The following is a 288,358-nucleotide window of genomic DNA, read 5'->3' as shown; positions in this document are numbered from 1 at the left end:
AATGTATCATAGGAGCTGACTTAAAGGGGTTGTCCGACAGCATAAAAAACACATTTGTGGCCCGGAGCTGATTAGTTAACAAAAAATAAACATTTACTTACCTTTGTGGTCCTTCCTGGCGTCCTGCACTGCCATTACTCTAGTCTGTGCCCCAAGTAAACAAACAGGGGCAGGGATGCCGCACTGCGAACAGCTTTTGGGAATAGGGATGGGTTGGCGTGGCCAGTCCCCTTTAGCCCCTTAATGACCGCCCTATCGGCGTTTTACGGCGGTCATTAAGGGTACTTCTACTGACGCGACGCCTTTCTACGGCGGCGCGTCAGAAGAAGATTTCGGGACACCGGGTCTCGCTGTTGCCAGGCTGTGCCCTTACAGCCCAGACCCGGGACTGACACCCGGGATCGGAAAAACTCCAATCCTGGGTGTTTAACCCCTTACACGCCGCGGTCAAGCATGACCGCGCGCGTGTAAGCGTGTCCCGCGTGGATCGGCTCCCCCCGGTGTGCACACCTGGGGATCCGATCCCTCCTGCCGGAGCACCGGGTTCCTACGAGTGACCCGGGGTGCAGCATGCTCAGTTACTTTCACTATACACTTCAATACAAGTGTATTGCAGTGTAAAGGCTTGAATAAGCGATCGGACGATCGCTTGTTCAAGCCCAGAAGTAGAAAATTAAAAAAAAGAAAAAAAAAAGATGAAATCATTTTATTATATAATTAAATAAATAAAATAAAAGTCCCATAATCTCCCCAGTTACACATAAAATGCAAATAAAGTATATAAAACACAAAAACACGTACATATTTGGTATCACCGCGTCCGTATCAATCTGTACAATAAATCTAAACCAATCTTGAACCCGCTCGGTGAACAACGTAAAAAAAAAAACCTCGAAAAACTTCCCGTAATATACAATTTTTCATCAAACACCATCACAAAAAATGTTCTAAAAAGTGATAAAAAAAAAAACGTTCCCTAATATGATACGACTGAAAAGAACAACTCTTTTTGCAAAAAATAATCCCTCAACGAGATCTGACAACAGAAAAATACAGAAGTTATGGCCCTAAAAAGTTGTCAATAGTAAAAACAATGCAATATTCTCCAATATTGGTTTTGCTCAGGAAAATTGAGCAAAGATAAGAAAAACTATATAAATGAGGTATCACCGCAATCATAGTGAACCAGAGAATAAAGATAAAATATTATTTTTATGCTACGGTGAGCGGAAAAAAAATGCTAAAAATCCAAAATAAAAATTGATGATTTTGTTTGTGTCCCCCTTGAAATAGTTAATAAAATCTCATGAATAAGCTATAGACCCCCAAAATGAATTATCTATACATTGTATCTCATCCCGTAAAAAATAAGCCCTCATATGTTTGCATTACCAAAAAAAATAAAAATGTATAGGTCGTACAATGTGACAATACAAATCTTCAGTGAATGGCGCCTCCATTCATTCTATACTTGGCCGTGCGCCCATACAGAAGTTTACCACCACATATGGGGTATCAGTACACTCGGGAGGAATTGGGCATCAAGCGTTGCAGTGTGTTTCATCATTTAATTTATTCTGAAACTGTCAGTTTGGCCTAAATGAATGTATTTTCCAAAAAAATTCCATAGTTTCTAAATCGCAGGTCCATATTGTTTTAACCTATGTGAAACACTTAAAGGGTTAACAGACTTAATAGAAGTTGTTTTACATACGTTGAGGGGTGAAGTTTCTATAGTGGGGTAATTTATGGGGTTTTACTATTTAGGCCTTTCAAAGTCACTTGGAAGCTGAGTTGTCCCTCAAAATGTGAGTTTTGGCAATTTTCATGAAAATGAGAAAAATCGCACCTAAAGTTCTGCACCTCATAACATCCTAGAAAAATGAGAGGACGCATAAAATATCATCTGAACATAAAGCAGACATTCCGTAAATGTTAATTATCAAGCTTTTTGGGTAGTTTTACTTCCTGTCTGGAAAGCAGAACATTTCAAACTTAGAAAATGAAGAATTTTTACAAACTTTTGCCAAATTTTCACTTTTTTTAAGAACGAATCGCAAAACTTATCACTTAAATTTTATAACTAACATGAAGTACAATGTATCACGAGAAAACATTCTCAAAATCACCGGGATATGTTAAAGCGTTCCGAAGTTATAACCAATTATCGTGAGACTTGTCAGATTTGAAAAATCGAGTCTGGTCATTGAGCTGAAAACTATTGTCGGTGATAAGGGGTTAAATTGCAATTCCACAAAATATCAGAATTGCTGCCTGTCAGTTTGAATGAAACAGCTTCACCATTTGTTTTCTGCATTGATACCTTGCTGTGGATCATCAAAAGAGAAGCTGCACTTGTGGTACTGCTATGTTTACTTCACAAAGGATTGTCTAGATCTGATAAACTCTAACAAATCTACTGCGATTGTGTAAATTCATTATGTAACAAAATTGCAAAACGAATTATACACGAAGATAAACTACTATCTTTGTATCAACAGTCATAGCCAAAAAGCTGTTAATCACTCAAAACTAGTAGTGGATTATAATATTGGCAGTTTGGGGTGTAGTCCAGGGTCCAAGTCTTCTAGGGGACCCAAACCACCCACCAAATTTAATACTAAGAAGGGCCTTCACCCATTAAATCCTTGCACATCTGTTCCTGCTTTCAATACACATGTACACAAGTCATTTCAGGACCTTTGAAGGTCCACCAAAGGTCCTGAAACCACAGAATGAAAGCAGGCAAAAGGGATGCATCCTCCATTCCCCAAGAAGCTAGTACCATATGTAGGAAGTGAATATAGGACTTGTTGGGGCTATAATATTGGTACAGCCCAGGGCCCATGACAGTCTTAAACCGCCCCATCCTCAGAACTGCCCACTGGTCTCCATAGCCCAGAATAAGCAGAGTTTTACATGACTTCTTAAGTAGGTGACTGCCTTTATAATGAACACCCGACTTACAGATGGGTGGTAATTGGTAATTTACTGTACTTTAGCTTTAGGCTACAATGATCAGCTGTAACAGTTATCACAGGTGTCTGTAATGAAGCTTTATTGTTAATCCTGGTTCTTATGACAACCCAACATTTTTAAAATCCAATTGTCACAGAGACCAAAAAAAATCTGATGGGGGTTACAATTATAAAATATACAGTTCCGACTTACATACAAACTCAAATTAAGAGCAAACCTACAGAACCAATCCTGTACGTAACCCGAGGACTTCCTGTACTAGAATTTGCTAAAGAAAACTATGTAAGTTTTTTTGATTTTGAATGACTTGAGGAAAAATGACTTGGTATTTGAGGAAAAAACACAAATCAAACCATATAAAACTGTGGCAATGAATATGTAATTCAGCAGTTTGCACATGGTTCTACCTGTATACAGATAGTTGCAGTAATATATTTTGCATGTATGGTTGCTCCCGGTTTGTCTTTTGAAGCTTGTGTCAGCTTGAAGGTTCATTTTAAGCTTTAGTTACATATCGTTGTCCCAGCCCTCTAAGGTGTGCGCTAAAGGTGGTTTCTGTAGTAAATTGTGCATGTAAGGCCACTCCCTGCCGGTTTTCTTTTCTTTTGAAGGTTGTGCCAGCTCAGAGGTGAAATATATCTCCACCGTCCCCGAGCTCTTTATTGGGGCAATCTTCTTGCTTTCATTTGTACTTTGACCGATGTACTCAATATCAGTCACATAAAAAGCACTACATTTCACACTACTTCAATCAATCGTGTAATATGATAATTGTAGGATAGTTCCTCTAGAACAGGGGTAGGGAACCTATGGCTCAGGAGCCAGATGTGGCTCTTTTGATGGCTGCATCTGGCTCTCAGACAAATGTAATAAATAGTGATTGGCGCACTGTGCATATAAGACACACACATCTATGATCACTGTACGTGTTATCCAGGTGCCGTTACTGCCAGCAGCATTGCTTAGGCAACAGTGCCTGGGTCATAGAGAGGAGTGGACACCCGATGCCAGCATTCATTCCTCTCTATGACCCTTTGCCTAAGCAATGATGGCGGCGCCTGAGTCATAGAGAACAGCAAGGAAGTGACAAGGAGCCAGCTGCAGGGAGCATAGGTAGGTTAGTATTAATTTTTTATTTTTTTTTGCTGTGACTACCTATCTACTGGGGGGCATGTGCTGTGGCTACCTATCTACTGGGGGGCATTGCTGTGACTACCTATCTACTGTGGGCATGTGCTGTGGCTACCTATCTACTTGGGGGAATATTCAAATTGTATGGTTCCTACTTTAAAATATGTGGCATTCATGGCTCCCAGCCAAAAAAGTTATATGCTTGGTAATTTGATTATTATAGCACACTTAGCATCTATCATACAATTATTTTATTATATAGGATCATTATAGCTACTATTATGTGATAATTGCTTGATAAATCCTTTAAAACACGATTGTGGAATGACAGATCCTATGTGTAATCATTTTCCTACTGCTACACAATACCTCTACAGCTATCATCCACAAAGTCCTCCCATCTCTGTCTTCCACCTGCTTTTGTCATGTTTTTAAATGCACCCAAAATGCAAGTGGGAGGTGGCTTGTAGGAATGTGGCCTCACCCACAAACTCTGTTTTGTAATGATCTAAAACTACAGGCAATTTACATGGAGTGATGATTGATCCTTAGCAAATCCACTGATCAAAGTCCATAGCTTCAAGTATGTGGTGCAAAGAAGCATCCATTGGCTTGTTAAATTTCTGCATGTTAACCCCTCAGGCCGCGGTAACACGTACTGCTAGACGTCCGTTCATAACGCGATGCTAGCGCACAGGGGGAGGTCCTCGGCCCGAACGCACATGCGTTTCCAGAGAAACGCATGCGATCGGCTTAACAATCGCATGCGTTTCCCTGGAAACGCATGTGTGTTCAGGCCGAGGACCTCCCCCTGTGCGCTAGCGTCGCGTTATGACGGACGCCTAGCGGTACGTGTGACCACGGCCTCACACTACATGTGAGTTGAAAAATGTAAGTAATAAGTTTTGCATTTCGTACTGAAAAAAAAAAATGAAAGGCCATCTACCACCAGGATGAAGGATTGTAAAACACGCATACTGACATACTGGTGTGTGCCCCCACTGGCAGGATCTGCTCTACTTTTAGGGTGCGGTCACATGTGGCGTTTTGAACCCGTTTCTGGCCCATTTTTTTAAGCAGTCCGTTAAACGCATGCGTTTTTGAAAACGCAACAGTTTTTGTTCAGTTATCTCAATTATCTTAATTAAAACTAATAAACGCATGCCTTTAACGGACTGCTTAAAAACAGGTCAAAAACGGGTTCAAAACGCAAAGTGTCACCACACCCTTAGCTTCTCTTGTCCTTGTTTTTAAGAAAAAAAGGCTTTTAAAATTATGCAAATGAGCCTCCATGCGTTTTTTAACGGACTGCTTAAAAATGGACCAAAAACTGTTTCAAAACGCCATGTGAAGACACACATGGCGTTTTTGGGCCGTTTTTACTAAGTGCGTTTTCAGATAGTTAAAAACGCATGTGCAAAAAAAGGCATGCGTTTTTTGAAAACGCATGCGTTTTTGTCCGTTTTTAATTGCGCAAATTCGGAAAACCGGACAAAAACGCATGCATTTTCAAAAAACGCATGCGTTTTTTACGATCTGAAAACGCACTTAGTAAAAATGGCCCAAAAACGCCATGTGTGTCTTCACCCTTAGGCTGGTGCCACACGTAGCGCTTTGTCTGCGCTTGCAAACGCAAACAAAGTCTCGCCCACCGGGGCGGGCCTCGACCCGATCGCCTGCGATCGGGAACGAGCCGCCGGTGTTTTGAGTTAAATTAATGCAAAACACCGGCGGCTCGTTCCCGATCGCAGGCATTTCCATAGAAACGCCGATGCGATCGGGTCGAGGCCCGCCCCGGTGGGCGCGACTTTGTTTGCGTTTGCAAGCGCAGACAAAGCGCTACGTGTGGCGCCAACCTTAGGCCGTTTTTGGGCCGTTTTTAGTTAGTGCGTTTTCACATCGTTAAAAACGCATGCGTTTTTGACCAGTTTGAATTAAGATAATTGGTCAAACCTGCCAAAAACGCATGCGTTTTCAAACTAAAAACGGCCCAAAAACGCCACGTGTGTCTTCACCCTCAGGGCGCGTTCACACGTTGCGTTTTGGTCGCGTTTTCATTGCGTTTGAAACGCATATACAACAGCTGATGAGAGGTGATTTGCCTAATTACACTACCGTTAACGTTTATAAATGCAATGTTAACGCATGCATTAACAAAAGGTATGCGTTAACGCATGCGTTAACATCGCGTTTACGATGCGTTTTGTAAACTGAAATGTTAGCAGCGATGTTATTAGGCAAATCACCTCTCCTCAGCTGTTGTATATGCGTTTCAAATGTGTGAACGCGCCCTCCGGTTAGGCTGGTGCCACACGTAATGCTTTGTCTGCGTTTGCAAACGCAGACAAAGCTGCACCCACCGGAGCGGCCCGCGGCCCGATCGCATCGCTGTTTCTGTGGAAACATCGCATTGGCGTTAATTTAATGCAAGACACCGGCGGCTCGTTCCCGATTGTAGGCGTTTCCATAGAAACGCTGATGCGATCGGGCCGCGGCAAACGCAGACAAAGCGGTGCGTGTGGCACCAGCCTAAGAATAAGGGTGATGCCACACATGGCATTTTGAACCCGTTATTGGTCCGTTTTTAAGCAGTCCATTAAAAACCGCATGCGTTAAAAAACGTATGCGTTTTTTGAAGACTCATCCGTCTTTTACCATTTTTAATTAAGATAATTGGTAAAACCTGTCAAAAGCGGATGCGTTTTCAAAAAACGCATGCTTTTTTAAAGGACTGCTTAAAAACGGACCAAAAACGGGTTCAAAACGCCATGTGTGGCATCACCCTAAAGGTGATCTTTATTCACCCATGGCAAAATAAGGTGCAACTTTCAGCTCATCCATAGAGCCATTATCAAGCATGCGATTGATAAGCCGGTCACATGCATTTCTTTGGAAAAGCATGTCCGTTCGGGCCGGGGACCGACCCCTGTGCGCTAGCGTCGCGTTATGAACGGACGCCTAGCGGTACGTATGCACCAAAAACGCCATGTGAGTCACCAGCCTGAAACTCATTACACATGCAAAACCCATATGCTTTCCTAGGTTCACACATGGCGTTTACATTGCGTTTTGAAGCACAATACAACAGCTGAGGAGAGGAGATTTGCCTAATTACATTGCTGTAAATCCAGTAATACACAAAGTTTTTGGTGCGTTTAGTCAATTGCATTTTTGCATGACGTGGAGGTGGCGTAGGCACTGTGCAAGAATTTGCAATTATTTCATTGCTTCTACCCCATAAAAATGGTGTAAAAGCAGTGATATCCCCCCCACAATGCTTGTGCTTTAATTGAATGCATCTGTTTCTCTGGGAATTTGTAAGGCCGGGTTCACACGTTGCGTTTTGAATCTGGTTGCGTTTTGAATTGGGTTAACACATGCAATTTGTAAACACAATGTTGACAGCAATGTAATCAGGCTGATCTCATCTTCCCAGCTGTTGTGACGTATGCGTTAACAGTACGTGTATATGAATAAACACCACGTATGTCACCAGCCTGTCATACCTATTGGTGGTGCAGGGGTAGCAGTCGCTTCTGGGCCATTTGGGCACAGGTTGGGGGCATATTATCCTGGACAACCTGACTCCAGTATAAAGCACTAGAGGACTGACAGAACACAATCGGATGGATCACAGTGCTGAGTAATGTGACATAATCATTACATTGCTGTAGTGCAGTGCTGACTGCAGTGTGCTGGACAGCTGTAGCAACAGGCCTATAGATCATCCTGAGCTGTCTGGTTCATAAATAGTATAGGAGCATAGTACGGGAGGAGTAGGGGAATAGTCTATGTTGTACATGAGCTTTTGTGTGATGTTTATTACTAAGGTCACAGTACAGTTGGGAGGTTCATGGTTCAAGCACATTCCAGTAAAACTTGCTTTCTACACATGAAAAGAGCAACCTGGGAGTGACCGGTGATTGGTTTCTATATCAATAACTGTTGTAATTCAGGTTATAACATGAACAAGAGTTGCAATGGGTGAATGTCTACACATTCATTACGGATTCGCGCATTGCGTCTTTGTTCCATTTTTAAAAACATGGGAATCCCCCAACAGGTTTTGAGAGTACGGTCACACACTGCGCTAGTGCCGCTTTTACATGCGTATTGCTAGCGCCTCGGGCCGAATGCATTTGACACGAACTGGAAACGCTAATAAGGTCAGGCTGACGTTTGGATACGTTCCACTAGTTCATCGTGTGACTTAACTTAAATTAACGCAAAACACCGGCGGCTCATTCCCGATCGCAGGCGTTTCCATAGAAACGCCGATGCGATCGGGCCAAGGGCCGCCCTGGTGGGCGCGACTTTGTCTGCGTTTCCGTTTGCAAGCGGAGACAAAGCGCCACGTGTGGCGCCGGCCTAAGTGTTTCCATTGAAATGCATGTGATTGGAAACCAGCAACCAGTGTCTTGAATTTAAACAATACAAGATACGGTGCTGGTTATCCAATCACATGCATAAGTAAACTTAACACTAGCGCCAAGTGTGACTGCACCCTGAGGGCATGCTCACACATTCCACTAGCGCACAGGGGGCGGGTCTCGGGCCGATCGCATATGAGTTTCTCGGGAAACGCATGTGACTGATAACCCAATCGCATGCGTTTCTGTGCGCTAGCATCGCGTTATGAACGTGACGCTAGCGGAACGTGTGAACGTGCCCTAGGGCAATATGCAGCAAAGACCGGCTATGGAGAGGGCTCAGTCCGTGAGCCCTCTCCATGCACCCAGCATGTGACATAGTATTACGTCACATGTCCGTAAGGGGTTAAAGGAAACCTACCATTTGATTTGATGCATTATGAAGCAAACATACCTTGAGGATACTGTAGCTACACTGAAGCAGGATCATATCTTGGTGAATTCCTGAGTTGAGTGATTTTTCTGAAAAAACAATTATAACATTCAGGACCTTGGGAAAGCTACCAAGATAAACACATTACACACGGGAGCTTGGAATTACAAATGGCAGTTATCAAGCACTAATCAACCTGAGCTGGATCACTCATACACAGCAGCTGGGGGGGATGGTGCAGCAATTGATTATTCTGTCTGGCAGGGAGAAAGGTGATGCTAGATGCTCGGAAGCAAGTGCTGGAGCAGGCATAGAAGGGGCAGAGCTTCATTATCATAATGTTATATCTGTTTTATCAGCAAAACCACTCAGCTCAGGGATTAAGCAAGATATGATCCTGCATCAATGTAGCTACAGCATTCTCAAGGTATGTTTGCTTCATAATGCATCAAATCAAATGGTAGGCTTCCTTTAAGATAATTGGGCTGAACGGTAACATGGGTGTGTTTTTAAATGGATTATAAATGCATGCTTAAAAACGGACCAAAACACCATGTGTGGCATAACCCTGAGGGTTTTGAAGCGCAATACAACAGCTGAGGAGAGGTGATTTGCCTAAATACATTACGGTTAACATTTACAAAATGCATTGTAAACGCAATGTTAACGCATGTGCATATGTACACCGCGGCAGTGTAATGGGGATTCTCCTCCTCATTCATTACCCGAGGCTTTCATGGTGACCGATCGCCGTTCCCCGTTAACGTCTCGCAGAGCAACGATCAACATAACATCGCGTTACTGGTAAGTCTTTGCTGCAATATGAAGATCAATCGATCTTCTATCTCTCTTCTACCGTATCTATCTCTCACCTAATTATATCTACTTGATATTTATGCATTCTCTATAAATCTTCTTTCATATTTATCTTCTATCATCTGTCTCCTATAAAATTCTCCTACAGTCCCATATTACAGATTGCCTTACCATACTACTGGGTGTAACTACAAAGTGTTATTATTGTGCAGAGGTAAAGAAGCCTCTTACTGACCGACTGTTCATAACATAGTTTTATTTTGGGGCCCCATAGTTTTACCAGGGCCCCCCTTTGTCCAAAACCTTCCCTGAGTGTGGCATGTTGGTGTGGTATAGTCTTAATGTGGTATAGTCTTGGGTCTGAGAAGCTCAGTGGATCCAGTGTGGTATATGCATGGGTGTGGGGGTCTCAGTGTACGTAGTGTGGTATATACACTCACCGGCCACTTTATTAGGTACACCATGCTAGTAATGGGTTGAACCCCCCTTTGCCTTCAGAACTGCCTCAATTCTTCATGGCATAGATTCAACAAGGTGCTGGAAGCATTCCTCAGATGGCATCACACAGTTGCCGCAGATTTGTCGGCTGCACATCCATGATGTGAATCTCCCGTTCCACCACATCCCAAAGATGCTCTATTGGATTGAGATCTGGTGACTGTGGAGGCCATTTTAGTACAGTGACCTCATTGTCATGTTCAAGAAACCAGTCTGAGATGATTCCAGCTTTATGACATGGCGCATTATCCTGCTGAAAGTAGCCATCAGATGTTGGGTACATTGTGGTCATAAAGGGATGGACATGGTCAGCAACAATACTCAGGTAGGCTGTGGCGTTGCAACGATGCTCAATTGGTGCCAAGGGGCCCAAAGAGTGCCAAGAAAATATTCCCCACACCATGTTACCACCACCACCAGCCTGAACCGTTGATACAAGGCAGGATGGATCCATGCTTTCATGTTGTTGACGCCAAATTCTGACCCTACCATCCGAATGTCGCAGCAGAAATCGAGACTCATCAGACCAGGCAACGTTTTTCCAATCTTCTACTGTCCAATTTCGATGAGCTTGTGCAAATTGTAGCCTCAGTTTCCTGTTCTTAGCTGAAAGGAGTGGCACCCGGTGTGGTCTTCTGCTGCTGTAGCCCATCTGCCTCAAAGTTCAACGTACTGTGCGTTCAGAGATGCTCTTCTGCCTACCTTGGTTGTAACGGGTGGCGATTTGAGTCACTGTTGCCTTTCTATCAGCTCGAACCAGTCTGCCCATTCTCCTCTGACATCAAGGCATTTCCGCCCACAGAACTGCCGCTCACTGGATGTTTTTTCTTTTTCGGACCATTCTCTGTAAACCCTAGAGATGGTTGTGTGTGAAAATCCCAGTAGATCAGCAGTTTCTGAAATACTCAGACCAGCCCTTCTGGCACCAACAACCATGCCACGTTCAAAGGCACTCAAATCGCCTTTCTTCCCCATACTGATGCTCGGTTTGAACTGCAGGAGATTGTCTTGACCATGTCTACATGCCTAAATGCACTGAGTTGCCGCCATGTGATTGGCTGATTAGAAATTAAGTGTTAACGAGCAGTTGGACAGGTGTACCTAATAAAGTGGCCGGTGAGTGTACACGCGTGTGGGGGTCTCGGTGGATGCAGTGCAGTATTACATTGAGTCCGGGGGTCTCAGTGTAAGGCCCCTTTCACACTTGCGTTTTTCACGCGCACTTTTGATGCGCAGAACTTGCATTGCACTCTAACCCATTGTAATCAATAGGGTTAATCTTTTCAGACATTTTTTTTCACGCACACACGCACGTTTTTTTTTTTGCTCTACTTTTGCAAGTCATGCGCATGAAAAACGCACCATACAAGTCTATGGAGATGCATCAAAAACGCATAGCACTCTGAGACACTTGCAAGTGCAATGCGTTTTTCACGCATCAATTGCCATAGAAAAGATAGAGCTCAGCCCTGAGTCCATTTCACGCGCATTAACTGCACGTGAACAACGCATTGAAATTGCATCAAAAACGCGCGTGAAAAACTGAGACACTGAACAAATTGTGACTGAAAACTGATTGCACTCTGATGCAAAATGTGAGTTTTTCACTGACCAAACCCTGATCGCTCCCTGATCAAACTCTGACGTGATCTGCAACGCAAGTGTGGAAGGGGCCTTCATAGTGTTGTATATTCATGGGTGTGGTGGGGTCTCAGAGGATGCAGTGAGGTATAGAATTGGGTCTTGGGGTTTTAGTGGGTGCAGTGTGCTGAAGTGTGGGGGTCTCAGTGGATACAGTGGTAGTATAGTCTTGGTCTGGGGGTCTTGGAGTATATAGTTTGGTTTAGTCATGGGTCCTGGGTTGTCTCGGTAAGTGCAGAGTGTTGTAGTCTAGAGGTCCCCTCTGGGTCCACCCTGTCATTCTTCGGCAGTGAGCGCTGAGGGGGCGTGGTTTAGGGCGTGTTGCGTGCCGCAGTCCCGGCTCCCGGGCGGTGTGTGGCCGTTGGCGGAGGGATACACTCTTATAAAGCGCTGCGGCTAAGCCACACACCCCCAGCACTCTGTGGAGCTCAGTGCGCTGTGCGGACCCAATTCATCCTCTCCTGTCGCACGGATTCTTAATCCTCCTATTTCACCGCAATGGTATGTAGCTGCCGCCCTTCTACCGCCGCCGGTGCTGTATTCTTGCTGTACGGTAGCTGGCTCTTGCGCATTGTGCTGCCTTCTCCCGGCATATTCCGTCCTGATAGCGGCGGGCCGGCTGTGAGGCGCTTATTCTGGGGGCGGGGCTCTCGGTTGCGGGCGTTGTGGCTGCTGCTGCGCGCCTCGGGGGGAGCCGTCGTGTACGCGCAGCTTCTGCAGAACCTCTTTTTTTATATAATTATAATAATAACTTATTGGGTTATCTTGTTACAGAGTTTAATGGATATAGTCCCCCTTCTAAGCTCATAGGTATTGGGGTTACTGGTGCAGTTATTCATTCTGTACATTCTCCTGTAGCAGTCCTCCCTGTATTGTGCATGTGCTCTGCCTAACCCCTTACCTGCTGCTGGGCATTGCCGGCTATGGTATGTCTTACTCTATGGGTGAAGTCTGTATTCCTCTGTGGTGTCATGGAGGATGCAGCCGCTGGGGTCATTCATTGCTTTGTACAGAGGTCTTACATCACCTCCAGCAAGGCAGGAATCAGATGTTAATCTTCTTTTGCTGGATTGCCTTGGGCTCCGGCTCTTCTGTTTAAGCCTGGTTCTGCCTTACAGGTGGGTGGTGGGGCTTGGGGGTTTCTCGGTGTTTGTTTTTTTTATTTTGTTTGCTCTTTGATCTTTTTTGATTTATTCCAAGTGGGAATTAACGAGATTTTAGCATTGTGCATGTTGTCCTATAGAGGCCCACAGTGATTTATGTAATTATACATTATGGCTATTCATTTTTACCTGGGGCTGGAGATTCTGTAGAGGATGGAATGACACCTGGGCTTATTGCCTCCCCCCCCCCCCCCCCCCCCCAACCACATTTCTTCTTGGTGCAGGGTTTCCAGGCAGTGTGTATTGATATCGCTGGCTCTTGGGTTCTGTTTTGCAGAATGCATCTGCCAGCCTTGCACAGTCTAGATATGGAAATGACCAGGGATACTTGGCATTACCTAATTAAACATTACTTGTGCCCAGAAATCACATCATAGGGATGTGGGGGCAGGGCAGCTGAGCTGTTACAGCGAGCCATTTATAACCCTTACTGTATCCTGTAACCACTACTTGGCTGTTCATTATTGGTAATGTTCAGGTGAATTGGTGCACCTCACCCCCATACCCTCTTGTTGCATGTGTTTCTCTGCAGAAGGGGGGGGGGGGTACAACTACTCCCTGGTAGACGCAGTTGTTTCTATGACACTTTTAAAATGTGGGGGTCTTTCTCCATTATGGTTCAGTTATATCTGCACCACAGAGGGGGGAGGAGATTAATAACGTTCATCTTTGTTTTACTGTATTGTAGGCAGGTCTTTGGTGCAGTTGTATGAAGGGAGATGTCTGCACCCTCCTTATGTAACATGTCTTTTTCATGCTGATCATCCTGTATCAGTAACACTATATCCTCACAATGCAATGCTTCTGTCTCTAATGTATTTTTCTCCCTCCTTAGGCCGATCAGCTGACTGAAGAGCAGATTGCTGGTGAGTAATTGCTTTTTCCAGCGAGCGGGGTAATTTGGTTTGCAGGCTGTTCAGTTGCTTGTTATCCGGCTATGACTAAGCTTGTTTAAAGAGCGGAGCCTGTCTGTCATCAATCACGGCTTGTAGCCCTTGTTCTGCTGGCTACTATAGGCACATAAATCGGTGTGTGCTACTGCATGATAGAAGATATTGGTGACATGGTCAGGGCTTTCCATCCAGACTTGCAGCAGAATTTTGTTGCGTTGGAATCTAGTAGAATTTTAATCTAGCTTGGTTGTGTCTTAAGATGGGACCAATTTTGTAGAAGAAAAATGTATTAATATCGACCCATGCTATTCCTGATCTTGGCCCTGCCTGGGCCAGCAGTGCAGTAAGTTGATGGTCCAGAATCACTCTGCATTTGTATGTCTTGCAGAATATATAGTCTGATTTGCCTAAAGCCCCCACAGTTATGTTCTCTGGATTCCTTGGATTTTCGCTATAGGATCCAGTTGTATCACCACACAATGTAAAGAACAAGTGCTTGGAATGCAGGAAGCTTCCTAATTGCATTCTGTATCTTGTCCTGTGATGACTTGTAGGGACTGCAGATCCCACATGTTCTCTGGCATCTTGCAGTGTCATAGCCCATAATAAATTTCAGGTACAGGCAGTTCCCTACTTAAGAACACCCGACTTACAGACGACCCCTAGTTACAAACAGACCTCTTGTAGTTGGTAATTTGCTGTACTTTAGCCCTAGGCTACAATAAACATCTATAACAGTTACTTAAGGTTTCTGTAATTAAGCTTTATTGTTAATCCTGGTTCTTATGAGAACCCAACATTTTTAAAATCCATTTGTCACCGAGGCCCAAAAAAATTTGTCTGGGGTTACAATAATAAAATATACAGTTCCGGCTTGCATACTAATTAAACTTAAGAACACTCCTACAGAACCTGTCTTGTATGTAACCCGGGACTGCCTTTATTGTACTATCTTGCTTACATGCAAGGGCTTGTGTTGTCTGGAGGAACCTTGTGGGAGTTTTTAGGGAGGTGTATATTGCTAGTGTTGAGTGAATTGTATAGGTGATAACTGTTTGTTTTTTCTTTTCTCCCTCTTTAGAATTCAAGGAGGCGTTCTCCTTGTTTGATAAGGATGGGGATGGCACAATTACCACCAAGGAATTGGGCACAGTTATGCGCTCTCTTGGCCAGAACCCCACAGAAGCAGAGCTGCAGGATATGATCAATGAAGTAGATGCTGATGGTAAGTTTTCAGCGGAATAAAATTTGGCTCTCATCTTTGCCCCCAATAATGCTGGGTTTGTCTTGTAACTCTATTAAAGAACATGCTTTGCATGCTGGGATCCCTTAGTATGAGGTGGTGGAAGGAAGATGCTTTTTTTGTGTAACAGTTTAAAGGATGCATCTAGTTTTCATTCAAAGCTGGATGTCAGAGGGTTTTACATTTGTATTTCTGCTCTGAACATGTCTGACTTCCAATGCACTAAAAATGGCCATTCTGATAAGTATGGGTTGTTCCTGAGAGTTGGGATGTTATGTGCTCCATATGATGCCCTGATAGCTGGAGAGGTACACATTTCAGGACAGCTCTATTCTTTTTTTAATTTTGCAATATCTGTTCTCAAGTGCTGGCCTTCAGCCAGGCTTCTGCACTGTTGATAGCTACAAGTAGGGTGTATTGATGAATACACTGAATTGCCAGTACAAGGTCACTTCATATGGTGGTGTGCCAAAAGCAATTGGTTCTAAAGTGATCTGTAGACATTGGCAGTAGGTGGATTTGTATGTCCAGTTGTTATACTTATTGCTATGTAACTTGTGCATCTACAAAAAAATTAGTACAGTTGGGAAACTGACCACTTAACTGTCTTTACAGCTCTTTATTAATAATCTTTAATTTAATATGTAAAAGTTGGGATGGGGTTTTTTAAGGTTGTTGCCTTCATGCAGAATTCTTTACGAATTTATCTCTAATGTACCTCAACTAATGCTCCTTGTTTTGCAATGCTGTTCTGTTTTATGCACGTGTCAAAGCAATTTTTTTATTTTCCTATCTGTAATTTAGGCAATGGAACAATTGACTTCCCGGAATTTTTAACCATGATGGCAAGAAAAATGAAGGACACAGACAGTGAAGAAGAGATCCGTGAAGCATTCAGAGTTTTTGACAAGGTAAGAGATTGCTCAGACTGCAGCTAATGCCAAAGGTGAATGGTCCTGGTCTGATGGAGGCTTATTTTTTCATACAGGATGGGAATGGTTACATCAGTGCAGCAGAGCTCCGTCATGTAATGACTAACCTAGGTGAAAAACTAACAGATGAAGAGGTAGACGAAATGATCAGAGAAGCTGATATAGATGGAGATGGGCAGGTCAACTACGAAGGTAAGAAACATGCATTAGTGGCTCGATGCCATAAATGGGTTCAGCTTGGGAGGGTTGGGGGAACTTCACATGTTGTTGCACAGCATAGTCTAGTCAGGTTTTTTTTTTTTTAAGTAAATAGTGTCACAGAAGCCTTTCTCAAACTATGTATTGTACTTAGCAGGTTCTAGACAAAAGCATGCTCCTTTAACTTGATTAAGCAATACTTAATCGATCATTTCCTAATGAATGCTTCTGCAACTAGCTGATTTTTGATATCTTGGGCAGACTGTTGCCAGGTGACAATGCATTGTCCTGCCAGGGATAAACACTGAGCAAACAGCAGTGGATTGTCATGCTGCTCAGCAACCTTGTAGAGGCAAATGCCTATCATAGGTCATTGCCACCAGGACAGTACATTAGGATGGGAATGTGAGGGTGGATCAGGGCTTCTCTAATTCTCAGCCCAACTAATGTGGTGTGTTTTTTTTGTTTTTGTTTTTTTTCTCTAGAATTCGTACAAATGATGACTGCAAAGTGAAGAATTCTCCCCACTTCCCCCTCTAGAAGAATCAAACTGAATCTTTTACTTACCTCTTGCAAAAATGTTCATTTTACTCATTCTGTTTCTGTATTGCAAAACTGAATGTCAAGAAATACCTTCTGTCCACAAAACAATCTGCATGTAATGGTTGGTGGTCCTGTCCCCAAAAACAATGAGTTTAAACTTCAGTTTTACAGTATCTAAATACTTGTACTACCTGTTAACAACAAGGAAACACTTAGAGGACTCCTTAAGCTCCATTTGCTAATGATTACTCCACTGTTTGGGCTGGCCAGTTTTACATGCATGCAGCTTGACAATTGAGCACAGTCAGACCTTTGTATTTAAAACCAAGAAAAAAAAACAAAAAAAAAAATTGTAAAAGCGATTCTACCATCACTGGTGGAGATTGTTTCAATTTCTAGTATAAATTGTCATAGCTGGTTTACTCCAAAATTGGTTTATACCTCAGGATGGTATGCAGCAGTATGGGTGAAGGATACAGATGTTGGAAGCCCCCAATATTTGAATGGTTCTTTTGTACAAGATGACGACACTACCCGAGGATGGCATGTCTATTTTCAGTTTATCATTTCTTTGTGCTGCTCTTGAGTGAAACGGGTGTTGGGCCGTTACTGTTTTTAAAAACAATCTTGTTCACCGTTGGCGGAGCATCTATGGACTCTCGTCATTTTTAAAGAGGAGTCTGTGCCAGACTTGGAGACGATGGTTTCCTATAATCTCTATAGGACTTCAGCACAAAGATCAACGAGGCTGTTCAAGGAAAACAAAAACTTAAAAAATGTCCATTCCAAGTTGTAAATGCTATTTTTTTTTCCAATAAAAGACCATTAGCTTAATATATATATATACTTTTTTTTTTTTTTTTTTCTGTTGCCACTTTAATTTATTCATCCATCCATCCATCCATGTACAGAGTGCTTCATTGCTTAGTGATCCTCCTAGTTGCATCCTTAATGTCTCCTTGTGTAGGTCTGGTCTGTGAAGCTTTGTATAGGCTTTTCTGATGGGTGACTGGTCTAATCTTCCAGCAGTCGGTATATGTTTTATAATTGCCTGTTGCGGCTGCTAAAAATCACTACTTTGTTTGCATTGACCCCTAGTCTTAAATCGTGGCACATGGCAAAGCCATTTATTTGCATGCAGAAAACTGAAGTGAAATAAAGACATTTTGGCTAAGTTGGATTTTTTTTATTTTATATTGTGAGGAATAAAGTTCTGAATCCTAGGTATGCAACAGCTGGTTCCTAGTCAAGTTTAGATTGGAAACTCTACGTACAGAAGGGGTAAATGTGTGTGAAGGTGCCAGCACGGCACTTTTGATTCATTGACTATGTTCACAGGTGGGCTCTAAGTGGTTGCGAAGGAAGTGGCCATTTTAAAGGCTGAAATGCACCTTTTACTTTTAATAGCGGACTGTAAACCTTGTGACCATTCTGCTTTGGTTTCCGTTATGCTGTTTGCTGAATGGGGTTTTGTTTTTTTTTTCTTCTTCTCCCCCCACCCCCATCCCTCCAGCCAATGCAAAGGCTTCCTCATCTGTATAAATATGTGCTGGCAGTGTAGCTTTTAAATGCATTGCACTGATTCCTCTGGACCTAAAAGTGTTTGCAATGGATCACTTGTAAAATATTTTCATGCTTGTTGATGGTCATTTATAAAATGATTTTAACAGGTTCTGCAAAGTTTGTATATGGAACTTTACAGGCCGAGGCTGCATCCAGACACAAGCTATAATTTCCCTTTCCTTTCCATCAATGTCATGCAATTTAGATTCTGATGGGAATTACTTGCTGAATATCGTCCTGAGTGCCTGTAGGAGGGGTATGATTGTGAGGATCTGTAGCTTTGCTTATTTGGGTTTCCCAGCAGTCTTCATTTCATGTGTTTTAACCTCTCCCCCTTGGCACCATTAATGTGTTTGAAAGCAGAATGCCCAGGTTAGAACATATGCCAGGCATGGTGATGGAAGACACTTGGCGCACATAGGGTAGGCCTTGGTGAGACTCTAAACAAGTCCTCGTTTTCCATCATTGTCATATTTGGTGATCACGTGTGGAGAAACTGTGGATGCGGCACTCCTCCTGCGCTCATTCCACTATGGCTTGACTGGAAGCTTGTGCTAATTCTGAATCTGTGCTTGCACTTTAGGGAAAAAAAAAACAAACACGCTAAGCCTTGAAACAAAAGACCTGGATAGAGTAAATGGCTGTCCTGTATTGCAACTGAAAATTAATAAAGCCAAATAAAAACAAGGATCCTTTTGTGTTTACTTATTGTTGGAAATTAGGCCTGCCATGACCTTGCGCTATTTGTCAGTAGTGCCAATTATTGATTAGTACAACCTATAGAATTACCTCCCTAAGGTCAGGGTTATAGTGCGTCCTTTTTGTAGCTTTACTAAAGGGAACCTGTCATCTGGAGCCCTTTTTCTGGCTTTCCAATGGAGAATAGTGTGCATGTTGGCAATCTGTCTTTATAAAAATTTAAAAAACTGTCTTTTTCCGATTTTAAGTTAGGTGGAAGTTTAACTTTTCTCTGTGTCCCATGGGAATGGCCATTGCGAAGCATTCCCCCCCCCTTCCCCCTTGGGAAACCGCTCCATCATGCATCTATTTCACATAGGAGGCATGTGTTTAGTTTCATTTATTTGAAATGGATGCATCACTAAATGCTTTCCTGTGGGTGGGGGAAACAACATGGGACACAGGACTTCTCTGCAGCGAGGAACTTACTTCTAACTTTTTTCTTCTTGAAAAAAAGCAAGCTTTATTATAAGAACACTGGCGATGTGCACACTAGTCTCTGGGGACCTCAGGGAAACCCGTCCTCGGGAACCTTTTTCTTTCCCGAAGTGTATTGTGACGTTCATAGATGTAGCCAACAAGTTACTTTAACATCAATTATTGCTAAAGGTCCAATCTTTGTCATCGGAATCTTCTAGCTGTTTTTCACATAGATTCTCCATGCCCCATGCAAGATGATGGTGGTGTACCACCCTTGTACATTGTCTAGCATGCAGGCCACACTAATTTACGTGGTTTCACTTGTGACACTTTGGTTGTCAAAGTTAGATGTGGCCAAAGGATATCCAAAGTGCCTTTCAGTGTCTGTCATAATCTGATGATCTGGCACTCTTATCTCTTTGGCCACTTCCATTTAGAACACCTTACAGTGATGCAGAACTGTTGATTAACTGTAAGGTGTTGTCCTAGGTAGCGTTTAAACACTCCTCAAACACAACCTGGAGGGGTTTGTTCAGAAAATGATGCATTTTGGAATAAGCACCACAAGTTTTGTACGCAAATAATGCAAAACGTGTGCTGCTCATTCCAGAATTCATCATTTCAGTGGAAACGCATGCGTTCTGGCCTAGCCTTCCCTGTTGCATTTAAAAGCGCAAATGAAATGTGTCTCAATGTCAAAATATTGGATGCTTAGCATGATGAGAAGTGTTTAAATACCAATTCAAGTTTAAAATTTATTGAGCATTTCATGGATTAAATACAATTTGAATTTTTCTTAAGCTCCTTGTTTGGGAACAGCAAGTTGTTCAAAAAGTAATGAGTCATTGAACTGGTGGACAAATGCATTCAAAAGTTTAGCAAATGTCACATTAAAGGAAACCTACCACTTGAAGTGGTAGCTGTAAGATGGGAATACTGAGCACCAGCGCAGGGTGAGCTGGTGCCGGAGCTTATTTTTGTTAGTGTCCTAAACTGCTGTATTGCGGTTTAAAACACTTTTTAAACTTTATAGCCGAAGCTGCTTTGGCGCACGGTGGTACGCGCTCAGCGCACCATGCGTGTGCCTACATATGAAGTGAAGGAGACGCACGCGCATAAAGTTTTAAACCGCGATACAGCAGTTTAGGACACTAACAAAAATAAGCTCCGGCACCAGCTCACCCTGAGCTGGTGCTCGGTATTTCCATCTTACTCCTACCACTTCAAGTGGTAGGTTTCCTTTAAGTTCATCCTTAACTTTTTGAGAGCAACAGTTCACATACACCATATAAAAACACACACATGAATGCTTGTTTTTCTCACTGATGTGAAATCAGAATAGACCTTTCCTGTCTTAGGTCAGTTAGCATTACCAAAGTTATTTACAAAATGCCATAATAATAAGATTCTATAAAGCGTTTTTATTTTCAAAAGTTTACTTACATTCCATTAGTATTTGGTACCATTGCCCTTAAACTGTATGACTTGGGTCAAACATCTTGGATATCCTTCCACAAGCTTCTCTTAATAGTTGGTGGGAATTTGGGCCTCTTCCTCCTGATAGAACTGGTGTAACTGAGCCATGTTTATAGCCCCCTTGCTTTCATCTGCCTTTTTAGCTTTACCCAGAAATTTTCATTGACTTTGTTTTTCTTAAGCCACTTTGTAACCAGTTTGGCTGTATGCTTCGGTTCATTGTCCATTTGGAAGGCCCATTCAATCCCAAGCTTTAGCTTAAAGGGCATCTACCACAAGGATAATAACTCTATTAAAATAGTGTGCACAGATTCTGCAGCGCTGCACAGAGCTTGCCAAATCAGTCCCTGTCCCCAATGGGGCTCACAATCTAATCAACCTACCAGTATGTTTTGTGAGTGTAGGGGAGAACATGAAAACTCTTTGCAGATGTTGACCCTGGGACTTGAATCCAGGTCCCAAGCGCTGTAAGGCTGTAATGCTAACCACTAAGCCACCATGCTGCCTATAAGGATGAAGCCTGAGGCTCATTTGCATACAGTCTTTCATCCTGGTGACAGATGTGCTTAGAAGAAGACTTGTCACCGGAATTTTACCCCTCACACCAGTAATACCTTCTAGTAAAAGATTAAAAACCTTCCTCATATTACCGAAAATGATCTGGCCCTGTACCACAAAGATGGATTGTAAATCAAGCACTCTTACATTATAGTGAGTGCCCCCTCTGGCAGGATCCACTCTTCTTTTCGCTCCTTATACCCTAATTTTGAAGGGAAAAAAAGGCTTTAAAAATTATGCTAATGAGTCTGAGGGGCAGGATCCATTATAGCCTGACTGAAGCCACTCGGGCTCAGCCTTTTTGGTGTGAAAAAAACAGCATGAGAAGATAAAATAACAGATCCTGCCAGAGGGGGCACACACCAGTATGTTAGTGTGCTTGCTTTGCAATCCTTCATCCTGGTGGTGATGTCTTTTTAAATACACCTGTTTTCTCCAGGCTGCCAGTGAATTATGAATCCCTGTTTTGGTAGCTCAGTGTCTCCCTGTATAGCCAGAAACGTAGAAACCTATTGGTATGTGCATTCCATAAATACTATCACAAATCCCCATTGCTGAGAACCCCTTATTACCTGCCTGATGGAAGCTGCTCCTGCACTGGTAAGACTTCTCAGTTGCTGACTCTTCTCAGATTTAAGCTTCATTTCTTTGTCATTGAAGTTTAACTAAAAAACTAGCAATTTTTTTTTCTCCTAGAACACTTCTTTAGAAAATACTGGGATGTCATTAATTCTTTTGTGGAGACTTACATTATTGCTTTCTCCGCTTCGCTGCAGATTTGTCATCAGGTTATTCAGTTCTGGCTGCAGAGATCATGTTTATCGTTCTCTTTAGTCACTTATGTGATCCCAGGGATAGAATCCGGGGCACCACCTGATGCTGCCCTACCCGACACCAGTTGTCCTTTTAAACCTGAGGGCTACCCGGGCTACCCCTGTGAGAGATAGCTACCTCTGTGGGAGATGGCTACCTGGGCTACCCCTGTGGGAGATGGCTACCCCTGTGAAAGATGGTGATCTAGGCTACCCCTGTGGGAGATGGCTACTCCTGTGAAAGATGGCTACTGGGATACCCCTGTGGGAGATGGCTACCCCTGTGAAAGATGGCTACTGGGCTACCTCTGTGAGAGATGGCTACGCCTGTGAAAGATGGCGACCTGGGCTACCCCTGTGAGAGTTGGCTACTGGGATACCCCTGTGAGAGATGGCGACCTGGGCTACCCCTGTGGGAGATGGCTACCCCTGTGAAAGATGGCAACCTTGGCTACTCCTGTGGGAGATGGCTACCCCAGTGAGATGGCTACTCCTGTGAAAGATGGCTACTGGGCTACCTCTGTGAGAGATGGCTACTGGGATACCCCTGTGAGAGATGGCTATTGGGATACCTCTGTGAGAGATGGCGACCTGGGCTACCGCTGTGGGAGATGGCTACCCCAGTGAGATGGCTACCCTTGTGAAAGATGGCTACCTGGGCTACCCCTGTGGGAGATGGCTACCCCAGTGAGAGATGGCTACCTGGGCTACCCCTGTGAGCGATGGCTAGCCCAGTGAGAGATGGCTACCTGGGCTACCCCTGTGAGCGATGGCTACCCCAGTGAGATGGCTACCCCTCTCAAAGATGGCTACTGGGCTACCTCTGTGAGAGATGGCTACCCCTGCGGGAGATGGCGACCTGGGCTACCTCTGCACGAGATGGCGACCTGGGCTACCCCTGCGGGAGATGGCGACCTGGGCTACCCCTGCGGGAGATGGCGACCTGGGCTAACCCTGCGGGAGATGGCGACCTGGGCTAACCCTGCGGGAGATGGCGACCTGGGCTAACCCTGCAGGAGATGGCGACCTGGGCTAACCCTGCGGGAGATGGCTACCTGGGCTAACCCTGCGGGAGATGGCTACCTGGGCTACCCCTGTGACAGTTGGCTACCTGGGCTACCCCTGTGACAGTTGGCTACCTGGGCTACCCCTGTGAGAGATGGCTACCCGGGATACCCCTGTGGAAGATGTCTACCGGGAAAACCCTGTAAGAGATGGACAGAAAACAAAATAGGCAAGTCTAAAACCTTAATTTTAATATAGCTGAATTGCTGTGCTTGTATTTTGATGGTTTCTCAGATTTTTTTAACAATATGTTCAGTTTTCTGGTTGTTCTCAAAGGGCTCATTGTGATGGTATCGCTGTACTAATGTAACTACTAAACAGCTTGCCTAACTGTTAAGAAGTATCTACATTTTTACTGTACTAAAATGACATTAGGCCCGTTTAAGGCAATCATAAGGCTAAAGTGGCCCCTGGTGAAAATGAGTTTGACACCCCTGATATAGATGTTCTGTATCCTAGTGTGTCTCCAATACTAAGCACTAGACTGCATGTAATGCACATTCTCTCCACTTCCACCACTCTTGTCACTCATACATAAGATTATATCAAAACATGGATTTCAAAACAGGACAAAAAGAAGCTGAAGGTTCAGAATAGAACAATGTGAGCACAGAAAACTACCTACCTACAATCTACCAAGGATATGATCCATGATAGATATGGTAGACTTTGTTACAGGGTGACCCACCTCAAATAGAGGTAGGTTGATGGTAAAATAATTGCTGAAGGAACATTTAGCTAATGCAGACATACATTTTAGTTAATTTAGCCATTCCGACTAGTCATACATGCTTAATGACAGGGGTATAGGGCAATGATTTTTAGAGAAATGTCTGTCAAGGGGGAAGCTAGCTATTATGAAGGAGGGGGGGCTGGCCATGTATTTTCCAACACTGCCTTATCAGTCAGCTGAAACAAGCCTGCATTGTAACTTTTTACACATCAACCTGAACTTGTCAATTTTTATCAACTGTAATGGAGAGTTTAATTAAGACTTTAGCTACTGTTTCAAAATATGTTTAAAATTTGTGATAATAATAATTCATTATTTATATAGCGCACACAGATTACGCAGCGCTGCACAAAGCATGTCAAATTGGTCCCTGTCCCCATGGGGTTCACAATCTAAACCTACCAGTATGTTTTGGAGTGTGGGAGAAAACCGGAGGACCCGGAGGAAACCCACTCAAACACAGAGAGAACATACAAACTCTTTGCAGATGTTGACAAGTGATAACGTCATTACCGGTATCTATCTATATTTTTTAAAAATGCTATTTTAATATTGGCCATTATGACCAGTATAATTCGGATACTTCCTGTTCTTTACAATTTACTATTCAGTTTTTTGTAGCCACCACATAATTAGAAACATGATTTTTAAATTGGACCATATGAGATAGAATGTCACCCCCTAGGGGCATAAATACAGGCATAGCAGCCATACCACTTTTAAGGGGTATATACCAGCCACCTGACCTCCCATACTAAAAAATAGAGGAGATGAACTGTTATCAGGGCCAGATTAAGGGTCCCAGCGGTATGGAGCACCTTGTTTAGGATGTGCCCACCTCAGCAGCTAATGCGGGGCCCCCTGCAACAACAATATATCTAAAAGATACTATATACTTATACTATTTCATATATGCCGGTGATGGCAAACCTGTGAGACACTGAGTGCCCAAAGTACAATAAAAACCCACTTATTTATTGTAAAGTGCTTACACAGCAATTTAAGCAGTAGTTTAATTTTAACTGTTCTGCCTCAGCTCTAAATTGTTCAAGCGCACTGATTATGCCAATATGTTGAAAGAGGGGGAATTTGGGATATCATTGTAGCATCCATCCAGGATGACAGGAAGAATTGAGGGACTCACAGTAGGTAACCAGCCCTGTCCACACCTCCTCTATAATCCTGAAGTCTCAGGCAACCAAGAATGTGATGTGGCTGTGAGTGCAGGAGGATAACATGAGTCCTGTGTGGTCATCTCTGTGCTGAGTGCTGCCATGGGTTTGCCACCACTGATATATACTATTTCAAATTTCATCCCAAGCACTATAGATATTAGAAACATTGGCCTCTTTAGCATTAGATAGGTTTATACATTCATGCCATGAAACATCTCTGCAGGTTTATAAACAGACATGGTTAGCATCATCCTATATACCCCTCACACCACAACTGACCACACTGTGCCCCCATATATACCATATATACACCTCACACATAACTTACAACACTGTGCCCCCAAATATATCATATATACCCCTCACACCACAGCTGACCACACTGTGCTCCCACATATATCATATATACCCCTCACACCACAACTGACCACACTGTACCCCCACATATGTCATATATACCCCTCACACCACAACTGACCACACTGTGCCCCCACATATATCATATATACCCCTCACACCACAACTGACCACACTGTACCCCACATATATCATATGTACCCCTCACACCACAACTGACCACACTGTGCCCCCATATATATCATATATACATCTCACACCACAACTGACCACACTGTGCCCCCACATATATCATATATACCCCTCACACCACAACTGACCACACTGTACCCCACATATATCATATATACACCTCACACATAACTTACAACACTGTGCCCCCAAATATATCATATATACCCCTCACACCACAGCTGACCACACTGTGCTCCCACATATATCATATATACCCCTCACACCACAACTGACCACACTGTGCCCCCATATATATCATATATAAACCTCACACCACAACTGACCACACTGTGCCCCCACATATATCATATATACCCCTCACACCACAACTGACCACACTGTGCCCCCACATATATCATATATACCCCTCACACCACAACTGACCACACTGTGCCCCCACATATATCATATATACCCCTCACACCACAACTGACCACACTGTGCCCCCACATATATCATATATACCCCTCACACCACAACTGACCACACTGTGCCCCCACATATATCATATATACCCCTCACATCACAACTGACCACACTGTGCCCCCACATATATCATATATACACCTCACACCACAACTGACCACACTGTTCCCCCATATATATCATATATACACCTCACACCACAACTGACCACACTGTGCCCCCATATATATCATATATACCCCTCACACAACAACTGACCACACTGTGCCCCCACATATATCATATATACCCATCACACCACAACTGACCACACTGTGCCATTCACATATATCATATATAAACCTCACACCACAACTGACCACACTGTGCCCCCACATATATCATATATACCCATCACACCACAACTGACCACACTGTGCCATTCACATATATCATATATACCCCTCACACCACAACTGACCACACTGTGCCCCCATATATATCATATATACCCCTCACACCACAACTGACCACACTGTGCCCTCCATAACATATAAACCCCTCAAACCACAACTGACTGCACTTTGCCTCTCATATTTCATATATACCCCTCACACCACAACTGACCACACTGTGACCCTTATATAACATATATACCCTCAAACCATCACATTGTTACAAGGCACAGATCTGGCCAAGGTTACAAAAGAATTTCTGCAGCACTCAATGTCCCTAAGAGCACAGTGGCCTTCATAATCCTTAAATGGAAGATGTTTGGGAGGGCCACAACTCTTCCTCAACCAGGCCGTCCAGCCAAACCAAGCCATCAGGGGAGAAGAGCCTTAGTGAGAGAGGTAAAGAAGAACCCCAAGATCACTGTGGCTGAGCTCCAGAGATGCGGTAGGGAGATAGTTCCACAAAGTCATCAATGACTGCAGCCTCCACCAGTCAGGGCTTTATGCCAGAGTGTGCTGATGGAAGCTTCTCCTCAAGACATATGAAAGCCACATGCAGGTTGCAAAAAAACAACAACACAGGAATGACTACCAGACTGTGTGAAATAAGATTCTCTTGCCTGATGAGACAATGATTCAACTTTTTGGGGTAATTCTAAGCAATATGTGTGGAAAAAACCTGGCACTGCTCATTTTCTGCCAAATACAATCCCAACAGTGACACATGGTAGTGGTGGCAGCATCATCCTATGGGGGTGTTTTTCAGCTGCAGGGACAGGACCACTGGTTGCAATTGAAGAAAAGATGAATATGGCCAAGTACAAGTACATAAGGTTAACATAAGGGGGCTGGTATGGGGCTGTAGAGAAGTAAGAATACAACTGTATGCCGACGACATGCTTTTGTTTCTGGATAATTCAGAGAAGGGGATAAGGGTGGTGATGGATTTGATAGATAAATTTGCCCGATTATCTGGCATCAAAATAAATTGGAACAAATCTGCCTGCCTTTGGATCCTCTCTCATCGACACTGACTTCTATTGAAAATCTTCCAGTAGTAGAAAGGATGCGTTATTTGGGGATTATAATTAGCAACAGGCCAAGGGATTAATTTATATCAAGTTGAATGTAATGCCCCTATTATCTAAGATCAGACAGAAAGTTGCTGTGTGGAGAAAAATGAATCTCCCCATGGCAGCGAGAGTTGTTATTTTCAAAATGGTATTGCTGCCCCAGATTTTGTTTATATTCCAAAACAGCCCAATGATGATTCCCAGGAAGGTTTTCTCAACTCTTGACTCTCTCCTAAGGCAATTTGTATGGAATGGGAAAAATGCACCTATTAGTTTGAAGAAATTTAGCAGCACAATGGCAAAATATTATTGATAGTGATAGGTAAATTACATTTTAAAAAAGAAGTATGGGTGTTTAATTGGTTATGATATATGGAGTTTATTGGAAACTGGTGTCTTTAGGAAATTTGCACAGCAGGATGAGTATTTGATTTTAGCACTAATGCAATGGGTTTGGGATCAGATCTAAAGGAAAAAGGAAGTTAAAGGATATTTGAGTGTAACGCCACTGTCGGGATTTGTGAAGTGGTCTCCGGTATCTATGGAGTCTTTGAGATTTTGGAATGAAAAAGGGGTTATGTTTGTGCACAAGGTGGTAGATCAGAGGGGTTTAAAATCTTTTGAGGGAATGGCTGTGGAATTTGACTTAGGGGCAGGAGATTGTTTTTTTTATTCCCAACTCAAGTACGCCTTCAGTGCCTGTCTCTCAGATAAAGAGTTCCTATGGGAAGAACACCCATTAAAGGATCTGTTGGATCCGAAAAACAGGAAGGGTCTAATGTCCAGGGTCTACAAGATAATGATTCAAAATAAGTACACACTCCCAGCAATTGAATGTTTAGAAAAATGGCAGAATGATGTAACGGACCTGACAGGGGAGGAATGGGTAGACTCTCTGCAGATGATGAGAAATACGATTAAGAATATGTCCCATGTTATCTCTCAGATTTTCATAATACATAGGGTACACATGACGCCGAAAAGATTGAATTATGTGTGGAAAAAGAGTGAAGAAAAATGCCCAAGGTGCAACCTGTTAGATGCCAATCTTGGAGATGTCCAAAACTGCATCGCTATTGGACAGAGGTCCTTGATAAATTACAAGTAATATTCAACTATAGTATCTCCTCAAATCTGCAGGTTTGCATCTTGGGCACGAAGAAAGGTATCACTGGCTCTCCAAGGTGCATCTCGAGTGTATTAAAAGGTTTATTTATGGCAAGATTGGTAATTCTGAGCCATTGGAAGGATACAGAGGCGCCAATGATTAAGAGGTGGAAAGAAAGAATGGACATGTTATTCTTGGTGGAAAGACGGGAGGATTTTGAAACAGGGGTATACAGAGATAATTCTAGGGATAGTTGGCTTAACCGCCCATGAACAACAGCTTTGAGTATGTAACAGCATCCGGTTAAGCCTTTCTCTATTCTGTCTAGTGATTATTGGATGGTTTTTGTGGGTCTCGGGTGCTGGGGCCGGCCGAGGAGGCAGGGATGATTTTGTTTGTAATAGAATGTTGCTTCATAGGAGTATAATGGTTCTGAAGGGGAAAAACAAAATGAAAATTGTTCATTATGTGATTTTATTTTTTGTACTGTACAACTGTAAATAAAGTTTAGAGAAAAAAAAAAAAGAATATGGCCAAGTACAGCGATATCCTGGATGAAAACCTCTTTAACCCCTTAACGCTCTGCGCCGTAGCTCTACGGCGCAGAGGTATAAGGGATGTATGAAGAGGGCTCACGGGCTGAGTCCTCTTCATACAAAGGTGGGGGTTTTTGCATTTTGCATAAAACCCCCACCGGCTATTAACCATGTGATTGCCGCCGGCAAAGCCGCCATCTTTAATGCGATCGATGCGCCCCCGAACGTCATTGGGGGGCGGCGATTGGTTGCCATGGTAGCCTCGGGTCTTCTTTTGACACGAGGCTACATGGCATCTGCAGATTCGTTACAATGAGCCAGTGGCTCATTGTAATGAATGTGCTGCAAAAATGCCATATATTGCAATACAGAAGTATTGCAGTATATGGTAGGAGCGATCTGAATATCTAGGGTTAATGTACCCTAGATGGTCTAAAAAATAGTGAAAAAAAAAGAAAAAAAGTTTAAAAAATAAAAAAAATTAATAAAATATTAAAAATTCAAATCACCCCCCTTTCCCTAGAACGGATATAAAACATAATAAACAGTAAAAATCACAAACATATTAGGTATCGCCGCGTCCCAAAATGCCCGATCTATCAAAATATAAAAACGGTTACGGCCGGCGGTGACCTCCGAGGCGGGAAATGGCGCCCAAATGTCCGAAATGCGACTTTTACACCTTTTTACATAACATAAAAAACGAAATGAAAAATGATCAAAATATCGCACAGACTTCAAAATGGTAGCAATGAAAACGACGCCTCATTTCGCAAAAAATGACCCCTCACACATCTCCGTGCGCCAAAGTATGAAAAAGTTATTAGCGTCAGAAGATAGCAAAAATTTTTTTTCTTTTTTGTACACATTCGTTTAATTTTTGAAAATGTATTAAAACACAATAAAACCTATATAAATTTGGTATCACCGCGATCGCACCGAACTAAAGAATAAAGTAGGCGTGTTATTTGGAGCGAAGAGTGAAAGTCGTTTAAACTGAGCCCACAAGAACGTGACGTGCGTTTTTTTTTCAATTTTTCCACATTTGGAATTTTTTTTCAGCTTTGCAGTACACGGCAGGGAATAATAAATAACATCACGGGAAAGTAAAATTTGTTACGCACAAAATAAGCCCTCACACAGGTCTGTACACGTAAAAATTAAAAAGTTATGGATTTTTGAAGTTGGAGAGCGAGAAATGAGCCGAAAAACCCTGCGTCCTTAAGGGGTTAAGAGTGCTCTGGACCTTAGTCTGGGCCGCAGGTTCCCTTTCCAAACAGACAATGACCCTAAGTACACAGCTAAAATAACAACAGAACATCTCTGTGACAATTCCTGACTGACCCAGCCAGAGCCCTGGCATAGATCCAATTGAGCATCTCTGGAGAGACCTGAAAATGGCTTCCACCAACGTTCACCATCCAACCTAATGGAGCTGGAGAGAATCTGTAAGGAAGAGGCAGAGGTCCCCCAAATCCAGGTGCGAAAAACTTGTAGCATCTTCCCAAGAAGACTCATGTCTGTACTAGCTCAAAATGTGCTTCTACTCATTACTGAGCAAAGGGTCTGAATACTTATGACCATGTGATATTTCAGTTTTTCCTATTCATTAATTGTCATGAATAAGGACAGTTTTCTGCCAGAAACATGTTGATTTTTTATTGTATCTTTGATATGTGTTGTGGACAGCATTAATTAAGTTTGAATTTGCCTGGAATAATCATCACCTGGAATCTATACTTTTGGATATTGTCTTGCATTTAAACAATGCAAAATAGTGGGTGTTGGTTACAGATTACACATGTTTCAACAGAAGTACATATGTTAATCGGGCCGTGCCCAGCCCACAGGTGTCTGTAGTTGTAAACGTAATGTAAATTCCATGAGTGGCCGCACCCTAACTGACCTTCTACAAGACACCAATATAGCTGAAGTGAATGTTAAAGGACACCTGTCATCAGGTCTCTGTTACTAGCCCTGTCACCTCTACCTGTTGGAGCAGCTCACAAGGATCCCATCCCAATCTTTATCTAGTCAATTCATACATTAATCATTGTAATATCCTCTTTTCTTTATTATGTAAATGAGGTTGGTCACATGGTCAATGGCAGTGATGTCACCGCTGTTACCCCTCCCACCCCTCCCTGCTCATGTCTGTGTATAATGTATAGTAAAGCCTTGCTAGTTCTTGTGCTTAACTGCTGACATGCTCGCTCCTCCTATACACAAGTGTAAGACACAGACATCACCTACACAAGTGCCTGACATGCTCTGCTATATACATGTGTGAGACACAGACATCAGCTACACAAGTGCCTGACATGTTCTGCTATACACATGTGTGGGACACAGACATCACCTACACAAGTGCCTGACATGCTCTGCTATACACATGTGTGAGACACAGACATCAGCTACACAAGTACCTGACATGTTCTGCTATACACATGTGTGATATACTGATATCAGCTACACAAGTGCCTGACATGTTCTGCTATACACATGTGTGATATACTGATATCAGATACACAAGTACTTGACATGTTCTGCTATACAGATGTGTGAGACACAGACATCAGCAACACAAGTGCCTGACATGTTCTGCTATACACAAGTGTGAGACACAGACATCACCTACACAAGTGAATGACATGCTCTGCTATATACATGTGTGAGACACAGACATCAGCTACACAAGTACCTGTCATGTTCTGCTATACACATGTGTGATATACTGATATCAGCTACACAAGTGCCTGACATGTTCTGCTATACACATGTGTGATATTCTGATATCACCTACACAAGTGCCTGACATGCTCTGCTATATAAATGTGTGAGACACAGACATCACCTACACAAGTGCCTGACATGCTCTGCTATATGCATGTGTGAGACACAGACATCACCTACACAAGTGCCTGACATGTTCTGCTATACACGTGTGTGATATACTGATATCACCTACACAAGTACCTGACATGTTCTGCTATATACATGTGTGAGACACAGACATCACCTACACAAGTGCCTACATGCTCTGCTATATACATGTGTGAGACACAGACATCAGCTACACAAGTACCCTACATGTTCTGCTATACACATGTGTGAGACACAGACATCAGCTACACAAGTACCCGACATGTTCTGCTGTACACATGTGTGATAGACATCAGCTACACAAGTACCTGACATGTTCTGCAATACACATGTGTGATAGACATCAGCTACACAAGTACCTGACATGTTCTGCTATACACATGTGTGAGACACAGACATCAGCTACACAAGTACCTGACATGTTCTGCTATACACATGTGTGAGACACAGACATCAGCTACACAAGTACCTGACATGTTCTGCTATACACATGTGTGAGACACAGACATCAGCTACACAAGTACCTGACATGTTCTGCTATACACATGTGCGAGACACAGACATCAGCAACACAAGTACCTGACATGTTCTGCTATACACATGTGTGAGACACAGACATCAGCTACACAAGTACCTGACATGTTCTGCTATACACATGTGTGATATACTGATATCAGCTGCACAAGTACCTGACATGTTCTGCTATACACATGTGCAAGACACAGACATCAGCAACACAAGTAGTGACATGTTCTGCTATACACATGTGTGAGACACAGACATCAGCTACACAAGTACTTGACATGTTCTGCTATACACATGTGTGAGAAACAGACATCAGCTACACAAGAACTTGATATGTTCTGCTATACACATGTGTGATACCAAGATATCAGCTACACATGTACCTACAGGAGTATTTCATACACACAGGCTGCAGGGGGCACCAGCACCAGGAGTGTCACATCATTATACAGGCTGTCATGTGGTTAGGAGTATCTCATACAAACACAGGCTGCAGGGGGCACCAGCACCAGGAAGCAAATGGAGGATCCATTACACCGTTATACCTCATATCATTATACAGGCTGTCAGTCATGTGTTTAGGAGTATCTCATGCACACAAGCTGCAGGGGGTGCCAGCACCAGGAAGCACATAGAGGAGTCAGCACCAGGAGTGTCACACTATTATACAGGCTGTCAGTCATGTGTATAGGAGTACCTCATGTACACAGGCTGCAGGGGGCGCCAGCACCAGGAAGCACATGGAGGAGCCATTACACCATTATACCTCACATCATTATACAGACTGTCAGTCATGTGTAAAGGAGTATCTCATGCACACAAGCTGCAAGGGCAGCCAGCACCAGGGAGCATATGGAGGAGCCATTACACCATTATACCTCACACAATTATACAGACTGTCAGTCATGTGTATAGGAGTATCTCATGCACACAGGCTGCAGGGGGCACCAGCACCAGGAGTGTCACATCATTATACAAGCTGTCAGTCATGTGTATAGGAGTATCTGATATACACGCAGGCTGCAGGGGGCGCTAGCACCAGGAAGCACATGGAGGAGCCATTACACCATTATACCTCACATCATTATACAGACTGTCAGTCATGTGTATAGCAGTATCTCATGCACACAGGCTGCAGGGGGCGCAAGCACCAGAAAGCACATAGAGGAGCCAGCACCAGGAGTGTCACATCATTATACAGGCTGGCAGTCATGTGTATAGGAGTATCTCATACACACACAGGCTGCTGGGGGCACCATTACACCATTATACCTCACATCATTATACAGGCTGTCAGTCATGTGTATAGGAGTATCTGATATACACGCAGGCTGCAGGGGGCGCTAGCACCAGGAAGCACATGGAGGAGCCATTACACCATTATACCTCACATCATTATACAGACTGTCAGTCATGTGTATAGCAGTATCTCATGCACACAGGCTGCAGGGGGCGCAAGCACCAGAAAGCACATAGAGGAGCCAGCACCAGGAGTGTCACATCATTATACAGGCTGGCAGTCATGTGTATAGGAGTATCTCATACACACACAGGCTGCTGGGGGCACCATTACACCATTATACCTCACATCATTATACAGGCTGTCAGTCAAACAGTGGGGGAATAAGCTGGACAGCTGAATATGATAATGATTAATTGGACCTCTCTCAGGTAATTTGCATACAGCTTTAGGATCTAATTGCTTGAGTTTACAGACATGTAGAGGGACAATGTAGGGATAGGGGCAATGCTTTCTAGTGGCAGTTTCTAAAGGCAGTTTATGAAAATATATTTAGTTTTGGGAGTTAATTTGCCTGACGGGTTCTCTTTAAAGCAGAGAGATATGGGCCTCAGCTCTGGCATCTTCTAAAATTGGCATAATTGGGGCCTATTTAAATGTGTTTGTCCTCCTTGATCTGAACCCTTAGCTATGCCAATATTCAATGATGAAATACAGCCCTGCCAGTGTCTATGGAAAATGAACTGCAGCAGGACTGAATCCTTTGCAAGGAGCAGGATTCCCAGTATCAAAGTTTCGATAGCTAACCCTGATGCTTGGAGGAACCCTACAGGCCATATTGGAGGCAATGACTTGCAGCATCTTAGATGACTACGATCCTGAGGGTCCTATTCCTTACGTAGTGGCAAACATTTATTAAAGCCTGTGCACAGGGTCGGACTGGGGTGCCTTGGGCCCACTAGTGAAATTGATTTTGGGGGCCTTCCTCTATGCTAGTGCTCGGCTCTTGGTTTGTGTACATGGGCTGCAGTGGTGACGTTATCTCAGGGCATAAATGTTAGGGATAGTATAAGAGTTACCCCTGGTTTCCTGGGCTTTCTGCTGCTGGCTGGGCTGTGGTTAGGGATGTAAGTGTTCGCACTGTACACCAATCTTCCATAAGGAAATACTGAAAACCTTTAGAAGAACTGATGACAATAACCCTACTACGGCATCCCGCACCACATAGACAAGTCACACTTGTCTCTTTGACCCTATAGATATAACACAGTACATAAGCTGAGAGCTGTCTCACACTAGAAGTATAGTCAGTGACTACAATACTGATCTGACACAGGAAGAAGTAGCATATAGTTACCTCACAGGTGACTTGTCTTCTCCTTCACAGCCAGAATCGAAGTTAAATCTGGTTGCAGAATGTTCTGGCAGATGTGTTCAGCTCTGGGAAGCAGATCCCCCTCACTGCGTCCCTAAAATACCACAGTTACTTACAGTATAATGTATAGTATACAGCCAGCCCCCTGAAGTATACAGCCAGCCAGCCCCTTGTAGTATACAGCCAGCCTGCCCCCTGTAGTATACAGCCAGCCTGCCCGCTATAGTATACAGCCTGCCAGCCCCCTGTAGTATATAGCCTGCCAGCCCCCTGTAGTAGACAGCCAGCCTGCCCCCTGTAGTATACAGCCAGCCTGCCCCTGTAGTATAGAGCCAGACAGCCCCCTGTAGTGTATAGCTTGCCAGCCCCCTGTAGTGTATAGCCTGCCAGCCCCCCTGTAGTGTATAGCCTGCCAGCCCCCTGTAGTGTATAGCCTGCCAGCCCCCTGTAGTGTATAGCCTGCCGGCCCCTGTAGTATATAGCCAGACCCCTGTAGTATATAGCCAGCCAGCCCCCCTGTAGTATATAGCCTTTCAGCTCCCTGTAGTATATAGCCTGCCAGCCCCCTGTAGTATATAGCCAGCCAGCCCCTGTAGTATATAGCATGCCAGCCACTGCAGTATATCACCTGCCAGCCCCTGTAGTGTATAGCCTGCCAGCCCCTGTAGTATATAGCCTGCCAGGCCATGTAGTATATAGCCTGCCAGCCCCCTGTAGTATATAGCCAGCCCCTAGTAGTATTTAGCCTGCCAGCCTTCAGTATTATTTAGAATGCCAGCCCCCAGTAGTATTTAGCCTGCCAGCCCCTAGTAGTATTTAGCCTGCCAGCCCCAGTAATATATAGCCTGCCAGCCCCTGTAGTATATAGCCTGCCAGCCTCTGTAGTATATAGCCGGCCAGCCCCTGTAGTATATAGCCTGCCAGCCTCCTGTAGTATACAGCCTGCCAGCCCCCTGTAGTATACAGCCTGCCAGCCCCCTGTAGTATATAGTCTGCTAGCCCCCTGTAGTATATAGTCTGCAAGCCCCTGTAGTATATAGCCTGCCAGTCCCTGTAGTATATAGTCTGCCAGACCCCTGTAGTATACAGACAGCCCCCTGTAGTATACAGCCAGCCAGCCCATGTAGTATATAGCCTGCCAGCCCCCCTGTAGTATATAGCCTGCCAGCCCCTCTGTAGTATGTAGCCTGCCAGCCCCCCTGTAGTATACGCCTGCCAGCACCCGTGTAGTATATAGCCTGCCAGCCTCCTGTAGTATACAGCCTGCCAGCCCCCCATAGTATACAGTCTGCTAGCCCCCATACACATTACCACCCACCCATACATATTACCACACCCCCCTATACACTTTACCACACCCCTATACACATTACCACACCCCCATACACATTACCCCCCCATACATATTACAACCCCCCATACACATTAGCACCCCCAACCACCACCCCCACATACACATTAACACCCCCCCACCCCCACCCTCACACACACATTAGCACCACCCCCCCAATAGAAAAAAAAATCTCATCTTGTCGCTCTTGGGACAGGGAGAAAGCAACCGGCCACGTCGCACAGACTGGCTGCAGTAAGAGTACTATTACAGCCACTGTCAGGGGCCTCCGATGGATCTGAACGGAGGCCCCTGCCATAGTGCCGTGGTTGTGGCCCACTGGGGAATTCCCCAGACCCCGGCAGGCCCGACCGACCCTGCACCATTTTTTTTTGTCTGACTTTGCAAGTTTTTTTCTGTCCACGCGTATTTATAAAGTGTCTGCGACACATGTGTGTTGCTGCTGCACTATATCCAACACAACACAAAATTCTGCACTGAAAGGGGCATTCCGGTGCTCAGTTGGAGCGTGCACCACATTTATCATGCAAAGTCTGACAGAATTGTGCCGCACGCTCTATGTTAAACATGCACCAAAAAAAGTTGGGGAACTCTGTCGGAGCAGTGCAGGGAGCACCAGTTTCATGCAGAACATGCGCCAAATTCATCAGTCTGGCGCACACTGCATACTCCGCTTATGCAGTTTGTACTGTTTTTGATATATGTGAGCCAGTGCTGTGGGAAATACAGCAGAGATACACTTGATGTTTTATATACCAAACATGGATGTGTAAAACCAACCCTAAGGCCTCTTCCACACTAGCGTTGCGCTTCACGTCAGGGTGCAATGCGTGAAAAACTGACGTTTTTGGCTGCATTTTTGTTCCATTTTTACTTGGAGTAATTAGCGTTTTTGCGTTTTTCACGCGCGTGTTGTTAGCGTTTTTTCGCGTTTTCGGCGCATTTTTCACGCGCGATTCAATGGGAGACTCGAGCATTTTTCAAAGGGACCATGGTTTGGGATTAAAATGTGTTATTTAATTGAAAAATAATGTCTTCTGATAAATTGCAAACATCTGCGATCTATTCTTCACTGTTCCGCGCGTATATTATCTCCCGACAATTTAGCAGATGTGAAGAACAGTGAAGAATAGAATAAAATCATTGTACACAGTGAACACAGTGAACACAGGATCATTTAAGATAAAAACACAGTGCAGAACACAGTGCAGAATAGATTACAGATGTTCGGCACATCTGCTTACTTGTCGGGAGATACGCGCGGAACGGCGCGAACAAAATAGCATGTGAAGAACAATATATATGTGTGTGAAGAACACATTGCAGATGTATTTAAACATCTGCAATGTGTTCTTCACACACATATATATTGTTCTTCACATGCTATTTTGTTCGCGCCGTTCCGCGTGTATCTCCCGACAAGTAAGCAGATGTGCCGAACATCTGTAATCTATTCTGCACTGTGTTCTGCACTGTGTTTTTATCTTAAATGATCCTGTGTTCACTGTGTTCACTGTGTACAATGTTTTTATTCTATTCTTCACTGTTCTTCATTGTGTTTTTTTAATTAAATGCTCGATCGCGAGCAGGGGAAATAATGTTATTCTGGTCACCTAGCAACCCTTACGTTTAAAACGCATTGCACTCGCATTGCACTTGCAATGATTGCGAGTGCAATGCGTTCTTGATGCATCTCCATAGACTTGAATGGGGCGTGAAAAACGCGCGTGACCCGCAAAAATAGAGCATGCTGCGATTTTGACGCGCGTGTAAACGAACGCAAGCACGCGCGTTAAAAACAACGCTAATGGAGAAAGACCCATTGAATACAATGGGACAGAGTGCAATGCGAGTTCTGCGCGTCAAATGCACGCGCAGAACTCGCGCGTGAAAAACGCCAGTGTAGAAGGGGCTTAAGTTGTACACTGGTAACCTGGCCTCTCCTACTCCATTCTAAACCCAACTATAAAAACACAATAAATATTTCAGTTATGTTCATATCTCTTATTTTTCCTGTCCACTCCTTTTGGCATTAAAAACTGCATAATTAAATCCTGAAGATGGAAACACACCCTCATAATGTTTTCCTAGATCGTCATCCACATATTTGGGTGAAATGAGGGATATTTGACAATTGTTCATTTTGGGTTGAATAAGGACACTTCAGAATGCTATATACTTTATAGAGGATGTTCTAGGCCTCTTCTTCCTAGTCTTTTCTTTCTATGACATTCAGGTTTTGCATTGACTGGAGATGGGCAGGAAGACAGCAGAGCAGCAGCTAAGCACCATTTGCATTGAGCAGACAATAATACCTTATATGGTGTGAATGGGGCGATACTGCTGTTCCCAGGCTGCAAGCTTCCGAATAGCTGAATGCTGTCAGAAATGAAACTCTGCTGACCTCTCCATGGGTACAGGCACAAAGCAGTCTTCAAATACATTTCCAACATAGCAAACTGCTCAAGCACCTTCAGGGCAACAAAGGGTTTACACAAGACTTGACAGTCAATCGTATGTATGCCATATGTATATTAACACCATGAAAAGGTATATGCCTGTTACCATGGCCCATGCATATGGCTTAATAGGACAAAGTCCCTTTAAATGTTAACCTCCCGATTGCCAGAACAGACCGCTGCCAACAATAGACTCAGCTGCTCTGTATACAGTCTGTGTTTCCTGCAGCCAGAGCAGCAGAATGAAAGATGTAGAGAATGTGCTGGGATGGAGCCTGAATCCTTCACCTCCAGCTGCAGAACAGAAGCGAATGCTGTGCTGCTTATTGACAGATCCACAACATGCCAAAAGCACCGCAGCTCCTCTGCATTGCAGAATTCCTGGGCACAGCATCATTACAGACAGGGCACAGGTGGAGCCGGGGTCACAAGGAGTGGACGGCTACCAATACATGGCTACATTGCTGCAAGCACTAAACCTGAATGGTCTGCAGTGGCACTGCACAGATAAGACCAACAATATGAAATCTCATTGAAAAAGATTCAATGTAAATGGTCAATGCTCTGCCTTGTGTGATGACCAGCATGTTACACACACACAAACACTATGTATAGATAAGGGATGTCACTTAGAGAATGCACTTTCATACCTGCTGTTATCTCATTCAGCCCCAGTCATTGGGTCCCTGAAGAATCAAGGCTACAATTGTTTTTCCCTTTCAGAGTCCTTCTCAAATACACAATTTAAGATACAGGTGGTCCCCTACTTAAGGACACCCGACTTACAGACAACCCATAGTTACAGACAGACCCCTTTAACCTCTGGTGAAGCTCTCTGGATGTTACTATAGTCCCAGACTGCAATGATCAGCTGTAAGGAGTCTGTAATGAAGCTTTATTCATAATCCTTGGTCCCATTACAGCATAAAATGTTTAAACCCCTGGGGCCAAAATTTTTTTTGTCTGGATCTACAATTATAAAATTTACAGTTTCGACTTACATACAAATTCAACTTAAGAACAAATCTCCGAACCCTATCTTGTACGTAACCCTGTAACCACTGCCTGTATTGAGAAATTGAAACACTAAATTATAAAGATCAACTAAAGTGTTACAGCAGCTTTGGATTTGCTTCTATATCAATAGAACCAAGTATCAGTAGATTTACTGTACACTGAAAGAAAGCTATAAATGATGAGTGATCCCTCGTTGTGCTATTCCTGATTTTCCCTGCAGAGGCACTGGATAGGTGGCATATTAGCCCTGGCAGTGCCCCTCCTGTATGCCCTGTATGTGTACATGGAGAAGATTTCTATCTATTCTGCGCTATTGACCTGCAGAGTGGGTTGTGGCGGATTCTAGACAGGGTCTCCTAGCAACTGCCTGCTGAGATGTGGCTGTAGGCCCGGTGTGTGCCGGAGCTGGGAGCGGCCCCCGGCGTGCAATGTGTGTGTACTGTGTCCACAGGAAATGATTCACTCTATCCACCGTATACAAATGTGCACCAGAGGGGGGACATCTACATAGAGATACTGCATGTCTGTATATGCATGTACAGGGGGACATATAGAACTGTTCCTACAGAATTTGTTATTTAACTATTTCTTCCACATCAAGACTAACTCTTGCATCCCTAAATCTGGCTCTTGCATCCCTTCTTCCTCATAGAATGGAAGCTTTTGTAAGCAGGCGCTCCCTCATATTGTTTCATATGACTATGTTATTGCTCTGTAATGTATACCTCCGTGGATCCAATCAGACATTCCCGGATTCTGGGCACTTTCCCGCTATCCCAGATGGGGGAGGTATGTTCTGGGCTATTACTACATATGCATTCCCCAGAAGTTGTATACAATAATGATGCAGAGATCCACCAGCTCCCTGCATCATCACTGAGTCTCTGTAGCATATGTGTGCAGCAGAAGCTGCGAGGTGCAATGTGATGATGTCACGGTAACACCAGAGGAGTAAGTGGCTTTTCTGTGGGAGAATGGAGGAAAGGTGAGTAAATGTGTGTTTTTTATTACATGGAGAAGGAAGCGCGCCTCAATATAAGGATGAGGAACAGGAGCACAATATGTTATATATTTACAGTGTGAGTATGCCATAATGTCTGTTATACTATTTTGGAACCAATAAGGGGGGCATTAGGTTGGGTATTCTACTTTATAGGAATGCTAGCTGGTGCGTAACGGTTGGGGCAAAGGGAGTGGCTCGGAGCAAAAATGTAATGTCTTATTTTGTTTGTATATGTACCCCATGATTTGCTGCAGAATATGATGGCACTATCTACATCAGGATTTGTTATTAATATTACAGTACAGGTTTTGTAGTTCAATAAAAGGATCTCTGCACTGTCCAAGGTTCCCAAAGAACCTCCTATGACACTGGGCCTTCTACAACTCCTTGTTTATATCAAAATACTCGTTTAGCCCTTGAATGAAGACCCTTCAGTCTCAGGGTTTCATAGTGGAAGCTATTACATACCATAATACTGAAAGTTGCTCATATACACCAATAATACACCATATATATTCATTACTATACACTAAATACTGTATAATCCGGTCTTCATTTTTCATTTTAGGGGCATGTTCTGGCGTCTCTGAATATTAACGTGTTACTCCTATGCGAATCATTGCTGTGTGCCACACGGTGGACTGTGCTGCTGCTTCCATGACATGCTCGTAGCTACCACCTTAGGGAAACTGATTGATCTATGGCAGGTCACAGCAGGTAAAGCTAAAAAAAAAGCTAGATGGAAAAACCAAGATTCATCCATCAATTGACCCATGAGGTTTATTGATTATGATGTCTGCAGGAAACAGCTCCTCAGCTTCCTACATCTTCATGTCGTCATTATCTGAGCGAAGGTGACATCAAGGGGATTAACAATACCTTTGCGCCCTCCAGTGGTACATGTCCTATGTCCATAAAGATGTCACCGGCTGGAGAGTGAGTCAGCAATATGTCCAGGTCAGGCAGCTGAACCCAAACCCAACAATCAGGTTCGTCCGCTTATCTCTAGTGATCATGTCTTTCTAAAATTCCCCTCAGACAACAGAGGCTAGGTTTACCCCTGCATCAAGCCCATCTCTACTCCAACACTGACTGACCTTATGGGTTAGGAAGATGGAGGCAATAACTTTTTTTAGGCTTACTGTATTTGATGGTGAGCTTTTGGGAGTAGTGGTTCTCTTTGACAGACATGATGTTATGCATGAAACAGAACATTCACAACATTTTATACACAAGGATCATATCAAAGGATATTTCAAAAAAATTCAGAATGATATATACACGAGGCATCTTATTTACAACAGGATGGTAATAAACGGACTAAAAACTTGCAAGGCATGACAAGGGAGCTCTGGCTCTTATCTGCTTATGGCCTCCAGGTCAGAGGTAGGAGGTCATGAAGCTGGCATGGATACTAAGACCACTTTGCAAGTTGTTAAATCTCTGCATTAATTTATACTCAGATTATTTCTAGAGATGAGCGAACATGCTCGTCCGAGCTTGATGCTCGGTCGAGCATTAGGGTACTCGAAACTGCTCGTTGCTCGGACGAATACTTCGCCCGCTCGAGAAAATGGCAGCTCCCGCCGTTTTGCTTTTTGGCGGCCAGAAACAGAGCCAATCACAAGCCAGGAGACTCTGCACTCCACCCAGCATGACGTGGTACCCTTACACGTCGATAGCAGTGGTTGGCTGGCCAGATCAGGTGACCCTGGGATAGACTAGCCGCTGCCCGCGCTGCTCGGATCATTCTGTGTCTGGATGCCGCTAGGGAGAGAGCTGCTGCTGGTCAGGGAAAGCGTTAGGGTGTTCTATTAGCTTACTGTTAGGCAGGAGTGATTCTCAAAGAACCCAACAGCCCTTCTTAGGGCTACAATAACGTTCTACTTTTTTTATTTTAATTTGCATCTAGTACCATTTTGTGAGGAATTAGCAGGGGGACTTGCTACCGTTGTGTTTAGCTCTTAGTGGCACACATATCCATAGCAAAGACCGAAGTGGGAAAATTTTGTAGGGGTTGGATTTCAATTAGGCACTAACTCAGTGTCATCTCATCTGGCATAGTAGTGTGCTTTGATACTTGGCTAGAAAATAGCCATAGGAGAATACAAACAGCTTACTTACGCCTACAGTAGCGTTCTATATATTTGATTTCTGGTTGATCTGCTGGTGGCTGTACTTTCTGCAGTGCATGTACTAGCCAATTCTGAGCAATTTGTAGTGAGACTTGCGACCGCTGTGTTCTGCGCTTAGTGACGCACATATCCATAGCAAAGACCGAAGTGGGAAAATTTAGTAGGGGTTGGATTTCAATTAGGCACTAACTCAGTGTCATCTCATCTGGCATAGTAGTGTGCTTTGATACTTGGCTAGAAAATAGCCATAGGAGAATACAAACAGCTTACTTACGCCTACAGTAGCGTTCTATATATTTGATTTCTGGTTGATCTGCTGGTGGCTGTACTTTCTGCAGTGCATGTACTAGCCAATTCTGAGCAATTTGTAGTGAGACTTGCGACCGCTGTGTTCTGCGCTTAGTGACGCACATATCCATAGCAAAGACCGAAGTGGGAAAATTTAGTAGGGGTTGGATTTCAATTAGGCACTAACTCAGTGTCATCTCATCTGGCATAGTAGTGTGCTTTGATACTTGGCTAGAAAATAGCCATAGGAGAATACAAACAGCTTACTTACGCCTACAGTAGCGTTCTATATATTTGATTTCTGGTTGATCTGCTGGTGGCTGTACTTTCTGCAGTGCATGTACTAGCCAATTCTGAGCAATTTGTAGTGAGACTTGCGACCGCTGTGTTCTGCGCTTAGTGACGCACATATCCATAGCAAAGACCGAAGTGGGAAAATTTAGTAGGGGTTGGATTTCAATTAGGCACTAACTCAGTGTCATCTCATCTGGCATAGTAGTGTGCTTTGATACTTGGCTAGAAAATAGCCATAGGAGAATACAAACAGCTTACTTACGCCTACAGTAGCGTTCTATATATTTGATTTCTGGTTGATCTGCTGGTGGCTGTACTTTCTGCAGTGCATGTACTAGCCAATTCTGAGCAATTTGTAGTGAGACTTGCGACCGCTGTGTTCTGCGCTTAGTGACGCACATATCCATAGCAAAGACCGAAGTGGGAAAATTTAGTAGGGGTTGGATTTCAATTAGGCACTAACTCAGTGTCATCTCATCTGGCATAGTAGTGTGCTTTGATACTTGGCTAGAAAATAGCCATAGGAGAATACAAACAGCTTACTTACGCCTACAGTAGCGTTCTATATATTTGATTTCTGGTTGATCTGCTGGTGGCTGTACTTTCTGCAGTGCATGTACTAGCCAATTCTGAGCAATTTGTAGTGAGACTTGCGACCGCTGTGTTCTGCGCTTAGTGACGCACATATCCATAGCAAAGACCGAAGTGGGAAAATTTAGTAGGGGTTGGATTTCAATTAGGCACTAACTCAGTGTCATCTCATCTGGCATAGTAGTGTGCTTTGATACTTGGCTAGAAAATAGCCATAGGAGAATACAAACAGCTTACTTACGCCTACAGTAGCGTTCTATATATTTGATTTCTGGTTGATCTGCTGGTGGCTGTACTTTCTGCAGTGCATGTACTAGCCAATTCTGAGCAATTTGTAGTGAGACTTGCGACCGCTGTGTTCTGCGCTTAGTGACGCACATATCCATAGCAAAGACCGAAGTGGGAAAATTTAGTAGGGGTTGGATTTCAATTAGGCACTAACTCAGTGTCATCTCATCTGGCATAGTAGTGTGCTTTGATACTTGGCTAGAAAATAGCCATAGGAGAATACAAACAGCTTACTTACGCCTACAGTAGCGTTCTATATATTTGATTTCTGGTTGATCTGCTGGTGGCTGTACTTTCGGCAGTGCATGTACTAGCCAATTCTGAGCAATTTGTAGTGAGACTTGCGACCGCTGTGTTCTGCGCTTAGTGACGCACATATCCATAGCAAAGACCGAAGTGGGAAAATTTAGTAGGGGTTGGATTTCAATTAGGCACTAACTCAGTGTCATCTCATCTGGCATAGTAGTGTGCTTTGATACTTGGCTAGAAAATAGCCATAGGAGAATACAAACAGCTTACTTACGCCTACAGTAGCGTTCTATATATTTGATTTCTGGTTGATCTGCTGGTGGCTGTACTTTCGGCAGTGCATGTACTAGCCAATTCTGAGCAATTTGTAGTGAGACTTGCGACCGCTGTGTTCTGCGCTTAGTGACGCACATATCCATAGCAAAGACCGAAGTGGGAAAATTTAGTAGGGGTTGGATTTCAATTAGGCACTAACTCAGTGTCATCTCATCTGGCATAGTAGTGTGCTTTGATACTTGGCTAGAAAATAGCCATAGGAGAATACAAACAGCTTACTTACGCCTACAGTAGCGTTCTATATATTTGATTTCTGGTTGATCTGCTGGTGGCTGTACTTTCGGCAGTGCATGTACTAGCCAATTCTGAGCAATTTGTAGTGAGACTTGCGACCGCTGTGTTCTGCGCTTAGTGACGCACATATCCATAGCAAAGACCGAAGTGGGAAAATTTAGTAGGGGTTGGATTTCAATTAGGCACTAACTCAGTGTCATCTCATCTGGCATAGTAGTGTGCTTTGATACTTGGCTAGAAAATAGCCATAGCAATAGGATAGCATTGTTTGGTTTTAAAAATTAAAAAAAAAACAAAAAACACAAAAAAAAACAAAAAACACAAAAAAAAACAAAAAAAAGTTAAAAAAAAAATAAAGTTATAACTCTCATTTTAAAAATGTTTAACCCGAGGGCTAGGGGTAGAGGACGAGGGCGGGGACGTGGGCGTCCAACTACTGCAGGGGTCAGAGGCCGTGGTCCTGGGCGGGGTGAGACACCACCTGCTGATGAGGGAGCAGGGGAACGCCGCAGAGCTACACTCCCTAGGTTCATGTCTGAAGTTACTGGGACTCGTGGTAGAGCACTGTTGAGGCCAGAACAGTGCGAACAGGTGATGTCGTGGATTGCTGACAATGCTTCGAGCAATTTGTCCACCACCAGTCAGTCTTCCACGCAGTCCACCCATGTCACCGAAATCGCCACTCCTCCAGCTCCTGCACCTCAGCCTCCTCCCCCCCAGTCTGCCCCCTCCCAGGAAAATTTGGCATTTGAACCGGCATACTCTGAGGAACTGTTTTCTGGACCCTTCCCACAGTCACAAACCACTTGTCCGGTTGCTGCTGAGCAATTTTCCGATGCCCAGGTTTTCCACCAGTCACAGTCTGTGGGTGATGATGACCTTCTTGACGTAGTGGAAGTGTGTAAAGAGGTGTCCGACGATGAGGAGACACGGTTGTCAGACAGTGGGGAAGTTGTTGTCAGGGCAGGAAGTCCGAGGGGGGAGCAGACTGAGGGATCGGAGGATGATGAGGTGACAGACCCAAGCTGGGTTGAGAGGCCGGGTGAACACAGTGCTTCTGAGACGGAGGAGAGTCCTCGACCAGAACAGGTTGGAAGAGGCAGTGGTGGGGCCAGACGGAGAGGCAGGGCCAGAGCTGGTGCATCAGCGCCAAATGTGTCAACTAGTGAAGCTCCCGTGGCGAGGGCTCTTGCGGCGAGGGCTAGATCTTCAGAAGTCTGGAGGTTCTTTAAGGAAACACCGGATGACCGACGGACTGTGGTGTGCAACATTTGCCAAACCAGGCTCAGCAGGGGTTCCACCACTACTAGCTTAACTACCACCAGTATGCGCAGGCATATGAATGCTAAACACCCCACTCAGTGGCAACAAGCCCGTTCACCTCCGGCCGTGCACACCACTGCTCCTTCCCCTGTGTCAGCTGATAGTCAGCCCCCTGCCCAGGACCCTGCCACAAAAACCCCATCGTCGCCTCCACGATCCTCCACAGCATCCACCAGTGTTCAGCTCTCCATACCCCAGACGCTGGAGCGGAAACGCAAATATAGTGCAACCCACCCGCACGCCCAAGCCCTTAATGTGCACATCTCCAGATTGCTTAGCCTGGAGATGCTGCCCTATAGGCTAGTAGAGACCGAGGCCTTTCGCAACCTCATGGCGGCGGCCGCCCCTCGGTATTCGGTCCCCAGCCGCCACTACTTTTCCCGATGTGCCGTCCCAGCCCTGCACCAGCACGTGTCAGACAACATCATCCGTGCCCTGACCAACGCCGTTTCTGACAAGGTCCACCTGACCACGGACACGTGGACGAGTGCTGCCGGGCAGGGCCACTATATATCGCTGACGGCACATTGGGTTAACTTGGTGGAGGCTGGGACCGAGTCTGACCCTGGGGCTGCTCATATACTGCCGACGCCGAGGATTGCGGGGCCTACCTCGGTCCAGGTGTTTCAGGCCTACTATGCCTCCTCCTCCTCCCACCCCTCCTCCACCTCCTCCTCCGAACTACCATCCGTGGGCACGGCGCCATCAGTCGGTAGCTCTAGGCACAGCAGCAGTGCCGTCGCTAAGCGACAGCAGGCGGTGCTCAAACTGCTGAGCCTAGGCGACAAAAGGCACACCGCCCAAGAGCTATTACAGGGCATCACGGCGCAGACTGATCTGTGGCTGGCACCGCTGAACCTCAAGCCGGGAATGGTTGTGTGTGACAACGGCCGTAACCTGGTGGCGGCTCTGCAACTCGGCAGACTGACACATGTGCCATGCCTGGCCCATGTGTTAAATCTGATAGTTCAGCATTTCCTCAAGACATACCCCAATCTGTCTGATTTGCTCACGAAGGTGCGCCGCATCTGTGCGCATTTCAGGAAGTCCAGCCCAGATGCTGCCACTCTCAGGGCAGCGCAGCGCCGCCTCCAACTGCCCGCTCACCGACTGTTGTGCGACGTGCCCACGAGGTGGAATTCAACACTGACCATGTTATCCAGAGTTTACCAGCAGCGCAGAGCGATTGTAGACTGCCAGATGTCAACTTCCACCAGAACTGGTAGTCAGGTCAGTCAGCTTCCTCAAGTCTACAATGAGGAGTGGACGTGGATGTCTGATATCTGTCAGGTGCTGAGTAACTTTGAGGAGTCAACACAGATGGTCAGTGGCGATGCCGCCATCATCAGCCTCACCATCCCGCTGCTTGGCCTGTTGAAAAACTCTCTGGTCAGCATGAAGTCGGAAGCTTTGCGCTCGTCACAAGAGACAGGGGAAGAATATTCCCTTGTTGATAGCCAAAGCACCCTCAGGTCTGTTTCTCAGCGCATATCGGAGGAGGTGGAGGTGGAGGAGGATGAGGAGGAAGAGGAGGAGAATGTTGGCGAGACACAAGAGGGGACCATTGTTGAGTCCTTCACTGTTCAGCGTGTATGGGCAGAAGAAGAGGAGTTGGAGGAGTTGGAGGAGGAGGAAATGGACAGTCAGGCCAGTGAGGGGAGTGAATTCTTACGCGTTGGTACTCTGGCGCATATGGCAGATTTCATGCTAGGCTGCCTATCCCGTGACCCTCGCGTTCAAAGAATTTATTCCAGCACCGATTACTGGGTGTTCACTCTCCTGGACCCACGGTACAAGCAAAATCTTTCCACTCTCATCCCTGCAGAGGAAAGGAGTGTGAGAATGCATGAATACCAGCAGGCACAAGCTGAAACAGTATTTCCCTTCTGACAGCGCTAGCGGCAGAGTGCGTAGTTCTGCGGGACAAGTAGCGAGGGAGAGTAGGCGAGCAGGCAGCTTGTCCAGCACTGGCAAGGGTACGCTTTACAAGGCTTTTGCCAGCTTTATGTCACCCCAGCAAGACACTGTCACCTGTCCCCAGTCTCGGCAGAGTAGGGCTGATCTTTACAGAAAGATGGTGAGGGAGTACGTAGCTGACCATACCATCGTCCTAAATGATCACACAGCTCCCTACAACTACTGGGTTTCAAAGCTGGACATGTGGCACGAACTGGCGCTGTACGCCTTGGAGGTTCTTGCCTGCCCTGCCGCTAGCGTCTTGTCCGAGCGGGTTTTCAGTGCAGCTGGTGGCATCATCACCGATAAGCGTACACGCCTGTCGACTGACAGCGCTGACAGGCTGACGCTTATTAAAATGAATAAAGGCTGGATTTCTCAGAATTTCCAATCTCCACCAGGTGAAGGAAGCTCAACCTGAATAATTGATCCACTCCTCCTCCTCCTCATTTTCCTCCTTCTCCTCCTCTTTGTACAGTAAAGCAGAGGAAAATGGCTATTTTTTGACAGGGCCCACTGGCTCTTGCTATAGTACTTCATGCATTTAATTTTTCTGGAGGGCCACCTACCCGGTCCTCTGTTTGAAACAATTTTTGTGAGTGCCACATACAGGCACTCAATCTATTCCATTTTTCTGGAGGGCCACCTACCCGGTCCTCTGTTTTAAAAAATTTTTGGGACTGCCACATACAGGCACTCAATCTATTCCATTTTACTGGAGGGCCACCTACCTGCTCCTCTGGTTTGAAAAATGTTTGGGACTGCCACATACAGGCACTCAATCTATTCCATTTTACTGGAGGGCCACCTACCTGCTCCTCTGGTTTGAAAAATGTTTGGGACTGCCACATACAGGCACTCAATCTATTCCATTTTACTGCAGGGCCACCTACCTGCTCCTCTGGTTTGAAACATTTTTGGGACTGCCACATACAGGCACTCAATCTATTCCATTTTACTGGAGGGCCACCTACCTGCTCCTCTGGTTTGAAAAATGTTTGGCACTGCCACATACAGGCACTCAATCTATTCCATTTTACTGGAGGGCCACCTACCTGCTCCTCTGGTTTGAAAAATTTTTGGGACTGCCACATACAGGCACTCAATCTATTCCATTTTACTGCAGGGCCACCTACCTGCTCCTCTGGTTTGAAACATTTTTGGAACTGCCACATACAGGCACTCAATCTATTCCATTTTACTGGAGGGCCACCTACCTGCTCCTCTGGTTTGAAAAATGTTTGGGACTGCCACATACAGGCACTATCCAAATTAAATTGTCTCCATAGCAGCCTCCACACGTTGTCTCCATTGCTACCTCCAAAAGTCGTCCATATAGCTGCCTCCATACATCGTCCCTTTATCAAACGAGGTGTGTCAGGCAGAAATTTGGGTTGTTTTCATGGATTCCACATCAAAGTTGTTAACTTTGTCGCCACCCTGCTGTGTTATCCACAAAATATACTGGCAAACTTTTACCATTTAGGGATATTATTTCAGCGCTTCTTGCGCATCTGTTTACATTCCCCTCACCCGGCATATCCTAAACTTATAAGAACGCTGCTACACTTGATCTTATACAAAAGGTTCTTAGAAGTGCTGTTTGGGGAGTAGCCTAGAGACAGGGGCTTGGATTGGCGAAAGCTCGCCTGGCAGCGGAGCGCCAGCTCCATGCGCATCATGCGCTTCTTGCGCATCTGTTTACATTCCCCTCACCCGCCATATCCCAAACTTATAAGAACGCTACTACACTTAACTTGGTGCAGGCTGGGACCGAGTCTGACCCTGGGGCTGGTCATATACTGCCGACGCAGAGAATTGCGGGGCCTACCTCGGTCCAGGTCTCAAAGGCCTACTATACCTCCTCCCACCCCTCCTCCACCTCCTCCGAATTACCATCCGTGGGCATGGCGCCATCAGTCGGTAGCTCTAGGCACAGCAGCAGTGCCGTCGCTAAGCGACAGCAGGCGGTGCTGAAACTGCTGAGCCTAGGCGATAAAAGGCACACCGCCCAAGAGCTATTACAGGGCATTCCACATCAAAGTTGTTAACTTTGTCGCCACCCTGCTGTGTAATCCACAAAATATACTTGCAAACTTTTACCATTTAGGGATATTATTTCAGCGCTTCTTGCGCATCTGTTTACATTCCCCTCACCCGCCATATCCTAAACTTATAAGAACGCTACTACACTTGATCTTATACAAAAGGTTCTTAGAAGTGCTGTTTGGGGAGTAGCCTAGAGACAGGGGCTTGGATTGGCGAAAGCTCGCCTGGCTGCAGAGCGCCAGCTCCATCCCAAGATCCAACTAACATAGTTGCAGCACCTTTAATCTACTACTAGTTCACTGCCTCCATAATAATAATAATAATAATCTTTATTTATATAGCGTCATCATATTCTGTAGCGCTTTACAAATCATAGGAAACAAATACAAATGTAATGTAACAGAGCACAACATTTGTATGGAACAACAGGAGTGAGGTCCCTGCTCGCCAGAGCTTTCGGTTTATGAAGATGATGGGGTAACACGAGGTAAAAGAATATTTAATGGTCAAGCCATTCTTCTTAGGGAATAGAAAAAAATATAATAAATGGAATTGCTGTCGCTTGAACCACTCAGCCGTCATCTTATATACCAGGTCCAGGGTGAATGGGACTGCAGAGAAGTCTGGTGCCTGTTGGTTGCTGGATAACAGATGGGAGGACGACACAGGACGGGTTAGTAGAAGAGTTAAAACTTCATGCAGTTAATGAGTGTTATAGGCTTGCCTAAAGAAATGGGTTTTAAGAGCACGTTTGAAACTTTGGAGGTTAGGTATTAGTCTGATAGTCCGGGGCAGAGCATTCCATAGAATTGGTGCAGCTCTAGAGAAGTCTTGGAGACGCGAGTGGGAGGTCCGCACTAGGGTAGAGGTTAATCTAAGATCACTGGCGGATCTAAGAGCACGGGTTGGGCGATAGACTGAGATAAGAGAGGAGAGGTAGGGGGGTGCAGCATTATACAGAGCTTTATGGATGAGGGTTATTATTATTTTAAACTGTATTCGAAAGGAGACTGGCAGCCAGTGCAGCGACTGGCATGAACTGTAAGCATACATGGTCCCCTTATCAAACGAGCTGTGTCAGGCAGAATTTTGGGTTGTTTTCATGGCTTCCATGTTAACTTTGTCGCCACCCTGCTGTGTAATCCACAAAATATACTGGCAAACTTTTATCATGTACCGATATTATTTGAGCGCTTCTTGCTCACCTCCTTTGGTTCCTCTCTGACACCCATTGGTTTGAAGCCTGAGTCCAATTAGGGTATGTCGCCATGCCACTCTCTAGCCTGCTGCCGCTGCCTCTGCATGCCGTCCCCTATAGTGTCAGGGTCAATTATTGGATGTTTTAGATGCTATCTAGCTTCATTCTGTCACTCTGTCATGGCCATGCTGTTGCCCATAATTTTGGCATAATGGTGCGATTAGGCAGCCTCAGAGGCATCCATGCATGCTGCCCCTGCTGTTTCCTGTCCATTTCCGTGGTGTTTCCATCCTTTTCTGAGGTTCCCAGGTGTTTGGCCAAGCTTCCCTGTGCAGAGCCTTGGTCCCCTTGAAAAATGCTCGAGTCTCCCATTGACTTCAATGGGGTTCGTTATTCGAGACGAGCACTCGAGCATCGGGAAAAGTTCGTCTCGAATAACGAGTACCCGAGCATTTTAGTGTTCGCTCATCTCTAATTATTTCCTTTCCCTCTGTGTTTTGAAATGTCCCATTAAAACTATAATCCGCAAAGCTTCAATAGTGTGGTCCTGTGTGGCTACTAGATCTTTCCTTTTGTTAATATCAGATCGGTGTGAATTCATTCGTTCATGTCTCCCCCACATAGAGGCCTGTGGTGTACATTTAAAGAATGGAAGAACACAATATAAGGGGCATACATTTATATATTTACGACAGAAAGCCACAATATAAGGAAGGATGGAGGACAGGGGTCCACAATATGAGGGGGGATGGAGGACAGGGGGCCACATTGTGAGGTAGGATGAAGGACAAGGGGCCACGATATAAGGATGGATGGAGGACAGGAGGCCACAATATGAGGTTGGTGGAGGACAAGAGGCCACAATATGAGGATGATGGAGGACAGGAGGTCACAATATTTGGGGGATGGAGATAAGTGTGGACAATATGAAGGGAATGAAGGGCAGGGGGCCACAATAGGAAGAGTAGGAAGAGAAGAGTCATGATATGATGAGGGGAGTTGGAGTACATAAATAAAAGTGGGGGAACAAAAGTAAAGGAGGATAAAATTATGCAAATTGTATGTTGCATAAGGGGATAGTATTTAGGAGGGTTGGCCATAGGAAGGGGGCATTATACTCTTTCTCTAGTTCAAAAGTTGGTAGGTATAGTAAAACAGTTACATGAAGTGTATAGTCTGTGCTGTGTGAGCACTAAGGGTTAATAGCTTCTCTACATGGTGCAGAAAGTGCCCAGTACAAGGTGTGTAGGTGTGTGTGTGTGTGTTTTGGGGAGGGGGTGCAGCATGAGGTGAAGAGAGTGATAGAGAAAGTTCTGTAGGATCACAGACTGGGATGGAGGTGCTGTGTAGGAGACATCTGTATCCACAGCACCAAACACATTCAACTCTGCTATACACACAGAGAGCATTGTCATATAACATCCCTCTTCTTCCTTCTCTGTGAGTAGGGAACGCCAGCCCCTCACTTTTTTCACTTTGTATATTGTCAATAAATGTACAGTTCATTAAAGTAACCAGACACGAGACCCACTAGTATAGTGCCAGGCAAAACTGAGGAAGATAGCAAAGAAACTGCTGGATATAGGTAACAAAGTTAATAAGCATCCAAAGATTGATTTGTGAAAAAGAAATGTTACAGTTTATTATTTTTCCCTTTCTCCTCTCTTTCCCCCCTAAAACTAGCCTTCTCCATGATTCAGGTTTCTTGTCTACTATTCCTCACCTTTCAGAAGTTAGGCAACCATGGTCTTTCTTTTCTAAGTTATCTCATGGTAACAGACTTAGATTGTGTGCAGTCTCTGGAAATGGTCTTGTATGGCAATCTTGGCAGATGGGAAGTTCTTGCATCATATATTCAAAACAATGTGGTTGCTGTGAATTTTTACTCTTAAAGGGGCATTCATATTTAATTCAATTAATCTGCCATGCGTTTCTTCAATTCCATGTCATTAAAAAAAATATCTTCAACATCTCCCACCAGGGTCTAGCCTTTTATTGTGGCCTGGAGGCAGCTGGAGCGCAGTAGCTGGCTAGTGAGGTCTTGGGCACGCTGTGGTCATGTTGCTTGGTATGGGGACCGGACCAGCTAGTGAGGTCTTGGGCACGCTGTGGTCATGGTGCTTGGTATGGGGACCGAACCGGCTAGTGAGGCCTTGGGCACGCTGTGGTCATGGTGCTTGGTATGGGGACTGGACAACAACATTTCACAGTGTTAACTCTTGCCTTACCAGGCAATGGCTACAGCTGCAATTACAAAGCTTTCCAGTATTTAGAGACCTCCTAGAGAGGTGATCAGTCTCCCTAGCATCTCCTGACATGGCGAGGGAGCTATTCGGGTTAGGGTTAACCCTAACTACCACCTTGCCTATGCGTTGGCATATCCTTTGTGAAGATAATTTCCCACCAATGTTGTCCTCTACAAATGAGATAGGAGTGAATACACGTGCTTTTAAGGCGCCTGGCGACCGGGATTCAGCATTGATTACCACATGACGACTGTAGCACCTGCAGTAAATCCTGGACATTTCATATGCAAAAACAATTTTTTCTTTGTGCAATCACCCCAGCAGCGGTGGTCTTATCCAAAGACAGCTGTCATTTTTAAGGGGCTACATGACTACAAGCACACCCCTACAGAAACCACACCCTACAAGATGAAAAAACATAGTTTTCTCTAAAGTGGAAGATTTCTGGAAATAAGGAAAGGTATGTCTTCTGCCCATAACTTATTTTATTTTACTGGGAGACTTTTTATATATTAGAAACCTCAACCATCCTCTGTGCTGATGGTGGACATTGCTCAAAAGATCTGCTGACCCAAACTAGTAGCATCATAAGGGCCTGTGATGCTTTTAGTTTTGGTGATGCGACCCATGGTCGGGCCAGGTAAGTTTGGCCTCAGTGGTAGACTGTGACCTCCTAAAACATTCAGCACCTTTCACTCATAAATACTCTCAGTATACTTTCAGAGAAAGTCTCTCCATGAAATATTCACAGCGCCACTGCCGCCATCCGGGGAAATCGACTGAGGAACTTTGAAGAGATCACAGCTGGTTGTGAAGGCCACATGGATAATTCTGTCTATAAATTATATCAAACATTTTTTTTTCCTCTACAACGCTGGCTTTCTTTTTTTTTTTTGGTGAGAATATAAAGGCACCGGCAGAAGAGCAACTCCAAGAAAGATCTGAGGAGAGGCACCATGAATATTCCATCACATCTGACCACAAGCTGCTTTGGTAAAACCTGACCCTTGCAGGATACAGCTCTTGGGGGTGAGGAGACAGTCCATATTATCATTACTCCATATAGGCCCTAAAAACCTATATCCGCTTAAAGGAAATCTACCATCAAAATTAGCATGATAAACCAGGGACACTTACTCACAGATCCAGGCAATGTGATGGTGGTAATCTTATATGTGTTATCTATGGCCTCCTGCCTTCTAAAATCAACTAACAAAATTATGCGAATGAGCCAGAAGGGCTCCACAGGGAATCATCGGAACCCCTTCATGTTGCAGATTCACAGGCTATTACAGAACCCATGAAGCATTCCCCTCCTCCCACTGTATGCTGAAACTTCCTTTATAGCAGTGAGATTACATCAGGAAGATGGAGGGGTGAGGGCTGAGGGAGCAAAGGGGAGGATGAGACAGTGTAACAGCCTGTGAAGCTGCAGCAAGGAAGGGTTCTTGTAATGTCCCCAGAGCCCTACAGGCTTATTAGAATAAAACTTGATTTTAGAAGGAAGGAAGCAATGGATTATGGCAGATTTCATTTAAAAAACCTAGAACCCTCAGCTGTCAGAAGACATTTTGAGATGATAAAGGTAAAGCTGCCTGGTTTAGTGATGGGGACCCAATCTCTAAATTTTTGTACATAAATTCAATAGCGCATATCCGCTTTATTTAACATGATATCAGTGTCCAGTGAGTACGGGAAACTTGCTGCTGATCAGTCATGTAAGCAGAGACTGTGTCGGATGCTGGTTAATGCCTCGTATTAATCGCGCCCCATTTATTCCTTGTTTGTTCCATGTCTCGGCCGGGGAATCCTCTGAAGCCCAGACCTATATATGTGTGATTTGCTGTGTGCCGCACACCCAGGAGACCACACCGTATGTTCATTAAAAAAACCACACCGTGTGCAGGATATGTAGGTCAGCGCGTGGGCAGACACCATACTTATATCCCCAGGGGAATGTGATGGCGCTCAGAATTAAGTACAATTCCTCCCTGCGCCAAAACAAGATCCTTAATTGTGTGACCCAGCAACCCCCTCAAGGTTACTTCCATCATGAATGACAAGGAGTCATCTAAATATTGTTTGGAATCCATCGGTGCAGGTTAACTATGGGAGCATCAGCATTCATGATGGCAGCAGCGGTCAGGATTAAAGGGATATTATATAGCTTTTTATTTCATCACCTGTCCTCAGTAGTGGATCATAATACAGGCGGATTTTATACTGAGAAGGGCCTTCACCCATGAAATCCACATCTATCTGTTCCTGCTCTCAATAAGAGATTCCCCAAGAAGCGGATTTTAGTACTATATGCAGGAAAAGAATTCCGGACTTGTAGGGCCTAGAATATTCATACATCTTAAAACACCCTGCTTGTCCTACATGTGCGCCCTACATATCAGAATGATGGAGGTCCGACATTTGCACGAATCAGCTATTTGAAGCAGTTGTAGCACACCGGTTTCTGAAGACATGTTATTGGTCAAGTTTACAGCTCAGTCTAATGAGGTTTAATCTAAAGTACCAAAGTACAGTGCTGCCAGTCTGAACACTGTGGTCATCATGGGGGGGGCCCTCCATTCATCACACTGTAGGCTGCATCAAGAACCAGACAATTGCTCTGTAATATCAAAAATCTATCGGATTCCAAGTGGTCAGATATTCAATGGTCTTGGCAAAGTGTCACATACAATTAGAGACAACACAAAAGTCAAAGTTTCCTTTAAAAATTATTTTATTGACATTGTTGTCTGTAAAGCTTCACAGAACATGAGGAATGTCACCCAAGTGTTTTATATGTCTCCATAAATAATCTCTGAACCCACATTAAAAAAAAAAACAAAAAAAAAAACACAACTTAAATAGATCAGTATTTTCGCATCATTTTGTAACAGGCAAAATATAAATCTCTGATAATATAGTGATTTCTTTCATGGCTACAGACAGAAACATTCCCCCACATAACCGTGCATTCTGAAGGACAGTACAATACAGGTGGGGGACGGGGAACAGTTTTAATTCTTGTTCTAAATGAGACCAGGCAGTAGGCCTAGTCTCCCCCTTTCTTTACAAATATATAAACCAAAATTTGTGGAAATTCCTAGTCCATAACGAAATATGGAGCCAGACTGAAGGGCTGCACAGTGCTGATGCATTCTCCCCGTTTGTAATATATACTCTTACATGCTGGCCGCCATTATCATTTCCTTTATTAGTGACTGAGTGCTAATATATGAGGTTTCATAGAACAGCTATAACTGGCCGATTGTTCACAGAATGCAGACAACAATAAAACTGTGGTTGTACCCACTACAACATGAGCGTCTGGCTGAGTCACTGGAGATTGGTATGGTTATGATTGTAATGCTGAAGCAGGACTGATGTAAGAGGTGGGAAGCTAAATCCACCACACTTGTCATCACAGAACCCTGGGGATGATGGTGAATGGGACAATAGGACTGCTCGCCTCCAGCTCCAGTGCTGTCAGGAAGCACTCTGTGGCTGCGTCATCATTCCCCTGAGCCTGCAGCACTTCCCCCAGACTGTTCCATACTTCATGAGCGGTGGAGTTCACCTGCACAGCGTCTCTGAGGATCTTCTCCGCTAGGCTGTAGCGGCCGTGTTGATGGAGGATCAAACTCTGAAACAAAAAGGAGAACCATATTAGATCATGGGTTATTTTTCTGTGAAGGCGACCAGACTGGTTAGGGCTTGAAAGGTATAAAAGGAAACCTACCATCAGAAATCTACCTATTAAGGTAGGTTCCCACTGGCATTGTAAACCCCTAATGCATCTTTAGCTAATCATAGAATACCATCTACACTATATATACTTATATAACTATAAAACTAATTTCTGCTGGAGGCTACTGGGGCGTGGAGTAGCCCCTCCGGGGAGCGGAAGCAAATGGTACTCCACACCCTGGTAGCCTCTGCGGTAACTGCCTTCCTGTTCGTCCCTGGGTGCTGCCTCCTTGATTCCTCATCCTTGTCATCTTCAGGTGCCACTATACACATGCGCAGAATCATATCTATGCAGAGCACATGCGCATAGTGGCATCCCATTGGCCCAGAAGCCACAGTTACTGCGTTATGCACTCATAGATACGCATAAATATGAATGTATTCCTGAAGATGCCAAGAACGAGGAATGAGGGAGGCAGAACCCAGGGACGATCATGTAGGCAGGGACAGCAGAGGCTACTAGGGTGTGGAGTAGCCTTTGCTCCTGCTCCCTGGAGGGGCTATTCCACACCCAAGTATTCTCTGCCAGAAGTTAGCATATTAGTAATAAAAAGAGTAGTTTAGTGTAGCTAGTATTCTAGGACCAGCTTAAGATAGCTTAGGTTTTAGTGTGTCAGTGAGAACCTACCATCTGATCTACCTTAACAGGTAGATTTCTGATGGCAGGTTTCCTTTAACTTTCACCCCACTAAACTCACCACCCTTAGGTTCCTTACCATGTCTGGGTTACAAACCAGGTGAGAACTGACTATGTGCAAACGGCTGGGTGGAGGAAGGAGAGGAGGGCAAGAGCTCCTCACCCCACAGAAAGCTGAACGTCTGCTGGGATAAAATCTGGTAAAATACATGTCCCATATGGTGCGCGATGGATGCGTGGCCAGATATTGCTGCGTTTCCCAACTTCGGAAAAACTGTAGCAGAGACTATAGCAGAACTCTCCACCAGGTAAGACTTGGTCTAAACAGGTCCGACCTGGCAGAGAATGCGCCTGCAACCACAAAGAGGCCAAAGCCTCTTAGTAGGTATAGGCGCCGGACCAAAAGCATTGGAAACGCCAGTATTAATAAATTCCCTCAGTGTGCTCACCACAGCCCTCTATGGGGGCCGTGATCTAGCCACAAATTGTGCTGTCAGGTCATGGCACCCATTACGTTGTATGCCTCAGGTAGGGTCTAAAATTTCCTTTCCAGAATGTCTTTTTTGTTCAATTCAAATCATATGCAAATACAACTTTTAAGAAATGTTCAACTAAGTGGAAGCTCTGGATTAAAAGTAAATATTTCCATCCATGATAAGACCAGTAAACACAGCTATCCTCTTATCAAATAAATAATCACAGCTCACAACCAAACACCCTAACACATCCCCCTCTCCCCCAGGGTAAGCACAACACCCAAAGCTTACCCCAGTTTAAAGTAGTGCTCTGCATTATAACGTTATTTGCCAAATCATTATTCACTTTTGCCAATTATTTAAACCATCAACAGACATTGGCAAGAAATAAAGAGATGCTATACAACGGAGGAATATCATACAAACGCTCACAGACTAATTCAGGTCTGGAGCAGTACGTAACCTGTCTGAACTTAAGAACTGTCATTCGGATACAAAGTAGCTTTCTCAAGATAAATAAGATGGACCCTACTATGTCATGAGGTTTATTCATTTCATTTTACTGTTAACAATTGTTCTCATTTAAAGGGAACCTACCACCACAAATCTACCTATAAAGGTAGATTGGGTGGTAGGTGGATCAATGGGACGTGAGGATAGCCCTTTTAAGGGCTAATCCTCACGTCCCCACACTTTTTTTAGACATATATTCAAATTTACTTATGCGGCTACTGGGGCGTGGAGTAGCCGCATCTGAGGTTACACGAGGCGGCTACTCCACGCCCCGGTAGCCTCTTTCCCCTCCTACTCACCCATCTTCGGCGCGCAGCTACGCGCGCCCTCGTCCGGCGATCCTGCCGTCTGCGTATGCGCAGAAGAGCAGGCCCGCACCTGTTTCGAGGCAGTGACCGCGCAGGCGCGGGCCTACTCTTCTGCGCATGCGCAGACGGCAGGATCGCCGGACGAGGGCGCGCAGCTGCGCGCCGAAGATGGGTGAGTAGGAGGGGAAAAGAGGCTACCGGGGGGTGGAGTAGCCGCCTCGTGTAACCTAAGATGCGGCTACTCCACGCTCCAGTAGCCGCATAAGTAAATTTGAATATATGTCTAATAAAAGTTAACAAAAAAGTGTGGGGACGTGAGGATTAGCCCTTAAAAGGGCTATCCTCACGTCCCATTGATCCACCTACCACCCAATCTACCTTTATAGGTAGAAAAAGAAAGTCCAAAGCAGCACAGTGTCCAATGTGGGAACCCCTATAGAGTGGGGGGGGTGCAGAGACTCACCAGTCCTGGTAAAAGACTTGTATATACACAATATCCAAAAAATTGAGGCAGCACTCCCAGGTCAAAGTGAAAAAATGGAAGGGTTTATTCACAAACCGGCGACGTTTCGGTGTTTATCACCTTTTTCAAGCCTTTATAGGTAGATTTGTGGTGGTAGGTTCCCTTTAATGTCATTTTTTGAAAACATCATTAAAAAAAGAAATAAGGGGGCTTAAATGGGGCATGCAGAGAGAAGATGCAGTGGTGCTGCACCACAAGGAACCACAAACCTGATGCGATTCGGAAGAGGATCTTTTTATAATCCAAAGGCATGGTTTCAGCTGCTGCAGAGCCCATGATGAAGGTTATCTTTAACCACGTTTTTGGGATAAATTCTTGGTTTTTTATATTCCTTGCCTGTGCCAATATATAAACCATATTTTTTTTTCAAGTGTTCATCTGAAGTGACGCCTTCCCTTCAGCCTCCAAAAGTGGCAAAAAAAAAAAAAAAAAGGATATGCTAAAAAGGAGTAAAAGTAAAAAAGATCACCAACATTCCACAATCCTCCTCTTTTGTGACTTTGTTAAAAAAAACGCTCCTATTGCAGAGCATGTGTGCTCTTTTTTCCTATTCTGTGGTTATGAGCTTTAATATCTTACATAAGAAACCTCCTATGGCAGACATTACAGCCTTCTGCTCTTCCACTGCTATGGCAGGTTGTCACTCTTTACTGTATTTCTGACATTCTGTCAAAAGATACACTTAGTGCCTGGATGTAGGGGCTTTATATGGTTGAGGCGGGGAGATTTTGTGGGGTTACTGGCATCTTGCTTTGTTCTGTAGGGAGTAATTCACACTCCAGATTTGACAGCTGCCCCACCATGGTCATTTGTCACTGTGGGGTTGTCCAGATTCTCAGTCCTGTCTCTTTGATGTCAGGAGATGCAGCACAGATCACACCAGTTGACAAAGTCGAATCACTGTATGGGGACAGTAGAAGACCAACCCAACAGTAGGTGACATCTGAGCGTGTGATGCTAGTAGTTTGTCATCTGGACTATCACTCCATGACATCGTGACAGAGAATCACTAAAGGGTTCATCATCAGAAAAATACATTTAATACTTGCAGGGAAATATAAAAACATATGTATGTTTCTCAACTGTGACGAATAAAATAAGAAGTATAATTCCTGGGGTGGTTAACCTCCTGTGCAGGTTTGGAATCCAGGAAAGCGTGAAAAAAATATTTCAGAAGTAATATTGGCTTTCCCGGAAACAGGTGAACTGAGCTTTTTAGAACCTGACAGAAGACTCATTGCATGAACAGGAAAAAACAAACAAAATTAGATATCAATGGCTGCTAAAACCGCAGCTTTGCTTTGGATGTGAGTGGAGGCTTGGTCAGAAAAGCCATGAGTGTAGACAGTAAGTTATAGCTGGAATGTGCTGTAGAAGAATGCCCCCTTGAGGTTTAAGGAATGATACACCAGCAATTGTTCCCCGTCAGGCCCCAGAAGGACTGTGATTCATCTTGTAGACGTTAGGGGCAGAGAGGTTGCACTAAAGTTCTCTAATACATGCCAGAATTGGCAACCCAAAATGCGTCATACCACGATGGACACAATTCAGGAATGCTGCTGGAAAGTAAGGAAAAAGTGATCATTGCTGCTGCCCCCATGCTGTGGAGCCTGACAAGACGTCCTGGAAGGAATGAAGAAATCTCTGCTGAGCCGCAGCACAACACGGGGTATGTGCCCTCATTAGTAACAAGGCCGTCTCTGTTATGTCATTACCATTATCTCAGTCAGCATGATGGGAGCACAGTGGGGAACAGGGGGTAGGGTGAGCTCCCCAGGAGGGATCCAGACAAAGCCAATACTGAATCCTTTAGATCACTAAACATGTTATGTATAAGCCTATCTGGTCGTTTGTAATACTGCGTTCCTTGGCAGTCTGGATGACAAACAGTGACACCACCAATCAGCTGCCACGACAAAGTCACCCAATTATACATGCCTACTAGTTATATAATGAGATGGGACTCAATGCATGGGTATTATGAAAAAGAAGCTACACATTCAGATAATTCCTAAGCAATCCACAATCAGAAGAATTGTGTATGCCGCTCTGGATGTCATCTGGATTAGTATTCATCAAGTTGTTGAGGAAGTATATTTCTGTAAATTTCACCAATGCCATATTAACGTAGACAGGATACTGCACCGGAGAATAACCAAATAATGGTGGATGTACAGTGGGTAAGGAAAGAATTCAGACCACTCCATCTTGAAAGAAAAAACTGAAATGTAGATATTTTTGATAATTTAGCAAGAAAAAAATGAAATATCACATACCGTATTTTTCGGACTATAAGACGCACCCCAGATTTAGGCTTCCAAAAAAGGAAAAATACATTTTATACCAATTAAAATATCCCTGTTGGTCGCACTAAAGCACAGCGCACACAGACATACATTTACACACTCAGCTCAGCTCACCCATACATACACACACACACACACACACACACTCAGCTCACCCATACATACACACACACACACACACTCAGCTCACCCATACACACACACACACACACTCAGCTCACCCATACATACACACACACACACACACTCAGCTCACCCATACATACACACACACACACACTCAGCTCACCCATACATACACACACACACACACTCAGCTCACCCATACATACACACACACACACACACACACACTCAGCTCACCCATACATACACACACACACACACACTCAGCTCACCCATACATACACACACACACACACTCAGCTCACCCATACATACACACACACACACACACTCAGCTCACCCATACATACACACACACACACACACTCAGCTCACCCATACATACACACACACACACACACACACACACTCAGCTCACCCATACATACACACACACACACACACTCAGCTCACCCATACATACACACACACACACACACACACACTCAGCTCACCCATACATACACACACACACACACTCAGCTCACCCATACATACACACACACACACACACACACACACACACTCAGCTCACCCATACATACACACACACTCAGCTCACCCATACATACACACACACACACACACACACTCAGCTCACCCATACATACACACACACACACACACTCAGCTCACCCATACATACACACACACACACACACACACACACACACACTCAGCTCACCCATACATACACACACACACACACACACACACACACTCAGCTCACCCATACATACACACACACACACACACACACACTCAGCTCACCCATACATACACACACACACACACACACACACACACACACACTCAGCTCACCCATACATACACACACACACACACACACACACACACTCAGCTCACCCATACATACATACACACACACACACACACACACACTCAGCTCACCCATACATACACACACACACTCAGCTCACCCATACATACACACACACACTCAGCTCACCCATACATACACACACACACTCAGCTCACCCATACATACACACACACACTCAGCTCACCCATACATACACACACTCAGCTCACCCATACATACACACACACACACTCAGCTCACCCATACATACACACACACACACTCAGCTCACCCATACATACACACACACACTCAGCTCACCCATACATACACACACACACTCAGCTCACCCATACATACACACACACACTCAGCTCACCCATACATACACACACACACTCAGCTCACCCATACATACACACACACACACACACACTCAGCTCACCCATACATACACACACACACACACACTCAGCTCACCCATACATACACACACACACTCAGCTCACCCATACATACACACACACACTCAGCTCACCCATACATACACACACTCAGCTCACCCATACATACACACACACACACTCAGCTCACCCATACATACACACACACACTCAGCTCACCCATACATACACACACACACTCAGCTCACCCATACATACACACACACACTCAGCTCACCCATACATACACACACACACTCAGCTCACCCATACATACACACACACACTCAGCTCACCCATACATACACACACACACTCAGCTCACCCATACATACACACACTCAGCTCACCCATACATACACACACACACACTCAGCTCACCCATACATACACACACACACACTCAGCTCACCCATACATACACACACACACTCAGCTCACCCATACATACACACACACACTCAGCTCACCCATACATACACACACACACTCAGCTCACCCATACATACACACACACACTCAGCTCACCCATACATACACACACACACACACACACACACTCAGCTCACCCATACATACACACACACACACACACACACACACACTCAGCTCACCCATACATACACACACACACACACACACACACACACACACTCAGCTCACCCATACATACACACACACACACTCAGCTCACCCATACATACACACACACACATACACACACACACACACACTCAGCTCACCCATACATACACACACACACACACACACACACACACTCAGCTCACCCATACATACACACACACACACACACACTCAGCTCACCCATACATACACACACACACACACACACTCAGCTCACCCATACATACACACACACACACACACACACACACACACTCAGCTCACCCATACATACACACACACACACACACACACACACTCAGCTCACCCATACATACACACACACACACACACACACACACACTCAGCTCACCCATACATACACACACACACACACACACACACACTCAGCTCACCCATACATACATACACACACACACACACACACACTCAGCTCACCCATACATACACACACACACACTCAGCTCACCCATACATACACACACACACTCAGCTCACCCATACATACACACACACACTCAGCTCACCCATACATACACACACACACTCAGCTCACCCATACATACACACACACACTCAGCTCACCCATACATACACACACACACTCAGCTCACCCATACATACACACACTCAGCTCACCCATACACACACACACTCAGCTCACCCATACATACACACACACACTCAGCTCACCCATACATACACACTCAGCTCACCCATACATACACACACACACTCAGCTCACCCATACATACACACACACACTCAGCTCACCCATACATACACACACACACTCAGCTCACCCATACATACACACACACACACTCAGCTCACCCATACATACACACACACACACTCAGCTCACCCATACATACACACACACACACTCAGCTCACCCATACATACACACACACACACTCAGCTCACCCATACATACACACACACACACTCAGCTCACCCATACATACACACACACACACTCAGCTCACCCATACATACACACACACACACTCAGCTCACCCATACATACACACACACACACTCAGCTCACCCATACATACACACACACACACTCAGCTCACCCATACATACACACACACACACACACACTCAGCTCACCCATACATACACACACACACACACACTCAGCTCACCCATACATACACACACACACACACACTCAGCTCACCCATACATACACACACACACACACTCAGCTCACCCATACATACACACACACACTCAGCTCACCCATACATACACACACACACTCAGCTCACCCATACATACACACACACACTCAGCTCACCCATACATACACACACACACTCAGCTCACCCATACATACACACACACACTCAGCTCACCCATACATACACACACACACTCAGCTCACCCATACATACACACACACACACACACTCAGCTCACCCATACATACACACACACACTCAGCTCACCCATACATACACACACACACTCAGCTCACCCATACATACACACACACACTCAGCTCACCCATACATACACACACACACACACACACTCAGCTCACCCATACATACACACACACACTCAGCTCACCCATACATACACACACACACTCAGCTCACCCATACATACACACACACACTCAGCTCACCCATACATACACACACTCAGCTCACCCATACATACACACACACACACACACTCAGCTCACCCATACATACACACACACACACTCAGCTCACCCATACATACACACACACACACTCAGCTCACCCATACATACACACACACACACACACACTCAGCTCACCCATACATACACACACACACACACACACTCCGCTCACCCATACACACACACACACACACACACTTCCCCCATTCCCCTTCTTCTTACCCTGTCCCAGTGCAGCATGACACCTGCGGTGAGGTAAGAATCATGTGATCAGTCACATGATTCTGACATCACCACAGGTCCTGTACCAGTAGGACACCGGGGAGAGACTTTTTAGCAAGATTTTTTCTTGCTAAAAAGTGCGTCTTATAGTCCAGAAAATACGGTAGTCAAAGTATTTACAACCTTTTCAAACATGGCGGTGGCAGCATCGTGCTATGGGGGTGTTTTTTAGCTGCAGGGACAAGACAACTGGTTGCAATTGAAGGAAAAAGATGAATGCGACCAAGTACAGAGATCCTCGATGAAAACTACTTGCAGAATGCTCTGGATCTCAGAAGGGGCCGAAGGTTCACCTTCCAACAAGACAATGACCTTAAGCACACAGCTAAAATAACAAAGCAGCGGCTTCAGAATAACTCTGTGACCATTCCTGACTGGCCCAGCCAGAGCCCTGACCTAGACCCAATTGAGCATCTCTGCAGAGACGAGAAAATGGCTTCCACCAACATTCACCATCCAACCTGATGGAGCTGGAGAGGATCTTCAAGGAAGAGGCAGAGGTCCCCCAAATCCAGGTGCGAAAAACTTGTTGCATCATTACTAAATAGTCTCATGTCTGTACTAGCTCAAAAGGTGCTTCTCCTCAAATTGAGCAAAGGGTCTGATTACTTCCAATGAACACTGCACAGTGCACATACAGAATATATATGGTGACTAACAAGGCAGCTTCCAACACATGGAGGAGCAGTGAAAGAAATCATAAGTAAACCAATTACATGAAGTCTATAGCCTGTGTAGTGTGAGCACTAAGAGTTAATAACCTATCTGCACAGTGCAGAAAGTGCTGATAGCAAGGTGGGGGAAGGGCTGCAGCATGAGGTGCAGAGAGAGACAGAGGAAGTTCTGCAGAATCACAGACTGGGATGGAGGGGCTGATAGGGAACAGGGGAGATCTTGTACCTCACTATTCTGTGCAGGAGATATCTGTATCCAGTCTTGAAAACATCCAGCTCTACTACATACACAGAGAGAGCTCAGTCACATGACCTCCTGCTCTCTGAGCATGGAGCAGCAGCCCCCCCCCCCCTTCCCATAAAACCATCAGATAAACAAACTACGGACTCCAAGGCTTCTCAGCCCAGGCAGAGAAGCAGTCACTGCAGCAGTGAGGTAATCTGAGGGGTATAGAAAAGAAACTACTGGATATAGGCATCAAAGATAATAGGCAAAGTTGTTTTATACCCCAAGAGCTATTGATTTGGGGGGGGGGGGAAACCTTTACAGTTACTCTTTAATAAATTAGCAAAAATATCTACATTTCTGTCAACATGGGGCACAAAGTGTACATTAATAAGCAAAAAAAATTTTTTGGATCTGAATACTTTCTGTAGCCACTGTAAGGTTACAGGACAGAGGTCTGTAACCAGTAAAGGAGTAGATGTACTGTATGGCATCTGCTGGTACTCACCAGTCTCTGCATGCTCTTCACATGGGTGGGGCTGATAGACAGTGCCTCTTCATACCATCTTTTGGCGTCGTCAATGTTCCCTCTCAGCTCGGCCACCTGACCTCTCATATAAAGCACATTGTGTGACATGGGGAAGAGGTTGGCTGCCTCCTGGATACAGGCAGTGGCTTCTGATGGTTTTCCTATCCCGATGTACACCTCCGCTGTGAAGACAAAAGAAAGAATCTGAAGAAACATGGTCTGGCACTACAAAAAGCACAATTTCTGCAGTGCCAAAATTACATTTTATTATAGGGAGATGCTTACATGTCCCCCATCTGCAATGGAGAGTATTACGTTAGTGCTGTGCACGCCTAAAGGATGGATCAAAATCAACATTTTATTTACTGGAAAGATACTCAGTGTTTTTCTAGAAAGCTCTCAGAAAGTGTAAGACTGCAAAATGGATCACATTTATATTAACATATTCACACATGGTCTACTGAGTTCTTCCTTTTCTATATATGTAGCCACACAGATTACACTGATAACAAATTCAGTGAAATTCAAAGCTGCAACTTTGTGCCAGGGGGCAACGATGATCATTATCAGCAGGCACTATCCTCCATTAGCAATGTCAGCACAAGCGGACCCTGGTACACATCACAGGGAAGAACACACAATGATGACATGTCTGCTACCACTGGTTGATGGCGCTGTGCCTTTATATGGGAAGCAAGCTGCCGCATCAGACACAAGGGGTGCACCTCAGAGCCCACTGTCCTCAGCTAACCCATTCAGAGGAAACATACCATGCTCCATTCCTCCCTACAGGTAGCGGTTTACACAGGACACATATTGCACTCATCCTCATTACTTAAACCCAACAATTGCTGACAGTAACATCCCCAAGTCACAGGAAAAAGTAACGTATAAAATGAATTTTACTTCTTTCTAAACGTCTCTATGATCAAACGTACACATGTAGTTATCTTGGCGTCACCACCCCATCAGCCACCATCCTGACAATTAAAATGAAATTACAATAATACTGCCCCCAAAATTAGCAGTATATACATACCATCTATAATACTTCCTTCTATGGGACATAAACTACCACTGCAATGTATAATATAACCACTAAAACTGCAACCTAGGAAAAAGAACATATCTACTACAGGAAAAAAAATTGACTTGGCACTCAAAAGATTAAACAATTTTCTTCTATCTTTATTTAGTCATTGTTAAAAAGTCCAGTAACAAATGCCAATGCGTTTCAGGAAAGATCCTTATTCATAACTACTATAATACTGCCCCCTATGTACAAGAATATAACTACTATAATACTGCCCCCTATGTACAAGAATATAACTACTATAATACTGCCCCCTATGTACAAGAATAAAACTACTATAATACTGCCCCCTATGTACAAGAATAAAACTACTATAATACTGCCCCCTATGTACAAGAATAAAACTACTATAATACTGCCCCCTATGTACAAGAATATAACTACTATATTACTGCCCCCTATGTACAAGAATATAACTACTATAATACTGTCCCCTATGTAGAAGAATATAACTACTATAATACTGCCCCACATGTACAAGAATGTAATTACTATAATACTGTCCCCTATGTACAGGAATATAACTACTATAATACTGCCCCTATGTACAAGAATATAACTACTATAATACTGCCCCCTGTGTACAGGAATATAACTACTATAATACTGCCCCCTATGTACAAGAATATAACTACTATAATACTGCCCCCTATGTACAAGAATATAACTACTATAATACTGCCCCCTATGTACAGGAATATAACTACTATAATACTGCCCCCTACGTACAGGAATATAACTACTATAATAATGGAGTTCCTTGAGTACAAAATGGGAAAACTCCCATGTCGTACAGGACCAGAAATCATATGAGAGTATAACAGATGAATAAGCTTCAGGTCCTGTTCTGCAGAACATCTAAATCATTACTGGGAGTGCAGTTTCAGTAGTATAGATGACCAGACATCTGAATTCCTAACCCCTTCAGAAAAAGCAGTAACAAGCTTCTGGTTGGTCTAGATTATTCAGAGCAGAGGAGCTCTGTTCAGTGTGACGACAATCCCCCAGTGCTCAAAGTCCAGCAACAATCCTGGAATATAAATCCATCTGTCATGGATGCTACCGCTACTTCTAACAACACGCACAAATACAATATACGTACACATGCAGATTACCGGGGCTGCGTCCTAACACTCTTTGCCGTTTTGAATGGTCACAGAACTTCTTTGAGGCACAGCTGTTTTATTAAGACCATGAATGGACTGAACAGAGAAGGCCAATGGCAAGGACAGGTTGGCGCCTGCACTGACTGGCACCTTGTGATCACTTTTCTGATCAGTCTCTGCTCCTGGCAGCACTTTAAGCTTCGTCTGCTGAGCGCTGTTATCTAGTAATGTTATCGGGCCCAGGGGTCACCTGATGAATAATACACAGCAGCTAACGCCTGGTACGTAGAGTGTAAGTGGATCCGCTAACTCAATGATCTCAATTTGTCATCTATCTCCTGATGAGTTACAATCAGCCCCCTGCACCCTTAAGAACCTGTTGCAACACTGTTGTAAGGGTCTCCGTACGCTAAAAAACCCTTCAACGAGGACTGTACCCAAAATCTGTGATCTGCAATGGTTAAATCATATCAGAATAAAATCTGTTCTCAGTTGATGCTCAGAGGGGAAAGCCTAGCTCTCCTCAACTGATCCCTCTCTGCGCCAGATCTAAAGGTTTGTTACAGTTGTAACCAGTCCAGGCAATACAAATAAGACATGGAAATGGATGATACAATGGGGCAGATTTATCAAGCTGTCCGAAAGTCAGAATATTCCTAGTTGCTCATGGCAACCAATCACAGCTCAGCTTTCATTTTACCAGTGCTCATGAATATTTTAAAGGGGAGCTGTGATTGGTTGCCATGAGCAACTAGGAATATTCTGACTTTCAGACAGCTTGATAAATCTGCCCCACTGTATCAGAATGAGGACACCAGAAAGATTTGTGCTGCTGTCCGTGATGGATTTGGATGCAAAAGAGAATTGTTTCTATTTATTGACAGCAGGGAGAGTTTATGCAAAACATGAGAAGATCTATACAAGTAATCTCTCTTAATTGTGGGGCTGCAATTTTACAGTTATTTGCAAAAAATTTTCAGTGTTTTCATTCAGAAGATCCTAATTATTGAAGATCTCTTGTGTATGGCCCTTTAATAAACAGCACCCCCACCCCTGCGGCTTGACAACAGAACAACGCTCAGATGGCAAGTAGATTGTTACAGGTCAGATTTGGGCTTTCTGAGGTTTCGAGGATCATCTCTTTGTATGTTTGGAGTCTCATTGTGAGGATTGTCATGCGTGTCTCCAAAAACTGGTACAAGTAGCGACAACCCAGGAAAGGGGTCAATCCAGAAAGGGTTACACGCCAGGCTGTCAGCACCACTATGAATAGTTTTCAGTTTTGACTGTGGAAGGCACCAATGTGAAAGCTATAATCAGGAGCGGCAACAAGCAGGAATTAACCGCCCACTTACAAGCAATTTTTAGCTTCCCTTCCAGAGACGTCAATAGGACCTACCGCTTCTGGTTGTCCTGGTGCAAACTCCACTGGGCACCCAATTATTATTTAAAGGGCAAGTTTGCGTTTGTGAACTTCAGATCTTCATGGAGGTCATTCACTGCAATTTTACATTTACTGGGATTTCAGCACCCAGAAGGAGCAGCTTCAGGTGGAACTGCTGTAATTCCATCATCTTTGTGTGAAACCATGATAAGGAGGACGAAAGGGCAAGAGGTTGTTGTGCGCTAAAGAGTCGGGAGGCTGAAATTTCAGCTGGCCCGGGGAAGTCTCCTATCATGGTTTCCAAACAGATCTCTGTCCCTGGAACAAGGTCAGACTCATAGAATCCAGAGGGAGGTTTCTTCTCTGATGGACACTCAAAACTATGATGATGAAGAATTGTTCTTCAGTCTTAAAGGAGTTGACCCCCCTTTTTCCATAAAAGTCTCGGAGTAAGTTATGAAAATAAAAAGTAGCAATATTCTACTCTTATTCCACAATGTTTTTCATTGCTCCTGTACTGACCCTGCCTGAAACTCCTTTACTTCTTGTTTCTGCTAAATTACCTTTCAGCCAAATCACAGATTTTTGAGGGTAGTGTGACGTTTTTTTTTTTACACACACTATAAAACCGCTTTGTGACAGACACATTGTTTCAACTGTTCAACGTTAAAGGGGTTTGCCTATGAAAGAAAATTCTCAAATTTCAATCCCCTAGTAATGTTCACACAATAAAGATCATTTTTAACCCCCTTACTTTACAATTATACTTAGTTTTATTGCTGTTTTAGCTCCTGTCACTCAGTGATGGTCAATGTAAGACTTCATCATCCATGTAGTGCTGTAAGATACAGCGCTATCTTACTATCTGCTCTACCACAACACACTATTAGATATGATATACCTCCCTATCCCTCCCCCGAATAAAGAACTTATCTGCCTGTAGCTTGTAGCTCTCCACACAATGTGATGTGCCGGAAGGAAGTCAGTGTGCATCAGTGTGAGCTCCTTTTGGAATGCAAAGGGGGGGGGGGGGGGGGGGCTGCTGCAGCGAGCAGAGGGAGAGAGAAGCTCAGCTCCAAAAGTCAGAAGATCGAGGGTCGGAAACCACGGGCAACTGAAATTGTACACCAGGACTGATAGAGACAGGTTGTAATTATATCTGGAAATGCTGCATTTTTGTTAATAAAAGTGAATTAGAGAATATGTTATTTTGCTATCCTGAGTATATTTAAGAATCTTGTCTTTGTGGGAATACCCCTTTAAGGCTGCAGTCACACATGGAGTTTGTATTGCATTTACAGATGCACTGCAAACACCAGTTTCAATTGAAACACATGCATTTGGTAACCAGCACCCATAGTTTTGTACTGTTTAGATGCAAGACTACTAATTACAGTTTTCCATTGAAACGCATACGCCATCGGCCCAAGCTCCATCCCTAGGCATTTGTCTTGCATTTTTAAATGCAATATAAATGCTGTGTGTGGCCTCATTGTAAGAACTCTGCTTATATTTGATGAGTAGATGAGTTCAGGAACTGGAGACTTGCGCACTCTATATAGGATTGTGAAATGACAACTATATAAGGCTGTAAGGCTGCTATACAATATTCAATATTAGGATAAGGAATGGACAATATTGTCACACATATTACCTGCATGAAGCCAAATCTGTGCAAGGGTCATCCATGGATGAAGTGGGCCTTGCTTTGGGGCACTGCTTTGCAAAGAGGAAGCCACTTCAGAAAGTGCCTGCTCAACGCGTGACGCTGCGATGGAGGTGGCATGAACAGAACCTATGATGTAAAAGAGATGTTAGAAAGAAGCAATGCCTTGTGTAGCAATATGCTAAGTGCAAGCACAGCGTGCAGATTTGTAGCTCCCAATCGTGTCAGAAGATTAGGATCTGCAGTGAAGACCTGGAGGAGGAGAAGCTCAGCCGACACTTTCTGATTAGAAATTAGTGCTCCACTGTTGTGCTGCTTCCACAATGCAGGTAGATACTTGATACTGCCCTTCCTGCCACATTAATGTCCACACATAGCTGCCATTATTAGAGCAGAAACATGGTGGACTTAATGTTTCATCCTTATAATAAGGCACCGCACAGACAGAAGTGTTGTCTTGACTGCACCTGCTCAGCCGTTATCCTTAACTGTATACAGTATATTACATCCTCAGCAGTGTTCCTGGATGAACACTGTACCGCAGGGGTCTGAAGTTTGGCTTAGCTAGCCTCTCACTGGTGGTCAGGATTATTACAGAAAGTGATCCATTCTAAGAAATGTCAGATATCAGGCGATTGTCAGAGAAGGTGAAGAATGACTCAATGCGTAGCGGTAAATGAGATCATGTTCTGCAGCAACAATCTGGAAGCCATGCTTAGTGGGGGACAACTGTGCAGGATGAGCCCAGTTTTTTAAGGGTGCTTACACATATCAGTTGCCATCAGATTTTTAGGCTGCATTCCACTCCAAGGCACAAGATGAAAGCATAAAATGCAATCTTAAAATGGATGACAGGGTGCAGCTGCACCAGATGAACTATATTGCAACTTGTTAGTTAATCTGGAATCTGAGTTATCTCATACCCGAAGATGCAGGGAAGCCCTTGCAAGATGTATAGAGTACATGCTACTTCATGACAAACCACGGCACCGGCAATATCTCAGACACATCTTTGCTATTTAACAAGGCCCTAAAATTAGGGTATGGCCGAGCATTTTCTAAGGACTTTCACCCATTCATGACCACAAATTCCAAATTGTAGAATATCTAAAGATGCTTGGTGCTGCAGGCTCTGGGAACAATGACAACATCAATGAGGCACTGAAGCAACTATGGCCTGTAATTACACCTACGGCTTACTCTGAGTAAGGACCCTGTCCTGAAGGTGCCAGACAAACTATTTCAGGGACCGATCAATAATCACAGACATCGATAATGATGTGTAATGGGAGCTCCAGGGTGAAAAAACATCACAGTGCTGTGCAGGTGTAGCAGAAGCGTATGTAGTACAACCAGTAGATAGACACTTTTTGTTGCAAACCATCAAACTCATTGGCACACAGGACGGCACACCAAAATCTCTGTGAATGCAACAGGTTCAGTGCAGGGGAAGAGGCTCAGCAACGGCAAACAAAATCCAAGGTGCATGCTGAGGAGTACAGGTACTCGTGCAGGTTGATGCAGCTTCTGTAACCCCTGAGGCTTGTATACTGCAGACTGCAGACCCTATTATATATGTAGCAAAAATGAGGAATCAATCAGAGCCCTTATTTATATTAAAGAGACTAGTGACCATTAGGTGGAGAGATAAATGGGTTTATACACGAAGGAATTGAAACAATAGTAAATAGTTGTGATAATAAGATCTCTACAGTTTGGTGTGTAAAGCTCTTGGGTTATCTACAAACGTTGTAGAATGGCTGCAGGATTGATCCCAGTGGGAATCCTGCAGCCGTTCCGAAAGCATCAGAAACCAGACAGGCAATCGCCTTTTTTCTGATGCATATAATGCCGCGGTTTGGCCACAGCTGGGGGAGGAGTTCAACCCGTTGCACTGCAAATCTGCATGTAACGTGAGCAGATACCCTTATGTGGCCCTTTGTGTCTCCATGATCATAGAGACCAAAGCTTTCTTCAGTCTTGTTACTCCACCATCTTCTATTTTAACAATAGTGAGCAGAGTTGCACATAACCTGCAGGTTCTGACAACCCAACCTTTTTTTTAAATCTGCCATCATGGAGACACAGGAAATGGACACACAAAACGGAAGTACACTTATTACCAAGTTAAAGAATTGCATAAACTAACAAATCTGGTAAGTTTAGATGATTCAGTGCAACTGTATGGTGAATGGGAGGATGCCATTCGCAGCGACCATTGGATTAGAAAATGTTTGGTAAAGGACAAGGGGAATATGCAGCTGAAATTGTATCACAGTTAAAAGATGCCCAAAATTCTATCCTTGACTATCAAGCCTCGGGCTGAAGACCTTCACAGTTATCTGTCCGCAGAATTGGGAAGTTGCATTGAAGGACGTCTGGTAACTGTGTGTACATCTGCCACATTATAAGCTGCATACGTGTAATGTGCTGAGAAGGTTTACGTTGGCAGAAGGATAACAGATAAGATAAAAAACACCACACAGTAGAAGAGGGTATTATTAAGTAAAGAGCCCTCTTACAATAACCATGCACTGTAGCTTTTGGAAATAAATACTTGCTCTTTAATAATTAAAGGGCCAGGCCAGTTGTATGTAGGCCTCTTACTTAGTATGTGCAGTCAGCAGTAACTCACTCAGTTTACACCCATTACTTGCCAGTGACGGGGCAGACAGGGGCGTGCAGAAAGAAGGATCATAAGCACTGGCACTCCTGCTTGGCAATGTGGTTACCCCTGGCAGTAATCACATGACATATCATGTGACCACTGGGAAAGGTAAGCCATTTGCAAAGCAAAACACTAAGCAGGGATTACTTACAAACAGAAAACATGGAGTCAAAACCATAAGTGTGGGGGATGTCTGGAGAGCGCCCTTCAAACACTGGATACAAATCACAAATTAAAAGATAATGCACAAGCATCACTGCAAATAAAAATAAAGAAAAAAATACAGCCCCCAACTCCCACAAAAAAGTTTTCTGAGGAATCTGCAAACATGGGATATTAAAACAAGTGGCATCCCATAGGGTGAGATAAGCGGCCTTCCACTCAACTCCAGGTTAAATAATTGTAAGTGTTCTTCTAAAGGGGTTGTATCAAATATTTCGGTTATCCCCTATCCACGGGATAACAAGTTGATCAGTGAAGGTCCGACTCCTGACGCTCCATTCATTTGTATTGTAGTGTCAGAAATTGCCAAGCACAGTGCTCGGCTATCTACTGAACCCATATTCTCCCTGTAAGTGAGTGGCGGAAATATTCGAACGCTGAGCTTGGCATTTCCTACACTCCCACACAATTGAATGGTGCATGAAGGACGCATGCACAACCTGTCCCTAAGTGAAATTAGTGAGAACTTACCCCCATTCTCAGGATTGTGGGTGTCCCTGCAGTTGGACCCTTACCAATCAGCTATGGATAGGGAATAACTTAAATAGTTGGTACAGCCCCTTATTTAGACAGCCATAAAGTGACCATATTAAAAAGACCAGAATACAGCGGCAAATGCCGTCCTGACTGTAGGCGCAACAGCCTGGTCATAAGACCCACTTTAAGGAATGGATTGGACGGCATAATATGGTTTGGATAGAACTGGCCATAGATGCCAAAATTTAATATGATATTTTATCATTACCTAAATGCTTGCTATAAGAGACATATAAAAGAGACCAACCAGGGCAGATATTGAAAATGATTGTTGATATCATTGATCTAAGCTGAGATATGCTAATGTAAGGCCAAAGCTATTTGGCTGCACTACTGACTGGTTTTCATACACATAGCTGATACAAGTCAGGTTAAGAAGGATTGATGGGAATTGTGATAAATAGGAACAAGAATGTGGTAATCAAAAACTCACAATAGTACGGCCCCAGGCATTTGGCCTGTAAATTCACAAAACTATATCTCAACTCAGAAGTAGGATACTAGCAAACCATTTTCCTATAAACTTTACTAAATGGATCTCATCACACAGATCCTTTAACCATATTATCATCTTGGCATCACTTGCAGATTGTCAGAAAAAGAGAACAAAACGGGAACAATTGTTTAGAGCAGGAAACCAGTTTACAGTGAGAAGGTTCAGGCCCGGAGGAGAGCTCAGCGCTTGCAGGGGCTTTGGTTATAGGGTCGTTTTTGGAAGGAGAATGAGGAAGATGAGAGGTGACAAACAGGTGGAGAGGAGATTCAGGTCTCGAAAGGGAAGAGGAGGAGTCAGAGGCTAGAAGACAAAGGAAGAGAGAAGAATGAAGGACAATGACAAAGGCTGATGGAGAGGAGCTGGGTAACACCTACACTAGGTCACCCGAGACTGGCGCTTTGCTGGTATGATGTAGGCTATAAAAGCTATATAAAATAAGGAAAAGCTCTAGCATTATTCCTTATTGGCTAGAGTAACCTTTGTCCACAGCACTACTCATTTCATACCGGCGTGCCGTGGAACAGCTCACATGTTCTCTCTCACCCAGTAAGGGTGTTAGGGTCACCTTGGGCTAGTCCTGGTCCTAAGGCTTATGGGTTTATACTTAGGAAGACTATGTCATGATTTTAACATAATTAAAGTTTTAAAGGTGGCGATTGATACCTACATCATCTTTATGGGTGTAAGTAAATTTACTGACATCTGGAAACCTGATGGCAGTAATGTTCTGGATACAGCTTTGGCCGTGACAGATGGCTTCATAATAATACTCGAGTGGATACTTTTTACAATTAGGACACAAGATTATGTGGCTCATATATGGAACAGAGGTGATGGGGGAGGGGGCAGGGAAATACAGAATAATTAGATTTTGGGGAATAAGTAGAAATCTGGAGGATGATCTAAGAAAATAATAAACATGGGTTAGGGGTCACATCCTCTTTACTCAAAAATATGGCAACTCAAGGTGGTCTCATAAATGATGAATTGTTACAATGGTCCCCAGTCTAATGTGAGGGGAAACTGCACACGTTTATAAATGTTACCTTCATTAATACGTTGTGGCAGATGACTGCTCACAGGGGCTTTGCTCACAAGGATTGTAAAGACTAGATCTGCCAATAAATGATATCAAGAAAGTGGCCATCATATTAAAGCAAGCCGAGATATTGAAAATTGAAATCTTTCCAGTAGTAATCTAAGAAATAATTTTTTTTTTTTTTTAGAAAAGAAGTGTGAGGACAATGGAGACAATGCAATTTTATGGGAAAAGCACAGATCACAAAGCCTCAAAGAACTCAATATGAAGCCTTTGTGGAGCCTTTACAAAGGGAGTATTTAAGCTGCAAAGGTGGGAGCAAATATAAAACCCTCCCAAGAAACTTCCAAGTTACTCTGATTAAAAAGCAGTGGATTTTAGAAGTAAAGAAAAGTAGGGCTTGGCCGCGACACCTCACCTGTCTCCGGGTCACTGAAATCTGGTAGAGTGATGGTGTTGAGCTGCCTCCGGTCGGCGATGGCGCGATCCAATAAACTGCTACCGCGTCCAGAGTCACTGCAGGGGAAAACACTTGTCATTTATATTGTGTTGTGTACAGGGCTCCTGAAAGCTCCAGAATCACTGAAGACACATACCTTGGATTGGTGAGATTGTAGCAGGATTTCCAGATCTGCAGCATATGCTTACAGGACAAGAGCGCCTCATCTGGCCCCCGGCACATGGACTCCAGTTTTGCCTTGGTAAATAACAATCTAAGACAGGGGAGATACATGTCAAGGCCGAGTATCATAATATGTGATACTTTTACTACAGAGATGACGTTAACAGAATGCAAGAAATGGAAATCTCCCATTATTATACTGAAAATAGGGACCTTTACTTGTGGCTCTTCAATTTTTATAATACTAAAACCCCCAGCATAAGCCTCTACTCCACTAAGCTAACAGTGCCCAGAGGGAGGATATGAAATACTTTAAGAATTCCCATATTTCATGCTGAAGCTTTAAAAAGTTTCTTCTTGCCCGAGATAAGCAATGTTGAGAGGCTGAAGGTGAAGTGTTATTTCACCTAAAATCACACTGGTTATTGTAAAGAAAGGAATTTCATCTTTCAAATTGCATCAGCATTGTGTTCTGTGAGCTATAGACACGAAGATACAGGCAGTTAATAAAAAAATAAAAGGATGGAAATTGCATCTTCATCTGCAATTTTGTTTATAAAATTAACTCTGAGCTCTTATTGGATTCTATGGGCAACTAGAACCATTTGACCTCAGACTTCTGATAAATCTCCCCCAATGTCTAACTGCCTGTATTTCTAGTTCTTTAAACAGGTGAAGGGTTCTGCTGGTTTAGTGGTGTAATGGCTGGTGAAAGATTCCCTTTAAGGACTTTGTATCAGCAGATACAAGTACGTAGGACCCAGCTGGTGGATAAGGCCCAACATGTGCATTACCTCTGCCCCAGTCTCAGGTTTCAATATTCTGTCAGATGGTGCATTGTGATTATTTCCAGTGCACAGAGAGAAGCTGTTGGTTAATATTCATTATTTAAAGGGCCGTTCTCAGGTTACATAAAGTGTATTGATGCCGAGAGGGTAACTATGAGATAACGTGATAGAAAGAATGAAAGCCAGGAATAAATATTTCATCAAGGAATATAACTCTGCAGCGACAGGTGGTCAAAGGAAATGCAAGGGTCAAGACACCACTTGATAAAGGTAACGGTAATGCAACAGCAATACAAAAATGTATGGATTTTATGGATCGTTTTTCTCTTATGACTGAGCCATGACATACCATATATACTTGAGAACAAGCCGACCCAAATATAAGCCCAGGTACCTGATTTAACCACAAAAAACCTGGGAAAACCAATTTGACTCGACTATTAGCCTACGGTGGGAAATGCATTGTTCGCAGCCTCGGAATATGTATAGCCAGCACCCTGGGTGTATAGCCAGCACCCCAGTGTATAACCAGCCAGCACATGTTCTCCAGTATTTAGTCAGCCAGCCTGCAAGTCTACAGTATATAGCCAGCCCCCAGTATGCCCAGCACATAAAAAAAAAATAAACCCAATACTTACCATTCCAACACTCCCCTACAGGTGCTCTTCTTGCTTGCGGCAGGTCAGTGGCTTGCAGACATCATAGCATGTGCACGGCCAGCGCGCCGATAGAAACAAGGAAAGAATCTGTGGGGGACTCGAGTATAAGCCGACATTTTGTGTGCTGAAAAACTCGACTTATACTTGAGTATATACGGTATTCTCCAGTACTGTGCAAAACAGTAACCATCCTTCATTTAAAATCTCACACAGCCATTACTAGGGTCAGGAAGCAGGAGCTCTCCTGACAAAGACTTTACCTATTAAGGACGCCTCGCAGGCAACTTACATCCACTGGGGGATTATGTGATATATGCAAATACTTTTTCTAGGATAGGGTAAGGAAAACATTTACTCTTTTGGCTGGCTTGTAATGCAGCTCCCTTAACATCAAGCATCAGACTAAATTAGGGTAAAGTGGGATCTTATTAAGTTTACTTGAAGTGGAGGTAATATCAGGAAACTAGGTTTTAAAGATAATTAGAAAGAAAAACATGATAAGTCAGTCAATAGTTACAAGTTAAATTGAACTTTGCTATTTACATGAAATTTTCTGGGTACTCGCTTAATGCCATATCAATGATGTTCAGTGCATCATGGTAGTGTTTCTGAGCGGAGAGCAGCAGCGCCAACAAGTGAAGAGAGTTTGAGTCATCACCCTGGAGCTGGAGAGCTTGACGGACATAACCTAGAGCTTCTGGGATCTAGAACAATATACAGAATCACAGGATAAGAAAAATACTGAACATAAACCAGTAACTTCACCATAAAGTGGTTACCTAGGCGACCTATCCATTCAAAGCAGTCATGATATCCCCGAAAATTCTGACCGTTCAAGCACTTTGGTGACATCATAGAGAACCTTTCCAAAAACTATAGAACAGAAGTGACATCACAGGAGTGTTGTCTATCCATTCAATAGGAGGCAACAGTGACATAATGAAGGATACATTCAATCCATTCACTGGAGAGCATTGATACCACTGAGACTCTATAGGATTTTCTAGATACCTACTTGGAAAAGTAACTGGTTAAGTGTCAGTACATTTTTAAACAGAAAGTAAACTAGTTAATATTAACCCTCACACGACACCTGTCGATAATACACATTCTGGCGGGTGGCCAGAGTATCCGGGGGAACACGTCTGTTAAGCCTTAAACAAGCAGCAGAAAGCGGTCGGCATTTCTTGACTATTCAGGTTATGCAAAGTATCTCGTAAGAGCTTCTCTGCTGAAAACGGCTTGACACATGAAATATGCAAAACGGTAATATGAAGGCAGCAGAGAGAGGGGCTGTCTGCAAATCCTACAAGCCGCACTGATCACTCCTACCAAACCACTCCAGCAATGCTGACCCCAATACATACAATTATGCTAATATTCCGTAGTAGCATTACTAAAAGAGAGAAGAGTGTCTATGATCCATAGACCACTTCTAACAGAGCTGCCGATCAGAGCCTGGCAGCACAATCATTTTCTATCCACCTTCAGTTTCTCTGTGCCCTCAAGAGCCAATATACCTCCATATAAAATATGTCACTCACCTGTCGGGATATAGCTAGCTGCAAGGCAAGGTAAAAAGCTGCTTGATGGTCGGTAGGCGACAGGCTGTGAGCCCTGTGTGACAGAACCTATCATTAATCTGGCAGCATTTAAAGTAACACAAAATACCCCTAGAGCAGCTGCAACTATAAGTCCCAGCCAGCCCTACCTCCCCTTCGACAGCTTGACACTCCAAGGTTTGAGACCCACTGGTATCTTTGCATGTTTGAAGGTATATGAGCAGCAACCTCTTATGTTTTTAGGTCACAGATATATAAATTGACATTTGATGGGCAACAATGGATCAGTGAGCTGAATACAGAAGAAGCACATATTCTTCTATAGTTTAAAACTACTTAAATGCAAATGTAAAACTGCTTTATGATGCAAATGTGAATGGGAGCCTATGTGTGCACTTTTTCAAAAAGGTTGACAGCATCAAGATCCTGTTCATCATCAAGATGGTGACATCATCTCGAAATTTGCTAAAGTTAAGCGCAAAGAGCCCAAAAGAGCTTGACTTCAGTGGAGAGCTCTCTGCCCGAATGACATTAATTAGCTAATTTACATATAGCTTTAAAGAGGACTTTCTGGATGTGGCAATAAAAGCAATCTGATCTTGAAGGTGTTAAGTTGCTTTATAAGATTCTAATAGTAGTTCATTAGCTCAGGTTCCATTTAAAGGGGTTGTCCGAGTTCTTGAAAAAAAGCTAAAAGTGGCCGGGACAGGGCTGCTTAAAAAAATAAAGATGTACTTACCTTCCGGTGCCCTCCGGTATCCAGCGCTGCTGTCACTCCGGTCCGGGCGCCATGTAAACAAACATGGCCGCCGGAGCAGCGCCGGATTCAGCTTCAGCTTCGGAACTGAGTCCAGCGCTGCTCCGGCGGCCATGTTTGTTTACATGGCGCCCGGACCGGAGTGACAGCAGCGCTGGATACCAGAGGGCACCGGAAGGCAAGTACATCTTTATTTTTTTAAGCAGCCCTGTCCCGGCCACTTTTAGCTTTTTTTCAAGAACTCGGACAACCCCTTTAAGGTTTTCTTCAATGAAAAATGATCTGATACCAGCGATTTCACCTGAAAATCCAACTGAAACTGATGGGCGGGACATATACATTATTACAATGATAGTAATACATGTTTAGACATTTTCGTATATTCAGTCGTTCACTATACAAGTATATTAGTGTATAATATATGTTGGTCACAACCACCATAACCATGTTCAGGCTAATGTGTTTTATCCAGTAGTCCTAGTTTTGGAATTTCCTACTATACCCACCTCTGAAAAGCCAGGAGAGCTTTCCTCTGTAAATCTTCCTGCACCCCACGCAGTGAAGCTAAAAGACCAAGAAATGGCGTTATACACCTTCTCCCCCAACGTTCAGAACACAGACAAAACACAGTAGCAATCAGAGATGCTGATGAGGAGGACTTGGACTACCCAAGACATAGTAATAACATAAATTGGAGTCATGGATCAGAACAGGTTTCCAATATTCATAGAAGAGGTGCAATGTAGAATATGGGGAAAGAAAGACAGGAGGAGGAGTTCAGCCTACCTCAGTGGCCAAAAGGCAAAGCAGCTGTGCTGGAGTATCTGACTGTATATGACTGACTGTAACCCAAACCCCTGAAGGATTTCTGAAGCAGGTAAAATGGAACAACTTTTGTCTAATCCTCACCATCAGAGGCTTGTAGGCTGTATGCCAGTCCTAATGCCAGGTAACCTTTAGCTTTGAATTCAGAGCTTTTATCTGCACATTCAACCACCAGTTTGGCAAATCGTTCTGCTTCTTCCATCTACGGAAAGTAAAAATAACCACTTACATAGCAAATACAGAGTTCTCCACGAGCCGTGGTGTCTGCGCTGATGTCAGAAAAATATACAGAATTATGTAAGACAGTTGTCCTGTCATCCTCATTTCAGGCAATCCTTACCCAGTGCAGGGAGCCCATACACAGTTTGGCAGCGAGGAGGGGTATTGTGGCATCCTCAGGTCTGAGGCGGATACATTCTTTTAAAACTTTCACAGCTCTAGCAGACTAGAAGGAGGAGAGAGTAAATTACTGGTAGAGCCACAGGTCTTTTAGTATGGCATCAGGGACTAGTATGTTATCCAATAACAGCTATCCAATATTAGGAAGCCTAATTAGGTGTCTAACTGCTGATCTGAAAATATAGGTCCACATATGTCCATCTGAGCTGAGCATATATTTAAATTTGTGGCTCTACAACTACACCTCCCAAGACATTCTGGGAATTTTTATTGATAATCCTGAAATTCCAGGGTCAGGGAAACTGGAAAACCCCTTTTATTACCTTCAGAGAGATCCAACAAGGGGAATCACAGGATTATTAAAAAAAAATCCTGAAAGATCCCTTTAAAGGAAATCTACCGTCAAAATCAGTGACTGTAGTCATTTTCTTATATTTGTTATCCATTTACTTCTTCCTTCTAAAAATTAATTCACACTGCTGTTTATTAGATCTCACAATCTCCTCAATGTCCTTTTTTAAACAGCTGGCAAGCACAGTAGAGTCTGTATATACTGCACACATCACTACATAGCAGAATATACAACCTAGCAGAGACATCACCTTTCCTGCAGCCATCAGGGAGAGGGCAAACTGGTACCAGAGATGGAATTCTTCAAAGGCAAATTTCATTGCTCTCTCCAAGCACTTACAGAAAGGCAAAAAACAAACAGTTAGAAATAGTCACCCCATAACAATTCACTAAAAACAAGTGAGAGAATAGATTTACAGAGGAACTCAAGTTCTACAGCTAAATACACACAACGGAATTACAGGAGTCTTCCACAGCGCCAAGCTTTAATAGTGGATGTAGCACCTGCCATCAGTGGCAACTGCATAATCCAGGCTGCAATATGCTTGATGGCTTGTTAGACATCCAGAATTTTGGGTCCTTTGTTGAGAATGAGTGAACATGGGAAACTTTGGTCCAGTTAACCGTGCTGTGTAATTATACAACCGAACAGCCGAGCTACAAGCTGATTTTATCTTGTATGCAGCATAAAAAGATGGAAGCTCACTGCCTTGTATAAATTGGCATATGCTGCAGAAAACCAACATGGCCGAATAGGGGAGAAATAAATGCCAATTTGTGTGGGTTTTTTTGCCGACTGCCTTTTGGTACGGGTCTGCCTGGAAATTTCTACTTGGACCCTCAAGCAAGGGACAACCAGGTTGCAATAATTACTTAGGAGCTGTAACCTTGCCTAGTACCAGAGAAATCACAAGCTGGACAGGGTGGAATCGATATCTAGATTGAGGTCTGCCCCAAGCATTGAATGCTTTGGGAGCTGGAAGCTGACTTCTTATATTTACCTCTGAAAGCATTTCATACTGTCCCCTCCGTCCAAGTGCTATTGTCAGCAGGTCATACACTACGGAGGCGCTCTGTAGGCTGATAATCCGATCATTTTTATGTTCTGGGATCCGGCTAAGCACTGCATCCCTGTTGGCCTGAAACGAGAACAAACAGAGGATAGAAATTAAGAAACACCCGTTTCTGGTAAAGCTGGGTAACATCCAATAAGGTGGTCACTGCAGAACTCACTGGACACCAGGCTTTCCAAAATATTTGCAATGTAATACTTTGTTATACTTTCATAACTCCCAGTCAACTGTATCACCTGTAGGAGCAGTGATGACTGCCATATTACGGTAATTGTCACTTCCCAGAAGTAGGTAAGGAGCTGGTTAAAGTTTAGATAACCCCGCAGAAGAGTTAATAGGAATGATGAGAGTCAAACACAAGTGTTCTCCCTGGAGTCGGTGCTGGGTAAGGAATATGCAAACAAGTTTTCCAGCACAGGAAAGGAAAACTACCGTATGCCTCCAGTGATGTGCTGGACACAGACCTGTGGCTAATGCCAGGCGTCTATCGGAACCATACAAGACAAGTGGTTCTGGGACCAGTCATGTCTGTTTATAATCTGCTTAACCCCAACCTGATGCAAATATAGTCCTCTGGGGAAAAAAAACAACATTTGGAAACATTTACAAGTCTGTTAAAAAGCAGATCTGAAAAACCCTAGGTGCCATCCTAACAGGGGTATATGAATGTCATAGGGAAGAAACGCACCCGCTTTCCATGTAACACAAATGCATATCTATATTCTGTCAACATATGAAAAAGTTCATATTCACAGGGAGTACATTTTTGCTAGCAAAGACACCTCACAGCTGAAGCGCTTATGCAATATATATATGCTTGGAAGAGCTATCAGAAGAGAGATTTATGAGCTTGTTGCATTATATTCCTACCGAATTGCAAAAACTGACCTACTGCACCAAATCATCAGCAGGATATTTTTTTGAGGCTCTTATTCGAATTACAACATTTGAAGGACAACAACTGCACAGCAGTACAGTTGCTCAAGTCCAACTACAACCCGGAATTATAAATGCATTTATCACAGTCCTGCTGCTACTAACAACACTCACAAAAGGTGTGGTTATACAGATCTCCAGGGCCACTAGCCAACACTGGCTGCAGCTTTGTATAGTAAAAACTGCTGGTAGCCCATATGGGTAGCTGCTTCTTATACCTTATGGTCAGTCCTCCAAAATGTGCATTTGTGTAATAGTGGCTCTTACCATAGACTCGCTGATCAGCAACAGTAATAGCGCCTCTTCTGTGTTTTCTTGAGGACAGAAAATGCTATAAAATGAATATAATCATGAAACTAACATGCAAAAACCCAACACAAATCATCAATAATCATGGACAGAAATGAACCAGAACACTGACTTTTCCCCAGAGTAGACCCGTGGCCTGCGGCTTAACGCATAGCTTTTGGTGTTGAGACCTTGTCGAAGAGGATCATCAAGGGGTGACTGGTTGGGTGGATCTTCCAGTGGGTTCCAGTAACTTTGCTCACACATTCCCCGTAGCAGAATCTCGGCCAGCTGCCGTGCGATCGTCTAAATCAGAGAAAGTAAAACGAAGTGGGAAAAGACACAACATTCAATTCTCTTGGTGCAATAACAGAGGATTGAGGAAGCCATGTTGGTCATATTCCTATATGCAGAACTCATACACACGTTAAGGATATCACACTGGTCTTGGACACCTTCTTACATACTGTCAGACATTTTTAAAGACTCAGCATTCATTTCACATAATTTGTTTAGTGAAAACTAAAGTTTAGGTGGATTTTCTATTCAAACAAAGTAAAAGTAGAAAACTCAAAGACTTAGCGCTCGCTAGCACCACCTAGGGGAATGTATTCAGGGGAGCCCCTGGGTATTTTGTTCATGTGAAGACAGCCAATGGTTCTACATGCCTTTGTGTGCTTGCATCCAATAGTGTTGCATTTCCAGGGAAAACCACCCAATAGTATGGCCCGCTTGTGTACTTGCATGCCCCTTGAAAAGTGTGCTATGACTTTCCATAAAGAGTTTCAGTGCCAAAAATAAAGCAGTCTTAAAGGAAACCTACCACTTGAAGTGGTAGGTGTAAGAAGGAAATACTGAGCACCAGCTCAGGGTGAGCTGGTGCCGGAGCTTATTTTTGTTAGTGTTTTAAACCGCTGTATCGCGGTTTAAAACACTTTTTAAACTTTATAGCCGAAGCTGCTTCAGCGCGCGGCTACATAGGAAGTGAAGGAGAGCCATGCGCACGGTCGCGTGCATGGTGTGCCGAGCGCGTGCCTCTGTGCGCCGAAGCAGCTTCGGTTATAAAGTTTAAAAGTGTTTTAAACCGCGATACAGTGGTTTAAAACACTAACAAAAATAAGCTCCGGCACCAGCTAACCCTAAGCTGGTGCTCGGTATTCCCATCGTACGCCTATCACTTCAAGTGGTAGGTTTCCTTTCTGCTAATCTTCAGTAAGGACAGTGTGTCTTTCCTGTGTTATTCACTCCATTCCAGCGCAGGAAGCACAAAGACTCAAATAATTCGAAACGCGGACAAGGATGGTTAAAGCCTTGTGTATCCAAAGACCTTATGGTCATTTCTCTCACACACCATACTAATCAATTGCACTCACCATCCGCAAGTTCTGTGTGGTCCGGGTCTCTACAGCTCTAAGGATCTCTCGGAATCGGCCCACTCCACGTGTCAAGTTCCTGGATGAAGAAGAGATGCCATTATTTCTGTCCCCGACACAGACACAATCATTTTAGCAAAAAGAAAAGAACTTCTGTAGAAGAAACCTATACAGACGACCCCTAGTTACAGACTGACCTCTCTGCCCACTGTGACCTCTGGTGAAGCTCTTTGGATGCTTTACTTTAGTACCAGGCTGCAATTATTAGCTGTGATGTGTCTGTATGGAGGTTTTATTGATAATCCTTGTTCCCTTGACAGCACAAAATTGTGAAAATTCCATTTACACAAGGACAAAAAAATAATTTTAATAACTATAAAATATTCCTGTTCTAACTTACGGTAAATACAAACCTAAAGAACTTATCTTGTACAAAACCTGGGGACTGCCTGTGCTCAGCCTGGGAAAGGAAAGCATGTTATCACATAACCTCCTGAGGAGGGGCGTTTTAACCATAATATTTTGGAAGGAATATAGGTAATCTGGGAAAATTAGGATAAAGCTTGTAATTAACCAATCTCTTCCACATCTAAAGAGGAGATACCCTTTATCTTTAGTGAAATATGATAGATGTCAGATTATCAGATGTTGAATTAGAAACATTAACATCACATTCACAAAAAACAAAAACAGAAAAGCCTTCAGGATTGTGTGTGAATGGGGAAGAAGGGTTATAGGCACGTAAGCTTTGTTACCATACTGGCGCTGGGGGCATGGGCAATGCCCACAGGAATGCAAAGGTATATGATTTATTATGGATATTAAGCCTCCACTGTCTCCTGTGGAATTGCCTGCATTGTATGTGAAGTGCTGAAACAGTTTCATTCATTTACAGCTTATTTCTTGTTTCTGCTATTAACTAGGCAAGACATTAACCACCACCACCATGTGACGATGCTGCACAGAACTCACCGATGAGAGAGATCACATCTGTGTAGCTCTCATGGAGTTAACAGAATCTCGCTCCTGAAGGCACCATTAATGAAGTAATAAAGTGTAATCCATCAAGGGCAGGAAGAGTCCTGTGCGGAGTCCCTGCAGGCAGATCTGCAGCCTAACAAGCCGTCCATCCAATTACTGCAGCATGAATACCAATCTAGCGCTATTACCGCAACAATTGAATTTACGTTCCACAGATTAGATGAGCGCCAAGGTCCTGGCAAAGTGGCATGAAAGCCTTAAAGTTGTTCGTAGAGCTTGGTCTCTATATTGCTATTGGCCCTTTGAGCGCCTCCACATTGCCTTTTTAATATCTAAAGGGCTAAGGCAACTTAGCAGTTTGCAGTTTTCTTAGACCTTTGTTTGCTGTAAGCGAATGGAAACTTGAAACTATTCACACACACGAGCGAGTGTTAGAATGCATCCATTCAGCATCTTGTAGCTGAAGAAAGCAGCAAAAGGCTGCATTCACACATGGCATTTACAATGCATTTTGATATGTAATACTACAGCTGCAGAGGAGATTTGGCCAATTAAATGGCTGTTAACATTTGCATTAACATTTGTGTTTTGCTAATGTGACGTTCACACAAATTTTAACAGGCACATGAAAACGCCACGTGTGTACGCAGCCTCAAACTCTCCAGTTGACAGCGATTACATACGCCGACACATTAACAGTAAAGGGAACCTGTCACCAGGGACCTAATTTTCACTAAAGACAGGTTGCAGAAGCCCATGACACCTGCAGTGCAAATATGTCTTTCTGCCTTTTCTAAGCATTTGCATTACAATAGAATTGTGTTATATAACTTACCTTGCACCCTGACAAAATCCTGGGGTAGTCAAAGGGGCTGGGCTTTGGTTTAGATGCATTTCCAAAAATAACATGTGACTTGTATGTGTTACTCACTCCTCAGATCTTGGCCCCCACCTTCTACCTCCTGCTCCTTCTCAGAGGTCACAGCCTGGTGAGCTGCCACAATGGGGTTGTACAGGAGCACAAAGATGAAGGCAGCCAGTAGCTCAGACAAGTCACATGTTTTTTGAAATGCATCCAAACCAAAGCCCAGCCTCTGACTACCCCATGATTTTGTCATGGAGCAAGAGTAAGTTATAACACACAATTATATTGTAACGCAAATGCTTAGAAACCGCAGGTGTCATGGGCTTTTACATTCTGTCTTTAGTGAAAATGAGGTCCCTGGTCACAGGTTCCCTTTATAGGTTCTCTGACCAGGTTCCCTTTTAGAGAAGAGTGTACACCAAAGAGCTACAGTAAAAATAGATTTTTCTGAAAAAAAGGTAAGTTCGATCAAATTTTACCTCTCTGTATGCCGAACTGTGTCCCTAGTCCCCAACACATGGCAATGAGGAGTGGGACAGACATGTATGATGTCCTGAGAGGGGAAGACATTAAAATTTTAAATTGATGCAAAAAGAGCTGTTTCCGGGAGGTGAATGGGAAACCTCTACTCACTGGGCACTACCATGGGACAAGGGACACAGCTCTGCATACAGAAAGGTAAACTTTCATCTAATGTATCTTTTTCTCGGAAAAAGCCATTTTTACTAAAAAAAAACTCTTTGGCAATGTGTAGACTTTTTTCTTATTCTTATCTAGATTATAATGAGGATGTCAAACTTTTGTTCACAGGTTGCAATTTGCTGCAGAAAAACCCCTCTTAACTGCAACAGCTCAGAACTAGTGGAAATCTGCCAGTGAATATCATGAAGTTACATCAGTTCAGGCTGCATTATTGCATTTATGACCACTTCATTTGGCACTATATGAAGCCTTGTACTGTAGCACAGACAGTCTCAGAGGTTCGCAGTCATTTACTAATCCTTCTAATTAATTACATATAGTGAATTGGCACATGGATCACTCCAGCAGCTGTAGATCTGTCAGCAGAGTTCACTGGAGTCTTTACTGAGACGCCTGATGCCGTTCAAGATGTCAGCTGAGAAGCGGCGAAGATAACTTGGCTCCTACCCAGGATTGTTTGTTTTGCACTCAAGGCCACCTATCAGGTCTCAATGTGAAGAGATCAAGTGTAAAATACCCCCTCCAGCGGGAGTTTAATCTGACGAAAGATCATACAGTAGCAATAAACCTTCACCGTAAGTATTGAGAGGAAAACTGGATTGGTAAACTGATATTTAAATGCTCCCATAAATGGATTACTTTCCTAAAAAACATCCTCCACCATTTAACACACAGGCTGAAATCAACCACATTCATCACCTGTACAATACAATGTACTGAAATGGGCTGGTATTTTCTACTCAGTGACAGCTGCCCACAGGATGCACATCACTCCCGCTCCTCTCAGCTTGTAAACCTAAAAAATCACTAGGACGATCCTATACTGTATTATTTAGTGCTACTGAAGATCCTGCTCCCTAATCATGGGAATACTCAGTATCCCACAAGTTTAACATATTATTTAATAAAGCGACAGTTCTGAGATATATTCGTAAAAAAAAAAAAACACTGAAAAAAGGCGTTTGTTCGAGTGCGTTACAATTCTGCCATCATAGACCATGAACACATCACCGCGCACAGTGTGATCTCCAGCTCAGCCTTAAACCAGGGCAATAATCACTTAACAGGTCGATTTAATAGGATTTAGACCTAGAATGAACTTGTAATCTGGCGCTTCCACACAAAGTGACCGGGTCAGTTATAAAACCGGATGACCTGCTGGACCTAACCCAGAGATACTGAATTGTAACCAGCCTCCCCCCTCCCCTCTGTGCTCCAAAAAACACTGTATCTGGACCAGTCACTCACTAATAGGTCCTCTATCCACCATATTTAAAATGTAAATCAGCAGTGGCCACAAGGAGCATCCAGGGCAAATCCATTACTGAAAAAAAGTTGTTCTGCTGTTTTAAATACTTTTGCATAAAAATTACAAAAGTGATACGTTTATTGGCAAACCTAAAAGATTATATCTGCAAGCTTTCCGGGCACACATCCATTAGGCAAGGCTACAAATGAAGCACAGAGAGAAAAACACAATATTTGAGAGATGTAACACTAAGATAATTATTACATGTGGTTGCACATTTTTAAGATAAGCCAGGGCAATAAAACTGGAGTTTACACATTTTATTCTAGGTGTTAAACACAGCAGTCAAACAGGGACCGCTGTATCTTCGCGACTGCAAAGGGAGCATGCTTCCACACAAAAAAACAAAAAAACAACCCAGGCTACAACCCATTTGGCCCTCCAAAAAACAAACCCCCATACAGCTTTAGGCCTCATTCACATGGCCGTTCAGGGGACGTATATATGCCGACGTATATACTTCCCCCATAGGCCGGCAATGGGTGTGCAGCTCCGTACAAAAAATATAAAAGTGATAGCTTGTAGAAGGAATTGACGGAAAAAAAAAAAAAAATTAAAAATGGCCTGGCATTAAAACAGTTTTAAAGAGGACCTGTCACCCAATTTATTGGCACTAGGAGCTGCTTACTAAAGTAAGCAGCTCCTAGTGCTTGATCAAACGCCACAGTGTTAGAGTGATAGCGTTATCGGAAACGTCCGTTAACGCTATCAAACACTGCGGCGGGGTACAATGTAATTGTCGGACAGCTCGCAAAGCTGTCCGATGTATTCATGAGGGGGCGGGGTTGGGGCGTGGCTAGGGGCGGTGACTGCGGCCTATGGAGGCGCTGCCTCTTCCACGGACCGCCCCCTCATGAATACATCGGACAGCTTTGCAAGCTGTCCGATGATTACACTGTACCCCGCCGCAGTGTTTGATAACGTTACCGGAGCTTTCCGGTAACGCTATCACTCTAACACTGCGGCGTTTGATCAAGCACTAGGAGCTGCTTACTTTAGTAAGCAGCTCCTTGTGCCGAAAATTTAGGCGACAGGTCCTCTTTAAGGGTGCTTTCACACGTTGGCATTGTGTTTAGAAATGTAATGCAAGCTCCCAGGGGCGAGGCTTAGCCCAATTGCAGCTGCCTTTCCAGTGAAACGCGTCAATAGGCAACTAGCACTTGTTATTTTTTATGACTCATTAGCATAAATTTTAAAGTTGCATTTAGAAGGAAGGAGGCCATGGATAATAAATATAAGGAGATTCCCACAGACACTGTGCGTGCCTGGATGCACAGGTTTATCAGGTTTGATTTTAATGGTGGATTCCAATGGAGCAGTTTTATACTTTTCAGCAAAAGTATTTAACATCCAGAATATAACAGACTCATTTTTGGCGAACATGGCACTTCACACTGAAATTTATCAGTCAAATTTATCTTGTCAAACCACAGATACTAGTGGAGGTCAAAAAGGGACAATGGAGCGTAACATTTTTTCTTTTTCAGCTAATCAGTATTTCTATTAATAATCCGAATTACGTAAGGTCAAAGTTTAAACCCATGTTTCACAACCACGTCCTCAGATGACCCTAATGTTTCACACTGAAACAATATACCCTTGTACAACAATATGTTACATCATCTAAGTAAGCAATGTTTTACATATACAGAGATCCAATTAATTATAACTTGTACATTGGGGGCATTCAATCATTCACTTTCAAAATTGCACAGCACCGGTCCATGTAGGATATTGTATTTTCTTGTACATAGAAGCAGTGGAAATGAAATTATATCATTGTTCAATGAGAGAATTATGAGGGCAGTATTACCGTAGTTATACTTTGTACATAGGGAACAGTATTATAATAGTTATATTCTTGTACATAGGGGGCAGTATTATAGCAGTTATATTATTGTACATAGGGGGAGGTATAATAGTAGTTTATATTATCGTACATTGGGGGGTGTATTATAGTAGGTATATTCTTGTACATAGAAGCAGTATTAAAGCAGTTGTGTACTCAGATTATAAAAATAGTTATATACCAGTACAAAAGGGTCGGTGTAATCATAGTTTTTGCTCTGAGGCACTTGATGGGAGGGAAATCAAGATATTTATTAATGTCGATTTGTCTCGTGATAGAAGTAATGGCAGAAATTGCAGTAACAAGAGGTCATCTGGATACTTGATAATGATTAACATAATGATAATAGTTTCCGACAAATCCTAATGACAATACTGAGTTTACAGATTGCTTCTGGTAAAAGAGAATCATTTATCTCAGCGTTTGCTGTAGGCTCCTCGTTCACACCATTATTATGGGTTAGTTCCTTGGATATTACCGACAATGGTGCTGTGTTATTAATGTTGGGCTTTTGCATAGTAACCAATCTCTATGGCACCGCTACATTGTCCTCTTTGACAAGATGTAAAGACACAACAAGTAAAAGACCCCTAACTTTATCAACAAGTCTGCATTAAGGTCTTTGACTGGGGGAATTTTCCAATGAATGAAAAGTAACTGAACTGCTATGGAGGAAGCAACTCTAGAATCTGCACAACATCATATTCATGAGTCATGGTCAATTAGAAAAGAAAATGTCACACTAAGGCTTTGTGAAGTCTTCAATAATTCTAACATTAAAGGAAACCTACCACTTGAAGTGGCAGGTATAAGAGGGAACTACCGAGCACCAGCTCAGGGTGAGCTGGTGCCGAAGCTTATTTTTGTTAGTGTTTTAAACCGCAGTATCGCGGCTTAAAACACTTTTTAAACTGTATGGCCGAAGCTGCTTCGGCGCAGGGAGGTACGCGCTCGGCGCACCATGCGCGTGACCGTGCACGCGGCTACATAGGAAGTGAATGAGAGCTGCGGGCAAGTGGTAGGTTTCCTTTAACCCCTTAACGCTGAAGCCACTTTTCACCTTCCTGACACGGCCCATTTTTTCAAATCTGCCCTGTGTCACTATAAGTGGTTATAACTTTGGAACGCTTTAACATATCCAAGTGATTTTAAAATTGTTTTCTCGTGACACATCGTACTTCAGGTTATTTTGGTGGTATGTTTTGCATTTATTTATGAGAAAATCAGATATTTGGTGAAAATTTGGAAAAAATTTTGATTTTTGAACTTCAAAATGTTCTACTTTTTCCATACACAGTCATAACCGCAAAAAAACGTAATAACTAACATTCACTAAATGTCTACTTTATGTGGACATGGTTTTTTATGCATACTCTTATTTTTGTAGGATGTTATGGGCCTTTGAACATTAGGTGCGATTTTTCACATTTTCATAAAAAACGCAAAATCCTGCTATTGAGGGACCTGCTCAGGTTTCAAATCACTTTGAGAGACCTAAATAAAAGTAAACCCCATAAATTACCCCATTATAGAAACTACGTCCCTCAACGTACGTAAAACAACTTTTATGAAGTTTGTTAACCCTTTAATTGTTTTACAGGGGTTAAAACTAAATCGGATGCAATTTTGAAAGTAAAATTTTTTTGGCTAAATTAATATGTTTTTCAAAAAATGTACAAATTCTCAGTGGATAAAATACCAAAACGCTACACAAAATTTGATACCCAATCTCTTCCGTGTATAATAATACCCCATATGTGGCGGTAACCTGCTGTATGGGCACACGCCAGGGCATCGAAGTGAACTGTGCCATTCAGAGCAGATTATGCATTGTCAATTTTTATTGGCTATACAATCTTTATTTTTTGGGCAATTTGGACATATAAGGGCTTATTTTCTGCGACATGAGATGCACTTTACAAATACTTCATTTTAGTGGGTCATTAGCTTATTGATGAGATTTTATTAACTCTTGAATGTATGGGTGAAAAGAAAATTGTCAATTTTGGTTTACTTTCTTTTCGTATTTTTTGGGGGTCGTACACTAAAAATATTATATTATCTTCATTCTATAGGTCACTACGATTACGGTGATACCTCATTTATATAGTTTTTCATTTATTTTTACAATTTTACTGGATAAAAACTAATATAGAGGAAATCTCATTTGTTTTTGCATCGCCATCTTTTCGGAGACGTAACTTTAATATTTTTTGGTTGACAGAGCTAGTTTAGGGCTTATTTTTTATGTGTTGAGTTGTTCTTTTCAGTGGTACCATTTTTGCGCACATAACTTCTGAAAATGCCCCTTGCACGCCGCGGTCAGCGCGACCGCGGCGTGTCAGGGGTTAAAACCCGCGATTGGAGAAATCTCCGATCGCGGGTGTTAGAGGCAGGTGTCGGCTATAATATATAGCTGACACCTGCAGCTTCTGGCGCCGGCTCCGTTCAGGAGCCGGTGCCAGAAGCATGACGTAATAGTATTGCATTTTGCGGGAACGCACCTCCCGCAATGCAGTACTATTACGTCAAATTTCGGGAAGGGGTTAAAAGAAACCTACCATTTGATTTGATGCATTATGAAGTAAACATACCTTGAGAATGCTGTAGCTACACTGATGCAGGAGCATTACTTGGTTACTCCCTGAGCTGAGTGGTTTTGTTGACAAAACAGATATAACATTATGATAATGAAACTGTCGCTTGTATGGCTGCTTCAGCACTTCCCCTAGCACATACGTTTTTTTTACTGCAGGAGAGGATGATATAATCCCTGGGTTGTGCTTGACGGCAGAATATTCAATTGCTGCACCATCCCCCAGCTGCAGTGTATTAGTCATGTCTTGACTAAACTCCATCTGTAATAACAAGCTCTGTATCTAAAGCGATGATCGAGGCAGCCAGCCTAACCCAGCTTTCCCAAGGTCCTTAAAGGGAACCTACCACCCCGATTCTACCTATAAAGGTAGAAGGGGTGGTAGGTGGATGGATGGGACGTGAGGATAGCCCTTTTTTGGGCTAATCCTCACGTCCAGGGTGTCTTTTACAAAACTCTATTACATGTATATGCTAATTTTTTTATGCGGCTACTGGGGCGTGGAGTAGCCGGACATGAGGCTACTAGTCGCGGCTACTCCACGCACCAGTAGCCGCGTTACTCCGCCTACCAGGAAATCATCGGTGCGCAGCTCCTGATAGCTGCGCACCGCAGGGGACCCGGACGAGGGCGCGCAGCTACCAGGAGCTGCGCACCGAACATTTCCTGGTAGGCGGAGTAACGCGGCTACTGGGGCGTGGAGTAGCCGCGACTAGTAGCCTCATGTCCGGCTACTCCACGCCCCAGTAGCCGCATAAAAAAAATTAGCATATACATGTAATAAAGTTTTGTAAAAGACACCCGGGACGTGAGGATTAGCCCAAAAAAGGGCTATCCTCACGTCCCCTCCATCCACCTACCACCCCTTCTACCTTTATACGTAGAATCGGGGTGGTAGGTGCCCTTTAATGTTATAATTGTTTTTTTTTTCAGCAAAACCACTCAGCTCAGGGATGAACCAAGATATGATCCTGCATCAGTGTAGCTACAGCATTCTCAAGATATCTTTGCTTTATAATGCATCAAATCAAATGGTAGGTTTCCTTTATAGCATTTTTCAGCTTTGATATGGTCTTTTGTAAGGTTAGCCGCTTTTATAAAGGTGCAATTTTATGCACAGTTCCACTTCTTAGTCTGTAAAACTACCAGTGCTTATGGTGGGTCTGGCATTATAATCAAGAAACAGGGGGCTTAGGTGGTCATGTGCATTAAGATAAGGGCTGCTGAAAAGCAGGGGGTTGTGGAAATATTTAACATGCACAGTGCACAGATTAGATGGATGCAGTGTGGAGTCATCATCTCGGGTTCAGCGAGGGCCCGATACACAATATGATTTTATTTATAACACTTATAGAACATCAATGACCCTCTCAACTCCATTAACGGACATCAAGATGTTTGATCTTCATTAAACAATGAAAAACTGTGCTGCCCATAGTCCAATATAAAATGCAATTAGGCTGGCTGAGTGGAGGCCACTGAAGGAACTGCACAAGGAGGAGAGAACATAGCGTCTCATCAGTTGTACCAACAAATCTTTGAAGCTGTCCATTTCCAAAAGGTCAAAAGATATTCGGACATTTAAAGTATTAATATAGGCTTCAGCCTCCCTGGGAGATTAACCTATACCTATGTGCATTTCAAACGCACTATGCGTCCTTCCTCGTGGCTGTGTGAGCCATGAGGAAATACGCATAGTGCATTTGAAACGCATTGCTGATGCATACTTTTTTTATGCTGTCACACTGGAATTTCTGTATTTCGACTACGGCTTGACAATAAAGGCATGGAGTTTTATCTTTCAAGCATTGGTGTTTAAATGTCCTGTATGCTGGATCTATCGACAAGAGTGGCTTAGAGCAAGCACACAGCTTATTGTCGCACTTATGAAGTTAAGAGGTGTATGACCACACAGACGAATCAGCAGCGGCTTGACATACAATTTCAAAACTTGGAGTGAAATTTCAACCAAGGTATATAAAAACTAAACTAACTGCACCAAAAATCTGTCTTTATTAGTGCCCCATTTTAAAGTGTGGTTTGGATTAATAGGAAAGAACAAGACTTAAAAGGATTGTCCTGAATTATGTTATTTTTACAGCAAGGGTCAACATAAAATAAACAAGGCCTATACTTACCCCTCTCCTTCCCTTCGCTGCCATCAGGCTGTTCAACAAACAAGGCCCAAACAGAAGTAACCTGCGCCCCCCACCTAACCAGTCCCTGCAAGTCCCATCCACAGACCAAACATCAAACTGACGATCATTGCTTGTCTCTTTTTTGTCTTTTTATCCCCCTTTTCTTTTCGTTCATTTATCCCTAATATTATTGTTGTCATAGTTTGTACTTCACTCTCTGTACCCTCTCTGCTGCTGTAACGCTGTGAATTTCCCCACTGTGGGACTAATAAAGGATTATCTTATCTTATTTCTAAGTATGTGCATCCTGTCATCACCAGGCTCTGTAAACAAAGGCTGCAGTTGACACATCACATCAGGAGCGCCCTCTCGTTGCAGTTCATCACTGGCCTCAGGGTCCAGGTGACGTATACAGTTATACAGGAAGCCAACAACATTCATGTGGTTCGTTGTTTGCGTCCTGTGTGTCATCAGCAGAGGAGCTCTGCTCAAGCGCTGAAGACATTCTAAAAAGACTGTCTGGGACAAAAATATAAGCTCTAACTTTTGCATCTCAAATAGACGGCTCATGCAGAGGGCCATTGAATCCACAGATGTGGTCAGGAGCCCATAGAAGTGAATGGGGACCCATCCGAGCTGTAGAAAATTTTGCTAGCACACGTCGTGTGCAGTAGCCTTTAGGCACCAACAGGGGTGTTTGGTTTTCATCATGCCACCGCTACAGCCAACAGGTGCTGGCCCGTTTGTGAGAAAGCTAGTAATGGCAGCAAGTTGTGAATTCTAGTAGCCCCGGAGGAAAATTGCTAAATTTTAAAGAGCAATGTCAGAATAATAATCTCCAAGGTTTGAAGTTGTAAAAAATGAATACAGACCATTTTTTCTCTATTCATTTTCTTTTTTTTCCTGGGAATGAAACTACAAAGCAGGAAACATTGCAAAGCCTGAATCCTACATGTTAAGGGAATTTACAAAAATAACAGGGTTAATGTGGTCACATACACAAGTCTAAGGGGTCTCTAGAAAAGTGACATGTAGTAGTGAATACATACTGTTCATCTTCGTGAAAGTTTATCCTGCAGCGGAATATTACAAACAGACATATAAATAATCCACAAAAAGACACAAAAACTAGATAAAACTAGTGACAATAAGCTTCCAGAACCCATTATTGACCAAAATAAACCCCTCTCAACAGCATCACATGAAGACTATAAAGGATACCACAGTGATTATTTTGCAGAAATGGCATAAGACTCACCCGTTCTTAAAGTAAAGGACATGGGCTCGCTGCAGTCCAGTCTCCAGGAAGAAGCTCATCTCCTGATCAGGTGCTGCTGGACCAGGCTTTGGACTTCGGTTCTGGATATTTGCGGTTTGAACCTGAAAATTAAGGAAATTAATAAAAAACAACTCATTACACCTTATTATAATAGCTGATCACTTGCCCCATACCTATTGATGATTTATAGCTACAGATGGAGTCTATCCTACAGCTTGAAAATCCACTGAAACATGGTAATTGTTATCCACCCTTTTTACATGTGGGAAAAGTCACTGAAGGATTGTGAGAGCAAATAGAAAACCTTTACCAAGTTCCTAAAGTAAGGAGCGTCGCTTGCTATTCGCCCACAAATAGTCTATACCCATCATCAGATCAAAATAACCCAAAATAGCTCTGACCAGGATGTTATGTGGGTAAATAAAATGATAACTGAATACAATCTAACCTTCCACATTCTTTTATGGACTAGAGCAGTGATTTTCAACCACCGGCCCATGGTAAAATTAGGTACCACGGTTTACACTCAGGTCAGCTTATACTTGCATATATGTGGTATGTACACTTTTTCTTCACAGTGAAAAGCCCAAAGACATGGGTACATTATAGGTGTGTGTGGGTTGCTACGGAAAATGGGGTATTATAATGTCACCTTTTCTGTAGCCGTCTTCTTATTAAAACATTAAAAGGGGGATACAAATAAAAGGGCAGCTGCAGGAGGCATTTGCAGGGCACACAATTTTATTTTCCAGGGGCCATGGTAAGAGGGTTACCCAGGCCCGGTCCCTGGTAAAAAATGTTTTTGGGTGCAGCCAGTACCCAGATACAAACACTAGACTAGAGGATAAGTTGCTATTCTTGGAGTACCAGCTGATGACTGCTCTGATGCCATCTCCTTTCAGTATGTAATACCACTATTGCCTTGTTATAGTTATATCAAATGAAAAAACTTTTCAGTCTCAAAAGACCCTAAACTCATTTCTACCTCTAATTTCTAATCAATATACAAGTATAACCCTCCCTATCACAGAAGTTATATATTAATGAAATGTTCTAAACATTAATGATCACAACCCCCCCATTTGATAGCTGCAGGGGGGCTCAATACACAGGGGATCTGCAGATGTTATATATACTGGTAATAGCTGAATAAGAGTAATATTGATTGGCCCTGAGGCTTCTTCTATTCACTGTGCAGCTGCATACCGTCTATCATTCTTTGTCATCCCCCTTTAAATAAGGCCACATGACTAGATTGTACAATGAAGTCCTATGACCGTGAACTTTAAAGAGAACCCGTCAGGCAAAATAACCCCCATAAACTAAATAGATTTTCATAAACTGCCATTAGAAAGCATTGCCTCTATCCCTTCATTGTCCCTCTACATGCATGTAAACTTAAGCAATGAGGTCCTAAAGCTGAATGCAAATGACTCCTGAGATGTCCAATGATTCATTATCATATTCATGCTGTCCAGCTCATCCATGAGTGTGAGGCACAGCCACGCCCCCAGTGCTTGACTGACAGCCTGTATAATTGTGCGAGGTATAATGGTGTAATGGCTGCTCTATGTGCTTCCTGGTGTTGGATGCCACGCCCCCTGCAGCCTGTGTGTATAGGAGAGATACAACTGTTCCAGGAAGCCATGTTAGGTACACGTGTCAGGTACATGTGTAGCTGATGTCTGTGTCTCTCACATGTGTATTAGGAGGATGTAGCATGTCAGAATAAAGCACAGATACTAACAATGCTTTACTATACATTACACACAGACATGAGCAGGGGGAGAAGAGGGGAGGGTTAACAGGGTGGCATCACTGCCTCTGACCATGTGACCAGCCTCATTTACATAATAAAGAAAATATGATTTTGCAATGATTGATGTATGAATTGACTAGATAAAGGCTGGGATGGAATCCTTGTGAGCTGCTCCAACAGGTAGAGGTGACAGAAATAGTGACAGAGACCTGATGACATGTGTCCTTTAAAGGACATCTACCACCAGGATGAAGGATTGTAAACCAAGCACACTGACAGACTGGTGTGTTCCCACTTTGGCAGGATTCACTCTTTTATGCAAATTTCTTAAAAACAAGGGCATAAGAAGCTAATATACCAATCGCTAAAAGAAGAGCAGATCCTGCCAGAGGAGGCACACACCAGTATGTCACGTGTATAGCAGAACATGTCAGGGACTTGTGTAGCCGATGCCGGCGTCTCTCCCACACGTGTATAGCAGAACATGTCAGGGACTTGTGTAGCCGATGCCGGCGTCTCTCCCACACGTGTATAGCAGAACATGTCAGGGACTTGTGTAGCCGATGCCGGCGTCTCTCCCACACGTGTATAGCAGAACATGTCAGGGACTTGTGTAGCCGATGCCGGCGTCTCTCCCACACGTGTATAGCAGAACATGTCAGGGACTTGTGTAGCCGATGCCGGCGTCTCTCCCACACGTGTATAGCAGAACATGTCAGGGACTTGTGTAGCCGATGCCGGCGTCTCTCCCACACGTGTATAGCAGAACATGTCAGGGACTTGTGTAGCCGATGCCGGCGTCTCTCCCACACGTGTATAGCAGAACATGTCAGGGACTTGTGTAGCCGATGCCGGCGTCTCTCCCACACGTGTATAGCAGAACATGTCAGGGACTTGTGTAGCCGATGCCGGCGTCTCTCCCACACGTGTATAGCAGAACATGTCAGGGACTTGTGTAGCCGATGCCGGCGTCTCTCCCACACGTGTATAGCAGAACATGTCAGGGACTTGTGTAGCCGATGCCGGCGTCTCTCCCACACGTGTATAGCAGAACATGTCAGGGACTTGTGTAACCGATGCCGGCGTCTCTCCCACACGTGTATAGCAGAACATGTCAGGGACTTGTGTAGCCGATGCCGGCGTCTCTCCCACACGTGTATAGCAGAACATGTCAGGGACTTGTGTAGCCGATGTCGGCGTCTCTCCCACACGTGTATAGCAGAACATGTCAGGGACTTGTGTAGCCGATGTCGGCGTCTCTCCCACACGTGTATAGCAGAACATGTCAGGGACTTGTGTAGCCGATGTCGGCGTCTCTCCCACACGTGTATAGCAGAACATGTCAGCTACTTGTGTAGCCGATGTCGGCGTCTCTCCCACACGTGTATAGCAGAACATGTCAGCTACTTGTGTAGCCGATGTCGGCGTCTCTCCCACACGTGTATAGCAGAACATGTCAGCTACTTGTGTAGCCGATGTCGGCGTCTCTCCCACACGTGTATAGCAGAACATGTCAGGGACTTGTGTAGCCGATGTCGGCGTCTCTCCCACACGTGTATAGCAGAACATGTCAGGGACTTGTGTAGCCGATGTCGGCGTCTCTCCCACACGTGTATAGCAGAACATGTCAGGTACTTGTGTAGCCGATGTCGGTGTCTCTCACACACGTGTATAGCAGAACATGTCGGGTACTTGTGTTGCTGATGTCTGTATCACACATGTGTATAGCAGAACATGTCAGGTACTTGTGTTGCTGATGTCTGTATCACACATGTGTATAGCAGAACATGTCAGGTACTTGTGTAGCTGATGTCTGTATCACACATGTGTATAGCAGAACATTTCAGGTACTTGTGTAGTATGCATCCGCTTACCCGCTCTACCTCCTGGAGGTACAGTAAGGCGATGTCTCCAGCCTTCTCGTAGCACGTGATGATTTCTTGGTCCCGGTCCACATGAAGACTGTTGGTAGAGGAGGAAGTTGGCAACTTTTCTAGACAAAGACCTGAAATAAACAGATATTGCGGGGTAGAGGTACAAAATAACCAAACCCCCAAGACTCTCAGTGAACTCATCTGTAAATATCTAAAAAACACAATGGGAGGAGATTCCCTCTGAACCATATAGTGAAAAGTTCTGAAATACCTCATCTCCCCCTTGTCAAAAGCCCCGACTAATGTAACAGAATGTGATCTTAAATGTTTCTCACAGCAGGGGTTTGTTACAATTGTATCCAGGATAGGAAATCCTGTAAACAGCTTGACCCAAGGCTGCCACATTGTAACAGCATTGATACACTGGCGGAGACAATCAACAAGAGTGGTTTGACATAAAGTAAATTTCTATTCTGTCATTATTGGAGCTACAACCCATCAAACATCCCATGGATAGGATCTGGAAGGGCGTGATGTGAAGAATTAAGCCTTGTACAAGGAGCAACTCCTGGCTGCAATATCAATGAGATGTAACTGGAGCCTTAATACAGAGAAAAATCATTTCAGCTCTGCTAATACACAAGGATTAGCGGGGTTTAGGCCGAAGAGTGCTCGGTGTGCCAGGCACGAGGGAGAGGCGCTGAAGCTGATGTGTACATTGCTGGCCCAGACACACGGTACCAGGCATCCTGGGGTTAACCCTTTAACAACCCCTTGCTATGTAACGCAGGATACTGAAATAGGATCAGGATACAAGATGAGCCAAGCGATACTTGTACAGGCAGTGAGAAACTATATACGCTGAAGCAATCCTTTCTCCAAGCACTGTCTACCATAGAATGGAAGTATTCTTTTTAAACCCAAATATCTTAAAGGTGTGGGCTATGGGTTAGGGCATCTCTACCACTCAGGCAAAATATCAGCAATTTCCCTATAGATCACAGCTCTGATCATTTCTTGCGGTGAGCAGGAGTTATCTCCCCGCTTTGCAGCTTCTGTTTTATACCTTAATCCTTGTTGCAATGACTTGAGCGTACTAATCATATAACAGTATTAATGGAGAATCTTCAGAAACTGACCCTCTGTCACTAAGGCCATCAGCTGAAAGCAATCCAATCCATGGCCCCGCGAAGTGTAATATGATAAAAGAACGCCCTCTGCTGGCTGTATAATGCAATGACCTCAAAATAGTGCTGCAGCACGTCACAGTACAGCAAGTAAATGGTCAATGGATGAGCTACTAAAACAGAGGTCTCAATCAAAAAAGATCTAACATTTCTAATATATAAGAAAAGCATTTTTGGTTGTTTCCCTGCTGCTCTCTAGTGATGGATAGGCTGTATGCTCAGTGAGGTCACTGCTGCTCTCTAGTGATGGATAGGCTGTATGCTCTGTGAGGTCACTGCTGCTCTCTAGTAATGGATAGGCTGTATTCTCAGTGATGGCACTGCTGCTCTCTAGTGAATGGATAGGCTGTATGCTCAGTGAGGTCACTGCTGCTCTCTAGTGAATGGATAGGCTGTATTAGTGATGTCACTGCTGCTCTCTAGTGAATGGATAGGCTGTATTCTCAGTGATGCAATTGCTGCTCTCTAATGATGGATAGGCTGTATTCTCAGTGATGTCACTACTGCTCTCTAGTGAATGGATAGGCTATATTCTCAGTGATGTCATTGCTGCTCTCTAGTGATGGATAGGCTGTATTCTCAGTGATGTCACTGCTGCTCTCTAGTTAATGGATAGGCTGTATTCTCAGTGATGCAATTGCTGCTCTCTAGTGATGGATAGGCTGTATGCTCAGTGAGGTCACTGCTGCTCTCTAGTGATGGATAGGCTGTATGCTCAGTGAGGTCACTGCTGCTCTCTAGTAATGGATAGGCTGTATGCTCAGTGAGGTCACTGCTGCTCTCTAGTGAATGGATAGGCTGTATTCTCAGTGATGGCACTGCTGCTCTCTAGTGAATGGATAGGCTGTATGCTCAGTGAGGTCACTGCTGCTCTCTAGTGATGGATAGGCTGTATTCTCAGTGATGTCACTGCTGCTCTCTAGTGAATGGATAGGCTGTATTAGTGATGTCACTGCTGCTCTCTAGTGAATGGATAGGCTGTATTCTCAGTGATGCAATTGCTGCTCTCTAATGATGTATAGGCTGTATTCTCAGTGATGTCACTGCTGCTCTCTAGTGATGGATAGGCTGTACTCTCAGTGATGACACTGCTGCTCTCTAGTGATGGATAGGCTGTACTCTCAGTGATGACACTGCTGCTCTCTAGTGATGGATAGGCTGTACTCTCAGTGATGACACTGCTGCTCTCTAGTGATGGATAGTCTGTATTCTCAGTGATGTCACTGCTGCTCTCTAGTGAATGGATAGGCTGTATTCTCAGTGATGTCACTGCTGCTCTCTAGTGAATGGATAGGCTGTATTCTCAGTGATGTCACTGCTGCTCTGTAGTGAATGGATAGGCTGTATTCTCAGTGATGGCACTGCTGCTCTCTAGTGAATGGATAGGCTGTATGCTCAGTGAGGTCACTACTGCTCTCTAGTGAATGGATAGGCTGTATTCTCAGTGATGTCACTGCTGCTCTCTAGTGAATGGATAGGCTGTATGCTCAGTGAGGTCACTACTGCTCTCTAGTGAATGGATAGGCTATATTCTCAGTGATGTCATTGCTGCTCTCTAGTGATGGATAGGCTGTATTCTCAGTGATGTCACTGCTGCTCTCTAGTGATGGATAGGTTGTACTCTCAGTGATGACACTGCTGCTCTCTAGTGATGGATAGGCTGTATTCTCAGTGATGTCACTGCTGCTCTCTAGTGATGGATAGGTTGTACTCTCAGTGATGACACTGCTGCTCTCTAGTGATGGATAGGCTGTATTCTCAGTGATGGCACTGCTGCTCTCTAGTGAATGGATAGGCTGTATGCTCAGTGAGGTCACTGCTGCTCTCTAGTGATGGATAGGCTGTATTCTCAGTGATGTCACTGCTGCTCTCTAGTGAATGGATAGGCTGTATTAGTGATGTCACTGCTGCTCTCTAGTGAATGGATAGGCTGTATTCTCAGTGATGCAATTGCTGCTCTCTAATGATGGATAGGCTGTATTCTCAGTGATGTCACTGCTGCTCTCTAGTGATGGATAGGCTGTATTCTCAGTGATGTCACTGCTGCTCTCTAGTGATAGATAGGTTGTACTCTCAGTGATGACACTGCTGCTCTCTAGTGATGGATAGGCTGTATTCTCAGTGATGACACTGCTGCTCTCTAGTGATGGATAGTCTGTATGCTCAGTGATGGCACTGCTGCTCTCTAGTGATGGAAAGGCTGTATTCTCAGTGATGGCACTGCTGCTCTCTAGTGAATGGATAGGCTGTATGCTCAGTGAGGTCACTGCTGCTCTCTAGTGATGGATAGGCTGTATTCTCAGTGATGTCACTGCTGCTCTCTAGTGAATGGATAGGCTGTATTAGTGATGTCACTGCTGCTCTCTAGTGAATGGATAGGCTGTATTCTCAGTGATGCAATTGCTGCTCTCTAATGATGGATAGGCTGTATTCTCAGTGATGTCACTGCTGCTCTCTAGTGATGGATAGGCTGTATTCTCAGTGATGTCACTGCTGCTCTCTAGTGATAGATAGGTTGTACTCTCAGTGATGACACTGCTGCTCTCTAGTGATGGATAGGCTGTATTCTCAGTGATGACACTGCTGCTCTCTAGTGATGGATAGTCTGTATGCTCAGTGATGGCACTGCTGCTCTCTAGTGATGGAAAGGCTGTATTCTCAGTGATGTCACTGCTGCTCTCTAGTGAATGGATAGGCTGTATTCTCAGTGATGTCACTGCTGCTCTGTAGTGAATGGATAGGCTGTATTCTCAGTGATGGCACTGCTGCTCTCTAGTGAATGGATAGGCTGTATGCTCAGTGAGGTCACTACTGCTCTCTAGTGAATGGATAGGCTGTATTCTCAGTGATGTCACTGCTGCTCTCTAGTGAATGGATAGGCTGTATGCTCAGTGAGGTCACTACTGCTCTCTAGTGAATGGATAGGCTGTATTCTCAGTGATGTCATTGCTGCTCTCTAGTGATGGATAGGCTGTATTCTCAGTGATGGCACTGCTGCTCTCTAGTGATGGATAGGCTGTATTCTCCGTGATGTCACTGCTGCTCTCTAGTGATGGATAGGCTGTATTCTCAGTGATGTCACCGCTGCTCTCTAGTGAATGGATAGGCTGGATTCTCAGTGATGTTACTGCTGCTCTCTAGTGAATGGATAGGCTGGATTCTCAGTGATGTTACTGCTGCTCTCTAGTAGATGCAAAATCTTTAATAAATGGGATTTTATGTGAACATGTAAATACTTGGGGCTATGAGTTAGGCAACTGCTAATTTGAAACTATATCTGTGATATGAAAATTATTATGTCTTCAAATTATTATTATTTGTCTTTCAGTGCACTTTCTTGTAGTGTACTGGGTGGAATTACAAAGAGAGTCTGTACATTTCTTGGCCACTGACATGCAATAAGTAGAGTCTATGCTATCCATATTCACAAGTTATTCTCTCTGATGAGGAAACACATTGAAGGCACAAATTAATTAAGGACAGGGAGAAAGAAAAAAAAAAGACTTGGGCTCTTGCAGTATTGGGGCTGCCGTTGTAAGGAGGAGTACATCAACAAAATACCATTGAAAGTCAGAGAGTAAGGAAAGACAGTTGAGGGGAAGAGAATGAATGAATAAAATCCACAATGCAACTTTCTCTAAGTTGCATAAGTTATGCCGAGAGGAAACCAGGAACTCAGATACGGATTTTGATGGAAGCGCTGTGGAATTTGATGGCACTACATGCATAAAGATTATTCTTATATTTATTACTAATATATACAAAATGCCTGTGGATCAGATGACACCGGTATTGAGGGCAACAGAGTCACAGACAAGTTACACAACAATGGGGATGCTTTTCTCTTCTCTGATCATTGGATACTGGTAAAATTCTACAACTTATTTAAGGTCTGCACTGGAAACGAGCAGCAGGTCCATAACATAAGGATCAGAACAAAGAGCTTCAATGATGTCATTACAGAAAAGCCCCACTGATCACAGACATTTAGTAGATAGAGGGGGAAATCCATCTACCTTTGGTTGAGTAGGCTTCAGCTATCATCCGCAGCTTATAAGGAGGTGATGCTGCCAGCGGAATGTCATCTAGTCCGACCCGACTGTAAATACCCAAAGCTTCCTTATAATCTCCTTCCACGTAATCCAACTTGGCCATTATCATGTTGGCTTCTTGCATCAAGTCTGACTGTAAAGCATATAAAATATGTTAAGTATAATGCAAGAGGTTACATTTTAAATTAATCTACATCTTAACAGAGCTGCACTCACTATTCTGCTGGTGGGGCCATTGTGTATACATTTTCTATTACTTATCTTGTACTCATCCTGAGTAACATCCTGTATTATACAGCAGAGCTGTACTTACTATTCTGTTGGTAGGGTGACTGTGCACATACATTACTTATTTTGTACTTATCTGGAGTTACATCCTGTATTATACTGCAGAACTGCACTCACTATTCTAAGTGTGGAATCACTTTGTACATAGAACATTTGTACTGCCCCTGAGTTATAACCTGTATTGTATTCCATCCTTTAGTCACAATTCATCTAGGCGACACAGGAAACAGTTAGCAAGCTTGTTATCAAATCCTTCCTTGGGCTTCATGTACATAGTCTGTTGGAAAGACAACACTTCTAAAATGCAAATCACCATAGGCTACTTTGTGCAAGCGCTCTACAAGCAGCTGAAATTGAAATCATTACAATGTGTCCCATACACAACACGTTACTTGGCAGCAGGAAAATAGATAACTTTGTGACACAGGTAAAGTAGTCCAGGAAATTGTGACAGAGGAGGAAACCTATTTCACTTAAAGGGCACTCATTTTAAAGGTCACATGATACTGATCTTATATTTGACTGGTTGCGTACAGATGGGGTATAATGTGTTTTAATCCCCCGCATGGTCATTATTAATAAATCAGCAGTGCTCTGAGGGTCTTGTTCCCCCGGCAAGCACTGAGACGAGGAAGCCGATAGCCTCCCATCTGTCCTAAGTCATTACGGTATTAAACAACTGGCCGCCGACCAAATCAGAGATTCATTAAACTAATTGTTCTCTGCAATTCTTCTGCACTGTGTCTTAACCCTTTGTTGAGCTAGAAACAGTAAAGTTACACAGAGGTCACAAAGGTAAACAAAATACAGCCAATTAACCTATAAGGAGTAGATTATCTACAATCCAGAAAGAACTTTCTCAGTATGTAACTCATTATCAGCAAGTAATGTATGCACACAGTGATGTATGGTATGCTTGAAGAGACTCCACCTGCAGAACTATTAGCAAAGCCATGAAGAATATTACAGAATGTAAACTTACTCCAACCAGTGAGTGTATATGGATTACTTTTCTGGTAGTGATAAGTATCTAAATGAAGCTGAAAAGAGTCAATACTTGGTCTATCCACTCTTGTGTATGGAGGTGGACAACCACTGGTGTCATTTTCCTGCAGATAGCCATTAAACACGCACACACCGACAAATTAAAACAGTAACAAAGGAAAAGATAAAGGGAACATACAGCTGATCGTATTCTATATTTTTTTTTTAATACAAAGCCATGTACAAAGATAAGAAACAGGTGGGAACCTGAGAAGCTAACAGGTTGTGTCTGGGTGTACAGTACAATGCTCCAGTTGTGTGGCAGACACTTTGCATTATTTTGCACTTTGTGAGATGACATCGCTGTTGACACAGATTCTCTCATTTGCTGAAGTCATTAGTATCTGCTGGCATCCGATGGAAAGATCCTACAGTCATCTGCAAAATGAGCAGGTTCCGTTCCAGATTTCGCTTGATTTAACTAATGGATAAATTAAATAGCCCTTGCACCATTTCCTGCAGTTTCTGCAGGTCAGCCTACATATTCTGTCTATCCATAAGCAGGCTGAAAACAACAAGAACGCACATAGAATTCACTGGGAGGATTTCATGATCAAGTGTAATGATACGACATTTCACGGTCAGCAGTAAAGTATGACAAACTAGGATTCAATCCAAATAAATAGTGAAGACCTAATACAGAGCTGCACTTACTATTCCAAAGGCTTGAGAGCTAAAATCTGATCAGCTTGGAGTACAATAAAGGGTGGGACTCAGGACCAGTACAGAATAATGTACACAGCAACTACTTCAGCAGAATAGTGAGTGCAGCTGTAAAGTATAATACATGTTGTAACTCAGGATCAGTACAGTAATGTATGTACACTGTGACAGCAGAATAGGGAGTGCAGCTCTGGATGATAATAAAGAATGCAACTCAGGATCAGTAAAGTATAAATGATGTAATGTATGTACACAGCAACACCACCAGCAGAAGAGCGATTGCGGCTCTGGAGTATGATACAGGCTGTAACTCCAGATCAGTACAAGATAAGTAATGTAATAATTGTACACAGTGACTACCAACTGAATAGTGAGTGCAGCTCTGGTGTATAATACAGGAAGTTACTCAGCATCATTAAAGGATAAAGTACGGTATGCCATGTAACATAACAGTGACACCAGTGGTCACATAAGCTATAACGCGTTTTACTGTTAAAAAATTGTAGGTGTGTGTTGAGATAGATTACATTTTTGCGGTCCCCATCTCCTTTTATATTACACAATTGTCTATACCAGAAAACCCCTTTAAGGATACAGACAAAGTAGCCTGAGTTTAGTTGGGAACAATCAAACTAAGTGTATATGGGATCTGTTTGTGACTTCTGGAACTATTCAATATGGTTGCACACAGAGGTCGCACTAACGTTTTTCCAGAAGGGTAAAAATAATCCTCTCACCATTTTTGAGGAGTATTTTTACCCGAGAAGGAGTATGGTAGAGATGGAGCAGGACAGGGAGCAGCAGCCCTGCTGTACACAGGACTCCCGGGGCCGGCGCTCTCGCTCTGGAGCGCTGCTGACACGGATCACTGTGTCACGTGTCCACAAGATGCAGATCAACACACGAGATCAGGAATTCAACCCTGAGGAAGAGAGCCGGAGCTCTCGACAACGCGTCGGTGGAAAAATTCTCTTTGTCCCACTAGACGGACTGTACCTAGGGTGACGTCACCGGTACCTCTGTTAGTCAGATCCAGCGAAGCTACCGGCCGGGGCTCGTGTGTTGATCTGCATCTTGTGGATTACTACTTGGCTGGGAAGCGCTATCCGAAGTGAAATACACTTCACGAAAAGACTATTGTTCTACATAAGATTCACGGGACCTACGGGACAAAACCTCACTAACGGAGGGAGTCGAACTTCCCACACGGGAGGGGAGCCACGTGCAGGTTGGTACATCGTGCACACTGATGTTTGAATCATTGTAGATCTATTAGTGGTATGGCGTCTTTTTGAACCTATTAGTCTTAATTTTGTAGCCAGCGCAGGTATCTTTGTTTTTACAGAAGTCGTTTATTTTTAACAGTGGAGAGGCACACTGTCCTTACCAGCGAAGGTTTCACTCTTGCTTATTTAAGCACTCTGTCCAACCCATCTACAGCTTTGCGCCAGTGTATATCAAAAATACTCTCCTGTTTACATCATCCTGTCCAGGATTTGGAATGATGTCATCACGCCATTCTGTACAAGCAGTAACAGAATAAAGCATGGGGTGAAGGAGCAGCAGTCCGAGTCTTTGATGTGTCTCTTTAACTTGGGACATTGTTTTGCCAAGTTATAATAACTTTAAAGGAAATCTACCACCAGGGGCCTTTATAGGTAGATACGGTTGCAGGTTCCTCAAATTTATAGTAGAATAGCCCAAATGTTTTAGAATAAATGCCCCTAATATGCAAATTTACTAAAGTGGCTACTGGGGCTAGGAGTAGCCAGAGATGAAGCTACACGGCCCAGCTGCTCCACCCTCCAGTACCCTCTTGCGTTCCGTCTACCAATGCATCATCAGCGCGCAGCTACGAGGAGTTCTGTTCATGCACAGTAGCTCCGGCTCCGGAGCCGAGACCACGCAGCCGGTGGAGAGCACATGCACATAACCGGGCTTTGCAGACAAGTGGGCGCAGCTACTGAAGATGTATTGGTAGGCGGAATGTAAGAGGCTACACCATGCCCCAGTGACCTCTTCAGTAAATTTGCATATTAGGTGCATTAAAATGTATAAACATTTTGGACCACTAAAGAATTAGCCCTAAAAAGGTCTATACTACTCTACATTAGAAAAACCTGCTACCAGATCTCCCTTAATAGATAGATTTCTCAATGATCCTTAAACCCACTTAGCTGTTCCATTAAAGGTGTAAAGGTAACTGCTATCATCCTCTGTACCTTTAGGTTTCCTCTGTCCAAGGCTGCAGTCAGGTGCTTCCGGACATCTGTCAGTTTTGGCCGTGGCCCCCGAGGGCTTGTTCCCTGCTTTAGTGGGTTATCCTTCAGGTACTGCTCAAGTTTAGCTTCTCCAAGTAGCAGCTCAGCCATGTCATCTGCAAAGGCAGAAGAGAGATTGGTAAACTGTGTTATATAGCTAAATATACACATATAAAGAAGACATACACATTCTCTCATGTACACAGATAGGTGCATTCATACTACAGTTGCAATGTTCTTCATATAGGTGTTGTAGCGATGGATATTAGAGGTGTGACTATATATATATATGCTGCTGGTTGTGTCCTGTATATATGGCGTGTATATACAGGGTGGTCACAGAAAAAGGTATGAAAGGCATGACTATGCCATGTATAAAGTATCTGCTATAGGTGCAGCGCTGCACTGTGTCTTATATATAGGTAAATGTCAAAAACCGTTGCACAGCATAAAAATGTACACGGTTCCGCAAGGTATGTTTAAATGTACAGGCACACAAAAAATTATATGAGAGGTGTGAAAATTTTGCCCTATATTTAGGGAGTGAATATATGACAGTTGCACGGTGCTGGATATTGGGGGGGGGGGGGGGGGGGCTGGGGGCTATTTATCATGTTCTGTATTTATACAAAGCAACAAAAAAAAGCGACGTTGGAATAACTCGCAAATAAACAAAAAAATCTATCCAATGATACTGAAGTTGACCTTATATTTTCACCCTGCCCCGTGTTTGTGTGTGTGAGTGTATATATATACACACACCAAGAAAGTCTTCAAGCAGCACTATTCAAAGTATAATAATAGTAAAAGATGGGTGCTCGCCTATAAGGGTCGGGCACCAGGTCCTTCATACACAAGTGTAATGAAATGAAGCAGCACACCACAGGTCAAAGTGAAAAAATACCTTAGTGGATTTAATCCATGTACAAGAGCAATGTTTCAGCTCCAAACAGTGAGCCTTTCTCCAGCTGAACGACAGTGATTATGTGTGTATATATTGTCACTAACTATGATGGTACACAGATATCGCCAGTAATGTTTGACTTTATTTAGTAACATCTGAGACAATGGGAATGGTGTTTATAGCTTACTTATAGCAGGTTTTCATGTTTATGTATTATGATTCACAATCATAGTTTTTCACTCTGTATTCAGATTGAAGGTGAATACATGCACACTAGAAATAAATATGCACTTGCACTTTGTATATCGATCTTACTGATGTGAGATTCATACAAAATAGCTCAATGCATTTATTATATATTGTTGCACTTTGTCCTTCTATACCTTGTCCTGTATAAAGGCGGGTATATACATGTACAGGTGCAGTGTTATGTATGGTGGTGACTATACATATCATGTCCTGTATATATAAGGGAAATATGCATGTACAGGTGCACAGTGCTGTGTATGAAGGGTGACTATATATCATGTCTTGTATATATTGGAGGACATATACATGTACAGGTGCACATTGTTGTGTATGAAGGGTAACTATATATCATGTCTTGTATATAGGGGGTATATACATGTACAGAGCTGTATATTGGGAGTGACTATACATCAAGTCCTGTATATATGGAGGGCATGTACAGGTGCACAGTGCTGTGTATGGGAGTGACTATACATCATGTCCTGTATATATGGAGGGTACATACATGTACAGGTGCACAGTGCTGTATATATGGAGGGTATATACATGTACAGGTGCACAGTGCTGTGTATGGGAGTGACTATACATCATGTCCTGTATATATGGAGGGTATATACATGTACAGGTGCACAGTGCTGTGTATGGGAGTGACTATACATCATGTCGTGTATATATGGAGGGTATATACATGTACAGGTGCACAGTGCTGTGTATGGGAGTGACTATACATCATGTCGTGTATATATGGAGGGTATATACATGTACAGGTGCACAGTGCTGTGTATGGGAGTGACTATACATCATGTCGTGTATATATGGAGGGTATATACATGTACAGGTGCACAGTGCTGTGTATGGGAGTGACTATACATCATGTCCTGTGTATATGGAGGGTATATACATGTACAGGTGCACAGTGCTGTGTATGGGAGTGACTATACATCATGTCGTGTATATATGGAGGGTATATACATGTACAGGTGCACAGTGCTGTATATATGGAGGGTATATACATGTACAGGTGCACAGTGCTGTGTATGGGAGTGACTATACATCATGTCGTGTATATATGGAGGGTATATACATGTACAGGTGCACAGTGCTGTGTATGGGAGTGACTATACATCATGTCCTGTGTATATGGAGGGTATATACATGTACAGGTGCACAGTGCTGTGTATGGGAGTGACTATACATCATGTCCTGTATATATGGAGGGTACATACATGTATAGGTGCACAGTGCTGTATATATGGAGGGTATATACATGTACAGGTGCACATAGCTGTGTATGGGAGTGACTATACATCATGTCGTGTATATATGGAGGGTATATACATGTACAGGTGCACATAGCTGTGTATGGGAGTGACTATACATCATGTCGTGTATATATGGAGGGTATATACATGTACAGGTGCACAGTGCTGTGTATGGGAGTGACTATACATCATGTCGTGTATATATGGAGGGTATATACATGTACAGGTGCACAGTGCTGTGTATGGGAGTGACTATACATCATGTCGTGTATATATGGAGGGTATATACATGTACAGGTGCACAGTGCTGTGTATGGGAGTGACTATACATCATGTCCTGTGTATATGGAGGGTATATACATGTACAGGTGCACAGTGCTGTGTATGGGAGTGACTATACATCATGTCGTGTATATATGGAGGGTATATACATGTACAGGTGCACAGTGCTGTATATATGGAGGGTATATACATGTACAGGTGCACAGTGCTGTGTATGGGAGTGACTATACATCATGTCGTGTATATATGGAGGGTATATACATGTACAGGTGCACAGTGCTGTGTATGGGAGTGACTATACATCATGTCCTGTGTATATGGAGGGTATATACATGTACAGGTGCACAGTGCTGTGTATGGGAGTGACTATACATCATGTCCTGTATATATGGAGGGTACATACATGTATAGGTGCACAGTGCTGTATATATGGAGGGTATATACATGTACAGGTGCACATAGCTGTGTATGGGAGTGACTATACATCATGTCGTGTATATATGGAGGGTATATACATGTACAGGTGCACAGTGCTGTGTATGGGAGTGACTATACATCATGTCGTGTATATATGGAGGGTATATACATGTACAGGTGCACAGTGCTGTGTATGGGAGTGACTATACATCATGTCGTGTATATATGGAGGGTATATACATGTACAGGTGCACAGTGCTGTGTATGGGAGTGACTATACATCATGTCCTGTGTATATGGAGGGTATATACATGTACAGGTGCACAGTGCTGTGTATGGGAGTGACTATACATCATGTCGTGTATATATGGAGGGTATATACATGTACAGGTGCACAGTGCTGTATATATGGAGGGTATATACATGTACAGGTGCACAGTGCTGTATATATGGAGGGTATATACATGTACAGGTGCACAGTGCTGTGTATGGGAGTGACTATACATCATGTCGTGTATATATGGAGGGTATATACATGTACAGGTGCACAGTGCTGTGTATGGGAGTGACTATACATCATGTCCTGTGTATATGGAGGGTATATACATGTACAGGTGCACAGTGCTGTGTATGGGAGTGACTATACATCATGTCCTGTATATATGGAGGGTACATACATGTATAGGTGCACAGTGCTGTATATATGGAGGGTATATACATGTACAGGTGCACATAGCTGTGTATGGGAGTGACTATACATCATGTCGTGTATATATGGAGGGTATATACATGTACAGGTGCACATAGCTGTGTATGGGAGTGACTATACATCATGTCGTGTATATATGGAGGGTATATACATGTACAGGTGCACAGTGCTGTGTATGGGAGTGACTATACATCATGTCGTGTATATATGGAGGGTATATACATGTACAGGTGCACAGTGCTGTGTATGGGAGTGACTATACATCATGTCCTGTATATATGGAGGGTATATACATGTACAGGTGCACAGTGCTGTGTATGGGAGTGACTATACATCATGTCGTGTATATATGGAGGGTATATACATGTACAGGTGCACAGTGCTGTGTATGGGAGTGACTATACATCATGTCGTGTATATATGGAGGGTATATACATGTACAGGTGCACAGTGCTGTGTATGGGAGTGACTATACATCATGTCGTGTATATATGGAGGGTATATACATGTACAGGTGCACAGTGCTGTGTATGGGAGTGACTATACATCATGTCCTGTGTATATGGAGGGTATATACATGTACAGGTGCACAGTGCTGTGTATGGGAGTGACTATACATCATGTCGTGTATATATGGAGGGTATATACATGTACAGGTGCACAGTGCTGTATATATGGAGGGTATATACATGTACAGGTGCACAGTGCTGTGTATGGGAGTGACTATACATCATGTCGTGTATATATGGAGGGTATATACATGTACAGGTGCACAGTGCTGTGTATGGGAGTGACTATACATCATGTCCTGTGTATATGGAGGGTATATACATGTACAGGTGCACAGTGCTGTGTATGGGAGTGACTATACATCATGTCCTGTATATATGGAGGGTACATACATGTATAGGTGCACAGTGCTGTATATATGGAGGGTATATACATGTACAGGTGCACATAGCTGTGTATGGGAGTGACTATACATCATGTCGTGTATATATGGAGGGTATATACATGTACAGGTGCACATAGCTGTGTATGGGAGTGACTATACATCATGTCGTGTATATATGGAGGGTATATACATGTACAGGTGCACAGTGCTGTGTATGGGAGTGACTATACATCATGTCGTGTATATATGGAGGGTATATACATGTACAGGTGCACAGTGCTGTGTATGGGAGTGACTATACATCATGTCCTGTATATATGGAGGGTATATACATGTACAGGTGCACAGTGCTGTATACATGGGGGCATATACATGTACAGGTGGCACAGTACTGGTTATGAGGGGTTCACATACTTATGTAGCCCCGCACTACCCCAGTCACATGACACAAGGAGTGGCATGACTGATAGCACAATGTCATGTTGGACGCCTCTTGCAGCCCCTGGAGTAGGCCGCATTCGAGTCCCCGGCCTTTCCTGACTGCCCGTACCGTTAGAGATGAGCTTGGCGGAGAGCTGCTTGACGAGCTCATGGATCCGGTCCCACTGGCACTCAGAGCGACAGCGTTCGATCTCCACCTCCAGCCGGGAACCTGCCTTCTTAGCGGCCATATCTGACAGCAGCTGCCAGGCCCGAACACAGGCCCCGGGAGAGCGCTGAGCCGCCGCCGCCGGCTGGACACAGACAGCACAGCAGCGAGCAGGACCGCCACCTCCCGGACTCTTGGAAAAACTGCAGCAGTTACAGACTTGAATGCGGGTCTGAGAGACAACGCCACCATCTGGGCAAAAATGTGAACTGCACGTAAAAAAAAACCTGTGCCGCGCCACCGTGTGGTTGTCACTACAACAGACACCTAGACCTATGGTAAATGTAGTCACCCTGCACAAAAACAAGGAGCAACATAGCAACTGAGGCCTCTACAGGATTCAGAACACAGAAGAACTGCAAAGCTGTGTATATTGCTTCATAGGCTCCACTTCTGGTATTGACGTACAAGATAAAACAAGGAAGATTTCTGGGAAGTAAGTAGGAAACCTATTTTGCACAAGGGAGCTTTCTGATCAAAACTAAAAACTAAATTTGGGAAAAATTTTGAAAAATTCTTTATTTTCAAAGTTCTAAATTCTCTACTTTTGATGCAGAAAAGTCATAGCACCCAAATAAATTCATAACTTACATTTCCCAAATCTCTGCTTTATGTTGGCATGGTTTTTTAAGATTCCACGTATTTTACTAGAATGTTATGAGGCTCAGAATCTGGGGCCATTTTTCAAATTTTTGGGAAAATCACCAAAACGAATATTTAGATGGACCTGCTCAACTTTTAATTGACTGTGAGAGGCTTAAATAAAAAAAAAAAAACAGTAATCCTTTATTTAAACCAAGAACACATTTCATCCAACATCGGAATGATAGACAATCTAAAACCAATAAAAAAATGTACTGGGTACATATAATACATCCCTGGTTGGTACAACCATGTAAGGTGACCAGCGAACACACGACCTTCACTAACGTACAAGGTATCCGAATCACCCAAAATGAATGACTTATACCCCTGACGAAGTCTCGGTAGGGAGACGGAATGTGTGGCTATTTTCTTTTTTGGGTGATTCGGATACCTTATACGTTGGTGAAGGTGGTGTGTTTGTTGGTCACATTACATGGTTGTACCAACCAGGGATGTATTATATGTACGCAGTACATTTTATTGGTTTTAGATTGTCTATCATTCCGATGTTGGATGAAATGTGTTCTTGGTTTAAATAAAGGATTACTGTTTTTTTTTTTTGTATCATGGCACATTGTCCATTTCTTTGATCTTTAACTTTATATGTCATTAACTTTTCTTTTTCTTTCTAGTTTTCATCTGTAATTGGGGCATCTGTAAGAGCCCCAGTTACAGGGGAAAAGACCCTCTGTGGGGACAGATGTTAGATCAGAGCAGGAGTGGGACCCAGCAGCACTGATTAACCCCTACAAACCCAGGGATCACATAACTGCTGGGTCTAAAGAGCTGACAGAAGTGCCAGCTCTGCTACAGCGCTATGCACTCACGCTTCAGAGCTGTGCAGTGAGGAGCAGAGAAGGCAGAAAAAAATTATAAACTGCTTCTGCATTCTTCCTAAGGTCTCCACCTATGTCTATCAGCAGGGAATCCAGCAGAAGAAAATGGCTCTTTTGTCAATGGACAGTCGGGACGAGTAAAAAAAGATTTGTAAACACAATGGGAAAAAAGCAACTCAAAACATATCTGGTGTTTTTCATTTTTATAACTGTTTTGCCGTGTTGTGTGTCATTTTATTCTGTAATTCTTTTGTTGTAACATCTTTTAGAAGCACTGAAAAACTTTTTTTTGTATTAAAGACTATTCTTTAATTTTGGTCCCTGTATGCTCTGCGAACTCATAGCCGTGTAGAGTGGTTAGCTGTGTGACTGCTAGAGAGCTGAGCGTGCATGTCTAATGGTGTAACAAGGTGACTGCTTGAGAAACAAGAGTGGATGTAGAGTGGGATACTTATTGCTCCCATTATAAATGCAAAAAGTGGTGGCAGTGGATAATATCTAGAGTGCTGAGGTGTGATTTATGCTCAATTTGTGTCCTGAGTAAAAGGGGAGCACAAGTTTGAGTAGGCTAAATTAACCTGTACAGTTTCACCCCCAAGTCCCATGACGAGGCAGCGATGTCCTTGCTGTGACACATTGCCTTAAAGGGATATTCCCACAAAGACACATTTCTTAAATGTACTCAGGATAGCAAAATAACACATTCTCTAATTCACTGTTATTAACAAAAATACAGAATTTCACACATATAATTCCAACCTATCAGTCCTGGTGTACACAATTTCAGTTGCCCCTGGATCTAGGGTCAGCAGCTATCTTGTGTGAGGGCTCAAAGAACTTGTCTCCCTCTCTCTCTACTCTTTAGCCCCGTCCCTTGCATTCCAGGACAGAACTCACACTGATTCACACTCACTGACTTCCTGCCAGCATGTACACAGCGTGAGGAGAACTACAAGCTACAGGCAGATAATGTCTTTACCTTGGGAAGGGGAGGAAGGCACATCAGGACTGATAGTGTGTGTCTATAGCTGACATGTAGCAAGAGCTGGAAACTGATATCCATGAGATGCCTATTGCACACAATGACATTGTCTCTGATCTGTCTCAACTCTTTCTATGTGTCACATACTAGTACAATGTTCAGAAGCTAACTGTAAGTGTATATAAACCTTGTACCCTGATAATCTAGCCACAGAACTAGATGGATTACAATGGGGCTTAGTTACTAAGGGTCCACGGCCGCACTTTCATTGTTTTTTTCTGACGTTTTCTGGATTTGCACTGCTTTGACAGGTAGTTAACTGGGAATTGTGTCGCGGCAGCGCTGGCTTTCATGCGACAGAACTCGGGGGTGGGCCGTCGGACGTTCCGACTTATTGTCAGAAAGATCCTTAGAGACGCTGAGACTATGGAGGTGTTATTTGCTATCTACCCCCTACAGAGACCCTATTCAGTCTTTGAAGTGTGCCTTCCAGATACTTCATATTGATGCACTGATGAACAATACAAAATTTGCCATGTGACCTCCCCCTTGTACATATATAGTCATATATTTCATTACACGCAGCGATTACAATGAGAGAAGGGTGCAGTGGGGTGTGGGGCATCCACAGTAGGACACGGCTAAAGCTCAGCTGGTAGTACATGTGTCAGGCAGAAGGTTGCGAATAAAACAACAATTCTTTGGGAAGCGTGGGGTATCTGCACATAGTCAGGATTTTACGTCAGTATTTTTAAGCCAAAACAAGAAATGGTCCAACAAGATCTTTCCATTATAACATTTCTCTGTGTAGGTTCCACTTTCAGTTTTGGCTAAAAAATACTCATGCAAAATCCTGATCAAATCCTGACCATGTGCAGTTCTAAAAGCAAAAACAAATTACTCAAAGTCAGTGCAAAACAAGTAATGCAGCATCAAAGAAAAATGTGAAACCAATAAAAATACAGTTAAAGTAAGAGACTGGAAGCATTTTATTTGCATTGCGACAATGATTTAATATGTGTCGTTTATTTGTTCAAACAAAGCTTTGCACAATATAATCGGATTCTACCACAGGTTTCCCTTTTCCCATCCCTTCAGTCAACATGCATCATAAAAACAGACATTATCTGCGGCTTATTCACTTTTTCTTTTCTTTAAAACTCTGGTTTTACAAGTTGATGCAACTCATTCTCGAAATCCCTTCACTTAAAGGGACATAAATGTGTAAAATACAGAATAAACATCTCATATATATATAATGCTCTTTTTCTGTTAATCAGTTACCAAAAATCTTTACATTCTCAATAAATATCCCCCATATAAATTCCCTTTAGAAAAGCAACAAAAAAGGACTTTCTATCTTCATATTGGTTGTGTAGATCTCTTACATACAGTGAAGCAAATGTCTGACAGAAGATAATAGAAACAGAGTTCCCAAGATATAACCAGATAAGAAGCAAAAGACAAAGATGTAGTTATTTCATGTTTTTCTTTTTAGGAAGCACAGGCCAGGACTCCATTTCTTGAAAACCTAACCATGCTTACAAATTGGGGCAGCCTACACTAGGAACATAGGATGCAGTCATTTAGCAACATTAAGGGCCGTACTGTGATAAGTCTCTTCTTGCAGTTGCTGCTTAAAAGGGAATTCATCTTATTTATTTTCAGACTGACCATAGGTACATTTAAAAAATATGCCACATGCAGGGAAGCATGAGCTGGGAAGATGACACCTTCTAGAATGCTCAACCCCAAAATCTTCTATCATATTTGTATGACAAATACAAGAAAAGAAGAAGTCCCAAGTTAAGGAGGATCCTTTACCACCTTCAATAGCTCCAATATTATTTCAGTCTACGCACAAACATGTGCAATATTGGGCAGCAAACAACAGACGCATGGTGGCTTGTTTGCAGCCGGGTGTCACCAGCGTGTAAGGACGGCCCAAGAGAAAAGACTGTTAGGAATAGGACCGGCTCTAGAAGTTGTGGCTCAGCAGTTGGTACATAGACAGAACCATGGACACCATACGTGTGAGCCCAGAGAAGTACATGGGACAGTGAATCAAGTAGTACACATCCAAAACACAAGCCCTTAGGCCTCTTGCCCACAAGCAACTTTGATGTGTCAAATTTGCATTAAACTCCCAGTGTGAGCTTGCTGAAACATCTGGCCCGATGATCTGAAACCAGAATTGAACTCAGCATATTAGTTCAGTTCCAGTTTCTAAGAGTCGGGCTGCACATTCGGGCAAGCTCATAATGCAAGTTTGACGCATCAAACTTGCTTGTGGGGAAAAGGCTTTAGGTGGATTTTTTTCTCTAGTCGCCCCCAATCCTGAGAAATCCGTATCAGTATTTTAAGCTCTCTGATGTCAGGTGTTGCTGAGCAGTCCGCTCTGGCCCAGGACTACCAATCTGACAGTCGAGAGATAGCTAAAGGTATAATATCTGGGTAGTTTCAGTGCCCACTATGCTAATGGACCAAAACAGACAGCCTAGCTCCACCCATATCCAAAAATTATAACACTGATTGCTCAGAATGATAGCAGGGCCTATTCAAGAATGTAAAGAAGCTTAAGGAGGTAGTAAAAAGTTATCCTTAAATAATTCAGTGCCTGTTCCTTCAGGAAGTCATTTGCCAGCTGCTTTAACATGGACTATAAAAATAGGACAAAACCTGATTGGAACATCTTGTAATTAATATTACGTAAATTACGTCCATCTGTCACAAGATTACAGTCCGGTAACCGAACGTCCCAAAATTACCATTTGGGGGCTTAAAGGACACATGTCATCAGGTCTCTGTCACTATTTTTGTCACCTCTACCTGTTGGAGCAGCTCACAAGGATTCCATCCCAGCCTTTATTATGTAAAAGAGGCGGGTCACATGGTGAGAGGCAGTGATGTCACCCCTGTTACCCCTCCCCCTGCTCATGTCTGTGTGTAATGTATAGTAAAGTATTGCTAGTGTGTGTGCTGCATCTGCTGACATGCTGCATCCTCCTAATATACAGAGACACAGACATCAGCTACACATGGACCTGACATGTTCTACTATAACATGGCTGCATCCTGGAACTGTTGTATTTTTCACATACACACACAGGCTGCAGGGGTGGCCTCCAGCAAGCACATGGAGCAGCCTTTACAGCATTATACAGGCTGTCATTCAAGCACTGGGGGTGTGGCTGTGCCTCCCACTCGTGAATAAACTGGACAGCTTGAATATGCTAATGCTTCATTGGACATTTCACAGGTCATTTGCATACAGCTTTAGGACCTCGTTGCTTAGGTTTACAGGCATGTAGAGGGACAATGAAGGGATAGAGGCAATGCTTTCTAATGGCAGTTAATGAAAATATATTTAGTTTATGGGGGTTATTTTGCCTGACGGGTTCTCTTTAAAGAGTATTCAGTCATTTGTAATTAAAGATACATATTTTCAAATAAACTTTACATTTCATCTCCTTTTAACTGATAACAGAGGGCAATAGTCTCTATTTACCTGTCCCAATTCAGCCTCTCCTAAAGGAAGCAAAAGACTGCATTCACATATTTTACAGTCAGTACTGCGGGAGATTTATCAAAGTGTACAGCACAGAGTACAACTATCCAGTCTTCTGCTGCGCCTGATTGATCATTGTCTGATGCTGGGCGATAAATCTGGAGTAGCAGTACACTGTCAAGTCTTACTGTGCACCATCTTTTGTTGGTTTAGGGCACTGTGCAAAATTTTGGTGCCTTAAAGCTGTTTAAAAACTTTAATAAATGTTTTTCTGATACAAATGACTCCAGAATTCTGTGACGAAAGCTTGTTATCACCCCCACTGACTCCTTAACCGAAAGTGTATGCTCACACGGAGCAACATTATGGTACCAACAAAAGCATCAAACACAATGTAGTCATTAACCACTCAAGACTCATCATCCTTAGTAAACCACAGCAGCTGAAAACCAAGTTGGCAATCTCAGTCAGCTCCACAGAGATGAACGGGGCAGCCCGGTCATGTGAGGCCGGCTGCTCTGCTCAGCTCAGGGAGCAAAGAGGGGACGACGGAGGTACCCCGGAACCCATCAGATCCCCCTGTTCTCGTGATCTCTGGGGCTTCTCTGAAGACATCTAGTGGTTGATATGAAAACTAACATTTTATTATAATTTTTTCACATGGTTGCAAATAAAATAAAAAAATAATAAAATTCTTGTGAACATAAAGTTTCTTTCAATTGATTAATTCCCTTTTTTGATCTTTGAATTACGATCTACCCTCAAAAATGTTATTTGGGATATTTCTAGAAGTAGTAAGAATTCCCAGGTACTGAGAATATCTTCTGTCACCAACCCCCTTTTTCCACAGTGTACACCCCTGGATGCAGGGTTATTCATCAGAGGATAATGAAGCTCATGCTACTATTATTACTGCAAGACGCAAGATTTAAAGACAGTAAGCATTAAGGAGGAAACAAATTTCTTAGGATTACTCAACAGAAAACGAGTCACATTCCAAACACTTTGATTTCATTATCTTATAAAAAAAAAACTCTCATCATTTAGTCGCGTCCATGGCTGCATTTACAGTCCTGCTGGTTTTCAGTAAAGAGATCGCAGTGTATTGCATGTGCTAAGAAAAAGGGCTGGTGCAAAAACTGTACAAACACACATACTATTAAACGCAGCTCTGGATGTAACTGGGGTACAAGGATAGTACATAATTGTAGGCATGTATTTACCAAGTTACCCTATGTTATATGCAAACTCTGTGTTTCTCATGTAGATGATGTACATAATTGTAGAACCAATGAGCTGAAACATGAACATCACATGCAATGCCGCCATTTGATGACCCGTAGAATTAAATAACATCCTGAAGCCAAAACAGGATGATAAACGTCAAACAGCACAATCTTTTACAAGTTAATGCAGCTCAAAAATGTCTACCCCCACCCCTTTCCAGGGGACTTTAGCCAGCCATAAAGTGACCTGTAGGCAGCAAGTGAACCAAACAAAAGGTGCACCTACCAGAAACTGGTTCAAGTGTATCAGACCTACAGCCCATAGCATCCAATCATCGATATACACAATGCCTGCCAGACCAAGTTATTTAAAAAGTGTTCTTATTTATAAAGACCCCACTTAATTATTAAACTAGGGGGTCATAGTATTGTTACATTTTCTACAACTTATAAACTTTAAGTTCATGAAGTTTTTATGATGCTTTTGCATAAAATTGGAGGCCAAAAATAACCAATGACACAATGACACCCAGCCTAAACAGCCTACACACCATAGCAGAAAGCAGCCTAGACTACATGCATTGTAATAGGTCATCATGTGGTTACTCACAGAATAATCTTACTCATGCACATGACCCCCCCCCCCAACATAAGCACTCTTACTTCAGTGGTTGGAGGGGTGTTCGGATGTTTGAGGCTTCAGTAACTACACAAAAACTTTACCAGGGTAAGTACTGTACTATTTTTGTGACTATTACATCCTTGTATTATTTACCAACCCTTTGAAATAAAGTCGTTCTACAGCCTTTGTTTCTGGACTAAACATGGTCGTGTGAATAAGTTCTTACAGACTCAGGGATGGATCTTTCACAAATATATGTTGTAGTAGCAAGTAATATACACAAACTTTAATTTGCCATTGATCACGATAGGTACCATTCATTTTAATGGTACGTCATGCATTCCATATCAATATTATATATCGTTTGTCCCATTTACAAATTTTGATCTATAAAAATATATTATTCTATGCCAAGATAATTAGCTTCATCTTCTCTATAGGCTCTGTACACAGCTGTATAAAACTAAAAAGATTAAAAATGATATATTTAGCTGTACTGCTACAACCACATTGCATCACATTGACCAGGATAGCTGGTGGGTCTAGTCTGCTTAGCACGATTCACATTTGCTGAATGGAAAATATCCTAGAGATTTAGAGCTTTAGATTTAGAGCTCATCTGGTTACAGCCGAGCTTGGCTACCCTGTAAGGTGTTGTGCTCTCCTCAATAACATGGCTCCCATGTTGATAACCTGGGGTGTCCAAAGAAGGACCAGAGGCCTAAATACAATCTATCCAGAGGAAGCCACCACTATCCAGGGACTGCATTCTATGATCTAAAAGCTCTAACAGGGCTGATGAACAAGGGTGGTCAACCTGTCACAACCCTGTTAAGTAGATTATGTTTAATGTTTGCCTAGCTAAAATTTCACAAAATTCTGTCGGTTAGTGAATGAAAATATTGCTTTTCTCCATGTTGATATACTGTAACAAATTGTAGCTGAGTAAAAACCCTTTAAAAATTGCAGCTGTGTGGGCAGAACAAGGCGACAATAAGGTCTTCAATGTCTAAACTTGTTATTGGAATGTTGCTAAAATGCAAAGATCTTATAACTGTTTGGGAGTGATGCAAAACTTTATTTGGCTTCACGTAGAAGAGACTGGACATTAAAGGAAAGCTACCATTTGATTTCATGCATTTTGAATCAAACATAACTTGAGAATGCTGTAGCTACACTGATGCAGAAACATATCTTGTTATATATATGAACAATATATTAACAATATAACACTTGTTATATTACAACATTCAGGACTTGAAAGGTGGATTGATTCAGCCTGCCGGTCATAAACACATTACAGTTTTCTGAACTGTCCAGTCAGGACTAATCAAACAGAGCTGGATCACACAGCAGCTGGGGGATGGTGCAGTGATTACGTTCAGACACAACACAGGGATTACATCATTCTCTGGAGAAGTGCATACTTAATGTGGGAGTAGAAGCACCAAGCCAGCCACAGAAGCAGAGCTTCATTATCATAATTCTATAATTGTTTTTTTTAGCAAAACCACTCAGCTCTGGGATTAAACACGATATGTTTCTGCATCAGCGTAGCTACAGCATTTCAAGGTATGCTTGGTTAATAATGCATCAAATCAAATGGCAGATTTCCTTTAAATGCTTTCCCCAATTGTCACATGCTCTTTAGGGTACAGTCACATGCCCCCTAGCATTGCGTTTCCTAACACACCGCTAGAACTTGGGGGACGGGGCTTGTCCTGATCACAAAATAATAATCCCTTTATTTATATAGCGCACACAGATTAAGCAGCGCTGCACAGAGCTTGCCAAATTGGTCCTTGTCCCCAATGGGGCTTACAATCTAATCAACCTACCAGTATGTTTTTTGGATCGCATATACGTTTTCAGTGAAATGAATGTGATGGCAAGCCAACACCCGGTGTCATGGATTGTTTAAATGCAAGACACCAGGTGCTGGATAGCAATCACATGCCTTTCACTGGAAACACAACGCTAGTGGAATGTGTGACCGCAGCCTTAATGAAGAGAGATAAAAAGGTGCATATACTCATTTGTGACATTACAACTAACACTACCCAAGAGGAATCCAGCGGTCCAAGTTTCCAATAGGACAACCGGATACACTAAGTCAGCTCATGCACCTTCTGAAGTATCAAGGTAGCAGCTTGCAGCATAAAGAATAAAAGAAAAGGGTAAAAGTAAGTTTCTGTATGTAAAACTTATTCTTTTCCCTCTAAAATGTAACCTATTTAGGACTGAAATTACCAAAATCTGTGCAGGGCAGACCCTCTGTTACCCAGCTATAAAATGTCATTTTTGGGAGGAAAAAAAAAAAAGCTGCAACCAAGTACGACAAATCGAGGAGTGACAGAAAAGTACAGGAAGCTCTCTGCCAAGCCTGTACTTTTTGTACTTCTGCCAAGAAGTAAAAAGCAGGACTTTGCATAAAGCATCATACAGGTAGAACGACAAACAAGGAGTTGCACAAGCTGGGCACTTATCAACCTGTTCACTGTTAAATTTAGATGAACAGCCAAAGTTCCAACATTCTCCGACGCTACAGTACAAAAACTTCAAGTCTGATATATGTATAAAAAGAGGCAGAATGGGGTTATGTCCTCTACCCCTACAACTGGATCTCACAGTGAAAAACCCTCTAAACTTTAAAAACATTTAAACTCTAGATCCCTTTAAAACACGCAGGTTTGCTATTTCTACTAGCTTCAGTTCTCAAACAGAGTGCACTTTTCAATTGTAAAGCTCAAAGAAAGCAATTAAAAAAATAATAGCTTCCTCCCCACAGGTAGATGCCTGCAGGATTCACCTGAACCATGTCCAAGTGTCTTCTTGTAATAATTAAAAAGAATCATTATACCGGTAAGTAAAAAAAACTGATTAAAACCGGAGAGCAGGATAACGTGCTGGAAACATTAGTTTAGGCTCTACTTGAAATGAAGGACTGGGATAGGCGGAGAGCAAAGGATTAAAGATTGTGTCGCCTTTCACAGTACAAAAGACAAAATTCTCTAAGGGAGGGGACCTTGAATCACAAGTCTCAGCATGCTACTGGTCGCTGCTGGAGAGCCAAAGGTGCATAGGCCTGCTGTATTATATATCTAAATAAAAGCCACCCAGGGTGACTGCTCATTCCAGGCAGGCAGCTCAAACCTTTCTTTGATAAATTACGGACTTCCCAGCAGCCGCAGATTAATTAAGGCGAAATATGCGATTGTCCGCAACAGCCCTTATAAATTCTTACAACGCCTCACTCCTGAGCAGGAGAGAAATGAAAGGAGGGTGTTCACAGCACTACTCACTAGTGCTTCCATGCCAAAGTGATCACCCTGTCCATCTCATTCCCATAAGCCCTTGCAGCACCAAATGGTTCTTAGAAACAGAGAATGGCTAATTGCTTGCAAGCCTACAAGTGGCGTTCTGCAGCGCAGTCCCCTCTGTGTCTTGGTCTCTTCTCTGGTATCTCTAGTCCGTGAACTGGAAGATAGTGTCAGGATTATTGCTGTCGCTGTGGCCTGCTGGCTGCACAGTCTTTGTTGGAGAGGTTTTACCATGGGAGTGGGAAGAGTGAGAACTCTCGCTGGAGCTGCTCCGGGTCTCTGTGCTTGTGCTTGTCTTTTTCATCTTCCTGCGCTTGGCCAGAGGAGCCTTGTCCACGTTTTGGAGGAGGAAACCTTCTCGCTTGTACTTGTTGAAGGCCTGGAAAAAAAAACTAGATTAGCAGCTTTATGGCATGGACAAGACCGTGCCTGCAAGACAGACCAGCATCACAGCTAGTAAACCCAACTATGCTTCCCCCACATGGACCTATGGTTTAGGGTCAACTTGTATACAGGCAGTCCCCAGGTTAAGTACAAGATAGGTTTGTTCTTAAGTTGATTTTGTATGTAAGTCGAATCTGTGCATTTTATAATTGTAGATCCAGACAAAAAATTTTTTGCCTGTGACAATTGGAGTTTCAAAATTTTTTGCTAAAATTCAAGCAAGGATTATCAATAAAGCTTCATTACAGACAACTTACAGCTGATCATTGCTGCCTGGGACTAAAGTAAAGCATTGAGAAAGCTTCACCAGAGGTCACAGTGGGCAGATGGGTCAGTCTTTAACTAGGGGTCATCTTTAAGTTGGGTGTCCTTAAGTAGGGGACTGAACTCACCTGGAGTCCGATGAGGAACATTGGACTCATATCTGCACATCCCGCCCTGATGCCTCCTCTCGCATTGCGGCGAGTGAAGCTGGGACAATATAGTGGTTTCATTGTCCATGCACCGAACATACAGGGGCAGATTTACTTACCCGTTCCGTTTGCGATCCAGCGGCGCGTTCTCTGCGCTGGATATGGGTCCGGCCGGCATTCATCAAGGTAGTTCCTCCGCCGTCCACCAGGTGGCACTGCTGCGCTGAAAAGCATCTGAACGCACTCAACTTCACCGGGCCGGACCAAGTGAAGGTAAGCGCGTCCCAAGCGACCCTTTTATTGTTTTAAATGCGGCGGTTTTTCTGAATCCGTCGGGTTTTCGCTCGGCCACACCCCCGATTTCCGCCGCGTGCATGCCGGCGCCGACGCGACAAAATCCGATCGCGTGCTCCAAAATCCCGGGGCAATACAGGGAAAATCGGCGCAAATCGGAAATATTCGGGTAACACGTCGGGAAACCGCGAATCGGGCCCTTCGTAAATGACCCCCACAGTGTTTGCACAGTGAAGCCAGAGTGTGCAACCCAGGCTTCACATGCTCCAATGCGCAGGTGCTGGGAGCTCCGGATAAGGTAAATGTGTTTTTTTTTTTTTTTTTTTTTAATGTGACCACGTAAAGAATCATACTGGGTGATTTGGGACATGAAATCATCGGTCCATACGAACCTGTCAGTGCTTTAATGTTCCAAATCGCTCCGGCCAGTTTCCCTTTTGGTAAATTAAAGAAAAAAACATAAAAGAATTTGATCTGACGGGGCATAGGCATTGCAATTCCAAAAAAATTGGCGCCTGCAGTGAATACCGTTTCCACACAGAAAATCTAATGAATAGAAAGCCATTGTACGGAAAATGCCTGCATGAAAAATGTGTCTCATCATTCTGGCAATAGCTACAACTGAATTATGTTATAGATCTCTCTTTTTCTGCTACAAACACATAACTTGAAATGTAATCTTACGTGAAATGTGGCTTTGACATGAGTGTGCACTGATGCTCCCGCTGAGCCCAGGATATCAGGGGTCATTAGTGGGTTGGAAGATAACTGACTACCATTCTGAAGCCATTCATTGTACCTCAGGGTAGACATCTTGATTCTTTTGTTTGGATCTACAGTAAGAAGCCCTAAGAAAAGGGAAAAAAAATATGTTAGGCTTCGTACACAAAAAAACTTTCATTTTTAAGATGTACGTTTTCTGCTCAGATATGTCACAATTGTACCTTGTATTAAATCCTTTGCCTCTTGGGACACATTTTTCCAGCCTTCTCCTTCAAAAGTGAAGTCCCCATCTTTAATTTTCTTCATAATTTCCTCAGCACTGGTGCACATCATGGCCTTTTCATGACATTGGAAAGGCACCTGACCCGACAGCATTGTATACTGTGAAGATTATTAGTAAAAGTTATTATCCAAGAGAAATTACTGGGCCGTTTTTACAAACAAAAAAAAAATCTCTTAAAGTTTCTATAGATGAGATGGTCAAAGCACATCATTATCAAATGATGCCATCTCATGGGGCCCAGATTAATATTTAGTAATATGTCAAACTTTAAAGTTTATGAAACTTTACAATTTTATTCAGGAGTACTGAGAAAAGGTTGGATCTACCTGGCAACTTGTGGTCCAAGATTAGTACAAGGTACTCATTAACAACGCCTGCTGAATTTTCCTATATAAGCAGCCATCTATCGTTCAAAAAATTAAAAATGCTTCACTTACTAAAATAACCCCCAGACTCCAAAGATCACATGACTCATCATAGCCATTTGCATTTAAGAGTTCTGGTGCGGCGTAATGCAGAGTAAAGCAGGGAGTTTTCAGGGGCTGGTTATCAGGTGGCTTCAGCCGGGCAAAACCAAAATCTATAATCTTGATTTCAGAATTATCACTTTCATCTGTGAATAGAAAATTCTGCAGAGAAAAAACAAATGGGAAACACAGGGAGAAATATTACAAAACATACATAACAATACAAAACACCAGATATTCAGTTAACACGTGATATGTTACAGTCTGAGCAAGCTACAGAGCATGATAAGAGTAGTAGTTATACGGGTTCCTTAAATGGATTAAAGGAAATCTGCCATCAGCTTACATCTTTATTAACCATTCATGCTTCTTGTTCCCAGCAGTGTGAATACAGACATATTGGTAGCGTAACACATGTGACATGTTATCTTTATGTTAATAAAGCACAAATGTTTCAGGGGTTGTAATAAGGGCCCCTCCGGGCTCTCTGGCTATTACAGGCTCCCCAAAGCACTTGTTACTTGCCTCGCTGCTCCTTCTGCTGAATCTTGTGAAAATTTGGTGAAAAGAGCAGAAGAGAGCCTGAGATGAATCAATTTTTAAGGCTGCAGTGAGAGTGTAACTCAGACATCCCCAATCTTTGGTTCTATAGGACAGTGAAACAAACATTGAATGTTAAAGACGCTAATAATTAGATATAAAAGGGAACCCGTCATCAAGAACAGGCACAATAAACCTTAACCCCTGTGCCTTTGTTGAAAAGCACAGCACAGGCATCGCAGCTTAAATTTGCTTGCTGCCACCAGTAAAATCAGTTCCCAAACTTTTTCTGCCTTTGTCTATGCTGGCTCCGCCCATCACCACTTGGCCTCCTCCCATCACAGGGTGCATGAAATGGTGAAAAGATTGTCCGTTTCCCCACACAGTGTTTATTGCCAAATACACCATGCATGTGGAAAGCATTCTCATACTTCTATGAGCAACAGAACCGGAAATACAGACAGTTTTTTTCAGCAAAAAAATAGCTGAAAAAGCAAGCTGCAGATAAAGATCAATTTCCTGATAATTTCTTTCACTACCTGTATCTCCGGCTATGTAGCTCACAAGACACCTTCACCCCTTAATGACTGCCCTATTGTCTTTCCACGGCAGTCATTAAGGGTACTTGTTCTGATGTGACGGCTTTCTACAGCGGTGCGTCAGAAGAAGATTGCGGGAAATCGGGTCTAGCTGGTGCTAAAACCCCGGATGGGGAAACCTCGATCCCGGATGTTTAACCCCTTGCACGCCGCAGTCATGCTTGTAAGTGTGTCCCCATGGATCTCAAAATCACCTGATATGTTAAAGCGTTCCAAGGTTATAACCAATTATCATGACACATGTCAGATTCGAAAAATTGGGTCTGGTCATTAAGCTGAAAACAAGCGTCAGTGAAAAGGGGTTAAAGATTAAATTCTTATCTTTAATATAGTTACTTGTTTCTAGGTACTTTAGAAATGAAAGACAGGAGACATCTGAAGTGACTCTTTACCTCCAGCCTCTAAAATAATGACTCTTCTCTGCTCATTTTTATAAGACTTTGAAGGCAATTTTTTTACAGGTAAATTGGTGAGATTTCACATAAAAGAGAGACCTGAGGGTGCCAGTAGTTTAATGGAGTAAGATCTGGTGACAGATTCCCTTTAAATTCTAATGGATAAGCATTTGTGCTGGTTTTAACAAAAAATATAAACATGCATGCATTCAGTTCCTAGTGGTTGCTGAAATATGGTCGGTGTCAATGAAGCAGGCGATTTGGAGTTCAAGAGAAAGTGAAGCTCGGACTATAAATTAATACAAACTATGATATAAATACCTCTGGCTTCAGATCCCTGTGCACAACACCAACGTCATGCATATGGCTGACAGCTGAAACCAGTTTGCGCATGATGTAGCTGGCTTCAGACTCACTAAAAGATTTCTTCTTCTTAATACGTTCAAACAATTCCCCTCCTTTCAATAGCTCCATCACTAGAAATGTGTGTAGCTGAGTAAATATACAGAAGAGACATGGTGAGTAAACCTGCACAAATCATCACGAATGACACCAGACTTGTCTACATATTGGGACTAAAATCTATTAATTGTATTCATCAGTCCTACATTGAACTCATCACAATATATTCCTCCCTGCTATCTGCCATTTCCGGCATAAATGATATATTATTGGCAGATTAACACAAGATACAACCATTTGTAAATTACAGAATGATTATTTCTATAACTGAAATCCCAAAAAGCTGAACACATTTACAAGTAAATGGGACATCCAGTGTCATATAAGTCTATCTATCTATCTATATATCTATCTATCCTCTGAGGAAGTTTGTGATGGGTAATTGTGAAGTTCTATCCCAAATACTATGGAGATTATATGGAGTAAATTATAGTGGTTTTCAACTCTAAATTACATTATTTTCCACACAATTAGAAAAAGGTGACAATATTCACTCACCTGGTCATGGTGTACATCTTGTAACTTCACTATATTTGGATGACCTTCACACAATTTCATTGCTGCTATTTCTTTCTGGGTGTTACTCTCCATTCTAAATACAGGAGACATTGAAAGTGATAAAGAGTTAAAGATCAAATGAAATTTGACCATGGATTTAAAAGCAAAGATACGATAAGCCTAATAATTATGTCCATGTCCTTGATTTATTGTTTATCTTCTAAAGAGTCACAGCGTAAATACAATACATTAAATATTCTGAGAGACATCCTGTAATATACTCCAGAGCTGCACTCGCCATTCTGCTGCTGGAGTCACTGGGGGTCATTTACTTAGGGCCCAATTCGCGTTTTCCCGACGTGTTACCCGAATATTTCCGATTTGCGACGATTTTCCCTGAATTGCCCCGGGATTTTGGCGCACGCGATCGGATTGTGGCGCATCGGCGCTGGCATGCACGCAACGGAAATCGGGAGGGGGGCGGGCCGAACGAAAACCCGACGGATTCGGAAAAACGCCGCATTTATGCTGGATTGCGAATGAGCCGGGTAAGTAAATCTGCCCCATAGTGTACATACATTACATATTCTGTACTTACCCAGAGTTACATCTGTGCAAATGCATTGAGGAAAAGTAAAACTACTGTATTTTTGTAGCATCATTTAAGAACCTTTTCTGGCATAAACATAAAGATGATTTTATAGATAAGCTTAGCATGGATACACAAGGACAAATAAACATATCGTATATACTCGTGTATAAATGTGCTGAAAACCTCTTGGTTTATACACAAGTGTATAAAAAAATTTTAAACTTACATACTCACTTTCCTATGCTCCGTGCAGCTCCTCTTCCTTCTCATCTTCACGTGTAACAGAGTGGGCAGAGACGCGTCCATTCGATGCACACTATTACAACAGCAGTGGCAACGGCATCACGTCTCTGCCCGCTCTGCGAAGAGGAGCCGCACGGAGCATCAGAAGGCGAGTATGTAAGTTTATTTTTTTTATACACTGAGGGGCTGCAGGGCATTTCATTATTAGGGAGGCTGTGTTTGGCATTTCATTATTAGGGGGTCTGCATCCGAAATTTCATTATTCGGGGGCTGCAGTGGGCATTTTATTACTGGGGGAGGCTGCTGGGCATTATATTAATCGGGGAGGCTGTGACTAATGCATTTTGCATCCTATGCTTTTACTCAAGTCTAAGTTTTCACAGTTATTAGTGGTAAAATTAGGGGCCTCTGTTTATACTCTGGTTGACTTATACTTGAGTATATACAGTATTTTTCTTTATTTTATCACTATATTTTTATATTTATAATATATAGATTATTGAAGGGAAAAGTATACATATATTGTTACTATGTGATTAGATCATCTGATTAATTTTATATTATGATGCAATATATTTGTATTATAGTGAAGTATTCAATACAAACTTACAGACATCATTGGGGTTAATGAGCATCTAACATTTAAGGCAGTGGTGGCGAACCTATGGCATGAATGCTAGAGGCGGCACTCAGAGCCCTCTGTTTGGGCACCTAGGCCATTGCACTGAGTTGATCAGACAGGACTCATGGCCTCCTCTTGCACTCCCAGACACAACACAGTCTTGGTTGCCTGAGACTGCAGGATGAGAAAGAGTGGTGGGACAGGGCTGGTTACCTACTGTGAACCCATTTGGTTCTTTCTGTCAATGCTACAATATTTTACACGTCCCCTCCTTCTTTTAACGTATTGGAGTTCTCAGTGCGCTTATACGATTCAAAGCTGAGGCAAAACAGATAAAAATAAGCTACCGCTTAAATTGCTATGTTAGCACTACAATAAATAAGTGGGTTTTGATAGTAGTTTGGGCACTCTGTGTCTAAAAGGCTAGCTATCGCTGATCTAAGGGGTTTAAAAGCTTACATACTGGTGCTGTGATGACATTACTTGGGCTTCAATAAAAGGCATGCTCATATTTGTTCAATGGTTAAATGGTGTTATTACACAGGAGGAAACATATACACTACCCTCATGAGCCGTTTGACTAAAACACACCTCCCCCTCTAGCTTTTGAGAAATCCACTGCCCTTAGCGGCCCACTACCATCTCTGTGTCCCTGGTATCATGGAACTTTCACACATTTTGCCCACTTACCGTTTACTGACTATCTTTACAGCATACTCCTGGTTGGTTTTTTTGTGCAAACATTTTCGACAGATGGAAAAACTACCCTCTCCTAATGGCTTCTCCTTCAGATCGAGCTCATAGTGCTGATAAAAGGGAGAGTCCTGCCAGGAAATGAAAGGCATGCAGTTCACAAGTTAGCACTTAACAAGAAAAAAAAAGTTATTGGAATGTGTATTCCAAAAAAAACCCCAGCAAGATCAGAGCCAAGAAAGTCTGTGAGGAGACTACACTACAGCAAAGTAATATGTGCTGTAAGCTAAGGAGACACGTCATCTGGGATAGAAGAGGGAAATACATACACCCATCCATTAGTTATATGTTCTTTTAGAAAAGCTGGGCGACTCTCAAAGGGGCACAGTTTTCCAAGTCTTCAAAATGGCATTTGTGACAAACTAAGGTGCAATGTGCATGGGAAGCATGATTTACCATTTCAGAGTCTACAATATGGGTCATATCAATAACTTTAATACAGCTGGGTTAAGTAATGGATTACATCTGACACTTTGGCTCGATGACTACCAATAATGCTCTGTGGCTGCTGGGGGCTGTGATTGTAGTCAGTTTTGTTATACTTCAGCTGCTGCCGTCCCTCACCATAAAAGAAGCCAGCAGCTGAGAGATGCATTATGAAGTTATGACATCTGCACTTGTACCTTCATCATAGCACTCCTTGCTATGTTTGTGACTCCTGGACGCTCTGTTCCCAGGTGGTACTGGACCGTATCTGTGATGGCTGCATTGGGCTTGAACAGGATAGACGGGGCAACAAAGGAATAACCCTGCATGGGAAAAAAACGAGCCTCTATTCAATGTTTTATGCCTAGTACAGGCAGTCCCCGGGTTACATACAAGATAGGGTCTGTAGGTTTGTTCTTAAGTTGAATTTGTATGCAAGTCGGAACTGTATACTTTATCATTGTAACCCCAGCCAAATTTTTTTTGGTCTCTGTGACAATTGGATTTTAAAAATGTTTGATTGTCATTAGAATCAGGATTAACAATTCATTTTAGACACCAGTGATAACTATTATAGCTGTTTATAGTAGCCTAAGGCTAAAGTACAGTAAATTGCCAAAATCCAGAGGTTCGTTTGTAACTAGGGGTCGTATGTAAGTCAGGTGTTCTTAAGTAGGGGACCGCCTGTATATTAAGTTTACAAAATCTGTAGTGTCTATGTACAATATGGCGGATGTGACCATGAAAAAGCTGGAGTATGGAGAGTATACAAAGCACACTGTGCCATGTTTACACGTGATGATTACACAGACAGCAAAAATAAAAAGGATAAAAATACATTGCAGCTGTTCCTGCACTTGTGAAAACATTCAGTTGTCAAAAGCTGCAGAAATCCTTAGGAATATGGTATGTCAGCTTTTGTAGAAAAAGAGAGATCCTTGACATTTTCATGTACAGATATCAGTGTTCAAGATGTGCCGCCTCGACTGCATTAAAACCCATGGCAGGAGAAAAGTCTTCTTAAATACTACCTTGAACCCTAAATGAAGTGACGTTGAAGCAAAACATTCATAGAGATCTCACAGAGACTTGTAAAACTGGGCATGATATTTTAAGTGTATGACTTATAATATTCACTACTGTATTATAGAGTATAACTGCACTAACTATTCTACTGTTGGAGGCACTGAGTACATCCTCCAGATCTGCACTTACTATTCTGATGTTGGAGGAACTGTGTACATACATCACTCATCCTGAGTTACATCCTATATTATCCTTTCAGAGCTGCACTCACTATTCTGTTGGTGCTGCTGAGCCATACAGTACATTCCATAAAGTGGGAATGTCTGCAAAGCATATAGTGTATGGGAAGGGAAAAATAATTGTACAAAGAACAAATGTATACTATAGATAGAGGTCCAGTGGGCTGTAGAACCATTGTAAGTGCTTCAATTATTCCAAGCTCTAAAAACTCTAAGACTCCAAACCCATAGAACATAGCAGGATGCAACCAATACAAATGAAACTGGAAATTGCTACTTCAATAATAACAATCCAGCAAACACTAACTGTTATACTGGAATACCCCACAAATCAGTAATATTTTCCTTTTAATGAACCATTTTATGAGAACATTGAGCAAAGAGAGAATCATATACATAGAATCAGATGCACAGAGGACCACCAAGGTGCCAACCCGAAATACCTGAAATATCCGGTCAGCATTCATGGGAAGAGCGGCTGGTGAGTAAGTGGGATCCATTTCTGTAAACTCTTCTGCAAAATTCCTCACGTCCAGTTCGTCCTTGATGACTGGTTTAAATGGAGCAGGGACCTTCTTTGCTGCTAAATTCTCCCAATTCAAAGTCTGAAACATAAGGGCGGCAGCATTACACTTACTGTGTGTAATTGGAAGACTGAACTTTTCAGGGTAACGTAACTAAATAATTATTAGAGGGCAATACATACATAATAAAAACTGCAAGCAGCCATATTGTTTTATGAAGAGAAAATCACTGAGATCACTTAAAAGGGTTAGCCCATGAAAAATTTGCAAATTTCAATCCCCTAGTGATGTCTACACAATAAAGATCATTTTAACCCCTTACTTTACAATTTGACTCAGTTTTATTGCGGCCGCATGTACATCACCAAAAACGGCAATAGCGGCAAAGCGGGTATACGGTGCCACACATGTGTGGAACCGATCCGGGCTGCACACTGCAAAAAGATAGAGCATGCTCTATCTTTCGGCGAGTGTGCGGCCGAGTGCTGCTGTTTTCTATGGAGGGAGGAGGGGAATGCCCTGTGTCTGTGTGAGCTTGTCCTGGAATGCACAGGTTGGGGCTAGAGGGGGAGAGCAGCTCAGGAAGTGTCACACAGAAGAACAAGATGTCTGCCGATCATAAATTCAGAAGATACAGGGGTTGGGTCGAGGGGCAACCAACATTGTGTACACCTGGACTGATAGAGAGTGGTTGGAATTATATCAGTGAAATGGTGTATTTTTGTCAACCCCTTACTGAAGCACAACGTATCTGCACATCACGCGTCGGCTGCGGCTGCTTGGAGATGGCTCAAGGGCTGAGCCCTCTCCATGGCCGTTAAAGGGAACCTACCACCTCAATTCTACCTATAAAAGGTAGGACAGGTGGTAGGTGGTTGAATGGGACGAGAGGATAGCCCTTTTTAGAGCTTATCCTCACATCCTGGCTATCTTTTAGAAAACTTTGTAGCGCTGATATGTAAATTTTCTTAAGCGGCTACTGGGGCATGGAGTAGCCGGACATGAGGCTACATGTCGCGGCTACTCCATGCCCCAGTAGCCTATTTTCTCCTACCATTTCATCTTCAACGCGCAGCTCCTCGTAGCTGCGCGCCCTCGTCCGTGTACCTGGTGTTCTGTGCAGCCGTGGCTCCGAGGCCGTGGCTACTGCGCATGCGCAGAACGCCGGGTATCCATTCATCCACCTACCACCCGTTCTACCTTTATAGGTAGAATCGTGATGGTAGGTTCCCTTTAAACGTTTGCTGCATATTGCATATTTAAAAAAGTAAAAAAAAAATATATATAATAATAAAAAAATAATACAATTAATTAAAAAAAAAAAAAAAGTGGAAAAAGTAAATTAAAAAATCTTCAAACATTAGGTAGCACTGCATCCGAAAATACCCAGCCAATAAAAAATACAAATACGGTTATTCCCGGTGGTTAACCTCATAATTGGCGATTCTGACATTAGGGCACATTTTTCCTCTTTTTTTGCAACACCTAAATCTTTTCATAAAAAATGATCAAAAGGTTATTGTAGCATTAAAAACACCATCACGTCCCGAAAAAAATTACACCTTACCCTGAAGTATGAAAAAGTTTTAATCGTCAAATATGGTGACATTTTTTGAAGAATATTTTTTTGGCCAATAGAGTTACAAAAAAAAAAAAATTAAAAATTAAAACCTAACAAAACATAAACCTACAGTATATACATTTGGTATCCCTGTGATTGTACCGAACCAGAGAATAAGTCAGATTTGTCATTTAGAGTGCACAGTGAAAAAATGAAAAAAAGCCCACAAATGTGTTTTCTAGTCAATTTCACGGCATTTGGAATTTTCTCCCACTAACCAGTACAGGGCGAGGAATATAAAATACTATAACTAGGAAGTACAATTTGTTATGCAAGAAAATAAGCCCTTATTCAGATAGTTATGGATTTTTATGTAACAAATTCATTGGCAGCAAGGGGTTTAAATGCCCCATATACCGATAAAAAGTTTACAAAATGGAGTCGTTCTCCTGGGGGAATGGGTTTTGGGTAACTCAAAGGCTCTGCAGAAATGTCATGGCACCTGAAAGCCAAAATCAAAATCTGCTCTACAAAGGCTCAGTAGCGCTCCTTACTTTCTGCACCCTTCCACGCGCCCAGGTAACAGGTTACATCCACAAAAATTTGAGAGAATGCTTTTTGATTTGTGATGTTTCTAGTTCAGCCCCTGACCCCCAGTATATAGCCTGCAGCCTATGCCCCCCAGTTTATAGCCTGTAGCCCATGTTCCTCAGTATACAGCCTGCAGACTATGTCCCCGGTACATAGTCAGGCTACATAGTCCTGACCTGATGAAGCGTCCGTTATAGAGGACGCGAAAAACGTTGTCTTTGTTTTAATCGGTTTTATTGGATGGAATAAAATCGTTCCTTTTTACCAAATCTTGGATCGGTGTGCGCCCAGGAAATAGTCTCCCTTTTTTTTTGGACCTGCGAGGACGGTAGTGTACTCCAGCCTTGCGGATATTTGATGCTCTTGTCGTCCGTGACATATGTTTCTGGTGTGGACTAGGCAGCACCCGATGTGTTCTATAACAGTGTTGTGCCTGCATGCACAACTACCAAAGGTGAGCGTGATACCTTATCTATAAAGACGCACCCGGGGTATCCCAAAATTTATTGCACCAGGGTGCGCTTGTTTTATTCTTCGTTCTAAAAACAGCCAAGTTGACTGGTCAGTGTAAACAGTGACCAGACTGGAAGATTTCACCGTGTTGTCTTGTTTAACAACACATTTACAGCCATAAGAGTTCAAAACATTTACGGTTAATAATTTTTCATAATAATTTTTACGATTTCATTACATTGGGGGTTATATGGTGTGAACCTGGTGCATTGCTGTTTTTATTTGAAGTGTTTTTATTTCTGATTCAGTTTATTCTTGTAATGGATACCGGTATGTCTTTTTTTTTTTTTTTAGAAAGGAGACCTTTGCATTCAAGAGTGACTACTTTGTTTTTGTGCTTATAAGGGTACTGGTAGGGTAACCACTATCATTAACCCTTTTTTGTGATATCAAGGCATTGAACAGAATACTGATTTTTCTAAACATGGAAATGTCTACAGACAAGGTGGTAACATTCCCTTTCATCTCCAAGTCTAGAAAATGTATACATGTATGTGGTCTCTCACTCGTGAATGTTAAAGGGGTATTTACCTGGAATATGAGCATCTGATACAAAAACCCATGCTATAAATAAATGAATATAACAAAAGTTAATGTTATTAGTCACAAAATGGAGCTTAAATAGTTTTATTTTATGATTCACAAAATGTTATGGGCTTTCTAAAGTATGTGTTATCTCTGGAAACTACAAGTCCCATGATCCTTTAGTTCTCAGCAATTCCTCCGCCCTCTTATGCTCTGCTCCCTGCTCTGTTACCATAGTAATGATGTGTAATTGCCGTCACTGTACATTACCCCACTGAGATGACGTGTCATCAAAACACTGGCCAACCAACTACACCCAAACATAGTGGTGATCACATGACATGCCGGGCAGGTGCAGGACATGTGATGAGGACAAGTGACCAGTGTCCATCTTCTGTCCTGTGTCTGCTCCGCACGGAGGAAATCAACGGACAGGTTAAAAGAGTCAGTAACATTTTAATTCTTCTTTACAATGCATGTCAGCAATATTTTTCTGCTAAGGGGAACAAAATTTTAAGTTCAACTAATTACATATTAGCATATATTTTAAAGATCATTTTGCATATGAATTCTGCTTATTCCTGGAATAATAATAATTCTTTATTTATATAGCACCTACAGATTATGCAACACTGCACAGAGCTTGCCAAATTGGTCCCTGTCCCGATGGGGTTCACAATCTAAACAACCAGTATTTTTTTTTGAGTGTGGGAGGAAACCGGAGGAGCCCCACGCAGGCACGGGGAGAACATACAAACTCTTTGCAGATGTTGACCAAGGTATGACTCAAACCCAGGACCCCAGCACTGCAAGGCAGAAGTGCTACTCACTCAGCCACCGTACTGCCCCCCCTTTAAAGAGAACCCGTCATGCAAAATAACCCCCCCTAATCTAAATTGATTTTCATAAACTGCCATTAGAAAGCATTGCCTCTATCCCTTCATTGTCCCTCTACATGCCTGTAAACTTAAGCAATGAGGTCCTAAAGCTGTATGCAAATGACCTGTGAAATGTCCAATGAGTCATTAGCATATTCAAGCTGTCCAATTTATTCATGAGTGGGAGGTACAGCCACACCCCCAGTGCTTGACTGACAGCCTGTATAATGATGGAATGGCTGATCCATGTGCTTACTGGTGGCCACGCCCCCTGCAGTCTGTGTGTGTATAGGAGAGATACAACAGCTCCAGGCAGCCATGTTATAGCAGAACATGTCAGGTACTTGTGTAGCTGAAGTCTGTGTCTCTGTGTATTAGGAGGATGCAGCATGTCAGCAGATACACTAACTATGCTTTACTATACATTACACACAGACATGAGCAGGGGGAGGAGAGGGGAGGAGTAACAGGGGTGACATCACTGCCTCTGACCATGTGACCAGCCTCATTTACATAATAAAGAAAAGATGATTTTACAATGATTAATGTATGGATTGACTAGATTAAGGCTGTGATGGGATCCTTGTGAGCTGCTCCAACAGGTAGAGGTGACAGGACAAGTGACAGAGACCTGATGACGTGTCCTTTAAGTTTAATCTATAGATTTAATCTGTGGATGAAGTCTTGCCTTTCCAAACTAGCAAGATGTCATCCACATACCTGCTATACTAGGCCATAGGGGAGGAAAATGGGGGCGCAGATTGTTGCTACGGCAGCTGTCTGCAGGCAGTGCCATTGAAATGCATAGGCCGACACAGCTAATACAATCAGATGATTGCTTGTTCATGCCCCATGGTGGAACTAATAAAAAAGTAAAAAAAAAAAAAAAAAGTTATTCAAGAAAAAATAAATTAATAAATCAATAAAAATGCCTAAAAGCCCCAAAACATATAAACAGACATATAATGCACAAAAAGGTCTAAATCATAACACAAACCCCACATACGTAGTAGCATTGCGTCCATAACAACCCGTAGAATAAAAGTATGATAAACGCCGTAAAAAAAAAACACACCAAAATTTATGATTTTTACCTCTTTAATCCCAGAAAAATGCAAAAAAATCCCAGAAAAAAAACCATATGTACTACAGAATGATACTGTTGCAAAGTACAACTTGTCCCGCAAAAAACAAGCCATCAACCAGCTCTGTAGTCAAAAAAGTAAAAATGTTATGCCACTTGGAAGACTGCAATGCAAAAATGATAGATTTTTCCCCACATTTGGGTTTTATTTGGCAAATTTAGTAAAACATAAGCAAAAAAATTCAAGTATGGTTCAACAATAGGGGATACCAACCTCAAAATGGTAACACTGGAAAAAGCATCTCATCCCACAAAAAAAAAAATGCCATCACATGGCCCCAATAACAAAAAAGCTAAAATTATATAAAACTTACAAAAAAGGGCCAACGAGCCCCCCCCAGCACCTCGCTGTGCGCCCATTAAACAAGTAAAGCGGGTCTCTGTACTTGGGAGAAATGTCATAACAAACTTTAAGATGGGTTTTCTTTTTTTTTTTTTCTTTTGAAAATGTGTACATTTTAGGGCTAAATAAACATATAACCGACAAAATCGGACCATTCTAAATTTCACCTCCATTCTGATTCAATTACTATGACGATCTCAAGGGGTTAACAATCTTACTAAAAACTATTTCTGATAGTTTGAGGGGGGCAGGTTTGAAAATCGGTTGATTACGTAGGGTGGTTTTAATGCTAAAGATTTAAAATTTCATTCAAAACAGTATTTTTCCTCAAAATAGTCAATTCTGAAAAAAGCGGAAAATCGATATTCCATTTCTAAGCCGCGCAACATCAAAATAAATCATCTAGACATTTAAAAAATTATTATGTTATTCAGCGAGTTATTTAGGAGGTAAATCTATCTGTCTGAAATCACAATGATTTCAAATTTCTCAAATGCCAATTTTTTTTTTTAATTCATAATTTTTTCAGCCATCAGCCAACATTTACCACTAAAATGAAGTACAACATGTGAGGAAAAAAAACAAACAAACAATCTCATAATCGCTTTGACAGTGACAGTGTTCAAAAGTTAGAACCAGATAAAACAACACATTTCAGAATACAAAAAATGGGGCTGAGCCTTAGGCTATAAAATGGCTGCATCCTTAAAGGGGTTAAGGACCTCCAAACTCCTCCCTTCCTGTATTATTTTTTCGATGAATATTTGGAAATGGGACTACTTATTAATTTGAAAGAATTACAAGTGTCATCAGGAAAACATATTTTATACATAGACTAACATCTAAAACCACAAAAAATGCTCCCTTGTCATGTTTTTAACCCCTTCACGCTCCGTGAAGGATATATCCGCCATGGAGCTATGAAGGGTGCTCTCGGTCTGAGCCCTCTTCATACAGAGATGGGCTTTGCTGCATATTGCAGCAAAAACCCATCTCTAACACTCGCGGTCGGTGCTTCCACCGATCGCAGGTGTTAACCTGTTGTTTGCTGGCCGGCAAAGTCGCCGGCGGCACTTAAAATGTGTAGCACATGGGCGCCGTCTTGCCTTCGATCGTCGCTTCCCCGAACATCATCGGGGGGTGGCGATCGGTTGCCTTGGTAGCCTCGGGTCTTGGTCAGAGCCGAGGCTGCATGTTTTCCGATGATTCGTTACAATGAGCCAGTGGCTAATTGTAATGAATTAGTGCAAAAATGCCATATACTGCAATACACTGGTATTGCAGTATATGGTAGGAACGATCGGACCATCTAGGGTTAATGTACCCTAGAGGGTCTACGAAATAGTGAAAAAAAAAAAACAAGTTTAAAAAATAGTTAAAAAGTTTGTAAAAAAATTTATAAAATATTCAAATCACCCCCCTTTCCCTAGAACTGATATAAAACATAATAAACAGTAAAAATCACGGACACATTAGGTATCGCTGCATCCCAAAACGCCCGATCTATCAAAATATAAAGTGCTAAAACCGACGTTGTGACGGGAAATGGCGCCCAAATGTCCGAAATGCGACTTTTACACCTTTTTACATGACATAAAAATGTAATTAAAAAATTATCAAAATGTCGCACAGACCTCAAAATGGTAGCAATGAAAATGTCGACTCATTTAGCAAAAAATGACACATCACACATCTCCGTGCGCCAAAGTATGAAAAAGTTATTAGCGTCAGAAGATGGCAAATTTTTTTTTTCTTTTTTGTACACGTTAGTTTAATTTTTGAAAATGTATTAAAACACAATAAAACCTGTATAAATGTGGTATCCCCGCGATCGCACCGAAACAAAGAATAAAGTAGCGGTTATTTGGAGCGCAGAGTGAAAGTCGTAAAAACTGACCCCACAAGAACATGATGCGTTTTTTTTTTCAATTTTTCCACATTTGGAATTTTTTTCCGCCTTCCCACTACATGGCATGGAATAGTAAATAACATCACGGGAAAGTAAAATTTGTTACACACAAAATAAGCCCTCACAAAGCTCTGTACACGGAAAAATGAAAAAGTTATGGATTTTTGAAAATGGAGAGTGAGAAATGAGTTAAAATACCCTGCGTCTTTAAGGGGTTAATGGAGGTGCCAATATTCTGAATACTTTGCTCTATGTAAACAACTTGGCGTATCTACCATTCTCCGCCATTCTACAGTGTCAAAACAACTAACAAACAGATTGGGGCAGATTTACTAACACGGTCCTGTCGCGATCCAGCGGTGCGTTCTCAGTCGAGGATTCGGCAATTCACTAAGGTGTCGCTGTTGCGCTGAAGTCCGCCGGAGTCCACCATCCGTTGCTGGGTGCAGGTAAGCACCCATTTTTTAAAATATGGCGGTATTTCCGAATCCGTTGGGTTTTCCTACGGCCACGCCCCCCGATTTCCATTGTGTGCATGTCGGCGCCGATGCGCCACAATCCAATCGGGTGCGCCAAAAACCCGGTGCAATTCGGCGCAAAGCGGTAATTTTCGGGAAACACGACGACAAATAAATGACCCCCATTGTCTTTTAATTACCTATACAGTCAGTCCCCTACTTAAGGACACCCAACTTACAGACGACCCCCTAGTTAAAGACGGGGCCCTGTGACCTATTGTGAAGCTCACTAGATGCTTTACTTTACTCTCTTGCTGCAATGTTTAGCTGTAAAGTGTCTGGAATGAAGCTTTATAGATAATTCTTGGTCCTATTACAGCAAAAATTTTTGAAACTCCAATAGTTACTGGGGCAAAAAAGGAATTTTGTCTGGAACTACAATTATAAAATATATAGTTCCGACTTACATACAAATTCAACTTAAGTACAAAACTAGGGAACCTATTTTGTACGTAACCTGGGGACTGCCTGTACTAGTATTCCATGTAGACATGTGACTGGAGAGGGGCAGGTTCAGGCTCAGGTTTAGCTGCGTGCCCCAAACATATTGTCGGATTGGCTGCCAAATAGCCAACCTGGCAAAATTGATGCCCCTAACAGTTTGGCATGGCTATGGATATTATTGGTCAGGCGTGTCAATTTGGCGGATTGACTGTTCACCCGCCAATACTGCAATTTGTCCAGGTCACGCAACTAAACCCGAACCTGAATATTGGGTCTTCTCATCTCTAAATATGACCTTTCTGGCAGCTTGTAGTGTGTATATAGAAATAGAGCAAATAATAATAATAATAATAATAATAAAAAAGCTAAGAAAAGGAAAATGCAGAAGCAGCTTCTCTATATCTAAGAATGTGAAGACTGGGAAAGCAGAGCAGAAGAGAGGATCCTTCTGATCAGTTCAGGATCTGTGAATAGCAGGTGTATGGGCAAACATACCAGGGAAAAGCCTGTATACATAACGCAAGGCGAGAAATAATGTGAATTCACCTCGCACAAAATGAATAAAGCCGTCTATTTTTCAGATCCATAGCTAATATAATAAACATTACTTACCTGGAAAAATGGATGTTTCTTTATTTCATCGGAGCCAGATGGACCACAACCAAGCCGCTTTTTAGGATCTTTCATTAACAAACCTCTAATAAGATCTTTCACCATCTCGCTCATTTCTTGAGGGTAGGGTGGGTCACTCCTTAATATTCTCCTGCACATAAAAAAGTGACATCTGTATTTATGCCTCAGAGCACTAAAAGGAAGCAATATGATTGTTCTAATGGAATTTTTCTTTATGTATTTCACTTTTTACTTTTTGTCTTTCTTTCCAATGAAAGACTGAAAAAAAAAAGCAGCACAAATTATTTCAGATAGGAGTATGTCATATATACAGAGACAGCAACCATGTTCATATATAGGGGGGTGATATTTTACCGAATGGAAAAGCTGGGTTGGAGCCAGTACATAGCAAGACAGAAAAAGAGGGAAATCCAGCATACGGCCAACATTTATTTCTTCTGTGGTTGTTAAAATACATTTTATGGAAAAACAATCAAAACAGGAGGTGCATCGCTGAAAAGCTTACACTTTTTGAAAATTGCAAAGCTATGACTAAGAGCATCGATGCTCGAAACACGCAACATTTTCTGTAAGGCGCATGTGTTGTATTGTTTTTAACAGACATCTACAGAATTTGGAGACGTATGCTGTCTGCATATTAGAAAATTGTTTTCTAAAGTGCTTCGAAATATGATGGCGCTATATAAATAAAGATTATTATTATTAAATTATATGACTTTTTTGGTAAATGTTGATAAATTACAGTAGGGGAAATAAGAATTTGATCCCAGGCCGATTCTGCAAGTTTTCACTACCTACTAAGAATGGAGAGGTCTGTAATTTTTATTGTGGGTACACTTCAACAATGAGACACAGAATCTAAAAAAAAAATCCAGAAAATCTTACTGTAGGAATTTTAAATAATTAGCATTTTATTGCATGAAATAAGTAATTAACCCCCTACCAACGAGCAAGAAGTTCGTCTCTCTCCGTGCTGTTAGTTTTTCTTTAACCCTAAATGACTTGGCCATTTTGCACCATGGCCCATTTTTCCAATCTGACATGTGTCACTAAACTTTGGAACACTTAAACATATCCAGGTGATTTTTAGGTCGTTTTCTTGTGACACACTGCAATTTATGTTAGTTGAAAAATTTGGATGATATGACAATATGTCAAAAGTGGAAAATATATGCAAAACATAACACCAAAATAACTTAATAACTAACATTTCCTGAAGGTCTGCTTTATGTTGACATGTTCTTTTATGCGTCCTTTCATTTTTATAGAATGTTATCAGGTTTTTACTTTTGACTTTGTTTTTTACTTTTTTTCACATTTTTTATAAAAAACCGCAAAATCATACTTTTGAGGGAAAGGCTCAGCTTTCAAGTCACTGTAAAAGGCCTAAATAATAGTAAAACCCCATTAATTAACCCATATTAGAAACTACAGGCAGGTGCAGGACAAGTGATGTGGACATGTGACCAGCGGCCATCTTCTGTCCTGTGTCTTCTCCGCACGGAGGAAATTAACGGACTGATTAACCCCTTGATGCTCCTGCGCTGTAGCTGTATGGCGCCGAGGTGCTGGGGGGTGTATAAAGAGGGCTCGCCGCGTCCCAAAATGTCCGATCTATCAAAATATAAAAACGGTCATTGCCGGTGGTGAACCACATAAAGGAAAACAGCTCCCAAATGTCCAAAACGCGACTTTTACACCATTTTACCTCACATAAAAAAAAGGAATAAATAGTACCCAAAATGTTGCACAGACCTCAAAATGGTAGCAATGAAAACGTTGGCTCATTTTGCAAAAAATGACACATCACACAGCTCCATACACCAAAGTATGAAAAAGTTATTAGCGCCAGAAGATGGCAAATAGTTTTTTTTTTCTTTTTCATACACAATCATTTAACGTTTGAAAATTTGGTATCACCATGATTGTAACGAACCAAAGAATAAAGCAGAGGTGTTATTTGGAGCGCACGGTGAAAGTCGTAAAAACTGAACCAACAAGAACGCGACGTGAACGTGATTTTTTCCCACTTTTTCCAAGTTGTGAAATTTTTTACAGCTTTCCAGTACACGGCATGGAATAATAAGGAATGTGATGGAGAAGTAAAATTTGTTACCCGCCAAATAAGCCCTCACACAGCTCTGTACATAGAAAAATGAAAAAGTTATGGATTTTTGAAGGTGGAGAGCGAGAAATGAGCGAAAAAACCCTGCGTCCTTAAGCGGTTAAAGGGCCAGTAGCATTTTAATTCCTTATTATAGTGTATGTCCACAGCATTTTTCTGCTAAGGGGAGCAAAATTTTAAATAACTCCCTTAGCAGTATGAATTATGGTAATCCCTGGAAAACCCCTTTAAATTGAATTTGTATTGTCATAAGAAGCAGGATTAACAATAAAGCTTAATTGCAGACACTGTTATAGCTGATCATTGTAGCCTAGGGCTAAAGTACAGTAAATTACCAATATCGCGAGATCCGTTTGTAACTAGCGGTCATCAGTAAGTCGGGTGTTCTAAGTACACCCCTCAGTGTATGCAAAACAACTTTTATGAAGTTTGCTAACCCTTTAAGTGTTTTACTGGCTGTTAAAACAAAATGGAGATTCAATTTTGAAATTGTCTTTTTTTGGCTAAATGAATGTATTTTTCACAGGACAAAATACCAAAAAGCTCCAGAAAGTTTGATACCCAATTTCTCCCGGTTATGCCAATGCCATAACATTGAAGGGAGACTAGATGCCTATATACTGGGGGGGGGGGGGGGGGTGTCAGTCAGGCTATACACTGGGGGAGGGCAGGCTATATACTGCAGGGGCTGGCAGGCTGTAAAATGGGGGGGGGGGGTAGGGGCTGCTGGCTATATACAGGCTGTGGGCAGTGCATTTGCCACCCTTGGCTTATACTCGAGTCAATAGGTTTTCCTAGTTTGTGTTAAAATTAGGTACCTTGGCTTATACTTGGGTCGGCTTATACTCAAGTATATACGGAAATTATTTTTTTTTTAAAAATCAGACAATGTGGTTTTCTGGATTTGTTTACATTCGGTCTCTGACAGTTGAGGTCTACCTACAATGAAAATGACAGATCTCTCCATTCTCTGTAGGTGGGAAAACTTGCAAAATCGGCCTGGGATGGAATACCTATTTCCCCCAATGTATTTACTGAAAGTGGACAATCCCTTTAACGAAGATCGAACATCCAAGTGACAGCAGAACATACTTAGAGATTTCAGCTTGTGAATTTTTCTCTCCATCTACAGTGAATGGGGAAGCTCCTGTTAGCAGTTCATACATTAAGACCCCCAAACTCCACCAGTCGACAGCCTGCAATAGAACAATTAGATTTTTTTTTTTATATAAATTCTGCATAATAAATAACTGGCATAATTAATATACCCAAGAATACAGCCTATCCATTCACTAGAGAGCAGCAGTGACATCACTGAGAATATAGCCTATCCATCACTAGAGAGCAGCAGTGACATCACTGAGAATACAGCCTATCCATCACTAGAGAGCAGCAGTGACATCACTGAGAATACAGCCTATCCATCACTAGAGAGCAGCAGTGACATCACTGAGAATACAGCCTATCCATCACTAGAGAGCAGCAGTGACATCACTGAGAATACAGCCTATCCATCACTAGAGAGCAGCAGTGACATCACTGAGATTACAGCCTATCCATCACTAGAGAGCAGCAGTGACATCACTGAGAATACAGCCTATCCATCACTAGAGAGCAGCAGTGACATCACTGAGAATACATCCTATCCATCACTAGAGAGCAGCAGTGACATCACTGAGAATACAGCCTATCCATCACTAGAGAGCAGCAGTGACATCACTGAGAATACAGCCTATCCATCACTAGAGAGCAGCAGTGACATCACTCAGAATACAGCCTATCCATCACTAGAGAGCAGCAGTGACATCACTGAGAATACAACCTATCCATCACTAGAGAGCAGCAGTGACATCACTGAGAATACAGCCTATCCATCACTAGAGAGCAGCAGTGACATCACTGAGAATACAGCCTATCCATCACTAGAGAGCAGCAGTGACATCACTGAGAATACAGCCTATCCATCACTAGAGAGCAGCAGTGACATCACTGAGAATACAGCCTATCCATCACTAGAGAGCAGCAGTGACATCACTCAGAATACATCCTATCCATCACTAGAGAGCAGCAGTGACATCACTGAGAATACAGCCTATCCATCACTAGAGAGCAGCAGTGACATCACTGAGAATACAGCCTATCCATCACTAGAGTGCAGCAGTGACATCACTCAGAATACAGCCTATCCATTCACTAGAGAGCAGTAGTGACATCTGAGCCTACATACCACGTATCCATTCACCTATCCATACAAGATATCAAAATACAAAAATATAAATAAGTCAATACCTTGTCATGTCCAGAATCCCCACCTCTGACGATCTCTGGTGCCATATATTCAATGGTCCCACAAAATGAGTAGGCTCGTTCATTCTAAAAGTAAAGAAATGGTTAATTTGATCTAAAATAAAAGAGACAGGAACACAGAGAATGTTTATCAGTTTGTGCCCACATGGGTTTAATAGACTACCTGCATTGCATTCAGTTACTGGTTATGCATCGCTGTATGAGGGCAAGAAAGGATGGCATAGATTAATTCACACCTTAAATAACGCACAATGAGGCATCTCAGACTGCCAAGTTTACATTGCCTTACATCACACAATATTCTATCCATTATTTTTAGGGCATTCAAAGAATCAGATGTAGCTGGCATTGAGGAGAAAGCACTGAACCTTCATGTGTCTGATCTGTTATCTGATTTATTTCTATTTGCTTTTACAAAGTTATCATCCACTGGCACAATCCAGATTATGATTTAGAGGATCAAATGAGCTCAATAGCATTGTATTTGTATCAATCCATCATCTGCTTGCAGTAATGTACTGAAAAAATCATCTCAGAAAGTGACACAAGAGGAAACTCACTTAAAAGGAAAAAAAAAAAAAACACATACAGGACCGTTTTGATGTCTTTATACATGTTTAAGTGATGCTTCTATCCATGGGATTATTAATGATGCCATCTGTTGCTAAAGATCCAGTCGGACCTACCCCGCTTCCTAATTGATGCTGATAATGCTAGACTGGCCCCCCTCCAGAATAAGGTAGGAGGAAATGAGGGAGTTGAAAGACACAAAACCAACATCTATCTTTCACTTCCTCATTCCGCCTCCTTTAGGAAATCTCTTCAGGAAATCACACAGTCTTCTCTCTCAACGGCCTAATTCCCCCTCCCTCAAGAATTCTCTTCAGCAAATCACAGAGCCAACATCTCTCTATGCTCCCTCATTCCCTCCTCCTCCATTCCAGAGGGGTGCTAGTTTAGCAATTAGGAGGCGGGCTAGTTTCACTGTATGCTGTATATCATAGATAAAGCCATCAGTGAAACATGTATAAAGACATCTAAAAAGTACTGTGTGGTGGGTTCCCTGTAAAATGAGAAGATCATTTCATATTCCAGAGTCTAACCGTGTTATATCATCATAGGTGCTTCCAGAAAGTCCCTGCATCTTACACCCCATAATGCCCAGGCCTTGGTCGCTTTCATAGTATGCACAGAAAGATAAAATACATAAATAAGCTGCATTCCAATCCTGCTCCTCTTATATTACAATAATTACTCTGCATGGCTTTTTTGAGGACTGGGGAAGGTTATGAAAATATATAGAGAATTGGTAGGCAGGTCCATGAAAATGAATGAATGCTTAGGTTGATATTGTGTTTTTGGACTTTGAAAAGGCATTTGATAAGATCTATTGGTTTGGAAGGAATTGTTGAAATTGGATTGAAAACTGCCTGAAGTACAAGATTCAGAGAGTGGTCAATGATTCCTACTGAGAATGGTCACCAGTTATGAGTGGTGCACCCCAGGCTTCTATGCTCGGCCCACTACTATTTAACTTATTTATGAATAATATAGAGGTCAAAATAGCACTATGTCTATTTTTGCAAGTGACACCAAGCTGTGTGGTGTAATACAGTCTGTGGAGGATGTTCATAGGCTGCAGGGTGACTTGGAGTGTGTGGTCATCAACTTGGCAAATGAGGTTCAATGTGGATAAATGTAAGGTTATGCCCCTGGGGGCTAATAATTTACATACAAAATTTGTCCTTTGGGAGTAAATCTGGGAGAGGTCTTTGTTGAGAATAATCTGAGGGTACTAGTAGATCAAAAATTAAATAACTGCATGCAACAGTCTGCCTCCAAAGCCAGCAGAATCTTGCCATATATCAAAAGGGGTGTAGACTTTCAGGACAGGGATGTACTATTACCGATGTACAAGGCATTGGTTCGGCCTCACCTGGAATATGCCGTCCAGTTCTGGGCACCAGTCCATAAAAGGATGCCCTGGAGATGGAAGGAGTACAACGAAAACCCACAAAAGGGGTATGGAGGGTCTCAGTTATGATTTCCTTCCTTGGTTAAACTAGATAGACATACGTGTTCTACCCTTCTACCGATGTAACTTACCTCATCTGATAGAAACTCCTTACTAAGCCCAAAGTCTGTCAGGACCACGTGACCACTGGCGTCCAGAAGTATATTTTCAAGTTTGATATCCCGATAAATTATCCCCAGCTGCAAGAGAAGTTAAATTTGAGGAGGTTCTTGTTCCTGTGAAACAAGTGTTTATAGAAGAGGACTGAACAAGGATGAATGGGAGAAGCGGTGGATAAGTCAGGCATCCAGGACATAAACAGCAATAAATCCTTGAAATGCAATGTATCTAAAACATGGACGTGGAGAGAAACAAGGAATGCAGAATTTCAGTTCTAAAAAGAATGCACACTACATTGGGCACTATCTCCTGTCTTGATAGATTGCAAAAAAAAATGGGTTTCTGTTCACTGACATCTAGCAGAAAATCATGTGGGGCTTTCATCTTCAAAATCTTCTTTTGTCTCAAGTTAAGACTATCTTACTTTTAGGCCTCATGCATATGTATTCATCCCTCCATCCTACGGGCCGCAAACAACGGCAAACGTTCTAACAGCAAGTCTACGACTTTCAAAAGGAAGTCCTCTTTAATGTGAGTCCGCTCAAAAAATACCATATTTATATACTTTTGTTATGTCTTATACATTTTTTAAAAGGTATTACCTTTAAACAGTAAAATTTACATTGTAAAAAAAAAATAAAAATTGTCTTGCATTGTAACTGTATGTATGTAATTGTATGGAGATATGTTGGACGTCTGTCGATTAGCGCCAAGATGGCACTGTGAATAGATGCTATAGTTTAACAAACTAAACTGCAGCAGTATAACAAGTGAACAGGCAGCACAAATAGCGAATTAAACAGCTCCTGAGCCTTCTTCATACACCATGAACTGTACTGCTATGGCGCGTGTTGATAAAGGGGTTAATGTGTTATGCTTATATCACACAGATCTGCACCTTGCAGCTGCAAAACCAAAAAAGCCACTTTTTATCATTCCCGCAACGCCTTTCTCATCTCATTTCACATCTCTAGCAGTTTGCATTATTTAGGCTACATCTGACAAGTGCAAGGAAAAAAATACCAGGAGATAAGTTTTACTGACGAGAGGAAGGAGCCATAAGTCACATGCAGCCAGGACAGTACCCATTGCAAACTAATACGCTCATTATATTAAACTCACTGACGCGAGTACATCGATGTAAGAATTAATTTCGCCATTCTGCAGGCGGCTACAATCTGCCTTTTGTATATAACGATGTTAAAGGCTGCAGGAGAAAAAGATTTAAAGCTATCGAGCTACGCTTTAGTTTGGCATGCTCCAGGACTTCAGTAAGGACTTACTTTAAACAGTGCTGCTTTCTTTAAATATAAAAGGCTGTATGTTATTAGAACGCAAAATCTGATTTCCAGGACTCTTAAATAATTTTCCTATTCACACTCCCCTTCAGCAGATCCATTGCTATAAACCACTAAGTGTTGACCAGGAGCTCCTCATCATGTCTTCTCAGAATTCAGCTAGTAATGTCATGTAACCTGGGTGACATCATCTAAGGTCCTTAGCCTTCTAACCAGAGGTCGCACTAACATATTTCTAGAAGGGTAATAATACTCCTCTTACTATTTTTGAGGAGTATTTTTAGCCGGGAAGGAGTATGAAAATTTTCAGTAATACAAGTATATAACTCATAGCTGTATATAATGTTAATAGATGCTATTTATATAATCATGTGTCAGTATCTTCTGTGTTTAAATAGCAAATTGAGGCAGTTATAGTGATGTTACATCATGCATTGACCAAACTGGAGCTGATGCCACCAACCCCCCAACCACAGTCGCCGAAAACCTCCCACCACCAGACTGTGGCTAACGCACAATGTATCCCCCTCCACATGTGAACAGACTGTGGAAGCCGGCGCCGAGCCCCAGTGGCCAGACTGCAGCTAACACTGCAAATCCATGATAGTTGCTTTGTAAAATGCTTTTTTTAAAAAGAAATTTTGGTTTATTTTTTTTGGTGTCTGTGTTGGGGGGAGGCGTTTTCTTTTTTTTTAGGTTTTTTATTAATTGAATTTGCGTCTGTAATTTTTTGCGTGTTTTTACGGTTTATGCAGTCCTGTTTCACATACACCTCATGCCACCTCAGCACTCGCCAAACACGCAGTCCCACGTAACATATACCTCATGCCACCTCAGCACCAGACATGCAATCCCACGTAACATACACCTGCCACCTCAGCACCCGCCAGACACGCAGTCCCACGTAACATAAACCTCATGCCACCTCAGCACTCGCCAGACACGCAGTCCCACGTAACATATACCTCATGCCACCTCAGCACCAGACATGCAATCCCACGTAACATACACCTGCCACCTCAGCACCCGCCAGACACGCAGTCCCACGTAATATATACCTCATGCCACCTCAGCACCAGACATGCAGTCCCACGTAACACACACCTGCCACCTCAGCACCCGCCAGACACGCAGTCCTACGTAACATAAACCTCATGCCACCTCTGCACCAGACATGCAGTCCCACGTAACACACACCTGCCACCTCAGCACCCACCAGACAGGCAGTCCTACGTAACATAAACCTCATGCCACCTCAGCACCAGACATGCAGTCCCACGTAACACACACCTGCCACCTCAGCACCCGCCAGACACGCAGTCCTACTTAACATACACCTAATGCCACCTCAGCACCCACCAGATACGCAGTCCCACGTAACATATACCTCATGCCACCTCAGCACCAGACATGCAGTCCCACGTAACATACACCTGCCACCTCAGCACCCGCCAGACAAACAGTCCCACGTAACATAAACCTCATGCCACCTCAGCACCTGTCAGACATGCAGTCCTATGTAAAATACACCTCATGCCACCTCAGCAACTTCAAGACATGCAGTCCCATGTAACATACAGGTCTTCCCTGACCTTAACACACCCACTCCTGTCAAGCTCCCTCACCTCCATACACATGTATGCACACAGTACCTGTACACGCTCTACTTGCAGGCAGCCATTACAGCTCTACTTCCTGTGAGGAGACTCTGTAGTAAGGAGGCTCCGCACCCTCCCGTGACATCACGGCTTCTCGGGGCAGCTCCATTCTAGAGGCTACCAGCGCTGTAGTGTGTGCTGAGCAGTGCCGGCCCGCGCGCTGCCATTGTCATGTCCTGCACACCAATGCTGTGCGCTCCGGAACGCTCAGCCCACACACTACAGGGGATAATTGCCAAGCGTACTTTTACGCTTCGCAATTATTCTGGGGAGTAATGGCGCCTCATCATGCGTCTATGATGCTTGGTGAGGCGTTAATGCGATCTCTGCTTCTAACATTAGCAAACATGAAATTACAGCATGCCTCCATGGAGGCTGCTGTGATTTCATTTAATCAGATATATGCATGGGGTAGAGTTTTGTAATGTTAGGGGGCTAAAAGAACCTTAGATGATGTTACCCTGGTCACATAACATTACTTGCTGATGCTGAGAAGGCATGGGCAGGAGCTCCTGGAGTCAGCCCAAGGAAGCCAAGCTCCGTCTGAGTCTATGTAAATTTTGCTTTATGCAAGGCAAGGTTGGTTATTAAGTTGATTTTATTTGGATCGGAGGTTCCCTTTAAAAACTCTGAGGCTGCATTCACCCATTGTTGGTGCATCATACAAAATGCCTTACCAAATGCGTACTTTTTGAAAGTTCTGCATTGTTAATCATTAATATTAAGAGGGAAAACACCTGCAGCTAAGGGCTAGCTGCATGCATAATTTTTTTAGAACTCCCATTCACTGCACTTGGTCTGTGGGATCTGACCAGTGCACACGTTCCTGTTTTTTGTGTGCAGCTGGCCTAAGAAAGATGGGCAACCACAAATCTGAGAGCTGTTAAGGCAGTCAATTCTGTAATCAGTCACAGACAAAAGAAATTACTTTCAGTAAATTGGAATTATCCTTTAAGTGGTTGTATTTATGAGTTCTTGGCATAAGCGTCACAAAAAGAACACTGATAATATAAAAACAGTGGTTATAACCATGCTCCCTGGCAGCGCGCTCCTTCTCGTTGCCTATTTACAGCAATATTAACCACTAAACCCACTGTTCCTTACTGAGCCACCTACAGCAACCACAAGTGCTGTACTCTGCTCATACATGTAACATTTGCAAAACAAACCTTGTGCAGGTGCTCGAGGGCCAGTACAATCTCCCCAATATAGATTTGCACTTCACTCTCTGTGAATTTTTCCCGCTGGGATAAATGTGTAAACAGCTCCCCTCCATTAATGTAATCTAAAAGAGAGAACAACAAAACAAAGAGAATAATAGGAAGAGCACCAATATTCAAACCCTATTACTGTTGCATGAACTGATTACCAGGGTTATTGTAGGCAGTATAGTATTTATTATTTATGCAAGTACAATATAAAACACAATGCCAGATTAAAAAATAATAAAAAATACATCAAAAAATCCTTCCAAAAATTGCATAAAATATACAACAAAGAAAATTAAAAAAAATAAATAAATATAGGAAAAGCCTGTAAACCAACATACGTCTTCCACAAACTTCAGTAGGTGTATCTTCCATGGAGTGTCTCTTTAGCGAAATGTCTCTGTAGAGGAGTGTTCACACTGATTGTGCCTAAATGGCAGCGTTAGATGGAATTTGTATATCAGAGTATCTCCAAGTACTGTATGTAATCAGATATTTATCAGGATAGCAGCAATTTTGTTGGACCAGATAGCGACAATTGTTGAAAAAGCTGCGGTTGTTGCAATAGCAGCAATTGTGATAAAGTGTCTTTGCAGGTGAGAACTTAACTGGTACATGTGTAGAATGTTCTCATATGCAAGTAATACAAGATCTTTTGTTACTCACGAACTGTGCAGAATTGTGTGCAACTTCTCCTTCCACACTGGTCTTGTGTGTGTTCCCCTCGGTGTCCTATTTTCTTTACCACGCATGCGCGGACATTATTCTGCACTGTTGTGTGATTAGGTTTATTGTTTTGTTGAAAGGTGATCTCCTCCGTTCAGTCTGAGGTCCAAAGCTCTCAGAATCTGGTTATTAATTATATTAATATACATGAAACTTAGCTCCTAGTGTTCCTATTATAGTATTGTCATGCAGGGGAATGTATTGCACATTTTCTGCCGGGAAAGCTACCTCAAATTTATGCAGACTCACTTCTCACAAAAACTGCTCCAAAAAGAAAAAAACTGTCAGCCCTCCATTTATTTTAAGGTTAAAGTCAGGCTGTATTTTGGGAACTGCAAGACCATCATCTTCTTTTCAGAGTTATCAACTTTATTCTAAATTCCAAATTAATCTTTGTACGCACTGCTTGGACCAAAGAATCCCCAGTATCACTTCCACCCCACCATAATGCAGACCTACCACTGGGGTCATCAGGAGATTTAGAAACAGATGGTGTATATTTACTGCCGTGAACTTGGAGAGCATAAAGGTCATTTTATCTGGGTGTATTATAGAAGCAATCACAGACCCTAATTTTTTGGACAGTACATTTTCTCTGCATCTTCTCATCTGCAGTCAGACTCCAGACTCTGCTTTCTGGGTCCTTGGCCAAAGGCAAACTGACCTCTTTAGCTGCTGTCTGCAAACCCTTAAGTATGTGAGGCAATAAATAATCTCTACATATTTCAAATACCTCCATGAGAAGTCAGTCTGTCCCTTGGGACTTCTCATTTGCCATGTGTTGTGCAGAGATATTCAATTCCTCGATCAGTACAGGGGAAGATCTGTCTGAAATCTACCACTGACAGGTCTCACAAGGGTATTGACAAAGTGGACACAGAAGTAAACGCTTACCTGTAGTAGGCTTGCAAGATATCTACATTACCAGAGGAGTCTGAAACCAAGCTGGACATTAAAGGGGTATTCCAGGAATCAGTATAATTCATATACAAATGGGTCCTTACAATATAAGCTAATATGTAATTAGTTGTTATTTACAATGTTGCTCCCCTTAGCAGAAAAATGCTGGTGACATAGACTGTAATGAAGAATTAAAATGTTACTGGCCCTTTAATCAGTCCGTTAATTTCCTCCAATGGATAGAAGATGGCTGCTGGTCACATGTCCACATCACATGTCCTGCACATGCCTGGGCAGGTCATGTGATCACCCCTATGTTTGGCTGTAGTCGGTTGATTGCAGTGCATTCAGCATGGCCGTTGTTTTGGTGATGGCAGTCACACATCATTACTATGGTAACAGAGCAAGAAAGTCTGTTCCATCATCACTGGGAGCATAAGAGGGAGGAAGAGTTACTGAAAACTAAAGGATCTTGGGACTTGTAGTTTCCAGTGGCGGCCATCTTGGTGATAACTTTAGAGAGGCCATAAAATTTTGTGATTCATAAAATCAAACTATTTAAGCTCCATTTTGTGACTAATGACATTGAGTTTTGTTACATTCATTTATTTATAGCATCATCAGACGTTCAAATTCCCAGAATACCCCTTTAAGTCCTAGAGACCAGCAGCTGTGCCCCTCTGAGACCTGGCTAGTATTGTTAATAGGTGTAATGTGTGTTCCCCTTTGTAGTTGTACCTCCTGCTAGTGGTTAGAGGGGATGTCCGAGTTTAAACAGAGGCTCTACCGGGAGAGTGCTGTTCACATGATGCCACAGTAAAGCATAGCAGAAGGACTATTCGTAGATCCAATAAAAAATAAAGATGAATTTATTATTCTCTTTATGCAAAGACCAATGAGGGATTCTTTACTGTGGATTACCTTTGGGCCTTGGCAATAGGGGCCCAACATCTGCTGGAACCCAACTTTTTCTTATAATAGACTCTATAAGACCCTTATAATAGACCCCAAGACATGATACTGATAGACGGTTTAAAAACTTTTGCATAGAACACATGAATGGAAGATGAACGCTATTTATTGTTAGTAAATGCTGTATTACTTTACAGTTTTTTCTGAGCTGCTAAGTGAAGACCAGCTTCTGCTCCACAATGCTCATGGATCGACAGCAAAGTCATATTTTCTAATCATTAAACATCAATTATTGCATAGAACAACACAGACAACTAGTACTGAGAATAAAAGGCTTAAATATTTTTTTATGCTTGCCAGTAAAATCTCGGGGAGCCAACAAAATGCGCCACCTAAATTGGTTTAAACCCTAAAGAGGGAGCTGGATTTCAGTTGCTTCCCCTTAGAAAGATTCCTGATATAGGTGATGACTGGCTTAGGGCTGAGAGACTCGAATGGGAAGTAGCAGGGTCACGCAAAATGTTGTCCAATACTAGTCAAGGTCTGAGATGAGCAGAGTTCTAACAGGGCCATGCCATAGGTCAGGGCAGGCTGCAAAGTTTGCAATCAAAGAAAAGGTAAGGTAAGGTAAAGAGCTAACTGAGGAAGTCAGGATGACAGTCAGGAACATGGTATACCCTTACAGCATCAGAAATGCCACATATATACTTATATGTGGTGGTAGGAGCATTTAATTTACTGATTGTTCTTCCAATAAGAATCTGCCTGTGTAAGGTGGAAAGTTTAGCCATGAAAGGTCGCATACAAGCCTTAACCCCTTCCCGACATTTGACGTAATAGTACTGCATCGCGGGAGGTGCGTTCCCGCAAAATGCAGTATTATTACGTCAAGCTTCTGGCCCCGGCTCCTGAACGGAGCCGGGGCCAGAAGCTGCGGGTGTCGGCTATATGTTATAGCTGACACCTGCCTCTAACACCCGCGATCGGAGATTTCTCCGATCGCGGGTGTTAACCCCTAACACGCCGCGGTCGCGCTGACCGCGGCGTGTCAGAGGCATTTAAAGTTGTTTAAATCCGAATCGGACCCCCCCGCGGCGCTTACCGGGGGGGTCCGCTCCTCCGATCGCAGCCCCGGGACTGCCGGTGCCCGGGGCTGCGCGATCCTCTTCTCGGTGCCGGGTCCGTGCCTCCTGGCAGGACCCGGCTGTAAGACACTGGGCATGCGCAGCATGCTCAGTGTCTTACATTACACAGTGCAATACATCTGTATTGCACTGTGTAACCTGTAAAAAAGCTTGAACAAGTGATCAGAAGATCACTTGTTCAAGCTTAGATGTCATTTACTGTAAAAAAAGGAAAAATAAATAAATAAAGGTTTTTTACAGTAAAAATAAATAATAAAAGAAAGTGAAAGTCCCCCCAAACATCACATTTCCCTTTACACAAGTAATAAAGTATAAAAAACACTAAATCACGAAAAAACCCCACTTATTTGGTATCGCCGCGTCCGTAACAATCTGTACAATAAATTCTAATCATAATTGGACCCGCTCGGTGAACGTGGTAAAAAAAAAAAACCAAAAACTTGCCAAAAATTAAAACTTTTTATCAAATTGCTTTACAAAAAATGTTCTAAAAATTGATCCGAAAAAGTTACAAGCACCAAAATGATACCGATAAAAAGAGCAACTTGTCACGCAAAAAATAAGCTTACAACCAGCTCCGTAAACCAAAAAATACTATAATTATGCCACTATAAAAATGGCAATACTAAAACAAATGCAATTTTTTCTATTCTAGTTTTCCTTCAATAAAATTGGACAAATATAAATAAAACTATATAAATGAGGTATCACCGTAATCGTAGTGATCCGTAGAATAAAGATAATATATTATTGTTATGCTACAGTGAACAACCCCCCAAAAAAATGCTAAAAATCCAAAACAAGAATTGATGATTTTATTTTCCTCCACACGTAAAAAGTTAATAAAATTTCTTCAATAAGCTAAAAACCCACTAAAATTAAGGTTTTTTTTACAGTGCATCTCGTCTCGCAAAAAATAAGCCCTTATTTGTCTAAATTGCTTAAAAAAATAAATAAAGATTGTATAGCCTATTCCCAACGAGCGTTGTTATAGAACGGTGCGGCGGGTAGTGACTTTCCAACACCGGTCAGGGTAAGACGGCGGCTGTTCACTGATCGGGGTAAGACGGCGGCTGTTCCTGACAGCCATCCATCCTGCCCCATGGACCAGAAGGGTTACGTCCCCCCCACACACCCCCAGTTTATTATCGCTGCTATTGGCTCATCAATTCAGACGAGCCGATAGCAGTGAATTTACTTATGACGTCAGTAATACCGGTCACCATGTCTATAGACACGGTGATCGGGGCAGGGTGGCGGCTGTTCCTGACAGCCACCAATTTTGCCTTGCGGTCCAGAGGGGTTTTGTTGCCCCCCTCTGTCCATGTTTGTCGCTATTTGCTGGTCGATATGGTCCAGCCAAAAGCAGCAATATTCGTCACAATGGGCATCGCTAGGGTGAATAAGAGCAACACTTGGCGATAATTTCCCTACGAAAAACCAAGATATGGTACAAAAGCGCTGGCCGTGCACATTGTACAGATTACGCTGTACAACTCTTACGAGCTGTTCCAATGTGCAGGTCCTGCCGTATCATTTCTCTGTTTTCAAGAGGAAGATATTAGGAAACTAATATTGGGACAAGAAGGACGGGGCCCCAGTACCTCTGGTTTAGATGTTCCTGTGTTTTGCCAGGACAGCATTTCCCGGTGAATTCTGCTGCTTCTAATGGTAGGACTCAATAAAGAGTCTGTTCCAAAAGAGGAGTAAGGATGGACACTACATACTACTAATAGACCTGCGACACCTCCAGAGTGACAAAAGTTTAGTTGGTCCCCTGGTCTATTCTACCTCCTTATACACTAAACATTCACAATTCACGCCCAACCTATTGTGAATTAATTTCGGTAAAATGAATAATTGTAACAACTGTTATGTCCCGTTGCTCCCTATACCCCTCCATTATTTCATAAGGGCGCCACATAACGGGCACTGAACTTTCCAAAAATAATTGCAATTTCCATCTCGGACTTCATTGCACATCATATTTGGAAACCACCTATATGTTCAAAATGCTCATTTCGCCACGTGTATTACACTACACCACATATTACACCTTGCTATATTCCCCAAGGGGTGTACATTCAACAATTAGGGTCACTTTTCGGGTTTTCCTCTGTTTTGGTACCACTACATCTCTCCAAATGTATCCTGACACATGTGAAGGATTTCTTACAAATTTGGCCTCTAAAAGACAAACATCCCTCTTTTCCTCTACTGTGCGCCCATAAAGCATTTTATATGCACATGTGGGGTACTTCTACACTCGGGAGAAATAGTTTTACACCTTTTTTGGGGTTATTTAATATATTATCCCTTGTGGCTTACATAAATTAGGGGTAAAGTGACATTTATAGGAAAATTTTCACCTTTTTAATGATTCGGGCCTAATTGGATCATTCACCTGTAGGGGCAAATACATATATTACACATTACAAAATTCTCTAAGGGGTGTGCATTCAAAGATTAGGGTCACTTTTCGGATTCTTATCTGTTTTATACCACTAGGGTTCTCCAAATGCATGTCAAACATTTCTGTCAAATTTGGCTTCTAAAAGGCAAACATTCCCCTTTCCTTTTACTGTGCGCCCATACAACATTTTATATACACATGTGGGGTACTTCTACACTCGAGAGAAATAGGTTTACACATTTTGGGGGGTTATTACATTTTTTTATCCCTTGTGGCTATATAAAATTAGGAGTAAAATGACCTTTATAAGAAAATGTTCACCTTTTATCTATTTAAGTCCTAATTAAATCAAACACCTTTACGGACAAATACACATATTACACCTTGCTAAATTCTCTAAGGGGTGTGCTTTCCAAAATGGTGATACTTGTTGGGGTTCCCCTCTGTTTTGGTACCACTACGGCTCTCTAAATGCATCCTGACATATGTAAAGGATGTCTGTCAAATTTGGCTTCTAAAAGGCCAACGCCCCTCTTTCCCTTCTGAGCTTCACTGCGTACCCATACAACATTTTATTTGCATGTGTGGGGCAATTTTATACTCGGGAGAAATGCTAGTACACATTTTTTGGGGTTGTTTCATCTTTAATGCCTTATGGGATACAAAAATTAGCCGTAAAAGTGACTTTTTTGGGAAAATGTTCACCTTTTTCCTTTTAGGGACCTAATTGAAGCAAACACCTGTAGGGGTAAATACACATATTACACCTTTCTGAATTCTCCAAAGGGTGAACTTTCCAAAATGGTGACACTTGTTGGGGTTCCCCTCTGTTTTGGTACCACTAGGGCTCTCCAAATGCATCCTGACACATGTAAAGGATGATTGTTAAATCTGGCTTCTAAAAGGCCAAAGCCCCTCTTTCCCTTCTGAGCCCTACTTTGCACCCATACAACACTTTATATGCAAAAGTGGTGCAGTTCTGTGCTTAGGAGAAATAGTTTTACACATTTATGGGGTTGTTTCATCTTTTATCCCTTGTGACTTACAAAAATTTGGGGTAAAAGTGACTTTTTCTAGAAAATTTTCACCTTTTTTCCCTTTTGGGGCCTAATTGAATCAAACACCTGTTGGGGAAAATACACAAATTACACCTTGCTAAACTCTCCAAGGGGTGTACTTTCCAAAATGGTGTCTCATGTTGGGGCTTTCCTCTGTTTTGGTACCACTATGGCTCTCCAAATGCATCCTGACACATGTAAACTTTTTCAGCCATATTTACCCTGCAAAAACGAAACAACGCTCTTTCCATTCCAAGTGCCCCCCTGTGCCCGTACAGCAGGGTACAGTGACAAAATGGGTATTGGCATACTCAAGAGGAATTGCCCTCAACATTGTAAAATGCATTTTCCTTTTTAACCCATTGTGAAGGTGCAAATTTTAGTGTTCAATGAATCTATAGTAAGATAAAATTACATTTCTCTAATTTCACTTTCATTTATCTTTCACGCTCATGAAACGCTCAAAGGGTTAACAGAATTCCCAAAGGTTGTTTTGAATATTTTGAGGGGTGTAGTTTCTAAAATGGTGTCATTTGTGGGGGGTTTCTGTCATGTGGGCCTTATAAAGTCACTTCTAACTAAATTGACCCTCCAAAAGTAGGTTTTGATGATTTTCGTGAAAATCTGAAAAATTGCACCTAAAGTTATAAGCCTCCTAACATCCAAAATAAAGGAAAAGATGTTTGAAAAATGATGCCAAGTTAAAGCAGACATATGGAAAATGTTGGTTATCAAGTTATTTTAGTGATATGACCAACTTTCCAAAAAGTAGAAAATTTTTAATTTGGAAAACATTGTTTTTTTCAAAATTTTTGCCAAATTTCCATTTATTTCATAAATAAATACTAAATATATTTATTAAATTTCTCAACCAGCATGAAGTACAATGTGTCACGAAAAAACAATCTCAAAATCAACTGGATATGTTAAAGCGTTCCAAAGTTATAACCACTTAAATAGACACATGTCAGATTTTAAAAAATGGTCCGTGTCAGGAAGGTGAAAAGTGGCTTCAGCGTTAAGGGGTTAAAGAACGGGACAGGGCTGAGGACTGGAACATGGCAATTTGCTGCTGGACCGATGTCCTTCAAGTCCACTACTGTACACTAGTTTTCAGATGCAATATGGCAGCAGAGGATCTGGAATATCCATTTAGAATCAGAGGATTGAGTAAGGAAACATGGAGTGAATCCTGATGGTAGAAGATAGGATTCATTTGTTTCTAGACTTAAAAGGAACCAGGAACTGAGGAGCAGATTTGAAGAAAAAAAAAAACTTGTAAATGTTTCTAGAAGACAAACAGACCTTCTTTAGAAGGAAATGGTGAAGTTTTTTATCTGCATATTTCTTCATGCAAGAAACATATTGAGCAATAAAACATTTAGTTTATTGCCAGATTTGAAGAGGAGTTGGAAGCTGGAACTTCAGAATTGGCAGGGACTATAAGTGGCACTGAGGGATGCAGATTGAGGTACTAGTAGACTCTCCAAAATTATCATTTTAGAACTCAGCTTAAGGCTACATGCACACGATGTATGCCCACCGTACCTGGTACGTCGGGCATACATCAGCGCTGTGGAGAGGAGCGTCCACTCCTGCGTATAACCCCCTCACATGGCTTGTGTCCATGTGGATTTGAGACATTTGCACAAAAAAAGTCTCAAAAAAGAAGCCAAAATTTAAAAGACAAAATGAGACATGATCATACATAAGGCACAAAAAAAGACCTTCCAAATGTCTCAATTATACACCAAAGCAGAAAAATAAAATTGTGGTACATGTCCCCCAATAAGTCTCACAGGTATCCCACCTTTGTGATCTTTGAAGCCTTTTTAAAGTGCAGTTTTTTTTTTTTCACAGGATAAATTTGAGGTCAAGTGTATGGAAGTGGATTGCTTTTTGTTGGACTATCAGAAAAGCCCGAATAAGGGCAGCGGCTGCAGAGGAAAGTCTCCAGGCCACCAAACTCCCAAAGTGGATTCACTTAGGACAGGCTCCTCAGACAAGAGAGAAACAATGAAGGTAACCTTGGCTCACTATGAAGAACACTGATGAGCTTGTATGTTAAAATATTTTAGCCACTTAAGCCCCTTTCACACAACCAGCTATCATACGCCGCCATAGAAGTGCATTGGGCAGGCACGGTTTGGTGAGCACACACGTCACTGTACTGTGGTCAGAAAAAAAAGATATAGCATGCTATATCTTTTCCCGTATGTATGGCCGGCTGCACAGCTTCCTATGAAGAGGGGAGGGAATCAACAGCAGGCTTTAGGGTCTCCAACACAGTGCAGATACACCCACAGAGTATTTTCAGACAGATTATAAAGTTAATAGTGAAGGTGACAAATGAAAGAGCCATGGTGAAGATCAGAAATAATAGGGCATGCCATACTGAAGACCAAAACCTAGAATGATACTGTTCTTGGAAGCAGAAACAAGAGGATTAACCAAGTCAGAGGAAATATATCTGGACTGATCAGAGTTTAAAGAGATTACATGCTACAGACCAAGTATGATTGGAACATCTTGAAATAAGAAATAGATAGGGCACAATTAAAGACAAGAAAAACCACAACGGACTGAGGTGACAATAACACAACTGTATATTTTTTCCTAATCTGTATAATATGCTGATGTGATACAATCATATAACACATGGTTTTGGACTTATCCTGTGTGTGTTTTGGGGATTGTACATGTTTGTTAAAGGAAATTACCACATTTTTTAGTAAATTTAAACTACACATACTTACCTACAGCTGTTTTCTCCTCAATCCTGGAACTGTCGTCTTTAATGTTGACACGCTGGGTTTGCTGTATTATTTTGGTTAAAAAAAAGCAGCTACAGAGCATCAGATGCGATGTCCGGCACTCCAGGCTGCTAATAATTCACACCTTTCGCAACATATCCATAGTTGGAAAGGCGTGAATTCACATCTCTCTTATGACATCACCTCCCTGTCACATGCTGTGGTTACGTCACTGAATTATTAACAGCCTTGAGCGCCAGACATTGTGCCCAGACCTCTGTAGCTGCTTTTTATACAGCCATCATAGCGTGTCAACATTAAAGACGTCCTGTGCCGTGATCGAGGAGAAGACAACTAGTTAAGCATGTGTAGTTTAAATTTTACTTTAAAATAATGGTAGATTAACTTCACTGGACACTTTAACTTGCATTATTTATAGGACTTTCAGAAAAAGACACCTATAAAAGACCTAGGATGATATGCTGAAGAGGGTTTCACTGTTTTTACCTGTGCTACTCCTTTTTTATTTGTGAACCGTTAAAGGGATAGGAATACCCCTGTCCTATGATCAGCCATGACTAACAATCCAGCCTCATGGATTGCAACTGTGCATTTAATTATGTGTTAAACAAGTGAAAACAGCATTTGTGTAACTTCAGCTCCTTAACACATCATAAATATGATTCCATTGTGTTTATAATATGTAAATATTGAGTTTACGTTAAGTTAACGCCGGGAGAGGCAACAAAATGTTAATGGAAAGTACAGCAGGAATGGAAAGTATTCAGACCCCTTTAAATTTTCCACTTTTTTTTTTGCTCAGTAATGCACACACTGCACCCAATCTTGACAGAAAAAAACTGGAATGTCTAATAAATTAGCAAAAATATGAAAAACTTAAATATTACATGGTCAATAGTATTCACATCCTTTGCTCAGTAGAGTGTAGAAGCAGCTTTTGAGCTGATACAGCCAGGAGTCTTCTTTAGAATGGTGCAACAAGTTGTTCACACCTGGATTTGGGGATCTTCTGCCATTCCTCCTTGTAGATCCCTTCCAAGTCTCTCCAGAGGAGCTCAATTGGGTTTAGATCAGGGCTCTGGCTGGGCCAGTCAAACCCTCTGCTTTGTTATTTTAGCTGTGTGCTTAGGGTCATTGTTTTGTTGGAAGGTGAATCCTCAGCCGAGTCTGAAGTCCAGAGCACTCTGGAAGAGGTTTTCATCCATTCATCTTTCCTTCAATTGCAACCAGTGGTCCTGTCCCTGCAGCTGAAAAACACCCCCATAGGATGATGCTGCCACTACCATGTGTCACTGTTGGGATTGTATTTGGCAGGTGATGAGCAGTGTCTGGTTTTCCCCACACATACTGCTTAGAATTAACACCAAAATTATGAGACCAGAGAATCTTATTTCTCATAGTCTTGGAGTCCTTCATGTGTTTTTGCAAACTGTATGTGGCTTTCAAATAACTTGCACTGAGGAGAGGCTTCTGTTGGCACAATCTTCCATAAAGCCCCAACTGGTGGAGGCTGCAGTGATGGGTGACTTTGTGGAACTTATTCCCTTCTCCATCTCTGGAGCTCAGCCACAGTGATCTTGGGGTTTTTCTTTACCTCTCTCACTAAGGCTCTTCTCCCACGATTGCTTAGTTTGGCTGGACGGCCTGGTCGAGGAGAAGGTGTGGTGGTCCCAAACTTCTTCCATTTAAGGATTATGGAGGCCACTGTGTTCTTAGGAAAACTGCAGTGCTGCAGAAATTCTTTTGTAACCTTGGTCAGATCTGTGCCATGCCACAATACTGAGCTCCATGAGAAGTTCCTTAGACGTCATGATTGTTATGTGCTCTGTAAGCTGTGAGGTCTTATATAGACAGGCGTGTGCCTTCCCTAATCAAGTACAATCACTTTAATTGAACACAGCTGGACTCCAGTGGAGTAGAACCATCTCAAGGAGGATCAGAAAGAAATGGTTAGAATGCAAGATAAATACGAGTGTCACATCAAAGGGTCTGAATGCTTATGACCATGTGAAATTTCAGTTTTTATTGTCTAATTAATCTACATTTTAGTTTTTTTTCTGTCAAGATGGGGTGCAGAGTGTAGATAGGCTGCAATGAAACAGAGTGAAAAATTTAAAGGCTTCTGAATACTTTCCATTCCCACTGTAAATGCGTCTGAAAGAAGCCTTGCTGTGTGTTTTGAATCTATGTTGGTTGCCACCCTGATACAGATATCCCTCAGATCATGGATATGCAAAGATGTGACTTTTCCATAATGGTCAATGCCCTTTGTATAGGGAGCATTCAATCCTTTTACCGCTTGCCAGCAGCAGAACACACTGTTCCAAAATACCTCATGCATATTTTTTCAGATAAGAACATTTTTTCCTCCTTCGCAGTAAAGCTTGTTTTACCCATTATATTATTGTCACAAACACTGCATTTATTTTCTTCATTGTAAAGGTCACAAACAAAAGATGTACCTACACCAACATTTATCCCTATTTTCCTCCAAAATAGAAAAAATGCTAATTACCCAAAATGAGATGAAGTTTTGTGTCTGTCTGGAAAGCGTAATGAAGTGTTACAAGGAATGGAGACTGCCGAATGTGTTCCAGCACCTGACGTTCCGTCCGTGTGTGCTCTGCTGTCTTGGCTTTCTGGATTATGGTCGCCTTCTTTAAAACTTTCATAGCGTAAAGCTTCCCGGAGTTGTGGCCACTGATTTTCCGCACCAAGAAAACTTTGCCATATGCTGCAAAGAAGCAGGAGGAGGGATTAAAAGAGAACCCGCCATTCAAATGAATCCACCCAAATAAATACTTCATTAAAAACTATGATTAAAAAGCATTGCCCTTATCCCTAAATGGTTCCTTTCCATTGATGCAATGTTAAAAAAAAAAAAAATCTATAAATCAGTTTGTAAACTTATATACATATCACCCGATTCCAATGAAGTCCTGCATATTCAGTGGTGGTTACTGCACTGTCCTGTCTCCTTGTTCCCCGACTGACAGGTGGCACTGCTACAGAACATGCTGCTTTGTCGAACATTGAGAAAGAGCACTGTTACATCATTGACCGCTTCATATCATGTAGGCAGATTGATGTCATCTAAGGTCCTGTGATATTTGCAAAGTCTACCCCATGTATGTATGTGATCAAATGAAATCACAGCATGCCTCCATGGAGAATAGGGAGGAGTAGAAGTTCATGAGGCATCCTGTAATTTCATGTGATCAGATACACCAAAGGGGTAGATGTTGCAAATGTAACAGGAACTTTGATGACATCACTCTGGTCACATGTCATGCTGAGAAGAGGCATGACACATGGGGAGGTGTAGATGGGAGGGGCCGGCTGAGAAGGACATGCCCCCTCTGATGTCAGGTAATATATATGGCTATGATTTATGGGGATGCAAGGGAAAAATTTTTACCCCAAAAAAGGGTGTCAGGTAGTTAATAAAGATCTTTATGCGAAAATGTGGTGACAGGTTCCTTTTAATTTCGTCATTAGAAGTAATAACATTCTGCTTGAACTATTCTCCACAACACAGGTAGTCATTGTAGGTTTATGCTCCTTTATGATGCACGGATAGAAAGTACTAGTTTTTCAATTTCTTTCTCATCCCATCACACAACAAAGCGCTTTCAGCTCTTTTGTTAACATCAATAGAGCAATAGAGCAGGTTAAATTCAGCAAGAAGCAAACAATAAACAAGTGTAAACAACTTATTACACAAGAAAAAGCTACTTCCTGTGAAAACAATTTATTTGTCAATGGGTTGGTGCAGAGGCTACAAATCTGCAGATCACCCTTCCCCCTGAAGTTATCACACAATTATGTTACATGTTACATAGCATGGTTGAAAAGAAGGCAAGTATTTTATATTATATGTTAACTTTCTTTGTTTGTTCTAAACTCTAAATTGACTCTAAATGTGTAAAGATTGGTGTCAAGTCAGAACAGAAGAAATTGTATGGAACCATGCAAATCATTTGAATATGAAGGTATAGAATTGCATGATCTCTGTAAGTAAAGAAATGAAGATGTACAATGATTGCATATATTAATGTTTACATCAAATACAAGGGATGTCCCAGGCAAAGTTTTTGTAAAAGCAGAGTTTATTGTGTACATTCCTGTATCTATATATCTGACATGTAATGTTATTGAAAAAAACTCAATAAAAATTCATATATTAAAAGAAAAGAAGACAAGTGTCCATCTAATCTAACCAAAGGACAGCGCTATGGGGAAGGAATATGCATAACCTCACTAACCAAACCACAAGCCCAAAAAGAAACTTTGAATATAAGTTTGCTGAAAGAGAAGACCCACAAAAGAGGAAAACTAGAGAGAGTATTAATAAGGTATTGTTCATCCTCATGTCTTAAAAAGGGGGTGACCACTTTTTTACATAAATTGCCCATGTGACTTTACTGCCTTATGGATAACCCCTGAAAGTTCATCAAGTGATTCAGCATTCCTGTTACTTACTTTTGTACTGTGTACAGACATTTCTTGATTCTTTGTTAAAGGGGTTGTACACATTCAGTAAATAACTGATATGGTTTGTGTAAGGAAAAGTTATACTGTTCTAATGGAACAGTGGTTAACCCCTTTAAGTATAAACGTGAAAATTACTTTTCCAGAACTGGAAAAGGAAAAACTCCCTATAGATTAATTTCAGACTTTTTCACAACTAATTTGTATCTCACTTCAAAGTTGGTTTCGGGATAAGGTCCCCAGGCTGGGCCATAAGAGAAACATGATGTGCAAGGTGTTAACTAGAGATGAGCGAGTATACTCGTCGGAGCTTGATGCTCGTTCGAGTATTAAGGTACTCGAAACGGCTCGTTGCTCGGACGAGTATTTCCCCTGCTCGAGATCGAGCATTTAATTAAAAAAACACAGTGAAGAACAATGAAGAATAGAATAAAAACAGTGAACACAGTGAACACAGGATCATTTAAGTGAAAAAGACAGTGAAGAACACAGTGAAGAATAGATTACAGATGTTCGGCACATCTGCTTACTTGTCGGAAGATACGCGCGGAACGGCAGCAGGGAGACATCGGGCAGCACGGGGGAGACATCGGGCAGCACGGGGGAGACATCGGGCAGCACGGGGGAGACATCGGGCAGCACGGGGGAGACATCGGGCAGCACGGGGGAGACATCGGGCAGCACGGGGGAGACATCGGGCAGCACGGGGGAGACATCGGGCAGCACGGGGGAGACATCGGGCAGCACGGGGGAGACATCGGGCAGCACGGGGGAGACATCGGGCAGCACGGGGGAGACATCGGGCAGCACGGGGGAGACATCGGGCAGCACGGGGGAGACATCGGGCAGCACGGGGGAGACATCGGGCAGCACGGGGAGACTTCAGTGGAAGAAGAGGAGCGATCCCGGGACAGCGTATCACCCCGACAAGTAAGCAGATGTGCCGAACATCTGTAATCTATTCTTCACTGTTTTTCACTGCGTTTTTCACTTAAATGATCCTGTGTTCACTGTTTTTATTCTATTCTTCACTGTTCTTCACATCTGATAACTTGTCGGGAGATAATATACGCGCAGAACAGTGAAGAATAGATTGCAGATGTTTGCATACATCTGCTAACTTATCAGAAGACATTCTTTTTCAATTAAATAACACATTTTATTCCTGAACCATGGTCCCTTTGAAAAATGCTCGGGTCTCCCATTGACTTCAATGGGGCTGGTTATTCGAGACGAGCACTCGAGCATCTGGAAAAGTTCGTCTCGAATAACGAGCACCCGAGCATTTTAGTGCTCGCTCATCTCTAGTGTTAACCCTTTCCCTTTCTTGCGTTTTCATTTTTCACTCCCCACCTTCAAAAATCTATACAATTTTTATTTTTCCATGTACAGAGCTATGTGGTGGCTTGTTTTCTGCATAACAAATTGCACTTCATAGTGATAATATTTAATATTCCATGCCGTGTACTGGGAAAAAAATTCCAAATGCAGTGAATTTGGGGAAAAAACGGATTTTACGCCGTTTTCTTGCGTGCTTGGATTTTACGGCTTTCACTATGCGCCCCAAATGACATGTCTACTTTTTCTTTGGGTCCTTGCGATAACGGGGATACCAAATTTGTATAGGTATTATAATTTTTTATACATTTACAAGAATTAAAACCTCCTGTACAAATTTTTTTTTTTAATTTTGCCACCTTCTGGCGCTAATAACCTTTTCATACTTCGGTGTACGGAGCTGTGGGTGGTGTGATTTTTTGCGACTTTTGGTGGCTTTTTCAATCCTACCATTTTAGGGCTGTGCAACCTTTTGATTTCTTTTTATTTAATTTTTTATATTTTTTAAAATGGCAAAAAAAGTGTCATTTTCTACGCTATTTTCCGTTACGGGGTTAAACGCACTGAAAATCATGATTTTATTTTGATAGATCGGCCATTTTTGGACATGGCAATAACGAATGTGTTTATGATTTTTACAGATTTTTTACATTTACCGGTATATCAATTCTGGGGAAAGGGGGTGATTTGAATTCTTTTGGTTATTTTTATATAGATTTTTTCAACTTTTTAAAAAAAAAAATTATTTTCACTATTTTTTCAGACGCCCTATGGTACTTCAACCCTAGGTTGTCTGATCGATCCTACCATATACTGCAGTACTATAATGGCTTGGTGATATAGAACTAAAACAGGCTGATAATTATGTGGTTAAAAAAGTAATCACGGTAGACGTAAATTGGCATAATGGTCATACAATGTTCTAGAAAACTTATTTCAATATTCTGTACCCCATAATTCTCAGAGGAGCATACAAAGCCTTTAAACTCTGTGGCCTGTGAATGCATACAATTCCTAGCCTGACCCATGTCTTAAAGGGATTGACCAAGTTATACCAAATGCTAGGTAATGACATTATAATGTGCACTTTCCTCTTTTTCCCTCCATGCTGGCTGCAGAACAACAAAGACCAGGATCCGTGAAAGAAGCAGAACTGCATTGTCAGGGGAGGAGGGCTGGACAAGGTATTTTACAATGTTACTTAGTAGCGTTTGGGAGTTTAATACTTTACACAGTGTGGAAATGGACTTAATCCACAAGAAATCCAGAAAGTGATGAAGAAAGATGTACGTGACAAAACAATTTGTTGACTAATAAGATCCCTCCCATCGGGTTGAGTAACATCATAGTCACAATGACACACCTAGTTTTGTGTTGTACAGAGAATGCCTGGCTTACAGCTTGATCCTGTGGCATTTTCTACACAGGTGCTTGACTATAAAATAGTAAATAGTAGCAAATATATATATTTTATAGTTGGTGTATTTATATAAATATACACACACTACTTGTGATGAAGAGATTCTGGTCCCTATATAATAAGAGTAGGAGATGATGAAATCACCAGGGGTTTGCTCTGTTTTTTGGCACTCTTTCATAGTGATGTAAGAGTACACCAAATGTTACACAAAATTTAGTGTAGTTTGCACATTGCTGGTGGACATCATAATCTCAGTTGTCTTCCAGTACAGATAATCTTTTAGAGATCCCAAAGTGGTAGACTAAAAGACTTAAGGCCACATTCAGACGACCGTATGGAAGACATATATAAGGCGACGTATATACGTCCCCCATAGGCCTGCAATGGGCGCGCAGCGCTGTAATGCTCTGTAGCCATGAGAAGATATGATATGTCCTATCTTTTCTCGGCATATGGCGCCGTGCGCAATATATCCCTATGGGGAGGGGCAGGGATGAGCAGCGCTCACCTCCTCCTCTTCCCGCCGCCGTGCTACGGTAGGATGGGTAACGGCAATGTGAATGTAGCATAACCCAGCAAAAACTTTAGTTTCAAAATCATGAAAAAAGTAAGTATAGTGTCTCAGGGTAATTTAAGGCTACAAAATGGTGCACATTTTAGTACAAATGTATATCCCAGCTTCACCTGCTGCAATGGGTGAGGAGCTGCAGATGCAAGTCTGATGTGCCTCCTCGGAGTCACATCTAGGGGAATATAAATGTTTTTAAAAACAGACAGATCTCACACATATGGACCTGTAGTTGGTTTAGATTCCCAAACTAACCTGACCAGTCCTCTATGGAGTAAAAATAAAATGCCCGAAAAACTTTCTCCTGACAAGAGAGATAGTAACACCCAGTTGTTATATAAATACTGAGGAGGAATACTAGAAAGGCATCTCTATGCCCTAAACATGTATTTTCAGGGAGAAAACAGACATGTGAGAAGTGGAGAGGTCTTGTGTAAAGGAAATCTACAACAAAAGTCCATCATGATAAACCAGGGACACATACTCATAGATCCAGGCACCGTGAAAGTGGTAATCTTCTAATATATGTTATCCATGGCCTTCTTCCTTCGAAAATCAATTTTTAAAATTATGCTAATGAGACAGAAGTGACCTGGGGGGTGTTACCAGAGCTCCTCCACGCATTGGCTGTTACACTGTGCAGGAGCATGTCTCACCCTCAACCCTGCTCCCCCAGAACTCTTACCCTTTCTCTACTTACTGTAAGCGCACAGTGTTAGGGGAAGTGCTCCAGCACAGTGTACTGTAAATGCCTGCAGAGCTACAGCACTGAAGGGCATTAGTAACATCCCCAGAGAACTTCTGACTCATTAAAAAAATTTTAAATTTTATTTTAGAAGGAAGGAGGCCATGGATAACACATACAAGAAGATTACATAGTCAAGGTGCCTGGATCTAAGATTAAGGCCCCATGCCCACGAACGTATGGCGGACGTATGGACATACGTCCCCCATAGATGGCAATGGCCGCACGAAGGGTGGTTTGCAACAGAGCACTGTGATGAAAGTATAGAGACCATAAAGTCAGGGGGAGGGGGCATCATGTTCAACAGTGCTGTAACATGTTCAACAGTAATGTAATTGAGTCAGGAAGACAAGCTGGAGAGTGTCATTTTCTATGTGAGATATACAGAAGCGAGTTATGTCTGGTCTAAACAGCATCCAGAGATTCAGCCGGATCCAATGAGACCAGAACCTCTCATATGACCTCCCATTGCGAAACTAGAACCCATCCAAGGTCCTGGATGTGATCCAAAGTGGGATGTGTTCTAGGGCCACCTAGGGGGTGTCAAGGGGTATGTCTACAGCTAATATAAGCATGTTCGCCTTTCTGCCCGGGTTAACTTTTTAACCATCACGTCAACAGCAGGAATAAATTATAGGGAGGGCTTCAGGGGCGCACGCCCCAGGGCCCCAACCAGCAATGTCAAAATGGCCAGCAATGGCCCACCCGCCTGCCTCCAAGCTTTGACAGTGACTCACTGCCTCACTGTCAGTGAGAGCGTATCCACCCAACCATGCAGCGTGCATGCATGCAGACTGATCCACCCCTTAGTACCTAACATAGCTTGGCTGAACTGGTTGCCAGCTAAGTCCAAGTGAATTTGCTTGATCTTCGAGAGAACTCACAGGGAAGGAGTGGCATATGGAAACTGCATAAATGTCAGTACTACTGCAGGACAAAATTTTAAATATTAATTAAGGGGCCCCTGCTATATTTTGCGCCCAGGGGCCTACACCTACCTTAATCAGGCCCTGGCAGGAAGGATCTTCAAGTGTTGACTAACCTCCTTCCCCATTAGTTCAGCACAAGGTAACTGACCCAGTGAAGTTCTTATAACTGTAGTGTTCTGATTATATGTTCTTGAATATATGTAAGCTAGCACATGTTCCCAGTATTATGGTAAGCCCAGCACATGCCCTCATATATAAGTGGCCCATGACCCCAATAATATGTATGCCAGAACTGCCCCCAGAATATAGGTAGCCCAGCATATGACCCAAGAATGTAGATAGCCTAGCACATAACCCCAGTATATATGAAGCCTTGCACCTATTCCTCAGTGAAACAAAATGAACCAGATAGAAAGACAGATGTTATGTGGAAAAATACATTTTATTATGATCAAGTGAACATGATGATAAAAACAATTAAAATTCCCAAAACAAGGGAAGACAATAGAACCCCCGGCGTTCAGCCCCCGTAAAGAGTACATGAAAAGTGTGACAGAAGGTAAAACACAAGTGTCATAGTAGATACAAAGATTATAATATAAGCCACATTACCAAATGAACGATGCCGGGCTGGAGAGACCGGGGGGTCACAAGTGCCCTATTCCTCAGTGGATATGAAGCTGAGCACATACACCCAGTATATATGTAATCCAGCACATAATATTAACCCCTTAATGACCGCTGTATTGGGTTTTACAGTGGCTATTAAGGGTACTTCTTCAGAAGAAGATTGCGGAACATCAGGGCCCAGGTATTTTACCCGTTACACGCCACGGTCAAACATGACGACGGCATTTAAGTTTGTCCCATGTGGATTGGACCCCCCCCCCCCCGGTGAGTTTACAGAGGGATCCCGCAGCATCTTATTTAATTTATAATAATTAAATAAATAAAATAAAAGTTCCCTAATCACCCCAGTTACATATAAAATCCAACCAAAAGTATATAAAACACACCAAAAAAACCAACATATTTGGTATCACCGCGTCTGCATAAATCTGTTCAATAAATCTAAATCATATATTGAACCCGCTCAGTGAACGGCGTAAAGAAAAAAAATAATTCCCGTAATATACAATTTTTCATCAAATACCCTTACAAAAAATGTTCTAAAAAGTTATCAAAAAAGTTATGCACCCTACTATGATAACACTGAAAAGAACAACTCTTTAAAAAAAAAAAAAAGCCCTCAACCACATCTGTCAACAGAAAACTACAGTTATGCCCCTGTGAAGTTGTTGATTGTTTAAAAAAAAAAAAAACGATTTTCTCCAATATTGGTTTTACTAGATAACATAAGAAAGATAAGAAAAACTACATAAATGAGGTATCACCGTAATCGTAGTGAGCCAGAAAATAAAGATAAACTATAATTTTTATGTTATGGCGAGCTTATTATTTTTATGTTGTGCCCCCCATGAAATAGTTAATAAAATCTCATGAATAAGATATAGACCCCCAAAATGAATTATCTATACACTGTATCTCAACCCGCAAATAATAAACCTTCATATGTTCGGATTACCAAAAAAAAAATAAAATTATAGCCTACAAATCTTCTCTGAATGCTTTCATTCCATGCCCGGCCATATGCCCCATACAGTGGTTTACCACCACATATTGGGTATCGGTACACACAGGAGAAATTGGGCACCAAACTTTGCAGAGCATTTCATCATTTAATGCAATATAAAAGTGTCATTTTTTACCTAAATGAATGTATTTTCCAAAAAATATCTAAAGTTTCCAAATTACACTTCAACCACTATAAAAACACTTAAAGGGTTAATAGACTTAATAGAAGTTGTTTTATATACAGTACATTGAGGGGTGTAGTTTCTATAGTGGGGTAATTTATGGGGTTTTACTTAGGCCTTTCAAAGTCACTTGAAAGCTGAGTTGTCTCTCAAAATTCGAAAATCTCACCGGATGCCACAAGTCCCGTTTTCAGTCTGTTTTAACGCATGGGTTTTTGTTGGTTTACCATGCGTTTGGCTACTTAGAGCCTGATTATCTATTAAGATAAACAGGTTCTAAGCAGCCAAACGCATGGTAAACGGTCAAAAACGGATGCGTTTTAAACGCATGTGGTTTTTAGCGGACTTAAAGCAAATGTGTTAAAACGGACTGAAAACAGGACGTGTGGCATGACCGTAAGCCTCATAATATTCTAGAAAAACGAGAGGACGCATAATATATATACGCAACACAAAGCAGACATTCCAGAAATGTTAGTTATGTTTTGGGTAGTTTAACTATCTGACTGGAATGCAGAACATTTCAAACTTTGAAAATGAAGAATTTTTCCAAACTTTTGACTAAATTGGCTTTTTTTTTCAGAACGAAGCGCAAAACGTTGTATAAATTTTACAACTTACATGAAGTACAATGTTTCTAGACATAACAATCTCAAAGTCACCTGGCTATCGTGATATGTCAGATTCTGAAAATTGAGCCTGGTCATTAAGCTGAAAACATCATCATATTCCATAGCACTTTACAAATAATACAAATAAAATAAGACATAACAGAGTACAAACAGTCATATGGAACAATAGGAGTGAGAGCCCTGCTCACAAGATCTTACAGTCTATGAGGATGAGGGCTGACACAAGAGGTAAAATAGCTTGTATAATGGTCCAGCCATTCTTTATAAGGGAACAGAATAAAATAATTTAATAAATAAAAATTCTGCTGCTTGAACCAGCCATCAGCCGCCATCTTATATACAAAGGCAAAGGTCAACGGGACTGCAGAGAAACCTGGAGCTTGGTATCTATCTGGTGTTTGCTGGATAACAGAGGGGAAGAGTGCATACAATAGTTTAGTAAAGAGAGTTGACATTCCCCCAGTATAGGCCCAGCACACGCCCCCAGCATATAGGGAGCCCAGCACACGCCCCCAGCATATAGGGAGCCCAGCACACGCCCCCAGCATATAGGTACTCGGTTAACTCTATAGATCTGTATTGTATATATTGTTTTGTCTGTTGTTTAGGCAATAATATATTCTTTTTGTTCTTTTGTCTTGATCCACAAATCCCCATGTCTGTATCTCTGTTATATACATGCTACTGGATTGACTCCTAACTCGATATAAATCCGCTACTGACCCGGTGGTGGCAGCCTACTGTACTTTTAAGGGACTGAGGCTATTGAAAGGGGACTTTCAGCTTTTCAGCAAGTTTTGGGTCATACTGGAGGTTGTGGAGATAACCATCTCACTCCCTGCGCCTCCCAGACCCATGAGTTTAGGGAGTGTCTAAAAACAAACAAACAATTAATTGACCTTGCAACCCTTCAGGGGTCCAGAACATCACAGGCACCAATCGGAGTGTCTGTCACATTTGTATATTAACTATATATGCACTAATGAGCATCATGTGTATAGAGGTATTAGAAAGATTGTGTGGTACAGAAGCATAGTACCACAGGGTGCTGCCATACAGCCTTTGTGCTTTGTATATGACCCCTAACATTCTTTTGTGATGCCCCTTCCTTTTAAGCAGCAATATGAGCTCTGACATTTTCTAGCAGTTCACACCTCCATATATTGAATTGGCTTCTTAAGTTCTGTGCGTGGGTAGCACTTTTCATTGTTCCCTCAATCAATGACACTAAATGTCTATCTATAAAAACAAACCAATGAATTTCCAGCCCTGATTTATTCAACTTTTCAGAAGGTTTATGGATTGAGAGAATGTCTGTGCTGGAAGAGCTGTAATGCAAATGGATAATTCTGCAACTTTCTAATACAGTTTGGCCTACAGTTTAACTCCTCGCCACTAATGCACTTTACACATTTATATTTTTCGGTCCCTACTTTCAAAAATCCAAAACTTGTTTCCAAGTCCAAAGGGCTTGTTTTCTGCATAACAAATTACTTCCTAGAGACAAAATCTTATATTCCATGCCATGTACCGGTTAGTGGAAAAAAATTCCAAATGCAGTGAAATTGACAAGGAAACGAATTTGTCAGATTCTTGTGGGCTTCATTTTTTCAGCTTTCTCTGTGTACTCCAATTGACACATGTAACTTATTCTTTATAACTGGGATACAAAATTTATATAGGTTTTTATTATGTTTTGATAGATCTAAAAAAATTTTTACTTTTTGAACAAAAACAATTCTTCATTTCACCATATTCTGCCGCAAATAGCTTTGTACGCTAAAGTACAAAAAAGTTATGTAAGGCATCATATTTTTTGTGGGACGTGATGACATATACAATGGCACCATTTTGGGGACCTTTTGATCACTTTTTAAAAAATTGTTTTAAGTTTTTCAAAATGGCAAAAAAGTGGCAATTCTGACATTTGAGTGCATTTATCTGTTAACTACCAGGAATAACCGTATTCATATTTTTATGGACTGGGTATTTTGGGTCGAGGTGATACCTAATGTGTTGTGATTTTTTACAGCACTGATCGTGGCATCTAGGTGGTTACACAGTCCGAATCGGATGTGATTCCGATTCAGACTGTTAGAGCAGGGGCTAGGCTGTCATATGACAGCCAAGCCACTACCGATCTGATATACATAATGTGGAATTTCCCTAGTTTGCGTAGATACTGGCGGATACATTGGGATATGTGACTAGTGTCCATTTTGTGGTTGTTTGATCTCACCCCTTACTCCTGCAGGTAAAGGGTTGAAGGTCCTACCCGTATCACCTAAAATTATTTGCACTGTACTTCAACGACAGATGTTTTTCTGATATGCAAGTATGGATATGTCATAATAAAAGTCATGTTTTCTATAAGCTGCCAGTGAACCTCCTTCTTTTGATTGACAGCTCAGTTTAGCTTCAAATCCCTGTCTGAGCAGACAGGAAGTCCCCTCACTGTCTACTTTCTGTCCTTTACAGCATGGAAAATCAACAGTGAGCACTGTGTGGAAACTGCACAACATGTCACCATTTCATGCACCCCACAATGGGTGGTGCCACATGGAGGTGGCGGAGCCAACAAAGACAGAAAAAGAACATTTCAGCTGGAACGTCTGCACTGCACTTCAGAAAAGGCACAGTAGGTGAGTAGGGTTTATTGTGCATGTCTTGATTACAGGTTCCCTTTAAGAAGTTTGTAGATATTTGGGGACCATGGCTAGATGTACCATGGTTGGAACCACTCAGGTTAGAGATATGACTTTAAGGGGAGTCTTTGGTTAAATAGTGCTATCAGGTTTTGTTGTCGAGACGGTCGATAGCCTCGGATTCTGATTATTTAATACTTTATAAAATACTTTATTAAATACATATGTATATTTCATCCTTTTGCAGGCACCCAGTGATCGTCTTGGACACTACTAATCGCTGCAACAAGCTCTTTTGGTGGATTATGTAACTCAAATTTTGTCTCATAGATACCTTAGATTTATGGATTTTTGGACTTGGGTAATTTTCACTCACCAGGGGGTGGAGGGTGGTTTGAGGATGAGTTGACCAAAATAAAAAAAAAAAAAGTGACCTACCTCCAGTACCCAGGACCTTTAGTAGCTCAAAGTTCTCTATTCCAACTTTCTCTGCGTGTCCTGTCAGATTTGCTAAAACAAAAGAAAATAAAAATAATTTATTACAAGTAATAAACATAATAAATTGACCATCAGAGTGACTGTATATCATCTTTGTCATCCATTATTGATCATGAAATTATAGAATACATCTGGTAGAGGCTCACAGTTCACATCTAAACTAACATATCGATCTCATTCAATCATAGCTGGATTCATTAAAATAAAAACCTATTACTGAAGAATAAAAGCCTGAGTCAACACCTTGGCTAATGAGATATGGATCCAAGCCTGATGTTAGTACATGGATATTACTTTAACCAACACAACCCTGAAAGAAACATCTTTATAATTAAACAATTTATGTCTTACTTTTCTCCATTTAGGGGAGCAATGGGACATCCCAATAGATAATAGTTGTTTAATTTGACAAAAATGATACACAATAATTTATAAAAAACTATCTGGTCTAGAAGACGTTCATCAAAATGGTATGTACTAAACACCCAAAAAGACACCGGAGAACCCAAAGCTCGCTTTACAGCATTAAATCTATACCTACATTAGAAAATTGTCTACAGAATATATGGACAATGTCTGGACATGAATTCTTTCTATGCAAACAAAGATAAGCCAACTGGATAATATTAGAAAATACCAAATGTTTGCCAATATAGGTCATGACATGTTCCTGTGAAAAAAAAAAACATCATGGCTTATGAGTAGTTGATGGCAGAATATTTATAGAAAGGTTCTGTGTGAACTGGTTAGAAGATACACAAGGTTAAGATTCATGACAGAAAAGCTGCAACTTAAGAGGCTTTGGTGCCTTTTTGACAGGTCCCATAAGGCCAATGTCCTAAATATGTCAAAGAAGGTTCAACTGCCAACAGGTTTACTTATACTAGTGGTACACAGGGCTATAGTGGGGATAAGCTGTACACGTCTGTACAGGTCACTTGGTATCACACTGGGTACCAGGAATCAAGATACATAACTACATATGAGTATTTTTCTCCAACTAGAACAGACTGTTACATTGGGTCCCTTAGTAACAAGGCACTCAGGGCAGGACATAGTTAAACCCTTAAGAAGCTCTCCACTTCCTAACTATTTCATTATGGGATGAGCACAGTATGTCCTAGTACAGGGAAATAAGCAATTAGCAGGAGAGTGATCCACAATTCTATTAAAATAATAGACTGTCCCAATCATTAATTGGATGCTGCAGAGATACAATCTCATGGAAGGGATTTTTAGTTCCATCCCAATATAGACCAAACTATGTAGCAGAAAGCAACTTCTGAGCTTAGGTAATGGTGGAGCTTCTTCAAGCTGTAAGGCTCAATGTCAACCTTGTTGGAGTAGTTTTTATTCTTCACAAAAGTTGAGTCACTGTGTACATACTGTATATTACATTATTACATTTTAAGTTACAGCTTGAATTATAACCTAGAACTGCACTATTATCTTAGTGCAGTCACAGTATAAACACATTACATTAGTTGTCCTGTACTGATCCAGCATTAAATCTGTATTACACTTCAGAGCTGCACTCATTATTCTGATGGTGGAATCACTATTTGCATAGATTACTTATGCTCTACTGATCCCAAGTTATATCTTGTATTATACTCCAGAGCCACACTCAATTTTTTTTCACTCTAATTTTGCTGGTATACATATATGACATTACTTCTCCTGATCCAGCATTATACTTCAGAGCAGCACACACTATTCTGCTAGTGGAGTCAAAGTGTACACAAATTGCATTACCCATCCTGAGCTAAGTTTTCCGTTGGGAAAGACAATGTAGATTTACTCAAACACAACTGGGTCCTAACTATAACAGGGTGGAGAGGGCACAGGAACCTATGGGATACCTCTGCACATTAAAGCAGCACAATGTAACAGAAGGAGGGACTTTGGAAAATTGGGGACCAGTTATGGCCGGCTACATTCTGTTTTTTACTAGAAGCCCCATGATTAAACCTCACTCTATAACGGACAGATGTGCCATGAAAACAAGTGGCACAGACACTAACTCTCTCTTATGAACATTGCTGAATTGTTCTTTATGCCTCAAAACATCTCGATAATTTACTGTGTCGCCTACACTGCCTCAAAACTGATGTAGGAGGGAGAGAAGCTTTCACTGTTGCACAAATAAGAAAATCCTGGAGCTCTTGCCACCTGCTTATGTTCCCTCTTCATGTTTTTTTTTTTTTTATTTGTTCTCAACCAAAATCCTTTCTAATGAAAACTTCCTCTCCATCTGGTAAAACACATCATTTTCTTCTTTCCTGCTGAGCTAAATGCAGTACACAAATGTTTGTGTGATTTAAGAAAAGGGCAGCAATCCAGATCTACGGCAAGACATCTATGGGGGAAGAACTATAGTTCCCAGAGTGCCATAGATTACCTGCAGTGCCCACCTCCTCCCATTCATAATGCATGGCCCCTCAAATGTGATGATGTGAAACATTGCGTCTACTCCATCCAGGGGACATCTGCTACATTCAATCTTTGCTTGGGGTTTTGCAAGAAGATAAACAGCAGATTAGATTAAAAGTAAAATGCTTCAGTCTGTACATTTTCTCTGTGTCATCTCGGTTTATATACTATCTATACATAAATCTACTGATGTATACATTAAAGTAAAACAGTCAGATGATATATGATGCCTTATCTGAAAAGAAGCTGAAATACAGCAAAATACTAATTTACATTCATTAATGCGATTTTAAGCTGGCATAGAAGATTCAATTCTTCTGATCATGAGCTTGTATAAATAGGACTGTTAATCCTGACCGGAGTCCCAGGGAGGGCAGCGTGTCCTGTTTAATAGATTTCCATGTATCGGTTTATGTATAGAAGGCGGTCATGTCATCAGAACTCTCCATCTCTCCTAGGAATACTGTCAAAATGTACTATGCTGTTTAGCAATCTTGCTTACTTTCTCTTCCTCTATTTACACAGATTGTGATCTGTTGCTAACCTCACATATATAATGAATATAAAATGAGTATGGACCCTGCAGATGTGTGGTCATTAGCAGCAGCACTGTGACAAATGCATGTATATTCCAGGATTTGAGCAAGACTTGGACACTGGAACAGACTCTTCAGACTAAATGCAACGATCTAAGAAGAGAGCAAACATCTGTGCAGCCCCTCTATTCTTCTGTAATATCTGACCAGAAGCCTGCTACTGCTTTTACCCTGTGCACAGGGGAAGGGCTATAAGGAAATCTCCTGCAGCAGTACACCACAGTACTCCAAGTCTAGCTACAATCCCAGAACATAAACATATATTTTTTACAATCCTACTACTACTAACAACACACAAAGTTCATCCGACTGAAACCACTCCTCAGTGCAAGACATATGAAAGCCCCCATACAGTTTGCAAAAAAAACACACATGAAAGACTCCCAGACTATGAGAAATAATAATACTTTCTGTGCCCTCTGCACATTTTGAACATGGCACCATTCGTTGATGATTAACAATGCAGAACATTGTGTTAGATTACCAAAGTTTCCACAACAAGAGATGCTAGTTTAAGGCAATCACATGTTAAACTGTGGAACTATTAATATTGTCTAAATAATATACCACATTTACCTCACTGGAACACACTATGGTTTTGACACATCTTGGTAGGTGAGGGCATCTGCCAACTTTGCATATTATCTAAGGATTTTTCATGGACCAAACCTGCAGCATAAGGCCTCAGGCACAGGAACGTACACATAGTACATGCAACATGAATGTGGCAATCAGACTTTTCAGATAGACTGCAAGAAGGGGATCATGATCCCCCGCTTATGGCCAACAAAATGCACGTTTGTGCATGAGGCATGACATAGTGGCACTTAGGTGTATAGGATCAATGACAATCCCATACACAAATTGCAGGAAAAATCTGCAGCAAAAATGCCTCTCCACTGCAGCAAATAGGTGACCTGTCATTAAAAGCTGCAAGTCCACAAACTAATGCAAAAACTGAGCTCCGTCCCAGCAGAATCACAGCATCATCTGCATCATGAACTAGCCAACGTCAGCTCGTTTTTGATACTTGCAGAATTGGTATGGGAGTTTTGAAAACGTGTGCAGTAATCCAAAATGTCCCTTATACGGATGACATCTGTTTGCCTAAGTTTTCTGTAGATCCATAGATTTGCAACAGATCTAGAAGGACACAAACATGTACACAGTGTGTTCTGTAAATAACACACTATAACATGAAAATAGTGTTTACCTCCCCTATTGGATATAACTATATGTACATATGAATACTAACACTGATGGCAAGCACGCAAAGATCATGAGCGCTTCCTAAAAATGTTCTTATGAGTCCTGACTTGTTCATTCCTGAATAGCAAGGTAGTTTATTAAAGTGTTCTAGATGCGTACGGTCACTGAATGGGAATAAACTTGTTTAGCCTATGGCTACATGGAGACTTTTGGCCTCAACACAAAAGAACATAATGTAGTGCTGCCTTGTTCACAAGTTTAAAAAAAAGGAATACAAACATGTTGCTACAACACACTGGTTGCAAGAAATCTAAAGATCACAGATTCCTTCAGACAACTGTGATGAACACAAGGTTTCTTTGAGAGAGGGATTGTCACTCAACGTTCATTAGCTTCTACGGCATATATTGCAGAATATGTTAGCATTATATGAATCAAGTGTCAGGCATTACTGCAAGTCTGGCATTCTATTCATGAACTTGGCAAGTTGTGCACTTAATAGAAATGCTTCAATATAAAATCAGAGAGCAATGCAGCAATCCATGGGGCATCTAAGTGGACATTTGCAACAAACACAGGGTTGTTTATGTTGCAGAGCAACATTCATAGTTCTGCAGTCTCCGCTCAGCGTCAGACCACCAGATGTCAATACTAAGCGTTCCAAGCTCCTAATCCTCTACAAACATGGTGTGCCGAAAACCAACACTTCTCAGAGGAGTCAGAACAAAAGCGCCTAATTATAAACCTTCTTCAGATGAAAAAAAACAAAACAAAAAAACAAAATCTCTATTTATAAACACTATGAATGTTCATTTTCCACACCCTGAATCCCAGGAAGATAAGGCACTTTTATGGGGTGTCTTCAATTAACATCTCCTACTGACTGCAACGGTGAAATCCATTGATCCGGGTGTCCAAAAAGATAAAACAATGAACAGATGGGGAGATGGGATGAGTACGAGTATACACACACAAATAGCACGGCAGCCATAAATGTGTTCACTTTACAGCATAGCACTGAGCGCAGAGCTGGAAACTCTCCAAAAGACCAGACAGTCGTAGAGACGTTCTAACACTCAAAAAGGAAATCAGAACCTGTTTACACAATAAATGTCATCTTATTCTTCTACTGACACATATGGACATGGGAGACTAGGGGCAGCAAGGACCTCCAAAGATGTGGAATCACATTAGAAAGTTGTGTTGCTTTACCCCATCTGGCTATCTGCACATAACTCATGGAGATAGCACATCTATAGACGGCATGACAGAGTCCCGCTTCAAACAGTTGTATCTTCTGAACAAAGGCACCAAAAAACACAGTTCTGGTGTCATTATAAAGAGGAGCATATGTTTCTAGGAGTCACAGAACTTAAGATACCCATTGTTGAAAGTGGTGAGTAAAAAGATTAGTTTAATATAGGGCGCTCCTTTCCCAAATTTGAATTTCACAGTAGATATCATCGGTTCTGTAAATTAGCAAGATTTCATATAAATGACAATTTGTGTCCTACCTGAGGGGGCTAGTACGGTAGTTTAATGAGATAAAGTTCTTATAAAGAGGACTCCTCAGTACAATTAGGTACAAAAAACACCCACGTCCTTATGGACCGGTTATTTTGTGCCCAACATCACCCTTTAACAAGTCCCTCTGTGCCTTCTATTAAAATAAAAAACCTTTATACTTCGTTCTGGTCCTCCCTACGCACACACAGTTGCAAAGTGAAGCAGGCGTACTGCACCCCAGCCTCACTGCACATGCCCCATGGGTATGGTTCTGGTGCAATTACGTCATTACTCCTCCAGCTTCACTGAATTACTGCACAGGCATAGGGAGAACCAAAGATGGTGCGATGCGCCTCATCAGACACATCTCTGTCAAGTATAAAAGTCTTTTTTTTTTTAATAAGTAATGGGAACTTGATTTATTTTATTGGTCACATTCAAAAAATATATGATATTGATTATCTTCTTCTCCTAATGGCTATTATTAGAAACATTCCACAAGTTTATGAACTAAAATCCTACAGACATTTAAAGTTGCATCCACAAGTTCAGTTTTTGAAGCCAAAAGGATAATAATGGGTTGAGACAAATAATTGAAAGCTGCTGCTCCTCCTCCTACTTTTACTCCATTCCTGGTTTGGACATCAAAAACTGCATCTGCAAAGCTGAGCTCTCAAAGGGTATTCCTTTCGCAGCCTCTCAAGGCTGAAACACACATATGTAGTGGAATGTTCCCACCACCAGGCTAGGAGTTATGGAAAAAGACAAGTACAGCCTGTTCAGCTACAATTAGGTCCAGAAATTCAGATAACAGAAGTTTAGCTTTTTTTAACCAATCAACAAAAAATATACAAGATAGAGGCTGAAAAGTTGCAAACCATAAGAATGAGGTCACACGTGATGTTTGCAATGCGTTTTACAACGAAAGGCGGAAACGCATGCGTTTGGCTGATTTGAAAGCATTTTTTTTAATCACTTGAAGTGTAAGCAGCTGTGAAAATGTTAACACAGCTACTTACACTTCCAGCTACGGTAACATGTAAAGACGCATTCATTTTAACTCCCCTTGGACCGCCTGCTGAATTTAAACGTCTTTAGATGTCGCTGCAGTTTTCTACAGCTCCTGCGCTAGCAGGACCAGGTCTCTGCGTGGCAGAGACACCTAGAGACCCTAAGGAGAAGGGAGATGCGGTTTATTACCGCTTCTACCTTCCCCGCTCCTCACAGCATTGCACTGAAGTAGGGCGATGCACAGAGGAGCAGAGACTGCACTGCCTCCAGCTCTATAGACTTGGCAGTCACGTGACCACTGGATCTAAAGGGATAAGTGAAGGGGCAACCAACACTCTAAACTTCAGGAGGGCAAATTTTCAGCAACTAAGGGAAGACCTTAAAGGCATAGACTGGGATAATGTTCTCAAAGACAAAAGCCCCCCCCAAAAAATGTGAGAAACACATACCTTATGGGAAAAAGCATAAAAGGAACAAGAAAAAGCCCATGTGGCTAACTAGTCTTGTAAGGAAAGCAATAAGCGAGAAAGATAAAGCGTTTAAGGTGCTAAAACGTGAAGGTAGCGATGAGGCATTACAGGATTATAGAGATAAAAATAAATCCTGTAAAAAGCAGATAAAGGCTGCAAAAATAGAGACTGAGAGAAATATTGCCAGGGAGAGCAAAAATAACCCCAAATTATTTTTCAAGTATATAAATGATAAGAAACTAAAAACAGAGAGTGTTGGTCCCCTTAGAAATAACATGGGGGTCATGGTGGAAGGAGATGAGGAAAGGGCCAATCTACTGAATGTCGCCTTATCAACTGTCTTTACCCAGGAAAATCCCCTGGTGGAAGACAAAATGAGGAATAATGTAAATTCTTTTTGGAATGTCAACAGTTTAACCCAGGAAGAGGTACGGCGCCGCCTCGCAACCACTAAGATAGATAAATCACCGGGGCCAGATGGCATACACCCCCGGGTTCTGCATGAATTATGTACGGTGATAGACAGACCGTTATTTTTAATATTTGAAGATTCACTGAGGACTGGTTATGTTCCACAGGACTGTCGCATAGCAAATGTGGTACCAATATACAAAAAAGGATCAAATAGCGATCCTAGAAACTACAGACCCGTGAGTCTAACTGCTGTGGTGGGGAAAATATTTTAGGGGTTTGTTAGAGATGCTATCCTGGAGTATCTCACTGTGCACAACCTTATAACCCAGCGTCAGCATGGGTTTATGAGAGATCGGTCCTGTCAGACTAATCTGATTGGTTTCTACGAGGAGGTAAGTTCAAGACTGGATCTGGGAGACGGTGTGGATGTTGTATATCTGGACTTTTCAAAGGCATTTGACACGGTGCCAAATAAAAGGTTGGTATATAAAATGAGACTGCTGGGAATAGGAGAAAATCTGTGTATTTGGGTAAGTAATTGGCTTAGTGATAGAAAACAGAGGGTGGTCATTAATGGCACATTCTCAGATTGGGTTGATGTTACCAGTGGAGTGCCACAGGGGTCAGTATTGGGGCCACTTTTTAATATTTTTATTAATGACCTTGTAGTGGGTTTACACAGTCAAGTTTCAATATTTGCAGATGATACAAAGCTGTGTAAAGTAATAAATACTGAGGTCGATAGTTTAGCATTACAGAGGGATTTGTGGAAGCTTGAGGAGTGGGCAGAGAAATGGTTGATGAGGTTTAATGTAAATAAATGTAAAGTTATGCACTTGGGCCATGGAAACAAAAAGTATAATTATGTTCTAAACGGTCAATTACTTAGTAAAACTGGAGCTGAAAAGGACTTGGGGGTATTGGTGGATGGTAAACTTAATTTTAGTGACCAGAGCCAGGCGGCTGCTGCTAAAGCAAATAAAATTATGGGATGTATCAAGAGAGGAATAGATTCTCATGATAAAGACATAGTTTTGCCCTTATACAAATCCCTGGTCAGACCACACATGGAATATTGTGTACAGTTTTGGGCACCAGTGTATAAAAAGGATATAGCAGAGCTGGAACGGGTGCAGAGGAGAGCAACCAGGATTATTAGGGGAATGGGGGAACTAGAATACACTGACAGATTAAAAAATCTGAGACCTCATTACAATGGACAAATACCTGAACGGACAGTTCAAGGATCTCTCCATAGATCTTTTTATACCTAGGCCTGTGACCAGGACAAGGGGAATCCTTTACGCCTAGAGGAGAGGCGATTTTACCATCACCATAGACAAAGGTTCTTTACTGTAAGAGCAGTGAGACTGTGGAACTCTCTGCCGCAGGAGGTTGTTATGGCGGACTCTATGTACATGTTCAAGAGAGGCCTGGATGCCTTTCTGGAGAGAAAAAATATCACGGGTTATGGGGATAAAATATTTATTTAATTCTTAAAGGTTGGACTTGATGGACTTGCGTCTTTTTCCAGCCTTATATACTATTATACTATGATTGGCAGTACAGCTCTGATTAACATCACAAGTCACAGGGGGTTGTTTCCCCCCTATAGCTGAGGTTACGGTCACACGTTGCAGTTAAAACTGCATCGCAATCAGTTTTGAGGTGGTTTTAGGTGCAGTTTTGTCAATTGAACAGGTGAAAGACATGAACTGAACGAGTGAATGACATTTGTGGAGCAGGTTTCCCCTTCAAAATCAAATTCACTCGTTCAGTTCATGTCTTTCACCTGTTCAATTGACAAAACTACACCTAAAACCACTTCAAAGCTGATTGCGATGAAGTTTTAACTGCAACGTGCGAACGCACCCCGAGGCTCTTATAGATACTTGTAAAAGAAAAATAAAAAAAAAAATTGTGAAAATTTTCTTCAGGGATCATTTGTGACCACAAGGGGGACATATAGTAAAAGCACACACAAAAAAGACAGTTTTTTTTAGGTATGTTCTTAAGTTGAATTTGTATATAAGTTGGAACTGTATAGTTTATAATTGTAGCTCCAAGCTATTTTTTTTTTTGCCCAAGTGACAATTGGATTTTCAAAATTTTCTGCTATAATGGGAACAAGAGTTATCAATTAAATGTCATTACAGACACCTTACAGCTGACAATTGCAGCCTGGAACTAAAATAAAGCATCCAGAGAACTTCGCCAGAGGTCACATTGGGCAGAGAGCTCCGTCTGTAACTAGGGGTCGTCTGTAAGTCAGGTGTCCTTAAGAAGGGGACCACCTGTATATCAAAACAACCGAAATAAAACGGGAGTTCATTAAAAAAAAAAAAGAGTTGATTTGAAAACTAAAAAAAAAAAAAAATTTATATATATATATATATACTCATAGTATATACTCATGTATAAGCCGAGTTTTTCAGCACAAAAATGTGCTGAAAAACCTCACTTCAGCTTATACACTAGTCAATAAAAAAAATAAACTTATATACTCACCCTCCCGCGGCGCCAATACTCATCACGGTTCCCAGATATCGGCGCAGCTCCTCTTCTGTAACAGCCGGCATAGACGCGGCTATGTTATCTGACGGCCGGCGCATACTATGATGTCAGCAGCGGCCACGTCATAGTCTGCGCCTGCCGGCAGAGCGCATGGCCACGTCTCCGCCGGCGGTTACAGAATACTGAAAAAGAAGAGGAGCCGCACCGACAAGTGGGAACCACGCTGAGCATCCAGGCCGCCAGAGGGTGAGTGTACCACAGGGGGCGGGCTGGGCAGGCAGTGTACCACAGGGGGCGGGCTGGGCAGGCTGTGTACCACAGGGGGCGGGCTGGGCAGGCTGTGTACCACAGGGGGCGGGCTGGGCAGGCTGTGTACCACAGGGGGCGGGCTGGGCAGGCTGTGTACCACAGGGGGCGGGCTGGGCAGGCTGTGTACCACAGGGGGCGGGCTGGGCAGGCTGTGTACCACAGGGGGCGGGCTGGGCAGGCTGTGTACCACAGGGGGCGGGCTGGGCAGGCTGTGTACCACAGGGGGCGGGCTGGGCAGGCTGTGTACCACAGGGGGCGGGCTGGGCAGGCTGTGTACCACAGGGGGCGGGCTGGGCAGGCTGTGTACCACAGGGGGCGGGCTGGGCAGGCTGTGTACCACAGGGGGCGGGCTGGGCAGGCTGTGTACCACAGGGGGCGGGCTGGGCAGGCAGTGTACCACAGGGGGCGGGCTGGCAGGCAGTGTACCACAGGGGGCGGGCTGGCAGGCAGTGTACCACAGGGGGCGGGCTGGCAGGCTGTGTACCACAGGGGGCGGGCTGGCAGGCTGTGTACCACAGGGGGCGGGCTGGCAGGCTGTGTACCACAGGGGGCGGGCTGGCAGTTATTAGGACAAGAGTGTAATAATCCCATTTATGGATGGCAAGTATGGAATTGTTCGGTATCAAACATCACAATGAAGAAAAAACTGCACACAGAAATTGGATTCTGCACAGGACAATAGAGGTTTGTGATAAAGATTGTACACTAAACTAAAACAAAAAAGGAGTATCGGTAAGGCACTGAGCATGGTGGGACGAGGAATTTCAGACATAATAAACCATCCATGACAAAGTGCATGCAGTACTCTGCATGTGGGGTGATAATGTGCAGCGTACAGGTCATCGTGACATGTTCTGGGCCAATACTGAGAAAAGGGCAGGTAGAGATCAGTGGCAGAGAGGCAGGCTTTCATAAAAAGACTAATTAGTAAGTAAGGTAGGTATTGGTTACACTGTGCATGAGAAGGAGTGAGAGTGCAAGATATTAGTGACACTGGGGGGTACTCCTGACACAAAGGAGGTCAGGGGTACTGTGCATGGGAGGATAGTGAGATAAAGGGAAAACAGTGTATAAAAGAAGACAAAGGAAGGGAATCACTGAAAATAGTAAGCAAAATGTAAGGGGATGAGTAAAAGGACAGTACTGAGTGATACTATCTGGGTTAAAAAGTACTATAACCGGGAATGATACTAAAGGGCAGTGATGGCGAACCGTTTAGAGACTGAGTGCCCAAACTGCAGCCCAGAACCACTTATTTATTGCAAAGTGCCAACACAGCAATTCTAGCATTAAAGGAGTATTCTCATCTGGGCACTCACATTCAGTTTCATTAATCTGCCATATGTAAACATTTCTTCAATTAGATGTTATAAAAAAAAAAAATGTTCCTGTGTGAAGATAATTTCTCATAAATGTTGCCATGTTGTCCCTTAGAAACGAGATAGCTTCCTCGGATACGGCCACGTCTGCTGGAGGAATTGCACAAAGAAACATAAGGTAATTGTATATAAAATGTCCGGGAGTTACTACATGTCGCACAGCCACCCTATGGTAATGATTGCTGAATCCTGGTGGTCCGGCAGGACTCTATAGCGCAAGTCTGACCACCACAGCCAGAGTGTGACGTGGTCATATCGGAGGAGGCTATTTGGTTTCTAAGGGACAACATGACTACATTTATGAGAAATTATCTTCACACAGGAACATTTTTTTTTATTAACATCCAATTGAAGAAATGTTTACATAAGGGAAATGAATTTAATTAAATGTAAATGCCCAGATGGGAATACCCCTTTAATTTATTAAAATCTTCTTGCTCCGTGCTGCAGCTTTCAACGGTCCCGAGGACACCAATATCGTTGGCAGAAGGAGGGAAAATTCAGATTGCCATTGGAGTTCCCTTGACAACCCACTAACCAGGAAGAATTGTGGAGCTAAGAGCAGGAGCTTCAATGGTGCCAATGATAATCCACCCATGTCCACACCTCTTCCTGCAGTCTCAGGTAGACCCCGATGCTTCACTTTAAAATAATGCTGTGTGAGTGTGTTACGCCCTGGGCTACCTGGGCCTGCAGGAGGATCTATTTAGTCTTGTGTGGTGAATTCTGTGCCATAGGGGGTGAGGAATACTGTACCTCATGACACTACAGTTGGCAAGACATACTGTACCTCACTGATTTACCGTGAAGTGGCAACAAGGAATTTAAGCAGTAACTTATTGCTACCTGTTATTCCACATCTTTCAATTGTATCGGCCCCCTAAGGCAACCAATACAGTTGAAAGAAGGAGGGCAAATTCAGACTATCATTCTAGCTTCCCTCCAGGGTCTCTGTGTACAAGAAGAATGGTGGCTCCAGCAAAATGGCCTTCAAAGATAATGCAGTTCTGTCAACACCTTCTCACTTTTCCCACAGTTCCAAACATCCAATGGAGTAACGCTTTAAAATAGCACTGAGGGCAGCATCTCCTAAATTGACTGGGACCGCAGGTAAATTGGTGTGTTTGGTGAACCTGGGGCAATGGCTTGAGTGCCCACAGAAATGGCTCTGAGTGCCACCACTGCTATAGAGGGTGAGGAGTAGTGTACCTCATATGTCACTATAGAGTATGAGGAGTACTGTACCTCATATGACACTATAGGGGGTGATGAGTACTGTACCTCATATGACACTATAGAGGGTGAGGAGTACTGTACCTCATATGACACTATAGGGGGTGAGGAGTACTGTACCTCATATGACACTATAGGGGGTGAGGAGTACTGTACCTCATATGACACTATAGGGGGTGAGGAGTACTGTACCTCATATGACACTATAGGGGGTGAGGAGTACTGTACCTCATATGACACTATAGGGGGTGAGGAGTACTGTACCTCATATGACACTATAGGGGGTGAGGAGTACTGTACCTCATATGACACTATAGGGGATGAGGAGTACTGTACCTCATATGACACTATAGGGGATGAGGAGTACTGTACCTCATATGACACTACAGGGGGTGAGGAGTACTGTACCTCATATGACACTACAGGGGGTGAGGAGTACTGTACCTCATATGACACTACAGGGGGTGAGGAGTACTGTACCTCATATGACACTATAGGGACTGAGGAGTACTGTACCTCATATGACACTATAGGGACTGAGGAGTACTGTACCTCATATGACACTATAGGGACTGAGGAGTACTGTACCTATGACACTATAGGGACTGAGGAGTACTGTACCTCATATGACACTATAGGGACTGAGGAGTACTGTACCTCATATGACACTATAGGGACTGAGAAGTACTGTACCTCATATGACACTATAGGGACTGAAGAGTACTGTACCTCATATGACACTATAGGGACTGAGGAGTACTGTACCTCATATGACACTTTAGGGGCTGAGGAGTACTGTACCTCATATGACACTATAGGGGCTGAGGAGTACTGTACCTCATATGACACTATAGGGGCTGAGGAGTACTGTACCTCATATGACACTATAGGGGCTGAGGAGTACTGTACCTCATATGACACTATAGGGGCTGAGGAGTACTGTACCTCATATGACACTATAGGGGATGAGGAGTACTGTACCTCATATGACACTATAGGGGATGAGGAGTACTGTACCTCATATGACACTACAGGGGGTGAGGAGTACTGTACCTCATATGACACTATAGGGACTGAGGAGTACTGTACCTCATATGACACTATAGGGACTGAGGAGTACTGTACCTCATATGACACTATAGGGACTGAGGAGTACTGTACCTCATATGACACTATAGGGACTGAAGAGTACTGTACCTCATATGACACTATAGGGACTGAGGAGTACTGTACCTCATATGACACTTTAGGGGCTGAGGAGTACTGTACCTCATATGACACTATAGGGGCTGAGGAGTACTGTACCTCATATGACACTATAGGGGCTGAGGAGTACTGTACCTCATATGACACTATAGGGGCTGAGGAGTACTGTACCTCATATGACACTATAGGGGCTGAGGAGTACTGTACCTCATATGACACTATAGGGCAGCGATGGCGAACCTTTTAGAGACCGAGTGCCCAAACTACAACCAAGACTAACTTGTTTATCGCTAAGTGCCAACACAGAAATGTATTAGTGATTTACACTCCCTGCTCTGTCACAGCTACAATGATAATTCAGATCTGTCCACACCTTTCCACTCCTCCAGTGTCCCAGGTAGAGCTGTCACTTTAAAATAGCTCTGTGCACAGCAAGTCCTGGGCTGTCTTGGACTGCAGGAAGATACCTGGAGTCCTCTCTGGTGATGGCCTGAGTGCCCACAGAGAGGGCTCCGAGTGCCACCTCTGGCACCAGTGCCATAGGTTCGCCACCACTGCTATAGGGGCTGAGGAGTACTGTACCTCATATGACACTATAGAGGGTGAGGAGTACTGTACCTCATATGACGCTACTTTACCTGCAATGGATCTATAGGGGGGGGGGGGGGAGTTCTGTAAACCGGAATGACACTAAGCGGGTCAATAGTAATGTGATTGGAAAGCGATAGGCCGGGGGTGCATGTGGCGGAACTGTGCAAAGATACTTAGCTATGAGGAAACTAGGGATAAAGCGCGGAAGCAGGGGTGATGGGGCTGAGGGGATTATGCTTAGGGTGACACAGGCATTCGGTGTCCGTAGCCCATTAGACCCGTTTACGAAGTGACAGTAGGAAGATGTGCAGCACTCACCACTCCGGAGCTCATGGGTCACAGTGAGCAGGTCACCTTCCCGGGAGGGCCCCTCCATAACCCGTCAGACAGACACAGATACTAACAAGACGGGTGCACGTCGCAGGATTCCTACGCTGCTGCCCTACAGCGCTGCCCGCTCGCTTCCTCATACAATCCAGGGCACCGCTTTGCCCCGTCCCAGACCACTACAGCACAGTGCAACCCACCCCGTGCCAACCAGCGCTACCTAACCTGGGAAGCTCGGCGCAAGCTCATTGGCTGGCGCCCAAAAGAAAAAGGCGGAGCGCGACGCGCCCCAGAGATTCCCTTCCTTACTCCCTCAAGTTTGACTGACATATTGGGTGGAGCAACAGGTACGTCAACAAACCCAGTCACCAATCATGTCAAAGAATGTCCTTCCACTACCAACCGCTTGCTCGATAGTGATTGGATGGTGGCTTAGCTGACTGTAAGGTAATTGGTTGGGGGTGTTGTCTGTTCGTGAGACGAATTCTCGCCTTTTTAATGTTTCGTGTCATTGGAGCAGGATTCTGTCAGACAGGCGCGATTCTGTCAGCAGTATTATCAAGTCTGACGTATGTCACTATAAGTAGTTATAACTTTGGAACGCTTTAACCCCTTAAAGAGGACCTGTCACCCATAAATTCTGCACTAGGAGCTGCTAGTGTTTAAAGGAAACCTACCACATGAAATGGTAGGTGTAAGCTTCAAAAACCGAGCACGAGCTCAGGGTGAGCTGGTGCCGGAGCATATTTTCGTTATTCTCCTGAACCACTGTATCGCGGTTTAAACACTTTATATGTTAAGCCGGTTCGTCGCACCATGGTACGCGCTCGGTGTACCGTTCGCGCAGCCGTCCGGGCGGTTCTCCGGCATTTCCTATTTAGGCACACGGACGCGCGCATGCTGCGCTCAGCGCGTACCAGGGTGCGACGAACCGGCTTAACATATAAAGATACTAAAGTGTTTAAACAGCGGTTCAGTCAGCTAGTGGGGATGATGTCCCCTTTTACCTATCATCATCCTCTTGCTCATCTTCCAGTGACCTGAAAGGACCCTCTAGAAGGCGCCGTAGGGTTCCAGGGACTTCTGTGATTGAAGTGCCTGGGACTTTTGCAGGAGAAGCGTCTGGGGTTGGGTAGCCCCAGATAATTATACCCCTCAGGTCCCGACTTTTTGGGCCAACCTGGAATTAAATTTGACATGTCAGGGCTGTGGACTTTTTTAAAGTTTTTTTTTTTGAGGAGCTTTTGAATTTAATTGTAGTCCAGAACAATCTCGACGCTGCACAGCATATTGCCCAAAGCCCCACTTCATTTCATGCACAACCCTACAGGTGGACCCCTGTCACTGCAGCAGAGACGGAGAAGTATTGGGGCATAATACTTCTTATGGGCATTGTAAAGAAGCCCGCAATCAAGGACTACTGGAGCACAGACATTTTGTACCACACCTTGATGTTCCGCATGGCGATCAGCAGGATGCGCTTTGAAGCCATCCATAAGTTTATGCACTTGAGAGAGATTTTTATCTAGGACTCAAAACAGTCCTTACTTCAGTTGTAAAGGTGACTTTATAATTAACCCTTTCCTGGCTGCCCGGTACCGGGACGAGAGTACAAAAACATTAGTGAATGTAGAATCTTCCCCCAGTTTATTAGTGCCCAGTTGCATTCATAAAATAGAACAACAAAGAGGCGTGACAAGGAGATAGAATACTGCAATGCTATTAGCCATAATGGATTTACCAGGAGATTCTCCGAAAAGGTTAACTATTTCTTCTCAGAGGCCTTGTTTATACTAATTCCCTGAGAAAAGGACTCGGGCAAGTCAAAACAGGAGATATGCAGGTGCTAGAGCCAAAATATAGGACAAGAGTGAAGAGCTGGCAGGCGAGCAAGCAGTTTACATAAAAATGAAGTTTGAATCATGACATTAGCTGGACAGTGCTTGATCACCGACATGACCCCCAGCTAATACTTAAAATGGCCGCTTGATCTCCACAATGGCCGCTGTTTGGTTCTCTTGGTCCAAGATGGCCGCTGTAAAGGAATATATCATTAACACACTACACCAACAACACACAGTGCCCACCCAGAGGTGACCCCAGTTATGATCGTTTATTTAAGGTCAGGCCCATATTAGATAATTTTAGTGCCAAGTTTGCCCATATACCCCCGCTGAACATGTGAGCATTGACAAGTCCCTGGTACAATTCAAAGGGAGACTTCAATTCCGCCAGTATCTAGCCAATAAGAGGTCAAGATATGTTGCGAAGATGTATGAACTGTGCGATAGTACATCAGGGTATACCTAAAAGTTCAGGGTATATGAAGGGAAGGACTCCACTATTGTGCCCCCAGAAGGACCCCCCCCCCACTGTTGGACCAGAGCTACCACCTCTACCTGGACAATTTCTACAACAGCACTACCCTGTTCAAGTGCCTCGCTTCCAGAAATACTGTGGCATGCAGCACTGTACGCAGAAATCATAGAGGTCTCCCTAAGTCGCTGCTTGGGCAAAAACTTAAAAGGCATGATAGCAGGGCACTAGACCACCTTGTATTAACCACAATACATGGGCACACCACCACCCCTGGGACAGTACAAGGTACCAGTACAGAAACCTCCAAGCCGGACTGTATTTTAGATTATAACAAGTACATGGGAGAGGTGGACTTGTCGGACCAGGTGCTTCAGCCATACAATGCCATGCCAATGCCAAGTCGAGGGAGTGGTACAAGAAACTGGCCGTGCACTTCATGCAGATTGCACTATATAATGCTTATGTGCTACATCTATGTGCCGGCCAGAGGGGAACTTTCCTGGAATTTCAAGAGGTGGTGATAAAGAACTTTCTTTTTGGAGACCAGGAAGGTAAGAGTTCCAACACTTCTGGAAGCGAGGCCACTTGTATTGTACCAGGGCAGCACTTTCCAGGAGTAGTTCCCCAAACTGCCAAGAAGTGAAGGACACAAAAGAGTTGCATGGTGTGCTCCAAAAACGGTATTCGGAAGGACACCATTCATCACTGTGAGACATGCCCAGAAAAACCATGGTTATGTATGAAAATTGCTTCCGAATTTATCATACATCCCTGGATTTTTAGAGTACCTTGTTGTTACCCTGATGTACTATGCACAGCTTATACATCATGACGTATGCCGCACCTTCCCTTCTTAGCCCTGCAATGTGCCCATCCTGTAGACTACTGCCCCATATGAGGTATTGCTGTACCCGGGAAAACACGCATCATGATTTTTAGGGTGTTTGTCTCCCGTGGCAGGAGCTGGGCACAATATGACATAATGAATATTTTTTACTATGCACTATTCATTATGCAATTTTTTGGGGGGTCCACCTGTGGGGTTAAAATGCTAACTATACCCCTAGATTAATTCATGGAGGGATGCAATTTCCAAAATAGGGTCAGTTCTTAGGGGGTTCTACTGTACTGGTCCCTATTGGCACCTACAAATCTTTCATGATGCCAAAAAGAAAAAAAATGTACAATGTCTGTGCTCCAAATGCAAGTTATTCCCTTTTGAGCCCTGCCGTGTCTCCATCATGAAGATTATTGCCGCCTACGGGGTATTTTTGATGTGTTTTTCCCCAGTGGCATGAGTTGGGCAAAATACTTTTGTCACTACAATGGCATATTTGATAAATTGCAATACAATTTTTTCTCTGCACTACTCACTTTTTATTACATTTGAGCCAGCATCTTAGGGGTTAAAATGTTCCTACAACTCTACATACATTCTTTGAGGAGTGCCCTTTACAAAATGGGGTCACTCTTTGGGGGTTTCTTTTGTACTGGTACCGCGAGGGCACCCCCTAACACCAATTGGAAAACGGAGCTCCAAAGGCAAAATATCAGTCCTTCCCTTCTCAGCCTTGCTGTGTGTCCAGCCTGTCAATTATTGGCACATGTGTGATATTGCCATACTCGGGACAACCCGCATAATGATTTTTGGGGTGTTTGTCTAAAGCGTTTTTGCATTAAAAACGCATTTTTTTCTCTGCACCATTTACTTTGCATTCAATTTTGGCCAGCATGTTGGGGGTTAAAATGTTCACCACAACCCCAGATAAATTCTTTGAGGGGTCTAGTTTCCGAAATGGTATAATTTCGTGGGGGTTTCTATTGCACTGGAACCTCACGGGCCCTGCGAACATTACATGGTACTACAAATCCAAAAGTGTGAAAACAGAGCTGGAAAATCAAAATTTCACTCCTTCCCTCCTCAGCCCTGCCGTGTGCCCAGCCTGTCAATTATTGGCACAGGTGTCCTATTGCAGTACTCGGGACCACCTGCAGAATAATTTTTTTTCTAAAGTGGTTTTTCTAAAGTGGCATGGTTTGGGCACAATTCCGATGTATTCATGAAGGGGTGGTCCGAGGCACTGGCTCTTGCCCGGACCGCCACGCTCGCTCCACAATCCCAACCCCTCGTGAATAGGTCAGACCACGAGGGGGCGGGATTGTGGGCGGTCACCGCTGGCCTATGGAGCGAGTGGGGCAGTCCAGGCAAGAGCCAGGGCCTCGGACCACCCCCTCATGAATACATCGGAATATATGTTAGATAGCGTTATTGGAGGTTTCCGATAACACTATCATTCTAACACTGTGGTGTTTGTTAAAGCACTAGGAGCTGCTTACTTTAGTAAGCAGCTCCTTATGCCGTATTTATCTGTGACAGGTCCTCTTTAAGGCTTAGCCCCATTATTTGTATTCTGACATGTTGCTCTTTATATAGCTATAACTTGTGAACAGTTACTTATCAAAGTGATTATGAGGTTGTTTTTTCCTCACATGTTGTACTTAATTTTAGTGGTAAACTTTGTCTGATAAGTTTTGTGTTTATTTACCATTTGCATAAAAAAAGAAAAAATGATGTAGCTTTTAGGCTACATTAACATGAACATATGGGGGGACGTATATATGGCGTATCGTATATATGGCACCCATACACTTCTATGGCCTCATGGTGCCGTGCGGGAGCGGTACGGTTCAGCACACATGCAGTACTGTACCGTTCCGTAGCCCGTAGAAAGATAGGACATGTCCTATCTTTTGACGGAATATGGCGCAGTACACTGTGTATTCCTTTGGAGAGGGGCGAGCAGCACTCATCCCCTGCTCCTCTCCCCGACGCCGATGTATGCCCACCATACTACGGTACGGCAGGCATACATCGTGTGAATGTAGCCTTAGACAGATAGATTTACCACCTAAAGTTAATAAAGTTGCTGAATAAGTCTACTTTAGATTTTCATAATTTTTGAAATGAGAAAACCCACCTTACAATTTGTTATGCAATTTCTCCCAAGTACAGAGACCCCCCACATGTGGCTGTAACTTGTTTTATGGGTACACAGCGAGATGCAGAAGGGAAGGAGTGCCCTGCAGCTGCCCGGATTTTAGTCATTTCATTGGCTCCTTTTGTAGGCTATAAAATTTTAGCTTTTCTGTTATTGGGGCCATGTGATGGCTTTTTTTTTGTGGGATGAGATGCTTTTTCCAATGTTACCATTTTGAGGTTGGTATCCGCTAATTTATGAATTTTTTTTTGAGGGCAGGAGTAGAAAACCATCAGTTCTGCACTAGATTTTTTACTTTTTTTTGTGTTCAACGTATAGCCTAATAATCATGTTATCTTTATTCTATGGGTCAATACGATTACGGGGATACCATACTTGAATATTTTTTCTATGTTTACTAAATTTGCCAAATAAAACCTGAACGTGGGGAAAAATCGATCATTTGTTCATCGCCGTCTTCCAAGTGGCATAACATTTTTACTTTTTTGGCTACGGAGCTAGTTGATGGCTTGTTTTTTGTAGAACATGTTGTACTTTGCAACTATATTGTGGAGTACATATGTTTTTTTAATCACTTTTTATTGCATTTTTTGTCAAATGCAATAGGTAAAAATCATAATTCGGGCAAGGTTTTAACAGGTTTTTTTTTATGGCGGTCATTGTTTTTTTTTATGACGGTTTACGCACGATGACATCTGTGAATCTGATGGTAGATTACTTGCTCATTGTTTAGGCTAGGAGATAACCTCAAATTTTGTACTGGAATGGCCAGATAATCACAAAGTATAAAAATATTAAACCCAAGAGCCTATCGGCTCCACCGCTTGCTGATACATGCACACCCCCAATTGTGACCCAAGCTTCTCCGACTCATTAGAATATTTATATAAAGTCTATTTTATGATTATCTGTCCTTTCCAGGACTTACAAAAAGCAACGTTAGGGGGCCGCACATGTCGCCTCTATCACATACATTTAAAAACGCATTGCAACAGAGATTTGACTAATTAAACAGCTGTTAACACTTGTGTTAACAATATGCCAATGTTAACACTTGCATTAACATTGTGTTATCAAATGCATGTGTTAACGCAATGTTATTGAATGCGTTAATGGTTGAGTTTTGTAAACGCAAATGTAAACATCTGTTTAATTAGGCAAATCTCTCTCAAGCTTGTGGAAGGTGTTTTGCAACGTATGCATTAGACTTAACCTGTGACTGCACTCGAACTCTTATAGTACATTTTTAAGTAGGAGACCGCCTGTATGTACATTAATTTTTTTTATGTGCTGGGCAAACATGGAGCTGTCTGGCTATATACCACAGGGGGCTGTCTGGCTATATACCACAGGGGTACATACTGGGAGGCTGGGACCAATGCATTTCCCACCCTTTGGCTTATACTCGAGTCAGTAGGTTTTCCCAGGATGGTCTTGCTGTGGTGGGGAGCCACCAGGTCGCTCCGCGTGTGTGACTAGTCCCACGGTAGCAGCCAAGGTAGGGACAAGGTTAGGCAGTACCACGGTTAGGCAGGACCACGAGAAGGCAGGACCATGGGATGGCAGGACCACGGGATGGCAGGACCATGGGATGGCAGGACCTCGGGATGGCAGGACCTCGGAAAGGACAGCTGGCAGGACCTCGGAAGGACGGCTGGCAGGACCTTGGAAGACCTTGGACCGCCACAGGATTACAGGACCGCCACAGGATAACCAGACCGCCACAGGATAACCGGACTGCAACAGGATTGGAACACAGGAAGCCCACGGGAACACGGAGGCGTCTGGAAACACTCAGGAAAGTTGGAGGCGTCTGGAAACGCTCAGGAGGCTTTCTCAGCAGAATGACCTGAAGAACCGGCAGGAGATACTGGAAGTCGCCAGGCTATATAGCAGAGCCGGAAATGCCAGCGCCAATAAGGAGGCTGGCCCTTTAAATTCTAAGAGAGTAGGCGCGCGCGCCCTAGTCAGAAGGCAGACCTGCAGCCTGGACGAAACCGCGAGGGGACCAACAGGAGCCGGGAAGGGTAAGTAGCAATCCGGAGCGGGTCAGTGGCAGGCACACAGTGGAGCGGGTGTACCCGCTATCCGAGACATGGATCGCGGGGTCACCCGTGACACTTAACACTAACAGAAAAAAGTAAAAATTCAGCGTAATAAACAGTAACATAAATATCTAGTAGAGATTACTAAATGAGGAGCGTGTACACCACAGTCAAGGAAGGGAGCATTGTAGTACCACTCCGCTAAGAAGAGGCAAGTCCCGTGTAGTATGAATCCCACCTCGCCCATATGGAGTCAAACTTGTCCATTTGATTCCCAATCGTTGCTGTCAGATGTTCCATCATCCTGATATCTTTTATGCGGTGGTATTTAAAATTCTTTATTTTTGAAATTCTAAATTTCCTACTTATCTGACATGTCATACCACCAAAATAACTTCATAAGTAACTTAATTTACCAAAAGTCATGTTCATGTTGACATGTTTTTTTTATGCAGCCTCTAATTTTTGAACTTTAGGTGCAATTTTTGACATTTACCTGCATCTGACTATTTTGAAGGGTATAACTGCCTATACACGACCTCTGGATGGTTGTGGGGGGATTTATCATTTGTGAAGTTTAGTATGCAGGATTTTCATTTCTCGCTCTCCAACTTTAAAAGTCCATGAGAGGGCTTATTTTCTGCATAACAAATGTTACTTCTAGTGACGTTATTTATTATTCCAACGCCACTTTCTTGTGGGCTCCGTTTTTACAAATTTCACTGTGCACTACAAATGATACATCTATTTTATTCTTTGGCTAGGTACGATCATGGTGATACCAAATTTATATAGGTTTTATGGTGTTTTAATACATTTTCAAAAATTAAACAGATTAATTAAACGGAAAATAATAAAAATTTTCACCATCTTCTGACGCTGACAACTTTTTAATACTTTGGTGTGTGGAGCTGTGTGAGGTGTGATTTTTTGCAAAATAAGCTGATTTTTTTATTGCTACCATTTTGAGGACTGTACAACATATTGATCACTTTTTATTACATTTTTTATGTGATGTAAAATGGTGTAAAAGTAGCGTTTCGGACATTTGGACGCTATTTTCCATTATTGGTTTTACTGCCGGCAATAACAGTTTTTATATTTTTAGACGCTGCAATACCTAACATTGATTAGGTAACTCAACGTGATTTTTACTGTTTATTACATTTTATATCAGTTCTAGGGAAAGGGGGGTGATTTGAATTTGTAGGTTTTTTAAACGTTTTGTTTTTTTTTACTATTTTTTAGACCCTCTAAGGACATTAACCCTAGATCGTTTGATTGTTCCTACCATATACTGCAATACTAGTGTATTGCAGTATATGGCATTTTTACACAGTATTGATTACAATGAGCCACTGGCTCATTGTAACGAATCTTCAGAGAACATGACAAAGACACAAGGCTGTCATTATGCAGCAAAACCCACCTCTGTATGAAGAGGGCTCAGCCCGGGAGCCCTCTTCATACACCTCCCACACCTCTGGGCCGTACATGTACAGTGCAGAGCGTGAAAGAGTTAATCTTGTATTTTCCTTGTTGTATTCATTCTGGGGCACTGGTAGTTTCACACATTATTTTTTATTACTGTGGGCCACTCTTACTATATTGGTTTCAGTGGGGCACTGTTAATATATTTGCTATTGTGAGGGCACTGTTAGTTTTTATCCAGCTTTTTCAGAACTCTGAAAATAAAATTCATAAGCATCATTGAAGACATAACTACTTTAATACTCATGAGCTAGATAACAATTCCTGTTGGCAATGTTGCCACCTAGCTATCCTAACTATATGCTGAGCAGCATTGATATCAGGAACTTGTGAGAAGTTAATAATTTAACCAGCATATAGAAGACTGGAGGAGTGTTGTTCTCTTCTGAACAGCTTCTTGTGTGCTCAATATCCATCCTAATTCTTGGATAGAAGGAAGTTCAGGTCACTGCAGTGTTTATTTAGTCCTGGAAAAAATTAAAAGAAGACGCTGTGCTTAAATAAAGTCCTCATGTAGGCGTAGTGTGGTTTTACAGCGGTAGAAAGAAAATCCCTTAATGTGCCAACCAACCAAGACGACCTCTAAGTATAGTCATGTATACAGAATTCTTGCATTCCAGTGTAACAAAGTTCTAACACAGTTTGAAAGTGTTTTTCCAACAGTGTTTTTATTCTTTAAAAAAAAACTGTTACCTAAAGCTTCTAATTCCCCGTTGTGTCTGAGATAAGGTTGTTGACTACCTGCTATAATTGTGGCTTTGTTACCTGTTGATGAGTTTTGGTGATAAAACCAGTTTGGTTGAGCTTCTTTGGGGCATGGTCCCTCTAAAAGAAACACAGTGTTTTGGATGACTGCAGAAGTTCTTGAGTGGTGTATGCTACATTGCTGTGGTCACTGTAATAAAGAGAATGCATTGTTTTCTTTTAGTGTACTGTTAGTGCAACATCCCCCACCGGTGCCTAGCCTTTCTTTGTTGGTTGTAGATGGCCGGGGCCCAGAATACCGGAGTAGCTAGCTAATGCGGCCTTGGGCACGCTATGGTCACGGTACTTTGTATTGCAGGTCTCCAGCAGGTGGTGTGTGCAAGAATAATGGAAGGAGAGGCTGATGAAGGAGGTTTCTCCCTGGGGCATACACCCAGGTGTATATGGGAATCCCTGGGTGACGGAGGATGGGGAGCCTGTGATGGTGAAGCAGCCGGATCCAGGGATCACACGGAGGCACATTGTGCAAATCAACTCACGGTTCTTGATTGGAACTCGAACAGCAGGCAATGGCCTAACATCAACAACAGGTGCAGCAAGCTGGAAAGCTGATTGGAGATAGCTGGTCCGCAGGGAGGGTTGCCCACACTCTTGTAATAGTTTCATTCTGGACGAGTCAGGAATAGTCAGCATTTTCATAGAACCCATAAAAGATCCTATGGAAGCTTCATTCCTATTTGAAACTTTATTGTGTATCTTCATGTCTTACCCAGGAAAAGACTCATACTTTTATTATGTCATACCATATGGAAACATCTGACCCAGGTTAATAAATATGCCCTTGATCAGAACTCCTTTTTGGCCTTTTGTGAAAGCATCAAACTATATGTATACTTCCAGTTGGAAGGTCTATTCACCTTGCCTCTGCCTGTGCTGCCTTTGGTGTAATCTACTACATCCTTCTGAGGTCCAGACAGTGGACCTCTGCTCTGGGGCTTAGTCTCCTGACTCCTGGCAGCACTGTCCAATCAGCTTCCAGTTTCCTTTAAAATTAGAACACTTCATATACTTTGTTACAGAAAATTCATATGTTAACTGTTTCTCTTCCAGGCAGTGGTTCCAGCTGCAATTACTAAGTTCTCTACTTTTGTTAACCTCCCAGCGAGGTGATCAGTCTCCCTTTGCAGTTCCTAATATGGGGAGGGCCCTATTCGCAACAACTACCTACCCTGTGCATCATTAGGGTTGTTGCACTAGCCAAGAGGCTGTTAGAGATGCAGGCTCCCTGATTCTGCAAACAAGGAGCTGGAGAAAAAAGGGAGAGGTATCAGGCCATAGAAGCAAAGAGGGAAAAGAAGAGCAAAAGTTGACTCTGAGAGTAATTGACTCAAAAAAAGATTGAACAGAAAACTCAGAGACCAGTGGAAACACATTCCTTCTCCAATTCAGAGCCAAGAACAGACTAACACTACATGGAAGCAGGCACCTACGTGATGTGTTTCTGCAAGGATCAGCATGTTTCTACAAGGGTGACAAGTAGTTTCCTACAAGGGCTGACTGTGTCTTCAAACATCAGGATTAAAAACCACAGTTAATCAACTTCCCAACTGGCTTTTACTGTGCTGCTAGCACCGATCGCGGGTGTTACCGGTAAGCCTTTGCTGCAATATGCAGCAAAGACTTACCGGCTATGGAGAGGGCTCAGCCCGTGAGCCCTCTCCATGCAGCGCAACCCGACCGCCGCCGTGAATACACGGCGGGCGGTCGCGAACCGGTTAATGATAACTATGGATGGTAGGCAGCAATGCCAAAAAAGTAAAAAGAAATTAAAACATTAATTTACCTATAATAGCCTGCATATTCTGTATCACATTTTGTTATCACATTTTTCATCCCATCTTGGATGGCGCCAGTCAGTCTTGATGGTGTGGGATCTACAATGCATTAGCTTTTATCTAAAACCATTGGGCAATTTTTTATGTCCTACTATATCTAAAATCAAGGGGAGGCCACTGAAATCTATGTGGTATGCATGGAGAAGGAATGGAGGCACGATGCGAAAGGGTCTCTCCATAGATAGAATAGTTGTCTGATATAGACTGTTGGAAATATGACATGATGTGGCTTGAGACAGTGTAAGGGTCTTTGTGGACAGAGGAAGAACTAAGCCATAAATGCCTACATTGCCCCTAATAAAGATTGTAGAGACAGCTGCATGTGATTACAATGGACTGTGCTATTACACCTGGAGGCTGGGGCTATCCTGACAACACTGAGGACAGCTGCTTGTCATTGACCCTGGGGATTCTTGCAGATCTTGTGGGAAACAAAGACTCAAGTTACTTGTCCTGCAAGTTGTGGGATAAGAATGTATTGACTCTACATCATCATTGGATTGGCCAAGACAGTGGTGGAGGTGGGATGATGGGCAATGTGTGTGAGCTATGTGTGTGTGTATATAAGATGGTATAGATCTTTAGTTAGAGCACTTCCTTCCCACCATCTCTCTATCCCTTAGTTAGCTTACCCTCTATGTGTATTTCCCTGTATTGTACCCTTAATAAATCCCCTATAAAGATCCATTGAATATTGTTGTTAATTTAATATTAACTGGCACCCCAAAACCAAGCAGATTTTACATTTGGCACCCCAGATGGGACCTGTAATTTAAATTCTACAGAGAATCCACATCAACATATCTGCGCTATTTCAATCTATAAACGGAATTTGGATCTTTGGTACAGAGGAAATCCTGGTAAGTAACAAGTTTTCATATTACATTACTATCTTTGATAAGCCAGGTTGTTTTATGTGAATGTATTGGAAGTCGCTTGTTGAGATTTTAGGTTAACGTTAAGTGTGATCGGTTGTGTTTTAGTGTACAGAGGTAAAGTTATAGGAAAAAGTTTGTTCCTGGGTATAGCTGTACATTTTCCTAGATTGAATGAGTATAAAGGTGTAAGCAGTGTGTAAAGTAGCCTTTTGGAACGTTAGTATAGTAGATAATTACACAAGCTGTGTTTGCTTAGTTTGTCATTTGTGTGTTTGTCAGTGTGTATTGTGGTAACAGAGATGGAACTTGTTCAAAAATTTGTGAAAAAGTATTCCTCTGCTCGCTACCATTCATGTGAAGATGGTTCACTAGAGGAGCAATATAAGGAGCTGATGATGCAATGTAAGGCCCATAATGAGAAGTTAGATAGGAAAGTGCTCAGTAAGAGAGGGAAGAAAGAAAGGTTGGGCAATGAAATTATGATGTTAATTAAGATGAAAGAATTGGCTGAGGTAAAGGAAGTAAATTGGTACATACAAAGGCTCCAATGTAAGGAAAGTATAGACAGAATCAGTGACTCTGTGATTGAAATTTCTGCAAAAACAACTAGTGAGATGGATATTTTACAAGCAAAGGTGGATGAGTTGACTTTAAGAAATGAAGATTTGGATAAGCAGCTCGATGAGTGTAGATTGAGTTCTGTGTCTACTGAAACTCATATACATTCCTTAGAAAGGGAGATCCATCAGAGGGACGTGTTAATTACATCACTAAAGGGTCAATTGTCTGAAACAATGGCCCAACTGTGTAAACAAGAAGAGCAGATCCAGTCCCTCCAAGTACAAAACCAGACCTGCCATAAAGCAGCAGATGTCTGTATTGTCACACCCGGGGGTTGGAGTGATGAACACAATCTAATACCTGCAGATAAGTCTCCAACACTCACCATCCAGGATAGACTACATCTGTGTCAGGTTATTGGAGAATGGGATACAAATGAATCACCAATAATTGTATCCAATAAATTTGAAGCTGTGGTGAAGCAATACAACTTGTGTAATAAGGATGCCTGGTCTCTGCTCCGAGCATGGCTTCCTGGGCCTCTGGCCACACAATTGTCATATACACACATGGGAGATGATGATAGTGGTGCAGACTTAAGAAGGAAGGAATTGCAGCGTATCATGGGAGGGAGAGACATAAGGGGTGAGAATACCCTGAGAAGATATAGGTTCAGGACAGGTGATGACCCCCTTATCTTCTGTAACAAGTATCTGACCTTATTTAGGAGTGTTTACAACTGCTCGGATATGTCTCAGGATGACTTTGATTTCCTCTATTCAATGGCAAATCAGTGTAATGTGGATTACACCACAAAGGTTGCCCTTAGAAATGCCACATCCCTAGAGAACTTTATTAATATACTCAGAGACTGGTGTGAGGAGTCTAACAATAGGGATGAACCATCAGGATATCTGTCTACAGAGTACAGAGCTAGGAGGACGAGATATGTCAGGTATTGCTATGGATGTGGGAGGCCTGGACATATTAACCCCTAGGGGACTCAGCCTATTTTGGCCTAAAGGACGTGGCCCCATTTTTCAAATCTGGCCTGTGTCACTATAAGTGGTTATAGCGTGGGAACGCTATGAGATATCTAGGGGATTTTGAGATTGTTTTCTCGTGACACATTGTACTTCAAATTAGTTTAAAAATTTGGATGAAATCTTTTGCGTTTAGTTATGAAAAAAAACAAAATTTGGCAAAAATTTTGAAAAATTCTTTATTTTCAACGTTCTAAATTCTCTCCTTTTGATGCAGATAGTCAAAGCACCCAAATAAATTCATAACTTACATTTCCCAAATGTCTGCTTTATGTTGGCATGGTTTTTTAAGATTCCACATATTTTACTAGAATGTTATGAGGCTCAGAATTTGGGTGCCATTTTTCACATTTTTTGTAAAATCGCCAAAACCCGTACTTAGATGGACCTGCTCAACTTCTAATTGACACTGAGAGGCCTAAATAATAGCTAGACTCATAAATTACCCCATTTTGGAAACTACACCCCTCAACGTATGAAAAACTACTTTTAAGAAGTTTGTTAACCCTTTACATGTTTTATAGGGGTTAAAACAAAACGGAGGTGGAGTCTGCAAATTGTAATATGTTTTCACAATACACTCATTTTGGGTGGAAAATTAAACATTTAAAATGGATTAAATGAAAAAAGGCTCCACAAAGTTTGATACCCAATTTCTCCCGAGTACACGGATACCCCATATGTGCTGGTAACCTGCTGTATGGGCGCACGGCCGGGCATAGAAGGGAAGGAGGCGCCATCCAGATCAGATTTGCTATGTCACATTGTACAGGCTATAATTTTTTTCTTTTTTTTAATGAGGACCTATAGGGGCTTATTTCTTTTGCCACATGAGATGCACTTTTCTAATACATAATTTTGGAGCCTCTATAGCTAATTGGTGAGATTTAATTAACTCTTTGTTGGTGGAGGAAATGAAAATCATCAATTTTTAGGAAAATTTTTATGTGTTTTTTTTTTTGGCCGTTAACCATACCATAAAAATAGTATATTATTTTTATTCTATGGGTCGCCACGATTATGAAAATACTTCATTTATATATATTTTTAATTTTTTACCATTTTTACGGAATAAAAAGTAATTTGGCAAAATTGTTGTTAATTTTAGCATCACCGTCTTTCATATGTATAACTTTTTTATTTTTCACCTCACAAATCTGTTTAAGGGCTTATTTTATGCGAGAATGATTGCTCTTTTTAGTGGTCTTATTTTAGATTGCGTAACTTTTTAAAATCCCTTTTTTTAGAGCATTTTTAAAGGGCATTAATAAAAAATCATCTTTTTCAGAGAGAGTTTTTTTAGGTTGTTTTTTACGGGGTTCACTTTGCGGATCTAATAATGATTCTGTTTTATTATACAGATTGTTACGGACGCAAGGATACCAAATATGTGGGGGTTTTGTGTATTTTATTCAATTGTACTGAATAAAAACTAATTTGGAGAAAATCTTATTCATTTTAGCATCACCATCTTTTTATATGCATAACTTTTTTATTTTTTGGCTGATAAATCTTGTTAGGGGCTTATTTTTTGCGAGAACAGTTGTTGTTTTTAGTGGGCTTATTTTAGAGTGCATAAAATTTTTTAAATCACTTTTTAGAGCATTTTTTATAGGGTATTAATTAAAAATTATCTTTTTTCGGAACGTTTTTTGCGTTTTTTTCCTCCGGCGTTTACCGTGCGGGTCCAGTAACAATTCTGTTTTATTATGCAGATTGTTACGGATGCGGCAATACCAAATATGCAGGTTTTTTTTGTGTTTTTATGTTTTTTATACTTTATTAAGTTTTTTTATGGGAAAGTGACATTTTAGGGGCTTATATTTTATGTATTTATTTTTTATTTATTATAATGTGTAGTGTTAACTGTTTTTGCATTTTTTTACTTATACATACTTGAACTTATACCAGTGATGCTCTGATCAGTGGTTTAAGTCCAATACACTGCTCTACAATACTATTTTATTGTAGAGCAGTGTAAACTGTCTGAGCAAGCTTGCGCATGCTCAGACAGTTTGCAGTCAGACCCGGAAGGGATCTGGCTGCCATGGAGACCGGGCAGCTCCGGGGCACATGCCAGTCCTCGCAGCTGCCCGGAAGAGGATCGGATCCCCCGGTAAGCGGCACGGGGGATCCGATCCACAGCAGGAACACCCTTACACGCCGCGGTCATTCTTGACCGCGGCGTGTAAGGGGTTAACACCCGCGATCGGAGTCGGCTCCAATCGCGGGTGTTACAGCGCGGTGTCAGCTGTGATAGACAGCTGACAGCCGCTGCTTCTGGTACCGGCTCCGTTCGTGAGCCGGTCCCAGAAGCTGGACGTTATACTACTTCCCGGTGCGCTAAGTATCTAGCCCCGGGGACGTAGTATAACGTCGTGGTGCGCCTAGGGGTTAAACGTTTCTGTAATGTAAATAATGAAAACCATGAGACACATTATAATTCATTGTATACAGAAATTGATGCCATTGAGCCTGAGACCAACCAGAACACAGTGATCACAGAGACATGTGAGGAGGCCATGACACCTCCTGGAAGTAGCCACACGGAGACATGTGAGGACGCCATGACACCTCCTGGAAGTAGCCACACAGAGACATGTGAGGAGAACACATCACATGCAAATAAGATTCCCAATATACACAGGGATAAGAAAGAACAGCCTCCCCCTCATGGCAGGGAGCACAAGGAGGGTGCTAATGTCCCAGGGTACAATCCATGGACAGGATTCTGGCTATTCTGGAGCTGGTCACAGATCGCCCTCCCCCTGCTAATAAACAGTGCACAGTACAGCAGCAGCATGGCTTATTAATGTGTGGATATACCAATACACATTGTGAATGAATAGATTTGGAATTGGGTTAATGGTATGAATTACTTGGTTTCTAACTATGTTTTCTTTCTCTTGTAGACTGGATTTCTTTTGTCACATGACTCCAGGACAAAGAAACTAACACTTTGTTTTGTTTCTACAGGTTCCATTCTTTGATCTTGTGTTTTACATATCTGTTTTGAGTATTGTTTGTGTGATAACTGTCATTATGTTTTGTTTTAGGCAACAAGGCTGTAGAAACAAGTTATTAATATTGACATTTTTGTTTACAGGTCATAAAAAAGGTAGTATGTGTACAAATAAAACCACGTGGTGTAATGAGCTCAAAATTTATGAGGGTTAATTGTTTGCAAACAATTAAAAAACATGAAATAACATCCAATTGTGATGTGTAGGTCCTGTATGTAATATAATTGTTGTTGTTTTTTGTGGTATTTTTTTTGTGCTATGTCTGTTCTTTATCTTGTCCCATAGATGACCTTACTTAATCATTGACAGAAGATGGATTGGAAACTGCCTGCTGTCCCACCCTAAGATGTGTAGAAACTGAATTAGCTCTCATTGTTTTATGTTGTCTGTTTTGTGTTCTGTTAAATGTAGTATGTAAACTGTGTCAATACACATTTTTTGTTCCTGATGCTCAGGAATGTTGGATTTGTTGGATTTTTTTTCCCCCCGTTTTTTTTAAAATGGAGCATTTTTTTTTCTTCAAGTATTATTAGATTCAAGTATTATTTTTTTTTTTTATACAGTGTTTGGTACCATTTTGTGGTACCAAAGGGGCATGGTTTTAGAGAGTAATGCAGTACCAAAGGGGCAGACTATAGTGAATTCACATAAATATTTAATTTTTTTTTTTATTTAAGGTTTTTCTCTGATACATTTGTCTCACTGGCAACTTAATTTTAAGTTTCTCAAACAAACTGCACACTCCTTTATACCAGTAAAGCATCTAAATGAAGAACATAGGGTATTAAAAGCAGCATTCGGTTTGAATTTTTTAATTTTAATGTTCTCAATCTATGTGTGTGTCTTCAAGGTTGCGTAAAACATATAGTAATTAATGGCTCAGCTATATACGGTAACTATATAGTATATTGTATTTAATAATGCACAAGTAAGATTACCAATATGCACTTGATATACTTTTGGTTAATTTATAAGTCAGGACAATGGGAGACATATATAAGGTGTGATGTGAACATTTCTGTGGAGTGTAAATATAAAACCTGGTAAACTTACAGAATTAGATTTGGTAATGGGAAAAAGCTAAATGAAAGTTTATGTTTAAACTAAATATATTTGAAGTCAAGTAAATCTGGAAACCCTTAGATAAACCACCCTGCAAACTTCTACTTGAAATCAATCCTTTGATTTACTATTGGTAATGTTTTATAGTTCTGTTTGGGTTTCCTTTTATGTAATTTCATATCTATAGCTTATGTTGATATCTAAGATGTTGTTGCCAGCTTGCATTCTGTATGACGTGGGATTTATATTTGCATATTGTAAATATGACAGTTACTAGCATATATGGAGATCTATATTTGTTGGATAATTGGTATAGATGGAAAAATGTCATTCAAGAAATGGATATGAGAATGAATGTGAGTGAATGGTGTGATAACCATTGGTGCCCTATCCCTTACCCATAAAACCTTCAACTACTTTGCCTTGAGGAAAAGCCAGAAGAAGAAAGATCATTTCCACACCCAAAGAAGATAATGGAGGAGAAATGGATTTTATTTCTGTTCTAAATGTGGTCTAATGGTGTGTGGGCCTTTCAGGCCCAAAGGGGCATAATGTTGGAAATATGACATGATGTGGCTTGAGACAGTGTAAGGGTCTTTGTGGACAGAGGAAGAACTAAGCCATAAATGCCTACATTGCCCCTAATAAAGATTGTAGAGACAGCTGCATGTGATTACAATGGACTGTGCTATTACACCTGGAGGCTGGGGCTATCCTGACAACACTGAGGACAGCTGCTTGTCATTGCCCCTGGGGATTCTTGCAGATCTTGTGGGAAACAAAGACTCAAGTTACTTGTCCTGCAAGTTGTGGGATAAGAATGTATTGACTCTACATCATCATTGGATTGGCCAAGACAGTGGTGGAGGTGGGATGATGGGCAATGTGTGTGAGCTATGTGTGTGTGTATATAAGATGGTATAGATCTTTAGTTAGAGCACTTCCTTCCCACCATCTCTTTATCCCTTAGTTAGCTTACCCTCTATGTGTATTTCCCTGTATTGTACCCTTAATAAATCCCCTATAAAGATCCATTGAATATTGTTGTTAATTTAATATTAACTGGCACCCCAAAACCAAGCAGATTTTACATAGACCAAACTGGGGTTGGGATCGAATTATGCAAACTGTCTACCGTATATACTCGAGTATAAGCCGACCCGAGTATAAGCCGAGACCCCTAATTTTACCACCAAAAACTGGGAAAACCTATTGACTCGAGTATAAGCCGAGGGTGTAGTATACAGCCGGCCCCCCCATGTAGTATACAGCCAGCCAGCCCCATGTAGCATACAGCCAGCCAGCCCCATGTAGCATACAGCCAGCCCCCCCATGTAGCATACAGCCAGCCCCCCCCCCCATGTAGCATACAGCCAGCCAGCCCCCCCAATGTAGTATACAGTCAGCCAGCCCCCCCAATGTAGTATACAGTCAGCCAGCCCCCCCAATGTAGTATACAGTCAGCCAGCCCCCCCCAATGTAGTATACAGCCAGGCAGCCCCCCCAATGTAGTATACAGCCAGGCAGCCCCCCCCCCCAATGTAGTATACAGCCAGGCAGACCCCCCCCCTCCAATGTAGTATACAGCCAGGCAGACCCCCCCCCCTCCAATGTAGTATACAGCCAGGCAGACCCCCCCCCCTCCAATGTAGTATACAGCCAGGCAGACCCCTCCCCCCCCCCCTCCAATGTAGTATACAGCCAGGCAGACACCCCCCCCCCCCCCAATGTAGTATGCAGGCAGCCCCCTGTCAAAAAAAATAAAAAACTTAATACTCACCATCCGGTGTCCGGATTGTTGGTGCAGGTCCCGATGTTCAACGCGGGGCTCCCGATCTTCGGCGCGGCTCCCGGCGGCTCCTCTTCTCTCGCCGGCAGCATCGCGTCCATGCGATCTTCAGCGGGCACACACTATGATGCGGCACACACTATGATACGTCATCAGCGGTAACACCGCCGCATCATAGTGTGCGCCCGCCGCAGATTGCATGGACCCGATGCTGCCGGCGAGACAGCAGAGAAGAAAGAAAAATTAGCGATGTAATTGTTATTGATATGCTAAATAGCACTTAGCACTTTATTTTGGGTAAAAGTAGTGAGATAATAGGATGGCACTTGGAAGATAGGAGTTTGGGCAGTGTAATCTAAATTTAGATAACACTAACACATTTTGCACATATCCTTGTCCCTTGGCACACATTAGGGTTTACAGCATCTTAAAACATAGAGTATTTTTTAGATATAATATATCCACATATAATTATCAATACACGATGTACTATAATGCACTTTATTTAATATATTCTATATATTTGGCACGATCCTATTAATTTTAGAATAGCACATTATAGCACTTTATAGTATATACCACATTATTAGGAATCTATGTCCACAGAAAGATCAGTGACATGGAGATTTAGATACCCAGAAAGTAAGTAGGATAGACAGTGACAAAAATATCCACAGCATTGGACATCCCTCTCACCTGTGTGCGCATCCCAACTGTGAACTCCGTTGGCGACGGCCTCCTCCGTCAGTGTGCCTATGCGCATGCGCGTACCTGAATGAGGGAAAGAGATTTCCCCCCGTCCGTCCGGACTGCGCAGGCGCGGTGGTGGTCGGAAGAGGGACGTCGCCATAGTGGTACAGGCGGATGTAACGGAAGGGCATGCGCCAGTCAACAGGTCAATACTGACACACACGCTCACCAATCATAGAAGGTATAGCGACCACATGCTCCACTCCCAGGGCCTTAAATAACCGGACATTCCCCTTAGTTAAACACGCCTCCTGAGGAAGCAATAGGCGAAACGCGCGTCGGGGCGAGGGGCAGACGGCAGGCACAGCAGTAAGGTAATTATCAGCTGAAGCCTTATCACGTAAAGAAAATGTGTTTATTTAAACAATGGGGATGCCAATATATGACACTGCAATGTAATGTAATATTGACTTGTTACAGCTGGGTGGCCGAGCTCCAATTTACTTTTGGGATCATTTTAAAGTTTAAGTGAATTGTTAAACGTATGTCTTTATTTTAATATTGATGCAATAAAAAGAAGGAATTTTTTAAAATACATTTTTGTAAGTTCCCCTATTCTTTAGGGTGTTGTAAGTTAGATCGGGGGGAAGTTACCCTTACTCCTCTATAGGACGTAGCTAATTTGGGTTATATTGTATGCCACAGCTATCTCTGTAGCCATGCAGTGGACCAGCAGGAGTTGACACCATGTTACTGTGAGTGAGTGCCTGCTCCTACAACCTGGGGCAGAGTTCCTCCTCTTTATAAATATCCTGCACGCAGCTCAACACTTTCTGGTCTCATTTGTTTGCTAGCCATTTCCTATTTGGATGTTGTTCGGTCCTGTTACACCTGGTATTTGATTTTTGGCTTTGTTTATTGACCAATCTTCTGAATTTACATTTTGACTCTTCTATGCTCTCTCTGTTGTGACCTGGACCTTATTATATTTTTCCATTTGTTTGTCTTGCACAGTGATCTAGGGAGGGATTGTTCCATATCAGTAGGACAAGCAGAGGCAAGCAGGCAGGGCTGTTAGGGGACTACAGCTTATGGTTCACCATCCAGTCTGTTGTCCCTGTCTTGTTACATTTTGACCAGCTAAAACTAAGATTTACCCTTGCTCTGTTAGTAACATGGAGGCAAAAGGCAACCAGATACAGGGCCTTGTTCAGATGCAGAACCTTCAGGGAGAGTTGTAAGCTTTATTTCTGTATTAATCCCCAGATAATGATGCGTGGAAGCCCTCAGGGATGGGTGTTTTTTTCTAGCAGACATTCAGATATCCCCAAAACACTAAGTGATGCAAAATATCTTTCTTTATCAAAGCAAAATGACACCAAAAGATACTGTGCATGATTGTAAAGTCCATTAGAAGTCCTTCAAAAGTCCATGAGACTGTACAGCAATCCACTCCAAGCACACGCCGATCTCATCCCCCTGGCTAGGTCTCTGCTAAATGTGTGGAGTGGATTGCTATACAGTCTCATTGACTTTTGAAGGGCTACTAATGAACTTTACATTCATGCACAGTATCAGTTTTCGGTATGTGTCATTTTGCTTTGATAAAGAAAGATATTTTGCATCACTTATAATGTTTTGGTGGATATCTAATTGTCTGCATGTGTGGTGGAGGTGTGGGAAGAACCTCCCTATCCTATTTTGAATCCACTCCAGCGAAAATGGGTCTGCTCTATTTATTTGTATGGCTAGTTTGTTTTCTCTAGCCCAAAAATTTATTCAGTAGATTTTTTTTTCAGCTTTAGGATCATTATCTGAGGAACCTGACAAGACCAGTTATGTAGGTCAGTTCACTACATGACGCCAGGGCAACGTGCTACAGAAGATTATTGCTCTACATTGAGGTGTGCTGAAAGATCTGTTAGTGGGTCATCTTGAGCCTAAGACCTTGAAGAAGATCATGACTTTGGCAGTCAGAGTAAACAGGCGTTTTAGAGAATGTAGGATTGAACGTGTGTCTGCTTTACCTGTCCTTCATCTCTGTCTTATTCTAGTGTCTGGCTTCTGATGAATTGACTAAATTGGGTCAAAAATGTTCCTTTCATTGTTATTCTTTGCTTGTTTCTGAAGTTCAGCCTGAAGTCGTTATTCAGCCAAATTACATTTCTGATTTCACTGATGTTTTTGACAAAGGTCCTAACCCCCACATAGACAGCCCCCATGTAGCATACAGCCTGCCCCCATGTAGCATACAGCCTGCCCCCATGTAGTATACAGCCTGCCCCCATGTAGCATACAGCCTGCCCCCATGTAGCATACAGCCTGCCCCCATGTAGTATACAGCCTGCCCCCATGTAGCATATAGCCTGCCCCCATGTAGCATACAGCCTGCCCCCATGTAGCATACAGCCTGCCCCCATGTAGCATACAGCCTGCCCCCATGTAGCATACAGCCTGCCCCATGTAGTATACAGCCTGCCTCATGTGGTATACAGCCTGCCCCCATGTAATATACAAAAAAATAAACTTAATACTCACCCTCCGGTGTCCCTGATGTTCGTTGCGGCTCCCGCTCCCCGTTGCGGCTCCTTCTCTCTTCTATCTTCTCTCTTCTCTAGCTGGCAGAGTCGCGTCCATGCGATCTTCCTTGCGTTGCACACTACGATGCGGCACTGTTGTCGCTGATGATGTCATCAGCGCCGACACCGCCGCATCGTAAGGTGCGAGGGCCAGCAGATCGCATGGACACGACTCTGCCACTAGAGAAAATAGAAGAGGAGACACGGGGAGCCGCGACGGGGATCAGGAGCCGCCGGGAGCTGAACATCGGGGCACCGGAGGGTGAATATTAAGTTTTTATTATTATTATTGACTCGTGTATAAGCCGAGGTGAGGTTTTTCAGCACATTTTTTGTGCTGAAAAACTCGGCTCATACACGAGTATATACGGTAATAGTACAGAAGAACACATTGAACATTTGGTAATACTGTTTATGTTATGTAATGCCTCTTCTGTATTTCAACACTTTGTTAACCCCTTAGCGTTCTGCGCCGTAGCTGTACTACGCTGAGTCCCGCGATTAGCGCTCAGCGCAGTACAGCTACTGCGCAGAGCCGATGCCGGTTCAGCGCTGCATAGCAGCTGAACCGCCATCGTTAGCTGCGGGATTTCAGCGGTAATCTACCGCTGACATCCCCGGCTAAAACCCGCGGTCGGAGTGGGCTCCGATCGCGGGTGTTTAACCCGTTAAATGCCGCGGTCAACGCGACCGCGGCATTTAACATGCCTTCTGGGGGTCTTTACCCCACGATCGGGGGGGGGGGGGGGGGCGATCGCTGTTTTGGCTCCTCTGGGGTCCGATCGGGACCCCAGAGAAGCCTGGAGGGTTTACCTTTAAGATGGCGTCTGTGACGTCATCTTAAAGGCAAAGTGTCAGCCTATGCATCTGCATAGGCTGGCACTGATAATACCCTGCAATACATTAGTATTGCAGAGTATTATCAAGAACAAGCAATCAGATGATTGCTTGTTCATATCCCATGGTGGATCATGTAAAAAATGTACAAAATAATGTTTTTCAATAAAAAATTAGTTTATAAATCACTAAAAATGCCCATAAGCCCCAAAACATATAAAGCGACATATAACGCTCAAAAAAGTCTAAATCATAACACAAACCCCACATATATAGTATCACCGCGTCCGTAACAATCCATAGAATAAAACTAAATAACTATTGAACCCATATGATGAACGCCGTTAAAAAAAAACGTCAAAAACCCGATTTTTACCTATTATATCCCACTAAAAATGCAATAAAAAGTGATCAACAAAACATATGTACTCCAATGATATTGTTGCAAAGAACAACATGTCCCGCAAAAAACAAGCTATCAACCAGCTCTGTAGCCAAAAACGTAACAATGTTATGCCACTTGGAAGACAGCGATGCAAAAATGATAGATTTTTCCCCACATTAGGGTTTTATTTGGCAAATTTAGTAAAACATAAGAAAAAATATTCATGTCTGGTATCCCCGTAATCGTATCGACCCATAGAATAAAGATAACAGGATTATTAGGCTATACGGTGAACACGAAAAAATAAAAAAAGTTAAAAATCCAGTACAGAATTGATGCTTTTCTACTCATGACCTCAAAAAAAGTTCCAACATTTTCAACAATAGGTGATACCAACCCCAAAATGGTAACACTGGAAAAAGCATCTCGTCCCGCAAAAAAAAATGCCGTCACATGGCCCAAATAACGGAAAAGCGAAAATTTTATAGCCTTCAAAAGGGGGCAACCAGAAAACTAAAATCCTGGCAGCTGCAGGGTGCTCCTTCCCTTCTGCGCCTCGCTGTGCCCCCATAACACAAGTAACGGCCACGTGTGGGGGGTCGCTGCACTCAGGAGAGATTGTAGAACAAATTTTATGGTGAGTTTTCTCTTTTTATCTTTTGGAAATGTGTAAATTTTAGGGCTAAATGAACGTATAACCGACAAAATTTGACCATTCTAAATTTCACCGCCATTTTGATTCAATTACTATGAAGATCTCAAGGGGTTAACAATCTTTGTAAATGCTGTTTCTGATAGTTTGAGGGGTGCAGATTTGAAAATGGGTTGGTTATATAGGGGGTTTTGTTGCTAAATATGTAAAATTTGATTTCAAACAGTATTTATCCCCAAAATAGTCAATTCCGAAAATACGGAAAATCGCTATTCGATTTGTAGGCCGCGTGACGTCAAAATAAATTATCCAAACATTTCAAAAATTATGAAAATGTAAAGTAGACAAATGGGAAATGTTATTCTGCAAGTTATTTAGGTGGTAAATCTATCTGCCTGAAAACGCGGTGATTTTGAATTTCGAAAATGGCAAATTTTTCTAAAAATTCATCATTTTTTTCTTTTTTTGTAAATAAACGCAAAACTTATCAGCCAAAATTTACCACTAAAATGAAGTACAACATGTGGGGAAAAACAATCTCAGAATTGCTTTGATAAGTAACAGTGTTCAAAAGTTATTACCACAGGAAGAGACACTGGTCAAATTAAAAAAAAAAGTTGCGAGCCTTAACCTGCAAACAGGCTGCGTCCTTAAGGGGTTAATGATATCTTCTCGGTTCTTCTTTGTCAGTATGTTGTGGTTTATTTTGATGATATCATCATCTTTTCTCCAGATTGGACTTCATCAGAATCAGTTATTTGCTAAATTTTCCAAATGTTTATTTGAAGAGTCCAAAAAATATTCTTCTTTCCATTTATCATCACTCCCTTATCATCAATTTTTGTATGGATCCCATCAAGGTCATGGCTCTCGAAAAATGAGAATGCCCCACTAGTTTGAAAGCCCTTCAGCAATTTTTAGGTTTTTCTAACTACACATCAAAAGGGTGACGGCTATACTTAAAACATAACTTTTCCTGTCTTAATTAAAAATGCACAACACCACAAGACAAAGACTACACAATGCATAGAAGCCCTGGTAGACCCTATGACTAAGAAGAATCCCTGACACCCCATTGAATTAGCTCCTGTCCCAACAAGGACAGCACCAACATTCGCTCTATGCAGGTCTATGATGCCCTAATGAACCCTACATACAAATCGCACAATCCCAATGCATTTTCAGAGCCATTTAAAATCACTCCGGGCAGATGGGCCATCCTTAGTTTGGTTGCTTGTGATGCATATCACCGCTGACTGTATGGAGGAGTGGTCTAGACAGCGCTGGGGCCATTATAGGTAAGTTTCCAGGCAACCAGACGCTTGTCGTGTCATAGTAGCATTCGCACAGTGGTCCTGGAGACGCTTATACTGCACAATTGCCCAATGAAGCTATAAAAAGATTGTCAGAAATAAATATGAATCTGCTGCTATAAATAAGTCAGCCCATGATCTTATAAACAGTGGCTAAACAAGCAGTACTTGAGGTAAACACTCAAAATAACAAAATTGATTTTAGGCTGTTGAGATCAAGGACATACAGTACAGGCGAAAAGTTTGGGCACTATGTCTCATTCAAAGAGTTTTCTGTATTTTCCTGACTATAAAAATTGTAGATTCACACAAGGCATCATAACTATGAATTAAGTATGTAATGTGGAATTCTATACTTAACAAGAAAGTGTGAAACAACTAAAAATAAGTGGGATTTCTTGCCTTATAAATGGGGTTGGTAGCATCAGTTGTGTTGTGCAGAAGTAAGGTGGATACACAGCTGATAATGCTCCTGAATAGACTGTTAGCTGTTTTTTTCTAGCCATGATACAAATTCTAAGTAAAGAAAAAAGAGTGGCCATAGTTATCTCAAGAAATGAAGGTCAGTCAGTTCAAAAAATTGGGAAAACTTTGAAAGTGTCCCCAAGTGCAGTTGCAAAAACCATCAAGCAATGCAAAAAAATTGGCTCACACGAGGACCTCCCCAGGAAGACCAAGAGTCACCTCTGCTGCCGAGGATGTCTGCAGTTCTAGCAGCAGACACATCTCAACAACAACTTTTAAAAGGAGACTGTGTAAAACAGGCCTTCATGGTATAATCACTGCTAGGAAATCAGTGCTAATGAAAGGCAACAAGCAGAAGAGACTTGTTTTGGCTAAAGAAAACAAGGAATGGACATTAGACCAGTGATGAGTCCAAATTTAAGATCTTTGGTTCCAACCACTGGTCTTTGAGCGACACAAAAAAGGTGAAAAAAGGCCTGGTTCCCATCGTGCAGCATAGAGGAGGAGATGTGATGGTGTGGGGGTGCTTTGCTAGTGACACGGTTGGGGATTTATTCACAATTGAACCAACATGGTTACCACATGCTATTCCGTCCAGTTTGCGTTTAGTTGGACCATCATTAAGTTTTCTCAAGTGACCGCCAGGTCTAAAGGGGTTAAACAGAGCTGCTGGGTCTAATTAAAAACCGTATAGCTCTGATGATGTACCTCAGCTAGAGGTGGTTATTTCCCCTGTAACTGAGGCTTTTATAGATGCCTCAATAACAGGGGAAAACTTGAAAAAGCAAAAAAAAAATAAAGTAAGGCGTAAAAAAAAAAAAAAAAAGTGAAAATGTCCCCCAGGGGTCTTTTATGATCTCATGGGGGACATATATCAAATAAACACACACACACAAAAACATATTAACCTGTTCACGCTAAGTCTCTGATATATCGTGAGGCAACCTGCATTTTGGACGTCACCCTGTCGCGAGACAGGGTGACAGCTCAGTGGGAGGTGTCGGCATCGCCAGCCGACACACTACTGATGTCATCACAGGACCAATCTGATTGGTCCTGTGGCGTCGATCGTCGCCATTGGCCAGTCAATACAGATTGGCAAATGACAGCGATCAGTGACAATTTTTGCGTGAAGGAGTAGGAGTAGCGTGGAGCAGTAGGTGTTTTGTGGAGGAGTAGGTATTTTGTGGAGGAGCAGGCATTGTGTGGTGGAACAGGCGGTGTGTGGAGGAGCAGGCGGTGTGTCTAAGAGCAGGCGGTGTGTGGAGGAGCAAGCGATTTGTGGAGGAGCAGGCGTTTTGTGGAGGAGCAGGCGTTGCGTGGAGGAGAAGGCGTTGTGTGGAGGAGGGGGCGTTGTTCTGTGTTGTACTAGTACAGAAGCCGGACTCTATTTTGGATTATAATAGGTACGTGGGAGGGGTGGATTTGTCGGACCAGGTACTTCAGCCACATAACACAATGCGGAAGTCGGTGTGGTACAAGAAGCTGGCGATGCACATCATGCAGATGGCACTATATTATGCTTACGTGTTACATTGATGTGCGGGCCAGAAGGGAACTTTCCTGGAATTTCAAGAGGTGGTAGTCAAGCAGTTGATTTTTAGAGACCAGGAAGGGGAAAGTGCCGGCACTTTTGGAAGCGAGGCCACATCACGCATTGTACAAGGGTAGCAAGGGAAGGACACAGAAGAGGTGCAGGGTGTGCTCCAAAAGGAACATAAAAAAACAAACCATATACCAGTGGGACACATGCCCCGAGAAACCAGAGTTATACATGAAAGATTGTGGGGCAGATTTGCTTGCTTGGTCCTGTCGCGATCCCCGAGGTGCGTTCTCTGATGAGGATGAAGTCCGGCGCAATTCTTCAAGATCGTGCGTCCATTTTCTTGCATCTGTCGCTTCCCCGCTGAGGTCCGCCGGAGTTCACCATCTTCTTCCCGGTGTATGTGAGTGCATTGTCTTGCGACACAATTTGAATTGTAAATCCTGTTCTTAGTCCGAATCTGTCGGATTGTCTGTCTGCCACGCCCCAATTTGTGTTGCATGCAAAATCTGATCACCAAAAAAATCTGTGCGCCGAAAATCGGAAATAGTCTGGAAATCCAACGAAAATGCGCTGTGCGGACCCTTAGTAAATTTTCCCCCATTGTATGTTATTGCCATTTATGGGTTATTGCCGTAACGGGAGAACCCGCATCGTGGTTTTTGGGGTCTTTATCTCTCGTGGCAGTAGCTTGGCACAAGATGACATAATGGGTATTTTGTACTATGCACTATCCATTAAGCATTATCCTTGGGGTCCACCTGTGTGGTTAAAATGCTCACTACACCCCTAGATTTATTCATGGAGGGATGTAGTTTTCAAATAGGGTCAGTTCTCAGGGGCTTCTACTGTTGTGATCCCTAAGGGCATCTACCAATGTTTTATGGTGCCCAATTTTTTTTTTAAATGTCTGTGCTCCAAAGCCATTCTCTTCCAAGCCCTACCATGTCTCTATCTTGTAGATTATTGCCACATACCCGGGAGACCCTGCATGACGATTTTTGGGGTGTTTGTCTCCAGTGGCATGAATTGGTCAAAATACTTTTGGCACCACAAAGACAAATTTTGAGGAATTGCAAAGCAAATTTTACTAGACACCATTCAATTTGTGTTACATTTGAGCCAGGATCTTATTGGTTAAAATGCTCATACAACCCTAAATAAATTCTTTGAGTGTTGCCCTTTCCTAAAATGGGGGTTCCTATTGTACTGGTACCTAAGGGGCACCCCAACACCAGTCTAGTGGAAAGGGTGCTCCAAAAACTAAATTTTGCTTGTCCCTTCTCAGGCCTACCGTGTCCCTGGCCTGTAGACTATTGCTACACATGGGGTATTTGCCATACCTGTAATAACCCACAGAATGATTTTTGAGGTGTTTATCCACAGTGGATGAGTTGGGCTGAATACATTTCTTCCTAAAAACAATGCAATTTTTACACTGCCCTCTTCACTTTGTATTACATTTGGGCCAGCATCTCAGGGGTTAAAATTTTCATGCAACCTTAGATAAATTCATTGAGGGGTGCCATTTCCTGAAATGGGGTCACTACTCAGGGGTTTCTTTTGCACTGGTACCTCAGGGGCAGGGGCGTAACTAGAGTCAATTGGGCCCCATGGCGAAATTCCTGACAGGGCCCCCTACTCCTATGGGTTCTGCCACACAGGGCGTTCTTGGACTGTTTTTGGACCGTTTTTATACGCATATATGCATTTTTACATGTTACAGCTGCTTACACTTCTAGAAATTAAGATAAAACGGGTTCAAACCAGCCAAATGCATGGTTAACATACAAAAACGCATGTTCAGGAACGTACTTTGTGACAGCACCCTATGGATGTGGTCACACACACTGCTTTGTTTCAGTTTAGAAGCTAAATCAATGCGCACAGGGGTGTGCCACAGCCCAATCCCATATGCATTTTTGTGGCAACACATGTGATTGGTAACCACTGAAACGCATATGCAATCTGGCCAAGACCTGCACCTGGGCCCAAACCTGAAGTGGAGTGAAAATAAAGGAGGAGTGACTGTTCTCAATGATAAGTCCTCACCTATTATCATGCACACCTGCTTTAGGCTTCAAAAACTGCATCTAAAAAAACTGAATGTGTGGCTGCTCCCTAAGGCTGGTGCCACACTTACTGCTTTGTCTGCGTTTGTGTTTTCAGCCGCACCCACTGGGGCGTGCCGTTGCCCAATCGCATCAGCGTTTCTATGGAAACGCCTGCGATCGGGAACGAGCCGCCAGTGTTTTGCATTAAATTAACGCAATTACTAAGGTCTTGCGGCTGCATTTCCGCCAGGTGTTCTGCCGGTTTCAGGAATCGCACAGGGATTGTGTTGCACACGATCAAATTTTGGCGCATCCGCATTGGCGACACAAATCGGGGGGCGGGCCATTGGATGATTTAACGGATTCGGACTGAGCAAGGAATTTAACATTTCAAATTGTGTCGCAAGAAATGCACTCACATACACCGGGAAGAAGAAGGTGAACTCAGGCGGACCTCAGCGGGGAAGCGACACATGCAGGATCTCGGATGCACAATCTTGGTGAATCACGCCGGACTTCTCGTCGGACAGTCGGGAACGGGGATCGCGACAGGACCAGGTAAGTAAATGTGCCCCATTGTCTCAGACCGAGGGGTCCAGTTTGTTTCCATATTTTGGCGCTCTTTGTTCAACCTACTTCTAAAACTAGACTTCTTCTCTGCCTATCATCAGCAGGCTAATGGGCAAGTGGAGAGAGTCAATCAGACTCTGGGCTGCTATCTGCGGCACTTTGTTTTCACTCGACAGGACGAGGCCAATGGTGCGAGGAGAAGTTAACATACTGCTGGCGTGAGGGGGCACAGGGAGGCACACGGGTGCATCTGTGGCCCGGTATATGGGTCGCAGGAGCACCCATGACAGTACCCCCCCCACCTTCGACCTTCCTTTCTTCTTTGTCTGAAGAAACCTCTGCAGAAGATCACAGTCCAGGGTGTGTCCTCAGGCTCCCAAGACCTCTCCTGTGGACCAAACCCCTTCCAGTCATCAAGAAAGAACCCCTTCCCTCTGACCGACTTCATATCCAGGACCTCTTTTGCCTCATAGACATCAGCGGCATCAGGAGCAGGAGGAGGTACCTGTTGGTAGAAGCGGTTCTGGATGACTGGCTTCGGGAGAGAGACATGGAAGGAACTCGGGATGCGCATGGTGGGAGGAAGGCGCAGCTTATAGGCCACAGGATTGATGTGCTTCAGCACCTTAAAATGACCCAAGAAATGTGGCCCAAATTTATAGCTGGGAATCTTCAGCCTAAGATACTTGGACGACAGCCACACCTTATCACCCGGAGAGAAAATTGGAGGAGACCTGCGTCTTTTGTCAGCTTGGGTCTTGGTTCCAGCAGAAGGACCAACTCTTCCATGGCAGGAACATCAGAAGGGACTGAAAGAGTAAGAGCTGGATGTGGGTGTTGTCCATAGATGATAAAGAAAGGAGCAAAGCTGGCAGATTCCTAGTCCAAGGAATTGTAGGAAAATTCTGCCCATGGCAGCAGAGTGGACCAAGCGTCCTGTCGGGCAGAGACAAAATGGCGGAGATAATAGAACAGGGTCTGATTAACCCTCTCAACTTGTCCACTGGACTGCGGATGGTATGTAGGCCAGGACAATGTGCAGGGGAAGTCCATGAATCCTGAAAACGTGGAGGAAGAACAGACTGGCAAGACAAGGCGACGAATGTAGACCAGGCAGAGGAATGAAGTGGGATATCTTAGAAAGCCGATCTGTTACCACCCAGATGACTGTATTACTGTAAGAAGATGGGAGATCCGTAATAAAGTCCATGGCTATGTGAGCCCACGGGCAACTGGGTATCTGCAACAGCAGGAGCAGACCTGCTAGCTTGAGACGAGACGACTCGTTACGGGCACAGTAAGCGCAGGAACTCCCAAAATCTCGAGCGTCCTTGACTAGATCTGGCCACCAGTGGAATCAAGATATGAGAGCGACAGATCTCTGCACACTAGGGTGCCCACACGATAGCTATGTCCCAAGTTAGTATCCTACTCCATAGAGCTTGTCTTGCCAGGAGGAAGCTGCCGTAGCTCCACAGGAATGGCAAAAACCAGCCATTCAGGAGGAACAATATGTTTAAGAACGGGTTCTTCCCCAATGACGTCAGAGGCACAAGAGAGTGCATCGGCCTAAACATTCTTCTCTGCAGGACGGAAATTAATCAAGAAATTGAAATGAGAGAAGAAGAGGGACCAGCGAGCCTGTCGTGAATTGAGAGGCTGAGCAGTCTGGAGGCACAGGAGGTTTTTTTGATCAGTATAGATACTGACTGGATGAAGAACTCCCTCCAGAAAATAAGGCTACTCTTCCAAGGCAAGTTTTATGGCCAGAAGATCATGATCACCAATAGAGTAGTTCCTCTCTACAGCTGAAAAGGTCTTAGAGAAGAAGCCACACGTGAGGGTTTCACCTTTGGTCCCTTTCTGGGTGAAATCGTCTCCAGCACCAACTGAGGAGGCATCAACCTCGAGCAGGAACGGTTTCTTAGGAGCAGAGGCAAAGGCAGACTTCAGCTTGGAGAAAGCTTTTTCAGCCGCCAGAGGCCACAGCTTAGGATTGCCGTTTTTCTTTGTCAGTGCCACAATGGGTGACACAAGGTAGGAGAAATGCTGAATGAACTGCCGGTAGTAATTAGGACGGAAGACGTGGACCAGGGTAGCACATAAAATGACAGTCTTTCCTTGTGCAATGCCCCTACTTGCAGACATAGAGGCTCGGTGCGGTACTGGACCGGATCACAGAGGATCTGCCCACTGACGGATGAGATGACCAACAGCTTTTCAAGACAGACCACAGAAAGGTGATGCTGGGAGACCAGGGCAGCATCTAAGAAATTTCCTGCAGAGTCAGAATCCAGGAAGGCTGATGCTTGAAACTGGGTACCAGTCCCAGAGCTGAGTAGCACAGGGATATTGGAAACCCTAGGTGTGTGCGTTTTTCCAGATGTTGAGGATGGAGAGGACGAGTCCCGAAAAAATGCTCTGGACTAGCACAGTAGAGACACAGATTCTCCTGTCATCTGGAGCGCTCTTGGGGTATCAGACGAGCTTTATCCACCTGCATGGCCTCCTCTGCAACAGACAAGGAGGGCAGTTGTGGTGGTCTTTGAAAAACTGGAGCCAGGTGGGGCAGACGACGGGTCTTGATCTGCTTCTCCTCCAGGCGGATGTCAATCCGAGTGGCCAGGGAGATGGGGTCACTCAGAGAAGACGACAGGTCCCGTGCATCTTTGATTCTACCAGGCAGTCCTTTCTTAAAGTGGCGGTCAAGGCCGCTTCATTCCAAGAAAGCTTGTAAGCCAGAGTACGGAATTGAACCACATAGTCGCCAACAGACAACTCATGATGCAAATTCAACAGGGCGGTCTCAGCAGAAGATGCCCGGCCTGGTTCCTCACAGACGGACCAGAATTCTGTCAGGTATGTGGTAATCTTGGCAGTGACCGGGTTGTTCCTGTCCCAGAGGGCAGTGGCCTATGCCAGGGCTTTCACGCAGAGTAAACAAATGCTACCTTAGACCTCTTTGTGGCAAACTGCGTAGGCATCAGCTCAATGTGCAGTGAGCACTGGGTGACGAAGCCCCTGCACGACTTGGACAAACACATTCAGTAGGTTCAGTAGAAGACAGTGTAGCTACTGTATCGGAAGGTGCCCTAGGAACAGGATTCTGCTACTGGGTGACCAGTAACTGCTGCATGATGCGGATGAGCTGGGAAATTTGCTGTTCCTGCACGGCAATCTGCTGGGACTGCTGAGCCACGATGATGATGTCAGCCAGTTTGGGCAGTGGAACCTTGGCGGGATCCATGGCCAAATCTTACTGTCAGGATTCGGGGGTAATAGACCCACTGTACCACTGTGGAAAATGACCTAAGCCAACAGAGTCATGACAGAGTCATGACTTACCCCTGAGGAAGTTGCAGGACTGCGACGGAACGCGTGGGGTGCCTCCAGCCATATGTAATACGGTAACCGTACTCTCCCTCTCCCTAGGCTCAGGTCACCGTCCTTTGTTGATCGCTCTTACATACACTCAGGCTTGATCCACATGCAGGGTTTTGACCATTTTATTGTTTGCCTGTTTTTGGTTTTCAAACCATAGAGACGTTGTTGGTGACTTGTACAGGGATTACTGCAGGAGTCCCTTTCTTTTCTCTAGGGCTTTATTGTTATTAGACATTTATACTTGTTGTGGGAATTGCTTACAGATCCTTATGGCTGAATGTGGATCGGCTCACCTTGCCTTGATCCACTTGTTGTTCTTGAATGTGTGCTTTCACACTTTTTAATGGTTTTTAAATTTTCTTGATGTATGTTATTTGGACTATGACTCCTCAATAAAATTTGTACGCACCTTATGCCAATGCATACTAGCTTTTTTCTCTTCTTCGTTGTGTATTGCAGTTTTTGTATGCAGGCAACCCTGTGATTACCTTTTAGCATTTGTAAAGGTATTCAGTGTCTCAGAGTCATGACAATCGAGATAGGCAGAACAGCATCAACGTCAGAGGCGGAGCAAAAGGTCAGGGCAGGCAGTGGAGAAGTGAGTTCAGGAACAGAACCAGGGTCACAACGAGAAATTAGTCTAAATGCAGGAGGTATAGGACACAGCTTTCTCAATGGCATGGAAGCACAAAGATCCGGCAGGACATGAGGGAAGAGGTTGGCTATCTACAGATTGCCAGGTGGCAGCGCCGATTAGCAGTGCTCTGGCCCTTTTATCTCAGGGCCAGCGTCAAGACATATGAAAGCCCACATACAGTTTGAAGGATTCCCAAACTATGAGAAATAGGATTCTCTGGTCTGTTGAGATGAAGGTTATCCTAAACCTAGCCCTGACTCAAACCCAATTGAGCATCTCTGGTGGAACTTGAAAATGGCTGTTCACCAACGTTTTCCATTCAATCTGAGGGAAATGGAGAGGGTCTGCAAGTGAAGAATGGCAGAGGATTCCCAAGTCCAGGTGTGATAAACTTGTTGTATAATTACCAAGAATACTTATAACCATGTGATATTTCATTTTTTTTTCTGACAAGATGGGGTGCACAGTGTACATTAATGAGCACTTGCTTAGACATTGCAGTCTATGCTCTACCGTGGTGTCTAAGGGGATAAAACACTTGAGATTGAAGTGTTTCCTATCCTTGGGGTTCATGCCGGTCATTTACCCTTTACAATACAAGTATCCAATGTATCTATGCCTCCATTGAGGATGGGGAGGAGTAGAAGTCTATTGACGCATGCTGTGATTTCTTGTGATCAGATACATGAGGTACATTTTGCAAATGTAACGGGAAAAGGACCTCAGGTGACATCACCATGGTTACATGACATGAAGTGCTGAATAGTACGGAGGCAAAAGGCATAGGGTGGAGTGGAGGTAGTAGAGGGCAGGGGCCTGCTGGAGCAGGACACGCCTTCTCTGATCCCAGGTGACATAACATAAAGTTGATTTTATGGGGATGTGAGGGAAACAATTTAGCTAAAAGCAGGGTATCAGTAAGTTAATAGGGCTCTATGGGAACCTGCTACTAGCTATATTTTTGAATAGTGTTGACAAGTTCCCATAACTTGCTAGATTTCTCTTGTAGACATCACTGACTATTTCACGGTAATACATTTCCGAATAGGGCTCAAAACTAATCACTGATATCAACAGAAGTAGATATTACTATCTACTCTCCTGATGATCCCTGAATAAGGGGGGAATGCGTTGAGAGTTACCTAGAACAGGAGAAAATAGGATGCAATACAGCTGATGCATCAATAGTTTTAGTGGGACCTTAGACATGTGAGAGATAGTGGAGTGTTATCCAGGCTTATACCAATGCATGGGTGACCCTCGAATCTAGGTCTTATACACCTCAGCATCTCATATAGTCCCCCTCTGTGGTGCACATTCTGGCTTTGTTGGTGATGCATTTTTTGCCTGTTGATACTGACATAGCCATTAATGGGATCCCACGAGGAGTGGTTTGTTAGGTCTCTAAGGGTGGCATGTATTCACATATAGTGACAACTCACTGATATTGGTCATTCTCCTTCCCTTATCTTTTTTATGTATGCCTGAAACTTAGGCCTATTTCACAATCCTATTTACTACAGATATGTGCTGTACATGTTAACCAGAGACAGACTTGTTAAAGTCACAGGATGCATGTGCTATTTAAAACAACATGGGGACATACTTTAGTGTTTTTGCAGTGAAATACATTATATGATGGGTCTATGAAACTATAGGCAACCCACAGAGAAATAGCAAGAAATAGCAAATGCTGCTATGTGATAATGTACCCTTGGATGTGAGTTCCAGGGAAACTGATATGAAGGAAGACAAACTGTACAACTTTGGAATGTGTTTTTTTCCTGTGGTAAAGTATTGTCCTTTGCCGTTTTGAGGCAAGGCCTTTATACCAGCAGAAATTATTTTAATTTACCACAATGAAATAAGCTGGCTCCTATTGCTATGTACATTTAATTGGCATAACCTACATTATGGCCTTGTGCTTGTTATTGATCTGTCCGCAGCACAGATGCAGACAAATCTCCCTTGTAGCTGCCTGCACTATTAATAATACAAGAATGTCCTTATTTCCAGTGACCTGATTTCCAGTGTTTGTTCAGATTCACACTTACAATTCCCTTTAAAGCTTCTCTTGCTGTGCGCAAAAGGTCAAGAATTTTAATTAATTTACTGTATTCAAAACAAATATTTGTGAATATATTGTCAATATTTAGATAGCAAAATATCAATTATTTTAATAGAGAAACAATTATTAAGGACTGTTTGCAATCAAAATTGTCAAAATTAAGCATGATAAACCAGAGACACTTTACTCATAGATCCAGGCACCGTGACTGTGGTATCCTTCTTATATTTGCAATCCATGTCCTTCTTCCTTCTAAAATCAACTTTTAAAATTACGTTATTGAACCAGAAGGGCTCTGAGGGAGTATTATAAGAACCCCTCCGTGATGCAGCTTCACAGGCCGTTACAATGTGCAAGGAGCACTTTCCCCCTCCTTTGCTGTGGTAAGATTAAATTAGGAGGATGAAGGGGGGCAGGGCTCTGGTAACGCCTCCCAGAGCCCTTATGGGTCAATAGCATAATTTTAAAATTAAATTTTTGTACTATCTTTTATGTAACTATAGAGTACAGTAAAAGGGGTTTGCCCATGAAAGAAAGCTCTCAAATTTTAATCCCCTAGTGATGTTTACACAATAAAACACATTGGTTGCAACACAAATTACTGTATGTAACTTTATTGTTTTGTTAAAATAAATAAAAAAATACTTAAAAAACAACAACACATTTTAACCCCCTTACTTTACAATTTTACTCTGTTATATTGCTGTTTAGTGTGCTGACAAAAGGCATAGATTATCAGAGACCAGGGTTTATCTACACTTTTATTTAGCTTCTGAACACTCTACTAGTATCTGACGCATAGAAAATGAGAGATGAGACAGATCAGAAATGAGAGATGATGAGATCCATGAAAGGCACACAATGACACACTTCAGCTCTGCTACTACAGCTAAAACACACACAGAGTGCCTCCCTCCCTCGATACAGACCTTATTTTATCTGTAGCTTGTAGAGTAAACTCAGCACAGGAGACAGTACAGGAGAAGCTATTCATGAGAAGAATCTGCCTTGCCCGACTATAGTCAGAAGATTTACGGCAGGAATTGTATACACCAGGACTGATAGAGACAGTTTGGAATTATATCTGTTAAATGCTTTATTTTTGTTAATAACAGTGAATTAGAGAATGTGTTATTTTGTTATCCTGACTATATTTTATAATTTTGTCTTCATGGGAATACCCATTTAAACGGAACCTACCACCACGATTCTACCTATAAAGGTAGAACGGGTGGTAGGTGGATGAATGGGATGTGAGGCTAGCCCTTTTAGAGCTAATCCTCACATCTCGCTATCTTTTTAAAACTTTAATACCCTAATATGTAAGTTTTCTTAAGTGGCTACTGGGGCATGGAGTAGCCGGACATGAGGCTACATGTTGCGGCTACTCCACGCCCCAGTAGCCTCTTTTCTCCGCATGCGCATGCGCAGTTGCTCCGGCTTCGGAGCAGTGGCCGCGCATCATTCCAGATGAGGGCCGAAGATGTCAGGGTAGGAGGAGAAAAGAGAGGCTACTGGGGGGGGGAGTAGCTGTGAGTAGATAACATAGGTATTATAGTAGTAGTACAAAGTCTTTGTAAAGATAAAGGACAGTTCTTATCTAAGGTATTTCCTTTTTTTTGTCATCACTTCAACACCAGGTCCAGTTTCAGTTTCACAATTTCACTTTATTTTTTCTAACATGTTCCATGATTGCTCCACTCTTCAGATGATATGAGGCGAAATGTAGTTGTCTCCCTATTTTTTACCAGTCATTGCTATGCTGGTATTGTCTTTAATATTTCTTATCACTTACAAAAAAATTGTTTCACAATTTTATAAATGTTTTTTCTAAACCCGGGCCTCCTTCACTAATATAAGAATGGTAGGTAGAATAAGCAATGTTCAAATGTATTAGGAAAAACTCTTATCCATTATTAAACATAAACAGGTTGGTAGGAATTCGGGTTCTATGGGTTTGTCTGAATCTCTCTTCAAAATTCGGGCCAAACTTTTTCCCGAACACATACCCCATTGAAGTCAATGGGGATACGGATTTTAACAGCCAAAAATGGCTTTAAATTGGGGTTGGTAAAGGATAAATGTGTTGAAAATTGTGGGAAAATATCTTTGTGCAATTTACTGTGTTTCTGAATCCCTGTTATGACCCCGGTTCAGTTATTGACTCCTAAACCATGCTGCCTGTCCTGACCTTCTGCTACTTCCCTGACTCCAATCCTGTGCTTTCTGTCTTGATCTCCTGCCTGTCCCCGACCACAAGTTTGCCTGACAATTCTGTACTCTGCCATGGACTCCACGGCAAGCAAAGTTGCGCCTTTTGAACGACCTGGTGGTACCTCGCCGCAACTAGTCCAACCTACTTTGCGGCAGGCTCTGGTGAAAACCAGGTACCACTTAGACTCCAGTCCCAGGCAGGGCCGGATCATAGGCGGGGCTCCCGGGGCTCGAGCCCCGGGGCCCCCACCATCTTGCCCCCCCAGGGGGCCCCCACCAGCTGAGCATGTCTGACACTGACTGGGAGCGATGTCCAGTGGCGCTGCTGTAGAGCATCGCCCCCAGACAGGCAGGAAAAGTCAGCTCGCACAGAGCTAGCTCTGCAACATTGCCCGAACGCTGCTGTGAGCTGACAGCCTCTGGATGGAGTGATGTGCTGCACCGTGGCTGCAGAGCATTGCTCCCAACTAGAGACAGCTCTCAGTGACCACACAAGCCCTCCCCCGATCGAGCCCCCTCCCCCAATGATCGGCGGCCATACAACCGCCCCCCCCCCCCGCTAGCCCCCCTCGTGATCGCATACCCCCCGCGCCCTTAACAACTGGGCCCTTTTTGGTTTTTGCATTTCCATATTTCACTTTCCACCTTCAAAAATCTAAAACTTTTTTAATTTTTCCACATAAAGAGCTGTGTCCAACAAATTGCACTTCATATTGATGGTATTTAATATCCCATGTCATGTACTGAGGGTAGTAGATAGTGGCAAGAAAGGACAGGGAGGAAGCGGTAATAGTGTGACACCTTTGAGTGTATATTTAAACGTGAAGGTGAAGATTGTGCTCACCGTGTGTGGTTGTGCTTTGGATAGGCACAACACTATTACAAGCTTCAGATAGGTTATTTCTGGTGCTGCCTCCAGATAAAAATCTCATGTGTAACGTTACCACACTATTCAGGATATGTGGATATTGCTTATGGTTGTGGTCTAATATAATGGCGCACTCAAATTTTTCTTTATTATTAAATACTAGGTCTTAAAGTCAAAACACGTTTCAGAGAAAAGTACCCCTTTCTCAAGTGAAAAAGGACTAACGCCGTGGTTGGACATAGATACCTCCTATGTCATGTGCTGAGAAGTGGGGAAAAAATTCCAAATGCAGTGAAATTGATGAAAAATTTCATATGCGCCATTTTCTTGTGGACTTGTTTTTTGTGACAAATGACATGTCTCCTTTTTTTAGGGGGATCAACATCACAGAGATTCTAAATTCCTCTAGGCTTTATTTCATAGATTAAAAAAAAATAAAACCTTCTGTTTAAAGGAAACCTACCACCACAAATCTACCTATAAAGGTAGATCGGGCGGTAGGTGAATCAATGGGACGTGAGGATAGCCCTTTTAAGGGCTAATCCTCACGTCCCCGCACTGTTTAGTAAACTTTTATAACCATAATATGTTAATTTACTTATGCGGCTACTGGGGCGTGGAGTAGCCGCATCTGAGATTACACGAGGCGGCTACTCCACGCCCCGGTAGCCACTTTACCCCTCCTACTCACCATGTTCGGCGCGCAGCTGCTCGTAGCTGCGCGCCCTCGTCCGCCGATCCTGCCGTCTGCGCATGCGCAGAACAGCAGGCCCGCGCCTGCGCAGCCCCGGCTTCGGAGCAGTGACCGCGCAGGCGCGGGCCTGCTGTTCTGCGCATGCGCAGACGGCAGGATCGGCGGACGAGGGCGCGCAGCTACGAGCAGCTGCGCGCCGAACATGGTGAGTAGGAGGGGTAAAGTGGCTACCGGGGCGTGGAGTAGCCGCCTCGTGTAATCTCAGATGCGGCTACTCCACGCCCCAGTAGCCGCATAAGTAAATTAACATATTAGGGTAATAAAAGTTTACTAAACAGTGCGGGGACGTGAGGATTAGCCCTTAAAAGGGCTATCCTCACGTCCCATTGATTCACCTACCACCCGATCTACCTTTATAGGTAGATTTGTGGTGGTAGGTGCCCTTTAAAGGGCATTTGCCACCAGGATAAAGGACTGTTTGAAAATTAGCCTGTGTGTTGGACAAGCTTGGTGATGGTAGTGGTGGTAGTGTCACAACCACCCTTAGTGGGGAGACAGATGGCCAAGTGACTAGCGAGGTGGTGGAACAGGTAGTACCAACTGAAGCAGCAGAGGCTGCCTTAAGTGTTTCCAGGCTTTTTAGGTATCTCAGCCACTGCAGCTCATGTTTACCCTGCAGGTGCTTGGTCATAGATGAAGTGCTCAGATTGTTAAGTCTTTGGCCATGCTATATACACTGGTGGCATAGCTTGAAAATGACACATGTTCTGTCTACTGCATTCTGTGGAAAAAAAATGCCAGATTTCCACCTATCTTGAATAATGGGAGCCTCTTCTATACACCTGACAAGGGCAATTACTGGTTATTAACCTCTTAACGCCCAGCGTCCGATATATCGGACGCTGAGCGCAGTGACTTAGCGCTCAGCGTCCGATATATCGGACGCTGAGCTGATGCCGGTTCGGCTCAAGATCTGAGCTAAACCGGCATCGGGAAACACGGGGTGCCGGCTGTGACTGATAGCCGGCACCCCAGTGTAACACCCGCGATCGGAGTTGTCTCCGATCGCGGGTGCTTAACCCGTTAAATGCCGCGGTCAGCGCGACCGCGGCATCTAACATGCAGCTGGGGGTTCTTTCCCCCACGATCGCCCCCCCCCGAACCGTTTTCGGGGGGCGCCGATCGTTGCTATAGTAACTCTGGGGTCCGATCTGGACCCCAGAGTTACCTGCAAGAACTGCCAGTAAGATGGCGTCTGTGACGTCATCTTACTGGCACAGTGCCAGCCTATGCAAGTGTATAGGCTGACACTGATAATACTCTGCAATACATCAGTATTGCAGAATATTATCATGAAGAAGCAATCAGATGATTGCTTCTTCATGTCCCATGGTATAAAAGTGAAAAAGTAAAAAAAAAAAAGTTATTCAATAAAAAAATAAAGTAATAAATCACTAAAAATGCCCAAAAGCCCCAAAACATATAAAGAGACATATAACTCAAAAAAAAGTCTAAATCATAACACAAACCCCACATATATAGTATCACCGCGTCCGTAACAACCCGTAGAATAAAAGTAAATCATTATTGAACCCCCACGATAAACGCCATAAAAAAAAACTGTTATAAACTCTCCAAAAATTAGGATTTTTACCTTTTCAATCCCACAAAAAATGCTATAAAGTGTGATCAAAAAACCATATGTACTCCGACATGATAATGGTGCAAAGTACAACATGTCCCGCAAAAAACAAGCCATCAACCAGCTCCGTAGCCAAAAAAGTAACAATGTTATGCCACTTGGAAGACGGCAATACATAAATGATAGATTTTTCCCCAAATTAGGGTTTTGTTTGACAAATTTAGTAAAACGTAAGAAAATATATTCATGTCTGGTATCCCCGTAATCGTATCAACCCATAGAATAAAGATAACATGATTATTAGTCTATACGGTGAACACCAAAAAAAAAAGAAGTAAAAAATCCAGTACAGAATTGATGCTTTTCTACTCATGTCCTCAAAAAAAGTTCCTAAATTTTCAACAATAGGTGATACAAACCCAAAAATGGTAACACTGGAAAAAGCATCTCATCCCGCAAAAAAAATGGCATCACATGGCCCCAATAACGAAAAAGCGAAAATTTAATAGCCCTCAAAAGGGGCCAATGAGGAAACTAAAATCCTGGCAGCTGCAGGGCCCTCCTTCCCTTCTGCGCCTCGCTGTGCCCCCATAACACAAGTCACAGCCACATGTGGGGGGTCTTTGTACTCAGGAGAAATTGCAGAACAAATTGTATGGTGGGTTTTCTCTTTTAATCTTTTGGAAATGTGTAAATTTTAGGGCTAAATGAACGTATAAGGGAACAATATGACCATTCTAAATTTCACCTCCATTTTGATTCAATTACTATGAAGATCTCAAGGGGTTAACAATCTTTGTAAATGCTGTTTCTGATAGCTTGAGGGGTGCAGATTTGAAAATGGGTTGGTTATATAGGGGGTTTTGATGCTAAATATGTAAAATTTCATTCCAAACTGTATTTATCCCCAAAATAGTCAATTCTGAAAATCCGGAAAAGCGATATTCTATTTGCAAGCCGCGTGACATCAAAATAAATTATCCAAACATTTCAGAAATTATGAAAATGTAAAGTAGACAAATGGGAAATGTTATTCAGCAAGTTATTTAGGTGGTAAATCGATCTGCCTGAAAACGCAATGATTTTGAATTTCGAAAATGGCAAATTTTTCCAAAAATTTATCATATTTTCTTTTTTTTTGTAAATAAACGCAAAACTTATCTGCCAAAATTTACCACTAAAATGAAGTACAACATGTGGGGAAAAAACAATCTCAGAATCGCTTTGATAAGTAACAGTGTTCAAAAGTTATAACCGTATAAAGAGACGCAAGTCAGAATCCAAAAAATCGGGCTGAGCCTTAAGCTACAAAATGGCTGCGTCCTTAAGGGGTTAAAAAGCCCCTGAATGATGCAGTAAATACTAATAATCCTGTCTGGTCTTTACAAGTGTTGCTGTAGACTCCAGTATAATTAGTAAGAATATCCCTGCTCTGATGCAATTCTTCAGAGTGCCCTTATAAGGACAATTGTTTTGCCCCTGCTATATGGCTACTATAGTTATTTGAAATAAGGCCTCGATCCTCATAGTTTTGCAAAGAGTTCAAGGAGGATTTCTGTGCCAATATTTGGGTACCAGTAGAGGGTAAGCACCAGTTCATATTTCAATTATTTCACCAGTCTTTTGCATCAGTTACTGTGGGCAATGTGCACTTGAACATGTGTATTTCTCCGGTTGCCTTGCCTAAGTTCTCCATCGGTCCCCTGTGCAGGGAAGAACAGTGACCCAGGCCCCTGCTCTAACAGTCCAGAACGGAATTTTCAAATCACTTGTTCATGTACATTACTGTAGAAATAAAAAAGTTTAAAAAACACATAAAAAATAAATAACATTAAAATTAAAATGTCCCAAAAGCCCCCTAAAACGATATACCCATATATACTCGAGTATAAGCCAACCTGAGTATAAGCCAAGGTACCTAATTTTAACACAAAACCTGGGAAAACCTATTGTTTTGAGTATAAGCTGAGGGTGGGAAATGCATTGGTCACAGCCTCCAGCCAATATATAGCCAGCTAGCCCCCTGTAGTATATAGCCAGCACCCTGTAGTACATAGCCTGCCAGCCCCCTGTAGCATATAGCCTAACAGCCCCCTGTAGCACATAGCCTGCAAGCCCCTGTAGTATATTGCCTGCCAGCCTCCTCTAGTATATAGCCTACTAGCCCCATAGTATATAGCCTGCCAGCCCCTCTAGTATATAGACTGCCAGCCCCCTGTAATTTGGGTTAAACTCGAGTACCGGTATATATGGTATAAATTAAAAAAAAGGGGGGAAAAAGCTAAACATATTAGGTATCGCCGTGTCCCAAAATTCCAAATCTATAAAAATATAAACACAGTTATTCCCAGTGGTGAACCCTGTAACACAAAAATACCTAATGCCCAAATAACCACTTTTTTGCCATTTTGCAATAGATAAAAATTTGAATAAAAAGGGATCTGTGAAAACATCAGCTCATCCTTAGCCAGCTCGTAAACCCAAGTATAAAAAAGTTATTGGTGTCAGAAAATGGCAAAATGACTGTCAGGCTTGAGGGTTGTGGATCCTCTGGACCACTTCAGATGATGGCACAAGCCACTACCTGGGACTAGAGTCTAGGTGGTACCGGGTTTCACCAGAGCCCGCCGCAAAGCGGGTTAGACAAGCTGAGTTGTAGTATCACCAGGTCGTTCCTCAGGCGTGACTTGTCTGCAGTGGCGGCCAAGGTTGAGGTACAGGAACGGCAAACAATCTTGTGATCAGGTCCAAGCACAGGGTCAGGGCAGGTGGCAGAGATGCAGCGTCAGAGTCCAATCTGGGGTCAGCAACAGGAGGTCCAAGCAGATGGGTACGGGAACACAGCACACAGGACAGCAGCACGGAGGAATAATGGTACACAGGAACAACAGCACGGAGGGACTCGGGTACGGGAACATGGAGGAACTCAGGAACGCGGGAGACACAGTAACGTAAGAGACACAGGAACGCAGGAAAATCGCTATAGAGCTTTCTCTCAGGCTGTGAGGCACAAAGATCCGGCAGGGAGTGTAGGGAGAAGCAGGCTTAAGTAATTTCCTGAAAATGGCCAGCGCCAATTAATGGCACGCTGGCCCTTTAAATTTACTGAAGGTGGCACACGCGCCCTAGCATGCAGGGACGCGTGCGCCGCGCTGCCGGACTCGTCGTGGGAACACGACGAGGTAAGGGACTTGCCAGGGAAGCGGGACCGGGGCCGGAGCTGTGGGGTGCACCCGTTACCCAGGAGATGGGTTGCGGGAGCACCCGTGACAATGATGAATTATTTTTTTCATACAAGAGCTAATTTTTAAAATCTAGTAAGACCTATATATAAGCTATATAAACTTGGTATCCCTGTACAGACCCAAAGAATCAATTAGAGATGTAATTTGGTAATTTGATTTTTACTGTTTATTTATATCAGTTCTAGGGAAAGGGGGGTGATTTGAATTTTTATGTTTTTTTATTATCATTTTTTTTAAACTTTTTTTTTTCATTCTTTTTCAGACTCCCTGGGGTGCTTTAACCCTAGATTGTCTGATTGATCCTACCATATACTGCCATACTACAGTATGGCAGTATATGGGGATTTTCCTAATTTTCCTAGCACATTGTAATGAATGGGTTAAAACGAGACAGCCTCGGGTCTTCTGAAGACCCGAGGCTGTCATGGCGGCAGATCACTGCTCCCTGATGACATGATTTCGAAGCCACCGTCAGCTTTGCCAGCGGGGATAACACCTGTGATCAGTGCTAGCAATATGCTGCAAAGGCTTTTCGGCTATGGAGAGGGCTCGCAGGGCGGGCGCTATGGGTAGGCAAAGTGGGCAATTGCACACTCTCTTCTCTTCTTTCAAATGAATTTTGAATTTTGTTTCTAGGTGCCATGTATCCAGACAGGGCCGCATCTGCCATGAGGCGGGATGAAAATCCTGCCTCAGGCGGCAGATAGCTGAGCCCTTTAAAAGGCGGCACATAACCAATCGCCGCTCACCTCATGGTCATGGATCATGGCTAGGATCACAGCTGCTCGGTCCCGGACCGTGTCGCCAGAAACCGCGGCAAGCTGAAAGCAGAGAAGAGGATACAATACCATTGTGCATTTTTTATCATGTTTTCCTAAGTTTCTATTTGTCCCGGACTTACACAGTCTTTGTTTTATCTTCTCATTTTGTCAAAAGTAACCTCTGTATACTTTACATTTATAATCTCTTGTGCCGCTTGTACTTACACTTGTGACTGTGTCCTCCCCCGTCTCCACCTCCGGTTGGAGTTCCCGGAAATACGTTGCAACTTGCATCACCGGGGGAGTGTCCGATATCTATACACCTGTATAAAAGTTTGTCTCTAGCTTCTTCACATTAGCCATGACTAAGGACGGCTAGTCCGTCCGAAATGCGTCAGAGTTTTTTTTCCCTGTTGTGGATTTTAAATACATGCCTCAATAAAGAATTTTGCAGTGTTCCGGACCTGGCTGGATATCGGATTTTTCTTTCATATACTAAATACTATCTATATTTTAATTAGGCTATATATGGGATGTTGTATTTGAGTTGTCAGTTTTGTTGTTTGGGGTATATATTATCCAGGTGACTATAATTGACTGTGGTATATTTGGGTGCACAGTGCGGAAATGTGCTGCACGGAGCTAAAGACAACTGTTGGTTAATTCAGCAGTGATAAACCATAGGAGGGAGAAATTATAATGAATTCCTCTGTATGATGGAATAGATCATATCCTGTAAAGGTACTAGACGCCACTGATCTGTGTCAATAAATTTGGTGCCCCGAATGTAGCAGGGATCAGGGGTCCATTGCAGAGGAGGGGGCGCCATTTCCACTTTCGCCTAAGGCAGCAGAAAGGCTAGAATCGGCCCTGGATCCAGAGATATTAAGGTTTAAAGTGAGAATATCAGGTGCCATTTTTATATATAAAAATCACTCCCGACGGCAGTTTAACAGTTAATATCTTCGTTTTCCTGACACTTAGAAACAAATTTAGATTCATATAAAGAGGAGACTTTCTTCTTTCATAGGAAAAAAGAAGTATCGTTCTATGTGTCACAGAGCCAAAGATAGAGCCCTCTGACGTGTAGCCACCAACAGATTCGGCTAATGCGGCTAATACAATGGCGCACATTTAATAGTGACTTTTATTATCTCATTAGCTTGGTTTATGGATATATAGTAATTTATTTGGGTCACCATTGTGATCTATAATGATAGATCTGTGTGACGCTCAGTGCAATATTCTGCAAAAATAGTCTGGTGTCCCTGTGGATGTAATGTTCCCTTTGCTGCATATTTTGGTGAATATATTGGTGTGGGGAATGCATGATCTCCTCACATCTTACTGTTTTAGAAAAGTATATTCACTTTTTATAAGTATCTGGATTTGTACATATTTTATAGGAAATTTTGAATGTTAATTGCCAAATGTATCGCCTGCTTGCCTGCTTGTCTGCTTTCAAAATTATATAGGTTTTATTTAGGTGCCTTTACTTTTCATTCTCTTTTATTGCCATATTGTGCACGTTGTGACTGTCTTAAAATTTCTAGCTGAAAAGCAGATATCTAGTTTTTTCAGTTTTAGTGATATTATGTGGATTGATTTATGTGAACATATCAATATGGGACATTTGTGAACTCTACACATGTCCATCTATTACATTTAGGAGATGTGAAGGTAAATATTTTCTGTTTGGAGAACATTTTTTGCCATCAAAAAGTTTCTGCTTTCAGAAAATATGTGGTTTGTTGGGTTTTTCTTTTAATTCTTTTTGCTATAATTTCAATTTTATTTTTAAACCTCAAAATTGTAAAAATTTCTCGGTCAATAACGTGACAAAATATCCAGAAATGCCTGGTAGTGAAAGGGTTAATACCCCTTGGTTGAATTCCCGGGTGAAGATGCTTATCATCTATCTCCTGTCTATATATCCATCTGTCTAGTTATCATCTCCTATAATCTGACCATATATCTCACTTTTTCTCTATTTATTAACCAGCCTTCTATTTCTCTTCATCTTTCATATTTATCTTATATAATAATTATTATTATTATTAATAATTATTTATTTATATATATATATAGTGCACACAGATTACACAGCACTGCACAGAGCTGCCAAATCAGTCCCTGTCCCACTGAGAGAACATGCAAACTCTTTGCTCTTCACTGCAAGGCTGTAGTGCTAACCACTGAGCCACCGTGCTGCCTCCCTATCATCTATCTCCTTTAAAATTCTCCCATATTACTATTCATTTAGCATACTAAAGGAGCCTCTTAGTGACTGTGACTGGTCATAAAATAGTTTTATTTTGGGCCCCCACTTTTGATTTTGCCCAGGGCCCCACTTTGTCTAGAACCGGTCCTGAGGGCTCAGCCCCATGTACCCGCACCACCTGCCATGGCAAACCCCTGGGCACCCTTTGATTGTGGTGCGGGAGGCCAGGTGAGTGACAGTGGGAACCATGTTCTTTCTGTCCCTCTCCTTAATCCGTTACCGACGCACGCTGTAATAGTACTCTAGTACTAGTTGTCATGTCCCAGGACTTGTTTCTGTTCATTGACATTTATATGTGTTATACTGCTTTGCCTTTTGACCCTCCTGTCTTCTTCTCCCCTAGCTGCAGTATTCTAACCCTTCCCCTCTCCCTCATGTTAACAGCCATCTTTGTCAGTAAAAGCATATATCTGAATGTCCCTGCTACCCTGGCAATTTATATCCTTTTCACACCGTTGTAACCAGCATTCCTTCAAGATTTCTGCACCAAATAAAGCTACAATCTTCCTACATGCCTCTACAATGGAGTTGACACTATCTGATAACATGTGACTTGGTGTGAGTACTGGTTAAAGAAAAGATATAAGACTATCTATAAAACACCTGCTTACAGCCAGGTTATTGAGTCAGAATACTAGTACTCTAATAGTACGTAATAGACCTCTGCATCTACCATGTACAGACTGGGCCGCAAACTGTCAGTAAAATACTGACAGATACAATATATTTCAGTACAGAAGTACTGCAATTTATTGTTTTAGGGCTCAAGATATCCTCAGTGTAAATTCCCTAGTGGGACAGTAAAAAAAGGTTAAAAGGTTTTAAAAAAATAAAAAACCCCACAAAAATCTCCCATTCCCGACATACAATTCTATTTTGCATTTAAAAAATAAAATACAAAACTCATCCCAAAAATTTGGTACCATCGCGTCCTTAGCAACCATGGCCAAATAGATATAACATTATTATACCCGTATTGTGAAGGGTATAAAAATAAAAAATAAAAATACTAATTAAAAATTGCAATTTCCTACCTCCCAATAAAATGTAATAAAAAGCGATCAAAAAGTATGATGTACCCTATAACAGCACCAATCTAACCATTACCTTTTCCTGCAATAAGCAGGCCCTTATAACCCTCTTTATAAAACGTTATAGCTCTCAGAATATGGAGACATATAGGCAAATGCGGTTTTACTTTAAAAAGTGTTTTATTTGTTAAAGTAGTTAAATATAAGAACATGTACATAACAACCTGTACATGTTTGGTATCTCCTTAATTACACTAGACTATAGAATAATTTCTACCTTTTTTTATACTGTACTGTAAACTATGTAAAAGTTTTAACTAAAAAACAAGTGGCAAAACAACTGTTTTATACTTTTCCGTTGCAGGAAAAAGTTAATAAATTTTAATCATAATACTATTTTTTCCATAAAAATTAACCCATTTGAAAATACAAATCCCGACCCAAAAAACAAGCCCTCATATGTCAGATAAAAAATAAAAAAGTTATGTCCTTTGAAATTTGGAAAGGGAAAAGCGTAAAAAAAAGGTCTGTGTCCTGAAGGCCATTTTAGGCCTTGTCCTCAAGGTGTTAAAGAGAGCTTGAGGCCGTGTTCAAAAGCAGTGTTGGTATTGTGTATACAATGCCTTAACAGTACATTAAAGGAAATCAACCACTCATATTATGCATGTGTGAGCTAAGCTCACTTCCTCTTCACATGTTTTATAGATAAAGGAGGTGCTTTTCTTTTTACAGGAAACAATCTCTTTTCTGAGGAAAAAAAAAGTTTTAAAATCAGGCTCGGGCATTCCAGCCTTAGACAGAGCACCAAGCGTCACTGTTAGGGAGCTCGGCATTCTGTCTTTGCATAATTATGCACACCTCCTGTGCATAAGATGCCTCCAGATGCGTATGCACACAGGAGGTGCATAATTATGCAAAGACAGAATGCCGATTGGCCTAGCAGTGGAGGTTGTCCCTCTGTCTTATGCCGAGTGGTGGAGCGCCTGAGGCCGATTTTAAAACTCTTTTTCCAAAGATAGGAGATTTTTTTTTACTGTAAAAGTACCTCCTTTATCTGTAAGAACATACCGAAGAGTAAGTGAGCTTAGTAAGTGAGCTCTGTTATAGAGATCATTCAAGCTTTTGGAGAGCCAGTCATGATGTCCCTGTACACGGGGCTGTCAGTTCCAGTGAAGGGGGCATTCTGAGGTGGGGAGAGCATCACTAAGCTTTCTGTCTCCATGACTTTCTATAACCATTTTACAATTGACACAGTTGATTTTCTGAATGATGCCGCCACACTGGACCATAAAAAAAAAAATTCTGGAAAGTGTTTAGCTGCTCAAAATCAAACTAGTAATGGCTTATTAGGTCATTCTCTGCAGACAAGTATGTCTTTAACTGTCTGTATCTTTGGTTCTATAGCTCACAGAACCACAATCCATAATCAGTCTAAAAGATGAGATACTTCATAGTACCCAACCGTTCTGGATTTGGTGGGACAGCCCCGGTTATCAACCACTGTCCCACCATCCCAGGCAGTTGGGAGATAGTCCCGCTTTGCCCTGATTTGTCCCACCTCCTCCTGGTCCTGTACACTACAGCTACAGAGCAACCAAAGCATCAGGACCAGAAGGAGGTGGGATCAGGTTTTTGCTTTCTCATCATATGACGATTCATCTCTTTAGCAGACATGTGAAGAGCTAGCTCCTCCCAAAGACTGGCCCTTGAGTCTGGCCTCCTCTGAGTCATTCTCATAGCACAGACAGAAGTTGAAAACAGGACTGCTTCATGGGAATAAAGGAAAGGTAACAGTTTTTTTTGTTTAATACCCAACAACAGGAGGAGGAGAGGGACCACAGTATGAGAAGGATGTAGGACAGGAGTCCACAATATGAGGGGGATGGAGGACAGGAGTCCACAATATGAGGGGAATGGAGGACAGGAGGCCACAATATGAGGGGGATGGAGGACAGGAGTCCACAATATGAGGGGGAAGGAGGACAGGAGGCCTCAATATGAGTAGGATGGAGGACAAGAGGCCACAATACGCAGAGGATGGAGGTCCAGGGGCCACAATATGGGGGAAATGTAGGACACGAGAGCCACAATATGAGAAGGATGGAGGACAGGATGCCACAATATGAGGAGGATGGAGGACAGAAGGCCACAATGTGAGAAGGATAAGGACAGGAGGCCACAATATGAGGATGATGAAGGACAGGTGCCCACAGAATGAGAAGGATGGAGGACAGGAGACCAAAATATGAGGGGGGTGGAGGATAGGGGGGCAAAATATGAGAAGGATGGAGGACAGGTGGCCACAAAATGAGGGGGATAGAGAACAGGGGCCACAATGGGAGGAGGAAGGGAGGGGCCACAATGTGATGAGGAGAGGAGAGGCGATGTATTATATGTTGCTGAGATGTGGGGTGTATTACAGTAACTATGGAAAGTATTCAGACCCCTTTAAATTTTTTCAAATTTTCAAATTTTTTTTAAATTGCCGCGAATTGGCAAGATCAAAAAAAGTATTTTTTTTCTGTTCATTAAGGTACACTCCACACACCATCTCCACTGAAAAAAAAAATTATTAAACAAGAAAAACTGAAATTTGACTGATCATAACCTTTTGTTCAGTATTGTGTAGAAGCACCTTTTGAAGTAGTACAGCCATGAGTCTTGTGACTGATGCGACAAGTTTTCACAAAAAACAGAAATGGACCACAATCCAGCAAATGTGGAAAAACTGTGCCTTACTTTATTTTCAAGTGTGCATTTTCAGTAACATCATACAGAAGTGTTGCACTGAGGAGATGCTTTCATCGGCACACTCTGTCATAAATCCCCAACTGGTTCGGGGCTGCAGTGATAGTTGACTTTGTGAAACTTTCTCCCTGCTGGAGCTCAGCCACAGTGATTTTATTGTCCTTCTTTACTTCTCTCACCAAGATTCTTCGTCCCAAACCTATTCCATGTAAGGATTATGGAGCCACTGTGCTCTTAAGAACCTTGAGTGCTGCAAACCTTTTTGTTACCAGATCTGTGCCTTGCCACAATTCTGTCTCTGAGCTTTTTGGGCAGTTCCTTAGAACTCATGATTCTTATGTGCTCTGACATACACTGTGAGCTGTGAGGTGTTGCCTTTCCTAATTTAGTCCAGTCAGTTAAATTAAACACAGCTGGACTCCAAAGAAGGAGTAGAACCATATCAAGGAGGATCAGAAGGAAATGGACAACATGTGAGTTAAATATGAATGTCACAGCAAAGGGTCTGTATACTTATGACCATGTCATATTTCAGTTTTTCTTGTTTAATAAATTAGCAAAAATATATACATTTCTTTTTTTAATGTCAAAATGTCGTGTTTTTTTCTGTTTTGATCTTACCAATTGGTTGCAATGAAACAAAGAGTGAAAAATTGAGGTCGATGTTATGCTATGCTTGGGGTGGGTCATGGGCGTGAAATGGTTCATAAAATAGTTTATAAAATGTGGAAGTGTTTGGACCAATATTGTTATATAGTGTTTTGATATATTTATGAAGAAATCATAATCTATGATGTTTAGTTAGTAACAGTAGTAGTAAATAATGTAATAATAATCTTAATAATTGCAATTCTGTCCTCTCACCACAAGATGTCAACATTATACAAGGAACTAATATTTCTCAGGAACTACATTTCTGTAGTCTAGTTTCTGGTCGGGGGAATCTTGTGTATCACTAGGGCAAAAGGTGAGAGTTTTTCCTGTTGTGTATATGCGTCTCTGCCATAGTTTCATTTGTAATTCATTTATAAACAGTTAGACGAAAAAACTTTTATGTATACAAAATGTGTGGGTGTTACCAAAATGTGTGTGTGTGTATATATATATATATATATATATATATATATATATATATATATATATATATGGGAGATTTATCATCAGGCAGGATCCTTACTCCAGTTTTTAGTCTTAGAAGCGCTTTTGCATATCATATTTATAATGATGGCTTAGAAAGGTTTATAACTGAGGCACATGAGATTTTAATGTCAGCAGTGTATATAAAGGTTTGTACTTAAAAAGTTGCACAAAAAGCTGTACCTTTGGCACAAGTGGGCAGATGTGACAATTGTGGGACATTTTGATGACAGAGTCTGTTCTTCAGTGTTTGTTATATGCCTTTGGCATATATTTGTATTGTACATATGGGTATATATGTGTGTGTATATATCTATATGTTCATGTATACATGTCTGTATGTTTACCTCTATATATATGTGTGTTTGTCTATGTATGCATATAAATATTTTATTTTTGCCTTTATGTATGCACCTGTATGATTTTGTGCTTTGTGTGCCTGTTTGTTTGTGTGTGTATATACTCAAAGTTCTGTTTTCCTGGTAACTCTAGTTCTAAGATGCATTGCAGGCATTCCTTCTTCCTCTGATTTGTAGAAGATAGGCTTCACTACTGAGCATGTACATATGGTGCAGCACACATTCATCTCATTTAAAAGCCTAGATGAGGGGTGCACAACCCATTTGCCAAAGGCCACATGCAGCTTGTCAAGCTTTAAGTTGGGAAGCAGCCTCAAGCTTTGAAGCAGAGTCCAGTGAACCCTTCCATAATTGATGGAAGTTTTCCTTGGTGCAGGAGCCTCACTGCTCCTAGGTCCTCTCCTGCTGCTCTGCTCTATGCCCTGATTCCTAATGCCTCTTGCATGCACCAGTGTCAAGACCAAGAGCAGGAGAGGACCCACAAATGAAAAGTACTGTAAGTCAACTGTACTGTGTTGCTCTCTCCTGCGCCTGCTGCAACTATGCTCTGGGTTGCCCGCGCATACAACCAGTGCAGGGCACAGTCAGAGAGGCACATGGAAGAGAGAAGAATCTGCTGTGTGGAGCCAGGTTGGAGAAGAGAAGCCAGTGTCCCATGGGCCCTGGGCTGTTCACACGACTAGGGCCCCCACACTGTCCAAACCAACCTCGTGCCCCGAGACCTAATCTCCATCCTATAACACCACTGCAGCCTGTACTCCCCCCCTTTGATGGGATGTCCACAGCAGAGCCCCCTTTTAATGAAATGTCCACATGATAGCCCCCCTTTAATGAAATGTCCACAACCGAGCCCGCCTTTAATGAAATTTCCACAGCAGAGCCCCCCTTTAATGAAAGCCAGGCTGACAGATGAGGGGGATATCAGCTCTGGGGTAGCAATGCTGCAGCAGGGCATGGCCTCTAGCAACCAGGGGACTGTCTGCTCCAGTAAGAAGGGTAATGGGAGCACAGGCAAGGTCAGACAGGTGCTGGTAGTGGGAGATTATTAGTGGAACAGACAGGGCAATCTGTCACAAAGACCGTACATACCAAACAGTGTGTTGTTTGCCGGGTGCTCGGGTTCGGCATGTTGTGAATCGGGGTTGACAGATTACTGGGAGGGGCTGGTGAGGAACCAGCGGTCATGGTCCACATTGGCACTAATGACAAAGTAAGAGGTAGGTGGAAGGTCCTTAAAATTAATTTCAGTGATTAGGCCATAAGCTCAGGGCAAGGATCTCAGGTAGTTTTCTCTGAAATACTACCTGTACCACGTGCCACACCAGAAAGGCAGCGGGAGATCAGGGAGGTAAATAAGTGTCTCAAAAGTTGGAAAAAAGGGCTTTGGGTTAATGGAGAACTGGGATGACTTTGCTGTCAGCTACAGTCTCTACAGTAGGGATGGGCTGCACCTCAATGAGGAGTGGAGCAGCTGTTATTGGTGAAAAACTGGCAAGAAGGTTGGAGGAATGTTTAAACTAGAGACTTGGGGGGAGGGCAACTACACTTGTGCAGGGCAAAAGTTTAGATAGGGAGCGGGGAAGAGTCATAGTCTATGACTGGAATAAGATTGGGGAATAAAAACAAATATAAAGTGCATGTACACAAGCCTCACAAAGAAAATGGAGAAACTGGAACACATAATAATGGAGCGCAAATATAATATAGTGGGTATCAGTGAGCTATGACTGGTCTGTTATTATAGATGGTTATAGTCTTTTTAGAAATGATCGTATAAATAAAAAATGTGTAGGGGGTGGTTTATATGTGAAATGTTGCCTCAAGCCTGTCCTGTCGACAACAAAAGACAATTAGCTGTCGGTACTAGTCCTGGAGCCAACAAGAGGGGGCAGTGCGTGACCTTATCCTAACCAACAGACCTGACAGGGTATCAAAATTACAGGTTGGGGGGAACATGGGTAATAGTGATCATAATACCATTGATTTTGTATTACGCTTTACTAAGAGTGTTAGTAGAGGGGCAACAAACACTGTAAACTTCAGGAGGGCAAATTTTCAGCAACTAAGTGAAGACCTTATGGGACAATGTTGTCAGAGACAAAAGCCCCCAACCCCCAAAAAATGGGACTTTTTCACAAATATTCTAAAAAAGACCTATGAGAAACACATACCAAATGGGAAAAAGCATAAGAGGAACAATAAAAAGCCCATGTGGCTAACTAGTCTTGTTAGGAAAGCAATAACTGAGAAAGATAAGGCGTTTAAGGTGCTAAAACGCGAAGGTAGCTATGAGGCATAACAGGATTATAGAGAGAAAAATAAATCCTGTAAAAAGCAGATAAAGGCCGCAAAAATAGAGACTGAGAAATAATCCCTAATTATTTTTGAAGTATATAAATGATAAACTAAAACGGAGAGTGTGGGCCCTCTGAGGAGTAACCTGGGGGTAATGGGGGTGGGAGATGGGCCAATCTACTGAATGTCGCCTTATCAACTGTCTTTACTCAGGAAAATCCCCTGGTGGAAGACACAATGAGGAATAATGTAAATTCTCTTTGGAATGTCAACAGTTTAACCCAGTAAGAGGTACGGTTCCTCCTCAAAACCACTAAGATTGATAAATCACCGGGGCCAGATGGCATACACCCCCGGGTTTTACATGAACTATGTACCGTGAAAGACAGACCGTTATTTTAATATTTGAAGATTTCCTGAGGACAGGTTATGTTCCACAGGACTGGCGCATAGCAAATGTGGTATCAATATGCAAAAAAGGATCAAAAAGGGATTCTGGAAACTACAGACCTGTGAGTCTAACTTCTGTGGTGGGAAAAATATTTGAGGGGTTTGTTAGAGATGCTATCCTGGAGAATCTCACTGTACATAACCTTATAACCCAGTATCAGCATGGGTTTATGAGAGATTGGTCCTGTCAGACTAATCTGATTGGCTTCTACGAGGAAGTAAGTTCCAGACTCGATCTGGGGGACACTGTGGATGTTGTATATCTGGACTTTTCAAAGGCATTTGACACCGTGCCGCATAAAAGGTTGGTACATAAAATGAGACTAGAGAAAATTCTGTGTATTTGGGTAAGTAATTGGCTTAGTGATAGAAAACAGAGGGTTTTTCATTAAAGGCACATTTTCAGATTGGGTTGACGTTACTAGTGGAGTGCCACAGGGGTCAGTATTGGGGCCACTTCTTGTTAATATTTTTATTAATGACCATGTAGTTTACATGACGTTTACACAATCAAGTTTCAATATTTGCAGATGATACTAAGCTGTGTAAAGTATATAATAATGAGGTCGATAGTTTAGCACAGTGATGGCAAACCTTTTAGAGACCCAGTGCCCAAACTGCAAACCAAAGTCCATGTAATTATCGCAAAGTGCCATCACGGCTATTTAGCCCAATATTACCGAAATTACCACTCTGAAAGGTACACATAATACTGCCGCATGATGACCAGTAGAACAAGATAAATAACACTATACTGATAATAAACAGACCACTAAAGAAAGACATACAGTGAGGAATATTACCGCCATACAGTGAGGGACACTACTGCCATACAGTGAGGAACACTACCGCTATACAGTGAGGAATACTACCGCCATACAGTGAGGGACACTACCGCCATACAGTGAGGAATCCTACCGCCATACAGTGAGGGACACTACCGCCATACAGTGAGGGACACTACCGCCATACAGTGAGGAATACTACCGCTATACAGTGAGGAACACTACCGCTATACAGTGAGGGACACAACCGCCATACAGTGAGGAATACTACCGCCATACAGTGAGGAACACAACTGCCATACAGTGAGGAATACTACCGCCATACAGTGAGGAACACAACTGCCATACAGTGAGGGACACTACCACCATACAGTGAGGAACACTACCACCATACAGTGAGGAACACTACCCCCATACAGTGAGGAATATTACCGCCATACAGTGATTCATTTTCTGCTATATAATAATGATTACCTCCATATCCTGATTAATCTTACACCAATACAGTGACAGTAGTCCTGAGCAGGGGTGGGGGGCTATGATGCTTTAGCTGCTCATGGAACAAATATTGTCAGTAGCAGGGACAATATGAAGGATTGGGGAATCCAATTCGGCAGGGGGTGTGTAGGGCAAAGTGTGTATTGTAGGGTGGAGGGTATGGAGCCAAGGTGAATTTTGGATCAAATCACAACATATGACATCTTTTGCCACACATATACACTTCCCTTGGTCCGGAGCTCTGGGCACCTGTGCCCTGCTGTCAGTGAGGGCACTCTAGTGCACCTCGGAATCACTGGCAGCATAGCACAGAGACAAGAGATCTGGGCCAAGGGCAGTACATACGTGCCCATGGATCTCTGTCATACAAGGCAATTTGGGACACTAAACAATAAGGACCTATAGTTGTTCAGTGTCCCAAAGCTGCCTCATAGGTCCAACTTTGAACACTCACATATGCACATATACCTTACCTGTACTCAGCTGCAGCCATTCTGCCTCACTCTCCTTGTGTTCCGGGCTGCAGGAGAGGAGGGGGAGGGAGTGGAGGGGCGGGCACTGACCTGCTGCTGTGTCTAAGGCAGCACTATCGAGCACAGAGCAGGTCAGGATGCAGCCTAAAGGGAGATAGTTCACTGGAGCTCTGTGCGCATGCCCACAGAGAGGTCTCTGCGTGCCCTCTCTGGCACGCGTGCCATAGGTTCGCCACCACTGGTTTAGCATTTAAGAGAAATTTGTGGAAGCTTGAGGAGTGGGCAGAGAAATGGTTGAAAAGGTTTAATGTAGATAAATGTAAAGTTATGCACTTGGGTCATGGAAGCAAAAAGTATAATTATGGTATGTTCTAAACAGTCAATTACTTGGTAAAACTGGAGCTGAAAATGACTTTGGGGTATTGGTGGAATTTGTGGAATTAATTTTAGTAAAAAAGAAAAAAGACGACTGAGGGGAGACCTCATTAGAATGTACAAATACCTGAACGGGCAGTACAAGGGTCTCTCCAAAGATCCTTTTATACCTAGGCCTGTGACCAGGACAAGGGGGCATCCTCTACGCCTAGAGGAGAGGCAATTCTACCTTCAACATAGACAAAGGTTCTTCACTATAAGAGCAGTGAGTCTATGGAACTCTCTGCCGCAGGAGGTTGTTATGGCGGACTCTATGTACATGTTCAAGAGGGGCCTGGATGCCTTTCTGGAGAGAAAAAATATCACGGCTTATGGGGATAAAACATTTATTTAATTCTTAAAGGTTGGACTTGAAGGACTTGCGTCTTTTTCCTTATATACTATGAAATGTCCACAGCAGAGCCCGCCTTTAATGAAATGTCCACTGTAGAGCCCCTCTTTAAAGAAATGTTCACTGCAGAGCCCCCTATTAAATGTCCACAGCGTAGGGCCCCTTTAACCCCATAGCGCAATAAAACGTACCTGTATGTCTTGTTGCGCATGAGGGAGTATGAAGAGGGCCCATGACGTCATCGGGGAGCAGCGATCCTTTGCCATGACAGCCTCGGTTCACACAAGGAACCGAGGCTATCATGTTTTAGTACAATGTGCGATTTGCAAATTATAATAGATGGTGTGCAAAATCCCCATATACTGCCATACTGTAGTATAGCAGTATATGGTAAGATCAATCATACAACCTAGGGTTAAAGTACCCTAGGTAGGCTGGAAAATAGTTAAAAATAAAAATAATAAAAAAGTTTAAAAAAATTCAAATCACCCCCGTTCCCTAGAAGTCATATAAATATAAATTAACAATAAAAATCATAAACACATTAGGTATCGCATCGTCCGAAAATGCACGATCTATCAAAATAGAAAAACGGTTTTTCACTGCATTTAACCCTTTAACGGAAAATAGCGCCCAAAGTCGCAAATGAAATTTATTTGCAATTTTGAAAAATATAAAAAAATCAATAAAATGTGATCAAAAGGGCCATAAAAATAGCATTGAAAATGTCATCAAAAGTTGCAAAAAATTACACCACCCAGCGCTCTGTACACCAAAGTATGAAAAAGTTATTAGCGCCAGAAGACGCCAACATGAAGATTTTTTATTTTGTACAGGAGGTATGAAATGTATGGAAACATAAAACCTATACAAATGTGGTATCCCCGTAATCGTAATGACCCAATGAATGAAGTAGACCTGTAAAGCAGACATATGGGCAATGTTATTCAGCAACTAATTTAGGTGGTAAAGCTATCTGCCTGAAAACAAGATAATTTTGAATTTTGAAAATGGTAAATTTTTCCAAAAATTCCTCATTTTTAAATAATCGCAAAACTCAGCAGACATAATTTACCACTAAAATGAAGTACAACACGTGACAAAAAAACTGTCTTAAAATTACTTTGATAAGTAAAAATTTCAAAAGTTATAACCATACACTCACCGGCCACTTTATTAGGTACACCATGCTAGTAACGGGTTGGACCCCCTTTTGCCTTCAGAACTGCCTCAATTCTTTGTGGCATAGATTCAACAAGGTGCTGGAAGCATTCCTCAGAGATTTTGGTCCATATTGACATGATGGCATCACACAGTTGCCGCAGATTTGTCGGCTGCACATCCATGATGCGAATCTCCCGTTCCACCACATCCCAAAGATGCTCTATTGGATTGAGATCTGGTGACTGTGGAGGCCATTTGAGTACAGTGAACTCATTGTCATGTTCAAGAAACCAGTCTGAGATGATTCCAGCTTTATGACATGGCGCATTATCCTGCTGAAAGTAGCCATCAGATGTTGGGTACATTGTGGTCATAAAGGGATGGACATGGTCAGCAACAATACTCAGGTAGGCTGTGGCGTTGCAACAATGCTCAATTGGTACCAAGGGGCCCAAAGAGTGCCAAGAAAATATTCCCCACACCATGACACCACCACCACCAGCCTGAACCGTTGATACAAGGCAGAATGGATCCATGCTTTCATGTTGTTGACGCCAAATTCTGACCCTACCATCCGAATGTCGCAGCAGAAATCGAGACTCATCAGACCAGGCAACGTTTTTCCAATCTTCTACTGTCCAATTTCGATGAGCTTGTGCAAATTGTAGCCTCAGTTTCCTGTTCTTAGCTGAAAGGAGTGGCACCCGGTGTGGTCTTCTGCTGCTGTAGCCCATCTGCCTCAAAGTTCGACGTACTGTGCGTTCAGAGATGCTCTTCTGCCTACCTTGGTTTTAACGGGTGGCGATTTGAGTCACCTCTGACCTCTGGCATCAAGAAGGCACGTTTTTCTTTTTCGGACCATTCTCTGTAAACCCTAGAGATGGTTGTACGTGAAAATCCCAGTAGATCAGCAGTTTCTGAAATACTGAGACCAGCCCTTCTGGCACCAACAACCATGCCACGTTCAAAGGCACTCAAATCACCTTTCTTCCCCATACTGATGCTCGGTTTGAACTGCAGGAGATTGTCTTGACCATGTCTACATGCCTAAATGCACTGAGTTGCCGCCATGTGATTGGCTGATTAGAAATTAAGTGTTAACAAGCAGTTGAACAGGTGTACGGTAAAGTGGCCGGTGAGTGTATAAAGTGACGCATGTCAAAATACAAAAAATGTGGCTGAGCCTTAAACTATAAACTGGCTACGCCCTTAGGGGGTCAATATCATAAAATTGCATGTGGCTGTATTGTACATGATCTGTATCGGCCTGGCTGTGATCTATATTAATGACGGGTCCTGGAGTCTGAAGGCTTCTTCATTTAAATTGGTGGTTTTTTTCACATCCATGATTCTGTGACTTTCATGGTTGCCTTACCATTATTTTATATGGGTGTTTTCACTTGGAAGACAATACAAGTTTATGGGTATGCCAAAAATGACCAATGATGGGTCCACTTTTTATTACTCATGATGGTGTGATGGTGTTATGTTTTCTAACCAATGTTAATCCATCAGTTTTTTTTGCGGACAAAAAACGGAAGCAAAATGGAGACAAAATGAAGATAACGCGCAACAGACACAAATAGCGTGCAATGTTTACATGTGAACACAGCCTCAGGGAGTGCAGCAAGATTGGTTATTGCGGTATATCAGTAAAGTAAAAGTTATCATATTTTCTAAATAATATCATAGTTTTTTGGGGAAATCTAGCGATTCTTTAGGATTTCTTATAGTGTATTACTTTCCACTTGCTATAAACAGCATGATGTCACCTACTCTGGTTACTCTGTCACTAGCACCGCTGCAGTATAGAGGTTAAAACCATCCAGCTATAACAAGCTGTAAATAAGAGCGAACGCCACTTGGTTATATTAATGGTTTATAAAGTTTTATTGCAATGAGTAAAAAATAGGTAAATGTGTCCTTCAGCGGTTGGATATAATAGGACTTTAAAGCTCCACATGTAACTAGATAGTTAAAAATTGATGATAAAAGTAAAAAACCCTTAGCACAGGATGCCACTATATTATCTGGTCTGTACTCGTCTCCTGTCATGGATTTACCTGTGTCACCATTGTCTGACGTAGGTCACACGCTGAAATGTCAACATAATGACATAATGGGGGTCATTTACTAAGGGAACGATTTGCCTTTTCCCGACGTGTTACCCGAATATTTCCGATTTTCCCTGTATTGCCCCGGGATTTTGGCGCACGCGACCGGATTGTGGCGCATCGGCGCTGGCATGCACGCGACGAAAATCGGCGGGCGCAGTTGAACGAAAACCCGACGGATTTGGAAAAACCACCGCTTTTTTTAAAAAAAGAGTGTCAGGGGACAGGCGCTTACCTTCACCAGGAATAGGCCGGTGAACTTCAGTGCATTCCGGCGGGCCTCGGCGGACTTCAGCGCAGCAGCGACACCTGGTGGACGTCGGAGGAATTACTTTAGTGAGTCCCGGCCTGAGCCGAATCCACCGCAGAGAACGCGCCGCTCGATCGCGAATGAACCGTGTAAGTAAATTTGCCCCATTGACTTGTACTAAGAGAAAATTTACCATCTTTGTTATATACGGTAGTTTATGGGACAATCACAAGCAGCTTTGTGACCTTCGCAGATAATCCATTGCAGTCCAATAATTCCAGCATCCTTATTCTTACATTTCAATTCTTAAAGATTTGGCTTGATGGACTTTCGTCTATTGCCATCCTTATATACTATGATACTATATGAATACATGATTCTTTTCTTGACAGGTACCAGGCATGGTTTGTTTGCACTCACTTAGGTCTCTTGCCCCAGCTGCTGTCCGTGGTTTAATTCGACAAAATCGAATACCAATCCGAAACACATCAGGAATGTCTGCAGGTAAAAATGATTGCAGCTAACCCTTTCATTGTGAAGACAATTTTGGCCTTATCCCATAGACTGCACATATTGTAAGTCAGTGTATTAACTGTTACATTGCTGATGTTGCAGTCCGTCCCGTAGAGTGGAATTTGTAGCTACATTTTTCTGTACAATGCAAGGACTCCCTTTTTGTAGGTGTGCAGTCCATGGAATCAGGCCTGTTCCCAGGGGCTGCACAAGTTTGTTTGCAATGGGCCTTAGGCTTATAATTTTAGTTGTTTTTTGTCATGATCACAAAAATGGCCTAATCCTTCTCTTTGAGCAACTAACTCCAGTTTCAATTGGTTTTGAGAGGTGTAAATAATAGAAACCCCAGAAATTGCCCAATGTTTGAAAGTGCACCTTTTAAAAAATTTACAAAAGCTTTAGGTAGTTTAAGGGAACCTGTCACTACATTTGCACATATACCAGTGACATGTTCCTATAGAGCTCTATTAACTGACTGACACCTTTCTTATAGCTAAAAAATGTTTTGCTTACATCCACATAAATCACCTTTTATCTTAGATTACCTGGCATCAGAGGGGGCTTATCCTGCTCGGCGGGCCCCTCCCATCTACTCCTCCTTATGCCTCCTTTCTATTCATCAATTCATGTCATGTGACCAGAGTCACATAATCTCAGGTACTTTAGCCACATAAAGTCACAGCAGCCTCCATGGACTTCTACTCCTTTCTATCCTCCATGGAGGCTGCTGTGATTTCATGTTACCCCATACATGATGTACAGTTTGCCATTCTTAGAAGACTAAAGGACCTGCAATGATATCACTGGTTATATGTCATGAATGTAACACAAGGCACCAGGTAAAAAAATTGACACAATATTTCCCATCTCTACATAGAGCTTTATATGTCTGTAGTTGAATATTGGCAGACAGTCCCTAAGTACAAGGAGGCTGGTCCGTGATTTGAAGAGACACAGAGCTATCAGACAGAATAATGGGGCGGGGTTCACTGCCAGCCTGAGAGAGAGAAGAGTCACAAACACCAGACATAAGTCACTAAAGCTAATTTGCATATCAGAATAATTAAGGTACAGGGCCCCACTGGGCGCCGCCATCTTTTCGAGGATCGCCGCTCCCCGATGACGTCACAGATGTCGCCATGGTAGCCTCGGGTTAACCCATGCATTACAATGTGCTATCAGCACATTGTAATGTATGAGTAGTAAAATACACCTATACTGCCATACTGTAGTATGGCAGTATATGATAGGATCGTGCAGACACCCTAGGGTTAAAGTACCCTAGGGAGTCTAAAAAATACTAAAAATAAAAAAAAGTTAAAAAAATTATAATAAAAAACCCTAAAAACTCAAATCACCCCCCTCTCCCTAAAACTGATATAAATATAAATAAACAGTAAAAATCATAAACACATTAGGTATCGCTGCGTCCAAAAATGCCCGATCTATCAAAATATGATCACTGCGTTTAATCCCGTAACGGAAAATCACGCCAAAGTCGAAAATGGCACTTTTTTGTCATTTAAAAGACAAAAAAATTCTATAAAAAGTGATCACAAGGTCGAACAGTCCTAAAATTGATAACATTGTAAACGTCATCAAAATCAGCAAAAAACGACACCACCCACAGCTCTGTACACCAAAGTATAAAAAAAAAATTAGCGCCAGAAGATGGCAAAATCCCCCAAAAAAATTTTTGTACAGGAGGTTTTAATTTTTTTTAAATGTATGAAAACATTATAAAACCTATATAAATTTGGTATCCCCGTAATCGCACCGACCCAAAGAATAAAGTAGACATGTCATTTGGGGCGCACAGTGAAATCCGTAAGATCCAAGCCCACAAGAAGACGGCACAAATCCGTTTTTTTACCAATTTCACTGCATTTGGAATTTTTTTCCCGCTTCCTAGTACACGGCATGGAATATTCAATACCATCTCTACGAAGTGCAATTTGTTACGCAGAAAATAAGCCATCACACAGCTCTGTACATGGAAAAATAAAAAAGTTATGGATTTTTGATCATGGGGAGTGAAAAATGAAAATGAAAAAACAAAAAAGGGCCAGGTCCTGAAAGGGTTAAAGTTATGCTTATGAGCCTATAGGGGTTGTTACCTCAAACTGAGGAAGAGGGAGAAAGAGACATGCTGCTGCACAGTGAAGCTACAGCATGGGGGGGCTCTGGTAATTTGCATAAGGAAGGAGGCCATGTATAATCAGTATAAAAAGATTATCATAGATCTATGAGTAAGTGTCCTTTGTTGATCCACGCCTCACTTTAATGGCTGGAGCCTCCTGATATATCTGGTGAGATAGAGTTTACATCATAGACCGGTGAACAATGGTAAATTCCTACCACAGGCTCTGAAAACTGTGACTGGTTATTCTCGGTGAACACTTTGCTGACACCAACTGGGCACAAAATTTGATCTCACGGACAAGACAAATTTGTATACCATGACATGGCTTACACTGCCATCCAAACTTTGTTCCACCTCTTAATTCTCAGTTAAGCAACTTTATAAAATGTTTTATGGAAGGAACTTTTAAGAACGTGTACTAAAGTGTTAGAATGATGTGTGGACAATGATGTTACGGTTGGGGATTAAAACATACATGATTGTAGCCTGTTTAAGTTATAATTTTGGAAAATTTTATCTGCTGCAGTGTTTGTAGGTTTTTTTTTTAAATTAAATCAGCAATATATATAGTTTACTTATCACAACAGAAGGATTTTTATACAATTTATACAAAACAAGAATGGAATCCAAAAAGTCCAAAATCCAACAATTGTCACCTTGGAATTAATTGAAAAAAATAGAGAGCAAAGTACATGTTGATGTTGCTACTGCAGTAATCCATGTTTACTGCTAGATGGTGCTGCAGGTCTTATCATTGACATAGGTTGTGTCTTTGCAGTTTACCGTTTTCCTGTGCATATCTAAAAAATTTCATAGATGCTCATTCACCTGACAGTGGTGAGTTTATTATTTATATGGCATCTTTCATGGCTTGCGTTTTGTTTTTTTGGAGAAAAGAGCATAGATGTTGGCAGTTTTCTATGCAGTTGCATCCAGTTAAAAATAAATGTTCTACTACAGCTTTACTGCATTGGAAAACCTTTGGTAAAACCATTTCTGTAACAAATCTGCTGACCCCCGAGGATTATGGCAATAATCAGAATCAGAACCCTGGACTCCAATGTAGCAGGGTTAAATCTGGATCATTTGTATGGACCTTATTGTTCTTGTTATGTGAGCATAATAGACTTTGGTGTTATTCCACCCCTGCCTATGTATAGTATGGACTGGGGGGGGGAGGGGAGGTGATTCACAGCGTTACAGCAGCAGAGGGAGTGCAGAGAGTGCAGTACAAACAATGACAACAATAATATTAGGGATAAATGAACGAAAAGCGGATAAAAAGACAAAAAAAAGAAGACACGCAATGATTGGCAGTTTGGTATTCAGTCTGTGTAAGGGACCTGCAGGTACTGGTTAGGAGGTGGGCACAGGTTACTTCTGTTTGTGCCTTGTTTGTTGAACAGCCTGATCGCAGCAGAGGAATGACTTCCAATAATGCTCCTTTTCACAGTTGGGGTGAAGCGGTGGGTCACTGAAGGTGCTCCCCAATGCCCCCACAGACTTATGCATGTGATGGCAGCTATTCCACAGAATAGATTTCAACTTACACAGTGTCCTCCTCAGCTACCACCTGCACTGTGTCAAGAGGACCCCCCAGGACAGAGCTGGCTTACCGTATCAGTTTATCAAGTTTGCTGCTCTCCTTAGCTGAGATGCTCCTTCCCCAACAAACTACACCAAAGAAGATGGCTGATGCCACTACAGATTTGAAGAAGTTCTTAATAAGTGCCCCCTGTACTCCAAATGCCCTCAGCCTCCTCAGCAGGTAAAGCCTGCTCTGACCATTCCTGTGAAGTGCATTTATGTTCTCTGCCCACTCCAGTTTATTTGTTGAGGAGGACACCCTAGTACTAAAAGGACTTCACTGCCTCAATGTCCGTCCCCTGCATGGCCACTAGTTGAGAAGGAGGACTGTGCCACCATCTCATTGGTCTTCCCAGCATTAATCCTAAGGTGGTTTTCCTGGCATCAATCCACAAATTCCCGGATCAATTCTTTGTTTTCCCTGTCGTTCTCACCTGTAATGAGGCCTACTATAGCACTATTTTTGTAAGTATGTATGTCTGTTGTATTTCGTTTCTAGGCTAGTGGTATTTAATGTAGATTCTACTATATAATAAGTTATGTATAACTATAAGTATTAAGAAAGTATTTAAATCTCCACTTACCTAGTATCACGCATGTCTGAGGAAGGAGGACACACCTCCGAAACGTCACACGAGACCATACGGGCGTCGGCTGCTCAGTGAAAGGCCATGATCTCCTAGCGTGTTACTATTCTATGGACAATTGACACTGTTTGCCGAAGATTTGGTGATGTACTGGTGTTTTATGTCTTTTCACATTTGGATATAAAGAAAGATTGATTTATATTGTTGACTCCGGTCATATGTCTTCAAACGCTTATTGGAGGGGTTATGAGAGCCCTTATCTTTAGACCGGTGTACACACTAGGAGTCACACGTTATAGAGCTTTTTTTGTTTTTTGTTAATGATTGCGCCTACTATAGCAGAGTCATCAGAGAACTTCTGGAAATAGCAGCTAGTTGAATACACATCGTCTGCTGTGTACGATGTGAAAGGAGGGGAACCAGAACTATACCTTGAGGTGCATCGGTACTACTAATCATAGTGTCCAGCACACAGTATATAAGACCGCAATGTGAATGGATAATAATAAGTCTGTTTTTTTTTTTAACTCAAACAATAGGAGATGTTCTGATAAGTTGATGAGGCAACTTCTGTATATTAGGAGATTCAGTGCAATGTTTTTTTTATCATTTACTTATATACTTTTCTATATTTTTTGTAGATGTGATCTGTCTAACTTTTGTGTTTTTTGTTACATATGTTTCAGGTTTTAACCAGGCCAATATAGTTATTTTGCACAAGTCTTTAGCCAATGACTTTGAGAATTTTTGCCAGGCCAACAGTGGCCCTCTTCCTCTATTATATCGCAGTGATGTTGGGGAGTGGAAATGTCCTCCGCTGAGCAGTGCCTCCGATATACGGTAAAGAATCCTCTATCACTCTTGTGTGTTGGCTATGTTTACATCACATAAATAGCCTACATTTGGCACATAGGGCATATTACACCAGGAAAACTCCCAGTATATATGCAAATATTTTGATAGGGCTCCATACAACCATAGAGAACAAAAGGCTAGTATTTCTTACTAAAGTATTCTGTGATCAATATATTGTTTTGAAGCAGAGCTCATTAGCAACTTATCCCACTATATACTTGTACAGTCATGGCCAAAAGTTTTGAGAATGACACAAATATTATATAATCACATGATCTGTTGCCCTCTGGTTTTTGTGTGTGTTTGTCACATATTTTTAACACATACGGAAATACAAGTGCAATCATATTATGAGTAACAAAAGCTTTGATTGACAGTTAGAATGAGTTAATGCAGCAAGTCAATATTTGCAATGTTGACCCTTCTTCAGGACCTCTGCAATTCTCCCTGGCAGCTCTCAATCAACTTCTGGACCAAATCCTGACTGATAGCCGTCCATTCTTGCACAATCAATCACAATTGTCACAGTTTGTTGGTTTTTGTTTGTCCACCCACCTCTTGATGATTGACCACAAGTTCTCAATGGGATTAAGATCTGGGGAGTTTCCAAGCCATGGACCCAAAATCTCTATGTTTTGTTCCCTGAGCCATTTAGTTATCAGCTTTGCTTTATGACAAGGTGCTCCATCATGCTGGAAAAGACATTGTTGATCACCAAACTGCTCTTGGATGGTTGGGAGAAGTTGCTCTTGGAGGACATTCTGGTACCATTCTTTATTCATGGATGTGTTTTTAGGCAAGACTGAGAGAGCCGATTCCCTTGGCTGAGAAGCAACCCCACATATGAATGGTTGCAGGATGCTTTACAGTTGGCATGAGACAAGACTGGTGGTATCGCTCACCTTGTCTTCTCCGAACAAGCTGCTTTCCAGATGTTCAAAACTATCGGAAAGGGGATTCATCAGAGAAAATGACTTTTCCCCAGTCCTCAGCAGTCCACTCCCTGTACCTTTTGCAGAATATCAGTCTCTCCCTGATTTTTCTTCTGGAGATAAGTGGCTTCTTTGCTGCCCTCCAGGTCTTGCTCCAAGAGTCTCAGCCTCACAGTGCATACAGATGCACTCACACCTGCCTGCTGCCATTCCTGAGCAAGATCTGCACTGCCTTTTTGGCAAAAATGGAACCTCTCTCCTTGAATTCCTTGATGATGCGATTGATTGTTGACTGAGATGCAATCTTTCTAGCTGTGATACTCTTCCCTGTTAGTCCTGTTTTGCAGTGCAATGATGACAGCACATGTTTCTTTAGAGATAAACATGGTTAACAGAAGAGAAACAATGATGCCAAGCACCAGCCTCCTTTATAAGTGTCCAGTGGTGTGATTCTTACTTTATCCTGACAGATTGATCTCCAGCCCTGTCTTCATCAACACCCACACCTGTGTTACTGGAGCAATCACTGAAACAATGTAAGCTGCTCCTTTTATGACAGGCCTGCAATGAAGTTGAAATGTGTTCTGGGGAAAAAAAGTTCATTTTCTAGGCAATTATTGATTTTGCAATTAATTGCTGTTAAGCTGATCACTCTTTATAACATTCTGGAGTGTATGCAAATTGCCATAATAAAACCTGATGCAGTAGGCTTTGTAAAAATTAACATTTTTATCATTCTCAAAACTGTTGGCCATGACTGTACAGTAGGTAACTTCACAGCCTTTTGTCAGGGGTATACATTGGGAGTTGCTTCAACATATCCATCTATCAAAGCTCTTAAAGGACACCTGTCATCAGGTCTGTGTCACTTGTCCTGTCACTACTACCTGTTGGAGCAGCTCACAAGGATCCCATCCCAGCCTTTATCTATTTATTTTTTTCATACATTATTCATTGTAAAATCATCTATTTTTTATCATGTAAATGAGGCTGGTCACATGGTCAGAGGCAGTGATGTCACCATTGTTACCCCTCTCCTCCCCCTGCTCATGTCTGTGTGTAATGTATAGTAAAGCATTGCTAGTGTGTGTGCTGCATCTGCTGACATGCTGCATCCTCCTAATATACAAGTGAGAGACACAGACATCAGCTACACATGAATCTGACATGTTCTGCTGTAACATGGCTGCCTGGAGCTGCTGTATCTCTCCTAAACACACACATATGCACACACAGGCTGCAGGGGGTGTGGCCACCAGCACCAGGAAGCACATCATTATACAGCCTCACACCATTATACAGGCTGTCAGTCATGCACTGGGGGTGTGGCTGTGCCTCCCACTCATGAATAAGGTGGACAGCTTGAATATGCTAATGCTTCATTGGACATTTCACAAGTCATTTGCATACAGCTTTAGGACCTCATTGCTTAGGTTTACAGGCATGTAGAGGGACAATGAAGTGATAGAGGCAATGCTCTCCAATAGCAGTTTATGAAAATATATTTAGTTTAGGGGGGTTATTTTGCATGACGGGTTCTCTTTAATGTGAACATCCTTATCCATGTATCTTATCTGCATTTGCTGTAAAGGTAAATATTCTTTCCCGTTACATGCCTCTCTGCCTTAGTGCTGACAACCTCCAAGACAATTGCATCCTCATGTGTGACTGCTAGCAGTTACTATAATGCTCCTGCACCAGATGAACCGTTTGTGTATGTATTCCAGGACGGACTGCCCACTGTATCGGAGATATGAACATGGTATCTACACTGAGAGCCTTACTAGTCTAGAGGGTTACTCAAAGGAGCTGAAGGATATGGTGACTTTTTACCTAGGTTGTAGCTTTTCCTTTGAAAGTGCAGTGCAGAAACTAGGAGTACCCGTAAGGAATGTGGAACAGAAAAGAAATGTCAGCATGTATAAGGTAGGAGGTACAATACACTATTGAGAAATGAAAAAAATTGGAGCCTTAGAGTCTTAGCAATTTGGCTTGTGGTGTAGCCTGGGTTAAACGTAACACAACCTCTTTTAAGACCTGTGATGGACTTGTAGTTCTAGTTGATCTCTACTAAAATCTGGGCAAATGGTAGAATATAAATTATTCATTACAAAATTCACATGAACTGTTTTTTAAATTCATTTTGGCATCAGACTGTCAGCACAAAGAGGGATCAGGTTACATGCTGCCATCTATAGCGACAGGGTACATTTAGACAACCGTCTAAGGGGAGGGGTCACCTACTCTACAGCGGTATGCAGCCGGGCGGGCTTAAGGCTGTGTGTATGTACCGTAATGGTGCACAAAGTTCTTATTCTCCTCTGCACTGTACTGCTGTGTAGTGTGTGCTTTACTGCAGAAAGTGACTAGTGAGAGGAGCAGTATCTTTAGATATTCTCTACAGAAGATATCATAAAATGTTTATTGCCAACTGCTATAAACATAGTCTCAATATAGACTAGGATTGAGAGATTGATGGGGAACAGGGGGGCCTTCTACCTCCCCTCCAACAGTTACAATTAGTCCATTTTCTTGTGTCAACAACAGACAGAGGAGACAACAACTGCAAGGACAGGCTAATCTGAGGAGGATTGCAAAGAAACTGCCGACATAAATAATGAAATAATAGGCAAGTGAGGCCTATATCAAAGAGCTGTTGTAAAATATTATTGAATTGGCCTTTTAATTGTCAAAAACACATCAAAAGAGTTAAGTCAAACACATGGGTTTCAGTGGAGTTTTCAAATGAGAATTTGTGATCATTTAATCACTAGAGATGAGCGAGCACTAAAATGCTCGAGTGCTCGTTATTCGAGACGAACTTTTCCAGATGCTCGAGTGCTCGTCTCGAATAACGAGCCCCATTGAAGTCAATGGGAGACTCGAGCATTTTTCAAAGGGACCATGGTTCGGGAATAAAATGTGTTAATTAATTGAAAAAGAATGTCTTCTGATAAGTTAGCAGATGTATGCAAACATCTGCAATCTATTCTTCACTGTTCCGCGCGTATATTATCTCCCGACAAGTTAACAGATGTGAAGAACAGTGAAGAATAGAATAAAAACAGTGACCACATGATCATTTAAGTGAAAAACACAGTGAAGAATAGATTGCAGATGTTCTGCACATCTGCTTACTTGTCGGGAGATACGCTGTCCCGGGATCCGCTGCTCTTCTTCCACTGAAGTCTCCCCGATGTCTCCGTGCCCCGATGTCTCCGTGCCCCTATGTCTCCGTGCCCATATGTCTCCGTGCCCATATGTCTCCGTGCCCATATGTCTCCGTGCCCCGATGTCTCCGTGCCCATATGTCTCCGTGCCCATATGTCTCCGTGCCCCGATGTCTCCGTGCCCATATGTCTCCGTGCCCCGATGTCTCCGTGCCCATATGTCTCCGTGCCCATATGTCTCCGTGCCCATATGTCTTCGTGCCCCGATGTCTCCGTGCCCATATGTCTCCGTGCCCCGATGTCTCCGTGCCCCGATGTCTCCGTGCCCCGATGTCTCCGTGCCCCGATGTCTCCGTGCCCATATGTCTCCGTGCCCCGATGTCTCCGTGCCCCGATGTCTCCGTGCCCATATGTCTCTGTGCCCATATGTCTCCGTGCCCATATGTCTCCGTGCCCCGATGTCTCCGTGCCCATATGTCTCCGTGCCCCGATGTCTCCGTGCCCCGATGTCTCCATGCCCCGATGTCTCCGTGCCCCGATGTCTCCGTGCCCATATGTCTCCGTGCCCCGATGTCTCCGTGCCCCGATGTCTCCGTGCCCATATGTCTCCGTGCCCATATGTCTCCGTGCCCATATGTCTCCGTGCCCCGATGTCTCCGTGCCCATATGTCTCCGTGCCCCGATGTCTCCGTGCCCATATGTCTCCGTGCCCCTATGTCTCCGTGCCCCGATGTCTCCGTGCCCCGATGTCTCCGTGCCCATATGTCTCCGTGCCCCGATGTCTCCGTGCCCATATGTCTCCGTGCCCCGATGTCTCCGTGCCCATATGTCTCCGTGCCCATATGTCTCCGTGCCCATATGTCTCCGTGCCCATATGTCTCCGTGCCCCGATGTCTCCGTGCCCCGATGTCTCCGTGCCGCTCCCCGATGTCTCCGTGCCGCTGCCCGATGTCTCTGTGCTGCTCCCCGGTGTCTCTGTGCTGCTCCCTTGTGTCTCCGTCCTGCTCACCGTGTTCTGCAATGTCTTCTTCACACATATATATTGTTCTTCACATACTATTTTGTTCGCACCGTTCCGCGCGTATCTTCCGACAAGTAAGCAGATGTGCCGAACATCTGTAATCTATTCTTCACTGTGTTCTTCACTGTGTTTTTCACTTAAATGATCCTGTGTTCACTGTGTTCACTGTTTTTATTCTATTCTTCATTGTTCTTCACTGTGTTTTTTTAATTAAATGCTCGATCTCGAGCAGGGGAAATACTCGTCCGAGCAACGAGCCGTCTCGAGTACCTTAATGCTCGAACGAGCATCAAGCTCGGACGAGCATGTTCGCTCATCTCTATTAATCACCTATATTAGTGTTGCTCTGCGTCCTTATTATTCAAATAAGCAGTGACTATGATGTTCTCTTTCAATTATGCAGATTTGTTTCTCTTGCAGACAGCGGTTCCATGCCATGGGGTGGGCTTATTTTCCTGTAATCTTGTGGTGACCATGAGACCAATTCCCCAGGACAAGCTGGAGGCTGCAGTACTTGCTACCCATCCCATGAAGAAATACCATGGGGCTCCTGTGCACATTGGCTCTCCAGGTAAGTAGTGCCCCAAGGAGCATACAGTCCTTAATAGTTTACTATACAGTGCAACTTGTAAAACGAAACTTTTAAAAACTAATGTTTATTCATTTTCATTAATATGTGTATCTTGGTATAGGGCATGTTATACTGTAATACCTATATGTAAGACAAACACACAGATGGCACTGCTTAAAAGTCTTGGACGGCAATGACCAAAAAACACTTAAGTTCAAACTTGGAGACTGGGGGCTTCAGGGGTTGTGCCCTGTTCATGAATAAACATCCAATGAGACTTGCAGTAGTAGAAAAAGTGAATGGCAATCACCACTTTTTACGTTGCTTCTTCCTTCTTCCTTTACATGTGTGGTTTTGTTTTTATACTCCCTCCGCCATGTAATGCTTGTACGTGAGTATGTTTTAATAGATTTGAAGGAAGAAGCAACATAAAAAGGGGTGAGTGCCATTCACTTTTGTTACTACTTCAAGGGTATATTATAATAACCTTTGTAATATAGTCTATTAAAGTAAAAGGTATCCGTGTCCTATTCCCCCTCCCCTCTATTCTCCTTTAGTAAGTAGTATATATCGGAAAGTAGTTCTGAATTCATAAACAGCAGATTTATGTAAACCTTTGGAGCATTTTTTTTATTTTGGAAATGAATTGTGCAGATGAATATAGTTAACTTCACTGAGGAAAAAAGCTATGTTTATTTTTTTGTTATTTCCCTCGTCCAGTGAGCAGTGTATCTAAAAGGCAATACACAAAATAGAAATAAGGACAGAAGGCAAAAGATTAAGGGTGCATGCACACATCAGTGCGCTGGAGAGGAGGAGAAGCGAGTGCTGCTCGCCCCTCCCTTCTCTGTAGAGAATAATGGCAAACAGACGTTCTTACGGCCAAAGATAGAGCACGCTTTATCATTTTCGCGCCCACGGCATGGTATGGTGAGCAGATGTTGTGCTCACCGTACGGAGCCCCGGTGCCATCGACAACTATGGGGGATGTATTTCCGTCCATTTACACATCCCCTATACGTTCATATGCATGGGCCCTAACTGTTTTCATACCTAGAGAATATTTCACTTGATAATTTGGCACGTCAAGGCGATATCTTGCCACTGTAAATTGTTAGGTCATTAGAAAGTTAATCAGCTTCTTATTCATCTGTTGACAGTGTGAGTATAGGGATCAAATCTTAGACATACTGATAAACACAGGAAGAAAGGCAGGGCATAAAGAATAATAACAGATGCTAAATGATGATGAGGGAGTACCATCCTGTATCACAGAGCTCAGATGTTGCTGTGGTATTCCTTGATGGTTTGTTTAGCTTTTATCACCAAACCAGTGACCAGAATTGACATTCAATTCTTATAAAGATTATGGGGCAGATTTATCAAGCTGTCTGAAAGCCAGAATATTCTCAGTTGCCCATGGCAACCAATCACAGCTCCCCTTTAAAATATTCATGAGCACTGGTAAAATGAAAGTGGAGCTGTAATTGGTTTTCATGGGCAACTAGGAATATTCTGACTTTGATTAATCTGCCCCTATGTGTTTTCACTCCTTATACATCTCAATTTTCTTTCTATCCTTAAATGAGTAGGTTTCCTTGGTATTGAAGATCTTCAGAAGACTGATTATGGAGATACGGTGCACATTCATCCTGGAGATGTCCCAGTGTTTTGGGCTTGTGGTGTCACTGGTATGGAAGCTGTTGTTAGTTGCAGTAGGTATCAATAATGTATGGAACTTATAGGAAACAATTAACATCTGAATTCTCTAGAATGAGTAGTTTGGTCTCAGTGTATAAACATAATTTCATGCTATGCAATTGGCACAACAATGTTTTATGTGAGAGGTTGGTTGGTATGGAACATTAAAGCCTACATGTTGATTTCATATAACAAGCAGTGGGACCAGTTTTGTTTGGTCTCTTTGGACTTTGATGTACCCTATTTTTTGGACTATAAGGCGCACTAAAAATCCTTTGATTTTCTCAGAAATCAAAGGTGCGCCTTATAGTCCAGTGCGCCTTATATATGAACCATACTTACAGACAACATGCTGCCTTGAACTGTGCACAGGTCTGCCACCTGCTGGTCATTCACCCTTATAATCAGGTGCGCCTTATACTCCGGTGCGCCTTATATGTGAACCTAGATGTTTTAGCAGGCATTTATTGATGGTGCGCCTTATAGTCCGAAAAATACTGTGATCAAGATGCAAGGCTTCTAGCTGTCAAAGTAGTCAGTCTGAGAATAGACATTGACAGTCATTGGTCAGGACAAATGGCAGTCAGGTAGAATTCAATGTATAAGCCAGAAGTCATGCAGGTAGATACGGATCAGGGTAAGGTCAAGCACCTTTGTATAGGACTAGTTATCAAGTAACCTCAAGGCTCGCACACCTACCTCCATGTCAGATGGGACTAGGTGCCAGGAGGAGACAACAGGGACAGCAGAACGCCTGAGAGGGTAGATAGCAGTGGGGACACCAGGACACCACTGGCAGTGACTGTCATGAAAGGTGAAGTGGCAGCAGAGAAGAAGTAAAGCCAGTCACATCACATCTTTCTATCTTCCTGTGAGTGTAGATGATTCTCATGCCTTGTTTGTGTATATTGCAATTGTTCTTTCAGAGTCTCCCTTGGCTTTCACCCACTCTCCCGGCTCCATGTTTATAACTGATGTTAAAAACTCAGACACTCCAGACCCTTTGACCAAAGAGGTACCAGTAGTCGTTCAGATCTCCTCTGATCCCCTACTTTACAGCCTTGTCTCACAGCGGATGGCTGAAAGAATCAGATTGTTGGAAGAAATTGTTGGTATAGACCCAGGTAAATAATATGTAGTATATGAAACATTAAGGGTTAATTTACTATTCCTATGGACAGTTAATTTTAGATTTTGTGACCCAATTTAATAAGAAACAGATCACAATAAACTGATTTGGCACTTTTGAATATACGTTGTTTTTTTCCAAGATATGTCAGTGAATGGAAATTTTATTAAAGCTGGAAATGCATCCTGGCACTGATTTGCTCAAACAGCTGATGGCTGTGAGTCAAAAGTCCCAGGACACGCTTTTATTTCAGAAACAATAGGGAGAATTACATATCTGAATACTCCAGCAAGTAATGGGTGAGGGGATCTATCTTCTAGGTTACGCCAGGAACATGGCTGCTATCTCAAAAAATGTCATATTAGTACAAGGGCAAGTTTTTCCAATGGAGAGGTAGTCATTGGGGAAGATTTATCAAGCTGTCTGAAATTCAGAATATTTCTAGTTGCCCATGGCAACCAATCACAGCTCCCCTTTAAAATATTCATGAGCACTGGTAAAATGAAAGCTGAGCTGTGATTGGTTGCCATGGGCAACTAGAAATATTCTGACTTTCAGACACTTGATAAATCTGCCCCATTGTGTTGCACATCAATTACTGCAATTACATTTGAAATACCTCTTGTTTCTCAAAAGTTACAGACACAGATTTTCTTATGTGGTTCATAACAATTAGATCCAGCCACGTTCATGACATCAAATAGATGTGCATTTCATGGAAAATGTTGTTGTTGCAACTTTCTGTGCTGATAAATTTTGAACCACGGGAGATATTACCAATCTCATTAGTGTACCTCATTCATTTCTCAGACACTTTTGCAACATGGCAGTCTTCCCATTGGGAAAAATTTCCCTTGATCCAATGTGATTGTTTTTCTAGCAACAGTCATTGAGCATGGGCACTGCCTCCACTTTCATAATATAGGTCTAAATATAATATGGAAACAGCGCTTGTCTAGTCCCATAAATTGAGCACCAGCACATGCTTGGCCTAAGTTTATGTTCCATTCATAGGTGTTACATGATCATTGTCATGATCCTTGGGTGGTTACATTACTCAGACCTTACCAACTACCGGTAGATCCTTGGATCTATCCACGTGCTGTGAATAGATTATTAAGTCAAAAACCGGTACATCAACCCTTAAATTATCATGATGGTGGAAAACAGATATCGCTAAGAAATGGGAATGGGTTTAATATCTGCTACTACAACAAATTTCATAATGTCTGGAAAATATACTAATTAATTCAAAACTCATTCATGTGTAAGGAATGTACATGTCTTGCAGGTAACAGAGGGATTAAAAATCTGCTCATTAAGGATGAACTACTGAAGAGCTCTCTCTCTCTGTCTCATGCCAAGTCAGTCCTCATAACCACTGGATTCCCCACTCACCACCAGCATGTCCCTCCTGAGGAGACAGATGGTCCTCCTGGAGCCCTTGCAATGGCGGCTACATTGCAAGCCCTTGGAAAGAAGGTTGCCATAGTTACAGATGAACGTTCGATTGACATGCACAAGAAAATAATTGAAGATTCTATAGAACAAGGTAGGTTGGGGTGGATTATAAATACAGAATTACTTCCAATAGATTTGTTTGTGATGTAAAAAGATAAATTTCTCACCATTATCACCATTACATAGGCAATGTATTTTTTTTTAATTCAACCTGATCTAAATTGAGTATATCTACATGATACACAAAATTATAATTTCATTTACAATAGTGATACCTAATGTTGGATAAAGTGCACTTGTATTTGGTTGAATCAATGGCATAAGTTCCATTTTCCGAAGGTAAAATGATTGTAAAAAGTAGCCAAAACATTAAACTGTCTTGATTTGCAAGTTTTAGTAGACTTCCTTGTGATATTAATAGGTTGTGTGGGAAGACCACCATTTCTTTATAATTTTTTTATTTACCAGGAGTTCTGAAGACTGCTGTACCATTGTTAACTTACAAGGGAGAAACACCAAATTGTGCAGTAAGATTTCTGTGTGAGGATGGAGACCCCACTGCACCCAGGTTAGAGAAGAGTAATCCTGGCTCCACACTTCAGGCATGACCATAGATGATAGTACATCACCAGGATGTGACCATACATTTCCCTCTCATAATTCCATGACCTGTAGTACTCTTGATTCATAGGTAAAATGGCAGACATACAGTGAATACTATAAAGATAGGGTACAGTGAACAAAAATGACTATATTGTACAAAATAAAATATGAACCCCTTTTTGGCAGAACTATTAGTTTAGGGTCTGCATTGGGCAGTTGTTATGGAACAACAGATTCATGTAAAGAGAATCCTTGGATGCATGGAGATGTGATCTGCTTTTCTCTGCATGTTTGTCTATACAGATTTCTGTATTCATTGGATATTATCATTAAAAACACTTTTATCAATGATCTGCATATGCTGTAGCCCAGCATTCCTTATTTTGTATCTTCCACGTGCATTTTTTAATATTATTTCTGACCATTTTTCTTTGCAAACTTACACAAGTTCTATTTGAAAATGCCAACATGTCTACAAACATGCCACAAAACATTGTAAACACTTTGTTTTGCTGGTCTACTTATCCTCATGGGTAACATATTCATCTTTTTTTTTCCCTTCCAAGGTTTGATCATTTAGTAGCCATAGAAAGGACAGGAAGGGCAAGTGATGGCAATTATTATAATGCAAGGAAAGTAAATCTGAAACACTTAGTGGACCCCATTGATGATCTGTTTGTTGCTGCACAAGCTGTTCCAGGCATCAGTACTACTGGTACGTGCACACCATTGTAAACAGTATTATATAACTGACCCTATTAATGTAATAAACTACAGAGGGAATTTATTATATGCCAGTGTATTGTGCTCCGGCATATGATAAAATCTCCCCCCAGGCTGGGCCCCATAGCAGACTTCTGAATGGGGCCCCTTAAACATGACACACCACTGAAACTAAATTTATTTAAAGAATATCTTATACCTGCATGTTGCTGAAAAACCCTAAAATAGTTTAGGAGTAAAGTTTTTCCATCAACAAAATATTAACAGTCTTTCAGTAGGATAAGTTATCACTGTGACAGCGGTGTTGATGTGACACCTTGCACCGCCGCTGATCAGAGGAGAGAAGCTTCCAGCAGCTTTACTACACAAAGGAGAGAGGCAGAAGCAGACAGCTCTGCCTATTGTTTAGTGGTGGTGCAGGGATACTGCAGGGGGGCTCTCTTTGAAGTGAATAGTAGCTGAGCCTGTAGTAGCCCTGCACCATCGCTACACAATGGACAGCGCGGCCTGCTTCCATCTCAGTCTTCCGTCACATTCCCAACCATCTCAAAGTGATTACGTATATAATACAGCAGGGCTGCCAATTATTCAGTAGCTGGAAAACACATTTAGTATTTTAAGGTTTTACAGAAACATGTTTGATATCTGTATGTTATTTTATATTTCTGTATTCACTTCTTTATACACACATGTATACACATATATATATATATATATATATATATATATATATATATATACATACACTGCTATACACACATGTATTCAATCATGCACAAGTTACACACATGTATACAATCATATACACTTATATACACATGTGTACAATCATATACACTTATATACACATGTGTACAATCATAAACACATGTATACACTGCTATACAGACATGTATACAATCATACCCATCACATATAAACACACTGATAATGATACACACTTATGTATACACTGCTATATACACAAATGTTTATCATAAACGTACAGACATGAATTTATAAGTATGAACTTATACTGATATGCACACATGGATATACTTAAATACATTTCCCGGGAAGCTCTGTCAGACAGGCTTTTTACTGAGCTCTTCTTATACCTTGATAACTAGGCTCACCTTGGAGGCAGGACATTAGAGATAGCTTTCTGGTCTTGCTGTGCTGCCGTCCTCTGACCCTCCCCCTGTATTCTTTCACTAAGCGGACTGCAGACTTGTAGGGGGCCCGGTCATGCTTCCTAACTTCCCACAGTAGAATGGAGGATGTGCTGTGCAGTATCACATATTCTGCGGCATAGCACATCTTCCATTCTTTTGATTGTGTGGCCTGGCCAGGCCCTGTAACAGCAGCTACTATAGCGGTAGTTACACCCCTTATCCATGCCCCTCTGGATACCTCAGGATGTTATATCAGGCCCTGCACTGGTGTAGATGCAAGGCCCTGCCCACTCTGTCACGGGCCATGTGCCCTTCACACTCCTCCATGTCTTCTTGGTGTGGAGGTGGTGTAAAGGGGAATTCCTTGCAGTACAATAGACATTGCAATTATTTTTTGCTCGTACACCAGAAAACTGACGTACAAGCGCTGATAAATGCCCCCCTGTGTTCCTAACTAGAGGTAGATTTCTACAAGCTGTGAACTTGAGGTAAGAAAATATAGTTTTTAATTTTTACAGGGATTGGAGATGGTGGCAATGAGTTGGGGACGGGTAAAGTGAAAGAAGGTGTGAAGAAATATGTTAGAAATGGAGAGACCATTGCATGTGACGTTCCTGCTGACTTCACAGTGATTGCTGGTGAGTAACTTATGGTGTTGTATTAAAGAACATTATTGCATATTAACTTTTCCTTTTCATAAAGGTATTTTCCCTTTAAAAAAATTTCCTATACTTTTCTCAGACACTGACTTATCATCTTATCATCAAGTACAGTACCTATAGCCCCTCTGTGGCCTAACTATGCAAGCTTTTACACCGCTGTCTCGCCCTTCCCACTACTAACACTGTTTCCAATGCTGCACATGTTCACCAAGTTAAAAAATGTTGACTTTGTTATCTCCTTTATAGGTGTGTCCAACTGGGGAGGATATGCTGTATCCTGTGCCTTATACCTTTTGAATACCTGTGAAATTCATGATCGTTATTTGAGAAAGGCAATAGGGTTCCCAAAATTGTCAGAGCGGGAGACCTGGGCTGCCTCATTACCCTCTGTCAGAAAGGTAATATGTGATTTAGGAAGCAGCAATTTTACATTTTTTTCATCTCAAAAGCCACAAGCATTGCTAATAGTTAAGTTATCTTTGTACATAATTTAAGTGGAGGTGCCTGGTGTCCCCTAAGGGGTTTCAAGGGTTGTACCCAGAAGTGCAAAATCATCTCAAAAGTAGGACAACAAAACACTCATTCGAACAAAACAAAGGGTCGGGGAGTAGGAGTTCTCTTTACGGAGAGTTTGCCAATTAAGGCTGCCTTGTAGGTGTGTGGAGACTTATAGCCATTGATACTCCACTAGAGGACTCTGGGAAATATGCAAATAGGTTTTCTTAGATGGAACAAGGAAAACCACTTCTCTTTTGCCGCCTTGCGAAACAGCGCTATCTACAATTGGGAATCTGTGCCTAGGGCAGCATCAATACTACAGACAGCCCTGTGTACAGTAGAGGCAAAATCTGCAAAGAATATGAAGATTTGACTGAGAAATTCCCATCATGTATCAGTTATAAAATGAATTGTCTTACATGTCTGAATTTAACTTGAGTATTGTTTTTCCTTATTATATTCCTTTTTTTTGTACAGGAAGAAAAGCTATTGTCTATACTGGTAGATCATGGTATCCGAAGTGGAGTTACAGGGAATCTGGGCATGGAAGTTGATGGCCTCCCATTCTATGATGCCCATTCTGATATGATAAAGAGGCTTCTGGAGGTCACGTTGTAACTATTAGGTTGTGAGCAGGTCAAATGTAGGCCACCTGTAAAAATATTACAATCAATACAGTTAATTACAAAATGATGATTATTTGTGTGCTGTCAGGAACTGTTGCCTTTATGTTGCTTACCTTCTGGCTTCTTCTGCTCAGAAGCCAAAGCCTTGAGGAAGGTTTATTGTCCTGGTTATTGGTTGCTGGTGACACTTGCAGCCTGACAACTTTAGTCACTGTGGCTCCTTGTACTTAAGACCAACCCTTCATAGGAGGAACAATGTTGAACAACAAAGGGAAGCCTTAGACACTGCCAGGTGGATCAATCTTAGATTGTAGGTACCTTCGTATGCTTGTGGGACTTTGTGTGGCAAGTTTCTTGCAGATTTTGGTAACACGATTAATATGGTTGTCTCAGTTTTATTGTTATCACATATTTTATTGTTATTCACAGCTGGGGCCGCTGGGACCACTATCAATCACGGGAATGTGGGTAATTTTCTTACTAATGAATAGAATTGAAGGTCACGTATGCATCATGCTGTTCCATTCATTGTCTATATTAGTTCCAGTAGAAGTCAGCACCCTCATAGATGATACCAGGTGCTGTTCTGTAACCTTAACAATGACCCACAATGATCCATTTTGGTTCTACTTGTAGGCCTTGCCATAGGGAGTGTCAAATTAGTTGCCTAGCAACCACTGTCATAATGATGTAATACACTGCTTTACATAAATTAATAAAATACAGTTAAAACACCACTTTTCCTTTTTTGTGTATCAACAAAAATAAATAAAAAACATAAATATTTTATATTCCTGTATACCGGTATGTATCTGACATCCCACTATACCAAGCACTGAGCTGCCTAACACTACTACTGAGCTGCCTCCGTCGATGTGAAGAGCAGATCTGCGGCGTACTTGCTGTTGCACCATCAATGATCACCTACTAAAAACCTTTCCTATGAATAGGTTTGTAAAACATTTCAGACCCATACATGGTTTGTGTCTTCATATAAGCTGTACTATTAATATTTAAAAAGTTGTCTACATATAATATACTCACAGAGAGGGTACATATACCATTTACAATCTCTCAGTGGAGCATCAATGGCTGTAAGTCCCCATGAGTCTGCAAGGTGGCCTTAATTGGCAAAGTTTTTATAAGGAAAACTCTTACTTTTCTAACCATAAATGTCAGGCAGCATTTACAAACTCTTCCTGTCTATTGTGTGTATTGCAGTTGTACAGTATACTCCTGAAGGCTGTTAACAATGCCTTAGCAAGATGGTCACTCCCAAAATATACAAAATATATTAATAAAAAAAGCCACAATCATAAAAACAACATATTACACATGCACCATTTTTTTGGTGTATGTTTTTGTGTAATTTTGAGACTTTTTAGGCACATCTTAAACATTGCAGGTTTTTTGCCCCTATGGATGCACATGTCAAAGAAAAGTAGATAGTGAGCTGTAGTGCAGTTTTCCAAGTGTATCTCAGTCATACAGCGGTGTCTTGTTTTTTTGTGTTTTTCACCTTGCTTTTTGTTCTACTTTTGAGACTAAAAATCCCAGACTGATTCGCCCATACTTAATTCAGCACTCCTTCCCTTGTTTGCCAATTAACTTCGCATAATCAGATTTATGGTGCATAGCCAGGCTCTCCTGTATTTTAAAATGTTGTAACTAAAACATTTTCTTTATTTGTAGTAATATTTTTGATGCCACTTGTTTTTTCTTCCAAAGTTTTATTTTTTAAATTTCACCTCAGTAATAGGGTAAAAAAATATAGGGCAGCAGACAACAAAGGCAAACTACTTTCAGCACTTGAACAAAAAGAAAAAAGAGATTTAGCTCACCTGCCTGTAGTAGACATGTAATGGAATATATGGAATAGCTGAGCCGAATCAGTCGGTAACGAATAGAAGAGGTAAATCCAGCAACCAGGCAAACATGGAAAAGTTAAAACTTCTATTTATTTAATCTTCTTATAAACACCAAAAAAAAGTTCTGACACGTTTCAAACTTATATCGTAGAAGTATTTGATATAGATGTACAGAGGGTATTTTTACACTTGGTCTAGGACTCGGTGAATCTCCATATCCTCCATAAAACGCATCAACGAACAGTGTCCTATAAAATGACCATGAAAAACTTTTTTTCGTATATTTTTCAAACTTTACTTCATTATTGGTATATACATATATTTACAACAATTCTTCTTTAGTCTTCATATACATTTTCTTACATTCATGAAGTTTAAATCTTTCTCATGGCTAGCTAATACATATACGATCCTGTGAGTGTATTAGTGTACAATGTAGTTTAGTTAGAAATTTCACCTTATTAAGTGTTCAAATACTCACTTGTTTGGAAATCCCCGGGGCTGAGACACAAACTTCTCTGACTGTTGGACAGAGTAGTATCGTCCACCTGTTGTGACGTTTCGAAGGACACGCCCTCTTCCTCAGACGTATACGATACCTGTCTCCAAGGTATTTAACCCCTTAACGCTCTGCGCCATAGCTCTACGGCGCAGAGGTATAAGGGATGTATGACGAGGGCTCACGGGCTGAGTCCTCTTCATACAAAGGTGGGGGTTTTTGTATTTTGCACAAAACCCCCACCGCTAATAACCGCGGTTGGTGCTTGCACCGATCGTGGCTATTAACCCTCTCAACGCCGCCGGCAAAGTCGCAGGCATCTATTTTCCTTCTTTTGACACGAGGCTACATGGCTTTTGCAGGTTCGTTAAAATGAGCCAGTGGCTCATTGTAATGTATGACCTGCAAAAATGCCATATATTGCAATACTGTAGTATTGCAGTATATGGTAGGAGCGATCTGACCATCTAGGGTTAATGTACCCTAGATGGTCTAAAAAATAGTGGAAAAAAAAAGTTTAAAAAATAAAAAAAATTAATAAAATATTAAAAGTTCAAATCACCCCCCTTTCCCTAGAACGGATATAAAACATAATAAACAGTAAAAATCACAAACATATTAGGTATCGCCACGTCCCAAAATGCCCGATCTATCAAAATATAAAAACGGTTACGGGCGGCGGTGACCTCCGTGGCGGGAAATGGCGCCCAAATGTCAGAAATGCGACTTTTACACCTTTTTACATAACATAAAAAATGAAATAAAAAATGATCAAAATGTCGCACAGACCTCAAAATGGTAGCAATGAAAACGTCGCCTCATTTCGCAAAAAATGACCCCTCACACATCTCCGTGTGCCAAAGTATGAAAAAGTTATTAGCGTCAGAAGATGGCAAAAAGTTTTTTTTCTTTTTTGTACACATTCGTTTAATTTTTGAAAATGTATTAAAACACAATAAAACCTATATAAATTTGGTATCACCGCGATCGCACCGAACCAAAGAATAAAGTAGGCATGTTATTTGGGGCGAAGAGTGAAAGTCGTAAAAACTGAGCCCACAAGAACGTGCGTTTTTTTTTTCAATTTTTCCACATTTGGAATTTTTTTTCAGCTTCGCAGTACACGGCATGTTAAAATAAATAACATTACGGGAAAGTAAAATTTGTTACGCACAAAATAAGCCCTCACACAGGTCTGTACACGTAAAAATGAAAAAGTTATGGATTTTTGAAGTTGGAGAGCGAGAAATGAGCCGAAAAACCCTGCGTCCTTAAGGGGTTAAAACCCTGTTGGCCGGAAGTGAGTATAATATATGATATAAACTTTAAAAATGCACAAAACTGCTAAGTTGTCGGTATATGTATTTGTTACTAAATATTAAATATTTTATGGTCTAATTAAAGAGGCTAGATGTAAATATTTGTACATTTATGTTTTTATATTTTTATATATATTGCACTACCCTTTTGTTTTATTTCAAAAATACATTATAATTGCACTCTTCCTTAAGACCTTTGGGACTAAGGGACTCCAAACGTTTAATCCAATATACTTCTCTTTGTAATAGTCGTATTTTAATTTGTTCACTGTCACTGCCTTCTACTTCTTCAATTATCATCCACCCAAGATCTGACACTTGGTGTCCGCTTTCTAGGAAATGTTTTGCCACTGTAGTTTCTCCATATTTTTTATTCTTTTCTTCTTTTGCACCTGTTTTTAAATGTGTTCTTATAGCACTTCTATGTTCGTTAAGTCTAATTCGAATATTTCTAGATGTCTGTCCTATATATACCTTCCCACATGGGCATTTCAACATATATATGACATTTTTGCTGTTACAGGAATACCAGACTTTTACTGGAATTGATGTGCCTTGGGTGGGGTGGTGCAGTTTGTCACCTTTAATGATAGAATTACAATTTTGACATGATAGACATGCGAAAGTGCCTTTATGTTGTGCTTTAAAGAAAGATTGTTTCTTTGTTTTGTTAGGGTTTCTTTCTACATCTGCTCTAATTAAATAGTTCGCTAGAGATTTACCTCTCCTGTAAATAAATTGTGGCTTATCTCTGAATATTTTTCCATACTTGGGATCACATTGAAGTATGTCCCAATGCTTCAATATTACATTCTGTACCATTCTTGAATGTCTATCATATGTAGATATAAATGACAGTCTATCTCTGTCTTTATTGTTAGAAGTGCGTTTTGCTCTCAGTTCTTTCCAATCTTTTTGTGCCACTGTATTACCAACTTGTGTGATCTCTTTCTTTTTATATCCTTTATCTACAAATTTTCTTATCATTTTGTCTTTATTAATTGTATATTCTTCATCAGTATTGCATATTCTACGTGCTCTAATAAATTGTCCCTTAGGGATCCCTTTAAAAGTGTTAGGATGATGGAAGCTTGATCTCATCAAAAGGTTATTTTTACCTGTTGGTTTGGAGTATAATGTGGTAATCAGTGTATCATTCTTTCTATTAACTTCAACGTCTAAAAAAGGAATTTTATCGGTATGATATTCTATTGAGAACTTGATAAGTGTGTGTATCTGATTAATCGCAGTGACCCATTCCAAAAGCTCTGTGTCGCTACCTGCCCAGGCCACAAAGACATCGTCCACATAGCGAAGCCAGAGGACGACGTGTTGGCTAAGGGGGTGCGACACAAGAGCTTGTTCCTCAAAAGATGACATAAAGACATTTGCAAAACTCGGCGCAACAGGGGACCCCATCGAGGTCCCCTGTAGTTGTAGGAAAAATTCTGTCTGGAATCTGAAATAATTCTTCTTCAGTATAATTTCTAATAATGTTATCAGAAAGCCGATTTCGGCATTAGACAAACTTGGATTCTCACATAATTTGTTCCTAATAGCGTGTATCCCCTCATCGGTAGGTATATTCGTATACAAACTTTTAATATCCATGGTACATAATAATTTTACATTTTTCATATCTAATTTTTCTATACGTCTCAAAAAGTCACTAGTGTCTTTAGGACATCTAGGTAAGTTTTGTACGATAGGTTGTAAATAGTTATCTACATAGATGGCTAGGGGGTACATAAGGGAATCGATTCCTGAAATGATTGGGCGTCCTGGGGGGGTTTTTAAATTCTTGTGCATCTTAAGGAGTAAGTACAGGATAGGTACTCTTGGACAATCTTTAGATAAACATCCTCTTGTATATTCATCAATAATGTTCTCTATTACTGCTTCTTCTAATACATTATCTATTTCACGCTTAAATACCCTAGTAGGATCTTCACATAATTTTCTATAAACTTTTTCATCTGATAGTTGACCTATTGCTTCATTCACATATGCATTTTTATCCCATACAACTATGACCCCCCCCCCTTATCTGCTCTTTTTATGACGATCTGGTCATCTTCCATTAATTTTTTCAAAGCTTCTTCTTCTTTTTTAGATAAATTCTTTTTATTATTAGTTGGATGTTGCCATTTCTCTTGTATTTCTTTCAGGACCACCTGTTGGAAGCTTTCGAGCATGGGGGTGTTAATGTCGGGATCAAAGGTACTTTGTTCCCTGATTTTACTGGGTATCAAATTTTTACTTCCCGTTGTCTCTTTCTTGTCTTTGAAGAACATTTTCAGTCTTAAGCTCCTACAGAAGTGATAAAAGTCTACTGTAAAGTCAAAGTTTTGAATTTCAAAAGTTGGTACAAAGCCCAGTCCTTTGTTTAACAATTTTATTTCAGTATCTGTAAGAGTCCTTTCAGAGATATTGACAACAAGGTTTATGTCTTTTTGTTCTTTTTTCTGTTGAAAGGTTCTTTGTTTGTTCTCTCTATTATTGAATCTTGCGACGAATTTGTTGTCGAATTGTCTCCTTTGTTTTTGTCTAAAAAATTTTCCTTTGATTTTTGTGAGGAACGTAGGGTCATCCGTTCTATCTTTTTATGAGGGTCATCGCTTTCTGAAGATCCATTTTCAGAGCTTGTAGTGTATTTGTTATATGGTTTCCGATTGCGTCTGATTTCTC

The 288,358-nt window shown here is 42.4% G+C and overlaps 4 protein-coding genes and 1 long non-coding RNA gene across 13 annotated transcripts; 3 read left to right on the top strand and 2 right to left on the bottom strand.

Moving 5' to 3' along the window:
- The first annotated feature begins 12,217 nt into the window (after positions 1 to 12,217).
- Positions 12,218 to 19,090, top strand: CALM1 (calmodulin 1). Its single transcript, XM_072116678.1, has 6 exons — positions 12,218 to 12,369; positions 13,867 to 13,897; positions 15,006 to 15,149; positions 15,972 to 16,078; positions 16,156 to 16,291; positions 16,783 to 19,090. Exons 1-6 carry the CDS (start codon positions 12,367 to 12,369, stop codon positions 16,809 to 16,811), a joined length of 450 nt encoding a protein of 149 aa, XP_071972779.1. The 5' UTR covers positions 12,218 to 12,366; the 3' UTR covers positions 16,812 to 19,090.
- Positions 19,091 to 57,304: 38,214 nt separating this feature from the next.
- Positions 57,305 to 118,765, bottom strand: TTC7B (tetratricopeptide repeat domain 7B). 5 transcript variants are annotated; one of them, XM_072116669.1, is made up of 23 exons: positions 118,508 to 118,765; positions 113,201 to 113,355; positions 108,948 to 109,116; positions 103,745 to 103,875; positions 100,091 to 100,212; positions 99,882 to 99,905; positions 88,393 to 88,471; positions 87,153 to 87,325; positions 86,999 to 87,062; positions 85,724 to 85,861; positions 84,974 to 85,057; positions 84,313 to 84,417; positions 84,057 to 84,174; positions 83,654 to 83,711; positions 82,373 to 82,445; positions 81,372 to 81,532; positions 79,356 to 79,472; positions 79,178 to 79,275; positions 77,871 to 78,020; positions 76,617 to 76,679; positions 73,786 to 73,926; positions 68,528 to 68,730; positions 57,305 to 58,228 (listed from the first exon to the last, which is right to left on the bottom strand). In XM_072116669.1, exons 1-23 carry the CDS (start codon positions 118,626 to 118,628, stop codon positions 58,007 to 58,009), a joined length of 2,769 nt encoding a protein of 922 aa, XP_071972770.1. In that variant the 5' UTR covers positions 118,629 to 118,765; the 3' UTR covers positions 57,305 to 58,006. The 5 variants fall into 5 exon arrangements, with proteins under 5 accessions (XP_071972770.1, XP_071972772.1, XP_071972771.1 ...); XM_072116671.1 differs by lacking the exon at positions 77,871 to 78,020 and having other exon boundaries at positions 118,508 to 118,764; XM_072116670.1 differs by lacking the exon at positions 99,882 to 99,905 and having other exon boundaries at positions 118,508 to 118,764.
- Positions 118,766 to 118,781: 16 nt separating this feature from the next.
- Positions 118,782 to 184,107, top strand: LOC140070315 (uncharacterized). 2 transcript variants are annotated; one of them, XR_011848899.1, is made up of 4 exons: positions 173,275 to 173,360; positions 175,953 to 176,018; positions 183,424 to 183,587; positions 183,838 to 184,107. It is a non-coding gene; the product is annotated as an uncharacterized lncRNA (long non-coding RNA). The 2 variants fall into 2 exon arrangements; XR_011848900.1 differs by lacking the exons at positions 173,275 to 173,360; positions 175,953 to 176,018 and adding an exon at positions 118,782 to 119,042.
- On the bottom strand, positions 126,250 to 199,536 carry RPS6KA5 (ribosomal protein S6 kinase A5). 3 transcript variants are annotated; one of them, XM_072116676.1, is made up of 17 exons: positions 199,512 to 199,536; positions 184,029 to 184,100; positions 171,521 to 171,739; positions 159,039 to 159,154; positions 154,886 to 154,993; positions 152,762 to 152,845; positions 151,565 to 151,668; positions 148,327 to 148,477; positions 139,208 to 139,369; positions 137,697 to 137,822; positions 137,011 to 137,144; positions 134,864 to 134,957; positions 134,225 to 134,395; positions 132,340 to 132,531; positions 131,841 to 132,000; positions 131,581 to 131,744; positions 126,250 to 130,124 (listed from the first exon to the last, which is right to left on the bottom strand). In XM_072116676.1, exons 3-17 carry the CDS (start codon positions 171,675 to 171,677, stop codon positions 129,891 to 129,893), a joined length of 2,157 nt encoding a protein of 718 aa, XP_071972777.1. In that variant the 5' UTR covers positions 171,678 to 171,739; positions 184,029 to 184,100; positions 199,512 to 199,536; the 3' UTR covers positions 126,250 to 129,890. The 3 variants fall into 3 exon arrangements, with proteins under 3 accessions (XP_071972777.1, XP_071972775.1, XP_071972776.1); XM_072116674.1 differs by lacking the exon at positions 199,512 to 199,536 and adding an exon at positions 199,278 to 199,505; XM_072116675.1 differs by lacking the exons at positions 171,521 to 171,739; positions 199,512 to 199,536 and adding an exon at positions 199,278 to 199,505.
- A 51,236-nt stretch (positions 199,537 to 250,772) lies between these two features.
- On the top strand, positions 250,773 to 282,718 carry DGLUCY (D-glutamate cyclase). Of its 2 annotated transcripts, none has more exons than XM_072116668.1 (13): positions 250,773 to 250,796; positions 262,441 to 262,552; positions 267,565 to 267,718; positions 270,393 to 270,591; positions 273,277 to 273,427; positions 275,020 to 275,142; positions 276,055 to 276,252; positions 277,549 to 277,809; positions 278,187 to 278,286; positions 278,888 to 279,036; positions 280,717 to 280,836; positions 281,107 to 281,258; positions 281,836 to 282,718. In XM_072116668.1, exons 2-13 carry the CDS (start codon positions 262,450 to 262,452, stop codon positions 281,974 to 281,976), a joined length of 1,851 nt encoding a protein of 616 aa, XP_071972769.1. In that variant the 5' UTR covers positions 250,773 to 250,796; positions 262,441 to 262,449; the 3' UTR covers positions 281,977 to 282,718. The 2 variants fall into 2 exon arrangements, with proteins under 2 accessions (XP_071972769.1, XP_071972767.1); XM_072116666.1 differs by lacking the exon at positions 250,773 to 250,796 and adding an exon at positions 252,631 to 252,724.
- The last annotated feature ends 5,640 nt before the right edge of the window (positions 282,719 to 288,358 follow it).

The sequence above is a fragment of the Engystomops pustulosus genome, chromosome 7, assembly GCF_040894005.1.
Source record: "Engystomops pustulosus chromosome 7, aEngPut4.maternal, whole genome shotgun sequence".
Lineage (NCBI taxonomy): Eukaryota > Metazoa > Chordata > Amphibia > Anura > Leptodactylidae > Engystomops > Engystomops pustulosus.
The sequence above is the reverse complement of the archived record's forward strand: the minus strand, read 5'-3'. Positions and strand labels throughout refer to the sequence as shown.

What these genes read in the sequence shown, in the direction of transcription:
- CALM1 (XM_072116678.1), top strand. An exon ending in CAATGAAGTAGATGCTGATG is followed by an intron (nt 15,150 to 15,971) that starts GTAAGTTTTCAG and finishes TCTGTAATTTAG; the next exon opens with GCAATGGAACAATTGACTTC. An exon ending in CATTCAGAGTTTTTGACAAG is followed by an intron (nt 16,079 to 16,155) that starts GTAAGAGATTGC and finishes TTTTTCATACAG; the next exon opens with GATGGGAATGGTTACATCAG.
- TTC7B (XM_072116669.1), bottom strand. Translation starts at nt 118,628, where the DNA reads ATGGCCGCTAAGAAGGCAGGTTCCCGGCTGGAGGTGGAGATCGAACGC. An exon ending in CAGCCTACAAGCCTCTGATG is followed by an intron (nt 83,712 to 84,056) that starts GTGAGGATTAGA and finishes TTGGTCTTTTAG; the next exon opens with CTTCACTGCGTGGGGTGCAG. An exon ending in ACAGATTTGGCTTCATGCAG is followed by an intron (nt 68,731 to 73,785) that starts GTAATATGTGTG and finishes TTGTCTTCACAG; the next exon opens with CGGAGGTGTACATCGGGATA.
- RPS6KA5 (XM_072116674.1), bottom strand. Translation starts at nt 199,335, where the DNA reads ATGGAGGGGCCCTCCCGGGAAGGTGACCTGCTCACTGTGACCCATGAG. An exon ending in TCACAAGCTGAAATCTCTAA is followed by an intron (nt 148,478 to 151,564) that starts GTATGTTCTGCT and finishes TTTTATGTGCAG; the next exon opens with GAGAATATTAAGGAGTGACC. An exon ending in GGAGTCTGGGGGTTATTTTA is followed by an intron (nt 132,001 to 132,339) that starts GTAAGTGAAGCA and finishes TAATCTTCACAG; the next exon opens with TATACAATGCTGTCGGGTCA.
- DGLUCY (XM_072116668.1), top strand. Translation starts at nt 262,450, where the DNA reads ATGGTTTGTTTGCACTCACTTAGGTCTCTTGCCCCAGCTGCTGTCCGT. An exon ending in CACATCAGGAATGTCTGCAG is followed by an intron (nt 262,553 to 267,564) that starts GTAAAAATGATT and finishes CATATGTTTCAG; the next exon opens with GTTTTAACCAGGCCAATATA. An exon ending in TGAAGATTCTATAGAACAAG is followed by an intron (nt 277,810 to 278,186) that starts GTAGGTTGGGGT and finishes TTTATTTACCAG; the next exon opens with GAGTTCTGAAGACTGCTGTA.